Below are 282,850 nucleotides of genomic sequence, written 5' to 3'. Positions count from 1 at the left end.
TGGTGGACTGGAATCCCATTCTGTACCCCATGTCCACCAACCCTCTATAGGATAAAAGTTGCTGCAACTTCACTGACTGTATAATTAACAGCCCTTTTCTTTTAATTTTCTATTTACATTAGAACTAGTTTATTTGTCATACTGTTTGGAGCTCAACTTCAGACCTTAGAAATGGATTTTTAGGTGAGCTTCCCACTTCTGGGCTCTTACAAACCTGGCTTTACCCCTGGTTACACTGTCCCTTCAGGATAATACCCCTCACCTTCATCGTATCTCCCTGCCACACTCCTGCTACCTTAAGCCCCAGCCTCTCACTGTCTCCATTTCTCTTCTCCCACTTCAACTCGAGAGCAGGCTCATTCTCCGAGCAACAGATGGCTTCCAGCACTCCCTTGGGTCCGAGCATGTGGGCTAGGCCCACGCCCCGAAAGCACTTGCTCCCCTTTTTCTTTTCATATGGCTGATCTATTTCAGTGCGGTCTGGGTCTGCGTCTTTCCTGAGTCCTTGGATGAACGTGACTGGAGACTGACCAAACTGCCAGTGCAGACATCGGTATGCCTGGAATCACAACTCTTTCACAGAGGTTACAGTACAAACTGCTGACTTTGCATCATATCTCAGCAGTCCTGCATGGTGTATATATCTGTGTGTACAAGTGGGGTTGTGGTATTCAGCAGACTAACACATGCAAACCAAAAGAAGGTTTCGTTTTGCACTTGGCTGGGCTTTTTAAACTTCATAAAGTGAAGGTTTTTTTTTACTTGGCTGGGCTTGTTAAACGATGAATATCTTTTTTTAAACAAACGGATAAAATATCTCAGTTTTAGGGTGGTGGTATTTAGTTCATGTTACAGTCTGTGCTGTAGCACTTTAGCCTTAATGAGAGTCTGACTGTCCCGTCTTACACAGTCAGACAACCTGGAAATACCCGTTAATTGGCAGCCTAGAAAACCTGCTGTTTGTTCCTACCAGAAGCTTCAGGTGTTGAGGATGGGATCCATAGGTCAGTGTGCAGGAGAAGTAAAAAAAAAAAAAACATTTTAAATTCATAGTGCTTTCTGTGCTCCAAATGTCTAGTCTTGCTCTCTGAGCTGATAAGATCCCTCACACAGCTTGTGAGCAACCATGCCTGAGAGAGTACTCTCAGATCAAGCTGCAGCCTTTACAACAAAAAAAAAACATGCTCTACCACAGCAAACCTGCACACAGAAATACGAACAATGTTAAAACAGATTGGCTTGCTATTCTTCACCTCACAAAAGCAGGTACAGTAACCGTTCTGAGAAATTAAAATGAAAATCATACATTTGGGAATTTGAGCAAAGCCACTGGAGTTGTTCTCTTGATAAAAGATACACAATTACAACAGTTCAACATTTGTCTATACTGAGCTCTGCTTAACTGTTAAGCCTAAGCCTTTCCTCTATGTGGAATTAAGATATTTCCACTTCATAAGAATAAGTTACGAAGGAACAAGTAATAGGCTTATTCCATGCCGAAAAGAGAAGGAAGAAAACAACGTTTCAGCTGTGCAGCCTTTTTCAGGTGTGTGAGAAGGCTCCACAGCTGAAACGTTGCGTTTTCTTCCTTCTCTTTTCAGCACGGAATAAACCTATTCCTTGTTCCTCTGCGGACTACGCGTTCCGACGCACCTGCCCACCTGAACTATAACAGTTAAAATACTTAAATCATACAGGGCAAAATACTGTACTACCAAAAGTCCACTTAATGCAGTATTTGCTTTTAAAGATTTAGCCAAATTATTAAAAAGAATTGTTAGGTCACCAACAGGAAAAATTGTACTATACAAAATAAAGCATTTCAATTGAATTTGAATAATTCCTTGGAGTATTCAGTAACAAATTGGTCTACAGTCCAAAAGCCTGCTATTCCAGTTCAGCACCCTGACAACCTGCAATATTAATAATTCATATTGATGTTGTACACAATCAATTCATTTTACAGTACAACTATACTTTATTTTTGAAGAGGGTAAAATGCTCACCAGTTGAAACAATAGTAAATACAGAACAGTCAAAAATAAGATTACAGGGCACATGGGTTGTTTTGCAACCTCTGTCGTTTCATTAAATCATCCATAACATTTAAAAGTGGAATTGAAACGGATTAAGTAACAAAACATTCAGTTACCCAAGAACATAAAATAAGCACCAGTGACTGTCCCTAACCCAGGTCTTGAGATCTGCTCTGCCCTCTAGTGTTCGATCATGAACTTGCAAAAGTACTAGTTAAAATTGGCAAGGTAATGTAATACTTCAACTTGGTCTTATTTTTTTGATTATACCCAAGTTGCATTTAAAATTTAATTCTGCAGTCTTTATTTTACATGATACCTTCAGGAATCTGTCCGTACTAAAAAAATATTTATAACTACACAGTCCCACGCATTTTAGCGAAATGAACTGTAACTATACAGCTCATCAAGTTTAAAGCCTCAAAACAATTTAGAGCAAACAACCTTATAATTCCTTGCATTCATATAGCACTTTATCACAAAGCCCTTGAAACAGATTACTTTTCAAGCACGCCATTGAGTTCTCCAGTCTACTGCCTTGTCTCCACCTGGTGGCCAAGTAGGACATCTCATTTGGTTGCACTAGGGCAGGCCTGGCCAGCCTTGGTCCTATAGGGGGCGCTCTATCTGCAGATTTTGTTCACACTAGCAGCACCTGAAAAGCAGAGAGATGCTGGGGAATTGGACCAAATGAGCCAGTAGCCAGCAGAAGACTGAAAACTAGATTGAAAACATGGGAATGACAGTAGCCGGGTCCAGGAGCAGACTACCCTGTTCTATTCCTTTGGAGCACAACTCCAGTCCGTGACAGCTAGCATCCAATGGTTTTCTAGGTCTCTTTAAATCATCAACTGCTGCAAAACCTTTGAAAAGCGTTCAACTGGTCCAGTTTTGCCAACGACCAGCTCGGCTGGGTTATTACAAGCAGAGGTGAAAACCTGCAGAGACACACTGGAATCTGTCCAGCAATCCCAGAAGGAAGCAAAACCTGACGCCGTATGTGTTGCCACAGCAAGACCCTGCCTGACCACCTCACATACAGCAGCACCAACCATGACAAAAATCCCTCCACCTTTATTCACAACCGCCAAGTCTTTTTATCTTCAATGAGATGGAAACATAGATGTGACGGGAACAAAAAAAAATGGCATTCCAAAATTCTAAACACCTACTTCAAATTCACTGTAAAAGAGCACGTTCACCCGTACTTCATCCACACTTCAAAAAGGAAAAACCCACTTCCAGGCTCAATGTGCACCCCTGCCAAGATCGAGGAGCTCCACTCTCTGCAAAGCAACCAGCACAGCTTCTCTGTCAGAGCTCAGCGTGCGTCTCAGAGGCCGCTGCTGCTTACCCAAGGACTGGGGTGGACGTGTCAGCGCCTGCACACAAGCCGTCAGTCACCGCGAATGAGTCAAAATGTTGCTCGAGTATAAAGAAAAAAAAAATCAGAAAACAACTGGAATACGTCAATCCTCCTAACTAGAGCGCTCCAACTTCGGTACTCCACCTTCTGACTTGACGGAGAGCAAGTTATGCAGTTAAACAATTTAATAGTGATACAAAGCAGTTCAAAGCAAAAAGACATGAGGAAGGCATCACAGAGAAGACAGATGTTTATGGAGAGACACACTGTATAGCATGTTTCCAGCTCTTGGTCTGGATCCCCAATCAAACATTATAGGCCACCAGTTTTTGAACTCTAATTTCACAGGGTGTTGCAAATTGTCCCAAAACTACCTCCAAATTAGGTAATCTAACAAAGCATCCTTTTAATGATCACAGTTAAAAGTGTCCCAAATCATCAGAAATAGACACCTTAGAGGTTCCATATAAAATCTGTGAGCCAGGGCTTTCCAAGCCCAGAGTTGGAGACCCCTGGTACATACGTCTCACCATCTTAAGGATACCAATCTGGGTCTTAAATTTCTCATCTAAAATGTTTATGGGAAAACCGTAACTGTAAATTGTCCAAAATGCTCCTCTTCCAAATACATCAGTTTTACAATATGGATAAGGTCAGGAGCTCGGCCATTTCGATTTTTAGTCAAAAAGCACAGATCCCACATAAAAACACAGGGAGAAAGAAGACCCTTTAAGAGATGCCTATTAATGAATGAAGCCCCACTTCCTCGGGTCAGGGAGCCCTATGAAAACAGGCTCAGTAACAACACTGTTCTGGTCTCATAACTCAAATCAACGTTGGAGCATCAGTCTAAACCCTTTGACATGGAGAATAAAGACTAGATTCTAAGAAAACTTAAAGTATATATATTTTTTTGCACTGTTCGGTTTATCTTCATCTACTGCCAAACAACACGGGAAAGCTTTCAAGGCATAAACAAATTCTCCCACGTGTTTAAAGGATTGTGGCAGGAAAGTTTTGACTGAAAACATTTGTAGGAGAGATGCAAGATGTGCATTAACTATAAATGTCAGGAAAACCAGACTCTCGGCAAGCAGAACAATTCATTTAGGATGAAACAGGCTGCAGGTTCTTCACCACATTGTCCTACTGAGGCACAAGTTCATTTCATATTTTTCAATCAAGTTCATTAAAAAAGTCAGTAACGTGCCTAAGAAGTACCGGTGGAGCCAACAGCTTGCCAAGCCAGAGATGAATCGATCTTGCATGCATCTCATCCAAACACAAAAGACAAGAAGGGTTGTTAAGGGCACCCACCCCTCCCCACCAAAGGGCAAAACCGAACAGCTGGAACAACACCTGCAAGACCAGTGGTGGAACAGAGAGAGAGATGGCCAGACATGGATACTGCTGATGCTATGGCTCACACAACATCCCCAACTAGTTGACAATTTCCATCAAATTCGCCCCTCTATAACAGCATCTCCCAACTCCTTCGACAAGGGTGAAGCCCCCAGTCACGGGGCAGGCTGGGCGGTGTGATGCAGGCAGCAGGAGGGGTTCGGTTTATGTACAAAGCAGACGCGCGCTCCCTCGTCCTCCTTTCTCTCCTTCTCTTCATGTTGGCGTTTGTCCCGATCCCTCCACCCTAGTAGGAAACAGAAAACAGATGGAAATCGGGGCTCCTGAAGCAGGGCGCAAACAGAAAAGGGCGTTCTCATCTTGTTACCTGCGTAACACCACAAGAGATGCAAGGGAGGGCTAATCTCCCACAAACCAGTACACAGCTGGAACTGAGGCCTCATCCTTGTTATTATTATTGTTCTGCTGTGTTCTTGTTGGCAACCCATTCGGCTCTTAAGAGCACAAAGTTTACAAATGAGAGGCCATTCAGCCCATCTAACCCGTTTGGTAGTCAGTAGCTAATCGATCCCAGGGTCTCATTCAGCTGCCAGGGTATCGGCTTCAACCAGTTGGGTTGGTAGCTGCATACCCCCACAAATCTCTGTGTACAGAAGTGCCTCCTAGTCCTAGTTTTAAAATGCACTTGGACAGTTTCCACTTGTGCCCTCTGGTTCATATTTTGCTGTTTATTCTTAGTTTTGTCTTTAAAAAAAAAAACACATAAGTTTGTTATCTCCCCTGCATAACAAGTCTGCAGTCTGAATTCACCAGGACAGATCCTGTACTGATCACCCCGTTGTTCAACTTCACGACCAGCGGAAGGCACGGTGCCCAAGACACTCCCTCACCTGCCCAGCACGTACAGCATGTGCCCGGGGTCATCTGCAAACACCCTGCAGGAAGAGCACAGAGACAGACATTAGGACTACACAACCAACCCGACAAACACACCTCACAAGCCCTGTGGCTGTGTGCTATGCACAAAAGATTAAGGCCACATCACTTATGAAGCTGGAGCAATAGGCAAGCCTATATGTCTCACAGCGAGCTTCTGACATTGGTACACATTCTGCTGTGATCAAAACAGCACAAGAAAACTCCAGCCCTTTAATGATTTTTAGATAACTTTCATAGCCTGAGAACTACAGGAATGTCTCCGACTGAAGTATCAATTACATTTTTTATATTACTGCCGAAAACTCATACTGCTTTGAATCGCATTGAGAAAGGGATCTTTCTAGATTTTGTAGAAACAAATACTGAACGTGCAAGTCTGAAGACAGAACGAAGAGCTTCTGAAACCACCAGGAGCTCTCGTTTTGGACAGCGGTGGATCATTAACGCAAAGCCCTGCCCACTCACCCCACACCCACGTGATAGAAGGCCCTATCCTGGTAAAAATTGCAGAGGAACAGCCAGACGCTGATGGTCTCCATCCAGAAGATCACGAAGAGGAACCAGACGGACGATAACAGGAAGAGTTCGCACACCATGCTGGCACCAGGGGTGAGGGGAGCTCGTGCTCTGTGCGCCCTTGAAATGAAGAGAGGGAGAGAGTGGGTGGGCACACCTGAGCTTACACCCCAGGATCCGGTTATGGGTTTTAAATAGCATCTTCACCACTCTTCCATGAAGGCAGCAGACATATGGCATGTCCTTCACAGGGGGGCTCTTCATTAAGAAGGGGGATTCACATTCTGCTTCTAGAGCCCCTCTTCATCCTGTATCCTTTAAACTCTTTTCAACCCTCATTGGCACAGGTAACTCAAAATGGTGCCCCCCGTCACATACCAATGTGCACAACACATTCCATCTCACTGCTACTGGAGATCAGTCTGTCTGTCTCTGTGTCGGTTTATTTTCAGCCTTTTTCAAATAAAAGGAAATCAGTCCAGAAAAACATGACTCAGTTATGGCCCCTCTAGGAAGATTTTTCAATCTTCCTCTCGGATATCAAATTTCAAACCACCCATGCAAAGGCTGTCCATAAGTATACAGACTGGGGCTGGGGCCCCTGTAGCAACTTAGTTTGAGAAATTAAGCACCTAATTTGCTTACTTAACCGAGATCCAGACCATGGCGGCTTAATATCACTCAGATCCCGCTCCCCAAAATGACCACTTAAGTACTTAAATGACCTGCTAAACCGATCACAGGGAAATCGCTTTTCTCAACTAGTGAATAGTGACGTACTGGACTGGAGCATTGGGGGGGTGGTGCTAAGGTTAGACATCTCTGCAGAGGAGTTTAAACTTTACGCGTTAGAATGTAGGCTACCCATTAAGGAAACTATCTGCTCCATAGAAAATTAAACTGCACAAAGGGGCACTTTCCTTCACAAATACTCGAAAGTTCGTTATAACGTATCTTATTACGGCACTGTGGCGTTTCAAATATAAGCACAATAATATCATCCACCACAGTGCATTTTCTCCTACGCAACGTTGAAAAGCACCTACGTTGCAACTGTACCATGACAACACTACAATTACTAATAATCCGATTTACTTCAAGCTTCGTACCCATACACTCAAGGGCCAAAAATCACCCCTTCGCTCCACTTTAAATATATATATTATCCTCTTATCATTTTTACACTTGCGATTTACATTTATTTCGTTTAAATCCCTAACAAGACCTGCACGTTTTATCAGAAAAACGGGCACCCGACTCACCCGAGTCTTACCGCCGCCTCTCCCGCGCCTTGCTGTCGGGAATTGGGCTCTACTTCAGCCCGTGGATGTCCCGGGGCCTTCTCGAAAACAAAGGCGCTTTCGTCTGGTAATTCATCGGGTATAAATCTGGGAGATTAAGTAAAATAAAAATAGTCTGCGCACAAATGAATAAGACAAAAAAAAATAGGACAAATACAAACTAGCAAGAAACATCAAACAGAAACCCCTGTATTTAACAGTCGTCCAGAAATCCCTCTCGCTCCGTCAACAGGAAGCGAGTGACTGTAACTACACGCCTACTGAAAAACTAGAAAAAAAACGCTATTGGAGAGACCCCTCGTTTCAGGTAGTTGTACGGATCACCCTGAATAATATTTTTTTTAAAAAAAAAAGTTTAGGAACACCTGTATGTCATCGGACTATTCAAAAAATATCTTAATTTGAATTAATAAGGAGTCTCGTCCTTTGGGGTCCAAAATTATATATTACCCAATTTATTAATTTAAATTGTTTTAGAACTTCACTAATAATAACTAACTTAATTTATACACCCACGCTTGTATACAGTTTAAAAGCACATTCTCAAAGGTTGGGGTCTCAAAGTCTCAAGTTTGGGGGACAGAGAAGACTAGAGTCAGATGAGAGAGATGGAAGATTAGGAGTAGAAGGATAGATTATAATTCGGCATTATCTAATTTATAAACTGTTGAACAGGACGAGTAACGAAAACAGTCTAATACTAAAGTCCCTGTTGCAGGGTGTGAAAATATCCTGGAAACTGTTCCAGTAAGAGATGTGAAATGGATTTAAAACCTGGAGAATCAGAATTATCTAATTTAAATTTCCAGTGAACGTGATCTGATACTGGCGTCATCCTCATATAGACCTATCCCATCTGTTAATGCAAGTGGTTTATAAAGGTCGCACCCCTGATCCACTGCAACTAGGAAGCATTTCATGCCTGAAAATAAATGTTTTTGTTTTGTGAAAGGCTTTTAAATAAAACTGAAGATATAAAGGATGTCATCTAAATTATTAGGAAAGTTTATACAGAGAGTTGACTGGTGAAGTATCTTCTATGCTACACATACTGTATTTATAATAGAGACTGAATGTGGGGTTCAAAAAGGAATTCAAGGATCTTAAACCCAGCAGGAAAACAAGCGAGGAAGAAAGAGGCTGGCACTCAGCTGACCTAACTCTGTCTGATATGAAACAGCTATGCAGAGACTGAAATGGAAAAGTACAGACTGAACGTCCCTAAAGCTTATCCAGCCAGTATTATGGAACTGATCATTTATTTACAGAAGTGTTGGGGGGCAGGGTGGCCTTCAAAGCACAGGGGCCCTGGGTTCAATTCTGGACCAGGGGAGCTGTCTGCGTGGACTTTGTATGTTCTCCTCCCATTTTCCTGGGTTTCGCCCCCACAGTCCAAAATATGTGCTGGTAGGTTAACTGACGAAAACGAATGGCTGGGTTTGCAGAGGTGTATTTAAATTGTTCTTCTTCACGCCCAACTGCATTCTTGACTGTAAAACAGGTTTAGACGCCCACTCTGCACACCTCCTTCTGTGTATAAATACTGAACCTTGCAGAACTGGTCGGACCTGCAGCGCACAGAACAGGTGAATCTGTTACCGACACGAGGATCCAGCCGGACAGGGCTCTTCTCCGGCAGAATGGATTCCAGCAGACCGAAAGGTTGGTTTGGGCATTTTTATTCTCTATATCTCATAAGAGTGTCCAACAAACTGGACAAGGGCTCCCATACTGTCATGCAAAGGAACAGGCAGAGGTTTATTCCATGCTGAAAAGAAAAGCAACACAACGTTTCGGCTGTGGAGCCTTCTTCAGGTGAAGAAGGCTTCTCTTTTCTGCATGGAACAATTTACAATTTATTGTCATTAAACTCATATACAGGTATATGGTATAACGAAATGCTATTTAGCTACCTCTCAGACGATACGTAGTACAAAAAAAACAACAACAACAACAACAACAACAATACAATTGTATAATAAAAAAAAGACAGAGACAACAGGCAGTGTGCAAAAACAACAGGCAATGTGCAAAACAACAACAGGCAATGTGCAAAACAACAAAAAGGTAACAGGCAATGTGCAAAAACAACATCAGATGTGCAAAAACATGCATCAACAGAATGAAATAAAAGGATAGAAATTATGGGGAGTGAACTTCTTGACATGTGAGGCAGGGGTAGATTTCAATGTGTGAGTTTTTGGTAAGAAAGAAGGCACTGTGAGGTTCAGATCATAGGTGAGAGGTGAGGTGAGAGTGAGAGAGGCTGGGAGTTTAACAGTTTGATAGTGCGGGGGTAAAAACTGTCTCTGAGTCTGTTGGTCCGGGCCCGAATGCTCCAGTACCGTTTTCCAGATGGCAGAGGGTCAAACAGTCTGTAGCTGGGGTGTGTGGGGTCTTTGATGATGCTTAGAGCTTTCCTCAAGCACCGTCTGTCATAAATGTCCTGTATAGATGGGAGAGGAGCCCCAGTGATGGACTGGGCAGTTTTCACCACCCGCTGTAGGGCTTTGGGGTCAGCAGTACTGCAGTTGCCTCTTCCTGTATGCGCTCGCTAGGCGCAGAACAGTACTGGGAGCAGTCAGATTTATTTGAAGTACCTCTGTCACGACCATGCTGAGAAACTAAGTTCTTCTTGTCCACGCACTGGGTAAGAGGTAAGCCGGCGCTGTTTTCGTCTTCTAGCGCGTTTTAGCCACGGCGAAGCAAGATCTTTTCAGTGGCCGAAAAAGTGACCTGAACGATGTGATAATCACGTTATCTATGTTTATATTCGTGCATGTAACCAGGTCCTTTTCAGCAAGTAGTTGATCATTATAATTATTATTGTCTATCATTTTAGATCTATGAGAACATTAAAAAGATAATCTGAAAAAAACTCGAAAAAAAATCTCTACAGGCGTTAACCGCTGGTTATCGTTCACACCCACACGTTAATAACACCGTGTGCGTTAAGGTTTGTAGTATCAGGCACTCCGGCTCAAAACTCACACCCGGTGACAGGACCTCTTTTCCGCGTTAATCACACTTATCCGACATCACCCGCCCCGCGTGTACATCTTGGTGAATGACGGCTCAGATGCCGGATTAGCGTAACTCAAACTTTTAAAAAGAGATTTTTCAACCATATCTCCGTCGCCCTGTTTGCACTAACCCTGGACATTAGCCATAGACGGGCTGAGGAGGAGCGCTCCCAGAAACACCCACGGGAGAAACGTTCAGTCCCACCCGGAGGCTTTCTGTTCGAGGCGCGAGGCGCTCTCAGAAATGACGTCTGTAAAAAATCCTGCAGGAATACTTTACCCTGTACCCTGGAGTGTACCCAAGGGGAGTGTCTCTAGGCTGATAGTCCCTGTGCGCTGTCCCAGCAGTGGAGAGAATGGAGGTGAAGACAAGGCAGGAGCTCTGGGAGGAGGGATGGAGGGGAGAGACGTGGAGGGCTGCACCAGCGAGCCTGACCCCCCACGCGGATCAGGATCGGGATCCCTCCAAAGAGCATCAGGTGAGCTGGTGGGGTGGGAACAGCTGCTGATGAAAACCTATGGCGCTCTGCCAAATCAGCACACCAGTCTCCAAATGCAGCGTGAACAACCAGGTCCTTTGCAATATATCCGTACCTATAGTGTATCAGCCTTCTTCATGGCTGTCACAGGTCCTGCAAGGTGCTCAAAGTCAAATTCTAGTGTGTTTGTGCCTGTTCCTCTTTGTGCTTGGTGTTGTGTCACTGTACATTAGGATACGGACCATTTCATTGCTTATTGTAATCTGATAGGATGATGCATCTAAAACAGACCTCTATATATAGTAGTTTTACCAAATTTTTACCAAATGTCAGGGCATGAGCTGCAGTTCTGAGAGACACCCTTACAAGGGACCTAGAGACATGTGGTGGATATCTCTTCTATCACACCAAAGACCCCACCCAGAAAGTAAAATCACAGCTCCAACAGCCTGCAGGACTACTTTGTAAAATAGAACTGAGAACGTCATTTCTGATACCGACATTTTTTACTTTATCTTCAGCAGTAGGGGTGGTGCTCCTGGAATGGAACTCCTTTATCAAATATACACAGATATGATATGACACAAATAGATACTGGCGTTCGGTGACGTCAGCAGCGGATTTCTAGTGGCGGTGGCTGTACATAGGGAATTCTGTGAAGAATATTAACCTGCTGTCATTTGCTCTTTTACAGGCATCCACCTCCTCTTCCTCTGACAGCGAGGATGACGAAGAGGTATTTGGCTGCCTGCAGTTTTCCCTGACACGTCTTTCCCAGAAGCACAAACACCTTGAGCGTGTTTCCCCCCCCCCACCACCTCAACAGTGCTTTTGCAAGCTTCTGTGCCAAATTCTGTGTACAATTCCTCAAATTCTGACACGATTTGGTGACTTCTGATCTCACCACTTTCATGTGTTAACTGGATCGACTGATCAGCTGGTGAAACTGTTAAGGTCTCCTTGCATTGCATGGGGCCAATCAGATGAGAGAACTGTGACAGAGAGGTATTTCGTTAAATTGGAGTAAATGCTCGCATTGGCTTTTACGTTTGCCAACAAATGTGAAACTCGAAGAGCATGCAATTTCTGCCACACCTCAACAAGAAATCCAAGCCTTTAGATACAGGGTTAGTGTTCGGCAGCTGACACGAACTCCAGGTCCTGTTAGGTCAGTTTCTCGGATGTTGAAAAGCCACATTCCTGCGCCCAGGTCGTGTGCAGTCCATTCCTTGGCAGCCAGAGCTTCTGTTCAATATTCCTTAGAGAAACACAGTCCCCTGACCTTCCCAGTGCCATCGCCTCTTACTCTCTCCCTGTCTGTCAGGATGGAGAGAAGGAGAAGAAGAAGGAGAAAAAGAAGAAGAAAAAGAAAGATAAGGGTGAGCCACTCCTGTCTGTTTATTGTGGAATATACAGCATGAATAGCACAGTAGCTATGACTACTTCATTTTATATGTGATGTAGAATTAGATGTCTCCCATTAAGTCAAGGCAAGCAGCCACAGATAGCTATTTCTCCTATATTTGGACTTCTCCTTGTGGCTGTGCCTTCAAGGCTGTGCCTTTAATGAAATGTCTATCAGCAAATTTTACAAGGGTTCAATTGACATCAGTAAGAAGAATCCACTATAAATTAACTTCTCACTTTTTATTGTAATGCACAAATTTGGGCAACAAGGATCAACTGAATAGTTAAAGGAATGTAAATTATACACAACTGCATGCACACACTTTGCATTTAATAATAATAATTAATAATTGCTTACACTTTATATAGCGCTTTAACACTCCACTCAAAGTGCTTTATAGGTAATGGGGATCCCCTCCACCACCACCAATGTGCAGCCCCACCTGGATGATGCGACGGCAGCCATAGTGCGCCAGAACGCTCACCACACATCAGCTATCAGTGGGGAGGAGGGCAGAGTAATGAAGCCAATTCATAGATGGGGATGATAAGGAGGCCATGATTGGTAAGGGCCAATGGGAAATTTGGCCAGGACACCGGGGTTACACCCCTACTCTTTTCGAGAGATGCCCTGGGATGACCACAGAGAGTCAGGACCTTTGTTTTACCTCTCATCCGAAGGACAGCACCTGCTTACAGTATAGTGTCCCCGTCACTATACCTGGGCATTAGGACCCACATGGACCGCAGGGTGAGCGCCCCCTGCAGGCCCCACTAACACCTCTTCCTGGAGCAACATTAGTTTTTCCCAGGAGGTCTCCCATCCAGGTACTGGCAAGGCTCACACCTGCTTTAGCTTCAGTGGGTTGCCAGTTGTGAGTTGCAGAGTGACATGGCTGCTGGCTGGCATTGGATGTGAGTCCACATATACACACTGATGGTAATGCACATACACACACTTTGGGAGTGATATATATACACAACAATATTGATGAGCCCACACATACACTCACATTGAGCGTGATGCTTAAATTCACCCTGTGAGTGATGCACACACACACACTGACACACCTAAAGAGTGATGAAGACACACATATATACGTAGAGAGTGATGTAGACACACACACACATACACACCTGGAGAGTGATGTAGACACACATACACACCTGGAGAGTGATGTAGACACACATACACACCTGGAGAGTGATGTAGACACACACATACACACCTGGAGAGTGATGTAGATGCACACGTACACACCTGGAGAGTGATGTAAACGCACGTACACACCTGGAGAGTGATGTAGACACACATACACACCTGGAGAGTGATGTAGACACACATACACACCTGGAGAGTGATGTAGACACACACACACACCTGGAGAGTGATGTAGACACACACACCTGGAGAGTGATGTAGATGCACACATACACACCTGGAGAGTGATGTAGACCCACACACCTGGAGAGTGATGTAGATGCACACATACACACCTGAAGAGTTATGTAGACACACATACACACCTGGAGAGTGATGTAGATGCACACGTACACACTTGGAGAGTGATGTAAACGCACACGTACACACCTGGAGAGTGATGTAGACGCACATACAAATCTGGAGAGTGATGTAGACACACATACACACCTGGAGAGTGATGTAGACACACATACACACCTGGAGAGTGATGTAGACGCACACATACACACCTGGAGAGTGATGTAGACACACACATACACACCTGGAGAGTGATGTAGACACACATACACACCTGGAGAGTGATTCACACTGAGTCCAGCAGTTCTTGTTTCCAACTGTGTCCTCAGAGCTGAGAGACCCTGGAGATCTGAGTGACGATGAGTTGGAGGAGAAGGAGGAGAAGAAGAAGAAGAAGAAGAAGAAGGTAAGCAGAGTCAGCGGCTAACACTCCTGTTGTCGTTCAGGCCTCTGGGAGTCTGTACTTGTTGTGAATCCAGTTGTGTAGCTCCCCTGTGTGTCAGCACTACCTGATGAGCCCTCACTCGCTCTCTCCTGCAGGACTCTGGATCCTCCTCCACCTCCTCCTCCTCCTCCTCGGACAGCGAGGATGATGACAAGGTGCGATTTGACTTCTCCTGCAGGGGCACAGCCCCAGATCGACAATTAGTCACCCCCCTGCCCGCAGATACAGAGACAACACTGCACAGTTGAGGAAAGCAGCCAAGACTGCAGCATGAACAGTGCATTACAGTATCCAGCTCCTTCTTGAAAGCAATATTACTCAGCTGAGTGAAGTGGTTATTAGCTTAAGAAATAACAATTGGTGAACTTTAGAATTTAGTAGTGATCTAAACAGTGTTAAGAGGTCACTTAGAAAGCACTTCGCTAGCTTTTTATTACAGTTGGGTATAAAAAGCCCGAACACTTCCACTAGTGTCTTCTTAGATACAGTATAATTAGAATGAAGTTGTTCTCGTAGTCCTGCCAGATGGAGGAAAGCCTTCGCTGTGCTAGTGGGGGTGACCACTAGGGAAACACAGCTGTCTGGGCCCTGTCCTCAGCACTGCGTCAAAAGCTCTGTCTGTGCTGCCCTCCTCACACCTCTCTTCCTGTCTCTAGGAGAAGAAGAAACAGAAGAGAAAGAAGAAGAAGAAGCAGAAAAAGAAGGTGAGAAGAGCTAGTGCTGATGTTGTATTGAGTGGGAATTCTTGAGTCTGTCCGGAGCAGCAGAGTCTATCAGGGCACTGGAGCCGTGTGGCACTTCAGACTTCAGCTCAGTGCAGTTTACAAAGACGCAGTGCCTTTGCACCCTAGCCATGCTGTACAGCTGGAACATGAGAAAGATCCCATAGTGAGAGATGAGCCCCCAGGCGTGAGGAAAACAAGCTTTCAACATGAGCTGAGAGGTGTAGTGCTGTCAACCTTCTGAACTGGAGTGTATTGGCTAAATGCCCCAGGTATGATGGCACATAACGGGACTCTTTCTCTGTCAGGGTATCTGTGTTCTGACCTGCTCTCCCTGTCTCCCCTGCAGGACTCCAGCTCCTCCTCCTCCTCGGACAGCTCCTCCTCTTCCTCGGACAGCGAGGATGATAAAAAGGTAAGACAAAGCACTGCCTGTGTTTTCCATAGTTACTCCTTTTTTTAGACGCAGCTTCAGATTCCAATACGCTGTTTATCTCAGAACACTGCACCCCCACATCCCATCACTAACACAGCAGCTGGGCACCCCCATACACCCTTCCAAGACTGTGTTGCGGTCTACTACAACAGCAGAGAAACAAGCAGCTAGCACAGAGGTGAAGTCAAGCTCGAACCTGTGATTAAGCCAAGCTTATGCACGTTATAAACATGTCCAAAGACCTTTCAAATGCAGATTTGAAGGGGACGTCTCAGGTGAATGCAAAAAGGGACGGGAGTCTCTTCGCTCAGTGAACGACACGCAGAGTCGGCACTGCTGTGTCCACTGCTCGGAGTCTGTGTGTTCTGCAGTCCCTCATGTCTCTCTCTCCCTGTCTTTAACAGAAGAAGAAGAAAAAGAAGAAGAAGAAGAAGAATAAGAAGAAGGTGGGCGGACTCCTGGATAACTCACTGACCAGTCACTACGGCACTACTTGACCCAGCATGCACCACAACTCACCTTCGGGTCTCTTTTGTTCGTGTAGCTGAGCTCGTTTTGTATTGTGCCAAGGAGGTCAATGCTCTTTAGAATATGAACACAAAACAGAAAGGGGCCTAGTTCCTGGACAGCAGCAGTGCTGGTCCTGGAGGGACCTCATTCCACTGTGCTCTACAGGCCACTTGAGCGCAGGCCACAGCTGACACGATATCTGGACACGCTGGCCAGAGAGCCGGACAGGTGTCCACTGACACTGACCCAGTCCAGAACAGCAGCCCTCAGAGCCGGGCACAATTCTCATTTTGCACATCGCTCACAACTGAGCATGAAAGTGGGAAGTATGGGAAGCAAAGGAGGTAATGGGCTTTATGGTTTTGCTTTGGGCAGCTAAAAGTCTGCAGAAAGATAAAAGAAATAAGAGTCCCGCTGGGAGAGCAGACTTAAGCAGTAGGTAATTGCAAGTGATCCAAGTGTGCTCCGGGGTTGGTCTGGTGCCAGACAGCTCTGCTCTGGGTACGGTCCGGGTTGGTCTGGTGCCGGACAGTCCTGCTGTGGCACTGGTTGAGCCTGGCCAGTGGAATTGAGAGCTGACACCCTGCAGAGCTGTGAACACACTGTGAAGAGAATAACTGCTGTCTCCTGCTCCCCTCCCACAGGACTCCAGCTCCTCCTCTTCCTCCGACAGTGAGGACGATAAAAAGGTATGCAGTGCTCTTCTTGTGTGCTTTACGGTTTAAAATTGAGGGGTCCTCCTTTTTTAATTTTCATTTCTAACGGGTTTTAGTAACTCTTTAAAGTTTCCTGCCCCATTGATCCTGGTCAGAACTGTATCCTCTCGGTAAGACACACAGGAGCTGGACGTTCCTCCCAGCCCACAGCACTTTCTGTTCCTCATGTTGCTCTGTTCCTGTCTTTAGAAGAAGAAGAAGAAGAGGAAGAAGAAGTTGAAGAAGAAGAAGAAGAAGAAGGTGAGCTGTTGTTGACGAAGAGTCCTCTAATCTCCACGTTCTGCAGCAGGGACAGCAGCTGGCAGAGGAGACGAGCAGGTGTAGGCCAAGGGCAGGCGTGAGGCAGGGGAGCCCAGCTGTGTGTCTGCCAGGACCAGCCAGACCCAGGAGGCTTCAGGGCGTCTGGGCTGTCTGAGGCTGAAGCACTAACCTGCTGTCTCCTGCTCCCCTCCCACAGGACTCCAGCTCCTCCTCCTCTTCATCCAGCTCCTCCTCCTCCTCCGACAGCGAGGACGATAAAAAGGTACGCTCTGCTCTTCTTGTGTGCTTTATGGTTTACAATTGAGGGGTGGTGGATCCTCCTTTTTTAAGATAAGATAAGATTGATTGTCCACTGAGGGACATTTTTTGTGGACACACAGCACTTCTGTACATTTAAATATAATGCACACCCTCCCCCCCAAAAAAAAAACAACAGAAAAAACATTGCACATCACTCTATTGCACATGTGTAACACATAACAAATATAACATTTATAACACATTACAAAACATATTGCACACAAGTGGATTTTAAAGATAAAAAATTGTGTTTATCTTTGCCATCTGCATTGACAGCTTTAATGGATAGTGGAACACAGGAATGTTTGTATCTGTTTGACTTACATTTGGGAACCCTAAAACGTTGGGCACATTGAAAGAAGTTGGTATTCAGAGTTGAGGATGTGGGAAGGATCTGATATAATTTGTCCTGCCTGTTTGATTATGGCTTTTTCAAAGATTGTCTGCAGGGAGGGGTGCTGTTTCACTCCCATGGCCTTCAAGGCTGTTTGGATGAGGCGGGTAATTTGCGATCTCAACTGAGCTGATAGATGACCAAACTCCACTGTTATACCATATCTCATAATGCTCTCGATTACAGTATGGTAAAAGAGTAGCATTATTTCCTGTTGAACCCCACTCTTAGTCTTTGCAAGAAAGATGAATTTTAGACTTAATTTTCATTTCTAACGGGTTTTAGTAACTCTTTTAAAGTTTCCTGCCCCATTGATCCTGGTCAGAACTGTATCCTCTCGTTAAGACACACAGGAGCTGGACGTTCCTCCCAGCCCACAGCACTTTCTGTTCCTCATGTTGCTCTGTTCCTGTCTTTAGAAGAAGAAGAAGAAGAGGAAGAAGAAGTTGAAGAAGAAGAAGAAGAAGAAGGTGAGCTGTTGTTGACGAAGAGTCCTCTAATCTCCACGTTCTGCAGCAGGGACAGCAGCTGGCAGAGGAGACGAGCAGGTGTAGGCCAAGGGCAGGCGTGAGGCAGGGGAGCCCAGCTGTGTGTCTGCCAGGACAAGCCAGACCCAGGAGGCTTCAGGGCGTCTGGGCTGTCTGAGGCTGAAGCACTAACCTGCTGTCTCCTGCTCCCCTCCCACAGGACTCCAGCTCCTCCTCCTCTTCATCCAGCTCCTCCTCCTCCTCCGACAGCGAGGGCGATAAGAAGGTACGCACTGCTCTGCTTGTGTGCTTTACGGTTCGGGATCGAGAGCCGTTGGTCCCTTTTTTAGATGCACAGATTCAGCAGCTGCGTGGGGCCCCTGGGGGCCCAGGATCGGGGAGCCCTGATTGAGGGTCCCCGGCTCTTATTTGACCAGGTCGCCAGCGCGGCCTCACGTGGGTGACGCTGCGAGCAGGTGACCGGGATGTCCCACGAGCGGACCGGGTCTGTGGCTTCGTCTTGTTTCAGAACCTTGCTATGTTAATGCCTTTCTCTGTCTGCTAGAAGGGGAAGAAGAAGAAAAAGAAGAAGAAGAAGGAGAAGAAGAAGGAGGAAAAGAAGGAGGAGGAGAAGGGGGAGAAGGTGAGTCAGTGACAATTACACTACCTCCAGGTTTCCATAAGCCCTGTAGAGAGACAGATGCCTCTGAGCTCAGAGTCGGCGATGAGCTGGTTCTGCTGTTTGTGCCGCTGTTAAAATAAAAAAGACAAAACAAAGTGTCCCAGTTCGAAGCCGGTTACGCGCAGTCAGGTGGGACTCGGTGCGAGGCAGTGTCTCCTGTGCATGAGCTTCTCACAGACATCTCACGTGCACGTGGAGAGCAGCTGGTCAGCTGTGCTGCTGGACGACACCTCCGCTCACTCCTCTCCTGTCTGCCAGGGTGGCCAGGGCGAGAAGGGGGCTGCTGATGAAAGTGTGGGTGCCGTCTGTGAGAGCGGTGAGTACAGGCTGTGTGTGGCCGCGGAGTAACGCAGGCGCTTCTGCAGAAAGCCACTTATTTTGGTGTGGGATGCAAGAAACTAGAGCCTTTCCCAGAATGGAGGGGGACAATTTAGGATTAACCTAGCTTGTGGGTCTCTGAGAGAACATGCAAACTCCACACAGAGTGTTCCTGTCCAGAATCAAACTGAGGACCGAGAGCTGTGAAGCAACAGTGATAAACCACATGCAGCTGTCACCCTTAAATGTTTACAGTTTTTCAATTAAGTTTTGCATGATGTGCTGCTCCCCTAAAAACGATTCTGAACAGCAAATTTTCCCCCCGATTGCAACCATTTATCCTCACAGAACTGAGAAACCCCAGCTTGAGGCTGCAGTGCTCTGAATTCCTGTACTTTCCATTGACCCCCATTCTATTTTTAATATTCCAAATGCCACTCAAATGAAAACTCCGCCTGAACCAAAAAATACAGGCACCTCTACATTTTAAAGAGGAAGTAAGCTCATCTTCTTTAAAAAAAAATAAGGTGGTTAACATCCTCACATAAACCAGCAACAACATATTGAATAAGCTAGTTGGTCTGAACAGCCTCTGATGGTTTGGAACATATCTTCTGTTTTCACAACAAACGCTTCTCAGAAGAGACAGTATCTGTGAGGACAGCTTCTGAGCTGCTGTCCTCAGGGGTTTACTGTACTCACACACTCTCTCTCTGCTTTACCCATTTCCTCCTGCAGGGGGGGCGCAAGAGCAGAGAGACCCAGCCGTCCTGAGTGGTGATGAGGACAAGAAGAAGAAAGACAAGAAGAAGGACAAGAAGAAAGACAAGAAGGACAAGAAGAAGAAAGGCAAGAAGAAGGTAAGAAGTGGGTGAATGGGGCACTTGCTCTCCTCTAGAGATTGAAAGGATGATTCAGATAAAAACCAAGAAAGCAGGATGACCCCTCAAGATGGCAAGCAAAGGACGTCAGGGAACTTTCAACAGCTTTTGACAGGGTGGACTTTTTGCGATTTTCCCAATATTAGGATCTTAATCCTGTGCCTCCCTTTCAAAGACTTCTAGCTCCTCGAACTCCGACAGCACAGGTTCTAAAAAGGTAGCTCACAGCTCCTCTCGTGTCTTCGTGATGAAGTCTGAGTCCCAGGATGACAGCACAAAATGGGACCAAGTAAGACACTGAGCACCGGCGATCCCTGTGAAGGGCTGCTGTGGTTTTAAGCATCTAAGTGTCTAACAACCCGGGCCACCTCAGCTCAAGGGGAGGTTAGAGTACAGCTCAGTCATTCCCCTGTCAGACGCAGGCCCACCTCCTCCTGGTTCGTTTCTGATCATTGCACGCACAGCGTTGCAGCAGTGAGACCGAGAATGTCTTTAAGTGGAGCAGGTGGTTCTGGCTTAAACCACAAGCACCTCAAATCAGTCAGTGAAGTTCATGAAATGGAATGGAATCAGAATAAACGTTTTGAAGATAGATGGGGAAAAACATCTATCTTATAGAAGGAATAATATTATGTGAAATAATGAAAAATAAAGGTAATCATTTTTCAATTGAATGACTATTTTCTTCACGTAAATTGTTTAATTATTCAAAAAATATACTATATTCTTATAAATGTGAATATGAAATCATATATAGAAATATGACTATATTTTTTCCCCATTAACTGATGATGTATTATTGGATCTGTCAACTGTTTTTCTGGCAGGTGGAGGGGTGTAAGAGGGTGTTTTGTGTGGGTGTATATTTCCTTTTACTACCTTAATTGTTTATTAAGTATATGATAATTATGGAAAATATTGGATGGTAATAAAAAACACCTATAGTGTTGAAAGACAGCTAAAGTGTGGAAACATGGAGAGGTCAAACTGTTCGATAAAAATCTAACCTGTTGCCTTCCTCTCTTCCAGGACTCCAGCTCCTCGTCTTCCTCGGACAGCGAGTGTGATAAAAAGGTGCCGTCCTTTCGGCTTGACAGATATCTGGACCCTTTTTCAATGTCTGTGTGTCCTGCAGTCCCTCATGTCTCTCTCTCCCTGTCTCTAGAAGAAGAAGAAGATGAAGAAGAAGAAGAAGAAGAAGAAGAGGAAGAAGAAGGTAAGGAGAGTCAGAAATAAACTCTTAACAAGCTACAGTATTTTCCGAGTTTATCCACTCAAAACATAGAATCTGCGACCATGCAGGTACCTGGTATGGTACTGAGTTTTGGTGCATCACTGACTGCAATTACAGTCTCTCTTGTGGGTGTCAGGTGGTGCAGATATTTGTTGTTTTTGGTGACCTTTCGAAGGTCTTCTCGCGTTCAGAGTGTCTGTCTTGAGGAGATCTGTTTTTTCTGCTGTCAGAAGAGAAAGGGCACTAACCTGCTCTCTCCCACAGTGCTCCAGCTCGAGCTCTTCCTCCTCATCCAGCTCCTCCTCTTCCTCAGACAGCGAGGACGATGAAAAGGTATGTCGCTGCTCTTGTGTTTTGCTGTTATTTGTTCCCTGTTCAGAATCTCTGACCTGCCCTACCATCAGCTGGCCAGTACACCCCTGCACCGGCACAGGCAACACGTTCGCAGTCACAAGAATGTTCCTGCATCAACACTTTGTTACTTGACAGTGCAGTAGAGCTCTGCGTCCAAAACAAAGACTGATGTCTTCATAAGAATGTATTTCCTGCAGCGCCTTTAGGTTCTTCAAGATGTAGGAAAACAATTAAAAAATCTGGAGGAGGGGAATAATTAGTTCAATTAGAGTGAAACTCAGGGAACTCTGTGGCCTGCAAGGAGCTGAGTTTCAAGTTTATTGCCATGTGTACCTGAGTACAATGAAATACTTACTTGCTTACTTGTTTCAGATCAGATCAGATCACCTTATTGGCCATATACAATTTCTTACATTTGGAATTCGTCTTTTCACAGACCCCAGCTTGCTCTCCATGAGACACACAGACAGGGAGAGAAGCTGGGGGTCAGAGCGCAGGGTCAGCCATTTATACAGCGCCCCTGGAGCAGCTGGGGTTAAGGGCCTTGCTCTGGGGTCCAACGGAGTAGGATTTGTTTGCCATTTAATAAATTACATCACACATTGTTTGGAGACAGGAACATGGTAGCAGCTATGGTCTTAAGTGGCATTCAGACAGCAGACGTGTGCGAAATTCATTTGGATTTTAGGAGTCTTTTGGCTGTGGGAAAGCAGCTCTCTTTGAACCTAGAGGTCTGGGCTTTAATACTCCTGAATCTTCTACCAGAAGGAAGAAGAGAGAAAAGTGCATGAGCATGGTGCTTTTGATCCTTGATTCTATTATTTGCCATTCTGAGGCAGTGCGTGGTGGGGAGTTCTGTACCAGTGTAGTTTTCTATGGTCACAAGCTGATCAACTGCCATACCAAACTCTAATGCATCCAGTGAGACTGCTTTCTCTGATGCGTCCTTAGAGCACCCTATCTGTGGTGCTCATCAAGACAGATGTGCTGCTGTCTCTAATATCACTCTCTCTCTGTCTTTTAGAAGAAAAAGAAGACCAAGAAGGTGAGTAAATCCATCATAATCATACTGATAAAAGGCATCTTTTTTATCTGCCAGAGTGGCCTCAATGAGGTTTGTACAAAGGTCTCTTATACCTGATGTTATGCAGATGTGAGAAGACAAAGAGAAAGTAAATCAGTTTGTATTTCATATAGATGCATGTAAAAATAACATGTTTCTGTTTTACACAAAGGGTTGTGGGTGTCTGGAACAGGCTGCTCATTCTCACACTGTAAAAGCAGTTTAATTTTCATGAAAACGCAGGAGTTTATCATCAGATCGATAAGCTGCAAACAAGTAGGATATTTGAAACCTGGGTCTTGAGCTCCTGAAAGTACACACTGTAGAAATGGGCAGGAGTAAGAACGACAGCCAGTGCTTCAGCAGGATGAGCAGTTTCAGGTATAAAGTCCTTGTGTTTTTTTTTCCACATACACACAATCTCTCACGTTACCACAGTCTTGTTTTCTCACAAACCTGCTGCTCACTGTACCTCTTGAAGAAGGCAGCACCGGAGCTGCCCTTTTATGTTAGCAGAGCTTGAGGTCGGTGCTGCAGGCTTGGGTCCCCCCCCCGGCACTGCGGGACCCTGCTGATGGGGTGGGAGGGGGTCTCAGGCGGTCTCGCTCTCCCACTGTCCTTCAGGACCAGAAGCAGGGAGAGGAGCAGAGGGGCGCTGGGGAGGCGAAGCAGGGGAGGGCCGAGGAGACACCCGGATCCAAGGACTCGGAATCGCAGAAGCAGGGGGGCGCGCCGCCCGGGGAGGTGACGGACTCCGGGGCAAGAGGCGAGGCAGAGCTGGGAGGCGGAAGGCATGTGCTCTTCAGGTGGGAGGGGACGTCGCTGTCGGGGGAGACGGTTCCGTCAGGGAGGCCGGAAAAGCCGCCAGGCGTGTTCGGCGCGCCGGCCCCCGAGAAGCAGGCCGTCCCAGTCAGCCTGCGGGCCGGAGAGCACACTCTGACCCCGTACGAATCGCTCATGTCAGGGAAGTCAGCCCGGCCAAGCGGGATCCCCATGAGCCCCATCGAATCGCTCATGGGGGGCCCGACGGGCCGGGACAGGGACACAGCCAGGTCCCAGGACAGGGTGATGGCAGGGGGCACTGTTCTCTCGGTCCCGTACAGAGGAACAGTGAGGTCCTCAGAACTGCTGAAGGGCCCCAGGCCGTACCCCTCCGAGTGACACCCGGGGTGACACGAGGTCACCACAAACCCCATTGTCAATGAAACACAGAAATCAAGTGTAGAACGACGGGCTTCCCAGCACAAGAAACATAGGAAATCACAAGGATGAGTCCCCATCAGCAGAGTGGGTAGTGGGCGCACTGTGTCTAGCAAAACAGCTGTATAGCAATTCTCACACTCTATAGAGTGCCGTACTCTATATAGCGATTTTCATGCCAAAACGTTTTCCTTGTTTTGCCTGATTGAATTTAAACAGTGTAACAACAACATGATTTTCAATGTGCAACGTCTTGTCTGGATTTATAATAAAATATGATTGATCACAAATGTGTCTGATACTTCTCATGCTCTCTCTCTGTCCTGTTGGAATCGTATGGAGAGTCGAAAAGCCCTTTCCTTGGTCCTCTATAACTAATTTCAGGGTTTTCAGTACTTGCTGAACAAATAACTCGTCTCTCCTTGCTGGAACACAGACATGCACATACTTCTCTGACGTCCTCTGCAAGCTGATGTAAAACCAACCCCCTCCTAGAAAAGAAATGAGCAGCCACGTTGTTCCATGGCTTTGGCTGAGACTCTAAATCATTGTCTGATCCAGAAAACCAAGAGATCGCGAGATAAAGTTGGATAGAACAGTTTTTATTTCACAAAGAAGAAAAATATTGCGCTCATAATGAATTGGTGCAAATAGCTTTGTTTTGATGCTGGATTTGAATTGTGTGCTGACGTCGCAGGGAGAAACAGCTCTTCCTCTCGTTCATCGCCTGCAGACGTACACAAACGCCACATGAAACCACGAGTCGATAACATTAATAATGAATTCCTAGGCTTTTTAATTGTTCCCTTTTTTACAGTATTATCCACTTCACGATAAACACACAACACAACATGAGTGAGGCAGTCAAAGCGACAAAAATGAAAAACAGACAATACTGAACATTCAAACCCAATACTGACAAATTCTGCTAACTTGCAGATGGTGCAAAATAGGAGGTGGGCAGTGAGGAATGCGATGGCTTGTTATCAGGGAGAAGGTACAGGGCAAGCAGGAAGCCAGACCCAATGGGAAGGCTTGAGCTGCCACCCTGTGCAAATGAATGCAGAACACAGACTCTACACTGCTTGTTGGCTCTGTGATGGCTGCTCGTGCCTCTGGATATTGGTATCGTCCCTGAAAAGAGTTTTGGAATTTCAGAAGAAGTCGTGATGAATGACCCCCCCCTACAGGGCATGTGGGTTCAGGGCCACTGCAACCAAAAATGCCCCAGATTTCATAAGTAAACAGCTGGTCCCTTTAAATCACTTTAGATGTCTGGTTTTTGGAAATAAAAAGTTAGGAAACTGTCCTGAGCCTGACATGACACACCAGCAATGGCCACAATCATGAAATTAAATGGGTGACACAGCAACCGAAGGGGTAAATAAAAGAACCGAGGCACCCCACCTCACCTCACCTGAGCTGGCCCAGGCATACCAAGAGCTGTTGAATCTCCAATGGTCCCCATGTAGTGGATTCAACAACGTGTCTGGGTGAGTAACTATGAGACACCTTTGTCTGTCTCACTGTGCAGAGTAAGTTTTGAAAATGACCTTCTGGGAACGCTGTGGAAATTGATGATGCCTCTACCCAGAGGAAAGATACTGTAGGATTGCTTTTTTCTCACTTTCATCAAAGCAGACATGGCCCCCTTTCTCCGTGTTTTTGAGAGTTCACCTCTTGCATTAGTCAGTTTTGTTCAGTTTGTAGAGAAGTTCCCCCTTCTGCCATTTTATGCCCAGTTTCATTTCTAATACACAAAACATTAACATCTCAGTTTAGCCTGAAATACGAGTTCATATCACAGACACGTCAGACCCACTCTCAGCCTAAAGACCTTGTGCCAAATGAGGAAACAGCAATAAGTGCCAGACAGGGAAAACAAAACCACTTCATAAATAAGAGCCGGTATAAGATTTACTCTAAAAGCTGGAATGGGAATGTACTGCACCCCTTCAACTGGACGTAAAACATAAAATCCGGTTCTTTCACGTCATTAGGGGTGGTAAAAAAGAGCAAACATCATCAAAAGATAGTATTAAACGAGGGACGTCACTTCTGGACTGAAATAAGAAGGAAGCTTCAGCCTGCATCATCACCCATCAGAGTCTTTTGCAGTTCGGAGACGCAACAACATTACATCCGTTGACCCGTCTCGTGCTCTGGCTGTCCGACGCCGGTGCCAGAGTTTGGGTCAGGCTGACCTGTGCGTTGCTGAAGGACGTGATCCTTCCACTGCCTGCGATCTGGAGGTTAACCGTGGTGGCGTAGCTTGTTTTTACTGAGCCTCTGCCACGGGCCTGACCAGAGTCTCCGTCTTCGCCATCCATGCACGGATCGGGTGTTTCGGACGAGCCCCTTTGGGAGAGGGGCTTGCTGTTCACGTAGGCGCAGATGATGCTGCTCCTGAAACTGGTGTCACAGAGATCCGGGTCTTCCGAACTGGTCTCAGGGCAGCCCGACGACAGCGAGTCCTCACTGGGTCTTTGAGGGCAATCTCCCAAATCGGACGAATCATATTTGGTCAACAGTTCCTGGATGTACGGCCAGGCAATGCTGGTGTAATCCTGTATGCTGGTGCTGCTCTTGTGAGGGCCCTGCCTTGTTGGAGACAGGGACACCGGGCTGAGACAAGGGGGGCTGCTACAGGTCCTCCTGGGGCTAACCGGCCCTGGATCATGATCAACACTCAGGGACCTCCGAGCATCAGGACCGCCATCTCCCCAAGAGATCTTCCCAGTGATCTGCGAAGGGCTGGGAGGCCCATCCGTCCGGCCGATGAAGGGCAGGCTGTTCCCTCGTGGTCTCCGGAGGGTCTGAGGGTGCGCACCTGTGTTCGGAGGGACCCCTAGGGGGGACGGGGAGGTGACTCGAGGGCTGGTGCAAGGAGGCGAGGAGCAGGTGGAGGAGGACCCTGAGCGGTTTTGAGAGAGGGACAGAGGGGTGAAGGAGCGAGGCCCTCTGGGGTGGGAGGGGTGGGGGGGCTTGGCTTTCAAGGTGGCGCAGTCTCGTGTCTGTGCCTGTGGCAGCAGGGCGGGAGGCGGCGAGCAGATTCTGGCGCAGGATGGGGAAGGAGACTGGACCCGGGAACTGGGCTCTGAGGCAGAAGAGAATGGTCTGGCTGCTCGATTGTGGGAAGAAATGGAAGCTCTTGCCAAATTTGGGGAGCACACTCCCTGTCCTAGGCTTGCTGAGGATGCCTTATTGTTGTTATTGTTTGAATTACTGTGACTTAAAAGCTCTAAGGCAAGGGATCTTGACTGTGGTGGGGTAGGAACCTGCTGGAGACTAACTGATGCTACAGGTGATATGGACCTCTGGCTCCGATACGGTGGAGGAGACAGCATGGGAGATGGGCTTGTCCTGGACAATGAAGGATGGGAGCTTCCACTCCTTGTTGTGGAAGGGTCTCCTGGGAAGGAACATTCAGTCTTGGGTGTACCTGGAATACTGGGGCTCTGTGGAGATCCCGAAGGGGAGCTTGGTCTGGGTGAAGGGGACCTAAACCTCAGACCCGATCCAGAAGCAGGAGGTAGAGACGCAGAAGGGTTCTTTGTATTTGAGCTTCCTGGAAGAACAGACTGCAGTCTGGCACTCCTTCTAGCAAGGGTCTGACTTAAAGTCTGGCTGATGCAGGAAGCTGCCAAAGACTTGGCCAGAGCACTGGAGCTGGACGAAGCAGATGGAGGATGGATGTTTCTCATTGGAGAGTGTGACCGAAGACGAACTCCAGGGATAAATGCAGACGGCACGTTTGCGTGGCTATTGGCAGATGGGGGATTTATTGTATTCCCTGAGGGGGTCTGTAAGTATTGGGAATTTGGTTTTCTAGTCTGGGAGTGTCCTGTAACTCTCAGGGATGTATCGGGAAAAACGTCATCTCTGATGCTTTCAGGGTACCTGGAATGAGAGGAAAGGAAAAAGTCTAGTTAACCCATTGGGAATCCGACTGTACTGCCAATCATGCAAAAGCACAGTTTTAAGTTTAAGATACACAAAGCTTTAGCCTTCTTGGTACTTTGTCATTTTGCAGTCGTTCACCACACCCTACAAAAATGAACAGAACAAACGATCTAGGTATCAGGCAAAACCTCAGACTCAAACATGTTGAACGGAAAATGTAACATGCCCTCAAAAACGTAAGTGCAACACTGTGCTACTACATTTCCTTATAAATCTGAATATTAGAACTTCTTTTAAGTGGGCCATCTATCCACATCTTTAGAATGTCCTGTTATCTCAACTGCGAAGTCAGAAAGTGGAGGAACACACCTTGGGTTAGGGACAGACAACCCCTGTCTTTCCAGGCTCAGAGCCAGGTTTCTTCTGCCTCGTGTGGTGGGTAAGTTAAGGGGTCTTTGGCTGGTGAACTTTGGCAGAAGCTCTGAAGATGACGAATCTGAGGGCTGTGTATCTGACAAGTCCTCATCAGTTGTCTGAGCTGTTAAGCTTTGGTTTTGAGGAAGCCCGTCCTTTTCTTGGAGTGGGTCAGATCTCGTAGTGCCTTGAAGGTCTGACCCCAAAATCTCCTTCACTGCACACGTTGCAGGCAACAGTACTATCGGAGATGCCAATGGAGTCCCTTCTCCAGCATCCTCCAGAGGCAGAGTGTGTTGTGGAGATACGGAGGACTCATCATTCTGACCGGCCTGATGGTCATCACAAGCTCCATCACCCAGTGCGAATGTCAAAGTGAAAACGGCGGAGTCCTCGGGGACAGATGGGAGGCATGATGACAAGGAAGTAGCAGGGGACGGCTGTTTGACACACTCCGCTGCATCTTCAGGAACATCAGTATGGTTCTGCACCACCTGACATGATGCCAATGCACCCCTGTTGCTGGCGTGCTGTTCCCCGCTATTTGATGTGCTTATAGTGATGTCGCTCTCCCACTCTGGTGCACCTAAACATGACTGGCAACTGTCTTTATCTTCAGAACTGAGTTTACATCCTTCCCCTTCAGCACTCCGGTAGGGCAGATCATCCTCCTCTCGCAGAGTATGAAACTCATCCCGGGCCTGGACCTGATCCGAAGAGGAAGCCAGAGAGCCTTCTAGGACTGTTGTGCTGGATAACAATTTGTTCACTTCTTCACACACCAGAGGAAGAGGGCATGCCAAAGTGGGGTCTCCACTTCCAGAGGCCACTGGACTATCAAAAGTCTCTTTCAAGGGCATTGGACCGGCTTCCGATGAATTTCCTGGAGCACATGCCGGACTGTCAGCTTCAGCCGATGACAGCCAAGATCCTGAACCAAACTGATCTGTCAGAGTTACGTCCTGAAGAACCTCGAGCTTGTCTTTTAAGTTGATCTCTGAGGCCTGGTTAACTTCCGAAGCTCTGGGGGATGGAGCTCCTGGGGGAGGAGTGTCTGGGGAGGAGTCCGTGCTGTTGGATGGTGGTGCTTGCTCAGAGCTGGGTAGACCTATCTCAGGACTGCAATCCAAGGAGGGTGTTTCCTGGATCTCTGCATCTCCTTCAGGTGGTTCAAAAGGAGATGGAAGAGGATGCAACAAAGTCTTGGAGGGCTCCAGAGCTGAGGCGCTGCTCCGGGGTGCGGAGACGATGCACCTGCTCTCCTGCAGGTAGGTGGGGGACAGCTGCTCTCGGATGAGGACATGCCCATACAGCTGCGGCTCTCTGGGCACCATGGGACGTCCTGATGGAGAAAAGAGGGCAGGAGAACATGCTTTTTAGACAAAGTAAGCGATTCGTGTGACCTGAGTCTTCTTTGTGACTTGTCTGAGGGAATCAGAATGATAAAGCCGACGAGTTGGCACAGGTAGAACATTAGAAAATGCAGAGTATATTAAGATAAAAGAGATCAAAGGAAAGCCCAGCGGAAACCTTCCACACAAGGTTTTTAGTTACGCCCAAACCCCATTCCTCCCTTATCTGGCGTTTGGATGGGCCCTTGTGATCGCCCACACTGCACACACATATCAGTGACTTGTCAGCATGCATTGACTCCTGTCTTTGGGTATTCCCCATCATGCCCTGCTCTTGTCAGTGTCAACAATCTCCCGCATCCCTTGCCAGAACTGTAAACCCCAGTTTCAATGTAGGCTTCATCAAGCCTATACAATGGCATAAACACTCTTTTTTGGTGGTTCTTTCGTTTCATGAGGAATGACAACGCCCCAAAATCAAAGCGTGGCGAACTATTGTGGAGTGGATATTTGGCTTAACCCGCTTGGCTGAGGGCCGACCTCCTGGCCATAGGACGAGGAGGCCAGGACCCCCCGCGAGGTAACCAAGGGGCAGCTGCAGAGGTGGACTTGGGGTGGAGGTGGGATGCGAAAGTCGCACGCGAGGGAGAGAGAGATATCGCATTTGGTATTTATAGCATTCGGTGGAGGAAGGACGAAGGGAGTGATTGCTAATCGCTGACGGCTGGGAATGACTGAGCGTGGTTGTTGTCATCCCTCCCGAACTTTAGTTAAATAAACTCCATCGAAGCGCTTCAATGTATATTAAAAATTGACTGACGCATTAACAAATGGGGTCAGTGTGGACTATATGGGGGTGGACACACTCTAGTCCGACTTTAAATCAGTTTTTATTGCCTATCCCGATCTTTCTTTAACGTCCTCAGAACAAAGCAAAGCCATTCCGTCAAAAACAAACACCGCCACTTCAGATGAATTTATTCAGTTTATTCGCAGTGAAACGAGCCCCCCGAGCGTCTGCCGAGATGTTAAGTTTGCGGGTGGCCCTGTGTGTGGCTGCAGGCCCAGGGCGAGCCGAGCTGGAGTGTGTTTGGGAGCTGTCGGCGACAGGCTGCTTACCCGCGGTGGTTTGGGCCGCTGGCCTCCTCCAGGCTGGGTCAGCCCTGGCCTCTCCGAGGTCCTCTCGCCTCCCCGGCCCCCTGGCCTCCCACACCTTCTTGTGGAGCGGCGTCTTCATGCGTCCGATCTTGGCACTGTACATGCGGGCCAGTACCTGCACCCTGCTCAGGATCTTCTCCGAGTTCTCCGGGAGGCACACGTCTCCTCCCTCGTGCAGGCTGATCCCGGTGACGTCCGGGGGCACGCTGTAGAGAGGCCTCTCGAGCGCCCCACAAAGGGTCACCCCTGCGTGCTTGGAGTAGGGCTCCTCTTTTGCTCTGGGGGGGTCCTGGCTCGGAGTGCTTTCCGAATCCCCGCAAGGCGTGGATTTGTGAACGATTTTGTTCTTCAACGTGTCCAGTTCCCTCAGGTCCTTCCCGTCTCGGTCTTCGCTGTCTTCGCTGTCCTGCCTGGGGACAACCACGTCCTCTCTTCCCGTTTCCACATTCTCTACGAGCACCAGCGGCCCGTTTGCAGGGGCTGCTGTTTGATTGCTGGGGGCTTCTCCATCTGTGGCTCGCTTGACTCTGAAACCGAATCGCCTTCCTCCCTCGCTGCAGCTCAGCCTCTTCTCTTTCTCCTTCCACACTTTCATCAGCTCCGTGCAGGACTGGAACGCCAGCTCTGGCTCAGGCTTTGTGACAGAGCCACTGTCTTCCTCTCGGATGTCCCAGGACTCCTTGCCTGTCCCTTCCCGTTCCACAAAAGCGCAGTCACTAAGACCGAGAGACCCGCTCAGCTCCAGCTCCGAGTCTTCGGTGGCTGGCAGGAGAAGAGGGGTGAGCGGAGAGGAGAGATCCATCTCGCTCGCCTCCGACCGGCTGCTTTCCGACTCACAGAGGCTGTCCTGCTGCCCAAAGATGTCGAATCGGGAAACAGAGTCTTTGACCAGTCCAGTGGGAATGAAGGATATGCTGTCTCTCCTCTGCAGGGTGCCACCGCTAACCTCTGCCGTCTCATAGTAGTTTCTTATCTTCTCGATGATCATCCGGTCGTTTTTGGTCAACATGGCTTCCTTTTTAGGCATTGGCCCACTTCCTACCAATGCCTCTGCATAATTCAGCGGCTTGTGGCCTGCCAGGCCTTCTGCTGGGCGCTGGTTCTCGGGTTCATCCTCGCCGCAGGCTGGGTAGGAGCTGGCGCTGCCAGGGAGGGTGGGGTGTGGGGCCACCCCTTCCTGCTGCGGCTCCAGCTCAGCCTCAAGCGTGGGCTCAGCAGCCTCCTCCTCCTCCTCAGGCTCTGTAGAGCTTCCTGGGTTCGCTGTCACAGCTGAAGGCTCTTCCTCGGTCCCCATCTCGTCCAGCCTGTGCAAAGGGGAAGACACAGACTCCCCTTTCCTCGGGTCCTCCTCTTCAGAAGACTCGCTGACTGCAGCAGGAGGCTCTCCTTCCTCGACCTGAACTTCTTCATCTGTCAGCGGGGGCACGGCTCTTAGCTCCTCCTGGCCGTCCTCTTCCTCGGCCCCGACGGTCTCTAGAGAGAGACAGAGCTCTTCCTCATGCTCTTCCTGCTCTGCGGCACACAGCTCTTCAGCAGCTGAGTTTTCATTCACTGGCTCCATTTGCGTCTGATCCTGCCAAATTCAAAGGTTTTCTTGATTACACAGATCAAAGAGCCTGGCTGTCTTGTTGCACCTACACCTCACTCTACAACCTTTTTTTTTTCAATTTACTCCACTGTGGTGGAGGCCATGGACTCCCAAGACTGGGTTCTGTTTCCCCAATCCCTGTCACATTCTCCAGACTCCTCTGCCTGCACCATCTTGATTGCACTGCAGTGTTCCTTTGCACGGTACATGTGGAGCCTATTATTGTGCTCCCTTGTAATTTATGTAGCATTGGGTAAAATACGGGGGCAGGATAAATCAAGTGGAAAAGAACATAATACAACCATGAGCACCCCTGCACTATGGTACTTACAGTATACATTAGCTTGACTTTAACCCCTAAACTAGGCCTCTGCCCTCTATACTTCCAGAGATATTGCAAAATGGTTGAGGAGACATCATTCCAGGCAGAGGTTGCTCTGCACATTTGTGGTACTTATGCAAAACTGAACAATGCATAAGAAAGGCCTTTATTTTTATTTAAAAAAATACATTGAATTGAATTGAATGGCCTTCAATGACAAGAAGAATGGCTTCGATGAACAGGTCCTATTTAAAAGGAAACACGAAGCATGTTGGTCTTGAATTGAGACCAACTCAACTATTCAAAATCCCAAAGCTCACCCAAATGCCGTTTTGTTTGCCTTGGCATCCTTCAAAGGGATTCTAAAATAAACTAGCTACTCAAAACAAGCCACACGACAAGGGGCTATTGGCCTCATCTCTGTGTTCTCCTGTTCTGATTTCTGTGACTGTGTTTTTCTTCTGTACATCATGCCCTGTAGACAGACAAGTGGCACAGGGGCGTGAAGGAAAGGAAACTCGCTGGTGTGCGACTCACCCTCTCCAGCTGGCAGTCCGTCATGCCCTCCCGGGCCCGGCTCTGGCTGATGAACTGCAAGATCTCCTCGGTGATGGACAGGGTGGGCGGAGCGATGTCCCCTTCCGGGCCCAGTCCGAGGTCGTCGCGCCCGGCCTCCACCTCGATGACGGAGGAGGCCAGCGTGCTGGCGCTGCCCGAGGAGCCCATGCCATCCGCGCCCGGGCACAGCTCCCCCTCGCTGCCAGCCTGCTGCGCGCAACACAGACAGAGAGATCAGGGCCAACTGAACGGCTGGACTGCCGTCAGAGGATAGTAACGTTCTCGTTTCCCCTCTTCAAGCTCAGCCTCAGCTACCGACATCCCAGTCAAGACTGTGTTCCCAGAGTGTTTCTTGTGAAATCTGACATAAACCTGCGCAGCACGCCAGTATAAAGAGATGATCTTCCCAGGCGACAACAAGCACCTTAGAGAATTACAGCAGAAAAGGCTTATTCTATCAATTCTCTGCAGTGGAAACATATCAGAACTGACAGTAGAGCTGTCAGCGTGGGCTTTCCCAATCTCAGCTCCTGCACCGCCCCTTCAGACGTACGAGTGAGCTCACCTTCAGCCTCACTGGAAGTCAGATCGCCCCACCAACAGCACACAGGACGGGAGAAGGAACAGAAGAAAGGTCAGAGGTCAGCTTTTGTATGGAGCAAAGGGTCAATATCATTGACATTTAGCACATCCTATACAACAGTGTCACGTTTTACTACAGCAGGGGTACCAAGCTCCAGCCAGGGAGGCCCACACTGTCACTAAACCTTAATGCCCTGATTGAGGAGATCATGAGATTAGCTGGACCAGGTCTCCAGATAGTGATGATTTAAAGAGACCTAGAAAAGCTGCTGGATGCTGGACTACAGTAATATGCAATAATACTCAAACTCTCAAATATTCAACACTAGAAAACGATAACAGCAAACAGACTTACAGCTCTGCTGATAGGCTGTCTCAATGTCTTTTGCAGGAGCTGCAAAACAACAAAGTCCCTGAGATTCACAACGAGCCATGATTTCTGGTGTTTAGCCCTGAAAGCAGTGGAGAGTCAAGAGGGCACAGGCCAGTCCTTACACATATTTTTAGACTTGTCTTTTTAAGAGAAGGAAGTTTCTTGAAGGAATCTTTCACATAAACGTGCACAGCATAGCTATGTGACAGACCGGGGAGGTTCAATCCCGGTTCTGGGGGGCAGGTGTGTGTCTGCAGGTTTTAATTCCAGACCAGCTAAATCAGCCGAAACCAGCTGGACCAATTTACTTGACCGCTCTCTAAGAAGCCTGCAGATTCACCAGGACTGGACTCCTTGCCTGAGATGTTTGTCCATTTTTAAGAAGGGAGTATGTCCTTCTTCTTGCTCCTGAATAATACTTTCGATTGCATTCTGTGTGAGTTCCCCCAGGTCTGGCTTGTGTTTTAAGTCAGAATTTTACTCAAGTGCCATAATATTAGAAACCTGGATATGCACAATATGAGTAGCACAAAACAGGACCGGTGTAGTTCACTTACACAGCGCCCTGCATTTGCAGGAATTCCTGATAGAAGACTCAACCACATATAGTAATCAGAACCACTGGGACATAATCACTCCTGTGCTGACATCTTCTGCATGTAAGAGCCAATCTACCAAAAGTGTGTGGAAAGCACACAGACCAGGAATGAGGACTGGTCTTGCTAGGACTCACCAGACTGCCTCCGGCCTCTTCTATACGGCATGTTGCCCTCCAGGAGCAGAGGGAAGCTTTTTTTGGCCTTTTCGGGGGTGTATATAAACTCCGGGGGCTCTGCGGACGAGACGCAAGGGGTTAAGACGGAAAGGGCAGAAGCAGTCGCTGTTTATTCTCCACACTAACATCATCGCACTCCCTAACAAACCCGTGTAGCTCCTGCAGTGGAAGATTAGTGGCACTGTCAGGTCATTGTCGGCAGAGTGGAAAACAGTGCCAAAAGGAAACTGAAGGTAAAGCACAGTGAAGAGCAACTGTTCTGGCTGTGCACGTGCACCGCGTGTGTCCCTCACAAGCACTGTGAGGGACTGTCAAAATACTGTCATGTGCATCCCTTTTGAATTGTCACACACAAATCAACAACAACAAAAAAAAAACATCAGTTGTCACCAGCCTCCTGGGAGTGGTCATGTGACCATTTGCTGCATCACTTCCTGTTACCAAGGTGCTGTGCAGAAGGCTGGTAAACACAGGGCTGAAACACAGGGGCGACAGGGGGGGCAGAGGTGGCAGGACAGACCTGACTGGCGCCTCCCCCGGTGGTAGCCCCTCGAATCATCCAGGCGGGGGGAGGCGGCTGGCTTCTTACTGGGCTCGTGATCAAACTGGAGAGCAGGGGGAACTGTCCATCAAAACACAAAATAAAGACATGAGAACACTAGAAAGGTGACAAACGAGAGCGTGCCGTTCAGCCAAGCTGCTCCATTTGGTAGTCAGCAGTTAACTGATCCCAGGATCTCATCCAGCCCTTTCTTGAAGGATCCAGGGTATCGGCTGCGACAGCATGGCTGGGCAACTAGTTTCACACTCCCACAACCCTTTGTGTAAAGAAGTGCTTCCTGTTCTCAGTTTTAAATTGATGAACTGACTTTCCTGTTGAGTACATTGAGTTTTCACTGTTGATTTTTAAGACGCTAACCCAGCTGTCTTTAAATACTTGTATTGGTAATGGAGACATGTTCAGCAAGTGACTGATGGCCATAAGACCTCACGGCTGTGGTGAAAAAGGTAGGGGAGTAACATTTGCTTTTGTCCTGGATCCTGTGTTCAGTTACAGACTAGGACACCTTCTGTGTGGTGTTTACATGGTTTGCCTGCGCTCACAGTTCTCTGACTTCCTCCCACCTCTCACAGACATTGCGGCTGAGGGAACTGGCGTTTCTGCCTGAGTGTGCCCTTAGCACAACTGGCATCCAGCACCCCTGGGTTTCTGGGCTGAGCTCTAGGTTGCCATGAGCCTTGCCAGGAATACGCATATTTCTGAGGACAGCTAACGGATAAGTGGAGAGAATGTGGGAAAAGGTCTTCAGGTAAAATCAGGAGAAGACAACAGATTACAAATGAGCAACAGCAATACTCACATGGGCAACAGCTGTCACCAAGCACCTGTCTGGCCTGCAAAAGACAACAAGGGGAAAGACACAAGTAAGGCCAATACAGAGTTACAGCCAGCTCGACAGCACAGCTTCTGCGGCGATGCAAAGTGAAAGGGATCTTGCTCCTTGTGTCAGAAAATGCTGGGAATTTAGAAAAAGAGATAACTCTGTCTTTCATTCGTCTGCGCAGTGCGCAACCAGAATGGTGAAAACCGTGCAGTGAGAGTGTTTGGCCATTAGGAGGCAGCACAGCATCAAGATGCCTGGACAGGACGAGTTTTTGGGGAACACAGAACGGCTGAGAAGGGGACAGGATTAAGACACCCATTCCTACATTTTTTTAACCTGCCTTAAATTTCCTACTTCGCTTCCTCAACAGCGTGGTATTTGTGCACTTGACAGGCTTGCCTCCTGTCTTGGCATGGATAATAATTTACCATGAGAACCAGAAAAAGTTTCTGCATTCTTACGCTTCATGGAAGGAATGCCCGGTCTTCAAGCACACTACTATCTCACGCCTCATGAAAACATTTCCTACAGATAGCTCTGTGCCCTGTTTTTGTATATTTCCCATGGTTTTTCATCACTGGCACCATGTGTGTGCTCTGTGTCTCAGTGACTTCTCATTTGTAAACCAGTGATGGGCAACCAGAATTAAAACAGGGTTATCCCAGGACACTGCAGTAGTGAGAAGCCCAAAGACGCCAATCACCCAAAATGTGTACCAGTCTTCTGAAGGTTGAAGGTGGTGTTAATAAAATGGATTTATTCCAAGAATACCTTCATGACCTCCATACAGTATGTCTCCCCAGGCTGCATGTTTCCTATCACTAGTTTATACCATTTTACCATGATGTCACATCACTTTACTGCACTCTACTCTACTTTTACCATGCTGTTTCTTCCAAAGTGCTTCTTTCTGAAGTCTGTCTGACATTTCACAGCACTGAGACAGTGGACAGTGTTCAAAACAAATCCTATAATAATGTATATACAGTATACACATTTATCTATGCAATGTTTGAACCTGTGTACTAATACGAGTGGTGCGCAGAGATTCTTCATGAGGTTCTGCACTCGTCATTTAGATGAGAAAGAGGAAACAATAATTGCATTAATAATAATTTATACATCAATGACCAATAATAATCGCACTAATTGCAAAGTAGGACTCCACTGTGTTTTTTCAACTAGTAGAAACGCTGTCACGTGTTCCTGACAGTAGTTAAAACTCAGTTCCTAATTGAATGCATCTGTAGACCGGGCTCTACTACTGAAATTAATCCCTCTTATATTTAAAAAGTTAATGTGTTCAATCTGATAAACCCAGGCAGCCAATTGCCAGGGCCTGAAGAAGGACTGAAAGACCGGGTGATTGACAATGAAGCAGATTGATCTCCTTTAGCACTGCAGGCACTGTGGTCGAGCATGGTGCCTGTTGGGTTTAAAGGCAATCAAGTGCTGCCACACAGCAATGCCAGGGGCAAGCCTTCTCCATGTTCCCCACATGTCACTGCTTGATGCCTGTATTAACACTCCCCGAACAGGCGACTCAGCCCCAGCCTCAGCCTGTAGCAGTTAAACAGCAGCATGGCACAGCACTGAGGATCCAGGCTTCGGAAACTGGAAGGTTGCAGGTTCTAGTCCCAGGTGAGACACTGCTGTTGCAGCTTTGACCAAACTACTTCACCTAAATCGCTCCGGTATAAATGGCTGGTAATGTAAGATACGTTGGATAAGAGGGTCGGTCTAGTAGAGAGCGGTGCTGCTGTGTCGCGATCGTGCCTGTATCTGCCTGAGCACACTGACCTTCTGTGGCAGGGAGGCTGGGTGATTCTCCACAATCAACCTCTTGAGGTAGTGCAGCCACAGCCTCTTCTCCTCCTGGTTCTTGGCCTGCAGAGAGATCACCGTTACACCACTCATCGAATGACACCTTCGTAGATTCTGCACGATGATTTTTGGTACTTCTGTCTTGGTAACATGGTAGTTCTGCAGGGCTATCTTATGGATATATATATACATATTTCAGTCTGCTTCCACTGTGCCCAACTACAGGTTGTCGCAGGAGCACCATGCCATGCTGTTCCAGGCTGACATGGTGCAGGACAGGAAGCAGTAAACAGTAAACAAATGGTTAAACTCACAGGAAACCACAGCAGTACAGTTGGATAAAACCGCAGTGGAACTGATAAACCACCACGATAAATTCACCGAAGAAAGATTTCATAAGGGACATTACATTACCCAGCAGAAATAGTTTGAAGTGCCTGAACGATTTGCATCTTTTAAGTGTCAGTTTATTGTACCTTATTTTGTCTGCGAAGTATGTACACATCAAACTACCAATTTTCATGTTAGCGTACCGCTGTATTTGCTGACTGGGAGCTTGTGAAACATAGAAACAAATGGATTTCAGGATTATCATGATTTAAGTGGGGGACTGATTTGGGTCCGGTTTAGGGGATGAATTCTTCGTGGGCTTGTGGGAGTGAGGAACAAGCCACTCAGCCATGTGGTTGAAGCCGATTGTCCGGCTTCTTTCAAGAAATGGCGGATCAATTAGATCGATTAGCTGCTAATGACTGCCTGAGCCGAGTGGCTCCTCTTATGTTCGTCCCCTCAAGGGCAGCGAGCGGCACTCATGCAGGTCTTCCTAACTCGTCTCTCCTCGCCCTGCGGGGGAGCTTCGCGCTGGGAGCAAGCTGACCCAAAGCAAACAGTTCTGGCACTTCAGGACTTGAAAGGGGGTGAGATTTTGGTGTCTCCGGAAAAGAGTTTTTGTTTATCTCTCTGCTGGCCTCGGGGGGGGGGGGGCTGGGAATCCCCCGGGAGCAGCTGGAGACTGTTGCTGGGGAAAGGGAGCCCTGGCTGTCAGAAAATGGAGGGAATGGGCAGATGGAGTTTCCGTGGAGGGACCGCCCCCTGCTTACGGAAGTCCCGCACTCCCACTCCAGCAGACCCCACCTGCACAATGTGCTGCTGCTTGGGGATGGTCTGGTCCGACACCTTGAAACTCAGAGGGTCCTTCAGGTTCTCCGCCAGCAGCAGGTTACAGCACTGGGAGAGAGAGGCAGGGGTGAGAATCGCAGGACCACACGCTCCTCGGTAGACACCGCCGACAGCCCGTAACAGGTGAATACCACGTGCTTTCTAATGGCACACCATTGCCCGGTTCTGGGAGTGTTATTTATTGTTGTCGCAGCTGGATAGAAATGACAAAAATACAGAAAAACTAAAACAATCTACAATCTGCAAGCCAGGCAAGAGCCCTGTTTGTACTGTGTTGATATGTTGATCTGCTCATGCGCTGGAGAAGACGTGAATCTGAGCTGCGGACAGTCTAAACTACTGCAGCGGTGTGAAGACCAGGAGCTGCCCTGTCCTTCAGGCCGCAGTAGGGTGTGCGCCGCTGTGCACGTGGTGGGTGTCCAGCTGGAGGGAGGGCGCTTACGAAAATGTGGGTGCTGTAGACAAAGTTCTCATTCCTCTTCTTGGCGATGAGTAGCATCTTGTCAAAAAGGAAGAAGGCTCTCTCCTTCTTGACCCGCTGGACCCGGAAAGAACCCTCCAGAACCAGTTCCCCAAAGCCGCTCAGGTCCGGCCCGTTCCAGTTCAGCAGCAGGCTCTCGATCTCCTGCGAACAGAGACCAGCGGCAGGCACAGCCTCTCAGACTCCACGCTTTAGCTTCAGCTTTTCACAAACCCACAGAACCACAACTTCACAGAGGTATTATAAAGAAAATATAAACACTAGACAGCAATCTCTACTGACCGGAGAGGAGGACATTATTTCTATCACAGTTCCAGCCATCACCGCAATGATGCACATGCAGCGATCTGAGACCTGCGAAGCCGAGAGCTCAGCCCCTCTCGACACGCCCCCTGCTGGCCAGATACGTGTGCGGCGATCTGAGACCCGCGAAGCCGAGAGCTCAGCCCCCCTCGACGCGTCACCTGCAGCCTGACGGCGTGCTCCTGCTTCCGCTTCATGTCGTTGATGTACCAGGCCACAGCTGTCATGGTGATGATGGCCTCCTCCACCACCTCGTACCCAGGCTCGCTCTTGTCGAAGTGTTTGGAGAGCTCCTGTACACAAAGAGGATACATCTGTTGGCCCTTCCTCACACTCTGATCAAGGCTCTGGCTGCGGTCCGGAACATCAGACACAGATTTTAACAAGGAAAAGCAGAGGAGCTCTTCAGGCTGGCAAACAGAGATCAGTGCCAGCTGTGCCTCCTGATGGTTATTTAACGCCCACCCCCTATCACATCACATCTGCGCAAGGCTCCAGCCAAACTCGGAGAGAAAGATCTCCTTCAGCGCTCAGTGAGCAGATTTCAACCATCTGCATCCCTCACTGTGGTTTCATTCCTGTGTGTGCGTGCCTTAAATACACAAGGCCATATAACATCTGCCGGCCGTCTCTTGTCTTTGGAAGTGGCACCTCATGCCATGCAGTCTGGGAGACTGGCTTTGCCATTGGCAATTTTTTCCAGGGGGGGCCCACAAATAACCTCTAAGCCTCCCCCCTGTGCTTTTGGTCCATTGAGACCTGCCTCTCCTGACCTGCAGCAGAAGGTGATACTTGAGGATCCTCTGCACGGGCTTCAGCAGGTACGTCTCCAGAGGCAGGGAGTGAGAGAGGGTGGCCTGGCGCTCCTGGAAGAAACGCACCAGGCTGTTGTTCTTCATGCAGTCCCGCAGAACAGCCACGGAGCTGAGCGAGGTGGGGAGGGGGGCAGAGAGAAGAGGAGAGGGGTTAGCTGAGCCCACAAGTCCACAGGTGCCGGTGCCACTTCACCACCTGCCAGCACGGCAATCCACTACCCTGGCATTCCCACTTTCTGGAGACCATCCTAGACTTTCGCACTGCGGCTCGGAGAGCGAGCATGGTCGGATTTAGAACTGTGGGAAAGCTCAGTCCTTTAGGAGTAACAGCAGCCTGCTCACAGCTGAGAATTGAAGGGAACAGTTTTCAGGTCCACCAGGAAGCAGAGATCGCGAGAGACTTACTTGGGGTAGTTCATGCAGTAGAGGGTGTAAATGTCGAAGGCTTCGCTCTGCAAAAGGAGACCAGAGGGAGAGGCAGACATCAGCATCTGTAAACAGGGGCCAAACACAGCTTTCTTTTTTCACAGGACACAAAGCGGATCTCAGAGGGGTCTGGCCGAGCGGGCTGGCACCAGGCAGCGTGTCGGCCAGAAGGACCGGCCCTGCAGAAAAGCTTGTTTACCCGACTGCAGCGGCTTCCAGAGCCAGATCTGTTCAGTCCTCTCTGAATTGGACAAAATAACTGGCTGCATTGAAGCACGCTGCTCCCCGTCTGTGTACACCGATGATTTATTACCCAGACCTGCAGGCGTGCAGTCCAGCTGCTCCTTGGTGTAGAAGCACATTCTGGGCTCAGATCAGTTCGACTTCCCCGGGTGAGCAGGTCAGACTGTACCTCAGCTAAAAATACACCCAGTAATTGCTTAATTGAATCTACTGTACTTCTTGGTAGCTCATTTCCACTCCCATTTTCTCATTTGCGGTAACACTGGCGCATTCACTGAAAGCACACAGCGGGAGCCTGAGGATACCAGGGTGTTTCCCAGGTCCTGCTTGAAGGAGAGGAAGCAGTAAAAAAAGACCACAATGAGGGGTTCAGCCTGCGTGCCGAAATCTGTGCAGCCACCTCTGCGCTGACGGCCAGCTGTGACCGAATGGCTCACCACACTGCAGCGTGAGAGATCGCCTGTCTGAAAGCATCTGGCATGAGCCATTTCCTCACCAAAGGGCTCGAATTTTTTGTTTGTGTCTTACTTTTTTCTTTCTGGAGGGGGGTGGGGGAGGTACTGAGGGGGTGCGGTGCAGTGGTATATTGAGCAGTGACTCTGTGAGGTAACCACCATCTTGGCTCAAAACCCAGGCCTGTCAGGAGGTGGCCTTGAGCCAAGATGGTGGCTTCCTCACTAAGCCACCTCCTGCCACATCACAGGGAGGTCTGAAAGGTTTGGAAAAGGCAGATGACAGATTCAGGTGCAGTGCAGTTTAAACACTTATTAAACCTCAAGCTATTAAAGTCACCAGCTGTGCTACTTTTGCAAAGAAATAAAACCATGTGCTGTTGCGATTACCTGAGTATGCTCTGAAACGATTTGACCAGGCAACCTTCCGTGTGGACTGTTTTGTGCAGTTTGAATCTTCTCCCTCTCACCCCAGGACACTCACCCTTTCCACGAAACACTCAGCGATGGCAGCTGCCTGACTGCATCTCTCCAGGTCTTCCAGCAGCTCGCTGTCAAACCAAGCCAGCAGGACAGGTCAGAGCTCCAGGCAAAAAAAAAAACAGCTTCCCATACAGATCCTATTGTTCTAGCAATCTGACTATTTGTTTTTAATGATAATAATAACAACAACAACAGTAATGATCATCATCATCGTGTTTATATAGCGTCTTCAAAAGTTGCTTCTCAAAGCAATTTACAGGAACAAAAGCTAAAACTGAATAAAACAGTTAACAAAAACAGGAGATAAATAAATTACAAATAAACACAAGAGATTAGAAATGCAGCAGAAGATGCAAATGAGTAGAGACCAATTACATAAAAGCCCTTCTAAACAAGGTGGTTTTGAGTCTTGATTTGAAAGAGCTCAGGGATGTTGACTCTCTGATATCCTTGGGGATAGAGCTCCAGAGTTTTGGGGCACAGCAGGAGAAGGCCCTCTCACCCCCAGAGTGTAGCCGTGCTTGGGGGACAGACAGGAGACCAGAGTCAGACGAAGGAAGGTTGCAAGGAGGGGAGCAGGATGATAGTATGTCAGACAGGTACTGAGATACAGAGCCATGTAGAGCCTTATAGGATGAGGATCTTGAAGTCGACTCAACACTTGACAGGAAGCCAGTGCAAGGACTCCGTGACAGGAGTAATGTGATCACTTGTACAAGACCTGGTCAGGATTCTGATTGCTGAATTCTTCACATATTGAAGTTTGTGCAGCTTGTGCAGTTTGTGTTAAGAAACCCAAGTGTGCAGGGAGTTGCAGTAATCAGTTCGCAAACCAATGCATAACAACAGGCTGCTTTGCACAAAAAGACAGTCACAACATGCTGCTCTGAGGTTGTGCCTGTTGCTGGCCATCTGCATCATGTGAAGTTGACTTAATCAACTTAAATATCCTCTACAAACAGTGCTGTAATGAAGGCCTTATGCACCATGGACTGTCTCACCCCCTCCATTGTGAACTTACACTCCTCCCATCTGGGAGACTCCTCTGTGTCCCCAGGTGTAACAGTGACACACTCAGGAAATCTTTCACCCCCCCAGCAATCTCACTCTGAAATAATGTAAATTCTGTAACACTACTGCACCATCTTCTCTGCTGGTAATGTTTCTGTGTCCTTGTTGTTTTGTTGTATTAGACGGTGCCATAAAACTCATTTTCTGCAGAGGATAAGAAAGCTTAGATTGAGCTGACAGTGGTTGTTCATCATCCACACGAATGAGACCCACAGAAGAGAGTGACCGTAGTGGACCAGTGGCGGGTCAGCCGGGGTACTGGTCTCCCAGCTGTTAATTCCTACGGGGACATCTGACTCGTTGGTCACACGGTATCCGAGGGCTCAGAGGGCGATCACTGCCAGCGAGGGACCACAGAGCAGGAGCTGCATGACTCCAGGAGCCGCCAACAATTCCTAAAACCTGGAGAAACGCGCCAGTCTGTCGCATGGAAGCGCTACGCCAAAAATGGGATCGTGAGAAACCCTCCTCTGCAAACATCGCTAAGGAGTTGCAGATGCTCTCTGGACTAATTGAAAACGTATCAGTTACTAGGTTTTGACAGCGTTTACCGAGATTAAAATGCCAAGCTGGCAGCAGAGCTCCGTGCACAGCTACAGAGCTAAGCTTGGAAATCTTGCTTGTTACTGTAAGGTATAAAATCAACAAGGACATGACTCTTGTTTTTCCTTTAATCTGGGATGCATGTTTTGACAAAGTTTTTAAAAAGCGGTGATTAAGTGCTGGCCAGTTCCAATATTTTGACTGTTGTAGGGATGAAAATTGCTGTCCTAACCGAATGCTTCCGAACACCAGCTCAGCTCCTGTACAGACACCATCCTGCAGGGTTTATAGGTCTCTCTAAATGGTCTCTAAGCACCTGGAACAAATTGCAGTTTTGACCAATTAAGCCCAAAAGCCAAGTGTATTCATGCATTTAGGCCTTGAATGAAATCAAAACCAGAAAACCCTGCAGCTATCTTCATCCCTGTTGGTCATCCCTGCTGCGGACGCTGCCAAAGACTCTGCAGTGGCTCCAGTAAGCGTTTGTTATAAGAATGGCAGGAAGAGCCTTGGATTTCCAGCTCTGTGTAATGCCACAGAGCTGCCAAATGAAGTCTGCAGCCCAGCAGGCAATTCCAAAACCTCTCTGTGCTTGAGAGCCCAGAGCGGAGCTGCAGTGACAGTACAGCAGGAGCACTAAACCGGCACCCTTCTCGGCCAGAGACCCCCAGCACTCGCATCCTCACACGCAGCTCGCTGCCCACCTCGGACTGCTACACAGCGGGAAGCTGTGCCAGGGGGAAGCCCAAGAGTGCAAATGTTGCAAGGGGAAAGGAAAGTGCCTAAATGTAGGAATCCTGCTCAGAACAGAATCAGATGGAAAGGCAGAGGACAGATGGATCAGATAGCAGAGCAATCATTCTGAACACAACTTCCACAAAGCCCTTGTTTGTTACTCTCCCTCCGATCCATGCTAGCAGCCCCTTAAACGAGCCCAGATGGGATTCATCTGCGTTTGGCTCATCATCAACCCTCCCACCATTCCCCTCTCCCCCCCCATCCCATCCCATCCTGGAGTGCTCACCCCCACCCCCTCAACTGCTGCCGAAACGGGGAGTCTGTCTGTCAAATAATCACCAGTGCAGTGACCTGAGCCCCCCTCCAGGCAGAGATCTGGGGGGATTTTGTTGCAGAATGCAAATTAATTCAATTGGTTTGTTTTGGATTAGTCTGTACAGAGAAAGGGAAAGAGGTCAGAGAGGAGAAGGGCCGGGACAGGAGGTGAGAGAAGGAGAGAGGAGAGGAGAGGGGCAGAGACAGGAGAAGAGAGGAGGGGAGAGGGGCAGAGACAGGAGGGGAGAGGAGGGGAGAGGGGCAGAGACAGGAGGAGAGAGGAGGGGAGAGGGGCAGAAACAGGAGAAGAGAGGAGGAGAGAGGAGGGGAGAGGGGCAAAGACAGGAGGTGAGAGGAGGAGAGAGGAGGGGAGAGGGGCAGAGACAGGAGGAGAGAGGAGTAGAAAGGAGGGGAGATGAGGAGAGAGAAGAGCTGGGCACAGAGAGGAGGGGCAGAGGAGGAGAGAGGGAGAAAGGAGCAGAAGGAGAGGACAGGGGAAGAAAAGAGGACAGAGGGGCACAGTAAGGAAGGGGAAGAGGGAATTTTCGCATTGCAAGTTCCTTCCTCTGAACGAGCTGACAGAAGTACAGTAATTGTGGAAGGGTGTGCTAGTCTGTGCTGGAAAGCAGAGAATTTAAAGGGGGTTTGTTTTTAAGAGGTTTTGATTCTGGATTTGAGTCCTTGAATAAAACGTAAAGCTGGAGCTCAGTGGTCTTATGATAGACTTTAGCAAACCACATGTCAAATTGCTGAAGCCCATCTTCCAATTATTATTAACCATAACCAGCGATACAGCCTTCAGCACTTGAAGCGTCAGCTGGAATTATTATTACAGGAATAAAAGAACCACTTTGGTCATCTTTAAAGAGGCCTGTAAAAACAGAATGTTAAAAAAACAAACCGCTTTATCCATGCCACAGTGGCAGAGAACACTGTGTAGCAATGGGCTGTATCAATTCACATATCAAGTCTAATAAATGCCTTCTGGACTGGGCGGCTGTGCAGCAGTAATGTGCAGATGTGTTCTGAGTTTTCTCCTGCAGTGCAGTGCAAAGGAAGGCAGGGAGTTTTGAGAGAAGTAAACCTGCAGCTGAGTGAGCAGTCTGCCTGCGCTGAATGATAACACGCCCACGTACGCAGCCGAGACTCTTCAAACCCCAGATCGGCGATACAGTTACTCTGCTCCTCGGCCCTCCTCCCACTCACCGGCGGGGTCTCTCTGGCGGCCCGGCGGAGGAGATCGCACATGCCTGGGTGTCTCCCAAAAACGACAAACCGGAGAGCCCCAGCCAGCTCACATGTGACCTCCCTGAACCGAGCCGGGGTCTGGCGTGTGACGCGCTTCAGCCACAATCCCAAAATTCCTTACACCTATATAGCGCTTTTCTGGACACTAAGCATGAACTAAAGTCACTGTTGCACTAAGTGAAAGAAAACGGAGAAAGACAATCCGAGGGAGTTTGGAAACGAAGCACTGCCTTGTTAGGATTGAAGTGTTCTGAGGAAATTGGGGTTGGTCTCCTCCTCCTTTCTGTCAGGCTGGGAATTTTCTTTTCAGTAACCACCAGGTGGTGCCAATGAAAGTGCCAGGGTCTAGGGTTCAATTCCCATGTGATCCTATTGGTGCTGCTGGGCACCCCTGGTCACTACCTGGCCAAAGGAGGACTGGCGCTGCCGCCTTCCCACCCCCGACCGGACCACAGGGATGATCCAGGAATCTATGCTCCTCCGACTAAAAGTGTTCTGGATTTCTGTACATGATTCTGGTCTGATGGGAGATTGAGAAGACAGGTGATCACTTCTATCTTCAGGGCCTCGGCAGCCAGCTCTTCTGTCCTTGGACAAGCACAAAACGTCTGGAAGAGGAGGAGGGGGAGGGCGACGTCACAATGTAACAGGTTTTAACCATGTTCTCCTGTGTGCGTGTGCGTGTGTGTTTCTCTCTGCGCTCCAGTCCAGGAAAAAGAGACGGGCACTTCCAAGATCAACAGCTCCTGGATCTCTGGCTGTAACTGGGTCTCATTCACATACCTTGTGTGGTTTTTTGGGGGTTGCGGTTCATTTTTAATGCGAGGTGCACAGAATTCCCTTGCTGCAATAAAGCACAGCTAGATAAATTTCAGCTGTGCTTGCGGTTGTCTTCCAAAGAATGTCCTGCTCTGAATTTGAACATTTCTATTGTTTGAGACTGTGGAGCAGTGGGCAAGCTGGACAGAGTTTACTCCATGTCTTGTAAGGTCAGACCCCAGATGATGCCCAAAAGACTGGGGGTACAAACAGCCTCATCATTTGTCCCCGATATCATCCATACAAATTGCTCTGCACCAAGAAACTGTGTGAACTGGGATCTTCCGCCAGAATTTATGTTACAGGAAACACGGCTCAGACTCCAAGAGCAAAACAATAATCCATCACGCTGAGAGAGTGTTTAACACTGCGGTACGTGGAAAAGATCTGGAAAGCCGGCGTTCTGAGACAAAATGGCCGATCTGTCAATGTGTCGCTGCACATGCGACAATGTGACAACGTCCCACACAGCTCTACCGCCGGAGAGGCAGTGTATCAGCAGCACAATGGCAAAGACAAAACGGAGGAGGCGCAAACACAGGAGGCTGTTAGATTGGAAACTTTGCAGGACTTCAATGAAGTAAAATGAAGGAGCTCCTTGCACCGGAGCCGCAGAAATGCCAACAGACGTGTTTTTCATAGAGAAAGGACTTGACCTGCTCTTCTTGGAAACTAGCCAGTCCTGCAAAATCTGTCAAGCCCAGGGGGGCCAGGCTATGTGCTGCATCAGGGGCCCCAGCTACAGCTGGGCAAGCAGAACTCACACTGGGGACCCATTCTTCAGACTAAGGGGCTCCGCTACGGAGATCAGGCCTGAGTTGAATATTTGAGTGGAATGAACTACAGTACAACAAGCCCTGGGTCCCACAGACCAGAGTCCAGGCCCTCTGTGGCTCCAGGGATCGCAGACAAGCACACAGAAGCAGGAAGCAGAACAGGAAGACAGCCTCAACACTGATCTGCCGCTCTGTTAATCCAAGGCTGATGAGCGCCAGGACAAGACAAATGCTGCCAGCGAGGCCCAGCCCTTTCTACAGGCCGAGCGGAGCACACGTGCAGCACGAGAAGGAACTTCTTCAGGAGCGGTCAGAAAAATGGCATCCGCGCACTGCTCCCGAGACTGCCAGCACCGACCAGGAACAGCACAGGACTTGATAGCACCACGTATTCCGAGGAAAACATGAACTCCGGCAGCTAAGGGACAGGGTGTAAAAACACGGATTCTGAACATCTGGATTCTGCTCTTACATGCCTCAAAATAAGCCGTCCAAATGATTTCAAATTAGTCTTCCATTTCCAGCAGTACTAATTAGCTGGCCTCACACCCAGGAAGGGGCACAAGCTGTATTTCAGGAAGGAACCATATAATAAGGTAGAAGAGAACTGGTTATTATAACACACCAATGTCTAACAGGAAAGCACTGCTTCTCTCTAGAGAACACCGCCTGCCAGGAACATGTGGGCACAGCGAGTTTTAGGGAGGTGCTGAGACCACCTGTGATCATATCCTGAAGTCTTTCTATACGGTGCTGGTCGTTTCCCAGTCCAGCCACTCTTCCCAGTCTGTGAGTCTGCTGGAGAGAGCGAGGGATTTTCTGCCCCGGAGCCAGTGCGGAGGGCAGGTGGCAGTGGGACGCTTGGAGTCCACAGCACTGCCAGGCCTCTTTCAAGGAGCTCCCTTTGAATGAGCCAGCCTCTCGGATTGGTGAAAGATTGCCCAGCTCGACATTAAGCAGGAAAGTCGTTCTTCTGACAAGAGGAGACCACTGCTGCTACTATGGTCCTTCCTGGGACATTCCTCTCTGCCCCCTTTGTCAAGGTTTCTGAATGCTTTTTGTAAGAGCATTTACAAGTGAGAACAGGAGGCAGCTCTCTACACAAAGGGCTGTGGGAGTGGGGAACAAGCTTGTTGCAGATGATCCCCTGGTTTCTTTGAGGAAACGGCTGGGTGAGACCCTGGAAGCTACTAACTACCAAAACGAGCTGGATAATAGAAAGGCTTCCTCTCGTCCTTCTTAAAGCGCTGTTCCAGGTCCAGGCAGCACATGTCTCCCTTCCAATCCACAGGAGACGGACCTCTCCTCCCTGCTCTGACTGGGACCCTCGCTCTGTTCACTCTGGGACTTGGTGGTTAGGTGCTGATTGTCTTCTGTAGAAGGCAGCCTCCTTTTCTTTCACCACGTGGCAGTGCTGGAAGTTGCTGTGCTGTAATAGTTCATCCATCTTTCGTGAAGAAATTCCACCTTGATGAAAAAAATTAACCCGCAATGGCACTGCCCTGCTTCAGGCTGTCTAACCTGGTCTCAGCTGTCCTGCTGGTCTGCGTCTCCTTTGGCCATGTGACTCCCACTGACCCCGCCCTCACAGCCCCCCATGTCAGCTGTCAACACAAACATGCAGCAGACAGGGGAGACTCAGAAAGATGCCTCCCAGGCCACTGCTGAAGAAGATATCCTGGTTTCTTTCAAGAAACTGCTGGCAGAGATCCTCCGCTCAACCGCCAGCTAGCACCTACAACAGCTAGACTCCTTAACTCTACAGCATGCGCTGTCACATTTCTGCTGCTCCTACTCACTGTAGACTGTCCTCGGTTCTGTGCGCTAGGGTCATTGTAAGGGCGAGAGAAAGCACAGCATGAGCAAAAACATACAAACACTGCAACAGAAGAACGGGCCAGTGGTGCACTGTGCTGAAGGCCGCCTTGTGGTTCCGTCTGGCTGTGGACTAAATTCCACTGCTGCCTTACAACGACCTTGCCTGACAGCAGGGGGCCCAAATTTCTCAGCTCAGCAGCCTGTGAGCCGAGCAGGAATGGAAGAGACAGAACTGAACCGTACCGAGACGCTGGGAGAGGTTTTCAGAGTTCCAAGAGAGGAGCATTCCCACATACCTGTTGAACTCGTATATGTCCTCTATGTTGCAGAAGAGAGTGCTGACCTCCTCTGGCTTGAGTGGCAGGTCTCCGCAGTCTATGATACATCCCAAATAATCCTGGCCAGGGAAGGAGAAAACAGACATGAGCACTTCAGCGCCACAGCAAGACACCTGGCCAAGCAGGGGCTGAGACACGTGTTTGCTCCCACACAGGCTTGAAAATTCATTCAAAATGCCCTTCTCTTCACCCCCACCCAGTTAACCCTTGCAATCTCAGTGCAGGGGCAGTAAAAAGGCAGGAGCAGTGCCCTGCGAGTGTCTGAGAGGCACTGTAGCTCGCTCCCCGTGCTTCCCAGCTTCCCTCAGGAGAAGGACATGGAGCTGAACTTCACTCGGATCTGTGATGTAGAAGCTCTCTGCGGCCTCAGCAACTGACACTGACAAGAGAAAAAAGGCTCCCCCTTCTGCAGAACTTTGCTCTGTATTTTCTTCTCCCTTCTCTTGGGAAATGTAGCTCCATGTTCAGTGGTGAGAAAACAGATTTTTGTGGCTTATCTATTTTTTCGGAACCACCGGCCAAGGTTGACTCACTCTCCCGCGACAGGGCTTCCAGCCGGGGTAGCAGCTTTAGGAAAGTGGGAAGCTTTCAGGCATCACTTGTTATTCACAGGCCAGAACATCTGGGCGTTGGTCAGAGCCAAATCAAGAATGTCAGAACCTTTTGGGAACAGCTTGTGTTAGGCACAAGGGATCTGACCGCAATACTAAGAGCTGTGGTTTCATATTTTATCCAACAGCTGAGTTGAAATGTGTACATTTTGCAGGTTAAAATGGATTTCTTTAATGCATGTTCCTTGTGGACCAGCACTATGAAACCAGGGCATTGTGTGACCAAGTGCAGTGGCATTGTGGAAAAACAGTGATAAAGGGTGGAGAAGTATGTTAAAGCATGTTACATTGTGGGAAACCGCATAATGCACAGTGGGAAACCAGGACAAAACTCAACTGAACTGTACAAAATGCAGTTAAACATTAGCGCATTCAGAGCCTCACAGCTTTTGACTTGTCAATGTCAGGCTTTCCAAAGCCAGCTGCATTGTGGGCTCTGCTATTTCCTCTTAAAGTGGCTGATCACATGACGTAAGTGCTAAACCCACAAATATTAAGTAATGTTATGAGCTAATGTTTCAGCCGGGCCTTCAGTTTGATAGATGGCTTTGTGAGATTTCTTTACACATTAAACAGCTACTGAAAACCTGGTGAAGAAGAAATAAATGATTTATGCATTTATACCTATACATTCATCTAGTGCACATATTTATTAAAACACCTCACAATTCATGTACAGAACTTGAACATATAGAGCACACGTGAAGAAATCATTTTACTGAGTTAGATGTTCTGCGAGTGGCATTCATACCTAATAAAGCATTATTAGAGGTATTAGATTGGCTAGATTTGAGTTTCTGGTGTCAGTGAAATAATGAAGGTTTCCTCAGATGGGGAAGGATGAATGTGTGACTATGATCCCTTCACACCCTCCTGCTGCAGATCCTCTATCCCACCGGCTGCGTAAAGACGAACAACACCGAACCCCTGAAACTCTCCGAGCAGCTTCTGCAGGAGGAACTGCAGGGTTCTGCTTCTCTCGCAGACTTAGATCGATGCAGTCCTCTGCTCATGAAGTCAAAATGGACCGTTTCTATGATTTCAGACAGTCCTCTCAGTTACAGAGGACTGATCTCTCCTATGCACAAAAAAAAAAACAAGACTGCAGACAGAGCGAGAGGTGCTAATTCAAACTGCAAGATTTACGAGCAGAAAATGACCAGGCGTTTCTGTAACATAACGGTTCTGTATGGAGGCATGAGAGTGCGGGCAATTATGTCGCTGCTTGGAAAACTCAAACGCTCTAACCTCAGGTTATTTTTACAGGATCACAGAGCGTGCTTTGTCTTTTAAGGCAATGTTTGGGAGCTGGCAGGAATTCAAGCCCTGCCAGGAGGACCACGATTTCACTCTGCCTCATGATCTCGTTAAGAACGACACAGTAATTTAGTTTGAATGGCAACGTTAAAGAGCCGGAACTTTCCAGTCTCTGTACACACACAAAAAAAAAAACTAATTTCGAGTCGCTCGGCACTTATCTCAGATGTTTCAGCCCCATTTATACCAAATTGTTGGACTTCGACGCGATTTCCAAGTGCCTAGCTCGTTAGTCTGATAAGCCGTTTTTGGCCCAGACAGAAGGCTATTTCCGAAGGCCCAGCAACGACAGTGCACTGAGAGGGTGAGGTGGGTCAGACTATTTCCCCTTGGGAGTCTGGCTCCAGATGCAGCTGACTCTGAAAGCAAAACAAACCGGTTTGTGGAGCTGATCCCAGCTGTGCCCTTTTCAAATGATTCTGGGTAAACAAACATGAAAGAAGCAAAGGAGAATGGGCACCAACCAGTCCCAAACAGGCACGGTGAGACTGGGCTCTCTGTGCTCCCACCTACCAGAACATTTCAAACGAACATTTCTTCAAAAAAACACTGTCTCAGCACACTCCAGAGAGAAACCGAGGCAGGGAGGGGAAAGGGTAATCACATTCTGGAAGCTGTCAGGAGAGCCCAATCTGCGATAAGACACAACCCTAACACGCCAAAGACAGAGGTGCCTTTGAGAAAAAAAAACATGTCTGAGGTCTGACGAGGAAAAGACAAGCCACAGAGAACATGAAACAGACAGAAACCAAGGAGGAAAGGAAAAAAGAAAAAAAACACACTGTCTCGTGCAGCTCGTTTAAATTTTTGCACGTTGGAATTCAGAGAAAAGGTCGGAGGTTTTCGGAACAGCAGAAGAGATGCCCCTCCTTCGCTCAGATCCCCCCCTCACACGAGATACGAGGGCCTCTCAGTCCCCCCCTTCCTCCTTCTTCCCTGGTCCCAGGAGCTTTCTAACGGGGGCTACAGCCAAAAGCCCTCGCCTCACCCCCCTCCTTTTCCTGTCCGATCTGGCCGAGCTTCAGGCGAAAGGGGGCTTCTCTCCCTTTACGACCTCCCTCCCCCAAACAGGCTGCCGTCACGGTTGGTTTTCATTACTGTCGCCGTTGACATCACCCCACTGCTCGGCCCCCGATTAAAACCAGACTCCCCCAGCTGATCCAGCTCGGCCCGACCCAGCCCGGCCATGGGCACACATTGCTGGCCGATGGTCCCCCTCTGTGCCCCCCAGGCCTCACTCCTCAGAAACAGCCCCTCTCTGGGTCCCACCCAAAGTTTTCAGCCCCTAAAGATCAGTTCCTTCTCTGCTCCTCCTTTTTCTTTTTACAGCTCGTTAACACTGGAGGTCTCCTTTTATTTCCATCGCACGCTGTTCAGAAAAACGATTGTGCCGTTTGTGGCACACATAGCCGTGCACAAAAAACCTTCGAAACCCCGAGCGAGGGACGCCCACAGGCACCAGCTGCGTGCACTTGACCGGACTGCTCAGGCTGCGACGGGGGCTCTGGAAGCCATGGAAATGGGGGTTTTGGCTGTGTCCCTATTCTGCTGGGCGAGATCTGCGTGGAAACATGAAGTTATTCCTCGCTGGAGCGTGTGGGGTGGGGGGTGGGAAATTAAGTTCTGGAGCAGACGGCTCTTTTTCAGGTCAGGTTCTGATCTTGTCCTGGAGTGGCCAGCCCCAGAGCCTCTCGGAACAGGTCTGGGTATATATACCTTGGACGGGATGCATCTCATCTGGCCCTGTTCTCATATGACAGGGTCATCTTGGGAAAGCATGTTAAAACTGCGTCTCAGACTTCCAAGATCGCATTCCAGCAGTAAAACGGAAGCAGCATGAATTCTTGTGAATTCTGTGCTCGGGCCTGTAATTTCAGGGCTCGTTGAAAATGCCCCGCTAGTACAAATTCTACTCCCCAAACATTGACCTTTGACCCCTGACCCACCAGGGTCCCTCCAGGAGTCTCGCCTCCTTTCTAAATCGAATAAACGTGTTGAAAAACACAGCCTCCTTTCTCCAGCTCCCCGGCCCTGGCTCAATTACTCCTAATTGAACTAATGGCTCTGACTCCGGTGCGGGTCCTGCCGAACCCGCTGTCGCGTTACACCGCGCTGTGGCCTTGACGCGGCTTGTGAATTCTGGACAGCTGCAGTTCCCGGTCCCCCTCCCCCGCCAATGTTTTTATTACAAAAGCAAAGAGCAGGAAAAGAACATCAGTTGCGATCGCGGAGCTGTGTGGATCATACTGCCGGCTGTTTCTTTCACTGTTTAGTTTCCCCAGTTATACTGACCAGGCAAGTTGGAATCGCCAGTTGTGTCTGAGTGTCGGCCCACGGGACGACGCCTGTACCCACGTGGGGAGAATGGGGAAGTGCAGAAGGGCTCCTCTGACCCGCCCACCCTGAAGCCACCCAGCCAATCATCTTCTGTCATCCGTTTGACCCTTCCTCCTTGACCTCACCCGAAGCCTGCAGAGTCACCCAGGAAGTCACGGGGGTCGCTGTTTCACCGGATACCGAGAAATCCCTGACTTACAATTCCCATCCCTGCCCTTAGCCCTGCTGAGCAGCGTGACCCGGGTTCGAACCCGTGTCCCGTGGATCAAGCACCTGATCCATCCCAGTACTGCCATTCATTCCAGAATTATAGGTACTGCAGTCCCACATCAGCACTTTCCATCAAGGAATACAAGGAAAAGATGAGGATACAAGAGCCTCAGACAGTGCCATATGGAAGCTCTTTGTGTAAACTGAGGGTCGAGAAGACACTATACAGGAGGAATATTTTTTCCCAAATTATTTTCTCAGAAGAACCCGTGCAATGTTTCTGTGTTCTACTTTTGCTTACATCTCAGGCTATTTAATTGGACCGTAAAGTCTACTCTTTCTGCACTGCATTTAAATTGAATAATAATAATAATTGCTCGCACTTATATAGCGCTCTTCTGGACATTGCACTCAAGGTTCTTTACAGGTAATGGGGATCCTCTCCCCACCACCAGTGTGTACCCCCACCTGGAAGATGGTCCAGTCTGCTCCCCACTCACCAGCTCTCAGTGGGGAGGAGAGCAGAGTGATGGAGCCAGTTCAAAGATGGGGATTATTAGGAGGCCATGACTGGTAAAGGCCAGAGGGAAAGTTGGCCAGGACACCAGGGTAACACCCCTACTCTTTTCGAGAAATGCCCTGGGATTTGTAATGACCACAGAGAGTCAGGACCAAGGTGCTATGTTTTATCCAAAGGACACCTCCTTTTTACAGTGAAGTGTCCCCGTCACTATACTGGTGTATTAGGCTCCACACAGAGTGCAGGGTGAGCGCCCCCTACTGGCCCCACTAACACCTCTTCCAGCAGCAGCCTCAGATATCCCAGGAGTCTCCCCTCCAGGTACTGGCCAGGCTCACACCTGCTGAGCTCCAGTGGGCTGCCAGCTGGGAGCTGCAGGGTGATGTGGCTGCTGGCACCTGATATAAAGGTGTGTTTCTCCTATCCCAGGCCCTGTGCCCTGCCCTTCCCCGGCGTCCGCGATGAATCCCAGGCTTACCTCCACGATGCTCTTCAGGTCCCGCACGTAGGCCTGCTCCGTCTCCACGATCTCCAGGACCACGCGGTCCAGGCGGGACAGCTTGGCGCGGCCCGCGTCGCCCAGGGCGGCCAGGGCGTGGCCCGCGCGGCCCCGCTCCTCCAGCTGGGACAGCGGCGTGAGGTCCAGGCTGATGTCGCTGCCGTTGCGCTGGGGCGGGGCGTACGGCAGGGACCCGCCGCCGCCGCCGGGCCCGTCCTGCAGGGAGGCGGAGGAGGCGGAGGAGCTGAGGCTGGCGGCGCGGTCGCTGTCCGAGCACACGGTGTTGACGGAGGTGCAGCTGCCGCGGCAGGCGGGCTCCGCGGACGCCATCCTGCCCACGATGCTGCTCAGAGACGAGACGGAGGAGGGCCGCTGGGCAGCTGCGGGCAGAGGGGACAGGAAGACGGGTCAGGCCATGCACCGAGCAGAGAGGGCTCCCGGATACGACTGCATCGCAAGAATTCATCACTCTGGATCTGGATCGCAAGAATTCATCACTCTGGATCTGGATCGCAAGAATTCATCATTCTGGATCTGGATCGCAAGAATTCATCACTCCGGATCTGGATCACAAGAATTTTAAAGAGCACAGCATCATCTCGAGGTGTTCAAGCGGGGATCTACATCCAGAATCCTGAACCCTGACCACGCCGCCACACTGCTGCCTCACTGTTAGTGAGCAGAATGGTCTAACAGCTACGTCTGCGCACATCAAGTGTTTTGAGACTTTGCATGTGTGTCTGCAGGGTTCTTAGCCATATCTTTCATTTTGCACTTGATCAACACCTGATTTAACTTCTTATCCACCTCATCAGTTGTATTAGGTCATTGAATTCTGAGAGGGCACGGAAACCTGAAACAAAAGCAGCGCAACAGGACTGGGACCGATCCAGCTGCAAACCGAGTGTCTTAGTTAAGACTCCCTTCTTTGCCTCTCTCTTGCAAACGTTTAAAAACGATGCCGTTCAGCCTGCAGCAAGTGGAAATGTCTTCCTCCTGGGCACAGATGCCCTGTCTGCGGGCACTGAGGGGGCACGTTGGCACTTCGCTGCAGGAAGCTCAGCAGAGCCCCGAAGAGGCCTGGCACGGTGTTTCAGTTTCTCTTTCACAATCAATCCCACTGAAACAGCGGTGGGGATCAGCAGTCAGCAGGGGCTGGATGGGCCTGACATGGGGGACTCGGGGTGAAAAGTGGGGTACATCACAGACGGTCTCAGGAGAGGCGCGCCGTTTCAGCCCACTTTTCCACCCAACATCCCTCCACGCAGTTTGCCCACTTCGTGAAGAAGGAAGCACACAGACCACGATGAGACATCCTGACACACGACGGGAAAGAGCGCTCTGTGACAGGAGACATGAAAAAAGTTCTGCCTCGATCTGCACCCTCTGTGTTTTCACTATTTCAGTTTCTGCCCTTACCCAAATGAACAGCGATTATGATCTCTGCTGTTTTGCTTTACAGACAAAATCCTGTTTACAATGAGTACAGAGCTCATGTCCTCAGCTTACACTTGAACCCACAACCCTCCTCTGTGCTGCGGCATGTGACAGGCATCCCATAGATCAAGGGCCCCAAGGGCCTCAATACTGCAGGTTCTCCAGGTCTCTGGAAATCAGCAGCTTAACTCTTGCAAGGGCTGCCCTTGGCAAGCAAACTAGTACAGCATTCTCACACTGTTACTGCATTGCCAACTTTAAAACCTCAATTAATCAAACAAGCTGCTTGACTGAAACAGTCGCAAGGTGTTTTCTCTGCACGGGGCCAAGGGCCCTTGACAGGACCAATGATGGGATCTCGTGCAGTAAAGTGTGCTGGAGGCAAGTTTGAATCTCACTGAGGTGAATCCGCTGGAAGTGCAGAGGCAAGCCATTGCAATGGGAGACCAGAGGAAGTGAGTGAAACTGACCCAGTTCTGGAGTCAGCCCTCTGCGCAATTTAATTTAATTCAGCTGCGATCAGCCCAAGCTGATAAACACAACAAACAGTTTTCTCTTCAAATTCCTCAGCCTTAACCACACACCTTGCAGCAGTGCTGCAATATTATTTTTTTAATCCTTGATCCAATCAGAGAACTGTAAAGAAAAATCGAATGCTTCTTTGGCATTCAGTGCACACTCAGCTAGAAATGCAAGAAAAGCAATTCAAACACTTTCTCTCCAGATTTTGCACCAGATGTATATTGAGTGCTGCTTATGTTGGACTGAAGCAGTGATTTGTAGGTCGTAAGACAAACCCAGGAGCAGGCGGGGGAAACAGGCAAGCAACAGGCGAGTGTAGTAAACAGACAGGGGAAACAGGCAAAGCACAGTCATAGCAAGCAGAGCCCAAACCCAGGTGACACTGAGCAGCAGCACAGAGCACAAAGGGAGATCTACGAACAGGGTTGAGGGAAGCAAGAAAAGTTCGTTACCCAGTAAAACGCAGTTCAAAGGCACACAGGGTATATCCGGGATAGAAGGTCAAAACAAAGCAGGGTCAAGAACCCGAGTGACATACAAGACAGGGAACTGGGGATTTAGAGGAGTGTACAACTTGAGAGGCTCAGAGTAAAGACTATCACAGAGCCCAGAGCACTGCCAGATCTGACCTCAAGCAGTCTGATGCACCTGAGAAGGAAGAGGTCCTGATTACCCACAGGTGAAACAAGCTTCCTGGCTTCCTGCATATGCATGGCAACCAGCCCTGACTGACAGGTAAGTAGAGGCGTGACCAGCACGATAAGATGGTATCAAACAGCTGGTGAGGCTGACAGAACACAAGACATGTGTTTGACATCTCTTCCTCAGTGAAACAGAATTCTCAAGAGAGTTTCTTGGAAACTACGTGGAAATCCGTTTAAAAGAAAGAATAGACTTTCATCACACAAAAAGGAAAAAAAAGACATCTTTATATAAAGGGTGTGAGAGGGTGGAACAAGGTACTCACCCATGTAGCTGAAGGCAATATTTTGGCTTTCTTTAATGAAATAGCTTATTGAGATCCTGGTTTCAATTAACCAATTAACTGCTAAATTCCAAATGGGCAAGAGGGGCAGAATGGCCTCCTGCCAGCATTCTTATGTTCTCATGAGCTAAATCCTAGTTAACTCTTCAAGATCGGACTCTTAAGTGTCCTGTCAGCGGTGCTTTCTACTAGAACTCATTCTTTAATAAGCCCTGCTGCCCTGCTCCCCCAGACACTACTGTAACTTCGTCCACAACTCATGGCAGGACTTTCCAGACAATGTCTTTCTCCCATCGGAGCCTCGCACTAAATGCATTTGGATTCATTTGGCCAAAAGACTGGTCAGGAAGACAGGCTCGGCTTCTGGAGATAAATGTTGGCGATAACGTCTATTTTCCTTGTGTTGAAGTGCCAGTGAAGATTCCAGTGAAATGACTCCTCTTTCTCTCTCTCTGTCAGTCTGCGCTGATGCCTCAACACCTCATTTTTCAGCCAGGCCCTGGTGCTTGCTTTCCTGTTCCTGCGAGCGGAGCGGAGGTCTGGCCTGACTCCTTTGTTCTGAAAATCCTTTTCATAATAGGCCAATATATACTGTACTCCTGACCCAGCTGTCAGATGCTTTCTATTGCCTAGGATACAGTGGTGCAATTAAATCCCACGTTTTATTCAGATTGTATTTGTTGTGCATTAAAGTTCATCATTCTTGCACTACCATATCTTACACTTTCCAAACACTTAATTAGCACAACTGTACTATTAGTGCACTGATCTGTATTTAATCGGTGTGACTGTCATACTGATGCACTGATCTGTTTTTCATGGGCACTTTTTCTGCCCACGTATGTAAGGGTGTCTGCTAGGCATGCATATGGTAAAACAAAACCTCCCACTTTCTCTTTGGAAAATTCACACTCAGAGCAAAACCTCGACTGACGGTAAGAAGTGCAGTGCCTCCTGCCGCAGCGGCAGACGCTGTGGCTCCTGGCCAATCAGGGGCAGCCACCCTCTCGTCTCCCTCAACGTGAAGACAGGTAGGAGATGCAAGCAAGTCGCATAGGCGGGGTGGAGAGATGGGGAGACGGGCGGCCAGGTTGAGTGAACAGTCAGCTGCTTCCTTTGAAACCGACTTCCTGTGCCTCTGTGCATCTGCTCACTGAGCCGTTCCTCGCTGCGACAGTGCAAAACAACAGCACCAAATTTAGACAAGGTGCGAGGCGCAATCACCTGACACGAGCGCTCGAGATGATGGAGCTGTACCAGCACTTCGTGCCCACTGACCTACCTCCATGGCTGGTAAGAAATGCAGTCACTAGCCCTGGCCTTGGCTGATGGTCATGCCTGACCCTAATCCATCTCATGACCCTGGGCTCACTTCACACTACGGATGAGCCGCTGTCCCTCCTTGTAGATTCCCTAGTGTCCCGTTCCTCACCCTTTGGTGTGTGAGCCGGAGAATATCAGTGGTTCCTTATGCATATCTACTAATATTGCCCCTTGACCCGCTGTGCTGTCTGTACCTTCTGGGCTCCAGCAGTGCAGGGTGGAAAACAGAGACAATTTTCCATAGAGTGTAAGTCAGAAAAGCTTTTTTTAATAGAGTGTCTTATTCCTCTGTCTCACACTGTGTTTCTGTTAACACTTTTTGCTTATTTATTTTCACAGCCAGTTCCTGTATGACAAAAAGCGGGGCTGCAGTCATGAAACAGTGCCAGGTGGTCTATTTAACAGAGGTGCTGCCATGACAGTGGAGTGTGCACAGACACCCACACTCACACACACTCACACACTTACACAAACATACACTCACACTCACACACTGACACACTCACACACACTTACTCACACTCACACACTTACACAAACACACACTCACACACACTCACACACACTCACACACTGACACAAACATACACTCACACTCACTCACACACTGACACACTCACATACACACTCACACTCACTCTCACACTCACACACTCACACTAACACACTCACTCTCACACTCACACACTCACACTAACACACTCACACTCACACACACTTACTCACACTCACTCTCACACTTACACAAACACACACACACTCAATCACTCTTACACACTCATACTCACTCGCACACACTCACTCACAGTCATAGTCACCCACACTCACATAATCACACACACACACTCACACACTCATTCACACACACAGTCATGCACTCAGTCACAGACTCACACTAACAAATACTCACTCACACACAAAGACACCATCACTCACATGAACATGCACACAAACACACACACACACACTCAGAAGATACACAGGAGGAAACCAAAAATGACAGATGAATTTCTAGACAACTGTTAAGACTGTATTAAAACATTTTTGGTCTTCGGTCTTTCACAAACACTGTGAAAGGGATGTCCTTAAAGAGCTCTTCTCTGAAGTAAAGCTGCATTTAATGAATTGACTGACTTGATTTACTGAATTCTTATCAATAGAAATATAATTAGGCTCACCCAGTGTCATTGGAGGAGTAGCATAATACGTACAATTATTAAGGCACACAAGTGGTTAATTGATGAACAAAGCGTGAGGAGAAGAAGTTACAGAGACCCCTGTATGTCCAGGATCAGATCTTCATTTTAGAAATCCCTGGACATTAGCATTTCAGACCTGTCATAAGAATTTCACATCATATCCAACTATTATTAAAAAAATTCCAGTGCATTTTTGCCATTTTGAATACATTGCATCATGCGAGATAAAAAAATACCAAATAAACAGTACTCTGTTATTTGGATGCCTATCTTTTTATCAGTTTATCTTGGAATGGAGACAGGCCATCTGTCGAGCACCTGCCTACCTGCACGTAAGTTTCCCCCGTGCTCCAGGACTGACGATACAGACCAGCTTGGCAGTACGCTGGCTCAGTCTGAGCCTCTGAAGATTACAGCCAGTAACCACTCAGCTCACTCAAGCGGTCCTCTGATCTCTCCCAAGCGCTGTCTTGTACAAACTGAATTCAAACCCAGCCCAAAGCCACCTGCTCTGTCCTCGCCAAGCTTTTATTCTGGACAGAACCACGGGCGAGCCTGCCTGCACTGAAGAGAAATGAAAATAGCCGTCTTTGTTGTTTGCAGTTTACCTCTGTTCATTCGGAATAGCCTTGACCTGATGCCCCGGTGCTGTCCGGCGCTCGTCTCCGGCTCATCTTGAACACAAAACGGGCTCCTTCTTGCCAGTGAGACTGTGAGAGGGTGAGAGGCTGAGGAGTGCTACCCAGAGTGACAGAACGCGAAGGGGAGAGAGAACTAGCCTACCTTAGAACCTGCCCTTTTTTTTCTAAACACAGTTTCCTGTTTTAGCTCTTTTTTTTTTTTTTGTCGGCGACAGCCGCGCGGCTGCCTGTTTTTCTTGAAATCGGGTGTCGGGGAGAGGTGTGAGTTGGCAAGAGCCCTTTTCATGTCGAATCGTAAGGACGAGAGAAAAACAAGACCAGTTGCAACATCTGGGCTGCGCAGGGAATCTGTTTCAAACCCTGCTCTTCAAAGGCTTTTCGCGTGCTATTGATCGAGTAAATGCTTGAATGCAACAATGTCGAAACATAGCTGTTTTAAGATACAGCCAGCGCAGTTCTCTCGCTGCTCAAGCTGTGCAGCTGACTCTCTGTATGAATGGGTCTGTACCTGAGGAACGCCAGTAGGATGTGGTTAACCTTGAAACTCCTCCACACTCAGCTAAAAAGGCTACCTTGGGGTTGCTAGGCAACAGGATGAAAGCGCAGGCAGTAGGCCGCGCTGAGTTGTTATGTTGTCCCATACAGTAGGCCGGCCTCTTTAAGGGCCTTTGAAGACATATCAAAATAATAAAACACTCACAGGCAAAGAAACATGAACCAAACAGCAACTCCTGCCCAGAAATAGTACAGTGACGAACACAGGAGCTTTCTTGTCTCTGTATCTGTCTTCTCTCTTTCAAGTACACATTTTTTTCCCCCAAAATAACCAGGCCTCTGTCTGTTTGCATGCATGAAAAAACAAAAACAAAAAAAAAACAAGGCCTCTGTGTGGTCATATTAACATTGGCGAACCGTAGCTCGTAGCTCCTTATTAGTGAGCTCTTACTCGGATCAAAGCGGTACTTGTGAGAAATGAATGCAGACCTCAGCTCAGGACTTCAGCTCAGGACTTTGGCTCAACCTAAGCAAATAAGCAGGCTTTGGGTGCGTACGTGTTTTGATTTGATGAGTCATGGTGTAGGACCAAGTAAATAGACTCTCTTAAATAGACTTCTCCCAAACAGGGGGGTTGATGGAGGGGGGTCACTGAAATGTTCCTTTTGGGGGGGAAGAGGAGCTGGGGGACTCACATTTTCTTTCACCTTGGTTCTGTCTTGCTCCTGGAGCTCTGCAGTGCCCACAGTCTAGCTCGGGCTCAGGAGAAGGGTCACACACAGCTGACCCTGGCTTCCAGACTCTGATGAGCACTGGTCTGATTGCCTGAGCCATGTGGGGAATCCCTGAAAGGTCTCTGTGAACTGAACTCTTCTTAAGTACCACTCCTTTAGCAGCGGGCAGAGCGGTGGCTCTGTGGCTCAGGATATGCGCCTGTGGCTGGAAGGTTGCCGGTTTGTATCCTGCAGCCGGCAGAAGAATCCTACTCCACTGGGTCCCTGAGCAAGGCCCTGAACCCCAACTGCTCCAGGGGCGCCGTAGAAATGGCTGACCCTGTGCTCTGACCCCCAGCTTCTCTCCCTGTCTGTGTGTCTCATGGTGGACGAAGTTAGACAGATTCCTAATACAAGAAATTGTAATATGGCCAAAAAAAGTGATCTTTTTAAAATCTTATCCTTCATAGTCCCAAGGCAGCCCAAGAACGGGCTGGTTTTATTGTTTTGAAGCTTGTTGCGCTTCTTCCTTACAGCAGCAGGGGAGTGAAAAGCAACAGTGGAGGGACACGCCCCTCTGCACACCTCACACCTCACACTCACACACTGGCCACTGGGACTGGCGTATGGGCGGACTGCGACCTCTGACCTTGGTGGCTGGGCTTCTTCTGTCCGCCGCGGCTCGCCCCCTCAGGCATGGTGTGACGCGATCACAGGAGGAGGAAGCCTGTGGACCAGGAAGACAAGCATGTAAAGAAACATCGATGGACAACAGATTTAGGTACACTGCTTTCACATCAGGAAACCAAGCACTTGGGATCAGTTCCTCTACAGGACAACAGTCCTAACCCGTCTTTATTTAGGAAGCTGATTACCTAATCAGATATTCCTTGATAGTTAATTGCTAAATTTGTATGTGATCACTTCATTTGATGACCGCAAAAAGATGTATTTTAACAGCCCTGTAACTAATCCTTAGCAATCTCACAACACCCTGAAGCATGAAGGACCAGTCCTGATCCTTGTGCTTAGACTCTTACATTGCTATTTATGAGTTTCATTTGAAAGAGAAAGGAGACAACCACAAAGGAAATAACATAAAGGGGAAAAAGAGTTATTTTGTGCTGGCACCATCAGTCAATTGACTCAAAAAGTCTTAAATTAAAAGCAATATCATTTGTTACAATTTACTGTCATTCATAACATTTTATTCACTATTACTACATACATAACCAATTCTGAAACGCAGCAGTGCTAAAGAGCTCTCCATCACAGGCAGCTGCCTGACATGGTCCCAGGCCCTGCGTTAGAGCAGAGCAGGAGAGCAGGATTGCACAGTCCTGCAATCCTGGCACAAAGAAAGTCTTCTCAGGACAATAGCGACAAAAGACTAAAGTTGAGGAGAATCAGCCCACATGAACAAATACAGTTAGCAAGGCTGCATCCCGAGCTAGCCCTGTGGCAGTGCTGTTCAGCTGTCCTGAGAGCAGAGCTCGATTACTTCCTCAAACCCATAGTTTGATATCCTGTGTAAGACGTGGCGGGCAAACCACTTGAAGACCTGCAGACAGGATCAAAAGGAAATGTGGGTAGCTAACTAAGGTCCTAGGTTGTGGGAAAGAGGTGCATGATGGATGCTCATTGATGGGCTTTTCAGGGCAAGACTCTCTTAACTCAGATTTTAGAATCGTTCTGAGTGGAACGGCTTCTCAATTAACACCCCTTATGTATCTGTTGGAGGCAGTCCATAGATGATATAAAAAAAATAAACAAAATGAAAAGAGTTTATTCCAGAAAACCTCGGTTCAGTACAATGATGAACAATACTGATGCTTAGTTTTTATTTTCTGCCTTTGTGTTAATTTAATGGCAGAAAAGGCAGATAGAGATTATTATCAGATCATCAGGCTGACTCAAGAAGACTGCTCACAGAGAAGTGTTAGTGTTTCTGTCTGAATCAGTCTTGGCCAACAGATTCTGTTGCGAGTTTAGCACTTACTGCCGATGCCAATGCTGAAAAGAAGAAAACATGCTCAGTGGATGGCAAGAGATGAAAACCAGTCAAAATGTTTCACAACAAACCTCCATAAAAGCATCTTAAAATGTGGGTTCTTAAGCATAACAATGATCTCACCACATCCGGGAGGTCGTTCACACGCGTCACTCAATCCAACAGTGTTCAATCTGTGAGTCCGTTAAGGTCGTGCACAGAGTCAGAGTGTTCACAAGCTATACTTGAGGGCTTTATGGTAAAATACTGTTGGCAGGACTTTGCCAATCCTGAGCCAATGCCTGAATCTGGCACATACACACTGCCCATAACGGTCAGAGATGGCGGAAATAACTCAAAGACATCTGCAAGAGCAGAGCCTGGTCTTATCAGCTCGGGAATGCCTTCTTGCCTTCAGGAAGTGCAGAGCTGTCTGTTCTAGTGGTGCGAAGGCGATGCAGTTAAAAGCCCGAGCTCTGAATGCCGTGTTTGGAAGCCAGCGCACCACCAAAGAGAGTTGGGGGGGGGGGGTTGGGGGGGTTACATATGTCATATTTGGCTCGGCCTCAGCAAAGTGAACTTTCATTATGCCATTCTCCCAATAATTCCCTCATTGCTTTCGCTCTGAGCAAGATGAAAAAAACACTCTGGAATTTTGTGCTTTATTATGAACCTTTAAAAAAAACAAAGAATGTGGGAAGTGGAAGTTATTGTTTAGAATAACTCTCTGCCCCCCTCCTGACAACCCTCAGTCCCGAGCTCGCTGGAGACTGCGCCTGTCCCGGCTCAGGCCTGAGCAAGGCCGCGGAGGGACAGATCTCAACCTCCCGAGAGCCTCCGTTCCTGTGTGCCAGGACCTGAGAACCTCATTTATCACCTTGCAGAGAGTCATGGGAAGAGGAGAACTTGGCAGGGCAGCAGATTGCATTCTGAGAAAGCACGGCCATGTGACAGGCTGCATCGAGGCCTCCAGGGTGTCGAAGTGGGAGTCAGATCGATGGCACCCCGTCTTCCTGCGGTGTGAGAGGGGGACATCGTAGCCCCTTGCGTTATCGTGCTTCAGCCTTCACGCTCGGGCTGCGGACGGCGTGGATCTTTACAAGGCAGCTCCATCTCTCCCGAGATGTGTTTGGCTTCACGGCAGACCTGCTGTTCCGAGCTGCGCTGGGTCTCAGACCCATATTTTATTCCCCGTGACGGAACGCGTGTCCGCTCTCCCGAAGCAAATCCCCACTGCTTCTCTGGAGCGGGAGTTTTCTCCTGCTCGCTCCCAAAAACAGACAGCAAACAAGATCTGCTTCCAGTTTGTCATGGTTACAGAAAGTGTCTCCTCTCTCAGTCTTATTGCGAAAACACCAGTCATGTCCCGGCCGCTCCATCCCACATGTGCCTCTCTGGCTCCACAGCCAATTTCTGGGAAGTTCTGGATTGGGAATTGTGGCTGGCGCTTTCTCAATAATTCCTTCGTTTCAGCCCCCTCTGTCCAAAAAGATGCTGGTAGCAGGGGGGGTTTCAGGACAAAAGGAATAGTCCAACATCTGGCAAGGAAATTCAGGGGTGAAACTGAGGTCACCAGGACTTTTTTTGTGTTTTCCTTTGCAAGTATTCCGGTTATCCTCCCAAAGGCAGTAGACCCCCAATTTTCAAAGATTTGATAACCATCTCATTAAGATAAATGCTGCTGGAAATCCCAGGATGTTTTCTTAAAGATTTTACGGGTTACTTACAGCCTTACCTTCCAAGATACAGCTGAGCAGCTCTTACCCTTGTAAAAGAGGAGTAGATCCACAGACGGATATCTGGAGACTTGTCTTACTGGCATTCAAGGATGCAGATGGATCTCAGTGCAGCCAGCAGAACATGTTGCAACATGTGCACAATGATGATGACACGTTTTCCTCTCAGTTTTTGGAACTGTGACCCTGGCTCCTGAATACTGCTCTGAGGAAAAGCCTCCATTTGAGCTCGAGGGTGAATCCCACAATCCCAGAGAGAGGGAGCCCGGGCAGACCCAGGGCCCTTCGAGTGAGGAAGAACTTCTAGAATCGGGAAAAGGTGGAGGGGATGAGAGTCTCTCAAAGGGAAAAGACCCAGGAGACAAGGAAAACCATCTGGAAAAGCAATTGGTCTCTGTAGTTAAGTGGAAGTAGGAGAAGAAGGTGCGAAGGTTCTGTACTGAAGTGAGCTCTCACCACAGCAAAGGACTTTCTCCAGATTTCCAGGACACCTTTTTGCCTCATGTGCCCGAAAGCCACATGACCCCAAAAAGAAGCCCTTGTGCCCCAATCCGTCTTGTCCTCGACTCTAGCTGCTGTTTGGATGGGTCAGGCTTTTCTGCCCAAGGCGGTGATTTTTGCTTCACTGCGATTGTTTAAAGAAAGTAAATACAAACTATTTTTCTAATTGCTTCCAGCCCGTTGGCCTCTCTTGCATTTCGCTTCCTGTGGAATAGGAAGAAAGCGGGTTTTGGGCAGCGCTGTCTGCGTGTCAGTGTGTGAACCGTCGAAGAACAAACAGGCCTGATGACAATCGCAAGGGCAACAACCCTCCCAAACACGACGCTGCAGGGCAGGGACAGCAGGGCTGGCTTCACCCTCACTGAGACGAGAGTCTAGATTCAAAAGGCCTGCATTGTTCCTATTGTAACTTTCACTTCCTCTGGGTGGCGACCAAATGCTCATTCACTCCTGAAAATGGAGAAGAGCTTTTTTTCTTTCTTCCTGCTTGGCCTTGCTTGTTCCTTGGCGTCTCATTGTGTGTGGAGCTGCAGCGGCAAGGCTCGGCCAGCGGGCTCTCTCGCTGGAGCTGGTGCTGACAGGCCAAGGAGATCTGGGCCGACGCCCCCCCAGGGTGTGACAGAGAGCGTGCGGCCCTCTGGGCTCCTGAGGAGCCTGGGACAGAGATATTCACTCCTGCTCCTGGAAGGCCGGGATCCTCCGGGCTTCGTAGGTAACTTACCATCATCCATCACAACCTGGAAGCAAGAGCAGTGAAGTCCAGGGAAGTGAACATGGGAGTCCGGGGTGGAAGGAAGGAAAACCAGGGCTCAGCGGCCTGCTGGGTGCAAGGGTGAAGATTAGGGGCTGGGATTGCTGGGGCCGTGATGGGCTTGAGCACACGGGAGCTGGAACAGTGAGGAGCAGCACTCAGGTAGCTGGAAGGAGGCTCTGCTCACTGGGCACCAGCAGAACGCCCAGCTGTAGAAAGGGATACACGACTAAGCTGCTTCGGATATAAACGTCAGGCAAATAAGTGAACTAGGATGAATAACAGGGCTCCAAGAGGACAGGGGTGGAGGGGAAGTCGGTCTGTGGCAGGTAAAGGAAAGGCCATTTCAGGAAGCAGCAACATAAGCATGGCAGGACAGGGAGAGAGCTTGCACTCCTGTCTGAAAACCGAGAGGGAAGAGCGATCCATCGACAGGCCTTAAGACAAGCTGCTCTGGCTTCCTGGGAGGGAGAAGCACCTTCCTTGATCGAACCCGGTGCTGCAGCAGGGCTGTTGGCCCTTCCAACAGCTCTAGAAGAACAGCAGAACTTTGGCCTTCCAACCAGCTGACACGTGCCCGTGTTTAGAAGATAAAGGCATAACGGGAAGCAGGCTCACTGCAGGGCCTGTTCAGCCCGGAGCTGCTGGAGCACAACAAAACATTTCATAGTAGCTGGATTAAATGGTTCAGACTGGCCTGGCACATGATCCAGGTATTTGGGAACTGGAGACATCTTTAAGCTGCACAGGAGAAGGTACAGTGGTCCCTAATTAATGAGCTACACTCATTAATCATTCATCAGTCATTGGGTATTGATTAAATAGTCTAACCCCACTTACACCCCTCTGTTCTTGCACTGACCTCAAAACACTGCCACTGCTGAATTTTGTACACAGCTGCTATCTAAATGCTCATTAGAATTATAGCTGCTCCCCTTTTCTTGTCTTCAAGAATTGTGATATAATTTTCTATGTCAGTGTTACATCATCTGTCATCTGTCATGTCATTTGTCATGAAAAGAAAACACACAAGAAAGCAGTTCATTGTACTCAGGTACACATGACGATAAACTTGGACTTGAACTTGAATGGTGCATCTCTCAATGGCTTCATCAAAAGCTTGCAGGTGCCCTGCAGGGGCCCAGGAGCAGAGCTTGCTGTTGCTCTGAAAGTCAAGTGAGCTCTGGCCAACTAAAGCGCACCCATTCCCAGCGGCACTCTGCCAGTCGTGCCCAGAGATCAGGAGGCTGGAGAGAGCTACTGGAAGAGGAACAGTGCCAATGTAAAGGAAGTGTGTTTCACAGTTACGGTTTGTACCAGGATGCTGTTACATTTCCACAAAAGAAAAAAAATCCCTGAAGCCAGTCAGAAAAAATGGCAGGAAGGCTGCGACGCCCTTTTGCTCAATGGAGTCAACATAAATACGTCTCCAAGACCTGCAAAGAATGGAGCCATAAAAAGCGAGCAGGCCCAGGTCATAACTATATTTATCACAGAGCTTCGCTCTCTAATTATAGTGTTGATGATTACCTGTCATCAGGAGCGACAGAAAAAAAATACTACAGACATAATGAGGCTCCAGGAGGGAGGCAGTGCAGCTTTGTGGGCAAGGCTGATAGATTAGGAGAGGGGTCGAAGCAGAGAAAGGCAGTGTGGCCTGAGGAGAGGAATCAGAGGGAGGCGGTGTGGCCTCAGGAGAGGAGAGGGAGTGAGGCAGAGGGAGGCAGTGTGAAGAGAGGAGAGGATGTGAGGCAGAGGGAGGCAGGGTGAAGAGAGGAGAGGAGGTGAGGCAGAGGGAGGCAGTATGAAGAGAGGAGAGGGAGTGAGGCGGAGGGAGGCAGTGTGAAGAGAGGAGAGGACGTGAGGCAGAGGGAGGCAGCGTGAAGAGAGGAGAGGGAGTGAGGCAGAGGGAGGCAGTGTGAAGAGAGGATAGGATGTGAGGCAGAGGGAGGCAGTGTGAAGAGAGGAGAGGACGTAAGGCAGAGGGAGGCAGTGTGAAGAGAGGAGAGGGAGTGAGGCAGAGGGAGGCAGTGTGAAGAGAGGAGAGGGAGTGAGGCAGAGGGAGGCAGTGTGAAGAGAGGATAGGATGTGAGGCAGAGGGAGGCAGTGTGAAGAGAGGAGAGGACGTGAGGCAGAGGGAGGCAGTGTGAAGAGAGGAGAGGACGTGAGGCAGAGGGAGGCAGTGTGAAGAGAGGAGAGGACGTGAGGCAGAGGGAGGCAGTGTGAAGAGAGGAGAGGATGTGAGGCAGAGGGAGGCAGTGTGAAGAGAGGAGAGGACGTGAGGCAGAGGGAGGCAGTGTGAAGAGAGGAGAGGATGTGAGGCAGAGGGAGGCAGTGTGAAGAGAGGAGAGGACGTGAGGCAGAGGGAGGCAGTGTGAAGAGAGGAGAGGACGTGAGGCAGAGGGAGGCAGTGTGAAGAGAGGAGAGGACGTGAGGCAGAGGGAGGCAGTGTGAAGAGAGGAGAGGACGTGAGGCAGAGGGAGGCAGTGTGGCCTCAGGAGAGGAGAGGGGAGCCGTGGAGCCAGGGAGAGGCTGGGGACAGTAAGGACATGTCTCAGTGCACAGCTGTCAGAGCTGCTCCCCAGCAGACACAGGTTCTGCTTCTCCCTGCTCCCTCCGAGCAGCAGCTCCTTGCAGGGAGAAAAGCACCAAGTTTATTTCATCTGCTTTCACATCCAATGCGGTTACTTGCTACATTTACATTTTTTCTTCAGACAAAATGAGGAACACATTTTTTTTTCCAACAGAAAAAGGCTTTGAAGCCCGTCTGGAGGGACTGCCACACGAGATGAGACACAGGGGGGCAAGAAAGGAGAGAGCAGTGAACTTCCAGGGGGAATTCCAGCCACTGCTCTCCTCGCCACAGCAGAGCTCAGCCGGCACACCGGCAGGGAAGCTGGGAAGACGGGAAGCTGCTGTGAGGTCCCAGCATGCCGTCTGTGAGCGAGAGCGAAGAGAGACGAGGCTGAGACAGGTCGTCTCTCTCTGCCCTGCTTTTCTCACCCTTTCTTGACGGACCCGATCCCTGGCGCCCGAGGGGTGAAACACACAGCACAAACACACAGACCTGACCTGAGTAAGCAGGATTTTGCAGAGCCCAAATAAAAGTAGTTGATTCGTCACTATTTAATCAGTTCAGATTCTGCAGAAGGTCAGTGTTTGGTCAGCACTGCTAAACGCAGGTGTCACATCTGGGCTGAAATGTAAGCAGGGTCACAGTGCATCACAGCAAAGCTATGATGTAAGCATGATCACAGAGAGTCACAGCACAGCTATGATGTAAGCATGGTCACAGAGAGTCACTGCAGAGCTATGATGTAATCACGGTCACAGAGAGTCACAGCACAGCTATGATGTAATCATGGTCAGAAAGAGTCACAGGAGTCCATGCTCTCTGAATGATGAATGGTAAGGTGTGGGAACTCTTTGTTTTAGGAAAATGTTAGCTTCTGAACAATTTCAGAAACTGGAGATGTTTTCACCCAGACTGGTCTGTTTCCCTCCACATTCTATTCTGGTCTGCACCGCAGTCTTGACACTTTACTACACTTGCACTGCGCTGTCTCGCTCGGCAATGAGAGCGCCATCATATTTGTCGGCATTGCAAGAGCCTTTGAGGAGAGAGGCAGAGACTGTGCTTTTTAAAAGTAAAGGAAAGTGCATCTAAGACCAAGGACAGCAGGCTCTTACACAAAGGGTTTTTGTTATATTGTTGAAACAGATTTCCTGGGATTTTTTTAAAAAACAGCTGGATGTGAACCTAAGCTCAATTAGCTACTGGCACCCAATGAGCATAATGGGTCAAATGATCTCTTCTGTTCTGGACTTTTGTGTCAGAATCCCCTGTAGAATCAAAGATGGGGAGTGTAACACCAGGTAAAAACATGTGGCTGTAGTGCTGGAATCCAGATGATAAAGATGCACAATCCCATAAGGGCTAATGCTTTTCGCAGAGAGAACTCAGAGGGTAGAAATGGCAGACCTCTGCTGTCCTCCTTTCTTCCAAAATGGAGCCCTTTGATTTCTCCGGCACAGGCTTGAATACCACGGTAGTTAAACCTTCCCTAAAAACACTGTGGCCTGAATCAAGAAGCAGAGGGATTCAGCAAAGGGTCTGGGAAACCCATTATAAATAGCAGGGGGGTAACTGGAGATTATAGCTATTCCTTCTGCCGCTGGACATTCTTGGCTGAGGTGGATAAGCGGATCGTCACTCCTGGGTGAAAAATGGGAGTGAGATATGGGAGCACATGAGAGTGGCCTAAAGCGGGGCAGCTCCTATCCAGGAGGAGGGCTGCGGTCCAGCAGGGTTTATAGCCCTCTGCAAATCAACAACAGTCTAAACGTGGGAGATGGGCTTCATTAACCTGCATGATGCCTTCAACTGGGGCTCTGGCAGAATCACACCCCGGAGACCCTGGGGCCCAGCAGGACCAGGATTCCGCAAGGAGGTACGGAGCATCTCCACAGGCCCTTTGCATCCATCCGAGACCCGAGAACACCACCTCATCGGGCTTGCATGAGAACAAGCCCAGCCCCTTCCATTCCGCACCACAGCTTGGCAGGCCTCTCTGAGCATCACCCATTCTTCAGCACAAGTGCAATTACTGCATCACATTCCCAGGTGTTTTTGGACGATTGAAGTGATCGAAAATGGACTCCTGCTTCTGGATGCCAGCAAACTGTTCCACCAAAAACGGCATCTGAAAAGGTGAATGTGTAAATCTCAGAGTAATGAGTCCCTCTGGGTAAGCCTAGTATCTTAGTAACCCTGGAACCCACAAAACCCTACAATAACATTTTCCCCACTTCAATGTCCCCACAGTGCGTTGGTGCTTCTGGGGCATGGGCAGGCTGAGCCAACAGATACAGATGGACTTCTTTCTCCCCTGTTCTGAGCTTGTGTTTCCTGCCTCGCTCCTCTGTCAGGCCTCTCCATTGCCCTTGCGGAAATCTCACTGTGCCGGATTCGCAGATCCTTTCTGCAGCCCCCCAGCAATGTACCAGGGAACTGAACTGAACTGGGAGGACTGTGAATTTACTCAGCTGTGCCATTGTTTCACACAGCTTGTGGCCTGTATGGCACACTGTTCATTCAGTGTGCTTAAGTACTCTTTACTTTTAGCACAGTATACGACAAGCAAACTTTTATGAGGGCTGAACAGCTCCATTCCTGCTTATTCACCTTTAGAAAGAATCACATGGAATTGCTCTTATTTGGGGATTCAATGGGTCACTGCACATGACCTCTGCTGACTGGTATTCAGTTTGTGTACAGAGTGCAGCGCTAATATTTAAAAAACAGCATTTTCACAACATCTGGAGATCTGGAGCATGAACGGTGCAAGCTGCCCTCCAGCTGGACTCCAAAGCAGAGAGGGCTTGAGTTCCACCAGTTCTCCTTGGGAGCTGTTCCTGACACTGTGCATGTCTGAGCTCTTCTCACCTGCACCCTTCCTGGCCTGACTCTTTCACTTACAACCCCTGAGTCTCCTGAACTGAGCTCAAGAGGAGAGAGACGCCTGTGAGCACACATACACGCAGACTGCTGAGGCTTGCAGGCAAAGAAAGCAGGGGAGCTGGAAAGGAGAAAAGAAATTAGAGAGAGGAAAGGAGAGACAAAAAAGAGTGAAATAAGAGCTAACACAAGTGTCAGTCTGTCAGCCAGTTCCTCTCCTCCCCCTTTAAGCCGCCCCTGTGAAGCACTCAGCATGTAAAGCAGGATTTTTCAGAATTAAAATAAATGCTGTGCACATGGGCCCGAAATCAATTCCATATACTTCCAACATCCAACGGAAAGCTCTTTAGATTAGAAGACGTTCTGGCTCTTTCTGTTACTTGAAATCGTCAGAAACCAACCCCCTCTTTCTGAAAAGTTTACTGAGGTGAATTTCTGGGATAGGTTCTCAGTTTTACCGTCAATTAACATAACTTTTTGTGTCACTTTACAAAATAAAGGAACTAACACTACACTAACATCAATACTGATGAATACATCCTGAACCCCAATTCCTCTACACTAACATCAATACAGCCTGAACCCCAATTCCCTTACACTAACATCAATACAGCCTGAACCCCAATTCCCCTACACTAACATCAATACAGCCTGAACCCCACTCCCCTACACTAACATCAATACAGCCTGAACCCCAATTCCCCTACACTAACATCAAAAAAGCCTGAACCCCAATTCCCCTACACTAACATCAATACAGCCTGAACCCCAATTCCCCTACACTAATATCAATCCTCTTGAACACCAGCTCAACAAAACCACACTGCAGTTTGCTCAGCAGTCAGGATACTCCTGCAGGTTTCTGTGAGAAACCCGGCAGCCTTGTCTTCCCGGGCCAGAACCACGCCTCAGACAGTGTAACCGGACTGGCACTGTGCTGGAAGAGAACAGCAACGCTTTGCACAGGCCTGTCTGATCAGTACTGCAGCTTTCCTCTGCAGATGGAAAGGTGGACCAATGAAAAACAGGCTGTACTGTAGCAGGGACACTGACACGAACCCTGAACAGCCAGACAGAATTATTCATCTTTTTCCCATAGCGGCCTTTTGTATTCAAAGCAATCACTACACTGTAAGAACACACGCAGACACTTCTACATTTTAAAGGCGCATTGGCAGTAAAGGAGAAGAGGTGACTAGTGGGGAATGACCAAGCTCTGACACCGAAGGCCGCGGAGCAGGTTAGGCCACGAATGAGTTCAGAACAAGGACCCCCAACCCGCCCTCCGCAGCGAACAACAGCCTTCGTTTACAGTCGCTCAACCCGAGCGCCGGTTTACACAGCGGAGCCCAGTGGGATGTTTGATGTGCCTTCCCTGACTCGCCGGCATTCCTGCTATGCTGAGGAAAAACACAACATCTGCAGCGCAACACCAACCCTCCGGGGCGACCGTGCCTGCAAAGACCTCATTGTTCCGCCTGTTTCTGCCTGTGACTAATATCCTGAAATCCACATCGGACCCTTTTCCCCCTTTTTTATCATCACGAATTTACTTTCTTCGCTGCGAAGAGGAAGGAAACAGTCAGGTTTATCTGTACATACAAAAAGCACACGAATCTGCCTTATGATAACTGCAATTCTTGGGAAGCCAAGTGAAACAGACTACTTCACACTGCTTCTGTTCAGTCAGTAACCATCATCCCACCGTAGGACTTAAAAGCACAATGAAGAGGGATGTGGCAAGACGCGATTCGTCTCTGATGCTGCCGGGTGCAGGACAGCGGAGAGGATTGATCTCACTGGACGAGCGCATGAAAGCCCAGGTCTTGACCGAGCTGGGGTTTCAGCGAGTCCCGCGGTCGCCCGGGCCCTGCGCACTCCCGTGGACCGATTCAGCACGGTGACGTCAGCCGCCGGTGGAATTTGAGAACCGTCCTCCACCGCCTGCGGAGTCTGTATTAGCCTTAGTGGGCAAAGACTAGTCGGAGCCACAGACACCTTTCCAGACTGTAGCACCGCTCAAACTCTCTGGAGCCCCGGTTCCTCCGAGTATGGGCGTACTTTCAACTGAAATAATTTCATTCAGGGTGTTTTTTTTTTCGGTTGCACCGAATCGAAGGTCTAGTTAAATTCCCCAGGATATTCGATCTATTGAAAGAGACCCCTGTACCGCGCTTATAGGCATTGAACTGTTTGCCTGCCAGCAACATAACACGGGTGACCTCCGGTCAATAGGTGCGAGTTACAGACACTCCTAGAGCTGCAATCATCCCCTAAACTGAGCTACATCTCAGTTTTATTGTAAAGATCCAATTATTCTGAACGTCCGGCGCTCGCACTTAACGGCGCTTAACAGCGTCCTGTGCCCAGACAGCACGATATTTTCCCCTGTTGTCTCCGTTGATGCACGCAGTTATTTTGCCATCGTTTGCTAGCGCTGGACTTTTTAACCACTTGTACGCTTCACTGTGCGTTATTACACTTTGCCAGAGCAAAGTCTACCGCCGAATACAGTTTTTCTCAGCCCGAGGCGCTGTTTCAGAAGGCAAACTTGCCGATCAGCTGTGAAACTCGGACCTGCCTCCGCCTTAAGCGGTTATGATCAACAGACAGGCTATCGTGTCGTGAAATCTAAACCACGTCTTTGGTCTGGTTCCATGTTTTTGATGTCTGAATACGGCAAACGTCGGCATCATCTTAAAGAAAGGATTTATCTTTTTTTGTCGAACTCATCGACCAGTTGCGAAACCACGCTGTGTGACGGGTTTGGCCGTGCTTTCGGAAAATAATGATGATTTATAAACTTCAGCGATGGCAAACTGCGTAACAACGCACGGCCCGCCACTGGGCACACCTACTGTACACTCACTTACTCGGGGAAGAGCATTTGAACTTGTGCGCGACCAGCCCGAGCGCCCGGAAAGCGCAAAGAAACCTCACGTACCTTGTTCGCGGGCGCGCTCGGCTGAGGCATCAAACACCGTCCCCGGGCGCTCAGCGGTCCTCCCCTCCGCCTCTCTGGCAAAATCCTTTGAGGACAAACGGGCTTGACACTTCACGCAATCGATAATCTCCCACTGCGATCGCATCGGACGGAATGAGCGCACGTTCTCCCGCAGGCAGGCGCACCGAGCTCGGCGGTCTGGGAGTTGTGTCCTCCTCACAAGAACATTCTCCGCTGACGACAGATGAAGACCCCCAGTTCCTGGATTCACATTGCTTTTGTTAGACTTGTTGCAGCGCAGAGATACCTTTCTGTCATATTATCGTTAATTATTGGCTTATTTTCGATTTCCAGAGTTGGTTTGAAGTGCAAAGCGCTCAAATGCCCACGATGAAGTCGTGCATAATTGTTTAACTACCCACTCCCACACAATATTCTAGACAAAGCAAGTTTTTTTTTTTAATGCCACTCCAACATCAGTTTCGGAAACTGCAAAATGCGCCGAGAAAAGAAGACGCTTTCCTTTTTTCTAGATCCAGCAGGATTCATCATCAAAGCAGTCGTTTCACGTCTTGAAACAAGCGACGTCTCATTGTCTTTATTCTGGTGATAAAAAAAGTCTTTTGACAGGACTTCAAAGAAAAACAAAATGCCCCTTAATGTGTCGTTTCAACAAGCGGTTTTTATTCAAAGGAAAACGAGTGCCCTCTCCGTGCAGAGAGGCGGAATCTGCCCGGAGCCGCTCTCCAGTGAGCTAAACCGAGGTCGGACCTCGGCAGAGCTCGGTTACCAACAGCAAGGTCCTCCCGCGAGTGGAAGAAAGCTGCGTGTCGCCCCCGGCACGAGACTGCTCCGCTAACTTCCTGCAGTGGGGCTCGGCGGAGAGTTAACCCTTCTGGCGCTGGGCTCTGCTCCACGAACGACCCACGAAGCCGCAACATCCCTTTGTTATTTTGAAAGACCCGACACCCCCCGCCCACCGGCGGTCTGTACTTGAGAACAGAAAAGCAGGAATTCCACCGTTTTAATGCCGTTTTCCCATCCTGTTCTCTCTGCCCGTCAGTCTCCAGACGGCGGCAAAGGTTACGACCTAAGAGATGCCTGTAAGCACGGGTCAATATTTAAGAGGGTTCCAGTCTGTATATGGAGGGGGGTGACATTAAATAACAAGTAGGTTAACATTAATTGTAGATTTCAACCAGGTGGTGTTTTGTTTTTTAGCTCTGGAACCCTGACTGGTCTAATGAAGAGGACCAGTGGTTTGAGCTGGAAGAGCCTTGTGGACAGGGGATCAGCTCCCTGACGCCAATACATTTACAGCTACCAGCATGGAGAGCCAAGCAGGGCCTCCATCCAGGGTGTGGAAACACGGGCTCCAGGCTTACGTTTTCCACATGTAAATGCAGCACTGCCTGTCCCTAGCCAGCGTGTACAAGGAAGCTGAAGAACCCCTTCAGTCCCTTCGAGCAGAAGCCTGTTCTCTCTCAGGCGCCCCTGTGAGACAAAGACTGCCAGCACATCCGCCTGAGCAAGATCAACGTCAGCCCTGGCCTCTACGGTATTAACAACGTCTCAGATGCGCCGGAGGCAACCTCTCCTTTCTTAATCTGAATCTGCTTAGAAAGTCTCTGCGGAGGGACAGACAAATTGTAGGAGGCACATACATTCCACATGGAGGTTTGGGCTTGATCAAAAATCAGCGTTAGAGAACAGTTACCAGCCAGTGTGGCTGGCTCATTTCCATCAGTCCTGGTCAACTGACTGCAACTGGCAGCCAGCAGGCACGAGCCTGGCCAGTACCTGGATGGGAGACCTCCTGGGAAAGCTGAGGTTGCTGTTGGAAGAGGTGTTAGTGGGACAAGTAGGGGGCGCTCACCCTGCGGTCTGTGTGGGTCCTAATGCCCCAGTGTACTGACAGGGACTCTAAACTGTAAAAAGGCGCCGTCCTTCGGATGAGACGTAACACCGAGGTCCTGACACTCCGTGGTCATTCAAAATCCCAGGGCATGAAAAGAGTAGAGCTGTAACCACAGTGTCCTGGTCAAATTTCCCCCTGGCCATTACCCATCATGGCCTCCTAATAACCCCCCTCTCTGAACTGGCTTCATCACTCTGCTCTCCTCCCCTCTGAGAGCTGGTGTGTGGGGAGCGGACTGGAGCATCATCCAGGTGGGGCTGCACACTGGTGGTGGTGGAGGGGATCCCCATTACCTGTAAAGCTATTTGAGTAGAGTGTCCAGAAAAGTGCTATATAAGTGTAAGGATATTATTATATTATAACAGCAGAAAATCTGAACAAGTCTTTACTGCCCCCATGAACTGGAGCCTAGACTGGCAGCTTGGTTTCTTTCCACACATCCTTCTGACTAAGGGGCTGTCGGTCCTTCTCTGTGTTCTCAAGTGGAAGGGTAGGGGGTCTCGTACAGCTGCTGGGGGTAGCTGTGTTACTCCCACTCAGTATTTTATACAGGTCTGTCTAGCCTGTGCACAGCTCTGTGTGATAAAAAGTGTTTCTTCACTGAACACGCTCGCTGGGGGGGCTTAGTCAGACCCAGAGCAGACAGGCTGATGCAAACCGAAGGGCCGCGGTCGGACTCGGGCCAGGCAAGGCTCTGCTGAACATCTGGTTTACCCCAAGCCCTTCAGCGAAGGAAGACAGCCAGATTTACGACCGCCAGCCACAAGAGAACAAACAGCCGGGATCCCCGGAGAACGGAGAGGCTGATCCCGAAGGCTTTGCACTGGAAGGAATGAGAACATGTAGGACTTCTAGTCAGGAAATCCACCGAGTGGATCAGAGTCAGAGTACGGATGCTGAATTCCCCCCAAATTTATACCAGGCTTGTTCACCAAAGAGAAGAAAGGGAATATTCTTGATCCATGCTGATAAAATCTTTTAAATGACACAAATCATTTCCTGCAGCATTTATTCCCGGTCGGTTTAACCAGCGATCCTACAGACTTGAGCCCAGTTAAAGAATGCCACCGTCCTGACATAACCGTGATGTCAGTCCAGCTGTTCTCAGAAGAGCCGTGCTTCAACGGGTACTTTTTTCTCCACACATAGTTTTTCATTCCAGTAACAGTCAGCTGTGACATGTTTCTGATAAAACAAAAAGTCGCCACTGTTACAACACTCACACAAAACAACTAAAAATAGAGTCCCAGTCTCTCCTGGGCTGTCTGAAGTCTGACTTCGCTCATTGTTGTCGGTGTGCTATGGAGCGGTTTCTCATTTACTTTCAGGAAATGTAGAGCATTTTTGTTTTTCACGGTGAGGCAGGGATCCTTCTTCCTGAGTGTCCAGCGCCAAGCTCATCTTCCCCAGCAGTCGCCAAAGAATCGGGGAAATATCTGACAGCACTTTCCTGTCTTTCAACTAGTTTGAACCTTGCAAATAGTTTTTCTTTGGCAGCACAGTCCAGCAAACCCTCCCTGTTAGCCCTTCGCTGCAAAGGAATATTCTTCCTTTTACTCCGAAGAGCCAGGAACAGGTTATGTGAGACACATCCACTGCAATTCAAAAATATACTTTGTTCTTTTCTTTCGGACAGAACGCGACACTATAGGCTCTCGATGGGCAGGACGGCCCTTTCCATTTTTCTTCGAACACTTCGGTATTTGTTGTTTTTGGTTGCAGAATGAAGCCTCACTGCTTCAGGAATTTGGCTCCTCGTTTTTCTCGTGCTCTTACTGCTCAGCAAACAGGCCCTTCTGTTCTCTGGGTACCGGAGGGGCCGTTGACCTTTGACCCTGCGGCCTGCCCTGCCGTGTGCTCAGGGCCGGTCACCCAGTGCGTGAGGGCCGGGCGTGTCAGCACCAGATTTACGACATCAGGGAGAGGCAGAGAGAGGCAGAGAACGAAGGGGTGAAGGAACTGGAGGGAAGGGAAAAGGCAAAGAGAGGGGGAGAGACACAAGGAGGAAAAAAAAGAGGAACAGAGGAAGGAAGAGAGGAGGGACAGAGGCGGGGGGGTGCATTCCAGGCCTGCGTCTAATCCTAACACAAACAAGCAGCGGCTTTAGGAAGCCTTCGGACGGACTGGGGGAAAGGCAGCAGAGGGAGGAGTGGAATCTTTTTGGCCGCAGAGCCGGAGCAAAGCCAGGTTCACAGCACGTTTGTTGTGTCTTGCGAGGAGCATTAGTAACCATGTAACTGTAACTCCAGACTCCCGGCGGAGGCGGAGACACTGAGCCGTGCCTTTCACTTCAGCCGGGTTCCAAACTCCCCCCGACCGCGCTGGTCCACACGAACAGAAGCGGGCCCTGTCAGCCAGTGTGTGGAAACAGCCAGGTCTAACCCGGGCCTGCTCGGTGCTTCCAGGACAATGGCTGTAACAACAAGCTGCTGAGGCAGGTATCAGCTTACGTTCTGGCTGTGGCTGCTCTTTAATTCACTCACACGACATTTCAAAGCATCTTTAATGAAGGTTTGCATGGAAGACTGAACCCTAATCCCGCGCTCTTCCGTCAGCAGGAATGTCGTGTCCCTGCTGCCTGTGCACTTCGCTTTTGCCCGCCTCTGTCTTCACAGCTCCCCCTCGCGGTGGGGGGGTGCCGAAGCCCCCAGTTCGGACAGCAGAGTGTAAATCACCGCTCTGCTACGCCTCATGGCAAGGGGTTTGTCTGAACTGCTGAAGTAGTGTCCAGTAAAAACCCAGTCCTGCGTACAGAAGTGTGGTGCACATTGTTTTATCGTGACAAAAGCTTCTGAAGGGGAATTTTGTCTGTGAAATCAGAAATAATCAGAAATGCAGGACTTTCCCCACAGTAACAGGGAAATGCATACATAAAAAACAAAGTAAAATATACATTTTTTTAAAACAAAGGTTTCAAGTTCAGGAATGTCAATGGTGGCCTATAGGAGTAGGTCAGTTTCTTTACCATGGGAGTTCGTGTTTCATATGGTTTAGGAAATTGTATACAATATATTTACAACACGTGAAATAAAGAGCTCATATAGTATTGATAAAAAGGCACAGGAACAATTTCCATTGGCTGTATTGATTTAAATTGTAAAAAAAAAAGTCAGCTCAGAAAGCAAATATATAGTATACAGTATATATTTTATTCTCATACAGTATTGTGTTTTACTTGTGATTTAACGGACACGCCTTCCACCTTATTAGGCTGTTAAAATGAGGGTTGACTGTAATAACAGCCAATGACAGATCCTGCAGATACTGACCAGGAGTGTGAAAGTGGCTGAAGAACAGTGGCTCTGTTTGTCCCTGGCCCGTCCGGCTCAGAAGGCAACAGAACCAGCCTTGCTTAAACTAAAGTGACCTGACGCCCAGACTGCCTCTGCTGAAGAAGCCTGTGGGATCAAGACGATCAGGGGAAGATTAAGTTGTGGGACACCGGGGTAAATCCCTCCGTGCTGGGTCTTGGGAACCCTGATACAATATGTTGGATTAAATCAGTCAAAGCCTCAGCGATGACCTATAGTGACCAAAATGATAGCCACTGCCTGGAGTACAGAAATTCTGCTGGTAGAGAAATGATAGGCCTCAGATGTACATCATAGTTAACCCGGTATTTTAAGCATTGTAAAGCACAGGGTCAGCAGAGGGAACTGTGTCATTTCCCTTTCATGCTGCCTGTTGGCCTGGGGAGGGGTGACACAGCCGATATTTACGCGGAGAGGATTCTGTCTGCGAAAGGCCCAGCAGTTTCGGTCTGGGACTGCGACACAAGGACGGCCCACCAGCCGCCAGCCCGCGAGGGAGCTGCTTGTGCAGAAGAGGCTGGCAGGGACCAGGACCGGGCTCAGGACCGCTCGGGGACGTAGTCTTCGACCCGGGCCAGCTGTTCTGTACACAGGGGTTCACCTCCATGTTGTCACGCTCGTGAACCCCTCCTCTTGAGGACGCTCCAGCCCTTCCTAGTTTAGTGTTCATCTCCTGCACCTGCCTCCGGATCCTGCCTCCTGTCCTGTAAAAGCCAGGCGTTCCTGCCAATCTGGGCTCAGCTCTGGAAGATGGACGCCCGGAAGCCCGCCTACCAGCGAGTCCAGGAGCGACTTGACGGCACAGGCTTCATCACAGCGTCCCGACCGTCTGGGTCCGGGGCTGAGCGTCTGGTCCCGTTACCCCCTTTTATTCCCCCCACCCTTCACCGGATCCCGCTCCGGCTTTGAACTCTGTGTGTCTGTGTCTGGATGGATCTCCCAGTTTTGGACATTGGATCATTCTTGGATTTGCTACGGGCTCCCTTGGACTTGTTTGCCTCGGACACCCCCCCCCTGAACACCAGCGCACCTTGACCACGCCCCCTGTTTTCCTGCCAGCCCCTTTGCGTGCTTTTTTCCTCGTGTTTTCCTCACTCCTCCCCGGATTCTGCTGTCTGCATAGGGTCCTGAAAGAACGCTTCGTGACACAAGTACCGTCCAGTACTGACGCAGGGCCTGACACAGACAGCCAGCCTGGGCCTGCTATAGAGTGGGATGTCAGGAAAGAAGGACAATCATCCTTGTTGAGTTTTATAGAAATTAGATATCCAGTAGATCCGCATTCTCTACACTTAGATTTAGCCAAGGCTGTGTAAGATATTATTAATACTAATTCAGACCTTTGCTGTAACTTGGATGTTGGATGACGTTCAGCGGACTGTCTGGTATCCTGCCCTACCTACGTGAAAGGCGAACTTCCTGTTTTCATGCACCCGGCTCAGCGGTGGTTGAAGGTGAGGCTTCTTGAGCAGGGAGGAAGTGCCCGAGACATAGGCACGTTCACCATCATTTTATTTGCTTATTTACGTTTATGGGCCACCTTCAAAAAACACCCTCTTCTTCAGTGTTCTGGGGATTTTCTCAGAATATCCCTAATAAACTCTACCTTAGCCTTAGAATTTTTACCATAGTATTCCAGCACTTTGACCCCTCTGCTGTGGTTTCCTGTCCTTTTGCTGTGTTTTTCTGCACTGGGCCATGGGAATGATGTGGTGTCCTGTGACAGGCATCTATGACAGTTTATCATGATGCTCCCATATCAGAACCACCAGAACTCATGGCACAGGCATGGCAAGACCTTGATAAAGGTGCCGCTTACTACAGTACATTCTGTCAGGAGAACTTCAGACCTCAGTACCTGTCTGGCTTCCTATCGTCCTGCTCCCCACCTCACAGCCTTCATTCATCAGACCCCAGTCTCCTGTTTGAACCCCAAGCCCGGCTACACTCTGGGGGTGACAGGGCCTTCTCCTGCTGCGCCCCAAAGCTGTGGAGCTCTATCTCTAAGGATATTAGAGAGTCAACATCCCTGAGCTCTTTCACATCCAGAGTCAAAACCTTCTTCTTGAGAACTGGTTCTATCTGCTCCTTTCCTTTCCTGCTGTACTCCAAACCCTTATTGCAGTTGTGTCATGCTGCTGTCTCCTCTCCTTGTGTGTTTTTTTTCTTACTGTAAAACGCTTTGAGGAGCCACATTTAAAGCAGTTTTATAAAAGAAAGTTCATGATGACCACTGGCCAAGTGACCAACTGGACTGAGCTGGACTGAGGCTGGCACTGACGGGGCAGGAGGAGATTGATGCAGCCTCACAGACAGCAGCTCCCTGGCCTGACGCGGGCGCGTGCATGCGCACACACACACACACACGGCCCCCAGGAGCCTGAGTAAAGTTGGCGTTCATGCTCTCCGGTCCCCTGGCAGGGCACACAAAAGAGCCCCTAGCCAGTCAGGCACAGACGCGGCCCCCAGCACTCTCCCCGCGGCCGTTGCCTTGGTAACGTGGTGCACAGGAAGTGCTTTGGCGGCTTGTTACCACAGCTGGCGGCAGTTACAGTGTTTGCGTTTCTCCTCGGGGCACTGGGGTCCAGGAGTGGGGGTCTGTGGGAATGCTCTTGGGGTCTCCCGGGGGGCAGAGGGGTGCAGGCTGGGCACGGGTCCTTCACCCATAAACCCTTCTTCTGCTGTAGGACAGCTCTCCTCGTACACACCCATTCCTGCAGGGTTTATGGTGGGTAACCTTGAGCAGGAAACTCTGGGACGAGAGTTCAACGATGTTCAAAACCCTAAAAAGGACAGACAAGCCCCCCCAGGCCCTAACCAGGGGCTGAGCACAAGCACCAGAGTCCAGAGGGTGTCAGCCATACATGACTCAGGGCTCGATGGTCACTGTGCTAACTGTGGCTTTTTCCAAACTTTCCCATAGTAATACATTTTAATATCACAGGGCTGCGTGGTACATAATTAGGATTTTTTTAGGGTTACTGGCTCTCTAAGGAACCATACTTGCTTCACAGAGCAGCACAACCTGATTTAATCCCATAAATACGCACAATTTCCCACTGTGATTACCAGCCACTGCCTCACACAATGAACAATAAACCACATTCCGCACAACTTGGTCGCCAGACAGGCGTGATGAAATCGTTCTGCAACGTAATCAGACATAATCAGAACGCAAACGACTCCTCAGCAACACCTTCGAGAGCAAAATGTGTGAACTGAAGCTTGCTGAAGCGACAGCTGATCTTATCTGGCGATCCACACATTTCAAGAAGACGGTTTCTGTTCGATACCATACTTGTCGATGCCGAAAGAACTGTTTAAAACCGCTTCCCACCTGCAGCTGACACAAAGGAGCCAGCTCTGTGGGCGCTCTGCATGTTCAGGCACCCCTGTATTTTCAGCCATAAGGTTGTGAAGGCAGGGGTGAATGCAGGACTACTGGGTTCATATTTGAATGATAACTGTAGGATCACGGATTCACGACACGCCAGAGCTCTCACGCCTTGTCCCAGACCCTGCAGATAACTTATCTGGCGTTTAGATTATTAGGATTCAGATGATTTCTTGCTTAACATGTTATCATCGTGAAATCATAATTATATGCCACAGAAGTTTGCAGAAATGGGCGTTCTGCACAGCTAAGGAGCGGATTTCAGAAATCCATTTTCTCTCCTCCCCCCCCCGCCCAGAAAAAGAAACAGCTAACAAACCCCAGTATCTGATTTTTGGTTTTGTAAGTGCAAACAATTTGTTACCACAAAACAAACAAAACGTGGGCATAATGACAAGTTCAAGGAAATGTATTTCAGCGCTTCGTATTCCTGGAGATTCAGTTTCACTGGACGCTGAAGACACACGAAACTACATCAGCCGGAGGGCAAGGCGATGTCTGAACTCCAGTTCGGACCAGGAGTCGGTCTCCCAGACTGCGGCCAGCTCACAGGGCAGAAGGGCGGTTGTGTGATTGAGAATGCTTTGTCATTCGGCACCAGTAAACCCGACCATGCTGTCTAACAAGCATCATTGCCCCACACAACAGTGAAACTCCCAGTAGCCTCACACATGCTGACCTTTCACCTCTGTAGGCTGGCCCCAGCAGATGAATATTTGTGGAATCAGAGTTTATCTTGTGGCCACAGTCTGTCTGACCCTGCCTGACATGTCTCAGCAGCAGTTTATCTTTAAACAGAGATACTGCTGCACTGGAGTTAGTCCAGAGGAGAGTGCCCAGGTAAGTTCCCGGAGCTAAAGGAATGTCCTACACCAGGAGTGTCCGATCCTACGTCTGGAGGCCCAGTGTGTCCGTGAATTTTCATTCCAACTCAGCTCTTATTAAGCTAAACCAGCAGGTTACTGGTTTAACTGGAGCAGATTGACAGGTTCCCTGTAGCTCTTCAGATCTGGCTGCCTTGAAGAGACCTAGAAACCCTACAGAGCCACCAGCCCTCCAGCGCCAGGACTGGACAGCCCTGTCGAGCAGTGGCAGGCTGACATAACTGGACCTTTCAGACTAGACAAGACAAGAATAAGGGCGACCCCTTTCACGAATTCACAACCCTTGAAGGCTTTGAGAGAGCAAATCCAACACATTTCTATAGAATCAACAGCAGGAATAAAAACAAAAACTAAACAGAGAAATAAAGCTGAGGGTCTGAATAGGCTCTTTTCGTTAATCAGTCGATTAATGCATTGAAAAATCAATAGGTCAACTATTTTACTTATGAAGAAGTTGCCATGGTGATTTATTCGTGCAGAACCTGTCCCTTGTCATTGAAGGGTTACAGTACGGCGTGTTGATTAATTTAGCACTTTGCAGACCAGTTTAATTGGGCTGAGTTCACCAGCCTGTTGGGGTACAGAAAATCAGGCGAGTCAGATCCTTGGAATGCACCAAGGATAACTAAACCAGAATCTTAGTCATACTTACAAGGGAACCAAGCAGCATTAATCTTAACGTCATCTGTGGTTTCTGGAAACCTGGCCGGGTGAATGAGACCACAGTGATACCACAGCTCCTCAAGGCTCGGGGCCCATCAGACCATGAGTAAGACAAACAGTGTGGCTGCAGCCTGTGGGCACACAAGTGTCACTCTGTTTCCCAGAGCGGAAACGCTGGGTTTGAAGCTGAAGTATGGCGGGCTTCACAGGGGAGTCCCATCCATCCTCTTATTATGCACCCACAGATCTATTTGCTCCCCAAAAATAATGTGGAGGGACACTTCTCTTCACGAACTGCAGATATGCACAGACACCAGGACACCGGCAACGTATCAGTCCTACATTGAGCTCTGCACTGCTTGCCTATACAGTCACGTATGTGATGTGAGATCCTGTCACTGATCTTGAAGGCTGTAAGCAGTCTGGCACACATCCCTGAACTCCTCCATGTTCACACTCCCTCCTGTAGGCTCCTCTCACTCCACCCAGGACTGAATCCCGGAATATTGGTTGACCGTGCTTTTCCTGTCCTGCTCCGGGGTTATGGAATGCCCTTCCTCAGACTTCTCAAGAGACGAACTCTGACTCTCTTTGACTCTCAAACCCAAACTCAAAATTCACCTTTTTACCACAATCAAGTTTTATTGCAAGTTTTTATCTTTTCCTTTATACTATGTACAGTGTCCTTGGGTTTGGAAAGGTGCTTTATAAATACATTTTATTATAAGTAGTAGTATCTACAACTCTACAAGATAAGACACAGACAGACAAGTTCACAGCCACAGAGACAACGGAGAGTGAGACACACACAGAGAGAGAAAGACAGACAGAGGACCACACAGCTAATAAAAGAGACATAGGCACACTTACTCTGAGAGATACACACAGACACCCACAGATCTGCATGAAGACAGACATATACAGGATAAAAAATCAGGCAAGAACAAACTGAGAGAAAAGATAAACAGATAGACACATAGCTAGACAGACACAGTATGGCTAGAAAAGACCGTCTAGATAGATCATCAGATGAGTGTAAACTCAAGCTAGAATAGATCAAGACGGCAGACAGATGTTTGGAGCCACACAGTGAGGAATCGCTTGCTATACAGTGACTCCACCATGGTTCCAAATTCCTGTGCTCCACAGTCAGTGGGGAAGGGGGTGAGTCACAGCACACTGGGAGAGAGCAGCTCTTATCTCTAATAGCACACACACACATACACACACGCGCGCGCGCTGTTTCCACTTGGCAGTTCCTTAGCATATCCTTCTATGGTCCTTTCACTGTTTAAACACACTGCAGCCCTCCAGACAATGGCAGGCAGTTCAAAGACCATGCATCGCTTCTTGAAAAAGGTCTCTTTTATCTAACTTTGCAACTTCTGCCATCCTCTCACGTCAAGCGGACTTGTAAATCTGTCAGCAGCGCCGTTTGTAATCAGGCTGTTTCATGTCACAGCGCTGAGCGGCAGCAGGAAGGCTTACAGCTCATCAGCGTGGAGAGCAGATCTCCAGAAACACTGCCCGAAAGACAGGAGTGCCGCGGTCAGTCCGCTACTGAATTGTGCTTTAATGGTCAGTGCAGTGATGGGGCTGCATGGTTAAAGGAATGGGCTACACGGTCAGTGCTGTAACGGTCAGCTCAGTGGTCAGGCTGTGCTGTTAAAGTCTTGGGTTAAGGAGTCTGTGCTGTAATGGTCAGTGCTATAGTGGTCAGCTCAGTGGTCAGTCTAGGGTTCTAGGGGTCTGTACTGTGATGGTCATCTCAGTTATAGTGCTGTGCTGTGCAGGTCTTATAGCCTATTTATTCTGCTTATCCTAAGTGGTTTGAGCACAGTGAGCACGTGCTTTCCTGGGGCTTCCCCGGGTTTCTCTACCCTCTACTGTGCCTTAACCATTGTAATATAGTAACCATTTCCAAGTGTAATCTATACAATATTTATGCCTCCTCTACCAGAGGTGGGGACACAGTCATGGATGAAACGCATTGGGAACAAGACATTTAAATTCATTTTACTTTTACCTCACCCAGCAGCCAGAATCTACAGCTTTTTGTTCTGTTCATCCTTCAAAACCCGTGTTTGCTTCAGAGGCAGTTTAAAGGTTAAAAGGTACTGCATGCAGAGGAACTGTGAGACAAACTTTGCTGTGTTGCAAAATCCTCCAACCAGAAATTACACTGAAAAAAAAGAGAGACAAAAGACAAGAGCTTGACGTAATACAGTCAGAAGCCCTAAACGTCCTCTAATTGAACACAGAAGGCCGTGCAATTCACAGAGAGGAATGAAAGACCATTAGAGGGCCTTGAACACAGAAGTACCGGCGCCTGTCATTCCTCAGGCCTTGGTCACCTCCCGCTCATTACAACAGGAATGTGTGCTGGACCACAGAGCCGCAGTCCCTGCACACCGCCCCTGTCACCACAGAGATACCTCTGACACTACCGCACCACTAGAGCAAGGACCACCAGGCTCAAGAACAGCTTCTGTCCCACCACAGACAGCACCCTCAACGGCAGGGCCCAAACACACATCTGCACTGCGCACATTTTGCATTGTCTACCATGTATTTATTTTTGTTTTTGGTCTCATTACTACATACTTATTTTTCCACAGCATATTTATGGTTCCTGTTGTCTACACTGTGTGGTGTTGTCGGTTGTATTGTGTGTGTCCCGAGAGGTCAGCGCGATGAAGAATTCGCAGTTAACTAGCCCAGAGAGGAACAGACCCCAACACACCCTCATCTCTTGGCCTGACCCTTCTCTCCCTGTAGTGCTCCTTCCTGCGAGGTGCACGTGGTCAGAATATTCTTCTCTGGGGTCTGTGCCCTTTCACCAAGGGGGGTGTGTGTGTGATGGATTTAGGATGGAGAACAGGAGGCACTTCTTTACACAAAGAGTGGTGGGAGTCTGTAACAATCTTTTGACCCTGGCTTCCTTCAGCGGGGAGAATTCCTCTGAACAAGGAATCTGGACCTGAGGGGACTCCTTATGAAAATAAACTCGTTTTTTCTCTGCCTCTTCCTCCCGTTCGGACTAACGAACAACGCGCATCGCCTCAGCTCTTCGGGGCCTCTGAAAGGACGACACCCTGGCGCTGCAGTGACACGATCTTGTCCGTCCAGAGCTCCTGCAGCCCTTCCTGGAAACTTGAGAGTCAGAGCAAAGAAGAACATGCTGGTTCAGAGAATTATTAAACAAAACATTTACGTAATCAAATGTAATTCGAGGAGCTTGAGACTTCCTCTGTTAGGCTATGTTTGACACTTTCTGGACACCCCTTCTACGAAGGTCTCACGCTCATGTCCACGATGTCAAGGGTCAGCGGAATAAAATCTGATTTCAATCTTTGTCTGAACCTACGATCCCGCGCCTCGCAGGAAATCTCTGGCCCATCCTGGACTGTGAACTTTTAAGCAGCGTTTTTATTTGATTTTCTTTCTAATTTTCACGGCATGCTTTCATTTGCCAATCCAGGGAGCAGATCGGGTTTACGGAAAGTTTTTTTTTTTGTTCATCCTACCCTTTGCACGTCCTTGGACTGGAGACGCAGTCGTGGGGGCGCAGGGCGGGTGGGCTGCCCGCCTCCCCTCCCAGAGCAGGAGAGATGTGAGAAACAGGAGCCCCGACGTGAACATGTCTCGAGCGTGTGACTCCTGGGCATCAAGCACACGTGTGTGCTGCAACAGGGCACATCACCTGGTTTATTATTCCAGCCCAGTGGAAATATGTGCCCAAAGGGGCTGCTCTTAAAACCCCTCTCCGTCCGCGCTCCCCTGCTACAACACACTGCTGCCTCCAAAGATTAATTACATTTTTGAATCAGCGTCAAACATTCCTGATGCCTGATTGCATCTTAAAACAATCCAGCGGAGCGCCGTTCCCCCTCTCTTCCTCTGGCCGTTGGGCGCCCTGAGAAGGTCCGTCTCCCCCTCGCTCACTGCCGCAGAGCTGGCCCGCTCCTCTCCGGGCGTGGCTAATCGACAGGCTCGTGTCTGGGTGACACCTGGGTGGCCGAGCCGAGCCGAGCCGAGCCGAGCGCGTGTGGGCCGGGGGACGGACAGCGGAGCAGGTGGATCCAGCGGGTGTGCGCGTCACCCCTCTCCCAGCCCTCCTCAGCCCCCACCTAGCTCCCCGGACGGAAAGGTCCGATCCACGTCTGAGGAGGCGCTGATTAGCTCCTACCGACAGCCATGAAACTATCACTTTTCACGATTTTAGTAGCAGTCGTATTAAAAACGTCGGCCTGTCGAAAGTGTTATCCAGTACTAACAATAACTTTGACATAAGGGGCTGCCAAGTGACGCGTGTCTATCCTTGAAAGGAAGAAGACCCAGACAGGCCTCACAGTTTCCACACCCCGACTCCAGTCCCACGCTCCGCCCGCGACCCCGCCTGGCCCCCCTGCCTGGGGTTCGAGCTGCAGACTCCCAATCTCCAAGGCTCCTTGCGTTCAGACAATTAATGCAGGGTATCAGATCACACAGGCTCAAGCCAGCTGGCCCAGGCAGAGTGTACTAGAAAACTGCCCCTTGTGGGGTATACTGTAGTAGACAGCTGCCCCAGGCAGAGTGTAGTGGACAACTGCCCCCGGTGGGGTATAGGCACAACTGCCCCTGGTGGGGTATAGTGGACAACTACCCCAGGCAGAGTGTAGTGGACACCTGCCCCAGTTTTACTTGTTTCTGTTTTTGAGGTGAATACAGCTAAATCCTCCGGGAAATTCCCTGTCCAATCTCGGGGACATCCTGCAATCACAGCGTCCGATATCGATCCTCGGTGGGAACCGGTCTGCCAATCCCACCTTTTCATGTCTTCTGCTGTCTCTCTCAGACCTGCCTGCAAAGTCCCAGGAAACGAGGCTTCGCACCCCCAGGAGAAACAGTACAGGGGGACAGGGGAGCTGGGGGACAGGGCTTGGGGGGCTCCAGTCAGCTGGCCGTGCCTCACGTGATCCAGTTCAACTATTTTCCATTTCCTAAACATCGTCCGATTCTCAAGGTCTCTTTTTCGCGGAAGTGCGACTCCGGGCCGGCTTTGTCGTTTTTCAGCGCGCCCGGCGGGGCTGTGGTGGAGGAGCAGCCATCAGATTTGCCATTTATAGGAATCCAGGCCGACTGGGCCTGAAGAGAGGAAGAGGGAAGGAGGGAGAGGGGGAGAAAAATGATACTGGCAGAGGAAAAAGAAAGGTGGAGGTCGTTTGGTGTCGTGGGAACTGTGAGCAGAGTCCGGGCTGCTCAGCTTCGCCCCTCTGGAGAATTCCCAACTGCTTTCAATTTTAGCCGAGGTCACTCAAATTACAGCCCCCCCTTCCGCTAAAATCCTAGACCCCCCCCCCCACCTCCACCACTGCTACCACCACCTCCCCCTCCATCTGCTCGGGCCAAAGCCATGACATCATACTCCGAGGAAAATCTCGCTCCCGCTTTCTGTAAATCAAGCTGTAACGAACTCTGCGGTCATTCGGCATTCCAGCCGTGTCCACAGGCTGCTTTCCCTCTGTCCCCAGGTGGGGCTGCCGGGGGGAGGGGGGGTTTAAAGTCTATTTGGTGAGAGAGGGGAGAGACGATGCAACTGCTGAGGACACACAGACCAGCTGCAAGACGGGTTTACCTGGCCTGCCCTGGCCGAGCACGTCTGGGAGGAGCTCGGCACGCCACAGGGCGACCCGAGCTGCTCTGGTTCGGGGCTGACCCGAGCAGGCCCGCCGGCGGCCGCTGCTCCCCTCGCCACTGTACCCACGATCCCGCGCAAGCTGTGGCGCTGGTGCTCCGCCTCACCCTCACCCGCCCCATCGCCTCACTCGCCTTCAAGGAGCCCGGCTCTGCCCCTGCATCACGGGGCGAGACTGCAGCTCCCGTCAGAGGGAGAGGAGTTTGTCTGCTACAAAGCCAGCAGCCCTATCACCCTGCAGCTCTCAACTGGCGACCCACTGGAGCCCGGCAGCTGTGAGCCTGGTCAGTACCTGGATGGGAGACTCCTGGGAGAGCTGAGGTTGCTGCCGGAAGAGGTGTTAGTGGACCCAGCAGGGGGCGCTCACCCTGTGGTCCGTGTGGGTTCTAATGCCCCAGTATAGTGGCGGGGACACTAGACTGTAGTGGGCGCCGTCTTTCGGATGATACATTATACCGAGGTCCTGACTCTCAGTGGTCATTAAAGATCCCTGGGCATTTCTCGAGAAGAGTAGGGAGTTATCCCGGTGTCCAGACCAAATTTCCCCCCTCCGCCTTTACCGTGGCCTCCAAACTGTCCCCATGTATGACTGGCTTGCACTTGCCCTGCGCTGGACTGGCGCCCCCTCCAGGGTGTACCCTGCCTTGCGCTCTTTGCTTGCTGTGAAGGCTCTGGCTTCCAGCGACACTGTTTGGTATAAAGGGGTTTGGCAAACGACATGACATGACATTGGGATTCTTGACCACGCTGCTCTCGCAGGACCTGTACAATAGACACCACCATCACGCAACATGCAGAGCGCATTACAAACCAGTTGTAAATAACGAGCCACAGCCGACCGACATGCACAACGACATACAAGAACAAACTCACAGATCAGGGCTCCTCCACCCCCAGCGCCCCCCCCAGTGAAGGAATCTCCGGCTGCAGTCTTGGGCTCTGCTGAGCCTCCTCTCCCTGGAGCCTCCTCAAGCCCTGTTCCTGCGACCCTGGGAGACAGGAACCAGGGCTCAGCGCGACGTCACCCCCCTCTGAAGCCCACACAGTGTGAAACTCTGCCGCGGCAGAAGACCTGGTCTTCCACTGTGGACGAGCTGTCCTCCGTCCAGGCGGGGGCGCTGTGTGTGCTCGGCTGGGGACGGGGACAGCTGCGCTCGGCAACAGTAAATGTCACGAAACCGCCCTGTTCCAGCGGGCCAGGGCTGAGGGTGCTGTTTAGGGTCGGTCTTGGCTGAAATCGCACGTCCCAAAGAATGTAATCGGTGAGCCATCACCCCTAATAAAACCGTCCATTCCCAGATAACCAGCGAGCACTGGGGCTCACCGGGCGAGCTGTCTGGACGGGTCCTGGTGCTGATGGACGCGCCAGTTCACTGCTGACCAGACTCACTACGTTTGGGCTCCGGGAACAGCCTGTTTCCAGCGATAGCGGCGATCTCGTTTCTGTTTATCCCTACTCATGCTGAGAATAGCATCTAGGAGAAAGAATTAAACAGGATGATTTAGAGAAAAAAAAACATTCAGTTAAAAACGACCCCTTGGACAGACGGTTTGTGTCCATGCTCTCATAGTGTATGTATAAAATTCTGTACTGGTAATGTCACCGACGTCTCACGTTGGACCGATACTAGGCCGACAAGAAAAACTTAGCAAAACTAAGTTCGCGATGCTGAAAAAGTCAGGCCGGACTCCAGCGCTCTGATTTGCGATGTGACTGGTCAAGCACGGTTTCAGATCAAAGCCCAGCTCGTACCTGGGTCAGTTCGGGCCCTGGGTTTTCTCTGGCTCCGCGTGTGTTGCAGCAGTAAGACGAGTCGATGACGACTTTGTGACCAATTCGTAAAGCCTTTCGGCGTTTCGACACTCACTCGTTACTGCGCGCCTGTGGGACAGCAACACCACCGACGAGCTGCTGGGCTTGTTCTGGTGAAACGGAGCACTGTTACACAGCCGATAAGATCTTGACGCAAGATGATTCAGATGTCCCGCACGCAAATCCTTCACTGGCCAGATCTCGGACACTGTTGCAGTTGTAAAACTGGAAGAACTGTCGTTGGCGCGTCCGCAGCTTTCTGACCGCGGACTGTTAGTTCAATGAAACTTGAATACGCCGAAGAGAGAACAGGGAAAGATTTTTGAGAACATATTGTAACGCTTACGGCCGACAGGTACTGTGTAAGAGCCGGCTTACCGGAGCAGGTGACGTCACCGCCCTTCCCTGTGATAGCAGGACCACAGCTAGTGGGCTGTAGAGAGATCTTGAGTGACGCGGGAGTCCCGGGTTCGAGCCCCCCGACGGGGGCCCCGACCTAATGCGGCAAGGGCGCCCACCTGAACCCCCGTTGCGTTTCAATATTCTCATTCTAAAAACAAGATTCAGTGAAAGACAAGAAACACAATAAAATCTCCCCCGGTCCTCACCAAGCTCGGTCTCCGGGCAGAGACAATGAGGAAGGAGCAGGAAGAAGGAACAGCAGGACCCGAGCTCTGCAGAACCACAGCCACCCGGCGGCACACAAAATTGGCAAGAAATAAAGACCTTTGGTCCTGTCTGTCTGAATATATCATCGGTAACTTCTACGTCTTCAATACTTTACGGGGAAGCTTCCAATGCAAAACAAACGTTTTGGATGTTCACCTGCTAGACAATCACCACAGTAAATGAATATAGAGGATTTATGCAGGCCACTGAATACCTACAAGAAACCCGAAGATGAGGCCAGTCCATTAGAACCCCCAATATTTTTATACGCTCCATCTCCAGACCTGGTCCTGTTGAACCACAGGGGTGAGCGGTCTGGCTTTCATTTCGAGCTCATAATGACTGAAGTGAAACAATTAGTCAGCTCCGCGCTCCGCTCAGAGGTCCGACTCGCCACCTCCCACGCCAGATCAGGGGAGCTGCGTGCCACGACAACCAGAATCCCAGCCCACGGAGCTATTTCGGGATTCCGTCCTTTATTGTCTTTGCTAAAACAGCTCCAGTCCTTCCTGTTCAAATTCCCCGATCTCGGTCTTCCTGCGCACCTCCGCCCCCGGCCTGGCGCCGGGCCAGCCGGGCCGGTCGCGCTGGTGCTGCGTCTCTGCCCCGGTGCTGAGAGAGAGCGCAGCGCCGGAGCTCCAGCACGGTCCGGGCGGCAGGACTGCAGACGGGGGGGGATTTTAACCAGCTGGAAATGAGATAATTTCAGCATCTCGGGGGCCAATTTTAGAACTTGTAGAAGCATTTTTATTTAAAATGCTCCTAACTGTCCCCCAAGCCCGCCTACACTCTATGGGTGACAGGGCCTTCTCCTGTTCTGCCCTTAAGTTCTGTAACTCTCTCCCCAAGGATATCAGAGAGTCGCCTTCTCTAAACTCCTTCAAATCCAGACTCAAACCCTTCTTCAGAAGGGCCTTTACTGAACTGGTTCTGTTCTTTACCCCTCTGCTCCTACTATACATAATACGACCATCTACTGTCTCCTCTGTGTATTCTCATCGTGTTTATCTTGTGTATTTTTCATTTCTGTTGTTGCTGTTGTCATTCTGTAAAGCGCTTTGAGAAACCGCGTTTAAAGGCGCTATATAAAATAAAGTTTATTATCCCAGAATTCATACCCGACCTCGTACCGTCGGGAATGGCAAACAGCTGGATACTCAGTTAACTCCAGACAGCCTCCATCCCTCTTGAATAAAGGGCTGCTTCATATTTTAACTTCTAAATATTTTAATTAAAATTTCTGTTCTAGACCCCAAATTCTAATAAGATTCAGTCATTAGATCCAATTATCCTTATGTTCTTTATTATTATAAGATTATAATTTAATCTTGGGCACAATTAACAAAATCCATTGTATCTACAATGTTGACATTTGATTAATCACAAACATTTTGTTGCTACGATTCTTGATAATTTGTCTAGACTGAACTGACCTGCTACCGACTGCCTTTCTGTCATCCGCCTCGAAACAGTGCCCTCTTGTGGTTAGAATGGTGGTGAACTGCAGCCTGTTAAAATCACCACTTCGGTTTACAAAAAACCTTAAAATGGATTATTTTGAACAGCTGCTACAAATTTGACAAATTCTGAGGGAATTTAAAGGGGTTACTGAACGTTTGGAATTTTACAGGATAATTGAATGCTCACAAATGATATTTTTGGAAGCTACACAGTGAATACATCATTTGATATATGTTTTTTCACAGAAATTAAAGTCTCAGTACTCAGTATTCTTGAGTCTTCAGCTGGAATTTATAATTTTGTGCTTACTTCAGATTGTAAAAATGGAAAATCTTAAAAGCAGAATATCAAAATCAACAGTAGCTGAAAAGAATCGTTGTAATTAAATTTCTACATGAAAGGCTCAGATACAGTTTTCTTTAGATTACTTTTTTATTTGGATTAGAGACTGAAACATCAGTACAAACTTAAAACGATTTAAAATCAATATTAAACTGACTTGTGAATGTAGTTCACAATGAACCCCTTTGCCTTCATCTCTGTGAGATGAAAGGGACAATTATGTGATAAAAGACTGAAAAAAAGGGAAAAAATTCATCAAACAAATCATGAGCAGTACAAATAACTTTCACATATCCAACAAGACAGAATATCAGCTCATGAAACAATCATCGATACCAATGAACTTAAAAGAAACTTGACACCCTTTTTAAAACAGCTTCAGTGCTGCTCTCTCTGTTAGTGTTCACCGTCTAGAGCAAAAATGCTACTAGAAAAATATATTTTAGAATAAAAAAAGCTGAAAGCCGCCACCACAAAGAGAACCTACATGTACCCTGAATATTGTAAAAGTGACGTTTCTCTTTAAGTTTTATCTTTAAAAACGAAGACGGAAAAGGATTGTGGAAAAACACCAGAAAGACATGACTGGAAAAGTGTTCTATCCCTGGTGTGTCAGAATGCGGATCTAGCAGAACACGGGCTCTGCTGTTTCTTGCTTGTCAGCCAATCTATTAATTTGCGCACTTTGGCTGTTTTTAGGTCTGTCCACTGCTTACAGAACAGATGCACTGCTGTCCTCAGTGCAGTCTGGGGGCCTGTAGACACGGGTCGGTGTGGATTCGCCTGACACCTAACTCCCCTGTGGGACGAGGGTGGACTGACAGCCAGGAGCTGAGCTGGATGCTGTCTGTCCAGAGACGGAAGAGCCAGGTGCTCTTGGAAATAATAGCTTTTCACCTGCAGGGCCTTCAGTGCACAAGTGGCACCACTGTTGTGCAGAATAAGCCCAGCAGGCTGACATGGCGCTGATAGACTCACTGAAACCTAATGCAACACAAAATAAGAAAACCTTAAGGCTGCTTAATGATCCAGCAGACAAAAAGCTTGTGAAACCTTTTTATTTGTATGCATTAGAGCTAAGAACAGCTTCACAATGGGGATGAGAAGGACCTCAAAAAGCAGTGTTTAGGTCTAAACCATCATGATATCAATTAAGCTGCTCCAACACCCGTGATTGAAAGGCTTATAACAGAACCAACACATCAGCTACTGCCTAATTATAAACAACGGGTCCTCCAAACGAAGATTCCGAGGGACTATTGATAAGGGATAATGCCGGCCAGTTGCTGGGCTTTGATTTTTAAAGCAGCTGTTACAGGAAGGTCATTATGATTGTCTGTCCTTTGCACAGAAGACCTAGTTAACAGTGTCTGTGTTAACTGCCGTTATTCGTGTTGTTCCGATCCTTCCATGAACCTCCCAGTGTCACGCCAACCCCTGTGTTTCCTGTGGAACTGGTGCCATGGGAAGCAGTGGGCGAGGAACAGAGCGACTGCGACAGAACTTCACTGGCAGCTTTACTGGGTGTCAAACCGTAAAATAAGGAACTTCAAAACAAAACCAGAGGAAGAAGAGGTTGTTCCCACAATAACCTCTCCCATCGCAGCCTAAGGCAACACATCTCTGCGTGTGACGCCACCTCTACAGACTGGACACTTCAACCTGGCACACAATCTGGGGGTCAAAGGTCACGCCCACAGGAAGTGATGACACACTGGCCTTCAGGTTCACAAACCAACGGGTTAAGAATAATGGTGGACGAGACCAGTCGCTCCCAGGCAGAATACAAGGTTAATTTTTTTATCAATTCCTGCCGTTTGCAGCCATTGAGACATTCTAAAAAAACTTTCCCTGTCCAGCACAAAGCAAATTCCTTAACGCTTTTTTTTTTGTTGTTGTAAATTGCGCAGCTGGAGCTGTCATTACTAGCCTGTTCGTGCCTCATGTTCCGTCCAGCAGAGCTGCGGTTGTTTCCATTTAGAAATCATTTTTCTAGCTGAAGTCTTTTTCTTCCTGGCTGCCTTTTCTTTTACCAGGACAGCGGGACAACACCCCTGAACGAATTTCTGGGCCCTTCTCCTACTCGAGAAAATGGGAGCTGCAATAAAAATGCTGATCGCGGGGGAAAAAGAAAGGTGGAGCGCAGCTGCCAGGAGACCACGGACATTTTTCTTAGCTGGGAAGGGAAGCTGCGGATCGTGATCAGCAGGACGACACCTGCTTGCTTGGGCAACAGAAATGGACCATGTCGGCCGACACCTAGCGCACTGCTGCATCCTGTTCGGACGTAGGTTAGAGTAGAGACGTGGGTTTGGGAGACAGGCCAGTGGAGAAAATGGGACGGCACTTTCTGCACCGCACTGAGGAGGGCATGCGTTCTCTGCTATAGGGAAAGGGGAAGGAACTGACAGGCAGCAGAGCATCGTGCTACAAAAGAGGAGTGAGGGTTCGAAGAGAGAGGGAGATCAGGGGCTGGAGGGGGCGAGGGAGAGTTGCGACAGGCCCTGTGTTGCAGAAGTGAGCAGGAGGGGGCAAGGGTGCCGACAGTGGGGAATTCTGGGAAGCGAGGCGGGACTGCGCGTCACCCCTCAGGCCTTCTGGGAAGAGTCCTCTCGGGGCAGCAGCTCCTCCTTGTCGTCCCGCCGGCTGTGCAGGCGGCGGCGCACCTTCCTGAGCGACAGCAGGATCAGGGCCAGGACCAGCAGTCCCGTCATGATGGCCAGAGTGGTGGCCATGATGAAGGCTTCCAGAGGGAAGAGAGACGAGAGACAAGCTGTGGTTTAATGAACATACTCTGCATGGGATTCGGAAATAAGCAATGTTGTCCAATCAACATTTAACTCCGGGAACAATTTAAGCACGTCGACTGTCCTCTAGAATCATATTGTCAGAGAGGTGATGCTCAGTTAAGTTCTCTCTATTATTGCCACAATCGTACTGCAACAGAAGTCAGAGCTGTTGGTCTAAAATTAATTGGCTTAGTTTTGTCAGTCTTATGAATGGGCACAGCATCAGCAACTCTCCCATGAGAAGACTTCTGTCTTACGTGACTGCAGGAAGAGTGGTGTTGACCACCCATTAACTCCTTCAGCTCTTCTATGCTAATAGTAATCAATCCAGAACTGGAAAAAATCCTTTTGTTTTTCATTTGAGCCTCCATCTCTCACTCTCAGCTTTCTAGTCACCTTTCCACCTGCATCTGGAGTTCATTGCACTCTATTCCTTTATAGATGAACTTTATAGATCATTTCTTCCTCCTTGTGTTTTTCTTAATTCTTCATCTTCATAAACTATTTGGCCCTTCTGCTGTCTTACTCAAAGTTCCTTACGCACGAGCTAGTCCAACTAGATCTGCCCTGAAGGGATCCCAGTAACTCCGAGATGGAAAACAAGCTGATCCAATTCGCACTGCTCATGCTAGTGGTTACTCAAGTCTTACCTGGGGTGAAACGATGTCCGTGTCCATTGTGATAGCCTGCAAAAAATAAATGTATGAGCCAGATTCTAGCCGACGGCTAGCTTTGAACTGGGCCTCAGATTCTCCCTTCATGTCTGGTTTTATTTCCCTGCGATAATACCAAGCCAAGCCCCACCCCACCCACTCAAGTTCATCCCACCCCACTCCTATCTAACCCTAACCCAAGCCAAAAACCCACTTTGCTACAATGATTGCAACAACAACAACAAGTGTCAGCTTCCTATTGCTTATATACAGTGAACACTGTGTCGAAGCTGCCATTAGGTGAGACATTCCTGCACTGTGGGTGGCTTCATTTATTCGCCAGGCAAGATCAGCCTGCTTGTATCCGAATGATCACAGCTGCAGGCAAGCCAGCAAATCCGATCCCCAGCTGGGGGTGCCCCACTCACGTCCGCCATTGCTGCACGAGGTTAGCGGTGCCTACGTCATGGCAACGAGACATTCCTGCCCCCCTAGCACCTGGGCCGTCCTCTCATGAAAAACGGATCTGGAGGGAAAACTCACGCGCTCGCCCCGCGGTCGTGCTACTTCAAGTGAACCTGTAAGCTACTCCCAGCTGGATTTCGCAGCCTGTCTCACTATCTGTCTGGACCGCTCCGCTCCAGTCGGTACCTTGCGACCCCACGCAGTGGGCCAGGCACTCCTGCGCGCTGCTGTAGCGGTTCTGGTTGCCCTGGCAACCCCCATAGGTGAAGGGCAGGCAGTCCTGGGTGCTGGGGCTGAAGAAGAAGGCGGGGAAGGCGCCGCGGCAGGGTCCGACCTTGGGTGAGGCCAGGCAGGAGTCTGTTCAGGGAGAGAGAGGAAGCTTAGCGCAGCAGCAGCTCCTGTCTCTGTACATTACTGTGCTCTGGCAGAACAGCGCCACCTAGTGCACACAGAGGGCTCTTTGTTTTGAATGTGGAGACTAGGTTCCAGTTAAGTGGGCCGTGTTCCTTGCTCTCTGGAGTTCAGGGTGATTGCAGGGTTATGGACTTTAACGAGCTGAAACACAGCGCTTGGGGTGAAAGGAATATGTGTCCAGGCTGAAGCGCAAGTTCAAAGAGCTCTGGGACGAGAAAGCAGCGAAAAGCACAGCACCTTGGTTATGGAATTAGGAGTGTTTCAGTGCATGAGTCCTGACAGTAATAAACACCAAAAACAAAGAGCCTTATGTATGTGAAGTGCTGAATTTTATTATAAAGTCAACGTACCTTAAATACTGAATTATTTTTTAAACGTATTTTACTTTAATACTAAAACAGATGAACAGACTGACAGAGAGACAGACAAACGGAGAGTGACAGACAGCCTTTAGTCCAGTCTTTACGCGTAAGGGAATGATGAAAAGGACAAACACACATACCATGGTACTCTTTGGAAGAGTCAGTGGCCGTTTTCTTGGGCACAGGGATGACTGAAACTGTGAAAGAACAAGCAGCTTTTAACAGTATTGCCCACACTGGATTTAATTCTCTCTGCTCTGTTGACACACGGGCCCCATCTTAAACCACACTGTCTCTTCCTTAAAGGACATTTCTCATCTGTTATGTATTAAGCAGTTCAAACAGAACAGTACAAGCTACCTCCTCCTCCTTCAAAAACAACGAGCTATATTCCTGGACTTAAGGGAGAGGAACAGAGTATTGTTTTATCTTAAATAGAGAAGATAAAAAGGCCCCAGTACTATCCTAAACCCTCAAAGGCATGGACTCTGAAAGTGCACGTCTTTACACAAGGGGTGGCGGGAGTGTGGAACAAGCTGACACGCTGGGTCCTGTCCTGAGGGTTATTATAGCGAATAACTGCACGGCGAGATGCTCACCTTGACAGGAGGCCAGGCACTCCTCCTCCGAGAGGTAATTGTTCTGGTTTCCGTGGCAACCCCCGTAGATGAACAGATGGCAGGTGTGGGTGGTCTTGTTGTAGAAGTAGCGTGGAATGGAGGCCCGGCACAACCCCACCTTGACCGGGGCCTCGCACTTCTCTGAGGACGGGACAGGCGGAGACCGGGGCTGAGAGGGGCAGCGGGAGCGCGTGTGGACCGGACGAGGCCGAGAGATGGACCGAGACGGACAGGGCGGCTGCACTCAAGTTCATCCCACCCCCACTACTATCTCTCTCCACCCCACCCCACCCACTCAAGTTCATCCCACCCCACTCCTCTCTCTCTCCACCCCACCCACTCAAGTTCATCCCACCCCACTCCTCTCTCTCTCCACCCCACCCACTCAAGTTCATCCCACCCCACTCCTCTCTCTCTCCACCCCACCCCACCCACTCAAGTTCATCCCACCCCACTCCTCTCTCTCTCCACCCCACCCCACCCACTCAAGTTCATCCCACCCCACTCCTCTCTCTCTCCACCCCACCCACTCAAGTTCATCCCACCCCACTCCTCTCTCTCTCCACCCCACCCCACCCACTCAAGTTCATCCCACCCCACTCCTCTCTCTCTCCACCCCACCCCACCCACTCAAGTTCATCCCACCCCACTCCTCTCTCTCTCCACCCCACCCCACCCACTCAAGTTCATCCCACCCCACTCCTCTCTCTCTCCACCCCACCCCACCCACTCAAGTTCATCCCACCCCACTCCTCTCTCTCTCCACCCCACCCCACCCACTCAAGTTCATCCCACCCCACTCCTCTCTCTCTCCACCCCACCCCACCCACTCAAGTTCATCCCACCCCACTCCTCTCTCTCTCCACCCCACCCACTCAAGTTCATCCCACCCCACTCCTATCTCTCTCCACCCCACCCCACCCACTCAAGTTCATCCCACCCCACTCCTATCTCTCTCCACCCCACCCCACCCACTCAAGTTCATCCCACCCCACTCCTATCTCTCTCCACCCCACCCCACCCACTCAAGTTCATCCCACCCCACTCCTATCTCTCTCCACCCCACCCCACCCACTCAAGTTCATCCCACCCCACTCCTATCTCTCTCCACCCCACCCCACCCACTCAAGTTCATCCCACCCCACTCCTATCTCTCTCCACCCTACCCACTCAAGTTCATCCCACCCCACTCCTATCTCTCTCCACCCCACCCCACCCACTCAAGTTCATCCCACCCCACTCCTATCTCTCTCCACCCCACCCACTCAAGTTCATCCCACCCCACTCCTCTCTCTCCACCCCACCCCACCCACTCAAGTTCATCCCACCCCACTCCTATCTCTCTCCACCCCACCCCACCCACTCAAGTTCATTCCACCCCACTCCTCTCTCTCCACCCCACCCCACCCACTCAAGTTCATCCCACCCCACTCCTATCTCTCTCCACCCCACCCCACCCACTCAAGTTCATTCCACCCCACCCACTCAAGTTCATTCCACCCCACTCCTCTCTCTCCACCCCACCCACTCAAGTTCATCCCACCCCACTCCTATCTCTCTCCACCCCACCCCCACCCACTCAAGTTCATCCCACCCCACTCCTATCTCTCTCCACCCCACCCCACCCACTCAAGTTCATCCCACCCCACTCCTATCTCTCTCCACCCCACCCACTCAAGTTCATCCCACCCCACTCCTCTCTCTCTCCACCCCACCCCACCCACTCAAGTTCATCCCACCCCACTCCTCTCTCTCTCCACCCCACCCACTCAAGTTCATCCCACCCCACTCCTATCTCTCTCCACCCCACCCCACCCACTCAAGTTCATCCCACCCCACTCCTATCTCTCTCCACCCCACCCCACCCACTCAAGTTCATCCCACCCCACTCCTATCTCTCTCCACCCCACCCCACCCACTCAAGTTCATCCCACCCCACTCCTATCTCTCTCCACCCCACCCCACCCACTCAAGTTCATCCCACCCCACTCCTATCTCTCTCCACCCCACCCCACCCACTCAAGTTCATCCCACCCCACTCCTATCTCTCTCCACCCTACCCACTCAAGTTCATCCCACCCCACTCCTATCTCTCTCCACCCCACCCCACCCACTCAAGTTCATCCCACCCCACTCCTATCTCTCTCCACCCCACCCACTCAAGTTCATCCCACCCCACTCCTCTCTCTCCACCCCACCCCACCCACTCAAGTTCATCCCACCCCACTCCTATCTCTCTCCACCCCACCCCACCCACTCAAGTTCATTCCACCCCACTCCTCTCTCTCCACCCCACCCCACCCACTCAAGTTCATCCCACCCCACTCCTATCTCTCTCCACCCCACCCCACCCACTCAAGTTCATTCCACCCCACCCACTCAAGTTCATTCCACCCCACTCCTCTCTCTCCACCCCACCCACTCAAGTTCATCCCACCCCACTCCTATCTCTCTCCACCCCACCCCCACCCACTCAAGTTCATCCCACCCCACTCCTATCTCTCTCCACCCCACCCCACCCACTCAAGTTCATCCCACCCCACTCCTATCTCTCTCCACCCCACCCACTCAAGTTCATCCCACCCCACTCCTCTCTCTCTCCACCCCACCCCACCCACTCAAGTTCATCCCACCCCACTCCTCTCTCTCTCTCCACCCCACCCCACCCACTCAAGTTCATCCCACCCCACTCCTCTCTCTCCACCCCACCCCACCCACTCAAGTTCATCCCACCCCACTCCTATCTCTCTCCACCCCACCCTACCCACTCAAGTTCATCCCACCCCACTCCTATCTCTCTCCACCCCACCCCACCCACTCAAGTTCATCCCACCCCACTCCTATCTCTCTCCACCCCACCCCACCCACTCAAGTTCATCCCACCCTACCCACTCAAGTTCATTTCACCCCACTCCTATCTCTCTCCACCCCACCCTACCCACTCAAGTTCATCCCACCCCACTCAAGTTCATCTCACTCCACCCCACTGCACTCCACCCTACCCACTCAGCTTGACCCCATACCACTCTATCTCACTCCACTCCTCCCTGCTCCGCCCCAGCACCTGCTGCCCAGGTGTGCCAGGGGGCCGCGCCCAGCCGATGGTACGAGACTGCAGCCCCCGACCCCCGGCAGGAGAACACCCTGCCACACCACCCGGAGCGCACGCTGGGGAAGGAACTTACCTGCATACTCGTCACCGGGCATCGTCTTGCCATCTCCCTCGGGCAGGTCGGCTGGGAAGACAGGGAAGAAACGGCGTCACTCCCAGCTAGACGCGCAGCGCAGACCCGGAACTGGTCAGGACTGTCGAGGGATGATGGGGTTTGCCACCACGACCCCAAGCACCCCAAGCCTGGAATCTTAACCCGCATGCCGACGTGAACACGATTTGACCCCAAGGACGGCAGAGCTCTCTTGGGCAAAAACAAAATCGCCCTGCTCATCCCACTGGGAGTGAAGGACTGACCCCAGAGCGAGCGGGGCTCTGGGACCGGGCTGCACACAGTCCCACAGCCCCACAGGCCTGAAGCCCTGGCACACCACTGCAGCCTCTTGCCCAAGACCAGACTGCCTGCTGGGCTCTCCTCACCCCCACCCCCATCCCCAAGCCACTTGGGCACTTACCATTCTGCTGCACGGGAGCCATTCTCCTGGAAAACGAGGGCTTGTCGTCAGCGGGGGCAGGAGCTGGGGAGAGGAACGGGCACAGTGAGAGACGACGCGCCCCCTCCGTGCCCCTGTGACTGCGCGTGGGACGGAAGTCACAGAAGTGACAGCACCCCCTGAAAGCTGGGCAGCGAGACACTCTGCCAAAACAGGGGACCCAGTCTTCTGATGCAGTGGTCTTACCTTAGGGCGTGGGGCCACTCATGCTCAGAGCCCGCAAACCACCAGGTTCGAACGTCAGCAGGGGCAGGGCGAGCTGTGCTCATCGTGTGTCTGAGCAGCAACGGAAAATACAGTGACACCTTCAACAATAACTACACTCCTTTTCAGAGCCAGCGCTCACAGATTTGCTCTTCGGGTTACACCAACTGGCATGGAGACAAGACACACAAGAGCCTCCTCCAGTTTCCACTCTCTCAAGCTCTTCAGGTATGTGCGTGTTAAAGCAATCAGATAACGCCTTCCCTGCAACGCCACAGGTGACACGGAGCTCATCCACTCCAGAGCTCACACCTGGGACACGCGTGACCTGACGGGCGCACACAACCAGCAGCACCAGCGCCCACATGCTACGTTTCTATAAAAGCGTTATAGAATCTTGAAATGCCATCATTTACGATCTCTGCAGCGTCAAAATGTTATCGGGTAACTACGGATACCAGCTTGGCCACAAAATGTTACTCGAGTTCAAAAGAATAATTACAAATCAAAATCATTTCGAGCACGTGGAAAAATCAGAAACCATTTTAGTGGGCTACCCAAAATTTCTACATTAAATTTATTCCACGCTTTTCTATTATACAAAACACAGTTGCTGAAACCCATCCTTTTCAGGGTTAAAGCAAATCAGTTCACCTCTAATATTCAGCCTTAAGCTTCTGATGACAAAAGACATAGAAAATGCACTGATTCTGGACCCCCTGAGGAATGGAGCCTAGAACATCGGTCCTAGAAAGATATGCAGAATCATGCTAGGGGGCGCTGACTTATGGGGTGCACATGAGCCCTGATTGGATTCTGGGACTGTTCCTGAAAACCAGGTGGTCAAGATAGGCCAGACAATCCTTTATTTAGCATTAATCTCTCTAATCTGCTTTGTAATCCTCCCACTGCTATGCCTGGGTAAACCTGCTCATATTTAAAGTGTCAACAAAGCTAAGCTCAAGAAAAAGAAATATACAGAAACAAAACATCAAATTCAGATTTTCAGATGATGGTGGAAAGATTCCACTTATGTATAAGTAACAGTTACATTTCACAGTCTTAATGACATTCAAGAATATTTTTAACAAAGCACCCCATCGATATACCGGGGTGAAATCCACACAGATGCTCAGGTGACACCAGGCTGGTGGGGACAGGAGCTGGCTGTGTAAGTGTTGAACTTCAGGTCCCATCCTAAGCAAGTGGTGCCCCAGGCACTCCTGCCCATCCAGTTCAGCGTGTTTGTCTGGTTGCACAGGGGCTGGGCTGGGTCTGTGGGCCAGGTGAGTCACCGACATGTGGAAAAAAACTCCTGATGCATCGGCTGAGGCGGCCAGACAGGTTTGTCAGCTCTCCCAGAGTCCTCTGTACACTCCCTGAAAGGATTACATCACGGCGTCGCGTCTGGAGGTAAACGACCGAGGACTACTGCCCTAGTGAAAGACCAATCCCCAGCTGTGTAGATTCCCAGGGGGGGCCAATGTACCGATAACCGACTCCAGTCCTTTCTTCCCTGCAATCCATTGAGGATGGGGACCTCAAGAGGGATTTCCGCGTCACCCCCAGCTCCACTCAGCTGTTCCCCTGTCCCCCACCATGGTGATGCATAACACACCAGGACAGAATGGCCTTTCGACACCAGAGCCCGGCAGGAGACAGGACAAGCCGCACAGAAAACTGCCGATTGTTTTCACTGGTTTTCAGACATCACTGCGTGGAAGAACAGAGGGGCTCCCTTATTTTGTATCTTTGAAAAACTCTCTCTGCCCACTGCTTGTTTCTGTTTGAACTATTTCATGAACCAAGACAATAAACAGCCCTTGGGCCACAGTAGACAAGCTGAAAAGGGCTCAAGGCCTGTTGTTTAAAATTAAATGAAATTAGAAGCCAGAGTCACTCACTCCTTTCTACCGAGTTTGTAATTAAGCTCTGTGCAGTTTATGTACAGCTCTTTTTAAGCTGAACTGTAAGAAGCTGCATACAAGTTGCCATTTTACAGCTACACTGCTAGTGTTCAAGGTCACCAGTTTGAAAACCCATCCTTTAACAACTACACACTGAAGCAAAAAGGCTTTAAGTAAAGAATGAAGCACCGAGCCAGTTTGCTGTCAGAAACAGAAGCCTTTTTATTTAAGAACTGCTAAGATTACAGGGCGGCTCCAGCATCTGAGAAAAACTGGGTCGATACCGTTGGCTGGGGTATATTTTGGAACCTTAACCTGAAACAGAGTAACAGAGAGGCAACTTAAAAATAATTCCTCTACACCTAACTTAAACCCCCCACACCCAAAACCAGAATCCTCACAGTTACAGGAGCTTTCAATGGTACAGGAACAAAGGAGCAACAAAGCCACCCGTCTCCCAGGAAATTCTCTCTACTGTAAACTTATTTCATTACATCAGCTGTACTACCAAGATCAGCCTCAGCCTTCACTCCTGCATTCGCTACCCGTTTTTAATCAGTTCTGATACATTAGGCCACTTGGGTGAGATCAGTTTCACGCTTTCTGCGCCAGAAAGGCAGACTTTCTGAGTTCTGGATCTTTGCTGCATCTATCGGCACAATCCATTCCAGTTCTGATTGGTTACACTTCCTGGGCAACTTGTCATAACCTTTCTCTACACGCCCAGACATGCAGGGTGAATTAGAAACCCAGGCAGGCAGGCTTTCTGTGTTGCAAAGTCAGCTCGATAGGAACCATATGCGTGTCCAACGGTTTCCTTCAGGTTACTTTTGAAGTGGGAACAGGCACTCACAGCTCCATCTGCACTGACAGCTTTCCAAGTTTCCAAGCCATTGGGCTGAAAACCATAAGATTAAAACACTCACTCAGCAAACCATTCCGTTAACTCTGCGCCACAAATGTGCATTTTACATGAACAGGGTGATGTGAACCGATTTCCTGCAGACATGGAAGACATTCCACTGATCTTCCAGCCCTAGAAAGAACGATGCATTGACCTCAGTTTGCTGTTCCAATTTTGTTCAAGGCAGATACCAAGATTACATAATCTGGACCTGCTTTCAGAGAAAATATTTGCCACAAAAAAACTTAAAGAATCTGTACCACTGTTCAAAAACAACTCCCCTTTCAGGCCCTGGAGTTCTCATCAGTAACACTGCCCAACCCTCCCCTTCAATTCCAACACACATCAACAGCCCATCAACACAGAAACTTATATTCTCCGTCTTCGGAGTGTCCCAGCGTTACAGCATGTTTCGGTTACGGCTCCTGGCACTCACCTCTCGGACACACCAGAACAAGCGACATCTCCATACACTTTTCTACCTCTGTTTGCCAAATGGATCAAAAGGAAACCATATAATATGTGTTACACAACTCTCCCATCGTGAACTGCAGAAGACCAGGAATAAGGACAAATGCTTGCACTGAATCTGACAACCCACTCAATAAATTAGGTAATTATTTGTAAATCACTTTAAAACAAATCCTAGTGAGGTAAGGGCTGAAGCTGGGGTGTAGGGTTCTTTGTTTCCTGTTTGCGTGTCACTGCTGTTAATTCCCCTCCCTCCTGAAAAAAATTGAGCTAATGCGTCTTCACTGACCCTTAATATGCGGCAATTAATTCTTTATTATTGGTTTCAATCTGTGGATTTATAATTGGATTATTAATGCTATAATAAATGATACACATAACTCAGCTGCATTATGAGCTTGAACATTTGCTGCAGCAGGTTTTCTGTATGTTTAACTTCTCAACAGCTGAAGCCAGGAAGAATAGATGAGTGGGCCAGTTAAACATTAATGGGATAGGTTTCTCCCTTCCCCCATCTGAGCAGGACACACAAGACATGAGCATGCTTGTTCTGTGCTTCAGCGTCTTATCTGCAGTCATTTTAACACGACTGATCTCATAAGCAAATTATCCGTCTGCAACCCGAGACGCTGAAAGAGCCCCCTAGTGCCTGATGCCCCGCACTGCACCCGTGCTCACCTCACACTTGCAAGAATACTGCTGAAGCACAGATGCTATAACCTTAAGCCACAAACAATATAAAGTACAACCACACAGCGCCGCTCTAGGTCGGGCAAGCTGATCTCCAGTCCTGGACAGCTGGTGTTTTCTCTAAGCACCAGCATACGAACGCCTGCTCAAGTGCTTCAGTTGAGCCGATAACGAGACCATTTTGGCTGTTTAGAAATGTAGAAGGAGTGGAAAACCTCCCGGACCAGAATGTGACAAACCTGTACTCGCAGTTTAAAACAGAGCAGGGGGTCACAGCCGCTGTGCGACTGGAATCGCGCAGGAGCTCACGACGTCGGCGTTTAAAGCAAAGGGGTGCAAGCACTGGGGTCCCGCTGCCGGGGGTCGCCACAGGTGTCTGACGGGGCCGGCCGACTCACCTTTGACCCCGCTGCAGGCTGCCTCGCACTGCTCCACGGTCTCGTAGTTGTTGGCGTTGCCCTCGCAGCCGCCGTAGGTGAATGGCAGGCAGGTCTGGTTGGCTGCCGAGTAGTAGAAGCGTGGGAAGGCGGCGCGGCAGGGGCCCATCACGGCCGGGGAGAGGCAGTTAGCTGAGAGAGGGCAGAGAGACGCCAGCGTCGTCAAGTCTCGCCCCGTAACCAGCAGGGCTCTCGCACAGAATCGAGAGGGACACGACGATGCTGAGCAAGACCCCACAAGTTACCCAAGGAACAGCCCACCCATCTCTGATCTAGCCAGGTGCTTCTTTACCCGAAGGGTGGTGGGAGAGTGGAACAAGCTTCCACAGACGGCAGTGGAAGCTGACAACATGAGAGCTTCTTGCATGAAAGGACTGGATGAGATCCTGGGATCGACACGCTACCAAACGGACAAGACGCCATTTGCTTTCGGCATTTAAAGACACTTACACACAGTTTCCACACTTCCCTGAGCTCTTTCACATCCAGACTCAAAACTTTCTTCTTTTGAAGAGCATTTTTCTTTAACAAGTTCAGTGTCTGCCCCTTCATATTCCAAACGCTTATTGTGGTTGTGCAATTCTGCTGTCTCCTCTACTTGGGTGCATTTTTTGTAAAGCACTTTGAGAAGCCACTTGTAAAGGCGCTATATAAAATAAAGCTCATTTTTATTATAACACGTCCCATCATGCCTGTTTGGCAGTTTATTTCCAGTCCCTGAAGGCGAGGAATCTCAAATCTTTAGGAATCTGCGAAGCCCCAGTCTGGATGGTTTTTCAGGTCACCAGTTTCTAAAGATATGAAACACTTCCACTGTGATCTATTAAACAGGGTGTTTTTTTAATTAAAAGATAAATTACTTAATACATTAAGTCAATTAAAGAGCATTTACTGTACGTCTTAAATCAAAGTACTCTTCAGCCCCCTAGGACCGGAGTTCTCTTAATGGGAAAGGTTACTTACTTGATTGATCAAAAGCTTACAGCTGTTGTCAACCTTTAAGAACAGGTGACCTATAAACTAATTGGACTTGGGCTCTGCAGGAGCAGGGGCTGGAGTCTCCTGCTGGAGACTGATGATACATACTGCTGGCCTGAGACCTTCATATCCACTTAATCCTCAGCAGTATCAGCCAGCAGGGGAGACAGCCTTTCAGAATGAGACAAGCCCTTGCTGCTGACGTCTGTGAAAAACACTTCAATGAGAGAGAGAGAGATACATTGTATCCCAGAGATGACATCGTGTCTGGAAAATAATCACCTACAAGCTAGAGGTACCCGTTAACCTAATTAAAAGTAATTAATGGCAAAACTACACAGGAACAAGTCGCGCATCCTGGCTGATGGCCCTGAGAGTCTAGGGTTAAGGATCATGGCTTTTAAGTGCACAATGTAAATCTTACTCTCATTCTTTACAAGGTTTGGAATAACACTCGAAAACTGTACATTACTTCGTGCTTTATTTACAGCTGCTAGCTGCAAGATAGTTTTAATTCCATCATCCTGAATCGAGGCTGCCTGCTGCTCCTGGTGTGCCCCACTGTAAGCTGACTGTGGCACTTTCCAAGCCTGCTCATCCCGAGTTCTTGTTCTGCATTGTGGTTTTAAAAGCTAAGCGAATTCTCCCCCTTGCGAAACTTGCCACTACCCCCACCCTCTCCCGAGAAGTCTTGGTTCTCCTAAATGTGGGGGCACCATTTATAACCCAAAGAGACAAACACACTAGACATCATTAAGTCTATAGTACACATTACAGATAATCAAATTCATTAAACAAACAGTTTACACACAATCCCAGAAAACAGACAGATGACAAACCACCAAAGGTAGCATAAAACATGTTCCCTGTGTTTATGCATTATAAAACAATTTTACATTCTAGAGCGCACTAATGTTTTCTTGTTACGCCAACATAAAGGGGATTTTAACCACGCATAATTATCCAAGCCAGACAGCCACCCACCACAGAGGGGGAAAACAAATTAAACTGAATTAAGGAGCAAAACGCTGGTCAGTCTCATATCCAGGAGTATAACTCTGTAATGTCTAATCCACTCCAGAGAGGCAGTGCTGCTACTGTGCAAACTGGTCTGTCCTTTCACCCTCCCCCAGGGAGAGATGGCTTAGCTGAGGGATGGGGCTGGGCTGTCTTTCTGCATTCTGCCAATGCTTCAGGGCTGCTAACTGCTCCACACCCAAAGTGGCATCTCTGCCGATGCCCGATCTCAACAGGGCTTTGTCAGAATCTTGCATTTTACAAATATTTTTTGATGGATATAAGATGTCTCCCTTAATTCATACACGACAGCTCCAGGAAAGGTTCGGTTCGAATACAGTTTCTTGGGGATATAACGGGGTCACCCACAACGACTGGTACTGCTGCCACAGTGCAGCCAGATCCTGCTTCGAAACAATGAGGCTGGTCAGTTAGCTTAAACCTACTGTGGATATATTTGCAAATGGGAGGAGGCCAGTTGGTCTATCTACCTCTTTTGGGTTTTAGTAGCTAAATAATCCCAGAATCCCATCCAGTCCTTATTGAAAGAAGCAAGGGTATCATCGGCTGTAACCACATGGCAGGGCAGCTTGTCCCAGACACCTACAACCCTTCGTGTAAAGTCATGCCTTCCTGTACTCAAGTTTAAAATACACTTACCAGTAGTTTCCAAATGTCCCCGTTTTCTTCACCTCAGATGAGGATAAACTGCCCATTTTTTCCTGAGGATTACCCCCCGTTTCCCCCGAGGGGCCCTGGGACCCCTGTGTGTGCAACCGAATGCCAGCGTGAGCCCTGCCCCAGGATCAGAGGCAGACCATCATGGAGAAACCTGAAATTCCCACCCCGGGCACCAAACTGAGGCAGGGTTCAAGCAAAGGACCAGCGAGTCCTGAACAGATCTATCGGAAATCCAACACAGTTTTTCTTACCAATGTCTACAGACAGTGCTGTCACACCCTCATCTGTCTAAACCCTTCACTGCCAAAGCCCTGACGTCCTAAGAGCTAACCAAACTTCCTCTATTTTAAAACACAAAAACCTCAGCCAACAGCCTCTCAGCTTTTAATTTATAGCAAACTTGCTCACTTCTATTCCAACTGACCCCCGTTTTCCCTGAAACTTGACTGCTACTCCTACAATTGTCAAGACTGTTTCTCACTGCAAGAAATATAGAAAAACTGAAAAGGTTTCAGATAGTGGCACCGATTCAAGGAGCAGAAGAGCTGGCTTTGGGCAGATTGGCCGGTGCCAACTTTGCTCTGGAAGGCCATGGGGAAATAACCGCAGCTTGTGGAGACATTCAGCACGTTTAGTCGTGCGCCTCCATGGCTTTTGAGCACGAACACGAATCCCTTTCACACATCTGTGTGGAACACGTCCAAGCATCAGAATTTCAAACAGCGCGTCTCGGCCACTGAGACACGTTCTTATCAGATGACAGGGTGGAACACAGCGAGACAGTGAGCAACAGTTTTTTTAGAAGCTGGAAGACTAGAAGCATCTAAACTCAGATTAGACGTTTCCAACATGATACAGTCAGCACTTGTTCCATCTTTCCTTACAATGATAACGAGGTTTTACAATTAAATATTTTAGATTGAAATATCCTCGTAGGCTGTTTGAAAGAGATTCTTGTTTCTTTTGTGACACAAGAACTTTTCTCCTATGATGTTTTACATTTCTAAAGTAAGGACAAAGAACTCAGTAACAGGAAACTAAGGATCATGTTCCACGTCGATACATGCTGGTGCTTAAATCACAAAATCAGATGTATTCCAGGGAACAAGTTGGGGTTGATTTGATCATTGTTTGTAGGAGGAGAAATTATACTTAGCATGTTTTGATGTTTACCTCAAGGTAAATCAAGATTTTCTTCCCCCCACAGGCACCGTTTGCTCAAGTCTCGTTTGGATGTTTGTTGAAGAAGGAAAAAGAGCGTATTGAAATGTTGACATTGTCTTTCTCTGCAACACCTCGGCTTAAGACACACCTCCTCCTCCCTTCTCCCACATCCACCTTCAAAACACGAAACCCGATCCCCCTCTTGCCCTCTGTTGACAAACCAGTTTTACTGTTGGTTTTAGAAGAAGAAGAAGAAAAGATATTGTGCAAGCCCGACACGAAACAAGTCAGAGAATAAGAATTTAAACACCCCTGTGAGAGGCCCAATCGGCCTGGTCAGTCAGTACACAGTGCGCGCAGAAATGCTGGGAAACGTTTCGATATTGATGCTCTTTTTGCACTCTTTTCTCCACTGTAAACGTGGTGGGGGCGTAGTGCACAACAGGACAGCGCAGTCCGGGCTTTCCTGTCTATGGACTTGCCGTTGGCCAACCTTCTCAGTCATGTTCTACAGAGAACCCCGTGTGCTGTGTCTCTCCAGTCCTACACCGCGCATACCTGGTGCGGTATTTACATACAGGAAAATATCCTTCTACGTGAACTAGTCCTGGCTAGCAGGAAGACAAACAATGGCGGAAGATTCCCGAGCCGCTATGCACAACAGGTATACCGACACCTCGCATCTGTGCCAGTCCTTCAGTTGGCGTGCAAACTGAAAATCTCCAGTCCGCACCCAGATTACAACCGCCCGGCCGAAAGACTGCACCTCGCTGCAACTGCCCGAGACTCTCTGCTCTCTGGACTGCTGGCCAAAACCGTCACGAACACGCCAACCGACTGCGACATCAAAACCCACAACACTACACCCACACGGCATAAGTAACTGCTTTTACTTTCTGAAACAAAGAGGGCAGGTATGCTGCGGACAAAACTGACTTCGAGCCTCATATCTTGACGCGAAGTTCAGGGGAACCCGCCCGTCCTCCCTGAGCCCGGAGTTACCTGTGCTGTTGCTCCCGGCTCTGTCGACCGGGGCGGCCCGGAAGGCGGTGAAGCCGTCCTTGGCGGTCAGGACGCAGACATCGCGACCGGCGCTCAGGCAGCTGACCAGGTGGCACTCGGCGGGGGCCCCGGCCGTGCTCTCCAGCAGCGCCAGGGTGCACTCCTTGTGGCCGCAGCAGGCTTGCCGGCAGGACGCTTCGTCCGACACATCGGGCAGGTGACCGGAGTAGCTGGCCCCGTTGTCGAAGGACTGCTGGTCCAGACCCTGGCCGGTGAGCTTCACGAACGCCTCGGGGCAGCCGTCCTTCTCCCCCAGGTCTTGAGCCTGTCCGGTCCCGGACAGAAAGAGACAGAGGGCGGCGAACGCGTACCACACCTGTGCCATTGTCGCTTCCGAAGCAAACGCCAAGACCAAGCGCTGCCCTGAACTATATTTATGTGGGGACGTTTTATGCCACCGAAAGAAAATACTTAACAGTTAGTCTCTTGTGACGGGATCTTGAGTTTCAGTCCTGCGGAGCTCCCTGCACTTCCTGTAGTTACGCTGCGCTACAGTTCCCAATGCCTGACCTGGACAGGTGAGTCTCTGCTATAAACAACAGGAACCAGAGCGAGCCAGCCGGTCCCGCGCCTCACTTCCTCGTGTGACGTCACTGCCAGCTCTTGTCCTGCTTCTCCGTGTGTCGGCGGTGACCGTCCTGGTGAGACTTTTCGCTTGTTCTGCGAAAAAGAGAAGTGCATTTTTTTCCCCCTTGCACGATGGACAGATTCCCACGCGTAACTTCTCGTTTTGACTTTTTAAAATTACCTGCCTGCACAGGTGAGAGCCTCTCTGTGACAGGGCGACCTCTGTGACGAACACAAGCAGTTCATTTCAGGGGCTGTGTTAACCGCAGTACTGCCACGTTAATGTATCTGTTTCTTCTTACTTACATTTCTTCTGACCTTTTGAAATAGGCGAAAACACATTTCGTGTTCAAATCAGATATCGGTATAGTTGTGTATGTTCAAATAGAATAGTCCCATACGTCTCTGTAAACGGTTGTTGTACTAGTAGTAATAATAATACACAAGATATACACAATAAAAATGCACAATGAGAAGAGACAGTAGAGGGGGTAGTGAATACAGTAGGAGCAGGTAAAGAACAGAGCCAGTTAAGTAAAGGCTCTTCTAAAGAAGAAGGTTTTGATTCTAGATTTGAAAGAGTTTAGGGAAGGTAACTCTGGTATCCTTGGGAATAGAGTTCAGAGCTCTGGGGCATTACAGGAGAAGGCCCTGTCACCCATACAGTGTAGACAGGCTTGGGGGACAGATAGGAGACCAGAGTTAGAAGAGCGAAGGTTGCAAGGTGGGGAGTAGGGCGATAATAGTTCACACAGGTACTGAGATGCCAAGTCATGCAGAGCCTTATAGGTGAGCATGAGGAATTTGAAGTCGACACGAAACTTGACAGGAAGCCAGTGCAAGGACTCCAGGATAGGAGTAATGTGATCACTTTCACTTGACCTGGTCAGGATTCTGGCTGCTGAATTTTGTACATACTGGAGTATGTTCAATGTGGATTTAGAAACCCCCGCAAGTAGAGTATTACAGTAGTCAATTTGGGAGAAGACAAATGGGTTGATCAGCTTTTCAGCCACAGTCAGTGATGAAATAGGGCATAGTCTGGCGATGTTTCTGAGGTGAAAGAAAGATGTTTTGACAATGTGCTGCACATGTGGGTCGAATGTCAGCCTGGATCAAATCCCAGGTTTTTCAATTTAGACTGAAGCTCAAGTACAGTACCATCCACAACCAGGGTTACAGGACTGGCTTTACAAAGTTGATCGGGGGTGCCAATAAGCATGACCTCAGTCTTGTCACAGTTAAGATGAAGGAAAGTTTGAGTCATCCATGTTTTTATGTCAGAGATGCAGTCAGAGAGAACAGAGACAGCCACATCAGTGTCAGGCTTGGTATGGATGTACATGGAGACTGTTTACAATCTGAAATAAGAGTACCGGGGTATTTGTAATTAGCATTTCATCACAAGGAATCACAAAACGCTTCACACATAAGAAGGCACATATTTCACTCTGTCCCCTGCCACCAAACCACGCACTGGTTTGAAAGTTCTGTTCCACAGGGAAGGGCGCCACCTGCTGGTCCACATGTGCCATGGACAGCAGCTGCCTGTTTTTCCTTAGCGCTCTGCCCTCAAAGCCAGCTTTGCTGAACCTGAGATGTAATGGTAAGGACTGTAACACCGCTAGTGACTATAATTAATGTTTTGGTGGTGTTTGCCATGAGAGTGTTTTGTTCGCAGAGTTATTTTCCATTGTATTTTTTCTGAATTTACAGAGCTGTATATTTTTACACAAAGTTGTGAATTTCACAGGAACTCTGTAAGGTGAAACATCGGGTACTAAACAATCAAGTGCAAATTCAGGAGTACAAAGTGGTGCAGATGAAAGAAATAGCCCACCACACCTGTGCTGGGTGCATGTCCCTCTGAATAACTGTTTGTTTTTAACATCAATACAGCATTAGGAACTGAAATAACACGGTGTTCTGCGAGCCCCCAAAGCCCTTATTTACATCTCGTCGTATCACGTGACGTCATGTGTGGTTCGATGACGTCGCCTCAGGATGCTCCGATCACATCACACAGACTCCCTTCCATTTGGAACTGGAACTTTTTCATCCCGTGCAGTCGGTGCTGCTACCACAAGGTGGCAGCAACACCCCGGCCTACATGGGACTCCGTCAATTCCTTCGAGAATGGAGGCGCTGGCCTCCTCATGATACAGCACGCTCACATCAGTTGCTTGCACGCGCTTACTGGCTGCGGGTTTCAAATAACACTATAGATCGTTCTGGTCACCGGCCACCAAACCTACTTGGTGGCTTTCAGGGGTATTAACTGCTTTGTCCCTCCTAAGTGTGACCGTCTCAATTCCGCGCCGGCCCGTGCCCCTGCCAATCCACCCTGCCGGTTCGTCCCGCAGCACCTGGGGTGTGGACCCGGGTCTCCGACATAACGCAACAGGGAGCCAGCCGAGTGAGCTAAAGGAGACCTCCCCCAGCCCTGCTCCGCACAGGGAGGGCGATGGCCTAGCTCCGCGACATGAGGATGCATCTTACTTCTTGTAAGTGTGATTTCATTACACACATGGATTCTCCCAGCTGCGCAGCTCTTTGGATGATTTGGGCTTTAATCAGCACGTCAAGATTCCAGTTCATAAGTGAATCCGTAGAGTGGACTAGACCAATTCTTGTAGTGGTTTTACTTCCAGCCTACAAGCATTTGAACTGAGTGTTTCTGTCAACAAGCTGCCTCGGCGGGCCTGGGCCTCCCTCTACCCCCACGTCCGGTGACGAGTGAGCTCTGACCTTCCATAGACCCCGCTTGGTGAACTCGGCTCGCTGGGCGGACGGGATCAGTGTGTCCTGTGGCTGAGGGGCTCTTTATTAACGCTGCCCTGACGTGAGGCCTTCAGGAGCTGAGCTCCTAGAAACACTCAGCTGGTTCCTTCTGCTCGTTATTCTTGCCGGGACGAAGACAACAAAGACGCCATCTGTGGAAGAATGTAGGCCTGATGTCAGGCTTGCGGAGAATCTCAACTGCCATATAGGGGTACAGTACAGATGGGCAGATCCCCTCTCTACTCCAGCCTTGTTCATGATGCCTCTACACACCCTTTCACTCACCATCGGTATTGTATTGGAACCAGTCTCTTCCTCCCTCTGCTGACCTGTGACGTGATGTCTGATGGACTCTCACAGTGAGTCAGTTAATATTATTCTCCTCCTGGACTGGGCATCAGGTACGTGACCTCACTGCTACACTGATTATACTGCTGGATTTTCAGACCAAATCAGACACCACTGCTGCAGTTTCTGCGCATTACAGGTGTCTCATCTCTTTGATATGGATGTGACAGAACTTCTTTACACTGAACTCCACCAAGAAGGAGATTACGTTTGTAGGCTCCAAACATCAACCCTGCAAGGTGGGTGACATCAGTGTGTTGTTGATGGTGCTCAAACTCTAGATGGAAATAAGAGAGGACTTTGTGTACCTTTTCATCCTGTGTTGTCAATTGCAGCTCATGTTTTGAGCATAACAAGATGAGTCTACTGTGTCACCTTACTTACTAGCAGAGCTACTAAGGTATTGAGTGTTTCCAGAAGTCACCACCCTGCATCAGCAGGACATCATAACTCCTGTTCTTTGAAAACTGCACTGGCTCCCAGTAAGATTTAAAACAGACACGATGGATTTCCTGTTCATGTATAATGTCCCAGCTCCTGGTTATTTTAAGGGCTTATTGCATGAGTCAACCCCAACTCTTAATCTGAGATTTGCTGACTCAGGTCTTACTCTGCTGATTCCAGACTTCAGATCCATTAGAGACTCAGTGACACTCAACATTTTTGAGCCTCACTGAATAACCTATCACTTCACTATACCTTTTAGTGTGTAATTCAGTTTGGGTTTTATTGGATTAACATGCTGTGATTTGTTTCTCATTCTTTTTACTCCTGTCCTGCATATGTTTTTGTGTGCCACTGTTGTTAGCAGCAGCAACATGTGTTGTGTTTTGCTTAAAAAAGCAATGCAAATATGGCAAATATTGACTGTTCCAGAAACACTGATGATTTGGCCAGCAGCCACCCTGCAACTCACAACTGGCAACCCACTAAAGCTCACCAGGTGTGAGCCTGGTCAGTACCTGGATGGTAGACCTCCTGGGAAAAACTCATGTTGCTGATGGAAGAGGTGTTAGTGGGGCCAGCAGGGGGCGCTCACCCTGCGGGTGGGTCCTAATACCCCAGTATAGTGACTGGGACATTATACTGTAAACAGGCACAGTTCATCGTATAAGATGACCGAGGTCCTGACTCTCTGTGGTCATAAAAAATCGCAGGGCGTTTTCTTGAAAAGAGTAGGGGTGTAACCCTGGCCAAATTTCCCATTGGCCCTCACCAATCATGGCCTCCTAATAATCCCCATCTCTGAACTGGCTTCATCACTCTGCTCTCCTCCCCACTGATAGCTGATGTGTAGGGAGCGTTCTGGCGCACTATGGCTGCCGTCGCATCATCCAGGTGGGGCTGCACATTTGGGGGGGGTGGAGGGGATCCCCATTACCTGTAAAGCTCTTTGAGTGGAGTGTCCAGAAAAGCGCTATATATGTGTAAGGATATTATTATTATTATTATTATTATTATTATTATTATTATTATTATGTAACAGAACAGACTGGAGGGTGAGTGTCCTAACAGCACGATGGGAACGTGCTGTAACCTAAAGAAAACAGACGTTGCAAATCTTGAGAAAAAGCATTTTCTGGAAGAAACACAGAGTCCGGTGGTCCCAGTGTGGACACGACAGAGCCTCACCAGAGTTTTTCAGGTGTTCCATGTTAAGAGGTGTGAAGGGGTCTCCAGAAAGAAAGAAAGCGACTTTTCCCCCTGCAATGCAGTAACGTGTAATCGAAAACTCTCGCACACCGGATTGCTCTGACGGCGCTTTATAGGGGCAGTGGAAGCGGGATTTCTGTTTATTTTACAGTTTGTTGCAGCGCTCTCCGTGATAATGCCAGGCTTCAGTTTCAGCGCCTGTTTAGTAAAGAGAATCTCGCTGATGGAGGTTTTTACCCGCAGCTGATCTGGCTGCGCAGGGCGTGACGTGGACTGTCCGGCTGGCGCGGCGCACTAGGACCCAGAGCGCGGCCGCCCTCCCGTCTCGCCCTGCAGCTGGAGAGATACTGACTCGCGTGCCTCTCGCATCCTCGACAGTGCCTACCGCCGCGCGAGCCCGTCAGTACCGGACAAGCCATGGCAGCCAACCGGGTCGGGAGGCGATACAACCACAAGGTCCACTCGCCGAACCGGGGACCGAGGGAACCTGGGCTCCATCTACAGAAGAGGCAGGCTCGGGTGACGGTGAAGTACAACAGAAAGGAGCTCCAGAAGCGCCTGGACGTGGAGAAGTGGATCGATGACAGGCTAGCGGAGCTGTACCTGGGGAGGGTGAGTTCCCCGACTGAAAGCGACCCGTGTCTGCTCGATGGACAGGGCAGTAATCGTTCCTTCATGTTGCTAGTCACATCCGCCGCAGGTGAGGATCAGAAACATTCCCTGCCGGTGCCCCGTTCATCTGATCCTTTAATTATGACCTAAAGGGTAGAAATACATCTTTGCAACCCAAATATTTCAGATTTGCAGGATTACTAAGGCTCGGAGGTTTAGCTGGAAAGAAGCTCTTAACAGGGTTTTCTTGAAAAGAGTCTTAAAAAGCGCTCTAACAGCAGGCGCATTGAAAAAACAGCGGCGTGTCACTGCGGTGGAGAGGAGCTCTTTCAGTCTGCGGGTACACCGGGGTACACCGCAGCATCTTCTCCGGGCAGGCAGGCAGACACACCCGCAGACACAGGAGGCGGGCTGTCTGCGTTCGCTGGTTGACAAAATTGTATCAAGGACTCTCTTGCCTTCGTGTAATTTAAATAATCTCGTTGCGGCCAGTGGAAATGTGTCAGGAGGAGAGCGCAGCGCTGTGTTGGCTCAAGCACGTCATTAACATTAAGGTCTCTGCCCTTAACACAGCGGCACGCTCTGAAGGAAAGCACGAGCCACTTATGCACTCTTGAGGTACAATGTGCAAGTGACAGGCTTGTATTTTTCTTAAATTGAGGCGAATATCAGAATTTCAGGAAACCCGGATGCTGCTAATTAACATTGAAAAAGCAGACTGGAAAATTTCATCTCCATACCTCACGACTAGGAACGTGCTGTAACCAGACACTCTAGCAATGGGATAATACTGCGCAGAATACCGAGCGACAGCTCTTCACAATCGCTGTTTGGACGCGCTGTGAGATCTCTGACAAGCAGACGCGGTGCGCAGATCGACATCAGGGAGACAGAAGTCGCTCACGGCACAGTGAGACACAGGGAGACACAGTGAGACACAGCGCCTGTCCGAAACACAGCTCAGTGGAAGATTCCAGCCCTGGCAGTAAGAATAAGGAACATGAAAACAGACAGGAGACGTTTCCAAATTCTTTCTTTCACGCCTTATATCGGCAGGTGTACTTTGAAATGGCTACGGTGACACTGGCACATAAGCGCGTCTGCGAAACTTATTTCACAGTCGCTTTAAAAATATCTAAAACCCTGATTGAGCCGATATTCTGTTAGAATACCTTCCTTCTCTTCTGCATCTTCACGTTTTGGCATAGCAGGAACAATACGTGCCCTGTAAAGCATTTCTTCAGAAAATGCCTTCCAATTTTAATAGAGAACATTTGAATTGCCATATCGCCATTTCCTGCCATAATAATTTTATTTTGTTCAGACTGTTTTCTATTTATAAAATAAAATGATTGATTTATTCCATCTGGGGTCTGTCTATCCAATTAGGAAGAATCAGGGAAAATAACAGTTACACTGGAAGTACCACGAAGAGCTTTTTACAGTGAACATTTTTTTTTTTACCTCTAAAGGCACCTGTTTTAGAATTCTTCAGTTTTTGTTTGTCGAACAAAATAATGGAATGAGAACTGTTTTGTAGATTTTGAGGACTGTATACAAAGCAGGCTTTGAATTGTTCTACTTAGCGCATCAGATATAATTCCTGGTGCAGAAACACTGTAGAATACTGGAGATTTTTAGCTCAATATAGCTTTTTTCTTAAAAGAAAATACTCTGATTATATGCAGAAGTTGCAAGGACAGGGAGGTGTGAGCAGGCTTTATTAGGAGCAGGCAAAGGTTTATTCCAAGCTGGAAAGAGAAGAAAAGAAACACAACGTTTCGGCTTCACACCGAGCTTCTCTTTTCAGCAGGAATAAACCTAAACTTGTTCCTTTGCAGCCCCACGCATGCTGACGCAGCTGCCCACTTTATTAGGGAATGACTGCTTTCTGAGACGGAGAGTAATGGCTGGGAGTTCGGTGCGCCTCTGCTCCTTCAGTCCGACAGCCCCAGCTCTGGGAAATGTTTTCTCCAGACCGGCACTGCTGGCACGCTGTTCCGACACTTTTACACAAACATCTGGGTAAAGTCTACAGCAGCCCTGAACTGGGAGAGCATGTGGGGAGTGGTGGGCTGTCTCTATATAAGGGAAATGGCTCCGTGTTCCCAGGGTGGAGAGCGGGAGAGAGCAGGGCCTGAGTCTGCACTCTGCTTCCCTGCTCCACAGAGACTCTCCGAGAGATGCTGCCTTAAATGGGCACCACTGATTATTGGCTTGGACTGAGCAACACGTGAAAAAACAACAAGTTTTTAGATCAACACACTGAAAAGAGAAAACATTTTCAGCTTGAAGCGCATGCCACTGTCCCCTTCCTGTGCTTAGATTTGGTGCTGAGCTGGATAGGGAGTTATTTCTGACTGGGTGGTGAATGTGAACCAAGCCGTGAAGCCTTCTGGGACAGGAAAGCAAGCATGTACTGTATACTCCAAAGTGGGAGTTGCAAGAAGAGACCTGCATGACTCTTCCTGTCAGGGGCACAATGGTTTTGTCAGGTTGTGCATTGTGGGGTTTGGTACTGACTTGGTGCCTGTGTGCTGGGCTTTGTGGAGACATCCTTCACCCCTCTACTGAACCATTCCATCAAAAAGTCCTGGTTTCTTCAATGGGCACATCAATGGGAATGTGGAGCACCAATGGAGTTCCCCAACTCTGATTTGAGTTTCCCAGTTTGCACAACCTTCTCCAAAGCACCGTCCCAGTTCAATCTGGAAACTTTTGTTGGAATTGCAAAGAGCAGATTTAAAGGGGAAAAGGGGGGGAATCAGTCAGGATGGGATGAGACATCAGACATCTGGAAGAAGATATAAACTACCAGCTTATGTATTTGTGACTGATGTGCCACCTCTGTCGCTGAAATATGTAGTACTGTGGTAAACCCATCTTCCCAAGACGAAGCATTTCTGACAGGTGTCTCACCTTGTGCGTCAGCAGCTCTGTTTCCTTCCTCAGCTTCTGTTGTGTTCGCCAGATCAAGGGTGGCGCCAAACTCAGCTTTGCCTTGAGGCACATTTTTGCCACCAAAACTAGATGTAATTTGACACGAATGCTCAGTACACACCTTGGAACCTTTAAGTACATGACAGAGCACTGGAGACACGGCTCTGGAAATTGCAGTCTGTCCTTTGACAGGGCAGTATGAACACAGCATGTGCAAGGGTAAGTGGTCAGAGGACCTTGTCAGAGGAAAACAGTTTGTCTCTAAGGGAGTTTCCAACCAGGATGAAGATGTCTGTAAAGTACACAATGGACCTCCTTGTGTGTATCTTAGGAGCTCTCCATTAGCCTTTCAAAGAGCCGGAATGCCTTCTATAAAGAACTGTTCACATCTAGAAATATGAAGACCTGCGTCTCTGAGACAGTGAGCCATAACCCATTAAGGAGGAGGTGATGTTTTAGCAGACGGAAAAGTCCAGAGGTTGTTGATTCATCAGCGGTCCGTGTGTCAGTTCAGCCAGAGTCTGCCCCTGCTCGGGTTGGCTCAGTTCTTGCTGTTACACAGCCTTGCAGGGGGAAAACGAACAAGGAACCGACTCTTCAGTCCTTCTGTCCCCGAAGATCACTAAACTCCAAACTCCGGACAGATCCCCATGAATTCTAGTAAAGTATGGGCTCCTTCTCCTTCTTTGGTTTAACACTGACTGCGCCTCAGGAGTGTCACTTTCTAGGACTCACAGTGGTTGGAATTCGTGTGCACCATGAGTCAATGTGGAAAAAGCTGTGTGGCATTCTTGTGAATTTGCACAATGACTTCAAGCATTGCAAGTGCAAAGGGTTGCTTAAGGCTCTTGTATTGATACTGGTAATCAGGTTGACGGAGTTGTTTTTCTGTGATGTAAGCTGCATCTCCCATTTCCTGTTTCCTTGACATGACTCAGGGTGAATGTATGTGGGTATGTATGGTGAATGTATGGGGTATGTGATAGTTCTGCAGCATTGGGCAGGCTGTTCCGGTGCCCGAGAAGACAGCAAGAGTGTTGTGAGAGAGTTAGAGTGTTGTGGCTAAACACACACCTTTGTGTTTAGTGGCTTTCTATTGGGGTGATGTGTGTGCAAAACATTTTAAGATCAAGTCCAAAATGTCATTAAAAACATTTTAAGATCAAGTCCAAAATGTCACTTTAATATTCTGTACATTTTTTACCATGTAGGGACAGAATTGAGTGTTGTTTGTTTCCAAGCCAGAGTATTCGTCCCCCAGTGAATCTTGCCAGACGAGATGCTATCGTTAAAGTTGCTATCGGTCACATTCAACTGAAGAGTCTCTGTTTAAAGGGGAACTGCAACAGGGACAGGAGAAATCAGCACCGATGAGTGCTCTTCAAACCACAATGACAGTAAAATGTGCACAGCAAGGTGTAAAGTTCTGAACGAGGCAATAAAACTTTCTGTGAGGTATAGCAGCCCTATTACATTGCAGAAAAGCAGGCTTGTGAATACATCTCTTTTAATCCAATAGAAATATTGCTCTCAACTTCGAGATTTGTTTTGCCAACAAATACTACTTACTTGTTAACTCTGCATGCAGATCACATTTCCGCAGTGAAATGTCTGCTGCACAACCTGTACTTATTCACTCGTACAACGTATTACATTAGCCAATATGGTGACTAGTGAGCAGAAAGGGCCACAATTCAAGCAAACTTTCACTCTCTCCAGCGGGGAGACCAGGGGTTTGTGAAAACGTGACAACCAAACGGTACTTTTACAAAGTTGAAAATGTTTCTGCTTAATTCAGAATTTGTACAATTTTGCGATACCGTCAAGTAATTTATGTTGTTACCGAGATTTAATAAGTTAATGCAGTTCCCCTTTAAATCCCGGTCAATAATTAAGACAGGGAATACTTGCTCAGTCACTAAAACCTGGGACTGAACAGTACGTGTCGGCCAGTCCTGGAGACAGAGCATGTCCATTGCATTAGAGCCCCTGTTTAGATCACAATCTGGGAAAGATTGATCTCACTGGCTCCGAATACAGTGAAGGGGGAGCATAATTAACACAAACTCCAAGACACGCTAAATCCACTAAACCCGGCTTAAGCAGGCAAAACAGGGCTGCTGTGTGGAGTTACAGACAGCTGGGTGTGCCAGTCTCTTCCAACAAAGTGGTAAAGAGCTGGCAGAGATCAGTCACTGGAGGAAAGAAGCTCCATTTGAGCTGATATGGACCTGTATCGAGAGGTTTCCCACACTCTGTCTGTGCACAGGCTCTTCTCTGCAGCCGGGCTGTCCATGTAGTCCTGGCTGTGGCCGGAAGTGTCACTGGCTAATGGACTGCTCATTGATTGATGGGAAGTTATCTCCCCGAAAGACCCTTGGGAGGAGGGGTGGGGGGGACCAGATCAAAGAAACAGTGAAAGAACATTCCTCTCTTCCAGGCCCATATGTCACTGGATAACGGAGAGATCCATACCCTCTTCCCAGCCCCCATCTGAGTCCTCCAGCCACGATCCCCTGCTGAGCCCAGACAAGTCAAACTCACGGAGCAAATCAGAGCTGCAGTTATCATCTCGGCGGGCGTTACTGATTCGGATTGAGTTGAGCTGTTTAAATGTTATCCTCCCCGTCTCTCTTACAGACGCACCTTGAGGTGGCTGAGCAGCATATCTAAAAGAGGATCATCCTGAGCTTGACTCCACTCTTGACAGCGCCAGCTGTCGGAGATCATGTGCTTGCTCCTGGTTTGCCCCATGTGTCACAGGCGTGCCAGTGGGCGTCGGCAGTGGAGATGAGGGTGAAGCTCATGTGGAATGATAAGAGATCATTGAATCTCTGCATCTCACAGAAAGCAATCTTGTACATGAGCATTATTGGAGGGCAGCGGTTCTTGAAAGCAAAAAGTAGGGAGCAGAACACACTGCCACCAGAGAACGTAGGCAGATATAACCACGTTACTGCCAGCTCACTGGCTTGGAACAAACATGAAGTAAATTAGAGATGATAATAGAAAACTTAACTGCAGGCTAAGATGCACTCCAACTCCTGACTGGACAGAACCGAGCTGGCATACATAGAGGAGTGTGACAGTAAGATGGAAACGCGACATTGAGACTCACCAAGCGCTGCCACATTAAAAGGAGCACCCCTGGCATGGAGTTAATGAGGCTGTACTAAAAAACCAAGCAACATCTGTCAGCTTGGCCTTGCGTGCCCTCTGGGGCCTCTGGTGCAAAAAGTTAGTTTTTTGTCCAACATGCTGAATAGCAGGATGATCACACTCTCAAATTATTATGTATATCATGATCATCTTCAACTTTTTCCACGAACTGCTGGATGACAGCCTGTCCAAGTTCTCTGTCTGTTTGAGTCTTCAGCTCTTCTTATCCATCAAGACACTGCAAACTGACTGCCTCTATCTTGCCATCTTACAAGAGGCCTTCTTCCTGATCATTTGTGGTCATTTGGGATCCAGTTCAGTATTTCAGCTGAACAATAATGACCGGTTCCTCAAGCTGCCTGCTGCATCCATTACCCATTTCAGTGGCTTGACTTTGATCATGACTCCTTTTTGTGTTCTAGGCAACTCATTTATCATACAGTATGTCAAGTCTATGTGCAGTATACAGTAGAGGCCAGAGTACCTATCATTCTCTGGGCGCACTTGTCTGAGTGTCTGGGGAAGGAAGTGTTGGCCAGGCATGACCTCGGCGTCCCTGCTGCGTCAGGGTGAGGTGGGTGTGTCTGGCCATGACAGTCCTGGATGTTTTGACACACATAAGGAAGCTGATCTGTGTGGGCTGGATGAGTCACAGGATGCTGTTTCTGGGGACTGAAGCAAGTGATGGGCTGTTCCCTTGTTTTAGCCCCTCAGAGCTGCCACCCAGAGTTTAATAGGCTGAGAGCGGATTGACTGTCACGTGCAAGGTGTTTATAAAACAGATCTGCTCAGTGAAACTGGAGGGGGTGCTTCTGATTAGGATGTGACACCACTCCCTCCTCACAAACGTGCTATTAATACAGTCTTCAAAGCGAAGGTGACTCTGCAGCAGCTCCACCAGCATGTGAAGGACACATGGATGTTTATATGCAGTATGTGTGTGTTTATGTTTAGGGCTGTGCATGTGCCTCTCTCTCTGGCCTTTGTGTTGAAAGAAAGGTCAGTGAAGGCCAGCTGGATGAAATATTTAATGCAGGTGTGAAAGGCCTGAGAGTCAGACTGCCGCTTCAACTGACCTTTCTGAGCCCCCCACCCAACACCTCCCTTCACAGCCCTCCGCCTCTCCTCTGGGAGCTGGAAATCTTTAAAAATTCATACGGCAATCATCAAACGCCATAACGGAAATTGACTCCGGGCAAGGTCTCTAGCACCAGAATATATATATATACAAACACACACAAGGAGCAACACCCTTTTCCAGAGTTTACACAGTGACAGCAGACTGCAGCAGGAATCTGAAAAGGAATGTGTCTTTTTAAAGCTCCACACAACTCACACTGGTGAACTAAACTGGCAAGCTTGCCTACCACAGCTCTAACACTTGATGTGATTGCTTTCAAGGGTGGTATAGAAAATAAAGCTAATAATACTTAGAAGAGGCTTGTAGCTCCTGCTATTCCACAGCAGTACCAGACCCACACCTCACTCTACACACAGAAACAGCTAGACTGCTCAGTACGTGAAGTGCTGGGCTCAGATCTTTCGCTGCTCCAGTACTAACTCTCAGTCAAGGTCCTGCACTCAGACCACTGAGTAAGACGGGGCACTTTGTGGTGACCGGCTGTAGACTTGACAGGCCTGACGTTTCAGCACTGATGGTGCTGTGTTCTTTCCTCTTCAAGTAATTAGACCATCAGACCAGATGTGATGTTTTGTCTACCCTTGATGCCCACTCGCTGCCAACTGCAGCTGGCAAACTGAACAAGGAACAATACAACAAGCCATACATGTGTCATCCATCTTGTAACTGCATCTTCTAATTCAGGCCCATGGGGAGCCAGAGCTGATCCCAGCAAGCAATGGCCACCAGTCCATCACAGAGCACACACAGATACAGACAAGCACCCAATTGCACCTAGGGCCAGAATTCCCAGAAGCCAGTTAACCTGCCAATATGTCTTTGGGAAGAAACCGGAGCACCTGGAGGAAAACCCACACGAACACGGCAAGAAAATACAAACTCTACACAGACAGCACCCCAGGTGTAGAATTGAACCCAGGGCTCCAGCACTGCAAGGCAGCAATGCTCACCACCAACCACTAGTTCGTTCCTAAAAAGTGAATTTCTTTTGCAGCTGGCTGCTTAGAAAATGACTGGTCTTGCTCAATGACCTCCCCTTATAAAACAGTAATACGCTCACCCCAACGGTTTTCATATGCTCCATGTAGGAATTACAAAACGGATCAGTCAGCATGTCTAGCATCATTGCTTTCTACAAGAAAGAACAGCACTTGTGAGTTTTGGTCTGGAATGCAAACACACTGATATAATCACTGGGAGCAGCATTTGATCAGCCATGGAAGCATTTCCAAAAGTGGTTTTGAGAGGCAAACTCTGCTCGTGCAACAGAGGATGAGGAAACATCTTTCAGGAGGTCTTAATCTGATAACACGTTTTCAGCAGCTCCTTGCTTTAATCCCGGAGTTTCCACATTGAGACAAAGAATTAAAAAGGGAGCTGAAGCCATCAAGCTCAGAAAGAAAAGACAAAGATAAACAATTTTCCCATATGTGCATTAAGAAACGTTCCTTAAATCCTTTGTCAGACAGGAAATACAAGGAGGAAATACAAAGGAAAAGCAAAGAGCATTTAATCGATTCCTATTGATTAAGCATCAACTGCCACTCCATACAAGCACAAGACACACTAAGAAGCTGATATGATATTGCAACGGGGCCAGTTTTAGGGTTGTGGTTTACTGTTACTCGTCAATTTGATCTTTCTTCCTGTTGCAATCCCATGTCCTTGCCTACAACCACAAAATAAGAATGGATGCTTTTCATCCGAATTTGCGTTACAAAGCACGAGCCAGACAATCTGAACCACTTTCAAACACGCTGGTGCATTTCCTCCGAGACTTCCCCAAACCCACAACAAAGTGGTACGCTGGCTTTCTAGGTCTGAGTTTCATCATCTTAAAATTGATGCTGCTGCTCCAAAACCACGGCATGGCCTGCTCCTGCCTCTCCAGGCACTGCGACACCCTCATTAACACTTCCATGACAGAAGAACCTGACATCACTTAATTTGACAAAACCCAGCCCTCCTCCAGAAGAGGAATTTGTCAAACATTTATTTTCCACACGTGCAAACGGATCTGGAAACCGCTGCCTGTGTGGATCTTGTAGCCAGTTCCTCTGGGAGTTGTGAACCACTAAAAGGTTTAATGAAACAGGAGATGAAAGAGCCGTGTCGTTAAATAGATGTGGGGCTTTCCTGTCTGAGACAGAGGTACTGGCCCCATCCGTGCAGCAGGGGACGGATTTGGGCTGTTTGTTCTGAATGACAGATGTACTGCACAGGGCAGCAGCTGGGCCATTAACCTCAGCTGAATAGCTGAGCCCTGTGATGACTCACATTGTGACGGCCCAGGGGACTGGCAGAGTGGAGCGGGCATTCAAGGAGTCTATAAACTTGATCTCCCTAGCAGTCACCACTCTATGATTGCCTAGGAAAGACAGAAGGTTAAGCATGGACTAAAGATTTGACTAAAAGCACTAAAGATTCTTAAGATTTGACAAAAGCCTTATCATCTTGTAGGTTGACTTCAGCCGCTGAGCAAGGTTGGGCCTGGTCAGTTCTGGGGTGGGAGACCTATATGGAAATTCATGTTGCTGCTATTGGTGGCGCTGATGGACCAGTAGGTGGTGCTCTTCCCTCTGTGCCAGAATTTCAAGAGCTCTTCCCCAGTTTGATGTCCAGGGACAATGTGCGGCAGGAGGTGTTATCCTTTAGATGAGATGTTATACTAAAGTTCGGACTATTTGGCATTAAAGATCAGCATTGTTCATAATAATAAGGGTGTTAACTTTCGGGTACTGGCTAAGTTCTAGTCTAGGCTCATACAGATTGACCTCCTTAAATTGTTTAAATTTCTCACTGCTCCTCCTGATCTGCTGGCATTGAGGCTGCTGGGGTGAACCGTAGTCGTGTATCAACCAGGCGGGCACAGCAGTGGTGGATGAAGCAGGTCTCCTCCTCAATGAAAGTGATCATGCGGAACAACAAGTGTTGCACAAAATCAGTGACTTTTTATAGCTAAGACCAGCTATACAATGTAGCACAGATCAATTTCCTATCTTAAAACTAAACTAATCCTGGCAAAAAGATCTATAGATTAATAAAGACCAACAAACATCATTAAAACGTCATTTATACTTCTGCTTTATTTTGGGAGACTCTCTCCCACGGGGAAAGGGACAGAGAGGCGCCACTGCCTTTCCCTGCTCAGCGCAGGTCACCTTGACACACTCCTCAGTCAGAGACATCAAAGAAAAATGAACAACTTTCTAACTAGAAAAATTCAGCAACTTTCTGACTTACTTTGATGGCTGAGTAATTTTTTGGGGAATATCGATAAAGGGAATTTAGTGTCTTTATTGATTTCATTTCTTTGGAGAGGAATTTCATTTCAGACCCCTTAACATCAGCTACAGTAGCCAGGGCTCCTGATAACAGACTATAGCTCTACAGAAAGGACAGCTGAACATGGTTTCTCTCCTGATTCGCCAACTTTTCTCGCGCTGTGTTATAACAATCTATAATTCCTGTGACAGTCATTGTGTCAATGTAACTTACATACAGTAATTTACAAGAGGTGTGCTGCTCTTCTTTACAGAGTCTTACTGGAGTTTTGGCTTAAATACATTTAGTTCTGAGTTGCTGTGTCTCTCCACGCCTCAGTGAGACCTCAGTGGGAGTGCTCGGAATTTGTGCTCCTGCTGTTAACTCAGCTGATGTTTCCCAGTTTAATCCCGACTGTCCGGCTGCTTGCAGGAGGCAGAGATGCCGGAGGAGGTGAACATAGACGACTTGTTGGACCTGGCCAGTGACGAGCAGCGAGTGAGCAAGCTCCAGGTACTGTCAGAATCCGGACAGAAACACTTCTGCTGTCCTCCGCCTTAGGACAGCCACGCGTCAAAAATCTAATTGACTCTTGATTGCTAAATTAACTCTTAAACAACTTAATTTACATGCTGCTTAGGATTTGCTGTGTAATAATGGACTGACTGGGGTAAGGAAGACTTGCTGTGGAAAGAGATGGCAGTTCACAGACTGTTATATTGGGAGTATATTACTGCATATGTGTACTGTAAGTGTAGGAACATGCTGAAGACACTTTTAATTAGGTCTCTACTTAAAAGAATATACAAATATGTATTAATCCTGAAGAAACCCACTCCGGGGGCTAACGATCTGATTAAGAACCTAAGCAGATGTTCTTTTCTGTCACTTGCTGCATAACCTTGGCCTCGCGTCTTTGTGTCTTAGTACTGTCTTTGCTTTATCTGCTTGAAAAGAATGAAGACATCTGAAGAAGACTGAATGTAAAACGTTTATAGCTTCACAGCTGCTGACTGTATGATTGAGTGTCTTAAACTTCTGAGGGTTAAAATATTTTTCCTTATCCTTTCAGGATATTCTGCATTCTTGTCGGAACAACACAGATGTAAGTATATTTATACTCTTTATGCTTACATTTAGGAATTATAAAGATGAAAGTTTAGAGCCTTTTGAAATGATCCCTTTAGCTATGTGTAGAAGTGTATGTGTTTGCCAAAAGGCTTACTTCTCTTAAACAGGCTCTGTGTGCTAGAATCTAGTCAGAGCAGATCTGCACCCTGTGTTTAATAAAACCATTCCAGGACCCCAGATGTTACAGACTGGTTAATCATCCTCTATAATCACTCTTTTTTAGGAGGCAGATAACGTTAAATCGACAGAGCAGAAAATTGAAAAGACGTTTACTGTAATAAGAAGTAGTGCTCATTTTCACAGGAAACACATATGAAGCAAGATACAGACAGTAAAAGACCTGTATTAAATCTCGCTCAGTTCATCATCAGGTCACAAATCAGAATGAGGAGGTAAAAATATAGGCTCTCTATGAGTAGGGGCCTCTACACACAGTGACACACACACTTCTGTCACACTCTGCTAGGGAGCTCTCCACTTGGTTTACTTATTAACAGTGTGGTAGGGCAACTCCACACCAGGAAGCCACTTAATAACAGCCATTAAAGACTCGTTACATATTATATTTCCTACTGCGTATCGATACATAGTGGCACAGATAGACAGTTCTTGTAGGAATTGCATTACTTGCCCTTTTAATCACAGAATCAAAGCAAGACTCTTAAAAGGCTGATCGGTGAAGGAGAAGCTAAATTAGCCAGGGACTGTCAAGCAATAGCACGAGGTTTCCCATCTGGAAGTTGCCAACAATTAAAATGAAATGCATTTGTATAGCGTTTTCCTCCCCCACTGAAGTGCAGGACTCACCCGGGTGACACAAAGCAGCTATCCGGCACCAGCAGCCCTCCCATGTGAAGATTTAAGAAATTGATTCACCAGTTAAAGTAATCAAGACCTCAGTTTAATTAGGCATCTGAAGGTTGGAACCTCCGACATCTGAGTGTTCCCTATCACCATACTGGGGCACTGATTTGGAAAGACTGGCCCAGAACAAAGAGCGCCACCTACTGGTCCACCAACACCACTGACAGCAGCAGCCTGGTTTTCCTTGGCAGTCTCCCACCCTGGACCTTGCTCACCTTCCAGGATTTGACAAGATCAGGCAGTAAGAATTGTTTAGAAAACTTTCCCTCTTCAAGGCATCGTGTGCTTGTATCACACTTAATATTCCCAGATTGTGGTGGCATCTGTTTCACCATGCTTTGTTCCCTGAACTCCTGACCATTTACCTGCTACTTCTAGCAGGTTCGTGGTCCCTTTTTAAGCTCAGACAAGCTGAGGGGCTGAACCAGAGCAATTGGACTTAAATCCTGTGCACTTCTAAATGCTGAAATTATACGGGACGTTTCCATTCCATGATTTCTTCAAGGAGTTTACCAAAAACAAGATCACTTAAAAACAAAATACAATTTGCTTGGTGCCCAGGCATCCTGTAAAAATGAGGCTGACTGTGATGTGTTGATGAGGTTTTTCTTCAGTTGAAGTGTGAAATGAGCACCCAGATTAGAGACAGAAAGAAAGGGTCCCACCACCTGTTGTGCAAGGAGGTGCATGAGCTGTTCTTCTTCAGGCAGGTGCACGCCAACGCTGCCGCAACCCGCGGCGGCAGCTGACACTTCCTACCACGGTCACGCCAGCTGCACAAAGCCTCTCTGTTGTCCCTTGTCCGCGCGCGCACACACACACTGCCCTCCTTTCATCCCCTCCATTTCATCTGCAGTGACAAAACAATCAAAACAATCTGGACCCCCAGGGCCCACCAGGGGCCACCAGGGGCCCCCGGGCTCCTTTGTCCTGCTGAAGCTGCGCAGGATCAGAGCGCAGGAGCTGCTGGCTGGCTCACAGACACGGGCCTCGCTGACGTCTGCAGGGCCCTGCGCACTGCTGGCAGCGACCAGAGACCAGAGTGGATTCCTGGACACTGAGCCAGAGCAAGTGCTCCCTGCTTCTAATCCCGGCTCAAGCCGTCATGGCCACGGCGTGATTAACATGTTTTGGTTTTCAGGCACAAGAAGGGAAGAACGCTTGCGAGAGCCGTTTTTGGTCAAGCCTGTCTTGTGCAAGCAAACATGTCATCCGTTAAGAGACGGGAATCTCAAGTTTCCCTTTTTAAAATCACACCAGCTAGATCTCTAGCCTTCGGATGTCTTGCGGCCCAGGCAAATGACAAACTCTGTCCCTGACACTGCGATGAGCCCTGCGTGAAAGCAACGGAGAGGAGATCGGGTGCAGACTGGCAGCGGACGCCTTTGTCCTGCTGCCGTGGGGGGAAACTTCGGAATGGGAAACGGACGCTGTGCGGAGAGCGCTGGGAAGGAGGTAACGGAGAGCCGGCTCGTTCCGCTGAGTGAGGTCTCTTTCCTTTCCCCCCTCCGCAGGTCTTCGTGAAAGAGCTGATGGAGAGGCTGCAGGGGCTGCAGAAGCAGGAGGAGCTACAGAACGATGGCATCGAGCACCCGCAGTGAGGCTCACTGCCCGGGGCAGGAGGAGAGCTGCGCCGCCTCTCCCAGCGCCCCCAGCGGCCAGCGGCGACAGGAGGAATAGCCACACGCAGGAGAGACTCTACTAACAGGAAGCAAAACTGATCCACTCGTAACCCTCTGTCTGTATATAATCCACACCACACGCTTTCAGCCACTTGACACGTAGTCAGTATTCCCTGGTGCTGCCACAGTGCCACTGGCTTCTCAGCCTCACACTGTTTTTACGTAACGTTGGAAGGGTTAAAGGGATGGTCAGTTTCACCTGCAGTTCCCTCGTTATGCCGGGTTAAGCTTGTTTCAGTCCCAGGACTGCCCTTTCCCAGGGGCGCCCTGGTGTTAGAACAGAATGTGCAGGTTTTGCCAAAGATTCTGATTCGGATGTGAGCTGTGTGCGGCAGCCCTGTGGCTCTTTTGGATCCCTGGATCCCTAGAAGTTCTGAGAGGCCTATGGTATTAGGAAGGCTCTGAGTGACCAGGATTCCCACAATATTGGGTTAGGGCTGGGATTAGTTAGCCAGTATCTTCTTGGACCTCATCAGTGACACTAATTTGCCTCGACCTGCAGGTTTGCAGTGATGTCTCTCCTGCTGGGCACTGTGCTGCTCCAGACAGCCTGCCAGATCCTCTTCCAGAGTCCAGAAACAATTGGGTTGGCATCTCCAAATTGGGTGTGTGTGGATTTGGCACGATTATTTTCTTCCCCACCAGATGATTTCCCAGAATAAGTTTCAGCAGAACTTCCTCAAAACCCGCATTAGCAGGAAAAACAGGTCACAGCACCAATCAGCCTAGACCAGGCAGCAGGAAGAAAACGCAGAGAAAGACGACAAAAGTAACGAATATGAAGTTTAGCAATCCAACAGGAAGTGACACTACTTTTTTCCTCGGCCTCGCCAGTATAACTTTGATCTGTGAACCTCACTGAGTCGCTTCTTGAAGTATCGCAGTCAGATTTCGTCGGCAACGATGTGCCTCCTTTCCTGGGGCTTGGGCTCGGAGCTTGACGTGAGATAGCAGGGGAAATGAGAACATAAGGAAGGGTACATCATACGAGAGGAACCATTCAGCCCGCATGGCCTGTTCGGTAGTTAGTAGTTAATTGATCCAAAGATCTCCTGCCACAGACTCCTGATAGAAGCCAGGGTGTCCAGTTTAACAGCATGGCTGGGCGGCATGTTCCAGACTCCCACTCTGGGGAATGAGGGCAGGGAGCAAGCTTGACACGAGATAACTGGGGGAAGTAAGGGGTGACAGCCACCATTCCTGCATGCACAGACTTCACCGTCCTCTCCAGGTGTTCCAAAAATATCCCAGAAAGCCTCAGCCTGCGATGAGGCGGCGACTCCCCCTGACAGAGAAGCACAGTCGATGTACGTGGTGGTCCGGAAGGATCGGGGCTCCGGTCCTGGCAGCAGTGATGGGAAGAAGATCAGTTTCCGGGGAGCACAGGGTTTCCTACATCCTGGCCTGTGTTGCAGGTGTGCAGTGGGGGGGTGTTCATGTCTAACCTGGTGTTGCCAGGTGCCAGAAGCGATGGTTTGCGCCGCGGTGGACGTCTTCGAAAGTTGCCTTCAGTGCGGGCTCACCCTTCAGTCACCACAGCTCTCCGCTGTTCCTGCATCGCCAGCATGCGTCATGAACACCCAACATGAACATGCATCACGAATACACATCACACGCACCAGGAACATGCGTCATGATTGTGCGTCATGAGCACACATTATAAACACGCATCATGAATGTGTTATGAACATACATCTGTAACTACACAAGGCATTGTGATCTCTGTGTGTTGCGGTGGAGTATGGAAGTTATAAGATCCTTTTCCCCAACTCCCCGTTTTAACCCCATAACCATCGCATGCTGTGTTTGACCCGTCTCTCACCTCCGCGCCTGTCCTGCGTACATTTTGGTTCCTGATGTAACCCATCGGTTCGTTTCAGAATTGTTTTATACTGTGTGTTTTTTTCCTAATAACAGTTTTGATATGATTTGTAAATGGATTTATTTGAATGCTTGTTTTTTGTATATTCTTTGAAATAAAGGAGAGTTACTATTGCACCATGTATCCATATCCTTGGTTAGGTTAGAAAGGATTTCACAGCTGCTGTGTTTTTGTGTGGAATCGACCCATGGAAAGTATTCAAGGGTTGATTGAAGGGTGGGTTCAGCTCAATGATGGACAGATGTTTGCCCGTTATGCCTTCCAGGATGTAGGGGCAGCAACATCCTGTTACTGTTACCATAACATTCCTTTTTTGCGGGACAGGGCTGTTAGCTTTGTGCCCAACCTCCAACAGGGAGGACCTGGAGCCCGATGTGGGACACGAACCCACTACCCTGAGATTATGAGTCTTACGCTCTGCCAGCAGTCGGGGCCCTCAGCTGGATGAAAGAGGAGAAGAACATTCTCTTTGATAAGAGGGCTTCAGCGACTAAGCTGTTTCGCTTCTGCCGAGGTTCTGCAATGAACAAGCACACCAGCACACCACGGTGTTATTAAGGAAAATATATTCCCAGGCAGCTGTCAGAAATGCAAAGATCCTCGAGTGGTGACCAGCGGTATCACAACAACAAAAGTAAAATTTCCCCGCTGTGTTGCAAGATCAAGGATGTAAAAGAAGCAAAAAGGAAGTGAACTTTCAGGCCAGACTGCATTCCTTCCACGGGCCACCGGAATGCAGACAGAAAGAACGTGGAGTTTCTTGCAGTTCCTGTCTGTAATCTTGGCATTTTATCCAGTCCTTTCCCAGTCCTTTGCTGTGCCTTACTGCACTGCGCTCTGTTTCTGCCATGGTGGACTGTAAGAAAGGTTTAAAAATAAGGACTGCATCTCACCTCTTTAGAAAAAGATGAGCAGTAGAGCCCAGCCCACCTCCTCCTCTCCTGCCTTCCCAGTCCTGTCCAGCCTATCCAGTTTATCCCAGCCTGACTCCAACCAGGCCAGCTCGAGCTCACTCCAGCACAGTCCAGTCCAGCCTGCCTGGCTCAGCCCAGTCCAGTTCATCTGTCCTGGTTCAGTCCAATCCAGCCCTGTACAGCTGTCTGGTTGGATCCAGTTCAGTCTGATCAACTCTGGCCCAGCCATGACACAACTGTCCGGTCGGATCTGGTCCAGTCTGACCCACTCTGACCCAGCCCTGACTCAGCTGTCAGTTTGACCCACTCTGGCCCAGTCCTGACACAGCTGTCCAGTCCAGTCTGACCCAGTCTGACCCACTCTGGCCCAGTCCTGTCCAGCTGTCCAGTCCAGTCTGGTCCAGTCGGACCCACTCTGGCCCAATCCTGACTCAGCTATCTGGTCCAGTAAGGCCCAGCCTGCAGGCGCTGGGAGTGTCAGCAGACGAGATGCAGGGTGATCCCACAAAACCCAGCACACCTTCCAGCCAGCCGAGAGGCAGAGGTCCTCTGCGGTCAGCATGCTTCACTCGTCATAAACTGCAGGACGCACGCAGCCGCTTGGCAGGAGTACCGCCCAGACGACAGCATGAGAAACACCAGGCCTGGACAAGTAATAGGTGTATTCCATGCTGAAAAGAGAAGAAAGAAAACACGTTTGGGCTGTGGAGCCTTCTTCAGGTTTGAGGAAGTAGGGTCCACAGCCGAAATGTGTTTTCTTTCTTCTCTTTTCAGCATGGAATAAACCTCTAACTTGTTCTTTTGCAGCTATATTTTTTGTTGTGTTACGGTGTTAGGGTTCGTTAAGTTAATACGAAATCCATCCAACTTGGACTCATGTGCCGACGCACTGATTTGTTATACAACGGCTCCACCTCGTGGCAAAAAACATATAAGTGTTCTGCTCCGGAGATGATGCGTCTTATCCGGCAGATCAGACCTGGCAAGAGAGTTAACGTGGTGCAGTTGGTGAAATAATTAACAGATGCGGGCAATTAAGAGATCAGGTGGAATGACAACTACAGAAGCCTTTCACCGGGGAGGCCTGCAGCTGTGAATATCAGTTCACGTCCGTTCAAATAAGTCTCCCAGGCGCGACGAATTTCCGCAGTAATTCTGTTTTCCCGAACGTACCTACAACAGCTGGGTCTTAGAAAGAGGGATTTGAATGGTGGTAGTAAGGAAACGTTATTATGAATTGTCAGGAACCTAAATACGCTACAATACTCACATATAGTTTATATGAAGAGAGGTGGCGCTATCTAATACGGTAGGTTTCATATGCTTTTGTTTCCTTCATTTCTGAGCAAAACGGTGACTTCAGAACCACATAACAGTGCAGTTTTCACACGCACTCCTGCAATAACACAGCTGTAAATTAACACCAGCACACACCGCCCCACTGCTAGATCACCTGCTGATCACTAATGATCGCTCGGCCGTGCACCCACAGTGATCTGCAGACCGGAGGCCACCGACCTGAGGCTCAAGTCGAATACATCGGGACGGCCAAGCCCACGCTGCTGTGTTTCCCTTACTGCCGAGGAATTTGTGATGATGAGATTAACATGAGCAATGCGGTTTGTAACAGGTTACCTGAACAAACAGTCAATGGCCCTACCTATACTTTACTGAGCAGTGAAATGAAATTATATTCTCTGTATTATTCAATAAATACATAAACACATCAAAATAATTCTTGGTGATGATGCAATTGGAGGCTGAGGACACTCACACGCAACTTAACGGGAAAAGTAAAGTTTCTGGATAATAATGTCCCAACCTTTCGACGTTTATTCCCTGCAGTACCTCCACCCTCAGGCGCCTAGCGGTTCGATGCGGTACTGCAGCGCAAGGGTGACGTGACGGAAGTACAAGCGCAGGTGCACGGGGCACAGCTGGCGGCTGGAGCTCGAGGGAGGGATCACTTCCGCCCGTTACCATGGATACTGCCTCCTGGCGGGCGGCGTCGGGCCTCGCGCGTCGTCGACATTTTCTCCTCCGACGGGCGGTTGTCCGATCGGATCGCATTGTTGTGCGGGAATCAAGCCCAACAACCCCGCACGCAGGGCGCCTGGGGGTGGTGGTAGTGTGGGTAAGAGATCTGGACAGCTTGTGACGTTAGTATCCGTTATTAACTTTACTGACGGAGTTTATAATGAAAGTTCGGGAGGGATGAGAACATCCAAGTTCAATCAGACTCAGCTGTCAGGAATTGGCAATTGCTCCTGACGTCCATTCCTCTCCCATCTCGAGCTCCCATCTCTCCATCTTGCATGTCTCTTGCATCCCATCTCCACCCCATCTCCCTCTCTCCCTCTGCTGCCCCTCGGTCATCCCTCACTCTTCAGGGGGTCCCAGCCTCCTCGTCCTCTGTTACCCGAACGTGTGAGTGTCCTCAGCTTCCAAGTGCGTCAAGAGCAGTCTTCATCCTAACCGTTCAAGGATAGGTAGGAGTTGAAGCATTTTTTATTTTCTATATGTAAATTTAAACTGTTTATGCATTACAAAACTGGCCCTGGTGTGTGTGTGTCTGTTTTCCCTGTGGTGGGCTGGCTTCCTGTCAAGAGTTGTACCCTTGCCTTGTGCCTGTTGCTTGCTGGGAGAGGAGGTTCTGGCTATGAGCCTGAACTGGAAGAAGCAGTTAGGATCTGGATGGATGTATTCTTCAACAAGCACCTATGATATTTTGTTAACTATGTTAATTGATCCCAGGATCTTATCCAGCCGTTTCTCAAAACAAGTCAGGGTATCGTCTTCCGCAGATGACTGAGTAGCTTGTCCCACACTCCCACAACCCTTTGTGTAGAGAAGTGCCTCCTGTTCTCACTTCTAAATGTACTTCCACTGAAGTTCCATCTGCTACACGCTACCTGCACCCAGTGTTAAGTGTCTATATCTTGGTCTGAATTAATTTATTCACAATTACAGATACAGCTGCAGATACTTTATTTTTCTCAGTGACGTACTGCAGCAGGAATTTGCCTTGATGTTGCACACATGAACCCGTTTATGTTCAAGCTTAACATTTTACTGCGCAATCTGAAAACGCTGACAGGGTGAGATGCGAATCACAAAACAAATATAAACCTTTCTGAACTGACCAGTTTTCACCACGAGCTGAAGATGAGGCACGTCAATCCGTGACACAGAGACTGAAGTGATTTCTCTCAGCTGTATTTGTCACTGTGTGATTATTATCAAACCAGGTTACATCACGGGCAGGCTCTCACCACCAGATATAATGAACAAGAAGTCTGAACATCATGGTGGAGCAGATTTAGAGCTCTGGACTCCTGACAGATTCAAATCCCGGCTATGCACACTGCTCCCTGAGCATGTTTCTTTACTGCGTTGATCCAGATTGTCAGAAAGTCATTATAAGATAAAAGCATCCACCAAATTGAGAGAAATAGGAAGACTGGTTAGCTTTTCGAAGGATCACAGCACCCTTTCGCATATCTCAGCAGGTGGAGCACTGCCTCTTTTTTTCAAGGTAATACCATAGCGAGTCGCCATAATGTGTTCAGAGTGACAGACGCTAGGTGGAAGCGTGAGACGAGAAATCACAAGGGGGAAAAGACTCCAGAGAGAGGCTGCTTTTCTTCTGACGCTGTTCGGCGCGACAGACGCTAGATGGCAGCATCAGACAAGAAATGCCAGAGGGAACGATCCGGACTCGGTCCCTTCAGAGAGCGGAGACTTTCCTTCAGCTTCCGGAAGAAACTCGTTTTTTTTAGATAAGATAAGATCACTTTATTGGCCATATACAATTTCGTGTATTAGGAATTTCTTTTCGCAGACCCCAGCTTGCTCTCTATGAGACACACAGACAGGGAGAGAAGCCTGGGGTCAGAGCGCAGGGTCAGCCATTTATACAGTGCCCCTGGAGCAGCTGGGGTTAAGGGCCTTGCTCAGGGGCCCAACAGAGTAGGATTCCTCTGCCGGCCACAGGATACGAACAGACAACCTTCCAGCCACAAGCACAGATCCTTAGCTACAGAGTAATAGCTGGTCAATTACCAGAAAGCTGAAACTTGTTTATGCCTTTTTACAGCTTTCTTACTGAGATAAGAATAAAATCTTATCTTAAAATGTGTGATAGAAGTAATTAGAAACGATTAGGGATAAGTACAAAAAGTTTCATCAAGAAATGAAATTCTCTTGAAGTGTATTCAAGAAAACGATCTCTGATCTTATGGGATCTCTCCAGAGTGCCTGTCATACAGAAACAAATTCTCTGCATTATAATGGAGGAGATCATCTCATGCAGCCAGCCCTTGAAACAAACAAAGACAAAATTCTGCTCTTTAAGAATATTTTTTGGTCACAGCCATTCAGAACATCAGTGCATCCGTATCATCATACAACATCCTATATTCTTCCCAAACGTCCCACTGAAACATTTCTACCCAAAACTAATATAACCTGGGACACTGGCCAGAAGAGGTGTGCGACACCATTGCCATTGTAGTCCTGCATCTGTCGCATTAAGGAGAGCCTGAAGGATGTATCTTGTTCAATTCAGTTTTAGAGTAATGCTGTAAATGTGTGACGTTGTATTGTATAAGCTGATGTTTAACATCAATAGAGCTGGACTGGTGAATATTGCTCAAACACTCTTCCCAGACCTCTTCAGAAATGTCAATATTGAGTTCCTGACACCAGACGTCTTTCAGGCGATTAACAGACAACTCTGAGTGCCTCGTGGGGGGTGGGGAGGAGGACACAAACAGTGATGTTAAATGTCTGGAGTTGTTAGGCCGTAGCGCAAGATCAAAGAGCAGATCAGGCTGGGGGAGATTTGTAAATTGAGGCACATTTTGCTAAACAAATGATCTGCCTGGTAAATAAAAAAAGTGTGTTTGTGAGAGGCCAGATTTCTCTTTTAACTGGTTAAATGATGCAGATTGTTTCTGTCTACTAATCTTTAAAAGTAATCAGTCATTTTATACTTCTATTATGTAAACACCTTATCGGTTTGTTCCAGGATACAGGCATGGGTGTGACGGGCTGGGGGTTTTGGGTAATTTGTACACATCGGTCTCATTTCATCCTCTCGCGGTGCTCCTCAATGTTTGTGCCGGCCCTTTCTGCGGTGCAATAAAGCAGAGCAGGAGTGGAGGTTTTAGTGTTGGCATGTGCTTCTCTGTCTTACCATGCAGGAGTGTTTCTGTCCGTGCCAGTTTGCCTGTATATCGGTATGTCATGAATCTTGCATTAGAATATGAGGCATGTAATAGCTCCAGACACGTGATGTAATTATTGAAACTAACGTCTTGAAAAATGAGGAAGTGAGAACCATAGGTCAATTCTGAATTGGATGTAAGAAGGTGAAAAGGAGATCATCTTTATGTGCCCATTCACAGACAGCGGCAGAGCTCTCCTACTTTCAACATTTTGCTTAACTCTGAGACCGTTACACAGCAGTTATGTTTAAATATTAACTTTGGGTTCTTTGACTAAACTCAGATATGTGAAGTGATCTTGTACAACCCTGAAAGGGAGCTTCTTTGAAACAGATTTCTCCAGCAATCTATATGTGCAAGAAGGCAAGAAGGTATTTTTTCTGATTAATAACACTGATAACTGATTAATGAAGTCACCTGTTTTAAATTCATAATTATAAGGGGACCCACATCTGTTCAGTGGGCTTTGTAGGCCTTTCTAAATTTCCATTTTATTGAGAAGAAAGAAACACTTCAACTTGTCCAATCTGGTAATTAAAGGCTCAGGTGGAATGGAGAGCAGAGACCCTCTGGCCCCCAGAACAGGAGTTGTGCCCTCTCCTCCTGAATTAATAGTTAATAAAAACAAGAGGTCCTGTCTCCCGTGTTGGTCAAGTCACTTACTGCAACATGGAGTGACTGGAGTGAAGCAGAAGCCCGGGCAGGACAGACTTTGTTTCCTGACGTCAAGTGTAAAGTTTGGCTCATGTAATCTTTAATGCAGCAGTTCCCGAACCTGCTTCTAAAGGACTTAGTCTTCTGGGATGTATTGTATGACCCCAGGAAGATCCCACTCAGTCAGCAGGTCCTCAAGCTCACTGCCCTCAGTCACACCGACACCAGTCAGCTTCAGGAATGTGCCTTGATGTTGCACACATGAACCCATCTATGTCCCAGTTTAACATTTTACTGCACTGTCTGCAAATGCTGACTTGGCGAAATACGAATCACAGGAAGATAAAAACTTGTTTCTGAATTGACCAGCGTTCGTCACGAGCCGAAGATCAGGCATATCGATAGGTGGGACTGTTTCCCTGCAGAGACGGCAGAGCTTTCTCTCGGCAGTGTTTATCACTGTGTGATGCGTTATCAAACCGGGTTGCCTCAGAGGAACAAGCATGCTGTCAACACCAGCTGTAATGGAAAAGCAATCTGGACATCAATAGGGAGCTGCTTTTGATGAGGGGGAAAAAAAAATAAAGAAGCAATCTTTTCATTCAAAGAACGGCTGGTTTTCTTCTGACGCTGTTCAGCGCAACAGACATTAAAGGGAAGCATAAGAATGTGGGGGCAAACACTACAGCGAGAATCTCTTCACCCAGAAAAGGGCCGCTTTTCTTCAGATGCTATTCAGAGCAGCAGACGCTAGATGGCACCATCAGGAAGGAAATGACAGAAGAAACAATCCAGTCGCTCTTCTGCCCAGAGAGTGGAGGCTTTTCCCTCAGCTTAATGAAGAAACTCCCCATTTATTTTAAATGAATAATTACAAGGCTGCCCAAACCCACTGTCTGGTAGGTTTCACAGGCCTTTCTGAGTATTGAGAACAAAGAAATGCTTCAGCTTTTTCAATTAGGAAAAAAATTAGTTGAATTTGATGATTAAGGGCTCATTTGGGAGGAAAAGCAGAAACCCTTTGCCCCCCCAGGACTGTAATTGTGCCCCTTCCCCCTGCATTAGTGGTTAGGGGCATTTCATAGATGTCATGTGCCCCTGTGTTGGTGAAATTGTTTACTGTAACAGCAGGGCTGAGCTGAGCTCTTCGTTACTGAAACTGATTGATCTGTTTTTGTAATTAGTATCAATCGATAACCAGTTTCTGGGTTTGTCACCTCCCCCTCATTCAGTGTAGGATGCTAGTAACTGGGAGTGTCTGGTCATTATAAATTCTCCACTAATTAGGAGTTGTTTGACGGAAACAGATGACAGATATTCCCAGTGAAGTAACAACATTCAAGTATTAAGTGTTTTGTATTAAATTTAGTGGAACTGGCTTGGCTGAGGGCCAACCTCCTGGCCAGGCTGGGACCCCCTGCAGAGAAAGGAGTGACCGAGGGGCAGCTGAAGAGGGGGAGATGGGGTGGAGGATGGATTTAAAAAGACGTATGAGAGGGAGAGAAGGGGATTATACAGTATTTATAATGCTTAGAGTGAGGGGATGATGTCAGGATTGATTTAACCCCATCTAATAAGTACGCTGAGGAGAGAATGATTAGCCCAAGCCCTTTAGGGTCCATATTGCACAGCTGAGCTAGGAGCTGAGCCCAGCGAAGAGCCAACTCAGCCAGCTGTTCCAGAAGCTCAGTGTCCTGAGCTACACCAACACCACCCAGCCTTAGGACAGCACTGCTAAAACAGCACAAAGTCAATCAAATCAGAACACTAGCCAATGGACACCACCTCACACACTGGGAGATACACAAACAGCACGAACTGAAATGCTACCAGGCTGAAAAGACATTAAACAGTGTCTGGGTAGCTGAAGAGTGAGAGACCGCAAGTAGAAACAGACCCTGATGAAGTACACCCTTAGTGACCCCAGCCTGGCGTAGAAACTTGGGCAACATAGACCTGACTATAGACACTGGACACAGGCAGACCTGACAGTCCAGAGAAGACAAGGTCAGTGTCCACAGCTTGACCATAGAAACTGGGCATAGACAGACCTGACAATCCAGAGAGCACAGGTTCAGTGACCATATCCTGGCTGTAGAAACTGGACACGGGTAGAACTGACTGTCCAGAGAGGAGAGGCTCAGTGACCACAGCCTGGCCATAGAAGTTGGACATAGACAAACCTGGCTGCCCAGAGAGGAGCTGTGTACACTGCCAGTACAACAGAGAGAAAGATGCACTTTCCACTACACTGTGAGAAATAGTCTTGGATTAGAAAAACATTCTACCCTAAAATAACAAATTAAATACCCAAATTCTAACACCTGCCAGAAATAATAATGATTTTGTTGTTCTGAAGGTTTTTAAATGTGTTGCCAATTGTTTTTGCTTTGGTCACAATGTAATTCATTGCTCATGCAAATACTTCTCTTTGAATTTGAGCAAAGTGGAATCCTTTCTGTTAAAGTTCTTTGCAACAGCACACCAGAAGTAGAATATTCTTGGAGTCAGAGGCTGAATGCAGAGAAAAAGGCAGTTCAAAAAGGTCAAACTGAGTAAGAAGCTCAATTAAAGACATCACTTATGCTCAATCAGAACAAAAACCTGAAGACGTGGGTTCCTCCAGGGGCTGGGTTGAGGACCGCTGCTTTAAGACACGTGCAGTCTTTTCTTCTGCCAACGCTCTGCGGACTCTTTCTCAGGACTCGTCGAGGTTAATGATTTATAGGATTATGTCTTCCTGTCACTCTGCTAGGTGGGTCGTGAGAGACTGGCCCCACCGGATGGGTTTTAACTTTCGTCAAAAGCTCAGAGCCTCACCCCTGTTTCTGTCTGAAGACGTGCCCGAAGGCTGGTGTGACCAGGCATGTACATCTGAAGCATTATTACGTATTGGGATCTGGGCTTCAGGAGCAAGCTTTGGTGCCGAGAGGTCTGCTGAGGACAGTCACATCGGAGAGGGCTCCAAGCAGCTGGGCCTGATTACCGCAGGCAGACCTCTCCCCTCCGTGATTAGGCAGAGTGCGTTAGAGAATGAAAACTGTGGCCAGAGCTGCTTAAAATTTAACTTTGAAACACGAACATGCTGGGAAGAATTGAGTTAGAATTAAATTAAGGCTGTGCTCCTAAAACGTGAAGAGTTCAGTGGGGCAAAAACACAACCCGAAATTCAGCCGCTGGTCTGTCTTCCCCCTTCGGCTGTGTCAGTACGGGCCTTATGCACGTTTAAACAGTAGCAGACGCAGTGAACAGTGTGCCTTTTATCTTGCCTGTTTTGTGTTTTTCAAGCATCTTCTGGCACTCAGGAGCCTCAGCCCGGCCTCACCAGTGCCTCCACATCCCTGCAGGGGTCAGTGTTGCAACGGGAGCAACACAACAAAAGAGCTAATAGTGGACTTTCGGAGACACAAGCCACACACTCACAGCCCACTCAGTTTTGATGGAACGGAAGTGGAAACAGTCACCAGCTTTAGGTTTTTGGGAATACACATTTATAATGATCTAACCTGGACTGTGAACACTGACTCTTATCTTGAAGAAGACTCAGCAGCGCCTCTATTTCCTGAGGTGCCTCAAGCGATGGGGGATGCCAGCACCTGTGTTGTTGAACTTCTACCGCTGCACCATCAAGAGCGTCCTCACCAACGGGATCACCGTGTGGTACGGCAACACCTCTTCTCGAGAGAGAAAGGCACTGCAGAGAATATTGAATGTGGCCCAGAAGATCATCGGCTGTGCTCTCACAGAGATTCAACAGCTCTATGAGGACCGCTGCCATGGTAGACTTCTGGCCATCACAAAGGACAGTGACCCCCCCGGGCATGAGCTCCTCACCCCACTACGCTCAGGCAGGAGATACAAGAGCATACGAACACTGACCACCAGATTCCTCATTAGCTTCTACCCACAACCAGGGCGATGGGTGAACACATCTGGCTATGCCCCTCGGACCACCCCTACACCACCTACTATAATTTCTTATTTATTGCACATCTGCAGTCATTGTTTACATGTCTGCATTGTTTACATTCAAACTGTTTACTTGTTTACTTGTACATTGTCTACTATTTGTTTGTATATTGTCTTGATGCACTGTCTGCACTTTGTGTTTTTACATGTGTTTTAACAATCGGGAGACTTTCTGTCAGTAAGAATTCCATTGTACCAGTACATGTACTGGTTACATATGGCAATAAAGTTCAAGTTCAAGGAGCCCAGCGGCACCCTGTCTGACTAATCCCAGCTCTGCTCTGGCCTGTACCTGCACGGCCCTGCAGGGGTCAGTGTTGCACAAGGAGCCCAGCAGCACCCTGTCTGACTAATCCCAGCTCTGGCCTCAACAGCGCCTAGTCAACTGCAGGCGAGCGCCACTCAACACTGACTCCGTCATTAGTGGGGCAGCATGGGGCTGAGTGGTGGCTCTGTGGCTAAGGATCTGCCCCTCTAGCTGGAAGGTTGCCGGTTCGTATCCTGTGGCTGGCAGAGGAATCCTACTCTGTTGGGCCCCTGAGCAAGGCCCTTAACCCCAACTGCTCCAGGGGTGCCGTATAAATGGCTGACCCTGCGCTCTGACCCCCAGCTTCTCTCCCTGTCTGTGTGTCTCATGGAGAGCAAGCTGGGGTCTGCGAAAAGACAAATTCCTAATGCAAGAGATTGTATATGGCCAATAAAGTGATCTTATCTTATGTTAGTAATAATGCAGTAGTATGTGGGCAGTCAGAGTGCGTTAAGTACATGAGAACAAAAGAAAGTTCACAAATAACAGGAGGTTGCTTGCTCCATCTATCCATTAGTTAGCTAATTTATTAGTTAGTAGCTAATTGAGCTGAATATCTCATCTTCATCTTAAAGGAAGCCAAAATACAATCTTCAACTACATGATGGTCACTTTGTTTCACACTCCTACAGCCATTAGTTTAAGGAAGGGCCTCCTGTTCTCAGTTTTCTAGGTATTTTCTACTTGTGTCCTCTGGTTTGTTTCTTACCACAGCACGACACCACAACACCACCACATCAGCACATCAGCACAGCAGTGAGAGGCCAGAGCATCTCAGACAGACTGGCGGGAATAGGACTCTGCCGCCTGGGTCTCTGGGGAGGAAGAGGTCCGCTCCAGCTTACGCCAAGACGTCCACCAGCGTCACAGCTGGAGTTTACCTGCGCAAGGGCTCAATGCAAAACCAACAAACACACCGGCCGACACAGAGGAAGAAATGACAAATAAACCCCCCCAACACCCTCAAACGACACCACTCCTGCATGCGCGAGGCGCTGACGTAACTCGTCAGAAAAAAATATGCACACAAAAATAGCCCAACAAGGCCAGTAATTAGTATAATTAGAGCCCGGCAGAGGCAGGGAGGAAAGGGGATGGACTGCTTCCTCAGGAAAAAGCATCATCTCGTGCTTCAAAACGCCAGGGCCAGGAAGCAGTGAGGCCCCAGAGTTCAGCAGACCTGGTTCAGAGGAGTCGCAGCCTCTGCACCGCGACCGCACGGCAACCGCAGAGCAGAGACAGAGGCGCGCGGCAGGAATGCGACATCCGTGAGCCGGCCTGGGACCTTCAGTTCACACCAGGTAAGGGCTGTTGTTCACAGCGCTCCGGGAGCAGAATGCGGCTCTGTGTTGCGTTATTATTTTGAATGTGTCAGTCTAATCCCAGCTGTCCCCGATCTCCGAGACCCCCTTTCCTGCTCTAGCATTTAGAGGTGTCTGTCTCTTGGAGGCTCTGTACAAAGTGGCTCCTGCCTGTGCAGTTAAGGCAAGATGAAGCCAACAGACAGGCAAACAGATTCTGAAGAGATACATTATGATTGTCTTCTAATGGGCTGTATTTATCGTTGATGATTAGCAATTAAATAACCATTCTTTAAACAGCTTTCTTTCCCATGTTAAGTGTCCCAGTTAACATGTGGCCAAGCAATGCTAATCTTTTTTTCCCCTCTTTTATTAACTAACCCACCTCCATCCCCCAACTCCCCAAACTTTGGAGGGCTTCTTTTTGTTTAATTGAAGAAGTGATTCTTCAATGGAAACAAATCATTAAGCTGGAATCTGGGAACTAGAAGACGGTTTAAGTTAAGAAAGGGATTTTTTTTTTCCTCCGGCGGTAGTTCTGATGTGCCTGTGGATGCGTGCACCAGGAGCTGAGAGTCTGTGCGTCAGCCATGAAGGCGGCCAGAAACTCTTCTCTCTCCCTTATCAGCTCTACAGGCCTCACATCCTCGCTGTTCTGCCTCCAACGTGACAGCAGAACTCCCTCTGGGTAGAGCAGAAAGGTAGTCGCAGAGCTGTGAGCAGACGTTGGAGGAGTTAAACAGCGCTTGACCACATTTCCTTCAGCGCATGCCACTTATTCCAGGCTCATACTGCTGTAGGTCTCTGCCTGCCTCAGTCACCTAAATTCTCCTGCCTTCTCGGCCCCGGTTTTGCCAAGTCAGAAAGCCAGCTCAAATTGTTTTCTCTTCTCTCCCCATCTCCTTGCAAATGAATCATGTTCCAAAGGCTTGAATTTTAGAAGCTCTCTTCTGCGTCCCTCATGTTTGATGTGTAATTTCCACATCACTTTTGGAGGGACTTCCAAAATGACTTAATCGTCATGCATCAACACTCCTCACTTGAAACAGTTCAGTTGCCCTGTTTTTGAAAGCAGACACAGGTTATGGTCAAGTGCTAAGAGATAGTTGGCAGCACAGAAAAGACATAGACAAGTGATTTAGAGTGGATTAAGTACGTGCTCAACTAGGCATCAATTTCCCTTGTTGTGCCTAGGCAGAGCAACGCGCTTTTGAAAATAACACCCCAGGGACTTAGTGTGCTCTCTCCAATAATCGTACTCACTTTAAAATTGTATTTAATCTTAATTTTGTTTGTCTGGAAAAAATAGAGTCTTAGCCCCTGAGGTCTCATTCTTCATCAGTATGGCTTGCATGTTTCTCATAAAAGTTTCACTGATCGCTTTAATCAAAGCCTTTTCACATTGTGACGGATTTCCAAGCAGCGATAAATCATTTTGCCCAAGTGAGGGTAGTTTTTGAAACCATCCTAAATCCTGACAACAAACACTCAGATCACTGGGATCCCTGAATCAAACTGAACTGAAAATAATTTACACCCATTGGATTTGATCTGTTTTGATGGGTACAGCTGTTTGCTGTTTTTTTTAAACCGGTGACGCACTAATGTCAGAGCCCACACCGCGTCATGTGGGCATGTCTCTTCCCAACTCTGTTTAGCCAACAGGGCAGGTCAGAGAGGCACAGCACAGAGAGAAAGACACCGCGACACACCTTTGAGATGAAACAAGCCCAGCTCAGACACACTGAGGCAGATCCAAGGCTGCAGGGAGCTCTTCCTGTGCCCAGGGTACTCAGGATGCAGGTGACCGTGTGGTGTCGGTGCCCCTTGAACAGCTGCAGGGGTCCAGCACTACTGTTCACACTGCCGTTGCGCAACTAACATCCTCCTCTGGAGCAAGTGCCCCCTTGTTATGTAACTGCAGTGTGTCTTTGAACTCGGAGCCTCTGCAGCCTCTGGGCAGGGGCCTGCGAGATTGTTAGCCCCTGTGCTCTTTTCTGCTGGCACACCACAGCTGCTGCACACAGAGGCGACCTTGGAATACAGCCCTTGAAGGTCCTGCCCCAGAAGCTTGCAGCAGGTAGAAAGCGCAGCCGTCTTAAAACAAGCAGCCCCAACCACAGAGGGAAAAACCTGCACAGCACCTAGTGCAAAAAGCAGCAGGCACAGAGCGCCTCCGTATCTACTGGGTACAGACGTCATATTGATCCAGCAGGCAGCATAGATCTGGGGGTGAGCTTGGGCTGATTTTAATGGGGCTGGGTTAGGGTTTCACCAACACCTAACGTAATGATTGACCTGCAACTCCTGATTCCTGAATCGCTTCCTCAATAAGACCCAAAACAAGAAGGAATGAAATTCCTTAGCTGTCACTCCACATCAAAAATAGAGATAACTCCTTTTTAAGCGACAAGCAAGGAAACGTGTTGCTTGTCAAGGCAGACTGACTGCCTCTGGAGCTGAGAGCTGTGCTTGTGGACTCAAAGTGATCTGAATTAATGAGAGATCACTTGCAGATCGGACGCACAAGGCACAAGGAAGGGTCTTTAAGCACTCATTCACTCCTGTAAACATCAACCCAGGGTGCTGCCCTGATGATCAAACTCCGCTAGGAGGTATTTGTATTTTTCAGATTTATTTCAGAGGAATAATATTAAACTGTTGTTTAGTGTGAACGACAAAACAACAAGTGGAACACCTTGAAGTCCTTTTGGTACTGACTGACATCTATGGCTTCAACTTAATAGAAACAGCACACTCATCTTAACATTTTACTACTTTTTTCTGTATTTTATTCTGGTTCAGTTTTTATTGCCTCTCATTTTATAGACAGACTAGGATTCCTTTTTTTAAATTGACAATATCTGAAATATCTGAATATTGTGCTTAAATCAATTAGATGTGATTAAGGAAAATAATGTAATAAAGCTTCATTGTTTTTTTTTTAAAAAGAATGAAAGATCCCGGTATTCCTAAAATTCCAGGAATGACACAACCATGAGTCTTGCTGACGGCAAAGATCAGACAAGACAGATAACAGCAGATAAGAAAACGTCACAGGATATTATTTCTAATTCAGTTGGAGTCATGAAAACCTGGCAAACTTTGTTCCTTTTAATAGCAGTTAGCAGTGAAATGCCAGTGGTATATTTTGCTTTCCTCTTGAATCAGATAGTGGAGCCAGTTGGTTTATTTCCTGTCGGTTGGTCGCTGACAATGAGCTGGAATGAGACTGCAGTGTCCTCGCATTGTTTTCCACTGTGCGCCGCACGAACGTGAGCCTGTGACTGATAATCATCACGCTGGGGAAGGCCGGGGGCGGTCTGGGAATTTTATGTGTTGCGTTTGCATCACGGGTCTCGCTGAATAACCGCAGTGACCAGATTAACAATAGATTCTCATCCACAAAATACAGCTTTGCCTTCTGAACCACAGGCTGGGTCAGTGTGCCTGGAGGACCTTCGTAAGTTTCCCTGATGCAAAAGCTGTTCCTTTCAGTCCAAGTTCTAAACTCTTAGATTCAACCTTGCTCAAAGCACCCAGCGACCAGGTGAGAGTAGGCTTATTTCAAAATCAGGATGCGGAAATTGTCCCAATTACCAGAAACAGAACATTCAAATGTCAATGAAGAAACATGTCAGGGACTAATATTCTGGTTTAATGGGTTTTTCTATGTATGCTTGTTGTGCTATGTGTGCACAAATCTTGATGTGTAGTTTACAGAACCTCATAACCTGCATCTGAAGTACATTCATGCTCTGAATGCTAATCAGTCTTTAGTCACTCACACTCAAATAAGTGCAAATTTGAGTAAAATCAGGTCTTCTGACCTGTGTACACTCCTTCCTGTCTCTGCGCTCGCTATAGAGTTCAGTGGCTGAGTGTTTGAAGTCAGAGAGAGCATCGTTTCTTATCTAATTGTTTTCGAAGAGTAAATTGAGAGGGGTGGGCGCAAGGGAGGGCTTGATAATCCTCCAGCTACTGAAATAAAAATAAACTTGGTGTGTAATTCGTCACTAGTGAATAACGGAGAGTGTCAAGCGAAAGGCTCTTTCATGTCCCTTTTGTACTCGTGTTCCAATTCCCAGCAGAGCCCCAGCCCGTCTCTCAGCCACTCTGACCCCTGGCTGTCCTTGACCGCGAAGAGGAATTTTTAGTGGCTCCAGTTCAGTGTTTTGAACTGCCACAGGCATCCTGACAGATTCACTCTGGCTGTCGTTTGTTTATACACCAGATGTTTACAAAAGCCCTGGTGCGGGGGGGTGGAAAAGACGCTGTGAGCTCCAGGAGGAAGTCAAGACTCTCGGTCTCCTGGCTCTCTGAAGCCTCTCCAGTCGCCGAAGCCGTTGCGTCTGATCGGGAGGTGACGCACTCGGGCCTGCCTGCGTCGCGCTCCCAGAGCAGCTGATACGCGGCCCCCCGAGGGCTCGGTCATAGAGGGACAGGGGGCAGAGCGGCAGGGGGAGGGGGGTGATTGTGAGCATTGAGGCACACGCCACGCTTGTGCTTTTGTCATGAGCCAGTGGTGAACATCTGGCCTGCATGTGGTTTAGAGGCTCAGGATTAATGGCTTCAGCGAGTGAGGGTGAGTGGAGAGTGGCACAAGGTTAAGGGTGTTGCATAATCTTCGTGTTAAGGGAAGGAGTGTCCTGTTCAATACCCGAACGGACAGGTCTCGTGAATTTACAGCACGCTTCTGAAAGGTTTGGGCGAAGAGAAGGCAACAGCCTCTCCACTCGGATGCACTGGTGGGCTGGTGAAAACAGGGCATTTCATGAAGGCTGCTGGACAGCAGTGACAACAGCGGTTTCTGTTCTCCGCTCCGGGTGGGGGTTTTTACGAACTAAGCACAGTTTTTTTAAAAGGTGGAGGCCTTGATGGCAATGCCTGGTCATTACACCCCCACGAAAGAAACCACGTTTAAAATTGGGGGAAAAAAAGCTTTTGAAGCATGATGACTTCCTTAATCTCACAGCAGCAGTATCCTGGTGACAGACACATACCGGTGTGTTAAAAAGACTGGGCTAGAATGTAGAGAGGGCCTGCAGAACATTCTGGCAGGTGTCAGACCTGGCCTCTCTGGTCACAATGAGCAAGGCGCTCTGTCCACAGGCTGAGGTGTGACGGGCAGAAAGAGTCGGCTGGACATTCAAGAAGCGTTTAGCAAAATGGGCCGAGTGCATGTGGCGTTCTGACGCCTCTGAGGACTACTGGCTTTGAAATTTTGGAATTCGAAGTTCATCGGTGCTGCCGAGAGCTATTTCTTTTCAGAATAAGGCATTTCTTGTAAAGCAGGTGCTCCGGTTACCTGCGCCGCAGGGAGTGGCTGTCTGCCTTGCTGAGCCTGAAGCCATGTTACACCGGCTCCCTTGTGTGAGCTTTGCGGTGCTGAACGGACGACAACTCTTCTTCTGTTGTCGTGGTGTGAGAGCTCTTTGTAGTGGGAATGTCTTTGCTTTGAGAACTGATCTTGTTCGGAAGAACAAAAAAAGTCCCCTTTACCACCTGTCTCCAGAACAATGGCTTCGCATTGCTTGATAGCTTTTCCTCCGCCTCTCGCACAAATGTGCCGTGCTCTCTCCCTGCTTCCGCCCACTGCTGGCACACTTCCTCACTGTCCTGGCTCAGACCTGATCCCAGGTAGTGCAGTAAAGCCTCAATGACAGCATTGTGAAGCCATATAAAAGCCCAGTGAGATCAGTGGAAAATTAACCAAGATGCAAATTTAACGTTTTCCGAAGGGGGTGGCACATTTCAGGGAGAGGGGAGGGACAAGACATGCTTGCCTGAATTTTTAAAAACCGTTTGCTGTAGCTACAATATCAGCCCTCGCTACATCCGTGTGCTGCAGCCAAGACTGCTCTGGGAGCTCTAGTCTAGGGGAATCCCGAGTTAAGGAAGTAGCACTAAAGACGGTACGGAGCAGAGTGCACAGTCCACAGTCTCTGCTGGCTTCTGGATTGATCCTCTTGCAGCTACTATTTTTCTGCAAACACTGCAAACTATTTTTCTTGCTTTTTTCCCCCACTGAGGACTGAAGACCCTTCCTATTCACCAATCATGCCTGCAGTAAGTAACAATCTGATTCATCACAGTTCTGTCGCTGGTCACCTGTGTGGGTTAGTCAGCCTTGGTTTACCTGTTGCTTTTCTGTGAGAGTGTGACCTTTGCATTAGCCTCTGAAGGTTATAATGCAGCTCTCCCTGTGAATGTCATTTGCTTGTTTGTATATATATATATCAAGCAGAATAAATCCAACAGATGAAGGTGAAACTTTCTGATCCTTTTCATCGGAAGATTAATGCTTTCTAAATTGTTAGAGCGTTTCTTAAAATAAAGATTATATGTCTCCTAACAAATGCTGTGAAGCCATATGAGCTGCTGTAAATGTGATTGGCTCTTTGACCTTGGTGATAAAATAATTCCTATAAAACTTAAACATAACATGTTAACAGAAACAGCAGCAATAGCATGAATAAGTAATATGAGCACACATGCCACGCTGTATGATCTGTGTCCTTTGTCCTGCGTTCGTGATCAGCAGTGAGGGAGAATGACAGTGTAATTAATGCTTTTTGTCTGCTACACAGTATTTAGTCATTTAATTGAATGCCTTTTCTGAGGCAGGGTAACTGTTTGTTTTAATTCCAAAATGCTGTGTAGGGAGTTTCTAGGTCCCAACTGTGATGCGAAGCTCTCGGTTCGTCCTGAAGGCAGCCTTCTTCATTTTTCACAGATGCTCCCGCAGAATGTGCTGAGCTGTCTGGGACAAGTCATCAAATAGGAACATCTGTCGTGTTATCAGCTGTGTCTTTCTGTAGTCCTTTTCCCCTTTTCTTTTCACGATGAGAAACAGGAAATTGAACGTTGGCCTGCGCATGCTGGGCTAAGATAATTGTTTTTAGGCAGGCTGGGGTAACAGTTATTGGAGTTTAAAAAATAAATAAATGCAGCCTGTTCATAGACTGTAGATGTTTTTTAACTCCCACCAGGAATCTGTGGACAAAGAGGTTTAAGCCCTGAAGTACAGAGAAGTTGCCGCCTACAGCCACTCTTCCCACAGATGTGGGCTGCTGTGGATCTCTTCTGCTTTCACACTCTCAGAACTCAACTCCAGACTTATTCCAGCCCACTCTGGCATTCGCTTGATTTTTTTTAAAAGAGCAATTTAGTCTTGCCACAGAGCATTTGGCGTTTTACAGCCCTAGAAATAATAAATGTGTCATGGAAAAAAAAAACTACATTGTGGGTTGACTTTATGACAATACAAACTCCAAGGTCAAGATAGCTAGTTTTTCACTCCCCTGAGCTCCAGTGCTGTACTGCCCTCTTGGAAGTGGTGTGTGATAGTGCCAGCGTCACAGTAGTGTGGCTGTAGTAACCACCCCGCTGGACTCTGGTCTTTTGGGGATTCTTTGGTGCTGGAGGGAGAGTCGCACAGGGCTGAGACTGTGCCTGACAGACTGGAATAGGCTCACCGCAACACTTAAGGGGAATGTGACACGTGTGTGTGGCTCGGATATGAGAATGAAACCCCAGAATCCACTGTGCCTTGCTGCTATGACATTGGCCAAGAGAAGCCATGGTGCTGGTCAGCCAGCAGGCCAGATATAAGCGTGCAGATCTGTGTACAGGGCTTTCTAGTGCCATCACCGCACGATCCTTTTATCCCCAGTACGCCATCATGGCCTACCAGAGAAAGATAAGATGTAACTAAGGAAGAAGGATTTGCGTAATAGTGTGATTTTGGCTGTGATAACGTCGTCTGAGAAGAGAGACGTCCTAAGAGTGCCTGCAGACGGTAATGTGCTCTGCTGTGTCTTCTGTATGAGGTTTGCTGCCTTTGGTTACACAGTTACAGTGTGTTAAAGCGCTCTTCTCGTCCCTCTCCATCAGTGAATAAGTAAGATCATCTGGGAAGAAGTCACACAAGGCTCCCTGGGAATGGTCCAACATTCCTGAGCTTTATTCAGGCTTCTCGTTCAGAGTGGTTTTAACTTGTGGCTGGTGGCCAGGACTTTCCGGAATGCGTCTTAAAGATATTCTGCATCTTGGCTCTCACCCTCTCAACCCAACCCCCTTTTCTGGAAATGCTTGGAGGCAACCTGGGATAGTTCATGGCACCTCTGTGCTGTATCGCTCCCTGCTCATGCTGTATCGGTCAGGCCTGCTGTTCTAGGTATATTGTCTGCTGGCAGTTGTATAAAGTTAATATTAATTGATGCATGACCTCAGTTTTGCATCAGTTACATCTACTACACCCTTTTAGGCCAGTTATGTCTCACATTTACATCCAGGAGATCCACCCAGGCAGTTATTGCCTCCATAACGTATATTTTTCTTCTGTAAAGGAACTTCAGCGGTTTGCAGAGCTTTGACGTTTGGGTGGAGGAATTGTGCACATGTGGAATTGATATTGCTGATAAATCGGTATGGCTGCAACCGATTATCTTTAGAAAATCTTTTACCTGTCTTGAACCAGTGGGGCCCCTCTTTCTCGCTTTTTATGGAATTGAGCATTTCTGAAAGAAGATTCACACTCTTCCAATAAAGCCACAGGTCCATTATGGACACATACCGTACTAGTGCTTCTCTGATTTCAGGTGCCCCCAGTGTATCAGTTGATACATTTGAATACCTACCTACATATAGACGGCTCTCAAACATGTCACATGCTTGAGCATATAAAGAGTGTATAAATATATTATAAATACTCTCATCTGAAGGACAGAACATGTATACAGTTCCAGGAACAACACAAGTGTTTGATGTGCATGCTTGATAATCCGGTTTGGTATGGTGTTCAACCGGTCTGATAAGCTTTTAATACTAATGTAGGGAGAGATGCATGGTCTTAGACAGAAATGAAGGGCTTTCCCTTTTGGAGGTTTAATCTTGACATTGAAACTTCTTTCAATTGCAAGACTGATTTTGAAGAAATGGAAAACAGTTTTGAGCCTGTGGTTACAGTTTCATTATAGTGTTTCTCATTGCATTCCACTGAAAGACCTCGTTTGTGTGGAAGGACTGTACCACAAGAACACCAGGACTGTAAGAGAGATGCCGGGTTAAACACTGGCATTTCCAGGAGTGCTCTGCCCCCTGCAAACCAGTATTACTGCTTCTTTCATGAATTAATGATTAAATAAGAGGCCTTTGTCCTCTACCTCCCTGAAGGAGAGGGGGAAGGCTGGGATGTGCTGGGACTGTGGGATAGCTGCTTGGCCATCCCTGTTACATGCATGTTGATAAATCAAGCAGTGTTCCCCTTCTGTACAAAGAGAGCTTAGCTGCCTGTAATGAGTGACGGAGGATCAGGGGAGGGGGTGTTCGATCAGCAGGACAGAGTTGCTCTCCCTCCCTCTCCTTACCCCTGCCACATTGAAGTACCCCAACATATTCCTGCCTTCTCTCGACTTCTTAAATCCGTTCTGGTGTCCCTCTTCTGTCTGCTGTTGTTGGATTTTCCTAGGTCCGTTTTAGAGCTTCTTTTGGAGGGGCTATCGGAGTTGCCCAGGCCTCGGTGAGACCAGAGACAGCTTTCTGGGGTTATTTAACAGAGACTGACTTTGGTTACTTGGCTTCTGGGAACATTGGCCCTTGTGTGTGTGTGTGTGTGTCTGTGTCTGCCCTGTGATGAACTGGCGTTCTATAGAGGGTGTATCCTGCTCCCCCATGACCCTGTATTGGATAAGGCAGTTCGGAAAAGGGTGGATGGATGACTTATTTATCAGAGGGTATGGGTCCTGATGTCATCAACAGTTTCAAAATGTATGTCAATATACTGAAATTATTTGAGATTAACGAAGTTGGCAAAGGACTAGCAGTATAGTGATGCTGAATTATCTTATCAACTGTTGCTGACTGTAGGATAAAAACACTAGTAGGTATGTAAGCACTGTTAATATTTCACAGTTTATGATAGTCAGCAGGCTGGGCAAAAGGTGTGAGCTGAATAAATACAGAGGAAGAATAAAAGTCAAGAAGAGAATGGAAATATACACCATCGTGAGGCATTAACTCATTAAAATACATTTGCAGACAGCACAGGAACTCTTCTAGAATATAGACCTACAGGAAGGGGTTTGAAAGATCCAGTAAATATCACAGTAAAAATGTAATAAAGGAGAATGAATGACAGCTGTTGGGATTGTGGGGCTGCTGAAATTTCTGCACTGCTGAGCAACACAAGCACACAACTTCCCTCTCTGCAGTCAGGCTTCCTTTTAACTGAACACTTTTTCATATCCCGTATTTCAGTTTCAGCCGGTTAATAATTACCGCAGGAACTCCGTAGTGTCGGGCCTGTGATCCAAAGGACACTTGGCAATGGTGACTGTAGCTGAGTTCTTGGTATTGCACACTTGCCAGCCAAATATTGGGACTGTCAGTGGAATGACTCTCTCAGTGGCAGGCAATGCACAGCTGGCTTGGGACAGACTTCCATCATCTCCCCTTGCCAGGACGATCCCCAGATCCCAGAGCCACTGAAAGAGCTGGCTAAACGTGCAGTTCACTCCCATCATCTGTTACTGGGACGAGCGCAGCTCTTCCTGCCCCAGCAGGGATTCGATCTTGGTTGCTCACGAGCTCTGGGCTCTAGACAGAGGATAGCTCCTCCACAGCAGAAGACCAGATCCGCAGAGTTTCACACGGAGCAGCTTTCGGAGCAGGGTGATGGTGCTTGTGTAGCTTACTCAGAGCCCTGAGCCCTAGTTCCCGTGCCTCATCCCAGCCTCTTAGAAAGAAGATCCTTCTATAAGGAAAGGGTGAGATTTGTCTGCAAACAGATGCCATATACTGCAAAACAGCTCGTAAAGGCCCTCCTGCTACCTGATGCATAGGGATCCAAACCTTCAGTGTGTTAATTTAGAATATGTGTTCTAATTAATCATCATGCAACACCAATTCCACACCCTGTGGAATAACACTCACATAGCATCAGCAGTGCTGATTTGCTTAATGCTAATTGAGCAACAACTACAGAGGTATAAACACCAGAAATGGTTAAAGAGCTGAGAAGGTTTTTCTGAGCTCCTTAAAAATAGACTGAGCTAGAGCTCAACAAGAGTGAACGAGGTTTCAGACTGGAAAAACTAAAACAGCTCCTCATTTTCATTGTGCTGAAAGGTACACTTGTCTAGTAAGGCTAATACTTTAAGTGGTTTCAAGGAAATTAAAAACTCTTATGCACTAAAAGAGAAGTTTTTATGGGGCTTGTCGTAGCAGCAGCACCAGTAATAATAAGTTTCACTGAGAGGGAAGAAGCTTACTTACCGGCATAAATGTGTTTCAGTAAAAGACTAAAATTTAGATGGCCAACTATTCCTCATGGGACACTGAGCTTTCGCAACACCCAGTCTCTTGCCAAAACTTGTTCATGTTTATATCTGTGTCCCCCATCTGTTTTGTGAAACTGTCCTGATTATGTTACTGCTTCAGTGAACCGTCCCTCGTGCGCAGGCGAGCTCAGTCCAATCGGGCCCATTCGGAACACATGGACACAAGTAACGGTTCAGACCTGGTCTCGGAGAGAAGCCATGAGTCTAACCTTCACACGCACGCACGCACTCGCACACACAAGGATACAGAATACACACACACAAACACAGAGCCGGAGGAGCCGCTCAGGGCTGGGCCTGTGGCGCTGTCGTTCGCGCGAAATATCCAGGCACTCTATGGAGGCAGGAGTCACAGAAACAAACTTGGACAAACGTGTTTTCTCACGTTTTTGAGGGTCAAAGGCTTCGAAGCATGACGCTCCTGAGCAAGCTGGGAGAGAGCTGCCCCATCGGAGCTTTTACAGAATAAATTCAGCCAATATGTACTTTTGGATCATGGATGCCACCTGACTGCGAGATGACTTGGGTGCAATTCAGGCTTCCACAACTTCTCTCCGAATCAGAACTTACTTTTATTTCCCCAGGTTTCTTCTTTTCAGAAAAGCTTGAAATTCCACAACACTTTAAAACCTGTAGGTAGTCCATCCCTTTCCCGTATCCTCACCATGTCCTATTGCAACATGGCTGTGAGGTGCATTCTGAGATGGTGCACACCAAGAAGGCACTATCTATCATCATAATAGGAATCAGGTGATCTTTTTCGAGGATCTAAGCAAATCGTTTGGTGTCATTCGTCTTCCTGCACACCTGCAATGAACACATTTAGCAAAGGTAAAAATTTTGACTTTGCATGGTACAATTCACACAACTAGCAACAAACTCCAGACAGCTCCAGTGCAAAGCTGTTGAACTGCTGTATTCAGATCCAGTGATACAGTTCTGCCTGTTGATTGTGAGGAGCAGAGGACCAGACTTTTGCAAAGTAGTTCTGACACTGGTTTGGGTTGCTGAGGCTGAGCTCCTGGAGGTTCGCCAGAGGTTCGCCAGAGGCCCTTAAACATTGGATCATTTACAGATTCAGTTATGCCTGTCCTTACTTTTACAGAAAAAACACTGAACAAATTTTGAACAGTAGAGAAGCTGAAAAAAGGCAACTTTGAATTAAATCATATCATCAGATGGTGGGAGAAAATTCAGACTTATTAAAATGTGAAAAATTCCCAGTTATTGTTCCTTAGTGGTCACTTGAGTCAGCTTTAGCAGAAATCAGCAAATGTTGTCTGCAGTGGTCCTCAGACATCTTCATCAAGAATTGCCTGAGAAAACTGCAGCTCAGGCTGTGCTTGTGACTCTTTTTCTAACAATAAATAGCTCCCATTTCAAGAAATGGTGATTGTTTTCCTTTTTTTGTAATGCTACCCAGATGTCTTTCTAAACAAATGTCGAAGTCCTCAGGGTTGAACTCTCTGTACCATCTTACCGTCGGAATTCCACATCAAGACTTTTCTCTGCTGTGTCTGGTTCTCGTTTTGAGCCTCTTAAAGCCAGACTCCCCACAATAGAAAAATAAAAAAACATAGTCTGGCAATATGTCAAGCAAGGTTCTGGGCCAATTGCGTAAACGAACTACAAGTGACATTAACATTCTCATTACTTTTACTGCCGCTGATGAGTAAGCAAACACAGTTCCCAGGGAAGTCTGCCTTCACCTTTGAACTCTTTGCTTATGTGCTCTCCTCAAGTATGAGGGATTGGCATGGGTTTGAGTTAGTCCCTGGAGAAGACGCAATCACGGTGTTTTAGAAGATTTACTTCAGAGTCTCCTAGCAAGGAACAAAATGTCTTATGCACAAAAGACTGGTACAGGCTATTTCATCATGTTCTTTTGTTCAGCTGACTCAACAGTTCAGCAACGTCTTCCTGAGAGAAGGCATGTAGGTGTCTTTATTCAAGTCTCCTCAGTGCCCGTGACAGAACTGGCCCAGTCATGACTTCAGATGTGGTTATGTTTATAAAGTGGTCACATCTCAGTCGTTAGTTCTGGTTTCTGAAGTTGCTCTTGCCTCCCTGATGCTTCATCCTAGCCGCATCGTCAAAAGGGCTGTCAGAAAAGGTGACAGCTTATTCACAGGCCTGTGACCTTAGTAATGAACCAGCGCTACACCTGCAGCAAAGACAAGACAAGTTTGCTTGGTGTGAAAGAAACTGGGCTCAGCTGCAGCCTCTATGAGCTACTCAGGCTTCTGAAAGAAATGATTTTGACTTCTTATAGGTGGTGTAGGGGATGCAGAAGCTAAATCAAACATGCTTCGGTTAAAAGAGATTGAATCGTCTTTTTCTTCTTTCCAGAATTTATCCACGTGGGCGAAGGATGCCCGTCCTTAAGAACCTGCCGGGGAGGCTGAAGGGGAGAAAGGGGAGCGGAGAGGTGGCGAAGCTGAGAGGGGAGCTGATCCTGCGCAAGATGAGCCTGAACCCTTTCGAAGAGGTGGACCGGGAGGAGGAGGCCGAGGAGAACGAAAACTCCTCCCTGAGAGGGGGGACGCTGGGGGGGAAGAACCCCTTCGAGGAGGAAGAGGAGGAGAACGAGGTGAACGAGGAGCGGCGCAGCTTGGGGGGCCGGAACAGCCCCCTGCGGGGCACGCTGGAGCGCATGCGCTCCCCACTCAAGACCCTGGGCAAGCTGGGCAAGGGGCTGCGCATGTCGGGGCGCAGCAGGGGGGAGAACAGCCCGGCCTCCCGGCACCCCAGCGACATCACCGCCCACGACAAGAAGAAGCATGTGCGCAGGAGCTCGGAGGAGATCGTGTCTCTGCTCAGGTATGTGCAGGGGTGTGTGTGTGAATGCGGGCAATCGTGTTGGAAATCTCAGCCTTATGCACGCACATCAACATCAGGCCCTGCACGACACACAAGGCAAGGCTATCAGGCAGTGCCCATCCTGTGCCTGTTACAAGATTCCATACTCCCTGTGTGAAGGCCACTCTCTGCAGCCTGTAAGACAAGTAGCCTAAGACACCGTGATGATGATAAGGCTCTGCACTCTGCAGGGGAGCAGTAGGGGATGCCTGCTTAGGTGTCGCCGTACCGATGGGCCGATCTTGTGGACTAGAAGTTAAATATAGAGCTTCATGTCTGCATTCAGGTGCTGTTAGTTTTAAAACCAATGTCAGAGTTACTGAGGTACAATCTAAGTCAAAGTGAGACAAAGTCCACATCCTATTATTTATTTTCCTCACTGGGCTTCGTCTGGGTTTTTTTCTGGAATTTTCCCTGTTATTTGCTCAGTCTGTGCAAATGGAAACATCTCGTTTGAATTAATTTTATCCAAGCTGGGAACGAAGCGGTTTGTTTCTGTTTCGCCTTGTTCCTAACGAGCTATTTAAAGCCGTCACATTGTTTGGGAGCGAGTCCATTAGGGCTGTGTTGACGCCGTGAAACCTGGAGTGCGGCCCGTGTCATCATCTCCGCTGATCAGGCTCTGTTTTCATAAGACATGGCTCCTGTCTTTTGGGGAACGGTCACTCAACGCGAGGGGCTGCATTGTTTCGTCCAGGAATGCAAAGTGGGGTGGGGGGCTCCAGCATTCGATCGCTGCCCCTTTCTAGAGCACACAAGCAGATGGTGGGTAGCAGAACCGGGCCCAACCTAGTCCACACCTTTTCCTGCCTTCCTGGCTCGGACTCAACACCCTGTCCAGCCTCCTCACACCCGCATCTGTGCCAGTTACGCCACGAGACTCCAACAATAATAGCTACAAGCAAGAGGAGCCACTTGGCCCCCTTGTTAATTGATCCAAGGGTCTCCTGCAGCCATTTCTTAAACGAAGCCAGGGTTTTGGCTTCAACAGCATGGCTGGGTAGACTGTTCCAGACTCCCACCACCCTTTGGGCAAAGACATGCTTACAGCTACTGTATGAGTTTTAAATGCACTTTCATCCTCTCTCCAAGTGCACTCAGGCACTGAAGCTATAATTTCGCTTCACCTCCGTCGTCTGACATCTCTCTTGGCCTGAAAACGATACGCTGGAAGGAGTATTGTGTTTGCCGGGATGCGAGACTGTGATTGGTGCGCAAGCCGTAGAATAACACCTTATTAACACACTGACCTGGAGGAGGAGGAGATACTGGGCTGCCCCAGTCATGTGTCTCACTGAGCAGCGAGCGTGCGGCAGCTCGTGTTTATCGCCTCTTTGTTTATCGTGTGAATGTTGTTTCAGCGGAGGGTCAGGCGTCTCAGGTCCAGAAAGTGAACGGCGGGGTGCCGCGCCCCCCCTCTCTGTTTCCATCTGTAGGCTGCCTGGAAAGCGCAAGGAGAGCCTGCCTAACGGGGACCCCCTGAGCCCGGGGGAGAAGGAGGAGACGGAAAAGAGGCGCACGTCCTTTCTCAAGATGGTGAGGGGCGGGAAGACCAAAAACCCTTCCGAGAAAGGGTCGCCCGAGCCCGAGGAGGAGAAGGTGGTCGAGCAGCCTGAAGTGAAACCCAAGGAGCCGCTATCTGGTAAGGGACACTTTTAGGGTACGACAGCTTGCATTCATGGACTGGTTCTCATGCAATCCGTATTCGCAGAGTCCCGTTATGTGCAAAGCTCTTCTAGAATAAAACGAGCCACGAAGAATACAGTACACATCATGGAGAACTGAGACACAACACCAAGCATACAAGTGAGAAGACACAAACACAAGGGTAGATTGGCCTCGTGAAATATGCAAGTCCCGGATAAGATGTTCATGCAGAAGGTTGATCTGTTTCAGGGGAATCTTACAGTTTCAGAAATGCTCATTTTAATAGGAATGGACTCTGCATATTTATTTCCTTCCTGATGCTGTAGGGTAGAGCCCTTAAACAAAAACAAACAGAAAATGGCACGACCAGTGAAACTTTGTAAGTGCTTCGGGGTTTTTTAGTGTTCACTTGAAACTTTGGCAATTCTTTTTAAACTAAAAGTTAAAATATGGGTCTTTTAAACCACCCTAATGTCTCTGCTAGAATTGTTTCTAAATACATCAGAAACAGTAGGAGAGAAATATGATAATGGCAGCCAAGGAAATATGGATCCATCAGGCCCATCATGTCCCCAGCACTGAGATTCCTCTGCCCTTCCTTAGAGTGAGTGACCTTCTTGGGGCACGGTCAGTGTGCTGTGCTGAGTCAGTGTGTTCCGTGAGAAGCAGACAGACAACGCTGACTGCTGCAGCTTTTCCACTTGTTTGCCGAGTGATGATTGCAGACTCGGGAGGAAGAACGAGCCCAGCTTTGGCCTGAGTTGATTCACATTGTGACGCGTGACACCATCAGGGCCAGGAAAGGCCAGGTTTCTGGAAAGAGGGGAAAAACTGATGCTTATTTTGGGATAGAGCAGCAGATCCTTATGAATGTCCTTGCATGCTCAGTGGCCAAGCCGCATGGTGTTTTGACGTATTGTGATGTTAGTTTGGTTGACCGTAAAACTGCGGGGTGTGGTTTTAATTAAAATGTTTCCAAAAAAGTACAAATCATCATGAAAAAAATAGTGACTAAAGCCCTTCAGGTCTTTACAGAAACTTTGCAATTAAAATGCCCAGGTAAACACATTAGAACACAGAGAGATATACAGGATGGATACTTGCTGGGTTGATAAATGCCTAAAATGTTTTTCTAGATTTTTTGTAAGATCTAAAACAAATGACCAGAGCAGATGAAACAGAACATGCTTAAGCCCTAGAGGAGCATTGTCACCAGTACATTGGAGTGTCTCCCACCCCTGTCTAGTAAATGTGAGCTAATAGTGAAATTCAAAGAGATGACAGCTGCTAGATTATGTGGTAAAAAAACTATAATGGTAGCCGCAGCAACCTAGATGCAGCCTGGAGTGTTTAGTATACAACAATAGAGGTCGAATCAAAGCACACCTGCATGGAAAGAACATGCTGCATCTGTGAAGCATAGTTTACCATAGTCACAGACAAAACACACACCCTTCTTGTGATCAACTCAGCTCTCCACTCAGCTGCAGACTGCGACGCCCCGTAAAATACAAAATGCAAATGGCATAAATAGAACCACTTCACTTCAGACACCGGCTTGGTTATCTAGGAATTCAGGGACTAGCCCCTGCAGTGGTTTAGAATACAGAACAAATGATTTTTTGCATGAAGTACAAGCACTGGAGTTTGCAAAGCTATCCAATTAGCATGCAAGGGGGACGGTTTCCTGCAGAGATTCCCACATTTTATTCCTGTCTTACTTTCCGGATCCCTGGAATGTTTTATTCAGGAATCCACACTGCCAGACTGGCTGTACAACCTCCAGTCACACAAGGGGCAGCCAGCCTGTAAGTTCTCTTTGCTGGCACTTTCATATTGTTTGCATTAGACTTTTCATACAGGTGAACCTTCAAGTTACTCTCTGCTGACAGAATGAATCTGTACATTAAGGAAGGGCAATTAAATCCTTGATTAGCCATTTTTTATTAAACATCATGTATGAAAAATAAATAATTGGGGACTTGGAACACTTTAAAAGACTTTTAAATACTAGGCTTTTCATATTTATTATTAATAAGGGCTGTCAATAACCCAGAAAACCCCCAGTTCTCACAGCTGAGACATCAAAGCCAAAAGTCTTGTCCTGTTTCGTTATTTTTTTTGGTAGCAGCTGAAGCTCCTGCAGCTCTTTTACCTTGACAGTCTGGTCAGCGGTTCTGCAGACACGCTTGTTCAGTGAGGTGGGGTGTGTGTGTGGGTGTGGGTGTGGGGGGTCTTTTCTTTCCCACTGACAAACCAGCACTTCCTTCAGGAACATCAGAGCGTGGCTCAAACGGAGAACGGAGAACAATATTTAAGGCATTCCGCATTTAGGGGCGCCCATCACACCTGGCAGACCTCAGCGTCTGGAGTTAGCTGCGCCCCGCAGAGTTTCATGAAGAAAATGTCATGTCAAAAACATTACTCACTCTGGAAATGGGGCAGCAACAAGCTTAAGAGCATTTGCCAGAATGGAGATTGCTCTTTTCTTCTAAGTTTGGAATGAAAAATCCTTTAGTTCAAAATCAAAGCTTCATGCTACAAAGTCAAATTCAGAGCCTTGGGGATCTCCAGGCATGTCACCAATACCACAGATCATGAACTACAATTCTCAATAAATAGTATATGGACACACTATATGCTACAGGATACAATAGGGACCTTTAATTAGGACATAATTACTGGATTTTGGCAGTATTGTGTTCTAATTTTCAGCCACGCAGAATCTGCAGGCTCTGGCTGTCAGGAGATTGGATACTGGGAAGGTGAAATGTGTTTCTTCAATTCACATTGTTTGGTTCTGTTCTTTCTCACAAAATCAGACTTAAAGAACACAAGCTTGCGTCAGAACACAGACTCAAATAAAATCAGCCTTAAAAAGAGGGTGTTATGTTTTAATTTCTGAATTTATTCACTTCTCCTTCCTAGCTTTTTGAGGCTAACTCTAATTCTGTACATGTGTAGTTTCTCTGATGGCAAAAATCAATTTGGAAAAGACGGTAAAAAAGTACTTTGTTTGAGTAGCAGGGCGCAGGGTCTTTATTTTGACAAGCATGCCTCCAAGGTGCTAAAAAAGCACATTAGCGAGAGGAAACGAAGCAGTCAGTCCATGTTTTCAGACCTTAGTATTGTGTCATTCATTACACCAGAAAAACAAATATGACTGCAAAAATCCCATTAAGATTGTGAAAGGGAAGGTGCTGTTGTCCAAACTCAGGAAATTCCCGAGTGTGCAGAAGTGGTTCATTTTTATAAATGACCAGAGTTCAAATGTCCTGAACAAAAGGAGAGCTAATGGGGAACACAAAAGTGAAATTCCTGTTCTTTTTTTAAAAAAGAGCAACAATAGCAAGAAATCAAAACACGACAAGATGCTGTTCTGCCAATAAGCTGACGCAGAGCTCTGAAAAACATGCATCATAAGAAACTACAGCTTGCCAACGCATATACTGTAAATACTAGCTTGCTTTCAACCAAAGTGAATTACATTTGCACCCATTTATACAGCTGGGAACTCTACAAGGTAAAGGCACGTTGCTTAAGGGCTCAACAGCAGCTGACCCCCTACCAGTTTAAAGGTCAGAACCCTAGCCACTGCCCAACTCATGCCACCTGAACAGACAGTGCATCAGAAAGTGAGCTGGAAAGTGATGTAGGAAGACTCATCAAGGCATAAGGGAATTTGGATTATCCATGTTTTTTTAAACAAAGCGTTTTTTCAAGGCTGCCTGTTTACTTTGTCTTAAGGTCCTTTTGTGAAAGAGCTGTACACCCTCAAGCGTTTATCTTCAGAGCTCAGGGAGAGGTCAGGCTCTGAGGTGGCATGACTGCAGTCCATCAGCTCACTCACAACAGGGGCGTGTCAGTGATTGCCAGACCAGCCAGGGGGTTCAAGAGTTCACGGCCATTAAATCTTCTCCACAGCTAGCTGACCTTCTGGTTTCGCAGTCCTTGCTATGACGACCATGATCGTCGGGAAGTCAGTGCAAACGAGCCCACGAAGCTCTGTCAAGCGAGTGAATTGGTCTGGATATTCAGAGTAGCACAGGAGCAATTACATTGTGCAAAATGAGCCATTTCTTAAGATTAAAGACCTAGAGCTGTGTCTGATCATAGAAATAACTGCAGTCGTGTCAGTTAAGAGGTTTGCATTGTATTTTAGTTTTAAAATCGCAACATTATTTTCTATATGATCTCTCATACTGTTTTTAGAAGAAGGGATCTGTCTTTTTTTAAAGCCGAAAAAAGGGAAAGGACAAGGGGGAAGTATCTGATTTACATAGGTTTTGCTGCTCCTGCAGAAAAAAAAATAATTCTGAACCTGCAAAAAAACAAAATACGAAGTCAACTGCTTCGTATATATGAGCCAGAATGGGCGAAGGGAAGGTGAGGGGCTCTGTAATTCCAACCCTGCTTTTTCTTGCTCGTTTCCAGTCAGGATTTGAGCGGTATCCAGAAAAAAAAGTTGATATTGCACAATTCTGCCGAAATAAAAAGTTTATGAATTCTCGCACATCGCGCAGTGGGGCCTTTTTTTTTTACTTTCTGCAAAGCTGTCTTGACGATATGAGGCATGGATTATGCAGGAAAGGAATGTAGCCCGGGTTATCTGAGGACCAGCCTCGCTGTGCTTTGTAGTGCATCCAGTAGATCAAACAAAAGGGGGTGACTTGGGGGGGAATGGCTGTGAAACAGATCTGGTGAGGCCAGGCCACAGCGGAGGCCAGCAGGTAGCCCAGCTGCAGCGGCAGGGGGAGCAGGCCCTCTCCTGCTCGGTTAACATTTCAGTTTTGCATGAAAATATTTCCCCACTCGGGGCCCGCTGAGATGTGAGGCCGGCCCCCGCCGCTGCGCTGGTGGAGCGAGGCGGGAGAGCGGTCTGGAAGCTGGCGGCTCGCTTGAGAGGGCGAGAGGAGCCGCGGAGAAGGGTCGCCCTGGCAGAGCGGCAGCGCTGGGCCCCCCGGGGCTGGAAAAACATTCCGGACCGCACGGCAGCTCTGCCGGGGGGGGGGAGAGCCGAGCCGAGCCGAGCCGAGCCGAGCCCAGGCCAGCCCAGCCCAGGTCGCCGCCGCCTTGCGTTCAGCGCAAAGGCAGCTCCGTGGCAAAGCGGCGCGGATGCGCGCAGTGGCGGTACCGCGGTGGGATCTCACAGGCAGGACTGTGAGACAGAGTCATGCTTATTCCCCGGGTTTCCCAGCACAGGACTTGCTGAGTCATGCGTTCACTGCCTGTCTCTTGACAGAATTACACAAGCTTTTATTTCCTGTCTCAAGGTAAGGAAACCGAAGTGAGTCTTGCTCAGTGCCAGGCTGTCCAGCTAGGGAATGAACCGTTTCCCTTTCTGTGATTTACATCACAAGATGGGAGGCAGGTTGCATTTCTATATATATTTATTTTCTGAAACAGCACAGATGTCCCTTCTAAAGAAAGAGCTGGTGTTTTCAAACTGTCCAACTAAGCTAAAGTTCTCGACCGCTCCAATTTCCTAGTCATCCTTCGTCACTTTTTAAACAAACATGAAAAGCTCCGATCTTTAAAAAGTTTCATTGAAATGTTGTCTGCCAGGGTTCTCACAAGATGAAAAATAATTCTACAAGCACAGCAATGATCAAAAGTACTGAATACGTTTAGAAAATGTACTTTTCCTTTCTGATTCACTTGTATTTAACGCGCTGTTGCTTTTGCGTGGTTTGAAAGGGGGTGTTTTTTTGTTTTTCTGGTGGCCGTTATCGTGAAATATTTATAAAACAAAGTCAGTGGTCAGACCTGTTGTGCCGTTTTTAAACCGGCGCAGGGAAGCTGCTTCAGGCGAGACACCTCAGGCACCAGCCGTGACCTCAAGACAGGGGCTGAGTAGTGGTTTCCGTTACCCTTCCTTGCTGAAGGAGAGCCATTTTCCACATCCCCAAACGTCAAGCAGGGCCACCGTGATTGCCGCGATCCGAGGTGTGGCATTGTGTTTTATATTTAGATGTCCTTCCTCTGTACTGGCAAGGCTGGTGATAACATTGGGGTGGGCTGCACGTCAGTTTTATGCTTCCTATCCAGGAGTCACAAACAGACTAGACAGGGCTACCAGCCTCTCCCAGCTCTTTCCCCGAAGAGCCCCCGATTGCCAGGAGAGCTCTTAAGGGGGAAACGGGGGCGACTCTGCAGCACAGGTCCTACAGTACATCTGCTCTCTTCCCTGGCTCGTGTGAAGATTGTTCCGGATCTTTGCGACCCCGTCTGGCACCGAGGCACATCACCAGCCATCTGTACCTCTGTCGCTGTCCATCTGTGCTCAGCTGAGAACAGGAACAGGAAAAGGCCGTGTGTCTTATGTGCTCCCCTGTGCTGAAGCGCCAGCGATCCTGAAAGTCCCAAACAAGACCTCGCTCAGTAGCTCTGTTGACACTGCAGAGGGAAATGAAATTGTTTCCTCTTGTGTTGGCTTCTTTTCTCTATGCTGAATGACGTTCCCCCCATCCTCTGTTGGTCGTGTAACTGGTTGTCCCAGCAGGGCATACAGAGTGATGCCTGCTTTCCTGGGCTTTCACCTGGGATACATGGTGAACCCAAGAATGAACTCACGTCAGGGAATCACGTATTAAATCTGCTGCTCCCTGTGTGACATTGGAACTGCTGCATCCTGTACGGACAGCAGCTTACCTCTATGTTAAATAAGAGAACGTTTTTTTTTCCAAGATACCACAGAAGTCACGCTTGAAGAAAACTCCTGTCTGTAAGGCAAATTAGAAAGAGAGACATTTCTGTGCATTAAGTTCTTTTTCTAATTTTCCAAAAATGCATAGAAATATCCAAGCATTTCACTATGAAACTAAAAGCCATAACATTTGCTTAAATATGAAGTCTGATTAATGAGGGAAATGCAGATTTTCTACATCATACAGTAGCCCATAACTGAGCACACTGCTTTTAATCGAGCTGGTAAAGCTTTGAAGAGCTAGCTGATGGTAATGCTCGCTGTAAAGATCAGGACACCCCAGCAGTCTCCAACCCCTTGTGCCGGAGAGCCCCGATCCACTCGGGCTTATACAGTAGGTAGCCTGTTTTTAAAGACTGGCAACACTGTTCACTTAAGCCCCATAAGATCTCAAACTACTTCATTGAACAATTCACGTGTTCAATTGATGACAGTGGATGTGTTACAGATCTGTAGAAATTGGTAATTTACAGTAATGGTTTTTAGTTGGCTTCCAGAGCCTGCTGGACTGGGGCTCCCCAGGGTCACAATTAGAAAACCCTTGCACTGCATATCGGATTATCAGATACTGGCACCTTGAGAGTATTTAAAAGCCCTTTGAATGCCAATGAACGCTTAGCTCTGCGTAATAAGAAAACCCAAATTATTTCATTTTGAACTAACTGGCTGGTGGAACACAGACACACCCGTCACCATAAACCACCTGTCAGGAACCGACAGTCCAACCAGTTCACTAACCTTGAGTTCTTTAACAATTGAGATCCCCTTCACAAACCGGTTAATAAATTACAGTTGATAAGTAGCGAGCTGCATGGTGAATGATGGAGACTGCAGTGTCTAACACTCCAAGCAGCAGTTTAACTTCAGGCTCATGACTATTCCCTAGTGGGACTGCCTTTGACTGACTCACACCCATGGACTCTGCACCAGAAACACTGCTCGGTGAGCTGCACTTTCAGGGCTGAATCTGGGGTGCACTTCGCCCACTTATAAACAAGCCTTCAAGCACACATTTGATGGACACCAAGTTCCTGCCAGAAAATGAATCACATCACTATTCCCACCTTTTTTGGAATGACTGGATTAGCAGCCAGCAGATGTTTAAAGACTTGGACGAACAGTGAACATATTAAATAGCAGAATGCAAAGTAGCCTGTACTGCTGTTTCAGCTCGGTTTGCCTGAGTCTTGGTAAGACAGCTTTGTGATTGCAAAACCTTGTTTACTGCAGCTTAGATGCGTTTGTTTTAGGATTTCATGGAAAGGTCGTTTGCAGTCAAATTCATTCAGAAAATGTCATTTCCAAAAATATGGATTATAACCCTTTTCTTCTTTTTAAAAAAAAGATGATCACTCTACTTTTGAATCCTAGAAGCCCTTTGTTTTGTTTCCACCCTGAAGAACATTTGAGTAAATCCCTGTCTTGCATTTGAAAGATCTCAATGAAGTCACTGCCAAGTGAGCTTTGATCTAGAGTATTACATTAAAATCCGCTCTGACACTGAAATATATATTTGTGCCGTCTTTGAATTTTTTTTCAGATTGTCATACTTGACTTGAGGAGCAGAGTGAGCTAATGGGGAGTGTTCACTGACCTCAGTGGGAACTGTTTATTTCATCTGGGCTTTCCGCAAACAATAAATCTTAATAAGACTTTTAAGTCAGGGGTTAGGTGAAGTTAATGAGCAGAGCTCCGTCATTTTAAAAGGAGAACCTCCTAAATCAGACAGGGGCTGTATATATTTCCCACAGTTCCCCTACAGTTGTGATAAACTGTACTATACTCTAAATTACAGCCTTGTGCATTCTGGATTAGGCTTTGCATGATAGATTTAAGAAGGACTATTGAGTCCATCTAACTAGATTGGCTCTTGTCACGGTCCGGTTCTTTCCGGGCCCTATGCGGAAGACACGATCCGGAATTGTGAGGATACAAGGGGAAAAATAGTCCTGCAGGAGAAGGGTCAGGAGACGGGGGGCGCGTCCGGGGAGTGCAGGTGTCCAGGGGGAGTGAATCCAAGGCGAACAATCCAAGGGTATATCCACATGGGGAATCCAGTACGGGAGGTGGAGTCCAAGGCCAGGGGATCCATCCGAAGTAAAAACCAGAACCGGGTCGGGACCGGCGTGGCAGGGAATCAGGAACAGGAAACTAAAACCATAACGGAGCCAGCCACAGCCGGACCCCGGGCTCTCACGAAACGGGATTCCATGAAAAGCGTCGGGGTGACGCCTGCGTCTGGCTTTTAAGGTGGGGCGAGAACTAAAACAGGCACAGGTACTGGGGCAGAACAAGGAAGGGCTGGAGCGCCCTTAAGAGGGGGAGTAGCAATCGTGGCAGCTCTTTGATGCTGATTGATAGAAGTCTTCAACAACATACCTGGGTAAATTGTTGCAGGCACCTACAACTCCTTGTGTAAAGAAATGCCTCCTTTTCTCAATTTTGAATACACATCTCCTTAGCTCTCACGGGTCCTCTGACCTGTATGTCAGTCTGCTCCATCAGATCCTTTGTGTCCTGTCTTCTATATATTATTTCTGTGTTGTGCTTTTTGAATTTCAGAAAGAAACAGGACAAAAGATCATTGTGAACTGTGCAAAGGATGCCATATACTGTATTGTGACAGTTATTTTTTTTTCTAGAGCTGTTCCAGTCAATCAGAGTCAGATATGTGCTTCTGAGTGATATCAAAGAGTCATCTATCCTTCACTTTTTGAGAAAAATGAACAGTTGTCATTACAAAATGACACTTATTGGCACATTAGGGTCAATTGTAAAGGTTCTTAAAGTTCGCCAATGCAAGTACACTTGTGTATGAAGGCATCTATGTAAACAGTGTTCCCAGGGAAATCCTTATTAATATCATGAATCCTGACGAATCAAGCATGAGCTACAAAGTTAACGTGTACAATCCACAGTAACAGTTTTCATAAAAATGGCGTTTTGAAGACATGGTCTACATTTATCAGTCGACAAAGATTAAACAAGATCAATAGCAATGGTTCATCTCTCGAAATCGACGTGTGGGTCCACACGTCCTCTTGAATGAACCGGAGAACGCATGCTGTGCATGAAAGCACTGTTGGCTTTCAAGCTTAGGAATCCCGTTCTGGGTTCGTGGGAATTAAGAACTTTTGGCTCTGTTTGTTTCCCACTGAGGTGAATTTCAAGTAAACTTTTCAAAGGCACTTCAAATCTGCACCCCTCCAGAGTATTGCCTAACAGAATCAGATTTCGCACGGAGAGAAATAGGATCGACCAGTAACTTTTTCTCTCAGATGTAGATGGAGCTACAAAAACAAATGCAGCACCAATATCACCAGTAGAGAAATGAGGTCCATTCGGAGGGTATCAGAGATACGAGAAACCTTTCAAGTTTTCTTCATAAGTTATAAGTTAACTGTTTGCAAATAGAAATACGACCGGTCTACTGCCATTGCAAAAACACCACAATGAGCACATAGCAGGCGGGAAGCTACGTTCTGAAACCTGCTGCGAACATTGACTGGATTAATTGCATTTATTTTTTTATTAATTACCCAGGGGACAGTCAAATTGATTTGAGTGGTTTTGATCCTTAAATGTCCTCACACAGTCATAAATCAGCATAAATCAACATTCAAAGACAACAAAATGGTAAGACAAAACAGGTACAAAGGTAAGAAAGGTACATAAGATGTCATTACAAGACATCTACCACAGTATACCATGGTAAAAACTTTAGAGGTATGTGATAAAGCACAACACAAACTCTGATGCCTGGTATAAGCACAGTACGATCATGGGAAACTGCAAGATGTCATAAGGGGGGAGAGGGCTGTTTGTTCAAAGAGCAGCTGCCTTACAGAAAATAATCAGGAAAGTGTTTATCTGTTATCTAAATTCATTCCCCGATCCTCAGTGGAGCCTGAGTTAAACAATTCAATCCCGATTCCTTATTGACCTCGTGCCTGCGAGCAGCTCTGATGGTGAATGGCTGGGGGATGTGAAGTGCTGGTCTGCAGCTCTCTCTTCTCTCCCCGGCAGTGCTGGAGATCCTGCAGCTGGTGACGAAGAGGGACCTGTTCCTGGCCGACACCCACATCCTGGAGCTGGAGCGGGAGTGCGAGGAGGCCGCGCTGGGGGGACCGGGCACCCCCACGGCGGGCGGCGCCGACGAGGCCACGAGCCCCACCAAGGACGGGGGCCGGCGCAAGGCCAAGGACGTGGAGCTGCTGTACGAGGCGCTGCAGAAGGAGCTGTGGGACGTGGTGCGCGAGTCCCTGCGCTGCCCCAACCCCGGCTCCACCCTGGGGCTGGTGGTGCAGGTCGTGGAGCAGGAGGAGGCGGCGGATCAGGACTGGGTGCAGAAGGAGGGGGGGCAGCAGGGCCCCCGGCCGCGGCAGCTCAAGCGCAAGTGGAAGGAGGCGGTGGCGGGGGCAGCGAACGGCAGCCTCCCCCAGCACGAGGAGGCCCAGAGTGGGCAGCTGGCCGGCTTCCTGGGGCAGCTGAGGACCCGCGTGGTGGAGGATCTGGGCGCGGCCAGCAGGAACGTGGTGTCCATCTACCCTGACGACTACAACGCCTTTAACGTCTACGTGCAGAGCTACCACCAGGCCATCGGCCAGCGCCTGCAGAACCTCACCAGATACCCCCTCACCATCTCGGACAACTACGCCCTGCTGGACTGGATTCACAACACATACAACAGGTCGGTGGGCCGGCACAGGGCGTTGGTCTGGGATACAAAGCCACAGATTAGAGTCTGGGCAGACCTTAAGACAGGTGTGCAAAGCAGAACAATTTGTTCATGTGTTTGTATTGCATTCAAATCAAGTTTTTGAAAATGAAGTGGAGCGTGTTTGAAGTTTTCGAGGAGGAAAGTTGGGCCACACCTGACACAAAAGTTGAGAGGCTTTAAAAGTCACCCAGCTTCTTTCAGTTTAACTGCTCCGATGCTTCAGTTTTTCAGGGCTCCTAGCACCTCTCCTTCTCTGCTGTGTGTTTAGTGCATCTGTACTTAGCTTCCACGCTCCACGTCGGAGCGATGAGTTTGAGAGCCTTGTGGAGCTCCCCAGCAGACTCCACTGTGATCGCCTTCAAGGAGATTCTCACTGGAAGCTCTTTCTGGCTGGAAAGTCGAGTTTCAAATATCAGTCAAAGCAGAAACAACAAACAGAAAATCACAAGGGAGACAGATAACGGATGCATAACGACTTGCAGATGTCAGCACTGTGATAAAATCTTCGAGCAAGGCCAGTGGCTGCCAGTGTCAGACAGAGAACGAGCTCCAGTGGACTGCAGAGCCTGTCCTGATGTCTTTCTGTGTTTCCAATAAAATACTGTAACAGGCACAGACTCCTCAACGATCACATCAAGGCTCTGACTCCAAATGGGTCTAAAATGAGCAAATGAGTTTAGAACTGACCCAGACTGGCTGGAATGGTGGTTAATGCTGCTGCTTCAGAGCTTTTGGGTCCTGGGCTCCACGCTGAGAGACGATCTGTGTGGAGTTTATATGTTCTCTTGTGTATATGCGGGTGTGTTCCTGTTGCTAGGTTAATTGGTGGCTCAGGATAGGCCCTGTAAGAGTGTGTGTGTTCACACTGTGAGGCACCAGTGTCCCATCCAGGGTGTAGGCCTGCTTTGTGCCCATTCTAGTACAGACTTCAGGTGGTCACAACCCATCCAAGGAATAAACCGGTTTCTGATAACAGATTGATGAATATTTGCAAGGGATGATGAGCTCTGCAAGCTGCATTTTTTACTCAAATGTCTTCTTCAGAGTTTTAGGCAGGCTGCAGAAATCACAAAGGCAGACAGAGGAAATCAGGGACACACATCCCACATTAGGAGGATACAATGTGGAATTTCATCAGCAGCATGTTGTGTCTTTCAGGGAGGTATTGGCCAACGTTAGCCTGACTCGTGCCATCGACCGCACCAGTCTGGGTCCAGTGCTCCCACTGGAGATTGTGGAGAAACTGGAGCAGGACTGTATCAGTTCTGTCAGGGTAAGACTTTCAGCCTTCGCAAATATCCACATATACAAAATACCAAATACACTGTAATGCTTCGAGACTCTTCCCTCCTGCTATTTCCCACATTCAATTGACCATGTCCCTCTACTCCCTTGAATTCCCTTTTGCAATTTGTCCTTATCTTTGTTCTTTGTTCAACACCCTCTCACCTACACACACAAATCAGAACTACTGAGGGCCTAAAGGCTCTGGAACAATAATCTCAGTGGTGAGATGGGTATCCAGAGAATGCATGCGTGATGAAAATGCTTACTTAGCTCTCAAGACATTTCTACTTTCCTGTGTTCCAGGACAAGGTGACGACAGAACTGTTGCAGGTACTGGAGGAGGAGGAGAGGCGATGGACAGGGTCCCGACACATAGAGGAGTATCAGTCCACTCTCGCCAGCACCGTCATCAAGGTCAGGCAGCACATTCGCACTCCTTTTCATCACCCTGAACCTCTGACGCTGGACTCAGCCCCAGGCCAACACACAGTTGTTTTTTCAAACGCTCCTGGAAGTTCTTTCTTCTCCCTGAGCGACCATGTAAAGATAAATATGGATCTCCTCTCTTACTCACACACACAGCAGGTGGCAACAGTCTGACATCTTAGGGACTGCAAACAGCTAGTCTCTTGATGACCTCATTGGATCAATTATTCACTTAGTCACGCGGCTTTCCAGTATCATGGAAGTACGTCACAGTTCGCTGTTCCTGGGCTTTGAGTTCTCATTTTTAATCTTTGCCGTCCAGCTTGAGCTTCTGCACAGGGTGTGCTGACATGACCTTCCCCGGGGGAAAACTGCTTGTCAGCTGAGAAGCAGGGCTTGGGTTTGTGAAGGGGGGAGGGGACTGGAGTGGCACCTGCCTTCTCCTAATCTCGGCTGGCAGAGCAGATGCCACACGGTGCTCACAGCCGTACTAACTGTGGTAATAAAACCATAATTCTGCATGTGGCTCTGCTGATTATGGTATATTTATTAATGCTGAACTGTGCTCCCATGGTAGCAACCAACATTGCTCTGTTGAATCTCTTCTAAAATAACCAAACAGTTTTACGAGTAGAAACTCCTCTCATGTCTTAGATTCTGTATCTTATAAAGTTCGCAGATCTTCAAAATCTGAAAAACAGTTAGATGTCTACTTGGGCTAAGCTTATAATTGTAGCTCAGTGTTTTGTTTATTGAACTTTTTTATTTAAAGCCAAAGAAATCAGTTTATGTTTCTCCTAATCATCGACTTGAAATGTTCAGAACATAGTGGTCAAGCAAGGGTGCTGAACAGTGAAGTATACATATAGTTAAACACAGCTTTGCAATTTTGGCTGGGCATTATTGGGAGGAAGAGAAAGTGAGTCAAATTTGTTCTAAAGCTAAAATTTGTTTAAGTCGTGCTGTTCTTTTTCTTGCGCCGATACCGTAACCCCAGATTCACACTGGTTTGGGATCTGGCTGTGCTGGTACAGCAGTGAACCCTACTGGCTGTTTCTGGTATAAACACAAGCTTACAGCCATCTTGTCCTTTAAATCATTCCCAGAGCAGGTCTGCATTCACTGAGCCTCATTGAACGGAGTATGTCTTTTAATTACTGCATGATGAAAAGTGCAAAACTCTACAAGTATTTTTAAAATAAAGGTTTAAAGGAGTTTAAAGTTAAATGTTCCATCTTAGCCCTTTTCTAATATTTAAATTTTCACTGTCATTTTTCTTGGGTTGTTCCAGTATTATTCCATGGTAATGAAGGTGTGTTTGTTGTGTGTGGTTGCTCTGCGCAGACTAGGTATGTGAAGATGCGAGAGGTGGCTTTGTGGGAGGCACTCCTGGGCTGAGTGAAGAACTAGCATTTAGAAGGAGTGGAATTCCACATGGGGGGAGCTCGTGGTAGAGTAGGCTCTGGGTGTCAATCCTCTGGGCTTATTGAGAGGTCAATAAGAACAGACAAGGGTGTTCCAAGTACCCCTGAGAAGTACTGAGAGGCAACACAGGTGCTGGGCAAATGGGCTGCATTAGGAAAGGTATTAGCTACCCAGTAAACTAATAAGGGTGAGGGAAGCAGTGTAGGGTCTGTCCACCAGGTATGAAGGTGATGGAAGACTGGCATCTTATGTTCCTAATGTAGCAGCTTGTTTGCATGGCTGAATGGGGTTGAAGTCTGCTGGTGAGGAGCAGGTCTGGCCAGCTAACTCAGGGCTGGCTGGAGACAGCAGCACCTGGAGGAGTGGGGCATCGCTTGGACAGGGAGCGGCGTGTTTTCTCCTTGTAGCCCAGAGATGTTTAGATGGCACAGGTGTCCTGCCTGGCTGTACCATCGGCACACAAGCCGGCTGCAACTGTTAGAGCTGCAAGTGCAGGTTTCAGAGAGGCATCCCTGGCCAAACAGGATCAGCTGGTACAGTTAGTGGGGAGGGGAGCGAGTTTTGTTCAGGAAGATGGTGAGCTTGAAGACATGGCGAAGAGTTGAAATAATAAGAACAAAGATCTGTGTGGAAAGTGATTAGTGAAGTGAGCATCATGATTGGGTAACAGTGAATCAGGCTGAATACTCCAGTGCCTGATTGGATTAGTGAAGTAAGGTGAGTGATTAAGACATAGTGACTTTGAGTGAAACACTGAATGGAGAGCAACTAAAAGACAGAGCAGACTTCCCTAAGAGTGCTGAATGCTGTGTAAAAGCTAGGATCCAAGAGGGGGCTGAAGGGATGAATGATAGACAACTTAAAGTAAAAAACTAAGGTGCCATATTGAGTGATGTGATAAAAAAAGAAAGGAACGTGCTTATCAGCTCAAGTGTCTGATGATACTCTGTCTTCATGCAGAGGCTGCAAGTAGACCTGGACAAATCGGCCACCATCACCAGAGACCTGGGCTCTCGTGTGGCACAGTGCTGTCTCACTGGGCTAGCAGAGTTCCTGTCCAGGTGAGGAAGATGGGGACTCGCATTAGTGCATCGCAAATCTCTGGTACACTCTTCCACTACATTGAACAGTACCGAAAATCACCCGTGTGGAAAAAAAACACTTAATGGGAACATTTCACAGTGAGCACTTGCTCATGGGGAAAAGGGGGAGGTCAGGAATAGCCCACAGACAATTTTAAAGGTCATTTCATGCTACAGTAAATCCATAGAATGACATTGAAAATAGACATAATAGACTGAAGTGTTATCTAGTCAATTAATAGTAAAGATAATGTTATCGGTACTACTGGTACTTTGAGTATGATTCTCCTAGCTATACAGGTAGGTGTTTCAATGAAATTTTTGTTTCTGACTTCAAAGCATGTTTAACTTTCTGAAAGGCTCTTTCTCTCAAAGTTAATTTTTAACTGTAAAAATGTCACGCGCACTCTGCCCACTCCGCCACGACCTTGGCACGGCTGCCTCTCAGAGCAGCTCGAAGGGTATCTTGGACGGGAGAGGAGATTTCCCCTGATGCCCCGAAGCCCGAGTGGACAAGCCTTGCGCAAGGCTCGCCATGTGTCTCTCACGACCCCAGCCCTCCTCCCACACGACTTCCTGGCGTTCGCCTCCAGCGATCTGGAATGGCAAGCGTCGGAGCAAGTATAAGGCAATAAAAATAGAACCAGGCTCACAGAGGACAAGTACAATAGAACAGTAATTGGAATAAAATGAAACCATAGGAGGGAAGTGCATTACTTAAACCCCACCTTTAATATCAGGTGGCTTCCTGGTAAAGACAAATCGACCATTGTATCTGCTGGACTCCAAGCCCGGATGTCTGTGGTCTTATAGAGGCCGGAGCATAACCTTAACGCTGCATGTTCTCTTCGGAGAGACATTAGTGATTCGCCTGCGTATTTGGGGCGCTGTGTTGCTGTGTCTCAGCCACGCTCACTGTGCACGTCTCTTGTCATCGTGTCAGGTTCCAGAGGAAGGTCGAGTTCTTCCACGAAACCCAGATGGAGTTTGGCCAGCAGGGTGACGGCTATATCTCGAAGACCATCGCCCTCGTCAACTGCTGCCCCCCTTTCAGGTGTGTGAAAATTCCCTCTCCGTGGCCACGTCTTCAAAAGCTTGTTCCCCTCCGTAGCAGAGACGGGTTGGCCCGCGGAGTCGCGCGCAGGAGCACGGCTCGGTCAGTTGTGTGAGGGGGTCTGATCTAAGGAACGCAGGAAAACTGTGCCAAAAACAAGCCATTCAGCCCATTGGAGCTCACAATCCCCCCCTCCCTAAGTAGGTGTCTACCTCCCTGCGCCCAGCTGAGTTTCCAAAGACCCTTTGGAATCTGCTCCCCCTGTGTTTCAGTAATCCCCTGAATGCAGTGATGTACAGTAGAGCCCTTCAGAAGGTTTTCACATTCCCCTTCCTGAACACAACGTGAAATACCTGCTAGTATCATTCATTCTTATCCGTACTCTTCGAGCCTCCTTATTCCCGGAGCTCACCCTGCCTCTTGCGGTTTGACGGCAGGGCCTTCGTGCGCCGTTGCACCCAGTGCGAGCCGGCGGAGTGCGAGGAGGCGACGAGGCGGGCCAACGCCTCTCTGGACAAGATCGTAAATCAGGGAGTGAGGGTGCTGACGGACAGGCTGTTTGACCACATCAAGGTAAGACCCTCTTGGGGGCAAAGTCATCCGGTCAGTCTGTGATGGCAGACTGGTGGGAAGCTTGTTCCGTGCTCCTGCATTTCTTCTCGGAAAGCGCTTCCTGGTCTTGGAGTTCAAAGCTTTTCTCTTGTTCCTATATTTAAGGTGGATTGCTTCAGCTCAAAGTCTTTATAAAGTTCTGCGGTCAATCATAGATATTTTGCACTGGAAGCTAAGTGATCATAAAATGTGATACATTTCTCTAAAGGTACTGGAGCCGTAGCTCAATGTATAGTTTCTTGTGTACTTTTTTACACTGGACCGGGATTTTTCTAGGCTTCCACAGAAGCTGTGATGTGGTGTTAAAAATCCCAGTAGGGGAAATATGAACTTTCTTCATCTTATAGTAAATTTCAGGAAGGAAGGGGATTATAGGTGTTCCAGCAGAAGGAATGCCAAGGAGTGATTTGTCAAAGATAATGTTAGAGCATTGTGTCCAGATGTTTTCTGCAGTGCGATTATTCAAGTTCATTCTGAAAGTCATCCCCTGCATTTGCACACCCAGTGTAATGTTCCAGCCTCAACCTACAGGAAACACCGTTAAGATTTCATTAGAAGGACAATCCCACCTAAACCACAGTGCTGTATAACCCAGTACAAGATAATCAGCGACAGACAAACCTGGTTCTGGAAAACGTCCTGGTTTTGAGTTTAGGAGGAAAATGTTCCCTTTTTCCCCCAGTTGGTATCGCCAAGCAGTGCAGCGTTACTCTTTGGGATTCATACTGGCCTTAAACTGGTCAGCAAAGGTTTTTCTTCCAGTTTCCACACATACCCAGGGAGCTCTGAGGCCCAGCGGCCCAGGCACGAGGTCTTCCACGGAGCCACACGCAGCCGGCCGAGGGGCCGAGGGGCCGAGCGGGACTAAGCGCCTGTGCTGCTCTTGTTGTTCCAGCCCTACTTCGACAAGCTGGTGAAGAGGAAGTGGCTGAACAACACAGAGGCCTTCGATACCATCCAGGAGACAATCAAGATCCACTTCAAGAGGTTCCGCCGGATGGACAGCCCCCCCTATCTGGTACAGACACGTTTGTACCCCTGTCTTTCTGGGGACTCAGGTCCCGGTTTTATTTCCTATTCCACCTCTGCACTCAAATTAACTTGAAACGGGGGGAGGGGGGGGGCAGCAGACCCTATAAAAGTTTAATCACTTTTACAGATTTAAATGAAAACATCTTTTGGGTAACAGTCATTTACATTGCAGGGTTTCCCAACATGTGTTTGTCAGGACCTACAAAATTGACCCCAGACTGGTGGTAATCTAAACACGCACATACACACAGTCAGGCATTCTCAAGCCAGAATACTTGGTACTTTTCCATTTTTAAAACATAACTATGACAAAATTGCTCAGAAATGAATGCAGCCTGCCAGATTCAGTATTTCCCATGGTTACTGCAACATCTAGTGTGGTGTACAATTGTACTTGTATTTTTCCTTTTAATAATAATAATAATAATAATAATAATAATAATAATAATAATAATGACTTTAGTAAAACGTGAAGAAACATCATGTTTTCCCCCATTTGAATGATGCAAAAAACATATAGTTTGTATTACATGTGTACTATTATAGGGAACAGTCTTAGAACTTAAGATAAAATTTTAAACTGGAGTTCAAGCCACTATAGGCCTGATTAAGACTGAGTCACTGAGACTAATGGAGAAAGATTCCATCCTCAAGCTGTCATCAGGCTGTCGGTGGGTAAAAGGCCAATGCTGTGCCAATGGGCCAGAAAGTAGACGTTCCAGTTGCCTTTCCCTGCCCTGGATTCCAGTTCTTGACGGGCCCTTGTGTGTCCGCTCTCGTCTGCCAGACCCTGGTGAATGACATCCACAGGCGGGTCCTCACCGAGTACCTGAGGGCCATCATGAGAGGCAGGGTCATCTGCACGTCTCTGAAGATGCGGAAGAGGATGGCCAGCCGCCTGCGGGAGGAGGCCGGGCAGCTGAAGGCGCTCTTCAAAGACCTGGTGAGCTGAGTGCCACGCGCGGACAGAGGCTCCCAGAGGATGGCAAGGCCGCTCGCCGTCTTGCTGTCCTCGGTTGCTTGCTGAGCCTAGGGTGTCTCCTAATGGGGCGGAGCGGTGGCTCTGTGGCTCAGGATCTGTGCCTGTGACTGGAAGGTTGCCGGTTCAAATCCCGCGGCCGGCAGAGGAATCCTACTCCGTTGGGCCCCTGAGCAAATGGCCCTTAACCCCAACTGCTCCAGGGGCGCCGTACAATGGCTGACCCTGTGCTCTGACCCCAAGCTTCTCTCCCTGTCTGTGTGTCTGTGTCTCCATGGAGAAAAAGCTGGGGTATGCGAAAAGACGAATTCCTAATGCAAGAAATTGTATAGGGCCAATAAAGAAACATTATTACATTATTATTATTAATGGAGGCTGTCATAAAAGCTCAGGGGGATGAGAACAACCAAGGTCACTCTCACCTCGGCTGCCTTCACTTGCTATCATTCACTTGCATCTTCAAAGCAACTAACTAACGTAGGTTAGTCTCTTTGTCTAACGTAGTTTAGTCTCTAACTAACGTAGGTTAGTCTCTTTGTCTAACGTAGGTTAGTCTCTAACTAACGTAGGTTAGTCTCTTTTTCTACTCCCCTCCTCCACCTTTGCAGCTGCCCCTTGGTTCTCTCACCAGTCGGCATGGGTCCTTTGGCCAGGGGCCTCGCACTTGGCCAAACAGGATAAGCCAAATTTTACCACGACTAGTCATTCAGTGAACATTCCCCAAATCATTTAATTCTCTTGCTCTCCTAGTGAGACATGACTGTGGCAATGTTTCTCAGAGAAAAGCATTAAAAGCAAACCCCTGAGAAACTAGAGGCCATAGACAGCTTAGATTTAAAAAATAATCATTTCGATGTCATTTTTAAGGAATTTACCAGAGGTGATTCCATCTGCATCACAATGCCTTTGAGAACAATGTCAGAGCTTCTATACTGTATTCAACTTATGGTTTAATCAAGAACCATTAAAAGGGTAAACTGTAATCCCTTCTAAAGTCACAGTAGCTTTGATTTAACAAATCACTAAGTCAGTGTCTGCAAGGTATGCTTGGTTTCAATTGCACACTTTTAAAATTGGGAAACCCCTTTGGAAATCTGAAGAACACCAGACCATAGCCTCAGAATAACATAGAAAATAACAGGAGCACAGAGGCCCAGTGTGCACCCTGAGGGAAGGAATTGACCCCAGATCCACAGATCAACAGTACTACAGTTAAAAGGAACATTGACCTTTAGTTCAACAAGAAACATTTTAAATAAGTTGACTTGAAACAGTGCTCCTGTCCTTCATCCATAATTTCTGTTAGTAGTAAAGAGCTGTAATAACACAAACCAGGTTCAAACGTAGGTGACGCACGAGGAGCCCGAAAGATGTGTGACTGAAGCAGCCCAGTGATGAATATCAAAGGGCAGATTCCAAGCGCAGCGTCCGGCTCCCGGCTCCAGTTAAAACATCCGTTTGTCACCTCCACGGACAACAGGAAAGCTTTGTTTAGCAAGGAGCATCCTGTGCTGGGGCTTTGAAGCGGAGCTCCCCCAGCAGGACGCTGGGAGAACTGTACAGCTGTGCAGAACAGCTCCTGAATCGGGAGCAGTGTGCAATCCAGGCATGCTCTCTCCAGACACACATCTAGAGTAGAAGCCACCAGGCACCAGTTCCGAGTGATCAGGGTTTCAAGTCAGGGGTGGGACACTGTTCCAGCAACAAGGTGCTTCGCTTACAATGCCCAGCTCTTGGAGTCTGCATGAATACACTGTAGATTGCATTGTGTCAAAGCCTGGGCCACGTCAGGCCTAATAAGCTCAGTTGCTGGATGACTTTGGTATTTGCAGCCTGCTGCACCGTTTCCTCTTCCCTGTAACCATCTGGATTGTTGTGGAAGGTTTTTTGGTGTGTCACTTGAAATGCAGAATAATAAAAACATATATTGTAAAATAAGGGTATGTACTGTAGTTCAATGTAGATTAGGGACACTTAAGCTGGGATGAAAGGTTTTACGGTATGCACTGCTGTGGAGGCTCAGTTTGATATTTACCAGGACTTTTATTTATTCTAACTTCTTATATCTGATCCCTTTATCTAAAATAAGTTTTATTCAAAGCAACCAGTGAACTGGAAGTGGTGGAGCGCATGATGTTCGTGGAATAAACACTAATTCCACTGGGGCCCTTCTGTTTTTCCTTCAGGAATCCGAGGCCTCGTGGCTGGACAACGCCATCCCACTGCTCTCCGAGATCATTGTGCTGGAAGACACCCCCTCGATCCAGATGGAAGTGGGAGTCCTGGTCAGGGAGTACCCAGATATCCGGTAAGTGTCGCTCTTCCAGAACCACCCAGTCCTCTAGAAACTGGTCAGGTTCCCTTGCGCAAAGTGATGTCAAAGGCTTCTTCAGGAGCGCGAGTCACAGGACCCACAGCTGCCAGCCCTGGGGGTTGTATTCCCTGCTTTCAGCAGCAGCAGATCAGGTCCGTCAGATCAGGAGAGCGAACTGCAGAGTCACACAGGCTGCAGTCTGGCCCGTATTGCTAGGTGGAGCAGGGGGGAGTCCAGGGCTCATACTGCCCCTGGAATGTCTCACCAGAAGGGATCTGAGCCTCTTTGTCCAGGGCTTTGGAATGGACCTTCCTTTCTGAATGCCTGCCGCTGCTACATCCTGGTGAGGTACGTTAGCCGGTGTAGGGGGTGGGGAGAGTTTCCCATGCCAGAAGCCAGTGCTCCCTTATCGTGGAAATCCTCTTTTTGTGGCCTGTCTGCAAGGCTTTATGAAAAGAGGTAAGGGTGCATGGAAGTTCTCACTGGGAGTGAGAGGTAGGGTAGTCAGGGATACTGAGGGCTGTCGGCCTCACTCCTCAGGCCTGTCCCGGTTAATGTGTTTACCTCTAGAGTGTGTCCAGCGAGCGAAATTAATCTTTCTGTTAAATCAGCTGGGTGCGTCAAGCCGACATGATGGGTAGCGTAGTTTCAGACCAGCGTGATGACCAGATGACGAAGAGAGTAAAACTGCGCGCCACACAGACCCCCCCGGACCCCCCCGGGACCGGGCGCTGAAGGGCACTCTGGGAGCAGCGGTGGGCTCGTAAACCCTGGCGAACCCCGCTGCCCTCCCTGCGTCTCCGGGTGGTCTTGTGATGAGGCCCCGTGCCGGCTGGCAGGCGGCCGCGTGGCGAAGCCGCGCCGCGGCCGAGAACAGGAAGCCGCACAGGAGCTGTTCCTGCCATCCCACAGGGGACAGCCTGGTGCCGAGCCCCAGAATCAAAGGCTGGCCCAGCCCGCGCGACGAGGACAGATGTTTTAGTCGTTCGGTTGTGGGGCTCCTTTTTCTTTTGTGTCTGATCGGGCCCCTCTGCCTGTTTGCTTTAGATCAAAGCGACCCTCCGGCAGGTTTACTCTCGGACACTGGAAGAGCTGCGGCTCAGCTTTCCCCTTTTTTTCCCATTGAGGCGGAGCGGCATAGATTTATTCTGATTGCCTCAACCTTTGCTTCAGATTGTGAAGCCTCATTTTTTTCACCACAAGCCTGGTCAGTGAGGCGATACCATTGAACACCCTCATCGGTTAAAAAATTAAAAATCACAGGATCCACTTCTTTCCATTCCAGAAAAATGCTGCCTTAATGCCAAAATGTTTCTCTCAGGTCCCCCATAGTGGTTACAGCTGCCCAAACCTTAGGGGCTTTTATAGAGCTTTTTGCAGTACTGTCACATTGCATATAGATGTACAGTATACAGTCTGAAACGTCAAAACTCCAAGTCTAGGATGTCATGCTAAACAGGATAACTGTCCAGTTAAAGATCATCCCTCGGCATGTGCGTCTGTGTCAGGCCCTGCACAGTTGGCAAGACCAAGCTGCCGAGACTGCGGCGTCTGCTCTGATTTTGTGCAGGAAGCTGTCCCCCGAACCCGGTCATCGGGAGCAACGTGACGAGGCTCCACGTGTGTAGAGACGTGCTGGGGAACACCGGCGATGCATAGTGATGTTCTTCTCTCCCTGCTTCAGGAAGAAGCACATTTCCGCCGTCTTGAACATCCGTGGAATGATGCGCCAGGTGGAGCGGCAGGAGATCCTGAACATCGCGAAGGACTTCGAGAACAGCGACAGCCTGACGCAGCTCTCCCGCGACCGGGCCCTGTTCTCCGAGGTACCCGTGACCTCGGAGGTCCACTGCCTCAACCTGGGCCTCAGCCGCCTCGCCCTCACCACCTCCTCCTGCCTCTCCCTCGTCCGGTCCAGCCGGAAGAGCTCACGGAGGCGGGAGGCTCCCGAGGACCAGCTCTAACTCCGGACAGCGCTGACTCGTGTGTGTGTGTGGGGGGGCGTTGTCTTTTTCGACGAGTCAGCCCCTCCTTGGAGTTGAATCATCAGATCCTGATCTTGCTAAAAAAGAATCTCAAGAAAATGAACTGAGGTTCGTCTGCTGGTACCTTTGATCCTAGGGCTTCTCGTTCATCTGAGACTCCTGGCAGCAGAGTGCGGGCTGATTTGTGCTGTGTCAACGTCAGAAACAGCGCTTATTTGTTCTCTGCTGCCCTGGGTGCAGGGTGCCTTTCTGTGATATGACGCTCTGAATGGACTCACCTTGTGGTATAAAGCTGGTGTGAACGTCTACATCAGGATAATACAAGGTGGTGCGATTTTTCTCTTCTTTGTCATGCGGACCGAGTCGTCTGTGTGCGGAATGTGGAGTTTCTGGGACACTGGCTGCACGTCTGAGCAGAAATCGCAGCTTCATTCGTGCCAAAAAAAAAGTCGATGAAAGTCAGTAGACTGCATGAGTGCTCAGGTCACAGTTGGCGATTCATAAGGACAACAGCATTTGTCTCCTTTTACGAGACACAGTAATCCTAAAGGCACATTTCTTTTCTTATTTGCTTTAACATAACCGCATGTCCCTTAACCAGTGCTTGCTGCATTCAATCCAATCACAGACAGAAAACACCAGACAAACAGACAGGACAAACAGACAAAGACCAACTGGAAATAAGGCTGACAGATCTACATTGGAAATCGCTATAACTGCTGTATGTACTGTATCTCTGATACAATGCACTCCAGAATTTGGGGACATTTTTTTGTTTAAAAACATCTCATTCCTGTAAGATTTAGTGTCTGTTTCTAAGAAAGCAGCTGTCAATTTCATTATGGCATGATTTAAGGTACTATATTGCATTATAATTGTGCACACATCTCCCTTTTTACTTCTACTTTAGAGAATTTAAGAAAACTCTTTTTCTATGGGAGTAAATGTGAATGGAACAAGTCATACTTGAAGATAAAATTCAGCTGCAAACATCTCATCTCACCAGGAGAACATTTTCAAATTTCAAGAAAAAATCTATTTGCAGACAGTAAATCTTATTTATTGCAGATGTGTTTCTGTAGGAGTTGTGCTCTAAAGCAAAATCTCAGTCCCACATGCGGTTTTAAGAAACTATTGATTTAAACAAATAATGCCAGATGACTGTAAGAGAAACCATGTGATTTGAAAAGCAGTTTTAGAATAAATTGTAATAACCACATTTTTAAAAGGTTTCCCTTAGTTTTTCACTGAGTGGCAGTAACAACTCAGGCTGTTTTTTAGAAGCTGTGTAGAAATTCGTCTGCACAATATGACGTTCTCAGCTGTGGGTCTTGAGGTAGGACACAGGCAAGTGCAATAACTCATGTCTTGATCCAGGGGTCGCATTCAGGGTCTGTAACGAGGGTCAGATTCGGAGTGCTTAATTATGGCCTTTTATAAAGACGCCTTTTCCCACAAGTAATAATTCATGGCTTGCCTGGCTGCAGGAGAGAGTGCTCCAGGAAATCCTTTGTTTCACACAGCCGTGTGAGGAAACAGAGCAGGAGGGGATGGTATTAGGAGAGGGAATGAGACATGGATGCACATGCGATTCACTGGAGTGACTTTCAGGTTTTCACCTCTGTGGATCAGTTCAGATCCCAGCAATCTCTCACTGTGGACATGTTGTCAATATTAGAGGCACACTAAACCTCAACAGTTTTTGCAGTCTCTGGTGATTTGTTTGTGGACCAGGAAGAGAGGGGTATTAAGATCTGAAACCCCACTTTCTAAACCATAATATGGATTTATATGCCAAACTGCAAGTTAGTTGGCAAACCATAAGTAAATAAGAAGGCAATACTCTCATGCCTTTAAATAAGACGTAGATTAAAGAAATGACCAAACAAAGGATTTGACAGAAAAAACACTATTTAAAATAAAATTAAATAGCTTTCATTTTTTTTATTAGCATTGGGAGATTTCACAGGTAGAAACTACAGGAAAAGTTAATTTAGAACCAAGAACAAGTGGCAGCGCTTCTGCAAAGGTTTGTGGAACTGCCCAACGGTGCTGGTGAAGCTGAAAGTCCGGCTTCTTTCAAGAAACGTTGTCATTTTCATATCCCACAGCTGATCCCATCATTCAAGGGGGCTTGGTGGATTAAAGGTCCTCCGACATCAGAGAGAAATCACTAAGAAAAGCTTTAGTTGTTTAAACCAGCCCTTACAGAAACATGCAGATGACATTCATTCTGCAGCACAATGTCCTGGCAGCTCATCTACAGGGATTAAACAAAACAATTTCCCACATGTGTTCTGTTCATTTTTGGACTATGTCCCTTGTGTTAGAAAACAAATTATGCAAGTTATGGATTTGGAAAGGCTAAAAAGGATGTCTTGATCACATTGGTGCAGAAATGAATGGTTGTAAATCATTTATTGAACAGTAACACGATATGTAGTTTCGTTTCAGGGCAGTTCAGTCTCAAAGACACAGGAGAGGAGAAAGGGGGAAGATTATGTTTTATTTTTGCTCTTCTGTCCTCTTGGTCACAGGGATATCTGGTCATTCCAATCACAGTTTCTCCTGCCCTCCTCTTTAATACCTTAACACAGCACACATCTGACTCCATGCCTTTCTTTAAACCTTTCTCCTGTCCTTGTCTGTGGTCATTGCCCGTAAGCAGGTGTGCAATCACGTAGGAAAGAATGTCTTCTACCATGGAGTGTAAATGATGTAATAATCTAATGTAAATAAACCAAACCTGAAAACGATACTCTTAACAGTGTGCTTTTTGGAGCGGGTGCGCACGGTGGTTAAGTCACGAGGTGTCGGCCCTCAATGTGACCTGCAGAGAGCGAGTGGATGTGCGGGGGGGGGCAACGGCGAACTCGTGCGCTTACCGGTGAGGCGCGCGTGACGGTTCAGGTCACGGTGACGTGCTTTCAAGCCGCCGCTGTCGATATCGTCTTACGAGGTAACGTCAGAAACATTTATGAATAATGAATCACAAGTGCTCAGGTGGGGAGCTGCAAAGGAGCGGGTAGCTGGTTTATTCCTGCTGAAGAGAAAAGAAACACTTACGTTTCGGCTGTGGAGCCTTCTTCAGGTGCGAGTGAATTAGAAATACAAATGAATTACAAATATCATAGTCATGTTATTAGTCCCACTTTATTTCAGACAAAAAACTCCAGTGGACCTGTCGTTGGTTCTGTACAATTTTCCTACTTACATCTTTATAGCCCAATGATAACTAAACTTTATCATTTTAAGGATAAAATTACCATTCCTTTAATTTAACAGGACTATGATTTAAACATATTTTGTTTTTTAAAAAAGGACTGTAACAGGATCTGTGTGCTCCCCGGAGGATGCTGTTTAGCCAATGTATTCCTTTTGGGTAGTTTGTGGGTAATTCATCCGATGAGCTCGTCGTTTCTTGTGACGTGCTCCGACAGCATGACTGGGCAGTCTGTTCTGCACTCCCTCAACCCACAACCAGGAGCTGCTGGAGAGCAGAGTGTGTCGGACTGAGAGCTACCAGACCCCCATGACCAATCACACACAAGCTTTCAGGACTATGTAACATAGTACATCTTTTTGTTGTTGTTGTTGTTGTTGCTGTTGCTGAAGATAGCAACAAAGAAAGCTGACTGAAATTCATGGCGATTGACATTTAAATTAGAACGATCTGGCCAGGAAACTTGCTTTATTTTTCCAAACCAGTCCAGCACTGTCTGTACCACAGTGTAAAACGAGGTTTTTAAAAACCCCAGAGCAACAGAATCTAAGGCGGAAAGGTTACCTCAAGACATGTACCGTTTTAGAACTGTGTGTGTGTATGTGTTATCTTTCCCTGGCCGGAGAGGAAAAGTAAATTTGTCAGTTCCTGGAGACCACAGTCCACCCCTGCAGGACTGGCAGTCCTATCAACATCCCAAAACAACTTCAGATTCCCCAGGGAACAGGATCTGCTCCTTGTTACGGTGTCAGATGTACTGTAGGACTGTTTGCGCATCTTTGTGTTTCGCTGGCCGCTCGCAGAAAGGAAAAGGCTGTGTGCGTTTTCCGTGACGCGGCGTCCTGACAGCAGCGCCGGCGTCCCCGCCGCCGGGACGGGCCCGCGGGAGGAGAGGAGCGCGGCCGCGATGCAGAGGCGCTGGAGGAGACGTCCGCGGCTCTTCGCCGGCTCTCCTACGGGATGTTTTTTCAGTAAACAAAGGCTTCCTGTTGTCCGCCGAGGTGGCAAACGGATGCTTTTATTGGAGCCAAGTTTACACGGCCTGCTGGGAGGGGACTTCCCTTCGGCATGCCACAGCCCGGGGGCTGGGCAGGGCTGTGCTGTCACTCTCACCCTGCGCCACGGGCTCCAGCGGGGCAGCCAGGGAAGGCGAGAGACCCGAGCCCGATAGCGCTGCCGACGAGAGCGCTTGAAATGCTGTGTCTCGGGCTCACCAGGAAGCTGTAACGAGCTGTATCGGGCACCACGCACCATCATGTGGGAGGAATCACACTCCATCTGATGGCTGAAGCTTGCAAACCAGTGGGCAAACATGTCAAAACGTCCTAAGGCCTGTTGTAATGGGAGTGTTTTTGCTTCGCTTAAACTGCTTGTGATCTGATAGCTGTTAGTTGGATGAAAACATGCAACAATCAAGTTTGAAAATCAAAGCTTGGTTGCATTAGGGTCTGCATTTTCTCTCAGACCCTCGCCACTTGGCTTTTTCTAGACCGCATAACCATGATGGACCTAAGCATGTACCCCTGATCGTGTAATGCCCCATTCATTTAGCCATGTCAGGCTCTATTTTAAAATAACCATATTTATATTAAGCATATTAGAACTTGGGTTGAAATGAGATGATTAGAAATTCAGTTAGCTGGGTATTTTTCCAAGGTTTTCCTTTACAATAGTATGATTTTATACATGTAACTATTGCAAAAGCAATGGAGGGTTTCTTGCATCACCCTGTGCTGCAGCAATACTTACAGACTAGTTTTATGGTGAACATCGTCTCGGAGCCATACAGCCAGGGCACAGCAGTGTAGTGAAACTATACAACTGCACACACGCCTTCATCAGGCCAACACGGCTCAGGGACAGTTTCCCAGACCCCACTGTGATTCAGTGGCTCAAACAAATCAACAGGTCAAGAGTGATGTCATGATGCTTGCAGAAGATTATTGCGGTGAATGTGCACGGTGTTCCTGCAGTTGTCTCTTAGCTTTGTCATGCTGCTCTGTATGTATTTGCTCTGCTGTCGTCCGCGTGTGCCTGCTGTAGGCGCCTCACAGTGCTTCTGCGCCGCTTGCCCTCCCCGAAGCGGCACTGGCATTGCCCTGGTGCTCGAAGAAGAGGTTTGTCAGTGGAGTGCTGAGCAGCAGGGCGAGAGCTGGAAGCATGCGGCCAGCAGCCGCCGCGCTCTTCCCAGGAGAGACAGGAGCCTCCCTGCCGGGCCCGGCAGCTCGTGGGCACTGAGTCACACCGGGCAGCGCCAGCATCCGAGAGCCTTTTTCCACCCCTCCTGATTAATCCCCGGGCTCCCAACGCCTTTGTGTTCACGGTTTCTTCTGTCTGTTTCCTGTTATTTTACACTGGGCTTCGTTCGCGCTGAACAATATCCTGACGGGCTCTTATTACGACAGAGGCTGCTGGCGGCCGAGTCCAGGCCAGTTTCGGAGCCAGGGACGGACTGGCTGCTGCTCTCCCAGGCGCTCCTCCAGCCTGCCGCTCGCCAGACTCCCCTCGGACAAGAGTGGACGCAGGGATCGGGCAAGGGCACCGCGGCACAATCCCGTTACACTTTCCCTCTCTCAAGTTCTCTCCAGTCCCGACTGGCTGACCAGCGTGCTGCACGTCCACAGGATCGTAAGAACATGAGAGAGAGGGCAAACGAGGGGCAGCTTCTCGGCTTATCTATCTCCCCCTTTGGATGTTTTTAGTTAATTGATCCCAGGATCTCATCCCACTGTTTTGAGAAGCTACTTTTAGAGGCGCTGTATAAAAGATGTTTTTTATTATTATTTTAAAATTTTATTATTATTATGTTATTATACTTTTTAGGATTTTAAATAATAGAATCAGGTTCCCTTGTAGTACTCTTGGTCCCAGACTACAAAGATCGTTTCTTTTATCCTCTCCAGTTGATTCCTTTCAGCTCAGGGATGTAGCTGGGTGGTCTCTGAACTGATTCCCAAGCAGCCCCAAGGATCAAAGCTGTGGCAGCACTGCAGTGTCCCTTGTGTAAGTGTAAGAGCCAAGGAGGTGCAAGGGAGGGGAGGGAGGGATGCCAAGTGCTGAATGCTGGGAAAGGTGAGCTAGCTTCCTGTATTTTAGTCTCAGACCTTCGCCTGTTGAGATCTATTTTACTTTCAAAGCAAGTTACTTTCCACACCTACACAGCCATGCAGCTCTCCCTAGAGGAACAGAAGGGTAGCACAAAAACTGCGATAAGATCCACATTTCTGCAGAGCAGCGCCGTTTACTGCATGGGTTGCAAGTGACTTGTAGTATTACTCTTTCAGGGACTGTCACTGCAGTTGCACCTGTAGATGATACAGGAAATGAAATACAAGCAGGTCAGGCCTATCGGACATTGTTGTCAGAGGGGCTTCACTGTGTGCTGGCCCTCGCTCCACAGGATTTGAGTTTAATAAGCCCGTTCGTTTGCAGTGTCTGGGCTCTTCCTTGTTATCAACACAGGCATGTATTTTGCTGCACACATTTGCATTCAAGCAGTAGCCATCAGGGTGGGGGGGGGGCTCTCTAGATCAAGAGTCTCCCCCCCCCCCAGTCTTAAGGAGTTTTAAAGAACTGCAGCACAATGAACTCCCTGGGAAACGCAAAGCATGCTTCCTCTAATTAATGTTCCCTGGGGCTGGAAAACAAATTGACACGAATTAGCTTCTGTTTGTTTTAGGAAGACGGCTGGGATTTCTTTGTTCTGCAAATAAATTCCTTTGCTCCCCCCCACAGAAGGGTTTCCCAAATTGAGCCCCCAGTGCCAGACTCATCAGCGCGAAGCTCCTGCATCTCTTTGTTCTGTCCCAGCTCTGTGTAGACCTCCAGGACATGTGGGGAGGCTGCAGAGCACAGACAGGCCAGGTCAAGAGCGATCACAGGCTGTGGGTACCCCTGAGGGGCAGACCTTGGGTCCCCCTTGTTCTTCTGTTTCCAGAGATGCACTTTAGGGGGTCTGAATGGACTTCGTATGTGTTCAATAAGGTTCTCCGTCTTGCATCACGTATGAGCCTTTTCCAGAAAGTCATGTTTAGCAAACCATGGACATGATTGACTTTTTAAAAAAAAGAAAATGCCTATTATTTTCTCATTCATCCATTTCGCTACATTCCTGGACAGCCCGATCCTGGCTCTGGTTTCATATCAGCAGGCTGTACTGATAAGCACTCCAGTGGGCTGTGCAGAGCTTGTAGTCAGATAAGATCTGCAGGTAATGCTGACCCAGACAGGGAACAAACAACCTCCTCAGTCTGTTAGCTCCTCCCAGATGTGAACACACAGTGATAACAACTGCAGCGCTTATTTTAGGTAAGGAGATTCAAACATCCCTGGATGGAAACAATGTCAAAGTTTATTGAATGCATAATGAAGGGAAATTGCTTCTTGTGAATATAATACCTGCTCCACTTCAAACTTTGGTGGAAAACAGACATTTTCTAAATACTCAAAAATCTGTACAAAAATGTTCAAACAGTGTGAGATTTATTATACACTAGTGACTTTATTTCATTGTGAAAGTGGAGGGTGTTTAGACTATTAGATGAGTCATGCTGGAAACACAGTCCCGCTGGGCAGCAGTGTGGACTGGTGGCCTAGGACTCTTCACTCCCTGGAAGGTTATGGGTTCAGATCCTGGGTAGAGACCTGCTATTGTTCCTCCTGACCAGGGAGGCTCGCTCAGATTGCTCCAGTAACACGTCTGACTGTACAAAATTACAGAAAGTGATGTTGGATAAAGATATTTATGAATTTGCTAACCTTGGGAACTAATAACATCTGGCAGATATACTGTAGTTATATAAAGATATTTATATGGTCTAAACATCTAAATTGCAACAAGAAATATTAAATCTGATTATTGCGGTCCTGTCCAGTAGCCAGGATGCTGTTTTGGGGGCTGTATGCTGGTGTTAAGGAATGAGGATAGAAACCACCTCAGATGAGAGAGACTGTTTATTCTTTCAGGCTTCAGTCAGCAAAACACAGTACTATCAGCCCTGTGATAATGGGAGAGGTTTCAGATTGAAGCCGTTGTTACTTTAACAGAGGTTTAGAACTGTCTATTTAAGAACACACTTTAGCCTATAATTTTTAAAAAACAAAAATTCTCAACATTAGATGTGCATATGTTGTGCATACGTGAATATTGTGCATACAGTATGTTGTATATTTATTTATTGTTGTCATTCTGTAAAGCACTTTGAGAAGGTTAGTGCTGTTTTCTCACAGGTCCTCAGTTCAATACTGAGAATACTCTGTGTGGAATCTGCATGTTCCTGTCTTGCAAACTGCAGTTTCAGGTTGGGCTCTCGGTTGCTCTTACCGCTTGCCAGGAATAAGTGACTTTCTTCAGATACACCATTTAAACTGGACAGTATGCCTGTGGAAAGCAGGAGGATACTGGGCACCTGAAGAACATTCATGCAGCCACATGGAGAGCATGCAAACTCCATACAGACAGAAATTCCAGGCTGGAATCTAACACAAGGCTGCACTAGAGAGGAACATCTTCGGGGCTGGAGGAGAGTACCACTTGTATTGGGGATCTGTTTTCTGCATAAAAACAGCACAAAAAGTGTTTTGCCGTGTTTTGTCACGTGCTGCTCCTTCCAGGTGCCAGATCTATACCTGAGAGAAACCCGCTCTCATGAAACAGTAACGTTCCCAAAATAAATAACAAAATGTGTTGGATCAGTACTTGGGTGTTGAAAACCAGAGCAGCCTCACATGATGTCAGTGACACTGTAAACATCCATTAAATGAGTGGATATTTGTTTTCTTTTGTGTAAATTGTTTTGACATTCAAATAATAGTGAGAAAAAATACACTGGGCTTTTTTTTCCCTCAGATTGCCGTGTGCACACAGGGGCTTTTATTCCTGTGAACGTCTCCACAGGAAGGGGAGATTGACTGGCACAGAGCATTCTGTGTGCAGAGAGCCAAGTTATCAGGCTGGACATCTCTCTTCTCCCCTTCCTATTGGATAGCAGAGCCCATTTGTCTTAAGGGAAGTAAGTACCTCCCTGTTATGTCTGAGGCTCCACTAAGCATTCCAAAAGCAGCTAATCACATCTTTTGCGTAACACCTTTACAAAAACAGCTTATCTACGTACAGACAATGCTATATATAAGTGCCATTTAGACTAGTTGTTATTCATAGGAGTAGCATATGTAACTCATATACTAGACTCATTTCCACAGCTTATGCAATAAGCAAAAGTGTCTCACTTTTGAAGTTGTTATTTTTCCCTTTGCAGCAGGGGTTCTTATCATGTTGAAAGCAGTGCCCAGGCATGAGTGTGAAATGGATTATTGAGCGTTTGTGCAACATGTTACTGGTTCTCCCTGATCCCTGATCCCCAGTTTGAGGTACTGCCTTAGCCTGGAATTGGCCAAGTCCTCACCCAGTCCAGGAAGATACATTCCCAAAATAAGACCTTTTTTAAACCTTTGACAGGAAATTGATAGTGTTAGGTCTGTGTTAACACACACTCATCTTTTTGCCACTTCCTATAAGTAAAAAAAATATTTGAACTCTTTACTTGCATCTTGGTTTCATATCCCATGTTGCCCTTGCACAATAAAGTCTCTCACTGTACTGTAAATGTGTTGGAAATACATAGAAGTGTCTCCAGAGCTACATATCAAGCATTGTGCACTTTTGCTGTGGCCTGTGTAAAAAAATTGTACAGTTTTGTGTTGGTTCTCTGAAAAGTCACACATGAGACAGGTATATGCACATCTAGAAATTAAGAAATGCACATTTGAAGGCGTAACAGTTGTAGAAGACCGAGTGAGGGTCAAGACAGTGACTATGCGAGGGAAGGTTTTCTGTTTGCACCTAAGAGAGCTGTCTTTCTGCACCTGAAGCCTGCGATTTTTCACACCTTTGTGTTAAACCAGAGAGAAATCAAACAGATTGCGGTATGCCAAATGGCATGTTCCTGTCCTGTTTTATTTGTGTTTGAAAGACTTCTGACAGTGTCCTGTGCCCTTTGTGTTCCTTTGATATGTTAAAGTCTTGCCTACATTTAATGTATAAAAGGGAAAGTGTAACTTCAGTCAAGCGAATATATTTACTGAGTGCTAGAGGAAACCCTTTCTCTGTGATATGCTCCCCTTCAGCTGATTGAATAAAAGATCTGTTTGACAATCTCCTAACCCGAGTGAAGACTGAGTTTTCTTCGACACACTGTTTTGCAACAGTGACAGCAAATATAGACCTACAGCAAAAGTGAGACAGAAAAAATGACTGGTGTGGCTTTCCAGCTTGGTGTGGAGTTAATTTACTCTGTACACCTCTTGGCTGCGAGAGTCCTTTCTGAAGCATTTCTATGGGAATAGTCAGATATGATGACAAATGACACTCGGACAGGAAAACAACAACTGAGAGTCACACGTAGCTTCCGAAACAGGTTATGCAGTGAGCAGTGAAATAACAGGAAAGTGCAATGTGCTGTACCCCTTCCAGACACTGACAGATAGAGTTGTTTCTGTACTGTTGAAGAGCGCGAGATTAAAAAGCAAACCTTTGCATTCTCCATAGAAAGAATGTCCAGTCTGCTGCCTTCACACTTCATTTTGACTGTACAAAGAGTTTTGCTTGAGGTTTGAGAAGGACCTTTCTGAATCTTCTTGGGAGAAATTTGCATAAGCGCTCTACAGTTTCTCCATAATTAAACTGCTTCATACTTTCTGATTTCCCTTGCTTTCCTATGGTGTAATAATTTATTGCACTTCTCTATGATTTGCAATGCTTACAGACTGGTTTCACTGTGGTATACTTGAAACCGAGTTGGTGAAAGTTCGTTTTGAAAGGTAAACCATTGCAGTTACAAATTCCTTGCGAGAGGGATTACCTTTAAATAGAGAAGCTGGGAGGAAATTGTTTTATTGTGGTAACGTATCACTTTGCATCATGGGTGTCCAGTCCTGGTCCTTGAGGTTCTCTAGGTCTCTTGAAAGCAGCAGCACCTGAATATCTTGGAGCAGCTGATGAAACTGCTCCAGGTAAACCAGTAACCAAGTGGTTTGGCTTGTTAGGAGGTGTGTTGGAATGAAAACTGACAGTCGCTCTGGCTCTCCAGGACTAGGACTGGACACTCCTGCTTTACATAGGAACCGTAATGTAGTTTTAAACACAAACACACCTTGTTCTCTGAGGGGAATAGGAAATAATGAATGACTCGGATGTGCCTGTTAAAACCTGGAGACAGGAGGTCTAGTTTAATGAAAAGCTACTGTTTTGGCGGAAGGCAACTATTGGGTAAAAAGCAGGACGTTTCTAGCGAAGAAAACAGAAGGTTAAAGTTCATTTTTGACTAGCGCCACAGTGGGCCAGAGGTTATCCTGGTGTCTGGAGAACTAGACAGTCAGAAAGTACATGATGTCTGTATCTTGGGTGAGACTCCAGTCGAGCACAAGGTGTTCCTTGATGCTGGTTCACATTATACAACTGGGTGCATTGGAGCTGCTGGGGTTAAAGTATATTGCCTATAGCTACAACCGCAGGGCGCTTTTGGTAGGAATTCTAGAGCCGTACTCAGCACTCTGCTGCCTAACTGGGCCAGCTGGCACTTCCATGTTTATCATTTGTGATCTGCAAGTGGGAAGAAGTCTTCAATTAATCCAGACCTTCGAGATGGATCAGCCATGAAACCTATTCTCCTGACAGCCCTTCTGCTCCCAGTACAGGCTTGACATCGGAGCTAAGAACAATGAGGGTTCTTAAGGTGAGGTGTCATCTGTTACATCAGTTAAGAGCCCGGAGCAGGGAAGATGCAGGCTGTTCCCTGTGCACCATGAGGCCCTATGCCTAGTGCTTTAGAGCTGACTGCACAGCAGCTCATGCCCGTTCCGATAGGCCGTGCCAGCAAGAAGGCTTATATAAACACAGTCAGCAATAACACCAGGAGGTGGGAAAAGGGGCCATTTCCTGGATTGGCCAAAACAACTCCAGAAGAGACACTATAAATAGGGGAGGGGAAGAGAGCAACGATAGCGCTATCACAAGAACATTAAAATGCCGCAGCTTGGCTTCAAAACAGGGTGGACAAACGGACATCCTCACTCGCTGCTTATTTCTTGTGTACTTCAGGGGAACTCTCGCTGGACGGTGCCAAGATTTCTAATTACAATTTAACTTCTTTTTTAAACTGTTTTTTAACACCCCTATCAACCGTTTCCCCCTCCCCGACTCCTCATGAAATATCCACTGCCATGTCTCAGAGGTAGAACGATGCTTTCCTGGTCGTTGCGATTTCTACTGTGCTGTGTCCAGCAGTGGACGTGTGGACTGGGCAGGACTGCCGGAGGTTAAGACTCGCATCCCAAGGATCAGGGAACCTTCTAGGATAGGATCTAGGATTTCCCTCTTGGTTTCAGTCATTTTCCAGCAACAAGAGACACCAGGAACAGAGATGAACTATCCCAGTGATGCTGCCATAGTTAGGAATGGAAAGTCACACTCGGTTCCCTTTTTTCCTTTCACTGCCTCCGAGAGAGCTGTGCAGCGCTGCCTGGGCTCAGTCTACACAGCACAGAACCTGCCTGTCTGGGAGGAAGTGTCATTAACCAGATTCAGCCAGACACCCCATGTTCACGTTTTGAAAGATTCTGAGTTTTTTTAATTCGAAATGTCAACATTTTTGAATGGCTGGGCAAAATCTGCAAGTGGCTCATTTTTACGTGCCACTAAGAGCAACTCACTTCACCCCATCCCTACTCCTGTTGCTCCGACAGCGCCTCAGGGAGACGGACAACAAGCACGCAAGCAGAGCATGACAGAGGCAACGTGGCTGTTCCCAAATTGAACAAACAGAAATGAACTTCAAGGTGTTTCTGGTTATTTCAATGTTAAATCACTTTTGCAAGGAACAATAACTTGGCAGTTGCACAACACCAGAGTGACTGCTTCACCGCTATCAAGGCTGATAACCTCAACCCACCTGGTTTTAAATAAACCACCAATTTACAAAGGGTATAATTTCACTTTGGATCAGTAAGCAGTGATTTTGTCCAGGAAAGTGAAATGGAGATTGTGTCAAAGAGACGTTTTTAGCCTTTTATGGGCAGAGGAGCTGCATGTCAAGAAATCCAAATAAGATTAAACATAAAACAGCTACAGTCCATGTTTGCAATAAAGAACAATATTGTTTTAATCATTCAATGTTAATGTCGTATCTTCACATGAAGCAAAGAATGACATGGAGGCGGGTGTGGAACAATGGACTATATATTAAAGTAAGGTTGGGTTGTACAGAACATTACCCTACCGATCCGACATCTCACTGTCACGCCAGCTCTCCTCAACTGACCTCCAGCTCCCCAGTTCTTCCCGGTTTTCTCCCTCGCCTTCTGGCACCAAAACTATAACAGCCGGGTGACTCCTACAACTTAGGAAAATGGGGTAGAGCCATCTGATGGACTATTACTTGTAATTTCAAATAATACGTATGCGTTTATTTATGTATATATCAATTTACTACAGTTAAAAGCAGAAAAACCGGGTCCACTGATCTGATTCGTGCTCTCTGAGCAAATCCATCGATGCAAGTGTGGATTTTTTACACAATTCGATGGGGGTTTTCCTAGAGGCTTCTGGGAAGCCTCTCAATTACAGGCGCAAGTTGTTCTGTTGAATGTTGTTTGTTTTGATTCACTGTTAATTCAGGGGTGCACAATTCCAGTTCTGGATTGTATTGGTAGCCAGTGTAAGATAAGATAAGATCACTTTATTGGTCTTATACAATTTCTTGTATTAGGAATCTGTCTTTTCGCATACCCCAGCTTGCTCTCCATGAGACACACACAGACAGGGAGAGAAGCTGGGGGTCAGAGCGCAGGGTCAGCCATTGTGCAGCACCCCTGGAGCAGCTGGGGTGAAGGGCCTTGCTCAGGAGCCCAGCAGAGATTCCTCTGCCAGCCACAGGATACGAACCAGCAACCTTTCAGCCACAGGCGGAGATCCTGAGCCACAGAGCCACCGCACTGCCCTAAGATGTAGGAGGGTAATGTACTGTAATCCTGGTCAGGAACACAGCACTTAGTGGTGAACAACCAGCCCTGGAGGAAGTGGCAACTGGCAGGCTGTCTGTGTCGGAAACATGGCCACAGGGCCTCACCTTCTGCCACTTTGTGCACTTGAGCTGGTTTGGCTACTGTTGCCACGCAGCCAGGAAGATGTGTTGCAGGAGGCTGACATGAAGTGAAAACCAGGGTTAGGGAGGCGAGATCAGATCTCTCTTATCTAAAGGTACAGCGGACCCCACCTCCCTCTCCTCTCTCCTTATTCAGGAAACGTTTGTTGCTGTTCTCCGGTAGTGTTTGCTCAGCCACTTTCTGGGATTTTTATAAAGGGGAAAAAAATTGTTTGGCTTTTCCAAATACTTGCCATCGGGGTACTGTTCTTCTTCCTGTAAATTAACTAGGGGGAGCCAAGAATATTTAAATCCCCCCCCCCAAAAAGTCTTCTAGAAACATTTCCAAAAAACATACCAGCCAACTCCCAGGGTGTTTCTTGAAAAGAGTAAGAGTTTCACCCATGTGTCCTGGCCAAATTTCCCATTGGCCCTCACCAAGCATGGCCTCCTAATAATCCCCATGTCTGAACTGGCTTCATCACTCTGCTCTCCTCCCCACTGTGACCTGGTGTGTGGGGAGTGTACTGGTGCATCATCCAGGTGGGGCTGCACACTGGGGGTGGTGGAGGGGATCCCCATTACCTGTAAAGCATGAGTGGAGTGTCCAGAAAAGTGCTATATAAGTGTAAGCAATTATTATTATTATTATTATTATTATTATTATTATTATTATTATTATTAACTCAGTGGATTCAAGAACCATGTACTTTTTCTACTCACCTTGGGAAGAGTAATACATGTATGCATGTGAGTATGTGACAGACACACACACCCACACTGTACCTACTGCTGCGATGCCTTTATCAGGCTTGAAGGCGGTCATGGACTACAGAGCCAGTGTGGTGGTCATTGACTGCACAGTCAGTGGAGGAGCCTGATATCAAGAATATACTCTCTTTCCTGTTTTTTTCTGTCACAGAAGGGCGATCCCACTGCATGCGACTATCCGATCAGGATGCGATTTCTGTAAATATACCACATTTAGACGAGGATGTGATGCCCACCCCCTGTATATTCACTTTTCACGTGTGAGCGTGAGGGGTGTGCTGGTGGTGGGTCAAATGCAGAGAACGTGCTTGCAACAGTCACATTCACATTTCACTGCTCGTCTCTTTCGGGCTGCAGCAGTCAGGCACATCTTCCAGCCCCCTGCCCAAAAGGGTCTTTAAATAGGGCAGATCCTTTGTCCCCTCTAGTGCGTGTGGTTACAGGGAGATAAGAGGCCCAAGGATCTCATCCTCTCAGCCTCTTCCTGAAGGAAGCCAGCAATAAACCTTTCTCATCTTTGGCGAAGGCATGTTACCCAAATAACAAAATCATGTTGAAATTGTCCCCTGCAGTGTTGTCTGCTCACAAGAGGTGGTGGTGCCTGTAAGTATGCAGACTCCCGACAAGCTGGATAAGAATTCCCAGTGGTCTCCCAAGGAAGCCACCAGGCAGATTGAACTAGTTTTTCCACCACAAAAGTGATTTAGAAAACCACCTGAGCGAGATGTGACTCATCTGCTCACCTGATCTGACCTAGAACTTTTTCAGAAAGACACATGATCAGCTCACACAGGACAAGTGAAAATTTTTTTTTTTTTCAACGGCAGGGAAAAACCGGAAATTTGGGCTGTTCCAAAGGTAGATGAATTTTAATGTGAAAAGGGTCAAATAGAAAAAGTCTCATTAAACATCGTCGAAACAAAAAAAAATCTGTGTAGGTCTTATTTTAACTCCCATTTATTAACTAAATAACAATCAAAATCAAAGATTAATTTCAATCTGCCTTCTTAAAATGTAGTCATAGGTGGGGCTGCACAAACAGTTAAGGCAAAGGAACAAATAAAATGTGTGGGAGAATCAGTATGGGACATGTACATTTCGTTTCTGTTTGTTTTTCCAGTCCCCGGAGCGTCGAGTCCATCTGTCTCTGTGGCAGCAGCCCACCCCCTTGGTCATCTTTGCCCTGCTGTGACTCCTTAGTGGTGGAGTCAGCTGAGGTAGGAGACACGACCCTTCCCAATTCTTGGAGACCCCCCCCCAGACAGCAATAAAACTCCACTTTTTCCTGGATCATTTGTCTTATCACCCAGACACAGAGCAGGCCAGGTCACAGTCTGAACCTCCAGCAGAGGATATTCCATTAAAGAGCAGCAATAAACAGCAAACAGTGTAAAGGACAGTTGAGTGGTTCGCTCCCTTCCCCTTTTGTGATTTTTGTGAACACTCCTCAAAAACAGGACTCGCTCTCAGACAGCAAGGGGCATGTTTACTTCTGAACCAACAAATCAACAGTCGCTGTAAAAAATATATTTAAAGCAGAAACATATAATTTGATCAAGAGCGTACCGTCTTCTTTTCTTCCCTGTCTCGAAAGATCCACAGCAGGAACAGGAAAAATGTTAAAAAAGCATTGAGATTGAAGTTTTTAAAGCCAGCTTCTCGTGCGAGAAAATTAAAGAGATTGTAAACCTTCTAGGATGGTAAAATGTAGTGTATTTTTTTAGGAAACAGCAGGTGCAAGACCAGAATGCACATGAACATACTCATAACGGAGTTAGGCGTTCTAGCCTGTTCATGGTCTATATACCATCCAAAAATAGTCTTGTAGTCTAAATATTTTTGCAATGTTTGTGTGCCAGTTAATATATTTAAACATGAATTCTTCAGTGTTTTGCAGGAAGAGGAAGCAGGAATCGATTTTAAACGTTTAAACTGTGAAGAAAGAGCCGTGTGATTGTTCGGCAGAATTTCCAAGCACACATTTCTGGGCATGGAAAGTTACTCGGTTTCTTTACACGGTAAAGTCCCCTGTGGCCAGACCGAGCTGCGCCGTCTTGCCAGCCTGACCTCCTCCACTGCTCTGGAGGCAGCCAGTGTGTGCAACGCTCTCGCCAGGTCCCAGGAGAGGACAAACGCAGGCTCCTCTGTGTTTACAGGCAGAGCACAGAGACCGAACCCCTTCCCTTGTTTATCTTTGCAGGGCCTCTCTGACGTGTTCTGGGGGCAGAAATAGCAGAAGAGATGTCATTTAGATTGCGGTGTCCTTCCTGGTCGTGACAGGAGGTCATCGCGGGGCTCCCAGGGCCATCAGCCCAGTGAGGAGCCGTCAAGAAGACCCCAAACCCAGTCCTCTGTCCTAAAACCAGAGCTCTTCGTCTTAGACATCTACGGTAGTCAGCATCTCCCGCCTGTTGAGTCTGAAAAAATATTTGACTGCTTTGTGAATTTCCTCACTGTTGACATTACTTAAAGGCCAGCACCTCTTTCTGGCCTTTACCAATACACAATTACAATGGTTACTAAAGTAATGCACATTTTCTAAAAATAGAAAATGTACAATGTGATAGTAGTCTCACGAAGGCTGAGTCTCTGTCAGTGCCTTCAAGTGGATCAAGATGACCTATTTGCCACTTAATTTGATCATTTTAGTTTGCACTCTTCTCTTTCTGTTTGTGTTCAGCAGACGAATCACATACAGTACAATGTCTGATTCTAGGTGAAACAGGGACACCTAGTGGCTATCTCCTGACATTATGTGGGCTGAGCTGTAGTTCATCTGTATTTCCCCTGGAGATGTCATGCAGCATTTCAAAGACAAGAATTGGGGTCTCCTGGTCATTGTTCTACCCAGGATCTCAGTTACCTTGTTGGTCTTGTTATGTCATTAAATGCAGAATTGTAATACATCTGGCCAGACATTGATGTGTTTTTCCTGGGAGCTGTACCTTTCAGAAGGAGGAGGTTATGGGTCTTAAGTAAAGAAATTAATTAAAATAACTGTTTTAATTAAGGCTGAAACAAAGATCAAAAGATACTAGACCCACCAAAAACTGAGTTTGAGACCATCTGAAGAAAATAGCAAAAAAGAGTTGGGAGATTTTGTTACACAATACTTCTCTTCTTTAAGATGTCTCACAGTATTGATGATGTAAATGCCTCAAGTCAGTTTTAATGGCTTTGTAAGTTAGATGGCTTTGATTCTAGTAGGTGACCTACATTTGTCCAGATCACATCTTACTGTAAGACAAGGCTTTCTCAGCCTTTGAAAGATAGTTAATGTTGGAGGATTTTCAGCATGAAAACTTCAAATTGTACTTCAGTTTTCGTTAAAATTAAATTTCAAGTATTTTTCAGGAAATGGGATAACTTAAAAAAGGCAGAAAGTACAGTTTTTAGAGGTAAACGTGGCTGTTTTATTGCAAACATACATATTCTTTATTGCTTACATATTAAACTGTCTAAAAAAATCAAAAGAAGAAAAAAAGCAGAAAAAAACAATTACCATAAAAATAACAGATACAATATAGTAACAAAAATTTAACATTGTTTTAAATGCTGTGCCTTTTTTATGCGTAAAGCAAGTTTTTAAAAAAAATCCCCCGTCTTTGGACGACACAACCATTTAACTAGCACGTTTATTATAAAGATAAAATTTGACCTACTTTAAAAAGGAAAATTCTTGTGAGGTGACTAGGGACAGGAAGTTCAATGGTACTGTCTGTTTTTGAACCACAGTCATCGAAACACAGAGTAAGGCTATTTCACTTCAGTCCACGTACAGGTGTTGAGCCTGATTAAGGAGAACTGTTCAAAAGATCCGATGTGTGCGTTAGGGGGTTTATACACACCTTTTTACAGATGTTTATATTTTCAGGTGTAAATTATAGGTGTTCAAATATGTTTGATAAATTAAAAAAATATTTTATAAAAACTGGGCCCTGGGTTCAGTTCTGGGCCTGGGCTGCTGTCTGTGTGGAGTTTGCATGTTCTCCCCATGTTTGCATGGGTTTCTTCTAGGTGCTCCAGTTTCTTCCCACAGTCCAAAGACAAACAGGTGGGTTAATTTGCTTCTGGGAAACCTGGCCCTGATGTGAGTGTGTATATCTGTGTCTCTTCCTGCGATGGACTGGTGTCCCGTCCAGGGTGTGTCCTGTCTCGTACCCTGTTGCTTGCCAGGATCGGGATGAACACCAGCTGCCCTGTGACCTTGTACTGGATAAAGCGGTGAGAAAATGGGTTTATGTACACAAATGGGTTTATGTAACATGTGATTACTGTTAAACATTTGTTTTCCAGTTTCATTTATTGTTATTGAACTCACACCTAGATCATTCCTAAATGAATCTGATGATGCCTATCAGTCTGCTTCTGATGTTGTTATCGTACTTCACCAGCTAAGCAAGTATTCCCACTGGGATTTCCCAAGCACCTGCACACAGGACATGATTACTAGGTCAGGAATCTCTCCTCTCCTGGCACGCAGAGATCCATGCATCACCCTCAGCACCAGCAGAGCTGTGGTGATGACAGTGAGGGATGAGTTGGTGCTAAGCCTCCTGTTCATCCCTGTAAATCTTCAAAAGATGTAGGGCTGGACAGGTGTGGGATCAGAATAAACTGAACTGTCTGTTCCTGTCTGCAACTCCTCATTTTCCCCGTCTGGGTACAGGTGTCGTCCTGTGGTTTAAAATGTCTAAATTGAATAAATGCATTCTAACCTGACCAGGGTGTGATCCCAGTGACAGACGTTCACAGGCTAATTTTTCAGCTCTGCTGATCGCAGTGTCCTGATTATGTTCTGCTAAATCGCTGCTACTGTATGTGAATTCAGAATTCTTCCTTGGCAGAAAAAGTGTGTCCCCAGCTGGCGAAACAAAAAGGAATTCCATGAATGAGAAGAGGTACTGATGTGAAAAATGCTGAAAGACACCAAGCTAACGTTTTTAAGTCAAGTAAGAATACAAACTGTTTAAAAACATGATCAGCTTTCATATTAACAAAAGGAAACCACAAAACACAGCAAACAGTCCTGCCACCATCCGAGAGGACTTGACGTGAGAGGACGCCACGCCCGAGCAGTGGGGGGAAGACATGAGAGGGGCTGTGGCGATTTCAGACAACGGCGTCTGGGAATCGGAGCAGGTGGGTTGATCCTGAAGGAGCCTGGAATGATTGAGGATCCAGTGACTGGCGTACATGATAGAGGGGCAGGAGCAATCCCAAGGGTTTCCGTCCAGGTAGATCCTTTTCAGGGAGAACAGAGGTGACAGAGTGCCGTCGACCAGGCTCTTGAGGCGGTTGGATTTCAGGAATAGGACCTGAAGGTGGCTGAGCTTCTGGAAGACCTCAGGATGCAGACGCCCAAGAAAATTCCTCTCCAAGTCGAGGTCCTTCAGGCTGGCCAAGCTGGAGAAGATGTGGTCGGGCAGGGAGTCCAGCTGGTTGTTGTGGAGAAGGAGCTTTCTGAGTTTCCCCTGGCTGTGGAAAGCCGCCGGTGTCAGCTCTGAGAGGCGGTTGAAGCTCAGCTGTAGCTCCTTGAGGTTGACCAAGTCTTCAAAGTCTCCTGGTGCCAGGATGGCCAGATGATTGTTTTCTAGATGGAGGTGCTTCAGGCTTCTGAGGCCTTTGAAGAGCCCCTGTGGAATCCTCGTCATGTGGTTGTTGCTGAGGTCCAAGCTCTTCAAGCTCTTCAAGCTGTTAAACAAACCGGGGGACAGGGTGGAGAGGTGATTATTATTGAGACAGAGGCTGCGCAGGTTTATCAGATCACTGAAGCTGGAGGACGGGAAGGACTTCAGGTTGTTGTGGTCCAGTTGTAGCTCTCTGAGGTTCTGGAGGCCACTGAAAAGGGTGGCAGGGATCCCAGACAAGGCGTTGTTGTCGAGGTAGAGAGACTTAACCTCAGTGAGGTGGAGGAACAGGAGCGGTGAAAGTTCAGACAGGACGTTGTTGTCCAGCTGCAGCTCTACAAGCTTGGTCATTCTTCGAAAGATATCAGAAGGCAGGTGGGAGATGTTGTTGCTGTCTAAGTGAAGCTCCTTTAAAGCATGTAGGCTCTGGAATATATCTGCAGGCAGAGACTCCAGGCCATTGTTGTATAGGTCCAATTTCTCCAGACTGCTCAGATCTTGGAACAGTGCAGAAGGGAGACGTTTTAGCTTGTTGAAGCTTAAATCCACATACCTCAGCTGGGTCAGATTGCTCAAAGCATGTGCTGAGAGGGAGCTCAGAGGGTTTTTGCTTAGATCCAGTACCTGCAAAAACCCCAGTCCAGCAAAAGCATCCTCAGGAAGGGTCTGGATCTGGTTCTTTTGTAGGAAAAGCTTCTGGAGCCTGGACAGATGTTTAAGAGCAACCACAGGGACTGAAACAAATCTATTACCACTAAGATCCAGCACCCTGAGGCTTGCAGCACCAGCGAATGAGTCGTTCTCTAAGATGTGAAGTTTGTTGTTGGACAGGATGAGATTTGTTAAGTTTCCTGTGCTATTGAAGAATCCTGCTTCTAGTTCCTCAATATTGTTGTTGCTCAGATGCAGAACAGAGAGTTTTGGGGTGTCTTGCAATGTTCCAGATTGCAGGATCTTGATATTATTCAGGCTTAGGAAGAGGGTATCCAAGGCGTGCAATCCCTGAAGAGAACCTGGAGGCAAGGAAGTGATGTTGTTGTCTGTGAGGTCCAGTTCTTTTAGATTCGAGAGGTTTCTGAGAAGACCAGGGGGCAGGAGACTGAGTTTGTTGCCTCTGAGGATCAGTTTGCAAAGATTCCTCATGTTTGGAAGGGAGGAAAGGCCTGAAAAGTTGATATGGTTGTGAGTGAGATCCAAGGAATAGAGGTCATCCATCCCCTCGACTGGGAGTGCTCGTATGAGGTTGCTCTGGGCATAGAGGTGTTTTACATCATCTGGCAGACGAGGTATTTCCAAGAGCTTTCCTTCCTGACATGACAGGGTGTCATTCGAAGAGCAAGTGCAGTTACTGGGGCATTCCACACAGGCACAAACTGGAACCAGGAGCAGACACAGGATACAAAGCATGCTTACTGGTGTCTGGGAATGAACAAAGGAGAAAAGATGAAGGGGATAAAGGAAGAAAGAAATGCGAACACTGGGTTATGAAAAAAGAGCATTTGAGCATTTCAGTCTCTCTCTCTCGGGCAAGATTTGCAAACTTGCATGTGTTAACAGTGAGTTTCATTAGATGGGGAGCCATTTGCTCCACACAAAAAAAAGTTTTCAAAATCACCCTTGGTATTTTTGTAGTTCAGGTGGGGAAGGCTCCACGGCCGAAACATTGTGTTCTCTTTCTTCTTTTTTTTAGCATGGAATAAACCTCTTACCTGTTCCTTGGTATTTTTGTGTGCATTGCCTTCTTAAATAAGAGTGGTAGATCCAACTCAGTTTCATACAAGTTTAAGTTCCACATTCATTAACATAAAATAAAAGAGTTAACGTATTTCATTTAAAATGCTAAATGTATTTTGCATCTCCAGGAAACAGTTATTATTAATCAAATGTATTAATTGAAATGCATGTCGCTGAGTGAACATGGGCGGATATTAGTCACTAAATATTTCCTCTTGGGTATAGTTATAAAACTCTGCTCTTCATAGTACGACCACCACACATATAATTACAGTTCTGTGCTACACCGTTTTGGGTTAATTTAAAGCATTTGTGTCTTAATTCAATATTTCTTTTTATAATCATACTTTCTAAATAAGACTAAACATTTTTGTGTATTTTTCAACACGTCAACCTTATTTTCAATACATGTGATAAAAGCATGTATCTTTCCATTATTTGATATGTCAAATAGTGGTTTGACATATCACTCCTATTACTATTAAATTTGATAATAATTAGTTATCTCATAACATTCTTACTTGCTCGTTAGTATGATTATCAGTGGACCCACCTTTGCAGAGGAAGCAGGCTGTTTCTGTGGTCTCTTCTTTCTGTTCTTTGAGTGACTGCACTGACACTCTTCAGCTGAAGAGTGCCCTTGAAACGTCATGGGCTAGCTGCAGCGACAGATGCTTTCTTAGAAGACTGAGGATGTGGGGAAAGGTCACAGATACAAGTATATTGTCAGCAAAAAAACAGTGGTTTATAAAACAACATATATGTCAGAAAACTATCACTCCAAGAAAGCATCTGTTCCACTTCCTGAAAGATTCTCAGGTTCATATGCAGATTATTGTAACGAGAGAAACAAAAAGAAAAAAAACTAAACTTCTATAATGAACAAGCTAATGGGATATTTTTATTGAGCTGCAGTACACACTGGTAAATATTTAGTTGGTTAGACTATTACCGTAGTAGTATCTACCCTAAACCAGTAACCTTCTGAGTTTCCATGTTCTTTTGAATTAATTCACTTTGAAATAATGAAAGGAAGCAAATTCATTACATGAACGTGCATCATTTTCTTACAAATACTGCTTCCTGTGGCACATTCAAATTACTGTGTTTCACACACATATGGTTTGGAAAGCAAAAACACAGTTATGTTTTCATATTATCTTGTCTATAGACTTGTCTTGCCTGTGAGCAGTTGTTTCTTAAAAACATCTTGGGGTTGTTGGTGCTTTCCTGGCCCGTTAAGGCTACTCCTTCACTCTGTTAACCATTGATGTTCCAGAGATGGACCAAGAGTTATTAAGATTAATGTACAACAAACTCAAATACCTGGAGGGGTCTGCTGTTGCTGTACAATATTGCTGTATAATTCTGTAGAGTGCATTGTGGCTGTTGCAGGTTATTACTTTAGCCTGTTGTGCTATGGGACGTAGTTTTCTGCAGAGAATATTTTGTTTGATTAAAGGGCCGAGGAACCTTTTTGTTGCACAGTGGTTAGGTATCGCTCCCTCGCAGCACTGGGGCCCTGGGTTAAACTCTGCTCCTGGAGTGCTGTCTATGTGGAGTTTGCATGACTGGCATCCTGTCCAGAGAGGACACTGCCTTCCTTCCCAGGATAGGCTCCGGCTCTCCTGTGACGCTGAACTGGATGATGCTCTTAGAAAATGAATGGATGGAACCTTATGGCCAGTGTTTAGGCTTGTTCTGGACAGGTTGACTTCCCACGTGATGTGGCTGCCATGTGGTATTTGTCATGATATATTTAAAAGACTGGCCAATTAGAAGGAAAAGTAAGTACAGCACAGTTTTTCAAAACCTAGGACTCTTTCTCTCTCAGTGATGTGCAGCAAACGTTTATTAAAAAAGGGCCATGAAGAGCCAATCAAATTTCAAGTGCTCTCAATATCTTGTAGCGCATTCGCCCGGCGCTGCGGCCGAAGAGCACCCGGCTGGGGTACGCGGCGAGGGGCAGGACGGGAGTGGTAGTGGTCAGGGCGGGGACTAGGAAGGCCGCTGACCAGTGCAGCTGACCCACTGCGAAACAGGTACAGTCTGGGGAGATCGCCCAGATTCGTGTAACTAGTTCCCTGGTTTTGCACCCAAATGCCACCCTCTCCCTGTGTAGCTACCCAAATAGACTGCAGTGTGTTGCTCTCTCTCGTCTCTCTCTGGGGCTCGCTCGTTCTCTCTCTCTCTCTGCTGGCGTGTGGGCGCGGTGGTGCTGTGCTGGCTGTGCGAAAAATAAAAGCGCAGTTTTTCAGTCATCCCAGTATGTGATCTCCTGTCACAGCCTGAGGAACAGTGAGCCTGTCTCCCAATAATGCTCCAGCCGCCTACAGTATATGTAAATATTTTATAATATGTCTTTGTTGTAAATGTCTGTAATATGTCTGTAGATTTTATATTACTTTTATTTTTTGTTTTGTTTCATGTGAGTTTCATTATTTTTATTTGCTTTGGCAACACTGATTGTACCCATCGGTCATGCTGATAAAGCACCTTGAATTGAATTGAATTGAATTGAATTGTGTCTGAATCACTGTGTCCATCCTCGCCCAACCCGAAAATACTACAAGATGTACAAACAACTGTATAAGGTCCAGTAGATACCTACAGAAAATTGTTATTGTGTAACATGACATCATCACAAAAGAATAATATTTGGGAATTATACTCCAAACCTGAATTAAGCTGATAGGTCAAATGATGTGCAGCCATATGTAACAATCCCGTGGTTTGGGGATGGAAAGAAACGGGCCAGAGGCTCTGGCACAGGTTGGCAGGACAATTATTAAAGACGCTGAGGGGGGTTACACACATAAGTATGAACTCTGCTGCAGGTGAATTTGCTTACAAAGCAGTAGAGCTCAGACAGGCCAGAGCTCTGTTGTTCTGAGAAACACAGAGGTTAGAGAGAGGCTCGTACGCGGGTCACTCCCCGCTGGCCCCTGCGCTGTTTTTCTGCTGCGTTACACGCTGGTCAGTGTGTTGAGGTAGGGCGGTCAGGGGCACACTTCAGTGAGAAACCTCTTATCCAACTCCTAGAACTGTATCCCAGTCTCTGTATTATACATTCTTACATTAGTGCTCCGATGAAACGTAACCTACATAGCTATAGAAATGACACATTAGTTAATGTATTGAAAATAGTGGTTTGACGTTACATTTTTTAAACGTTTCTTTCATTAACCAGCAGAGTTCGAACTGCGAGAGGGAGCCATCGATTAACTACTGAAACGAGAATAAAATTGTGATTATCAGAGTAGTGTATTCATGCTGCATTTTTCAGTGGGCGTTTTGCAGTGAGGGCGCAGAGGCCTGCTGTAAAAAATGTAAAATACTGCTAACATTATCTAAAAGAAATAGGGCGATACATTCCAATTCATAACCATCAGGATTCCTACGCCTGTCGTGAAGTGCAGGAAACCTGATTTTCCGACCCTGAAAATGCTTGAAATGTGCTCCCTAAACGCAAGTCTTAGAAAGAAGACAATTTTATACGGGTAAGGGGAAACACAATTAGATGTGACACATATTTAATTTGTGTTCACACGTTTTGCTAAGCAGTGTTTTGTATTTCATGTACTGATAACAAAATCGCTGCCTGGTGAGCTCCCGCTTGCGGTCACTGTCGTGCGACCCGCGCGACAGAGCCGCAGCACGCAGACCTGCCATGGCAACCGCGCCGCGAGCCGTGCGTTTCCGGTTTCACGAGCCCTTCGCACGCCGCGCGCTGTGGACACGCCGGGCGCACCCGGGACGCTGGCGCCCTCTGGGCGTTAGAATTGTTATTTAATAAAATGTATATTTCGTCGCATCCTCCTCACAGTGAGAGAAAGGAGGAAATGGAGTGAGAGCAGAAAGGACAGCGTGAGAGAGCAAAGGCCACAACGAGAGGGTAAATTAGATCCGTTTAGGTGAGACCACCAGGTGAGACGAACGTTGTTTGTTTCTTCCTTAAGCAACACAGTTCTGTATTTAAAACTTTCAGACAGAGAAGTCCATTTTTACACCCCAAGACAAAACAAGAATGTCTTTGCAGAGGAAAGAATCAGTTTTTAGGTGTGTACACTTTTGAGACAATTATAATGCAAATCAGATGTCTGCAGTGTTTTTTTGACTCTTTGTTTTACTGACTTAAATGCAAAAGCCATAGGAAACATGTTTAAACCTCAAAAGGCCATTGTGTTTATATGTATCTCCTAAACATCTCTTCATGTTAAGTGCTGTGTAATATCCCCGGTGGAGCTTGCTCTGGAGCGCCCCCTCATGGGTGAGGTGTGCGTTCTCAAAGCCGTTTTTCAATTTCTATCTCTGTAAGAAATATATAATATGCCATATCAAAAAATCAAGTAATAGGTGTATTCCATGCTGAAAAGAGAAGAAAAAAAACACAGCGTTTCGGCTGTGGAGCCTTCTTCAGGTGTTCACCTTCCTCCATATAAAAAAAATTGCTAATCTCTGGCTACAGTACTCTCTTAAAGGTCAAATGTAACCCTCTTCATAAAGTCTTAGCACATTCATATGTTGTCAAGATTATTGCAGAATATATATGATGGCTTATACCTCTTTCATTGAAAAATTCCCAAACCCGGGAAAATATACAGTACAGAGTTTTAGGACCTATAACGACACTACACAATGGCTGAGCACCTCACAACGGTGAAACACAGCACAGAGAAACAGGCTCAGTGACCACAGCTTGTCCATAGAAACTGGACACAGGGAGACCTGGCTGTCCAGAGTGGACAGGCTCAGTGACCACAGTCTGGCCATAGAAACTGGACACAGAGAGACCTGGCTGTCCAGAGTGGATGAGCTGTGCTCCCACTGGTGAACTTTCTGCCGAACTCTGAGAAATTCTCTGGGATCAGACGTATATTATTCCCCAAGATAACAAATCTAATCCCACAGTTCCCACACCTGCCAGAATCTGAACAGCTTCCAATCCTACTGGGGGAGGGAACTCAGTTGAGTTTAACTCTAGATGATCTCTCGCTGACCCCCTCAAATAATAATAATAATAATAATAATAATAATAATAATAATAATAATACATTCCTTACACTTGTATAGTGCTTTTCCAGACACTTTACAATTATAGGGGACTCCCCTCCACCCCCACCAGTGTGCAGCCCCACCTGAATGATGCTCCAGTCCTCTCCCCACACACCAGCTCCCAGTGGGGAGGAGAGCAGAGTGATGAAGCCAGTTCAGAGAGGGGGGTTATTAGGAGGCCATGACTGGTAAAGCCCAGAGGGAAATTAGGCGAAGACACCAGGGTTAACATCGGTACTCTCAAATAATAGTATGGCTCATGTAGTGTCTTTTAATGTTTACTGATATGTTTGTACTGTAAATGTATTTAAATATCTTGTTAATAGTTACAGCTTTGCCAACACCGTAATTCATTGATCACTGGGGCGGAGCAGTGGCTCTGTGGCTCAGGATCTGCGCCTGTGGCTGGAAGGTTGCCGGTTTGTATCCCACAGCCGGCAGAGAAATCCTACTCTGTTGGGCCCCTGAGCAAGGCCCCTAACCCCAACTGCTCCACGGGTGCTGTACAATGGCTGACTCTGCACTCTGACCCCAAGCTTCTCTCCCTGTCTGTGTGTCTCATGGAGAGAAAGCTGGGTTATGTGAAAAGATGAATTCCTAATGCAAGAAATTGTATAGGGCTGATAAAGTGTTCTTATCTTATCAAGCCAATAAAACTATTGAATTGAAATGAGTTAAATTGAAATTTAGGAGCACAGTTACTTTTGTGAACAGAAGGGGGCAGTGTGTAGCTACTGATTAAACGTGAACATTTTGTTCGGGAAATTAGCTTTGAATATTTCACAGAGAAAAAGATGAAAATAAATTTTAATATTTTAATCAGAAGTTTTAGATAGGGCTATGAATTCCAAATACAGTGAATCAGCTGAACATTAGGACATGGGTTATTTGATAAAGAGAATATGTGCTTTATATACAGAGCAGTGAAATTGAGACCCTGCAGGTTCAAACTACATGTGAGTCCTGGTGACTCAGACCGGGTAATTCAATATTGCCCTGTTAACATTGTGAGTCTTTAAGTCTGTAATGATGAATGGTTGACGAAATAAAGGTGTGAGATAGAGGGAAATGGAACAGTGCTGTTACGCTTATAACTGCTAGATGGCAGTGTTAGATCACAATGTGGGTAGAATTTGTTAACTCCTCTACTCTGTAGGGTAATAATCATCATGCAATTATATTTTATTTTAAAAGCTGATGAGAAAAAAAGTTGATTAGACTTGAATCGCTATTTTGAGTGATGCACATGATCACTCTTCCAGATTGTTTGTGTCCATCCTCATTTGTGCTTGATATTTTTCTCTGCAGTGGGGATGATCTCCGAAGTCAAACCATCTCATTCTAGTAAGGCTGCTTTTCAGTCTTAGTTGTGTTCAGAGCGTTGCAGCTGCTTCCTCAAGATGAGCCCTGAGAGATTGATTCAGGAGTTCATGAGCTTCTGCCTTTCTGCTGCTCTGTCAGTGTCTCAGAAAGACACAAAGGGCTTCCTTCAGTGTCACTTCAGAAGGTTGATATTTCTTTTATCAGGCCTGCAGGTAAGGAACCCCTCTCTGAAGGGTTAAAAGCTCAGTGCCGAACGTTGCTGGTCCTGCACTGATTGGGAAAGGTGTGGGAGATCTCAGGGGGCTGTTACATAGCCTGAAGCTCTGGAGTGAATGGTGCATATGGACTGCAGGGCATGGCTTGTAAAAGCCAGTCAAAGTCAAATCATCTTCAAATCAAGTCACAGGACTGAAAGTAGATTGCAGTGGGTAGGACGCTGTGGTGCAGTGGTTAACACAACAGCCTCGGGGTCCTGTGCACCTGTCTGTGAGGAGTTTGTATTCTCTGCTTGTGTGTAAGTGGGTTTCTTTGTCCCCAAAACAAGCAGGTCAGGGTTGATTGGTTAGTCTAAATGAACATTTTCCAGGGGGCACAATGAGATCTTACGCTTGGCAGGTTTATTCCCAGTACTTCATATGGAAATATAGAGAAACAGAATATGAGCCGAGGGGACCTTCGTTAGGGGCCCTACTCATATTCTGAGACACTTGGTCTGTCACGTAGCTTCTTGGAGGTCATCTGGAATGCAGAGTGTGGCCTTGGTGTCGTCAGACCTGACATGGGGGACGTGAGTGGTTTTGGAAACGCGTGGAGTCACGGAGCTGATCGGGGAGGCCGAGGCATGACCATGAACATCAACCAGGGTGGCAGCAGCTGTGGGCCTCTGTCTGCACAAACAGGGTCAGCTTGCAGCAGGTGTGTGAAAGGACAGGACGGAGCGCGGAGAGTGCATTCCTGTTCTGCAGACTGGGAGAGTAAGTGGTCAATCCTCAGTCAGAACACATTTTTCATTTCCAAAGACCTCCGACCAGCCCTTTAGGATTATTTTCTTTCAAAAATTTACCATTATAATTGGTCAGTTATCGTACTTTGTCTTTACCATAGTTTTACTGTCATTTCCTGTGGTTTCAGTGGGCCTTTCCTATGCTTTACAACAGCACGGGAATACTGTGATACACAGTGGTTTAACTAGTGCTTATTTAGTTCTAATTTTGTTATGCTGCTGAATGCCTTTATATCAGAAGCTCCTGAAAAAAATATATTTTGTTTCCTTTATAGGGAAACAAACACAGTAAACCACAGCAAGATGCAGCACGGAATCAGATTTTGTGGTCTGCATACTTTAAAAAGTGAACAGTATTTAATTTTGCTCATAGCCCAGCTGCTGCAGCTCTTGTGAACTGAGCTGTTTTTGTGAGGAAGAGAAACGTTTGAATTTGTGGGCTATGAAAGCAATGGCCACTGAGCGCAGGGTCTTGCAGACTAATGCCTGCATTATTGAGTATGAGCACCATCCACTTTTGCTAAAGGTTTATGCATGGCAAGAGGTTCAAACACGTGATGACCACATTGGAAGATTCATGGCCCGGTCCTTCACACTGGTCTGCAGCAAAGCAAAGCCAGAGCTGCAGGCCTCCATTAGTGCTGGATTGATCACTGTGACCTGACGTGCATCTCAACCCCCGTCAGTGACAGTACCTCCAGCCCATGCCCCACTTCTCCCATGTGTCCGCCTCACTGCTGTTTCATATGGCATATCGACGAGTTCACGTAGGATTAAGTGGTTTTCCTGCTGTTTGTGTGTTTCTGAGTGTGGAAACAGAACAGGTTCGGGTAAGGACAGAGAGCGGGCTCTAAGGGCCATTCGTGACGAGGGCAAAAGGCTCAGAGCAAGAGGGGGCCAATATGCTCATGTTTTGACTCTCAGCTCTACAAAAATATATAATGCGGTAACGCACAGTGCAGTACTGTGCAAAATATCTGGGCTATCCAACAGGACGGTGGTCCAACACATAAGGTCAATTATGCATCAGAGCCCTGGAGAAATGAAAGTACTGGTTTTCCATCAGGAAGTCCTGACATGAATCCTATTGAGGGCAGGTGGGGTTTCTCAAACATTAATGTATGAGGAATCCAGGAACTGTATACTGTAGAATGTTTAATGAGGTGTTTGGTGCGGAATTCCCTTAACAGTCCTAAGCTGGAAGAATGGATATCCAAGATATTCCTCTGGTTTTGAAATGTTTTCACAGCTTGTTGTGTGTTTTACAGTGACAGTTTGACATTATGATTGATTAAAAAAACAACCACTGTTATACACAATATTCATAGACTTTTAGACATAATTTGAAGGAACTCAATCATTGCAATCATTGAGCATATTTTCTAGATCATTAATACATTTTGTCTGTATTTGCATGTATTTACACAGTTGAAAAGTATTCTGATATAGCCATCAGAGGTCATTTGTTTTGAATCATTGAGTTGAAATGCAGAGCTGGCTGGGTCTAGTTTGTATTATCCAATTTTAGCAGGACAGGTTGTGCCAGGTCTTGTTCAAGAGGGGTTAGGAGGCCCAAAGTCATGGACCTGGTTTGGTGGGTCTTTCTTTAGCAGCTCCAGTGAATGATAAAGGCTGCTTGTATCTCTAAACTCTTCCTTTGTCTCTGACCGGGGAACTTTTGCATTTAAATTTACTTAATTGTTTTGGTATCAGTTGTGCCTTGCAAAATAAAACCACATCAGGCCACAGAGCATTTGTAATCTTAAACCTTCTCTAGTTCTGGGTTTGTGCTCACCTCTATGTGTTCCCCCTTCAACACTTGAAGTTTAATTGTGTTTGGTAACTTTGCATACATCTTAACAGTTGATTAAGTTGATTACTGATCAGTAATTACTAATTGATTAGTTGGTACTAGTATATTGTGAGCCTGCCATTGTCAACATGCCTACGTGTACATTACTGGATCGCCTATCAAAGCAAATCCTGCTCTCAGCCTTTTAAAATGTCTTTTAATCTTGAAGATAAAGATAATGCTGAATACTTCCACTTAAAATAGTTTCGTCTGGCAAAAAGCAAATGTGAAAGCAGCTATTATTATTATTATTATTATTATTATTATTATTATTATTATTATTATTATTATTATTACAAAGAGGGAGTAATGGAAAACTACAGATAAAATAAAGACAGTGGCAGTTCTGATCATAACTCAAAATCCAAGATGCCAGTTCTAAAGAAGGAAGAATAATATGCTCGTGAATCGAACCAACTTGTTCACACTGCCCAGTTCTGAGCTCGTAAAAAGCGAGGGCTGTCTCAGTCCTTTTTTCTGTCTCGGTCAGTGAGTGCTGGTGGCCTGAGTGTGTTCGAAGACCTGGCTGGGGACGTGCAGCTGAGATTTAGCGAGGTGAACACAGAGACCTGTCACACCTGAAGAAGGCTCCATGGCCGAAACGTTGTGTTTTCTTTCTTCTTTTTTCAGCATGGAATAAACCTCTTACTTGTTCCTTTGCGACCTGTTATTTATGTCTGAGCAAAAGGGACTATTTTGATCTGTAAAACATACAATGTGATCTTGTTAGTTACGTTCCAGTCAGCATCATAAAAGCTATACATCATAAAATTATACATTGACAGAACAGAACATTGTACACAGAGGCTGTTTGCTTACTTACATATTCAGCGGTTGGGCTGCTTGGGTTTCTGTGTACTTGGGAACATAAGAGTCTAAATCAGAGGCAGCCTACTGATCCCTGAAGATCATTTTCTCTTCTCTTTCTGAAGAAACCAAAGGAGCAGCATCTCCAGACATCTCTGGCAGGTAGTTTTGCACACATACAGTTACTGTTGTTGTCAAGAAGTGGCTCCTGTCTCTCAATCCCAAATCTAGCCAGCAGCCATATCACCCTGCCACTCACAGCTGGCAGCCCACTGAAGCCAAGCAGGTGTGAGCCTGGCCAGTTCCTCGATGGGAAAAACTAGTAGGGGACAGTAGGGGGTGCTCACCCTGCAGCCTGTATGGGTCTAAATACCCCAGTATAGTGATGGGGACACTGAACTATAAAATGGTATTGTTCTTCGGATGAGACATAAAACCGAAGTCCTGAGGTCATTAAAAATCCCTGGGCATTTCTCGAAAAGAGTAGGGGTATTATCCCGGTGTCCTGGCCAAATTTACCCCTGGCCTTTACCAGTCATGGCCTCCTAATAACCCCCATCTCTGAACTGGCTTCATCACTCTGCTCTCCTCCCACTGAGAGCTGGTGTGTGGGGAGCGGACTGGTGCATCATCCAGGTGGGGCTGCACACTGGGGGTGGTGGAGGGGGTGGTACTGTATCATTGTGGAGCTCCTCTTCGAGTGGTGACTGAAATCCATTGTACGGCACTGTCAGCTTTGTCCCATCATGAGTTTTTGCACACACCTGTCTTTGGTGGACTGCAATTAAAACCACTGATTAGTCTGTTGGAAAAGAGCTGCCCGCTCAGTCCAGCAGAGAGGAATCAGTGACTCTTATTTAGTGTGATAGAGAACCACACTGGGGCCCATGACTGCTTTGCTTAATAGTCTGGCAGGAGCACGGTATTCAGATTGACCCAGCTGCGGTTAGGAGAGTAGGAGAGCTGCTTATTTTCATCACTTCAGGATTTTATTATTGGGAATCTTGCCCAGTTTTTGATGATAGCAATAATGCTTATGCAGTCACATGCATGTTTGATTGAAAACCACTATGTACAAGCATATATACAGCGCTGGAGAAAATGACTTTTTACAGAGCAAGTTACTTGCGTGAAGTGTTTTTTTTTTATTAATATGAATGAGGGGGTAATTGCTTTGAGTTGTTAATATTACTGTTATAAACACCTCTTACTCTTGACTGGATGGCATTATAGGTGTTGTCTAATTTACACATGTAGGAGGAAATGCGCTGCTGCACAGATTAACTATACAAACACACTGGACACGGAGGTAACTGATGCCTCTTCTTAAACTGTTTTCCTCAACATCTGGCTGTAGAAATCGATTCCTTCCTAGCTAATACCTTGCAGCTGTAAAGGATCACGTGTTTTGAAACTTGAACTTTTTCCCAGAACTGTACATTGGACGTGGTCAAACAAGGAGAGGATTTTACAATCAGTAGCTAAATAATTACCTTTCTAGGAAGAAATTAAAAAAAAAAATTCTAAAGAGAGGTTGTGGTCACACGCTACCTGCTTTTACGCAACGGTATCTTTTATTTTTTAACTCTGTCAGAAGTACAAAACCGAAATGTCTCTCCGCATTTTCCTCCCTGATTGACTTCAGTCCCAAAAGCGGGTTTAAACAAGCAGGGCCCTGTAACATTGCATCACTGTCCCCTCCTCCTCCTCCTCCACCAGCTCGCCGTGAAGAAGCCGGCGAGCCGCTCTCAGCTCCACGCCGCGCCCGGCCTGCTCGCTCAGTGGACGGCTTGTCTCTTTAAGAAGGTGGGGGAAGGGTAGGGCTGCCGAATTCGCTGTCCTGCCCTTTTTCTGTGGTCCTGACGTCCTTCCTTCTCCCGACTGTCACACAGTTTCGGGGATGTAGATGATTATTTTTAAGCAATTTAGCCGGTCCTGCTAGATTTCTGTCTTTTTGGGGGGGCGTATTTCGCGTACATACCCGACATGGGGTGTGTTTTTGAAGCGGCACCGCTTGTTTACCCCTACAGACCGGAGCCCGGCTCGCAGGGTACTGTATAGTTCACATTTTTATTTTATTTTTTTTATGACTCAAGGTATTTATTGGTGACTGGGTATTATTTTTTTTTTATCGGGGGGGAAAAAAAAACAACAAAATACATTGCTGGCGAGATCATTGATGGACCGAAGATGGTTTTATTGCCGAAAAGGTTTTTTTCCCCACTTATCAACGTTTTTGGACCGGCTCGGGCAGTAGAAAAAAACTGTTTTAATTTTCCTTTCTTTCCTACCGAGATGGTATAACATTTGTTCTTTTTTTATTTGAGTTCTCTCGTTTTCGGTTATTTCACACATTGCTTTTCCTATTTCAAGTATGCGAGAGCTTTAATTGAACCGGAGAAGAAAGTGTTGTTTTTTTCACCCTCCCCTGTATTACAATGAAAGGGAGCCGAAATGAATTCTCTTCGTCTATGAAGCCGAATGAACCAGACGCCTGACGCTCCCTTCCTGAACCGCGGACTCCGGCGGCCCAACATGGACCGAATCTAGCTCGTCTGTCGGGTTTTCCCCTCTCTGGCTCTGCGCGTCGGTACCGGGACTGGTAGCGCTTCGGCCGGCGGCTGTGTGACGGAGCCGCGGAAATGCGGCGGGTCTGACGGTACCGGCGCCTCCGAGGGGATCCAGGCCGCAGGAGGGGCGGCGCAGCGCTCACGGACACTGGGATGTCGACTGTTATTTTAAAGACAGTTTTAGTTTTGTAAATACGTAGCGTTCGTATACAGAGCCGCGTCAAGCAGGGGAAACTCAGGGAAAAAAAAAATGTCTTCTCGCTCAGCACTACCATCTGGGAACGAAAGGAATTCCGACCACGTAAGTTAAACGACCCCCCCCCACCACCACTGAAATGAATATCACGCTAATTGTCAGAATTGGCATAAGAGAGGGTTGCCGGTGAATTGTGCTAGCGCGGTCCCCTGTTTCAGCTGTGGGGGGGCTTTGTGAATAACATGACAGGCTTTAATAACACTAGCTAACTGCGCTCTCGCTGTGAGCTCTGCGGGTAGTATCTCCTTATACATCCACAGATCTGGACACATGCACCACGTACTGTCCTGTATATAGCCTGCGTACCGGTGCGGCTTAAAGGAGTATGGCGAAACTGCCCTTTTAAACCCGGTATTTATCAGCAGCACGTGTGCACGTCAGATGAGAGCACGGAGCCGCTGTGAAGCGCGGAAAGGCTTGTAGCGCCGTATGGATGTTGTTCTGCGCACATTAGAGTTTGCGGTGCGCATTATGCACGATCGTCTCTTCTGCGCCTGTACGCATCCGCATGCATCATCGTGAATCCCGGCTAGCAAGATGCCAGGGCAGGGCTGCTACCTCTCGGCGCCAATGTAGCGCCTGTCTCTGACGTGGTTCGGTCGTGAGCAGCACCGCCGGGCGGGCGGGCGGGTTGGTTTGTGTCGCGAGCAGCGTGCAGCAGGCCTGGCGCGGGGCTCGGCGAGGCAGGGGTGCACCGCTGGGTGGCATGTCTGTGGGGCTGCAGAGGTGCCGGATTCGCGTTTTTACTGGGCGTTTGTGCGCCCCGCGCGACAGCCGGCCCGGCTGCCGAGCGCAACAACAATAAAAATGCGTGTGTTTTATTCCAGCCCCTCCCACAGGCTGGGAGCAGCGTAAATAAACTGTAAAGATCTTCTCTGCCGCACGGGCTTATTGCGCTATTGTAATTACTTAAACCGCTTATGTGAGCAGTTTAAACCCAAGCACACCTGCTTCTGATATAATACAGGCAAAATGTAACGTGCTGAAAATCTCTGTGGTGAGAAGAGAGCGTTCGCACGGTTGTCTTAAACAGGACGGAGATCAGTCATGGGTGAAGCAGTTAGGCTGAAAGGGTGGAAAAAGCCCACTCCTGTCATTACGGCCCTGACACGAGGCTGCAGACACGTGACTTTGTGGAAGGGAAATGGCATGGGGAGAGGTGGGTGTGCGAGTGTCCAGGCTCCTGCTGTACTTCCTACACGGACAGAGCTTGTTGCGGACCGTCAGCTGCCCGGTCTTCGCTGTCACGAGCTCAGGGGTGGGATTCAGCAGTGGCACAGCAGGAGGAATGGGATGGAGGGGCCCTTCCTCAGTCGGCTCAGGACTCCTGCCCTGTGGGTGGTGGGAAGGCCCGACCAGGTCCTTGGATCAATAAGCTGCTGGGAAAGCACATGGGGCTCGGTGTGCTGAGCTGAGCTGAGAGGGGGGTTTCGTAAACCCACCCGCTTCCCTGTCTCGGCATCAGGGACTCCCCCAGCTCAGGGGACACCCCGTGAGGCTCCAGGGGCGTTTCGAGGAAAGCCATCCGTATTGGACTGTTTCTTCCCCAAGTCTGCCGGAGAGTTTGAGGGCCGGGTTCGGGCACAAGCCTTGCAGTGTGGCTTACAGCTCTTCCAGCCTGCCCCGCGCAAGCCAAAATCTTTCATTCTCGGCCGGCTGTGCCGAACATGGTCCTGTAAACTGGCTGGTGCTGTACGACATGGAGCCGTTCTGTAACAGCCTAGCGCGCTGCTGTGCTGTAATCACTGCTCTCAAACCAAACGATCTGCGACAGAAACAGAAAGCATGGATGCAAAAAAAAAAATCTAGGCCAGCTGATTGCAGCAGAATAAATATCCTTGCTTACACAAGAGGCTTTATTCAGCCAGAGAGAGAGGCGAGGAGAGAGCAGCCATGTGGATGATCAACCAGGGCCAATCCTGCTGGAAATGATTTCATTTGCAGCTAAGGTTCAGGGAACATAAGCTTTCTCTTTGGCCCGGAACGCACATCAGTTTTCTGGGGAGCCCTGATGGGACCGCCGAGTGAATTGACCACTCAGCGTGCTGTTTTTGTGCAGGGACACCTTTCTCACGTCGGGCTGCACCTGAGAGTGCCCCGAAGGCTCCTGGCCCGATTAGCACAGCAGTGAAAACCACTGGAAAGAGCTGCAGTGAGATCAGTCTGTACTGGTCTTATAGCATGCCTTCTCACGGTGAGCGCCATTGTAGAACAAAGAGGAATACGGTATACAATGAGCGTGTATTTCAGAGGAAACATGGGGCAGACTCTTAGCTACCCACACTTGAATCCGAGCTTCGGGCACTGAGGCCCCAGAGTCTCCACAGTCTGGATAGGGTGACCTGGGTATCCCCAAAGTCCCTCCTCCTGGGAAGCTAGGAACGAATCCTGTAAGAGGGCAGGTGGCAAAGCTGACTTGCAGGTCCCTCTCCGAGACATGGGAGGCAGCACAGCACCCAGCAAAAATCCCTTTGATCACGGGAAAAGCATGGAGAATCCCTACAGACTGAAAAGCACCTACAGTATAGCTGGACTTGGTGAGGCTGGCGCTAAACACCTTACATCCACATAGCAAGTTTTCAGCACTCTGGGGAGCCACAGATCTCAGGACTCGAACCAAAGTGCTCAAAATCCCTGCCTTTCACATGAGGCTGTACCCAACCGTTCACGAGAAGCCAAAGTGTTTTTTAGGAGGGTCAGAGTGAGTGCTGTGCTCAGAAAAACAGATCCAAAACGGGGCCTGTTTGTCAGGGAGAGGTTTTGATAGGGTCATGGATTCCTTGAGTTTTAATACTCCTCTGAGCTGCCCTTCTCATAAATATCTAGTTTTGTAAAAATGGCTTTGTACAAAGCTAGCTTGGTGAAAAAAACCTGTAGGACTTCACAAGGAGCCTTGCTGTTTTAAGATGGTGCATTACGTGGATAAAGACCTTCCAAGATTCAGCACACCAAGACGCTGGAATACAGACGTCTGTGTCATATCAGTGCCCTAGGAGCTTTTACCTAAGGAGCTACTGGCTGTCTTTGTAACTTGGGGTGGAGCATCCAGTGACCGGCACATGGTTTCGGGAGGGAGAGGATCCCCGTTGGTAGTTTTTCTCTTTTGGGAGGGGTCCCCTTGCTCATTGTTTGCTTGCTGTGAAGTTAAGCGACTGCCCTCTGTTGGCACAATTACTGTGTTGCAGGCACCGCCTGCGCCGAGTTTCTACAAGCGGTCTGTGTACGTCTGTAACTGCTGCAGGTGCGGGTTGATGTTCTCCTGTTTCTTGGCTTGTGTTTTGCCATGGCCGCGTTAGTTCTGCGTCAAGCTTGCTCGTCTTGTTGAGCTCGGGCCTGTGTGTGCAATCCCGCCACAAGAAGAAGGAAACGAAAAAGTCAGCTGACCACGTGTAGAAGCACTGGGTTTGTGATGACGAACGAACAGGACAGCCCCTGAGAGAAAGATGCCTTGCGTTTCTGCTCATTTTATTTTATGTATCGTGCCAGCGTGATGCTCTGAGTGCTCAGAGTGATCAAAACATGCCAGGAGGCACTCGTGAAAACTGTGTTACCGTGTCGACGACGGAACAAATGACGCAACACACATGATGGTAACCATGGAAACGCCCATCTCTCAGAAGTGTCAAGGTGGAGATTTTAATTCAAGTTTATTTCTTTTTAGCGAGGGGTTTATTTTGCTCAAGAAATTCAGAGAGGAAAGTCGGAAAACGACTGTACCAAGCCCTCGGTAGAAAACCCGCCTTATCTATTCAGTTTTCCCTTTTTGCTCTCGCTGCATCGGAGCTCATCTCTTTCTGCTGAGCTGCTCTGTGAAATGTGTGTGTTGATGAGAAGTAATGTCTCCGTCTGTCTCGCTGTTTTTTTTAATCAGGGCTTTAATTTCATAATGTTCCCCCCGCATTCCTTGTGTGGCTCCATCTTGTACTCTGTGAGGCACAGCCGTGAGGCGGCACCGTGCGCCAGTGTCTCGTGTGGAGGGATGCTGTCTGGGTGTGGCCTGGGGAAATAAGCCAGCATGCTTTCACAGGGGTGCCAGCACGGTGGGCAACCTCCCTGGGGCTCCAGTCTTACTGAAACGGGGTACGTGAAACTAGAAGCATCTTTCATTCGGATCAGGGTAAAGGCGTGGGTTAGGAAAGGCCCCTTCTCCGACACGTACAGCTCCCCACGTGGTGATGAGCCCAGCGTACTTGGTTTTCAGATGGAACCAGAAGGCCCTCACTTGCATGCCAGATGTTGGACACCCTGGACCTGTGCGATCAGAGAACAGCGAAAGGGCCTCTCTGCTACCTGTGTCCTTGTTTTACTGATTCTTTATGCACAAGGGGCTTTTCGCTCTTTGTGCAGAACTCGACGCAGAAGTGGACGTGTTATAAAGGAGTGAGTAGGGATTCATTGTGTTCCAAGAAACCAGAGTGGGATTGAAGTCCAGTTTCCAGGTGCTGTTGGTTGCAGTGGACGGTGGAGCTGGAGCTGTGTGATCAGCTCTCGGGAGTTAGGTGCTTGGGTGAGGTGTAAGGAAAACTGTTGTTCCCTTTCTATTGAGAGTTTTGGACTTCAAAGGCGATTGCTGGAATCAACAGGGAAGTCTGACCTCCAGGACACAGGTGGACTCTGCAGGGAAGTGCATTCGAGACTGAGAAGCAGAGGGACAAAGGGTTGTGGGAGTATGGAACAAGCTGTCAGCCGTGTCATTGAACATTCGTGTCTTTTGAGGCTAATGCCAAACCAAACCATGGCTTCCTGGTGTCTGTAAACTGTCTATGTCCTTAACGTTGACAGTGTTTCCTAAGAATGTGCTGCTGTCTGCAGCTGTTCCTCTTTTTTTTTCTCCTGAATAATCAGCAGATGACCCTGGTAGGGTCTTCCAGCACTGTGCTGACGGTGGGAGATCCTTGGTTAACTTCGTCTCGCAGAATAAAAGCAGTGCCTGTCGAGTGCAGGTGAGGTTTGGCCCACGGCGAGTGCGTTTCAGGATCTTGCCGGCCACGCTGCTCGGGCTGTGGCTGCTGTTTTCCTTCGGCTCAGAAAGCCATGCTGACTGTACACTCTGGACAAGAAACCCCTTGTAATCGCAATTAAAAAAATTCAGTTGTAGTCTGTGAAGGACCAGAAAGTGGCAAAGTGACACCAATACGCCACACGAATCTGGAGTAAGGCCGACTCCAGATGAACAACAGTCAGATAACCACATTAACGGCTGGTTTTAGGGGATTTTTGTTTTGTCTCAAAGGTTGCATCCGTTTACGAGCACATGAGATTCCCTGTTGCTAAGCAGGTTGATCTCCCGTCTGGTTTTCACACTGCGGCTCCAGCCAGAAAGCTGGCCATGTCAGGCGTAATATCAAAGAGTTAATTGGCACAGGCAGGAACGTAAAGAGAAAGAAATAGGAAGTAATGCTCTTGTGCTTCACCGGTACAGTCTGTGGAAGAGCCCTGCAGGAATTAAAATCTGGAGTAGACAAAGCTGTTTTACAGTGGGACTCCTGATTGCAGACCTTCAGTGTTCAGCCCGTCTCGCCTCTACGGTCGTCAGAGGATAGGATCCCTGGACCCCATCGTGTCTGCTCTACAGTATGCGGACTCCCCGTGAGTCAGCATCTTCAGCTTGTTCTCCATAACCACAGGGCTCTGTGTGAGGAGGTGCAGACTGCCATCGCACAGCAGCTGGGCTAAGAGCTCTGTAGGGGATGCAGGCTGTTTTCTCCAAGCCCCCCTCCCCCAGTTGATAAGAAGCAAGCCCCATCTTCGGCGGCTGTCGCTTAGATATTATCTCTGGCTCTTTTTTCTTCATTTAAGGGATGAACTCGCTCCCTGTTCTGCTTCAGGGTGAGGTTTTGTGTTGACCTCGAGGAATGAGGGATGTCATGGTGTTCCTGCCCATCCCCGCAGTCCCCGTGCGCGAAACCGTTACAGAAACTCCCTCAGCGTGCCGACTCGGCTGGGGAGGAAGTTGCAGCACTGGTGGGTTGTGAAATCTGCCCGGCCCCACCCCTCCGCTCAGCCCCGTCTCCTCCTTCCCCTTCGGCCGCTGAAGAGACACGGGGGTCTGGCGGCCATGACCCCTCCTGCCCTGCCCCTCTCGCAGGAAGCCGAGGGGAAGGAAGACCCATTGTTTTGGCTGCTGTCAGGGACAGCCAAGCCAGGCTGCAGGACTCATGTGAGCTGGGAGTAAACCCGCATGCATCAACACACTCAATCATTCTACTCTTTTTCTATTTTTTGGCATGTATGCAGCAGCTCCTGTCCATATAGCCTTAGTTTCCTTTTTTCCTTTCTGAACAGGGCCTCTATGTCAGCCACTACTACCAGCTCAGACGCCTGGGTGGTTTTTAAAATTAGCCCTCAGTATCTCTTCCTATGAATGTGTACGGTATACAGTGGGTGTTTCCGAGAGCATTTTTTTTAGAGACACTTCTCTCTCTTTTCTCTTTAGAGACGAGCTTCTCGTGTGGGCAAGCTGCCTTCCTTTTTATAGCACCATTTGAGTCTGGTCTTTTAAAAAGTGTCCGTGACCACAGGGCCTGGTGCTCTCTCTCTCTCTCCCAGGAGCCCAGCAAGGCCACTGTGGCAGGGCCAGACACCCTGAACACATCATGGCTCAGCGGAACACTGCCCCTGACGTGTGCCTGTGACGGTAACACCGCACTGCTGGTGGGGGTGGATACAGGGAAATCCCTGTAGATGGACCCTCTCTTTGATGTGTGTCGGCCCAGACTGCTTTCCACAGTGCCTTTTGTGTCTTGTGGGTTAGATGGTCAGCCATTTCGTTCCTTTTCCCACTTCCTGTTTTGTGGTTCCGTTCTGCTTTGCGTAGACGGCGTTTTCTCGCTCTGTTCGCTGCTTGCAGAGAACCGGCCAGCCCCTGGGAATCTACCAGGCTTTCCGAACCAGTCCAGCTCCGCCCGGAGCCCCTCGCTGTACTTGTGCACTGGCTGCCAGCTGGGGACCCACACTCCGGCCGTGTAGCCGGTACCCGGGCTTCTTTCAGGAGAACCGTGGATCACTTAGAGTGTAGCAGTGCAACAAGCTGGACAGGCTGAATGGCTGCCTCTAGTTTGTCATCTTTCCTGTGTTTAGTATGTGGAAGGAGTGTATAAGGCAGGAGAAGGTTGTGAGCTATTTGGTTTACAACTGTAGAATAAACGCATTGAGGTGTTGGTTATTTATCTCGTAATCTGTGGTCACTGTGTTTTGTATTCCTGTTTACCAGAAGTAAGAGGCTTTTTACTAAAAAAAGATCTCCAGATTGTTTTTTTTTTATAAGGGTGCAGTCTCACCAGATGCCAGTGTGCACTTTCTCTACAGCTTGCAGCACAATGGCAAAGCCAGAGGAGTCTCACTGTTTAAATTCAACCTGGAGATATCGGATCACCAAGACGCAGTGCACTCTGCAGGTCGGCTCTTGGAAGCTCCATTTCTTTTCAACGTGATTTAATTTGAAAAATACAGCTTTAAGTGGGATTTTTCTGTGCCCAGAGAGCCAAAGCCAGGGTACCTCTGTCCTGCTCCATCCCACCCGAGCACCAGCTGCTTCTGGTCCCAGCAGAGCTTGTGATTAAACCATAATTTGGAATTGTCTTTTAATTAAATGTAACCATTTCAGTTTCTACTCAACTCACAGGCACTTCTGTAGCTGACTGAAAATTTCAGACACCCTCATTGCTGAAGGCACATGAAAAGTTACAATTAGTAAATCATACTTATTATTGAAATTAAGGGTCCAATTAAGCCATTGAGAGGTGCTTTCAAACAGGACCTACAAGACAGTGTCCTGTAGTGAAGAAGGTGTCCTGGCCTCAGGCTGGTTTTTTTGCGCGTGAAGGTGCAGCCCCATTCTGTTGTGATGTTTTTAATTCCTTCTACCTCGCTTCGTATGAAAATGTTTCTGGCTTAAAACCCAGTCATAAATATTCCCACATGGTGTTGCGTGTGTGTCCTGTTCTGACTCACCTCACCACCAGGTCTACTGCATACACTGCTGTGGTACTGTTGTTGTAGATCCTTTACTGTCACTGTCGGTTCACCCTGCTGTTTGGCACCTTCAGCACAGAAACGCTGAGGGCGCAATGTTCGATGTCTGATTCCTACTTTGAATGGTACCAGATTAACGACGGTGAACAACCCTGAGAATGTAGAGGGCTTCTTGTGGTTGATTGTGCGACGGGGAGGGGCGTGGGGAGAGGTGAGGTACCCGGAGAGGAGACTCAGCACCTGGTGCTGAACGAGCCTCTCGCTATGAGATCGTCGTTGCTGTGCAGGCCAGCACATTATCCTGCCCATTTCTGGTATGTTTTTTTATTTGTAGTCTGGAGAGTGCAGGTTCCAGTCAAGGTTGGGTCACCGTCAGCTAGTGCTACAGAGCATTTGGCATTTCGCTTTTTGTCGGGAGCTGTGGTACGATTTTGTAGGGGTTGAGAACTGTGGCTTTTTCTCGTGTTCTCAGTGGTGCAGTAATCCACACTGCGGTGCACCTGACAACTGGTTGCGCCGTGGACCACGTCCTCTGTCTGTCCCCGGTCAGCAGGCCTGTCCCAGGGGTCCTGCGCGGGTCTTTGCTGCGAAAGGCCGGGGGCTCGTCTGCACCGCGGAGCGGCTCCAGCGAAGCCCAGGAGAGCTCTCCTGCCAAGATGCCTTCCTGCTCGGCGGTTTGCGGGGAACCTTGGCTGCGAAGGTCTCTTAACCACAAAAAAAAAAAACCCAGAACGTAAAATAGAAACCTCTGGGGCGAGCTCCGCCTGGCGGGGGCGTCTCGGACCCGGCAGCGCCTCGCGCAGTAGGACCCGCACTCGCGGGACCAGGAGACCCTGGCCAGCACTGCAGAGGGAGGACTCTCTTGGAAGCAGTCCTTTCGGTGGAATCCCCCCGTGTGTCATCACTACTGTGCCTGAGCCACAGCGGACAGGTACCGCAGATCTGATGTCTCTGCTCTTCTCGCAGTTGGCCGCAGCTCTCTGGGTTGTCCGCACTTTTGGGGGGGATTGGTCAGATTTTTTGGAGGGGGGGGGGTGCACCAAATGCCCTTCCCCCACTCACATGCCTGCAGGGTCAGCCAACTGGACAAGCTCCATCCCTGCAGGCATGGGCAGCGGTGACCAGACCGCGAGAGCCGGGGAATCGATAGGCTCTCCCCGAGGGAGACGGGAGGGGGGAGAGACAGACAGGAAAAGCCTGGGTTAGAAAGAGGAAGACACCAGCTGGAGAGAGGGAGAGAACCAGAATTCTTTTTTTGGGGGGTGGGGGAGGAGTGCTTTTTTTCTGCTGGGGTATTTTTCAAGAGAGTTTTGTGTGAAATGGGCACAGAGAGACGGGAACAAGGGGGGCTGGATGACAGGGTGGGGATTTGGGTGCAGAGCAGAAATAAGGAGAGGAGTGGCTGGATGAGACGGGAGGGATGAGGAGGGGGGGAGCTGAGCAAGATTGCTGAGAAAGCCAGAATGAAAAGCAGAACACTGCACACAACCTGCCCGCCTGCAGCACTTCAGTCTCCCTCTGTTTGCGTGCTCGGTTGAAATGTCCCCGAAAAATCCCTGAAACATAAAAAGGGGATGTCCCTGGACTACAAATAACGTTTTAAAATAAAACCAAGAAAGGCGCCTCGATTTAAATCCAAACGTGGCAAAATGTTTGATTTTGGGTCAGTTTTCACTCCCGGTCTGGAGTGTCATTTGAGCCGCCTCCCGAGACGCAAATTGAAATGGGACAGGGGATGGCACGTTAACACTCACCCTCCTGTCTTCAGCTCCCGATTCGATCGGCTGCGTTTTGTCAGGACGGTTAAGTAGAAGGAGGCTCGTCTCTTCTGTGCAGTGCAACATCTCGCCCCTTGATTGTCTCCATCAGTTGTCATTTATCTACTTTTTGTTTCTTTGTCAGCTGGGATGCTTCTAGGCCAGCTCCACTCCTTTATTTCACCCTCACAGAGATTTGATTTTTATCCATAAATAGAATTTCTGTTTCTCAGGTGAATGCGGGCAAGACAAACGAGACAAAGTTGTGCAGCAAGTTTTTTCCCCTTCGGGGCTAAAGAAACTGCAGGTTTGTCCTACAAATGACGAAGGAAGTGCAAGAGCCAAAATATCCTGCTTAGTATTATTATAGGTTTGCACAACAGTGCAGTCAGATTCCCTGAAAACAAGGTACCAGGCCCAACAGATTTAGTGCAATAGAAGAATCTGAAGTGGCTCATTCTTTTATGCAGTGGGAGTCCGGTTTCCTTTGACAGTGTGCTGAGGGTGTCCAGGGGTTGTGGCTGGGGTAGATTTTTCACAGTTGTGTAAGTGGCCTTGTGCAGTTCCTTCCCCCCCCAAAGGAGAATTGTGTTTATCACATGCTTCCCTTGAACTGCAGATACCCTTTGGAAGAATGACTGCATGTTTTGGAAGTGCATGGTATTATAAAAGGAACTATTAACCTCCATAGTTTGCAGACACAAGGCATTGATGTTGCTGCCTTGCAAAGTGCATATACAGACACCTGAATAGTGTGTGCCACAGGTATTCTAGAAACAAATCCCAAGGCCACATTCTCACAGAAACTATGAATTGGTGGAAAAAAAGGCTGATGGAGGAGTCTCGAGCACAGTGGTCTCTGGTGCAGTAGTGACCCAGTGCATTTCCATTGCAAAACAGAAGCTGATAATGAAATTACAGACGGCCAAATGTTGAGGAACAGCTGGAATTTTTTTGCTTGGTTTGGATTCATTTTATTGTGGCACCATTTGGAAATCCTGGTTTATAGTTGTTACGCAAACAGCATTCGGTTGAAGCAGAAACTCTGTAATTTAAAATAAAACGTCGTTTGACAAAAGAACAGCTTTCTGCTGCATTTTAAAGAGGATCTTCTTGGTTGTTCAGTTCAGGTCAGTAGAAGCTGTGGTGGTATATATTCTTCATTTATTTATTTCTTCTGGAGGAGAGGGCTATAATCTTACTGTGCGTGCAATAAATGACATGTGGCAACCCACTGGCCCAACACAGCCACAGGCTGGTTCACAGCAGGATTCTGTCTTAGAAATAAAAATAATAAAATAGCGATCGGATGAGAAACTGCAGCGAGAGACTCATCAAAAACTGGCTGATGAGAGGGAGAAAAGGAGATGCAAAGAAGATGCAGATGTTACAGAATAAACTAACCTTTTGCTGGAAAGCACTGCCAGTGAACTGCAATCCAGTTTGATTTTCTTAGAAAATGAAGCTCTTTCAGGTGAAACACAGGATTATTCTGAAAGGTTATTGCTTCAGGTCATCTTTTTTCTCCTCCATTTTTTTTGGAATGGAATGGAGTGGAAAAATTAAACTTCTCAAAAGCTGTCCTGTCTCTCTCATAGGCGTTATAGTTTTTTTTTCTTCCCGTGTCGAAACGGTCTCGGAAAGACCTGATGAGCCCTGGAATGGTGTTCGTCAGGGCTGGGGCGTGAGGCAGTGCAGGCAGCGATTGAGCTCGTCTGTCGCTCACGGAGGCCTCTCCGCCTCTCCCCCTCTTGCTCTTTTCCCAGCATGCCTCGCTCACAGGCAGCCGCTCGGAGAAGGGCTCCGGCTGGTCGAGCCGCTCCCTGGGCGCCCGGTGTCGGAATTCCATCGCCTCATGCTCCGACGAGCAACCGCACATCGGCAACTACCGCCTGCTCAAAACCATCGGGAAGGGTAACTTCGCCAAGGTCAAGCTGGCGCGACACATCCTGACGGGGAGGGAGGTAAGAACTTGACGCGGGAGGATGAGCACCTCCGATGTGTGCTCTTTAAACCCCACCGTACTTCACAGTGAGTCAAGGACAGCCTGCTTATTCATTGCGAAGAGGATCTGGGTTTTGTAAAAGAGTGCCGTCCCATACCCAATCAGATTACAGGGCAGAGAAGCGCCAGGTTCACTCTTCTGCTGGGCAGGGAAGGTAACAAGGTGCCCAGTGTCCATGATGGAGCTCAAGTCCAGTAACCAGGCAGCACCAGCACCGCTCTCAAGCCATGTGATACTGCTGAGCTATGAGCTGGTGTAGACTGTGGGAATGAATGATCATGTACTGGTTTACCCCCTTCACTAGACCGGACAGGAAATAATTTAGGCAGAGCCATAGTTTTTTTTTGAGGTCTTTAAAATAACTGTCTTACTCTAGATTAGTCTTTGCATCTGCACCCCATTCTGATTGCTGAGCTAAGACCACAGGGTCGGGTTCAATGGCCACAGGTTCTAGAGCAAGCCTGCTTCCCCAATTCTCAAATAACTCCAGAATCATCAGTTTTTATTTTTGTCTTTTACCATTCTTGCAACTGCCATTCAGCGTTCCCAAACCTGGTTTGCTGCATAAAAGATGTTCTCCAAGCAAATGAAATTGGAGACATGGTACAAATAGTCCCATACACAGCAGTTAGAAAGCCGGGATGAGGTCATCGCTTCTGTGTGCAGGTGTCTACTGTGGGTTTAGTTGCCCACAGATGTCTTCATACCACTGATACAATGTAACTGAAAGTAATTTTTTCCATTGTATTGAGTATTCTTGGTGATGTTTGAGGCAATGTAGAACCTACCCCAAATGTTTAGGGTGGAAGGACAAGCTACTCCAGAGACGAGACGCACACATAGACGATTTGGAGACAGTGTTTCACCCAGCCATCATGTCTTCCACATGTAAGAGGAAAACCTGCGGAAATTCACAGCAGACGAACACCTTAGAGAAGATGCCCAGAAGGCAGTAATGCTCACCGTGAAAGTTGTTTTTAGCAAAACGACAAATCCATTTAGTATTTGTTGTCTAAGTACAGTAAATGAAAACATGAAACTTTGTAAGCATATCAGTACCAGATACTGCAAAAAATAAATCTGAGAAACAAAAATTACATATGTTATCATTAGGAATTTATTTGGCTGTTGTTTTCATCCAAAGTGACATATATGTGTTCCCATTTTTACACAGCTGAACATGTGACAGGAGCTATCTGAGCTACATTCCTTGCTCAAATATACAAAAGCAGTGCCCGACCTGGGGTTTGAACCCACAGACATCTAGTTCTGAGTCGCTGCTGCCACAGTTTTCTCTACATACAGCGGTCAAGATTACCAGTGTACCCGAAATCAATATTTCATGGATCCTCCTTAGAGAACATACAGCAGGTGCTTCCTGTAGCCTTTTAACAGACTCGGGCACTCCTCGTCAAGATTTCTGCCCTCCTCCATGCAGAACGTCAGCCCTTCTTTTGACAGTTCATCCTAGGAATATTCTGTTGGAAGATGAGGTCTGGAGACTGTGACACCTGATCCAGAAAAGTTTTTTTTATGCTTTCTTATCCTGCTGGAAAGTCCCTGTTGGCAACCACACTCCGGCATCTTTGCAGGAGGAGTCAGTAGTTGGATTAAATGTCATGAAATTCTTCCCTCTGTGAATTCTAACAAAGGCTCCAGGATCAGGGGATGAAAACAGACCCACAGCCTAGCAGATCTGCCTCCGTGCTTCACCAAAGGGCAGGCATTCTTTTCCAACATGAACTTCAGCATTCTGCGCTGAACATACTCCTCATAAGACATCCTAAAAACAGTTTCTGTTTCACCCAACTAGGAGTCAGTTATTTAAAAAAATTCATATCTTGGAAATCTGGCTGACCAGGAGACGTTGTATCCTGATGATCCCAGATAATTTTGAAGATTCCTAATTGTTGTCTCTGGTTGTGAAGGAGCCCTCCAAACCACTTCTCTTACTGTGGATTTTGGTAAAACCTTCAAAAGACGTCCACTTCCTGATGGGGTCCTCTTCTTTCTTTAACCTTTGGGTGATGAACAGTAAATTTGAAAATGGGATGTCTTACGATTTTGTAGAACTATCACTAGAGTTGTGGAGGTTGATAATTTAAATCCTTTAGATCTTTTGACTTTGTCATTCCACATGACAGTGCTTCTGTGTTCTGCCTCAATTAAAACCCGATGACAATCAGTGTGGATTCCAGAAGCCTCTATAGTCTTTCTGCGGCTTTATGAAACTGCTAGATTTCTAAAACGTTCAGAGAATTGTTTCACTGGCATTTATTTTTGACAAATTGCCAGGGTGTGAATGTCATGTATTTGAACACAAGTATTTTCTAGACATTTGAATAGCTTTTCTCCAGATGCACCAGTTTGCTGCCACCTTCTAAAGACCAGCAGGCCAGGTTAACTGGTGTCTCTGTGTTGTCCCTTTGTGCTTGCCCTACAGTGGACTGGTGTCCATCCCAGAATAAAATCCCACCTTGTACCCTGGGCTTCTTGGACAGGCTCTGGGTTGCCATGAGTCTTACTAGAATGCACTGCTCTCTGATAATGTGTGGATGGATGTTTTTGCAGTATGGAATACCGAAAATCTTCCTCATCTTAATTTGCTCACACAACAAATACTGAAGGCTCACTCAAGGGTGTGAATAAATGTGGACCCACTGTATATGCATTGCCAGTAAATCAGCTCCTTTCCTGGTGAAACTTACAAGTCAACCTCCACAACTCCAACAAGTCCATACGTGCAATTTACTAAGATAAAAGCTGAAATGTTTTATATTACATCAGTACGTAATGCTGTTAAGTAAAGTGCAGGAATCTCCATACCTATTATTTATTTTTCTTTGTTTCAGGTTGCAATAAAAATTATTGACAAAACTCAGCTGAACCCTACCAGCCTGCAAAAGGTGAGTCCCCTGGTATTGATTTCATTTCAGGGTGTAATAACTAAGTCCAAAGTGCATCCAAAAGGGCTAAAAAAAACAGACTTCTTCAAAATAGCGATTCACCCCACAAAAATATAACTCAAAATTAGCTGTCAGTAACTGCCAACCGTTAAGTTTGGGAACTACAATGTAAGATTTCATTTTTGATCTCAGAGGCAGTTAGAATAAAACAGAACTGTGATGAATTCTGCAGCTGGATGTAGATAAATCCTAAGTATTTCAAGAAATGTAAAGTTTGTTAATTATTGATCTCTAAGTGCTGTGGCAATATCACTTGCGCTGTCTCCTATGGAGTTCAATGCCTTACCAGGGAGAGTAGGTGGAACCTTTGGAATGCTACACATGTGACTGAAGAACCTTGGTTTCTGTCGGTTGGTATTTGCAGTTTAAATTATCTTGCCAGGACAGATGGAGTGAAAATATCCAGAAGAATGGTTTGCATGCATGCAACACTGACATAAGGCGTAAAGGTTTTTGACTGATAAGGCACAGGTTCAAACTAGTGCATTCTGAACTCAGCTGTGCAGAATGGCTGCAGTGTGCCACCCGTGGGTGCTGCAGTTCACTGGTAGATTAATTGGGTCCTTTTGGATTCTGTGGGACAAAACATGTGTCCCCCTGTACAAAGGAATGATTTTATTCCACCATCTGCATGTCCGCTTGAGACGCACAGGCTTCAGTCTGGTTGCAGGAGTGAACTGTAAAGCGCATGCTGTGGATGTTATTGGCACCCACGGGTTTCCAGACTGTTCTTAATCTCTGCAGGGACTGCCTGATCCCACAGTAGGTTAACCTGAAATAAAAATGTAGTGAAATCTAAGAACCGTATGAAGTGAATAGAAAGGAAAACGAAATATCGTAAATATATTTCTTCTCCATATTCATTCCGGTTGGTGCGGTAGGCATGTGCAAACATCTGGTTTTGTCAGATCTCTCTTGACAATGGAGTTAGAGTGTGCATCTGATTGAGTCATGTGTAGCTAGGCCTTTCTTGGAGTACCCTGCAGCTCCTCCATACAGCAGTTAGAGAAGCATTAGCCTAATCTGCAGCCTGTCCCACCACTTCTCTGCAAGGCAGTCAGGCTCTTGGGGGTGAACATGGGGGCAGAGGGGCAACGGCTGCTCTGCACTATTCCCTCGCAGGAGACAGCAGGTCCCTCTTGCTCTCTGTGTGTGGTCATCTGACCCTGAAAGCTGCAGGAGTCCAGTCCAGAGCCGGGCTGGAAGATCCCTCGGGCCTCTGCGAGCCTGCGGCAGGCCCGGTCTGGTATTTCCCTGTGTGGCCCGGTTCTCTCCGCAGTGCCTGCTCCGATCTCGCTCGCGGACTCTCACACACCCTTACGGGGTGTCCCTCTCGTTTCCCAGACTCCTCCTTTGCCTGAGATGTTAATTGAACCTCAAGGAGAGCAGGATCTTTTATTTATTTTTTGCTTCCTTAGAAAGACACGGTGGGAAAATGCCGACTCCCTGTCAGCGCGCACACCCCCTCTTTCTCTGCTCCTGTGTGGTGAGAGGCACTCTGCCTGGTGTACAGTGCCCCCCCCCCGCCCCCGCCCCCTGCCCTCTGTCCCTCACACACTCACTCATCCACACTGGAGCATCCACTGCCCTATCACGTTGGCCTGCTTTTGTCAGGCTCTTACAGGGGTGCTTTACCAAGACAGGCCCCTCAAGGACCCCCGCCCCACTGCCTAAGCTGTCTCTTTTGTTTGCCTGTCTGGAATGCTGGCCTGGGTCATTGAGGGGGGGGCTTGAATGGAGGATGTATAGCTTCTCTCCCCTCCCCCCCCCGTGAAGTCCTGGGCAGCCCCAAAGCACCGTCTGCTCTTAAAGCCGTAGCGTCCCCTTTCTGCCACAACCCACCGTGATCTGGGGGTCCCTGATCCCCACCCTACCCCCCCCGTTTCCATTCTCCCGCTGTTCCTCGCATGGTATAGATACGGGAGTGCGAATCGGAAATCTCCTCTTCTGCCCTTTGTGTCCTAATTAAAACAAGGTAGGGCAGACTCGCGTGCTTGTCGACCCATCTCCCAGCTCATTCCAATTGACAGCCGGTAATTAAAGTCCCAGTGATGAACTATAAACTATATAAAAGTATAAGCGTAGTTAAACTATACAACAGTTTATTATATACAATTATTTCCTAAAGCAATATTGCAGGTCTGCAATAAACAGTGGCTCTGTGGCTAAGGATCTGCGCCTGTGGCTGGAAGGTTGCTGGTTCATATCCCATGGCCGGCAGAGGAATCCTACTAGGTTGGGCCCTTGAGCAAGGCCCTTAACCCCAAGTGCTCCAGGGGCGCCGAATGGTTGTTGGTTTTAGTTTGTAAATTCTGGTGCAGAGGGAAGGGCACTGCCAGCTACTCCCTCGACATCACTTACAGAGTAACCTGGTGAGCTGATTAGAGACCTTAGACGTCTCCCAGCCCAGAATTGACCAGGACCAGCCCTGCTTAGCCTCTGAGACCTGACAAACTTGGGCTGCAATGCAGAAAAGCACCTGTCAAGGAAGAACACTTGTTTTCTCTCTCTGATGACAATTTCTTGCCTTGCCTGTGTTATGATAAGATCACTTTATTGGCCATATACAATCTCTTGTATTAGGAATTTATCTTTTCACATACCCCAGCTTGCTCTACATGAGACACACAGACAGGGGAGAAACTTGGGGTCAGAGCGCAGGGTCAGCCATGTATACTGCACCCCTGGAGCAGCTGGGGTGAAGGGCCTTGCTCAGGGGCCCAACAGAGTAGGATTCCTCTGCCGGCTGCAGGATACAAACCGGCAACCTTCCATCCACAGGCACAGATCCTAAGCCACAGAGCCACCCCATACTTTTAACATCTACATGTACGTGTTGAAGATGTTGCAATCAACAAAATGTGCAGAGTAATGTTCCAGTTAGCCTGTACTTGGTATTGTCCACATTGCAGCCTTCTGCATTGCTACAAAGACATGCTGACCTCCTCCAGTGCCCATAAGTGCCAGTCTGAGGGTGGGAGGGTGTGTGGGGGTGGTATTTTGGGATCCCCCCCCCCCCCCAAACATGTGGAGGGAGATAGCAGGGTACCCCTGCCAGCTGGTGTGTGAGCGAGCCCGTGGTGGGATGGGTGCTGCGAGGGGGAGAGGTAGGACCATGCCAACCCTTCCCCCAGGTCCAGGCGCTTGTGGCCTGAACTTTTAGCAGCTCAAGCTGGGGCCATCTGGCACAACAGCGCAGATCAAATGGAGCATTCACACAGATCTCCGCAAAGCCTCCAGATGCCTGTTATTTTAAATCCCTGTGAGGGTGGCAAATTTATTTGCCCTTTAATTACGATGATCATAATTAACATTCTAATCATCCTCTGTTTTGCTAAGAGAAAATAGTACTGCCATTAGATAACAATTGATCTGTTTCAGATTATGGATGTCTGTGAGACAGTATCCTATTACTGTTTGACTGGACATCAGTCTGTTCGAATGTACTAGAAAGAAAGGTACAAGCCGGAATATCAATATACTGAGAGTGTGCTTTTATACCAATGGTTTCATCTCCTCGTATGTGCTGTAAATGAGAGCCTTCTCTGTGTTGATAGTGATCATTTTTATATTTATGCCTTTTATGATAAGTCTGTGTTATCATGGTCTTCAACCAGCATAAGAAAACAAGAAAAAAATCGAATTAACAAGAGGTTGATATTAGACCCATCTTGCTCATTTTTGTGGTAATCCCAGGATCTCATCCAGAGGTTTTGTGAAAAACCTCAGGGAGTTTGTTTCAAGGGCATGAGCAAGTAGCTTGTTTCAGACTCCCACAACTATTTGTGCAAAAGAAATCCCTTTGTACCTTCTGTTTTTAGTCTTAAATGTACATCCCTTTTCTGCTTGTGAGTTTGCTTTCTTGTTTTACTTTTAGTATGGAAGGTGTCTTCTGGGCTGACTCTGTTGATAGTTTGGATACTTGTGTCCCTTTTCCTTCGCCAGGGATTAAAGAGATGTGCTTGCTTCAGCCTGTCTATTTCAGGTTATTTCAGCCTTTATGACCAGGAGTCTCTTTGGTGGCGTTCCTTGAACTGGTTCTGTCTCAAAAGTTTTTCCTCTTTTTTTAACATGCCAATCACAATTGTGAACCCTGTTCGAAATTTAGTTTTGACAAAATATTGTGCAGTTTTGACACAACATCCCTCAATGTCAGTTCTGTGCTTTCCACCACATATGCCAGTATCGTGCTGGGCTTCATACCCTTACGGGTGGCGTGCAGATTTCTAGTGCTCGTCGCCACACAGCTCTGCGCGTGGAGCAGGGCGGTGGGTTTGTAGCCTCCTCCCAGGCGTGTCAGTGCTTGTTAGGTCAGGCTGACTCAGGCATTGTGCACTGTGAGTCAGCCCTGCCCCGGTGCCCCAGCTGCCCCGCCCCGCGCGCACACCCTCACACGCACTGTGCCCAGGGCCGACACCAGCAGCCCCGCCCGCTCCCAGGTTTCTCACGCTTTGTACCCCATCGTGGCTCAAGCGGTGGCTCTGTGGCAAATCCCGCATCCGGCAGAGGAATCCTACTCCATTGGGCCCCTGAGCAAGGCCCTTCACCCCAAGCTGCTCCAGGGGTGCTGTACAAGGGCAGACTCTGCGCTCTGACCCCCAGCTTCTCTCCCTGCCTGTGTGTCTCATGGAGAGCGAGCTGGGGTCTGTGGAAAGACAGATTCCTAATGCAAGAGATTGTAAAGGGTTAATAAAGTGAGGTAAAAATACCGCACTTTCACTTTCAGCTAGCGAGAGGTCGTGCATCGGGGAGAGCATCTCCTTCTGAGCACTGCGCCTCGCGACACGGTATTCTGCCACTGTGACATGCAGGGAACAAAGAAAATGAGAATCATGCAAGATTATTCACAACACACTGAACAGCGGGGAAGTCCATACAGGAGGCATGTACACGCAGGGGTCGTGGGACTGTGGAACAAACTGCCCAGCCCTGCTGCTGAAGCCGGTACCCTGGCTCACTTCAGGAAACGGCCGAATCCTCGGATCAGTCAGCTAACATGAGCCACGTGGGACAACCGGCCTCCTCTCGTCTGGAGCCACTCTCACGCTTTTGTGTCTCTGAATAGTTCTGGGTATGGTAAGCATAGTGACAGACCTCGAAACAGGGCCTTTCCACTGTGATGGGTGTATGTGAGACAGCCTTGTGGGACCCTTTTCTGTCCTTGAGCTCCTGTGGTGTGGCGGCTGGCGGCATCCCTAATTATACCATAGCCGGTGGGAAGGCAGTGTGGTAATATGTCTGCTCTAAGCCCTGGCTCACCACTGTAGCCTGGGGCAGAGGACAGTCTCTCGTTGCCCTGCAACAGCAGCACAGGGGGCCTTTATGAGACCTAATCCTGTGTTCTGCATGCAAGACGGAAGGGATAGGGAGCTTTTCATTATCTAAGCGGTATTGCAGCACCTGACCTGTGCCACTGAAGAGCCAATCCGGTTATTTTTACAGTTGCATTGAAGTTTAAATTTTGATTATTATTAGCAGTGTTAAAAGTAGGAGTAGTAATGTTCAAGTGAGGAGCTGCGTCATCGTGTGTTGGCTGCAAAAGAACAAGCAAAGATTAGTTCCACTCTGAAAAACCGAAAGAAAAAACCCAGTGCTTTGGATGCTAAGCCCTTTTAAGGTGTGGGAAAGCTGTAACGTTGTGTTGATGTATAATAGATCATTTCAAAGCATATAATGATGTATTACTATATTTTGAATTAAAAATGCATCATGCAACATGCAACGCCCGGATCTAAAAGAAAGAAAATCTAGAATACAAGGATGAATGGGAACAGAGTGACAGATGTGGCTAGCTACAGTACGGGCAGGGTTATGAGATCTTCCCCTTGTGATGAGGTGGGAGAGATCACGTGACGAGGGTCTGCTGATGGACCGTACCACCACTCGGTGGGAGGGGGGAGCTGGATTACAATGGCCAAGGGCTCCTGTTGTCACCACATAAAACCCTGGAGCCTGCTAATAGAAGGACGGGAGCAGGGGCCGGCACATATGTGGCTTTGGCTGACCTAGCAGTGCAGGGGCTCCTGGGATATTGCCATTGGTGGACTTCCCATCAGGCTCTAGGTGGGGGGTGAGGAGGGGTAGTAGGGGGCACATGATACAGCCTGGCCCTTGGGAAGAGAGCCTTGTCTCTTAATACCGGCAGCACCATGGCAACAGTGACGTGGGTAAGCCCCAGGGAATGAACCAGGAAGTCAATTTATGAGAGGGAGAGAGAAAGAGTAGGCTTATGTGATTATTATCTTTAGTGCTCAGGTGAACAGCTGATGCTTCCCCTTCTCAATTCAATTAGGGCAGTCTCAGAGGGTCGGAGTGAGAGAGGGTGTGCTGTGACAGTGCATGCTATTTTTGGGTGAAGAGCTCGCATCTGTATGAATGTAGAATCTTCTCCAATTCCGCGTCTGTGTGTGGGTGCTGTGAAAGGTTGATTTCAAAGGTGTGTGTTGCGAATGCAGTGCTCGTGGCTCTCGTGTGTGTACTGCGGCTGTGCATTAACACACAAACGAACATGTTTGTGTGGTGTGCTGTATTTAAAAGCTGGTGCAGCATTGTCCTCCTGTTTTATTTAAGAAGCAGAACAAAATTCAATGACCTTGATTGAGTGTGTTAATATTACTTTTCTATATGCAGGTCGAGACAAATAACTCATGAGCAGAAGAGAAAGGAAATGGTTGCCTAATGACCAAAAGTTCTTTTTTGCCCTGCAGTGAGGTGTGTAACATACTGAAAATACTGCCATGCAGAACATGCGTCATCAGATAAGAACTTTGGGCTGGCTCTTTCTTTAAATGATGGCAAAATGTCTTAACTTCCCTAAAGGACCAACATAATTCTTTGATTTGAGCAAGGTCAAAATTTAAACAAAGCGCCTGCTTCCATAAAAATATGAAGGCACGATGTTTTTTTTTAAGTTTTATTTGCAGTGCCTTGCGTGTGAGACAAAAGCTGCTTCGTGTTGTGTCATCCTGTGCACAGCGGTTACACAACGGAAGCAGATCGTTTGTGTTTCGGTGCTGGGGCAGAGGGCTGAGCTCTGGACTCATTCGTTCGGCTCTGGGTCAGTCTGCCTCCCGGAACAAGTGGAGGCTCAGTCTTGTCCTCCGACAGAGGGAGTGCCAGTGACGCTAGCAGTGGGCTCCCTGTGTCCCAGAGATACTCTGTGGCGCTCGGGACAGGACAGCAGTGAGTGCACCCGGAAGACTGGGGCCGGCACCGGAGAAAACAAAATTCCAGAAAGCTCCCTGACAAACAGGCCAGGCTGGTCTCCCTGCCTGAAGTCCCTTGAAAAAATCCCTCATTGTGACATGACAGTCTTTGGATTTTATACGTCACAAATGTTTTCTCTTTATTTTGCTTCTTGTTTTGGCTGCTTCACTTTGTGAAAAACAGCAGATCAAGGAGCTCATTTTGAAAACAGGCCAGCAGCTGCTTCTGTTTGCTTTGCAGGGTTAAAATCAATGCTTTTCTGTTTCTTTCTGTCTCCAGGGGCTGCTGCCTATATTTCTTAGCTCTGGCTTGCAGAGCACCCAGTGTGTGGAAGTGTGTGTGTTTCCTTCTGTGTGTTTTTATATTTGTACTAATTACTTGTACAGACATGTCCTTTGGCAAATAACCTATAGGTTACTGTAGAAATGTGTTGATTCTCTCAGGAAACATATAGGTTATTTAGAAAGAGTCTGGGGAGACATACATAGACAAGTATAAATACATAATACCGTATGCTGTATATTTAAAATATTTCATTGTCTGTTCAGCTCCTCAGTAATTTTGATGATTATCAGAAACTTTTTTCAAGGTTTGGAAATTTCTCCAACATCTTCCAGTTCTGTTACTTAATCCACAGTGAGCAATTTAAACACTCCCCTGCTCTCTCCAAGGCCCTGTGACTGCCGACAGTATCCTATCAGGAGAGCGTTGCCCCCTGGGAAAGAAACAGAGGAGACACTCACACGTGTTTCTGTGGTGCGGTCTGTCCATCAGTTTTTTTTTTACTTACTGTTCTACAGTAATGAAAACTTAACACAAATAGTGCTGTGTTTGCGAGAGATTGGGTCCGCGGCTATGTGCTGTAATAGGACCCGCACGCACATGGACAGAGCTCTGTGGGTCTCGTGTCTTTATGGACGAGTGGACCTGTGATGGCCGTTGGCTTTCCGACGCGCCCCAGAGTGTCCCCTCCTCCCGCCTCTGGCTGGGTTCGTACTGGGTTCCTGCGCGGAGGAGCTTTCCCGTGGCGTACAAGGGGGTGCCCGTTACGGCAAGCTGCCGCTCTGTTTCCCTTTAGGAGTTGAGTTCTTCCTCCTTCCTCGTCTCTCCTTCAGCACTGCGGTGGCGCTGTTTTTCCTCTTGCGGCAGGTGCTCCATAATCCACAGGGCGGAGCGGTGGCTCTCTGGCTCAGGATCCGCGCCTGTGGCTGGAAGGTTGCCGGTTCAAATCCCGCGGCCGGCAGAGGAATCCTACTCCGTTGGGCCCCTGAGCAAGGCCCTTAACCCCAGCTGCTCCAGGGGCGCTGTACAATGGCTGACCCTGCGCTCTGACCCCCAGCTTCTCTCCCTGTCTGTGTGTCTCATGGAGAGCAAGCTGGGGTCAGCGAAAAAGACGAATTCCTAACGCAAGAAATTGTATAGGGCTAATAAAGAAACATCGTCACATCATAATCCTGTCCCGTGGACCTCGTAAGCAGACATCTTGTTTCTGCTTGCATGTGTGGCCCAGGAGGTTTTAAACTGTGTGAACTCAATGTTCCAGAAACAAAATGAAACCAGACAAACACACCTCCGCCAAGGGGGGCGGTGAAGAAAGTTCCCCTTGATGGGAGCACACGCAAGCTGGGCGTTTCCAAGATACGTTACGTTTTGTGTTTGGCGTTTGTGCCGCGTGTGTACCCACCGGTAAGTGCCTTCCCCGCAGAGATGGCGTTAGAATTCAGTCTGGGGCTTGACCAAGTCAGGGCTGGAGTCACAGGTGAGTTCTCCAAGACCTGACATGGGCTTCTGATGCCTCTCTGCTGCTCTCCTGTGTGTTCATGTATTTTTTATTTTGTTTTTTAAATAATTTAAAGACGTTCTCACCGCTGCCTCATTGCTCGTGGTTGCAAGGGTGGACTCTGGCTTGGATCTCCTTGGATTTGCAGCCTCTCAGAAGCATATTGTAACACATACTGCTGGGCTACGTGTTGTAGTCCAGTCTTGCACTTCATGCTTCCAGGGCTCTGGATTGTCACGCCTTGTCCCAGGAGTAGGCAGCTCTTGAGTAGATGCCGTGTCTAATGTGTTTTTCTTTTTCCTTTCTGCTGTTTCTAGCTCTTTAGAGAGGTACGGATAATGAAAGGTCTGAATCATCCAAACATAGGTGAGTACTCCCGAAGGGAAACGTCTGTTTGATCCCTGGGAATCCCTGGCTCTGGCCGGGGTGTGGCTGTGCTGTACAGAAAGTGAGCATGATCTCTCCCGTTCAGACCCCGAGGGGTAGGTGTTACTGCTGGGACGCTGGCGGAGGAGGAGGAATGTGATCCCCGGGCGAGGGGAAGGGGATCCCAGGAGAAACTGCGAGTGACAGCTGCAGTGATTGAGCTGTGGTGCGAGTGTACTGAAATAAAGCATGGCGGCACATTTAGAAAGATGGTATTTTCAGCCTCCTACGGAGATGTCCAGTTCGCTCCTTTCCATGCCTTGTGGTACAGTCTCATGGGTCAAAATATTAGGAACCCCAGCCAAATTAATACTCTGAAGACTGTGCATGGTTTGCCTGGAGAAGAGGTGATGGGCTCTTCATCATCTTCCCTGGCCAGAACAACCCTCAGATTTCTGTCCTTTTGAAACTCTTACTGATTTATTTGGCTGACTCTGTTGTCCAAAGAGTTCAATTTAACCAACCTTTACACAGCTGGGCATTTTACTGCAACAGTTTGGGTGAGGTCCCTTACTGAAGGATATAACAGCAGGGTCTCAGCTGGGATTTCAGTTGACAAGCTTCCAGATACGAGTCCAGAACCCTCACCTCTGCTCCACACTACAGCCCTGGAATCTGCCTGTGAAATCCGGTAGAACCGATGGAGGTGTGTGGGTCGGTATCATACACTCGCCCCCTTATCACAGCCTGAGCTGACAGTGATCCTGCAGGAATATTTGGAATCATGCATGTCACATCCTGTTCAGGCTGTCCTTGTGCCTACAGGATGTTGTCAGGGGAGGAGGGTTCCTGATAGCCAGGCTAATTTAGGTATTATGAGTATGTACGATCATCTATGCCTGGCCCTGCACTTCAGGAATACAGAGCAGTTTGTGTCTGCTGGAGATTTTTTCTAACTTGGTGTTGTGTGGTTTAGGATTGTCTGTAATCCGTCTGTCAAGGTGACTGATTTTAATATCCCATCATCAATAATTCATCGTGGACATCCCATCAGAACCCATAGTGGGTGCCACAAAGCGTTGCTAAGCGTCTCGTTTTAAAACTCCAACAGAGCTTGCTGGCCCAGATTGAAGAATTTAGTGTCGGAGCAGGTCTTCGGGAGGGCGCTCGCTGCGTTGTGCACACAGTAAAAGACTAAAGGTTTCAGTTTGTAGGAGTACTATCCACCTGCTAGCACACTTTCTCAGTGTGAAGACGAGTGAAGTGTTTTACACAACTGTAGGGAAAAAAGAATGAAACAGCTGCAGTAAGTCAGAGTCACTTTTCCACCTCCTAGTTGCAGGACACTCAGCAGTTGATTCGGTGTGTTAGTAATAGATAACTACAAGCACTCAGCCACTAGGTTACCTGCTACCAGCTCGGACAGCATATTGATTCCCAGAAACCATAACTGCTGGAAAGAAAAAAAATCTGCTTAGTTCATCCCCTTCCCCTGGGATTTGACCCCTTCCTGATTGATGTGGGGGGAAAAGGGGGGAAAAGTGCAGATCGGAATCCACAGGCGGCGCCCTTTTGTTAGTCGTAGAGTCGTCAAGTTCCCTTAAAAACTGCGCCGCCTGAATGCAAGCGCGGTTGGCGTTGTGGCAGAGTGACCCCTCTCGCTCTGCTGTGTGCCTCCAGCCGGTGGCATCGATGGCTGACGAGCAGATTTACTGCGCAGCGCAGCAGAAGCAGGTGGTATGTGCGTGTCTTTGCGTTACCATTTTTAGATTTAACCGTAGGGTTGCGTGAGTAAGACACACATGCAACCATAAGCCTCAAGTCTGGCCTGTTCTCGGAAGTAGAATACAGGACTTTGTTTTCTTGCCTTTTTTGGGGTGTAGCTCCATGATTGTCGAATTCTTTTCCCAGGACTGTCTGGGACTCTGTAACGTGACTCTGGCTTGCATTACTCTCACCTTTACACAACTGTTCAGCTGTGTTGTGAGTTTTGTAAAACTGAGGTAAAAAGCCCTGCGGAAAATAACTTACATGAAACGCCATGGGCAGTATTCAGAAAGCATTTATCATCAGCACCTGCTTTTTCCTTGTGAGAAAACAAGTAAAAAAAGTTGAGTAGTGACACCATTCTGTAACGATACTAACTTGAGAGTTAGCAAAAGACTTGAATGTTTTTTACTTTTATTGTGTACCACAAGGTGTTTGTGTTGCTGAAGGTTAAATGTAGTTTGTGTTGTGTGCACGGAAAAAAAGAGACTTTTCAGTTAATTTGACCAGATCCGAATGCATGTTGTATTACTGCTTTAATTCACTGATGTGTTCCTTGTTTTGTAGTGCAACTGTTTGAAGTGATCGAGACTGAGAAGACACTGTATCTGATCATGGAGTACGCCAGTGGGGGTGAGTGTCTGTCTGTCCCCCCATAGCCCTTTAATGATCCCAGTAAAAGTGTGGCACACCATCTTTCACACAGGTAACCTGCGCTTTTATTAGGCAACTCAGAGAAAAAAAATGAGTTACAAAAATAAGTTTTTTTTGTTTGTCCTGCTGTGCTTGTTTGCTTAAATGGGCTTATGCAATGTTTAGTACTTTGTTTTGACGTGCCTCTATAGTCCTTGTCTTATCTTTGCTATTTTGCTGCTCTTTTACTGCTGCACACCATAGTAAACAACAGGAATCTCCTTTAACATGATTCAGATTGAGAAAGGCTGCATTCGACAGAAAATAACCCAAACATGTCAATATTCAGAGGAGACGTCTCGTTCCCTTCTTATTCTGTTTCCACTGGACTTTTTATCCCAGTGCCTATCTGTAACCATGCTGAAAACTGAGCTTCTGACCATCTGGTTCGGAGTGCGTCAGCCATCAGGATTCATTTCCATTTTAAATGATAAATAGTGGCTTCTAATGGTGCTGAGCGGATGTATTCTGATTAAAAATCTCTACCTACCCAGAGCTCTGTCAACCCAATATTTACCTGGCCTCTTGAATCGCAGCCAAGCACCCCAGAGCGCTTTCCCACAGCGTCAAAGCCGTAACCTAGTTCGTTACTGCCAGGAGAAACGCACTGGGTTCATCCTCTATTATTCTTTTACCTCTCTGTTCCTTCTGATCAGTCTGTCTCTCCCTCTCTGCTTCCTCCCTCTGAGCTCCGAAGTCTCCCTCCGTCACCCCTCCCTCTCTCTTTCTGTTTCCCTCCCTCCTTTGTCATCTGCCACTCTCTCCTTCTCTCCTGCCCTTTCTTTCACTCATCCCCCCTGCCCCTCCTCTCTTCATAATCGTTTGCTCCCTCTTTCCTCTCCAGCTATTTCAGCCTCTTTCTGCCCCCCCATCCCCTCTTTCCTTCTCCCTCTTTATCACTCACTCGCTCGCCGCTTCGTCTTTCTGTGAGAGAATCCCTTGTGCTTCCCTGCAGCTTCAGCAGTCTCACACACACACACACACACTCACACACACACGCTTGCACGCCCTAGCACACAGACATACACATACGGCTGTCACATCGATCGGACACGTGGGATGAATCCAGCCCGCTTCTCTCCAGATACGGCTGCTCCGAGCCATCCCAGCTCTCGGTCGGCTCTCTGCAGCGCTGCCCTTTACTGTAAGAGAGTTGGGCGACACAGGGGCAGCCAGGCACGCTGTGCCGTTCCTACCCCGAACCCCTGTCTTCCCCCTCGGCTGGGATCTGAACCTCTTTTCTCTCTGGGCCTCTTTGGGTGAGGTGCAGTATGGCCTCATTATCCATCCCATATCTCTTGCTTCGTCTCTGTCCTCTTTCTTTCTTGAGCGAATGGGCTCATGATCTCTGAGGCTGAGGTACTGCAGAGGAAAGACGCTTGGTTTGGTGTTTGTCATACTCAGGTGAAATTAGACAGACTGCGAGGCAGCCAAAGACACTCATGGAGGAGCAGCTGTCATGTCACAGGCCCCCATACATTCATGTGTCCTGTCTCGGCTCTCTTCAGGATCTGTGGTTCTGAAGTGTGCCTCTCCAAAACCAGATTTCAGCATTTAACTGAAACTGGGCTGTTTCTCTGCAATACACAATTTCCTGTTTCTATTGCACGTGCAGTGGTACGTGTACGAGTCTTCCTGAGTGCCCTTCTGCATGAGGCTCTGTGAGCACGCACGCCTCAGGCTCACACACTGCGCAGTCTCTGTCTATCCTGTCAGTCCACTGATCGGTCCAAGCCTGTGGACATGCTGTACATCGTCCTTGTTAGCGCCTGGGCGGAGGGCCACAGGGCCCTTCGGGGTGCAGCAGGAGCCCGGTGTGTGTGGAGCCTCTGTGACGGCGGGGCGGAGGCCCAGGTGCGCTGCCCGCCCTCACCGTGCCCTGTCCCTGTTCCTCTGCCTCCCCCGCAGGCGAAGTGTTCGACTACCTCGTGTCTCACGGGAGAATGAAGGAGAAGGAAGCGCGAGCCAAATTCCGGCAGGTAATCCAGTCGCGGCTCGTGGGCTGTGAATGCGGAACCCCCGACGCGGATGGTTCCGGTGTGGGGTTTGAGAACCGGACAGGCCACATGGGAGCGTGCGTAGGGCTGGCGACCGTGATTTCTGATGAGACCTTCTGTCTTTTGCTTGTTGTTCCTAGCGTGTTAAAGAAGTAGTTTCCTTTACGCCTCTGTGGGAGTCCTGTTTTTAAATCGGTAACCACTGGGATGAATACTTTTCTATGCCTAAGCTTTATGGCTGTACAGCTCTATACAGTCTCCCTGATGGGAGGAGTGAAACGTGAAACGTCTCTCTCATTTCTGTCAGATGATTTTAGGTGCCTAGAGCCATTTTTGCAGCAAGCGAACTAAAACCGTGAAGCCCACCTCACCCCGGTGGTGCACTGCAGGTCTGCACTGCTGATGAGGGTTTCTGTTTGCCTTCATCAGCAGGACAGCAAGGCAGATCGAACCTGACGGAGACGAGAACTGAATTTCACTACGCTTAATTCATTGCCTCATATAAATCTCAGTCAAGAAGCTGGATCAGCTCATTGTCTGTTAAAAGGTTTCCGGGTTAAAACTAAAGTAAACTTACAGTGTACAAAAAATCAAGGCAAGTGCTGCCCATCATGACCTGTGCTTCTCTCTCACACAGATTGTGTCTGCTGTGCACTACTGTCACCAGAAGAACATCGTTCACAGGGACCTCAAGGTCAGAATCAGGCCACACTGGAACCAGGCAACTGGCTAGTTTGTCAATTTAGTGAATAAAACTGCTCTAGGAGCCACTTTGTACAAGTTCATTAGGTTAATCTCCCCTCTCTTTGAAACACCATTTTTCTGTAATGATTACAAATTTCAAATGGTGTCATAGGGAATTAGGAATAAGAAAAAATTATTTTTTTAACTACAGCAACATGGATAAACTTTTCCAAGCTGTTTCTTTTTTGTAGTGGCCTCTAATCTTACCAGTATCTATAGAAGAAAAGGTTACAGTGCCTGAAATACTGACTTGACAGGCGGAGAATCTCCTGCTGGATGCCGACTCTAACATCAAGATCGCCGACTTCGGCTTCAGCAACGAGTTCACCCTGGGGAACAAGCTGGACACTTTCTGCGGGAGCCCCCCCTACGCCGCGCCCGAGCTCTTCCAGGGCAAGAAGTACGACGGGCCCGAGGTGGACATCTGGAGCCTGGGCGTCATCCTGTACACGCTGGTCAGCGGCTCGCTGCCCTTCGACGGGCAGAATCTGAAGGTAAGGTCCTCCCGTGATATAGGACCCAGGACACTGCTCCTGGAGAGGAGGTCTCCTGCTAGTTGTACAGGTACAAAAGACAAGCTCAGTCCCCTTCAGGAAAACACCCGCTGTCTGACATGGCCCTCCCATCCCCGAGCACAGGACCTCCTCTAGGAAGACAGCGTGTCAGCAGTGGAGGGCGTTGTGCCACACTAGCACACCTGCTGCAGTACTGTAGCTGCTGCTCTTGTATTAAAGTTATTGCCCACTTCTCCCAGTTGTTGGGCGCCCCAGATCAGCCATTACCTTGCCAAACCGTCTGCAAGATGCCCGAGACCAAGCTGGCCGATGTTGGAGTGCTTGTGTGGGGTCTCCTGGTTTCAGTGTGGGAGGCTGTCCTGCACCAGGCTCTCAAAAGCCCAGGAAAACATCTGTGTATAAGATACAAGAAAAGCTGTGTGCGAACGAGGAGCTCGGCGAGGATGTGCAGAGGCTCACTGTCTCTGGCGTGTCCTGTCCCAGGAGCTGCGGGAGAGGGTGCTGAGGGGGAAGTACCGCGTGCCCTTCTACATGTCGACCGACTGCGAGAACATCCTGCGCCGCTTCCTGGTCCTCAACCCCAGCAAGCGCTGCACCCTGGAGGTAAGGCTAAGTGGAGAGGAGTGGAGTGGGGGCAGCTGGGAGCCTCCAAGTGGGGGGTCTGGTCCCGACAGAATTTCAGGTGTGAAAACAGTTGTCATATCAGAGCGCTTTCTGACCAAACACAGTGAACAGGCTGCCTGGGCTCCAAACCAACCTCCAGCACCTGATGCCATTTTACAGCTCGGCTGTTTAAGAAGGTGGCTTATCTTATTTTGAGCCTGCGTTTCTCTCATTGCTGTGTCCCGTTATCTCCTGTAATAACTTCAAATCCATCTGTTCTTCTCGCCAGCAAATCATGAAGGACAAGTGGATGAACGCTGGGTACGAGGGGGACGAACTGAAGCCCCACGTGGAGCCCCTGGAGGACTACAGTGATGCCAGCCGCATCGGTGAGGCCTTCGCCTGCTGTAGTTATTTTCCTGGCAGCCTTTATCCAAGGCAGCCTACTGTAGGTAAAGTGGTCATAGCTGGTGCAGTGAAGTGTTGTGGTTCCACAGGTAACTGTGAAACGTGGAGCTGATGTAACAGCACATCCTGTCAAAATTCAGAAATACTGCACAGCTTGTTGGTACAGAATAAGCCTGGGTAACTGGAAAAAACAGATTTGAGCTTCGGTCATGCAAACTCCACCCTGACAGAGCCAGTCTGGAACCCAGCTTTCAACCAGAGTAAGAATCGCAGCTGTTAGTATCTTGCTTCTCGAGAGCCGATGGGCTCGGTGACTGATCCGATCTTTCTCCCTCTCCCCCCCCCCGCGCCGTCCCTCAGAGGTGATGGTGGGTATGGGCTATTCCCGTGAGCAGATCAAGGACGCCCTGACCAAACAGAAGTACAACGACATCACCGCCACGTACCTGCTGCTGGGCCGCAAGAACAACGAGGTGAGGACCAGCAGGGGGGCTGCGGCAGCGCCGTCGCCGATCTTGTTCTTCTTTCTACAGGACCGCGCCACGACATGGCGCTCTTCAGCACACGTTGCAGCAGTGTTTTAGACTGCGACTTTGCAGGAATTTTTGAGCCTTTCTGCTAAGTGTCCTATAGAAGGGAAAACACTGTGCATAGTCATTGAGCCGGGGCCGGATTTTGGGGTTCGGAGGCCCTCGGCACTTTCACTCCGGATTGTGCAAAAAGAGGCGTCAACGCCAATCGAATGACGTCGATTGACAGGATGCACCTCAAACTATTCTAATGCTCAACCCCGTGATTGTTAGAGTGAGTCGAGTGACCGGCACTTCGAGACGTCTGGTTTCTCGAACAGCCGCTAGATAGCGTGTGATTAGCGATTTGGAGCACCTAGAGTCGATCGCAAGCATGTTGTTTTGGCTCGTTTTTCATTAGTCGCTAGTGTTTCCCTCCTTCGGCGGCCCTAGGCACTGTGCTTACAGTGCCTGATGGGAAACTGCATTGAACCTTCAAGTACCGTACGTGTTCTCTCCTTTCTTTAAATTCAGTTCTAGATGCAGTGACCCTTACCTGCTGCGTGTTTGGAGCTAATGGATCAAATTTGTTGTTCGGGAGCAGCGATTGTTTTTTAAACTGTTTTTTTGTATGGATTTGTTTCTTTGACGTGTCGTGCTAATTGATTTTGAAATGACTTGACTTGACTTGACTTGAACTTTATTGCCATATGTAACGGTGCTGGTACAATGGAATTCTTACTTACAGAAAGTCTCTCGATTGTAAAACAAGTGTAAAAAAAACAAAACAAAGTGCAAACAGTGCATCAAGACAATGTACAAACAAATACTGCAGGAACTTACATTGTAAGCAGAACCGCCGACAGCTTCGGTGCGCAGTGTGTACCGGGGGTGTCTGTGCCTGGTTCTGAGCTGGCGGGCTTGTTCTGCCCCACTGTGTTCCAGCTGGACAGCAGTGAGTCCCGCTCGGGGAGCAGCCTGTCTCTGGCCCGGGTGCGACCCAGCACCGTCACCAACGGAACCAGCAAGCACTCGTCCGCTACCTCCTCCTCCTCCTCCTCCCATGGCAAGAGCCAGCGCAGCGCCTCCACCTACCACCGGCAGCGGAGGCACAGTGATTTCTGTGAGTTCCCTGAGCCGCAGGGGCGGGGAGGTGCAGGGGGGCAGGGGTTAGGGTAGAAGGAAGGAGAGGTGTTTGGGGTTTCTCTGTTCAGTATGTGCCAACCAGCTAACCTCTAGCCCAAGTACAGATACAGGTAGTCAAGTGTACCTTTAAATACCTTTCCCAGGCGTGTGCATGTTTGACAGTGGGTGTACTGCATTAGAGAGACCTTTGTTGTCCATAAATGGCAGACATATCAGAGCTGGAAACCAAGAGATAGTGGAGTATTCTCTTTTTCAGTATCTGACGTATATCTCAAAGGCTATTTGCCCTTTACAGGTTTTAAGGCTCATGTGCAAAAGCATTTCTAGTTCATTTCCTAGCTAGGAGAAGCCCACAGCATGGCAACTTTCAAGTGTTTTTTTTGCTTCAGTGCAAATGTGCCACGCATCTAACAGCAGATAAACTCAGAATTCGCTTTCTCACACTCAAGGAAGGAAACGAAGACCAAGAACGGCCTTTAGGAAACTGAAACTCTGCATGGCATCCAAAAGCTTGCAGCAGTAGTTAAAAGCATGACCGCCTCTTCCGGATGGTTTTGTAGCGTCTGAAACGGCCCGAGCTCCCTCACACCCTGCCTCTCCCCGCAGGTGGCCCCTCCCTCCCGGTGGCGCACCCCAAGCGCAGCCCCACCAGCACGGGCGAGGCGGACCTGAAGGAGGAGCGCATGCCGTCGCGCAAGACCAGCTGCAGCGTGGTGGGCAGCCGGAGCATCCCCCCTTCCAGCCCCATGGTCAGCAGCGCCAACAACCCCAACAAGTCCGAGATCCCCGACCGCCGCAAAGAGATTAATGCCACCACGGTGAGAGGGGGAGTTTCTTTTTCCTTTCCTTCCACAAAATCCCTGCCAAGAGCGAGCAGCTTCGTTATTGCAACCGCTGGCCTAAAGCCACAGGGGATGAAGAGAACTTTCCGGGTTGCTTTAAGGTTCCTGATTTAAATATGGGAGAGCTCTGCATATTTTGTGAGTTTATTCAATACTTGATAATCCTTACACTTACTGTTTATAGCACTTTTCTGGACACTCCACTCAAAGTGCTTTGCAGGTAATGGGGAATCCCACAACCGCCACCAGTGTGCAGCCCCACCTGGATGATGCGCCAGTCTGCTCCCCACACCAGCTCTCAGTGGGGAGGAGAGCAGAGTGATGAAGCCAATTCAGAGAGGGGGGTTATTAGGAGGCCATGATTGATAAAGGCCAGGGGGAAATTTGGCCAAGACGCCAGGGTTACACCCCTACTCTTTTCAAGAAACGCCCTGGGATTTTTAATGACCACAGAGGGTCAGGACCTTAGTTTTACATCTCATCCCAAGGATGGTGCCTTTTTACAGTATAGTGTCCCCATTACAATACTGGGGCATTAGTTCCCACATAGACCGCAGGGTGAGCGCCCCCTACTGACCCCTCTAACACCTCTTCCAGCAGCAACCTCAGCTTTCCCAGGAGTCTCCCATCCAGGTACTGGCCAGGCTCACTGAGCTTCAGTGGGTGGCAGTTGTGAATTGCAGGGTGATATGGCTGCTGGCAATTCAGTGTCCAGCCAGAATTTCCACAGCTAACACCGGGAAACTGGTTGAGTGATTCTGCCTGGATCCAATCATTATGGCAGAAGAGCTGATATCCAATACCTCTTAAAAAAAAAAGGTGTGAGTCAGGGGAACGGCGACCATGTACACACCCTGATGGGACTCTTGCATTGCAGAACAACATCCCTGCAAGTGCCATGACCCGGCGGAACACGTACGTGTGCACGGACCGGTCCAGCACCGACAGGCACTCCCTCCTGCAGAACGGCAAGGACAACAGGTGAGCCTGCGCCGCACGCGATGGAACCGCGGAGCGTGACCGGCCGGCTGGTCGGGCATCGGCTAACGTTTGTGGGAAGAGCAGAAACATCCTCCAGGAGGGGTGTCCAGACAGTCGAGGCGCATACTCAGAGCAGTGACCCCAACATTACTCGTGACATCACCTATGTCACTGCTCAGCTGTGCCCAGGACTCTCCCGACAGCAGTCAGCACATGGGTGGGTGTTTCTGGGCTAAGGCGGGCAATAGTTGTCCAGAGACGTCTCTAAACTGTTAACGTCTTCTAAGGCACCGGCAAGATTGCACCACAGAAGCAGAATAAAATATGGGGGGGATTATAGGGAGGATAAGTAATAATAACTGGTAATTCTAATTAAAAAATGTGAAAACAGCCCCTTTTATCCCTCTGACCCAATGTGAACACGGCCATTTTTCTACGTGAGGCTTTGCCCAGGGGCAGTTTATAAGCAGACATTTCAATAATTCGGCCGGTATGAGCTGGGCTTTAGTGAGAGCACACAGAGGGATGTGCGGCTCGCAGGCCTGGCTCTCTGCCCGTCCTCTCCTGCGCCAGCCAGGCTGTCGATATGATCACAGATCGGCAGCGAGACGGGGTAGCTGCACGCACACACACAGCTGTGGCTGCCCGCCTCTGCGCCGTCCTCCTTCCCGAGACTAGTCAGGCGAACAGAAGGGTTAAATCTCCCCGAGGGAGGGGGATCCTGCTCTGTTCCCATAATATACATTAGAAAGAAACCTTTTTATATAGAAAACCCTAAACATGGAAGAAGTATGTGTGTGGGGGTAGGGGATTAGTGTATAGTTATACAGTACCCTGACCAAGTCAGAAAGGGGAAGCCTGCTCACCTGTCTGTGATCTGGTGCTGACTATCCAGTAGATGTCTCTGTCTCCCTTTCCTCTCTTTTCCATTCCTGACCAGAGTCCTAGATATCTTTCCGCTCCAGGAGTTAATGCACTGCGCTGTGGTCACTGTGTGTCTCTGTGTGCGTGTGTCTCTGTGTCTCTGTGTGCGTGTGTCTCTGTGTGCGTGTGTCTCTGTGTCTCTGTGTCTCTGTGTCTCTGTGTCTCTGTGTCTCTGTGTGTCTGTGTGTCTGTGTGTCTGTGTGTCTGTGTGTCTGTGTGTCTGTGTGTCTGTGTGTCTGTGTGTCTGTGTGTCTCTCTGTGTGCTAACGGCTCTGCTCGTCTCTCTCTCAGCTCTCTGTCTCACCGGCTGCCCCCCGCCTCGCCGTCGACCCACAGCATCGCGGGCGCGGGCGCGGGGGGGGCCTCCTCTGTGGGCGACCGCTCCCGGCTCTCTCGCGGCTCCACCATCCGCAGCACCTTCCACGGGGGGCAGCTCCGGGACCGCCGCCCGCCCCCCCACGCCGCCCCGCCCACCTCCCCCACCCTGTCGCACGACGCCAGCCCCCTCCCTCACGCCCGCAGCCGAGCCACCTCCAACCTCTTCAGCAAGATCACCTCCAAACTGACCCGCAGGTACGGGCTCTCGCCACCGCATCGGCTCTGTTTTACCAGGAACATTCTCATCCTCTGGCACTGGCGCTGAGCGCTAATAAGAATAATAATCCTCACACTTCTATCGCGCTGCTCTGGACACGCCACTCAAAGCGTTTTACAGGTCATGGGGATCCCCTCCACCCCCACCAGTGTGCAGCCCCACCTGGATGATGCACCAGTACTCTCCCCACACACCAGCTCTCAGTGGGGAGGAGAGCAGAGTGATGAAGCCAGTTCAGAGAGGGGGGTTATTAGGAGGCCATGACTGGTAAAGGCCAGGGGGGAAATTTGGCTACAACACCGGGGTGACACCCCTACTCTTTTTGAGAAATGCCCTGGGATTTGTAATGACCACAGAGAGTCAGGACCAAGGTGTTATGTTTTATCCACAGGACACCTCCTATTTACAGTGAAGTGTCCCCGTCACTATACTGGTGTATTAGGACCCACACAGCTCGCAGGGTGAGCGCCCCCTACTGGCCTACCTCTTCCAGCAGTGATCTTAGTTTTTCCCAGGAGGTCTCCCATCCAGGTACTGACCAGGCTCGCACACCTGCTGAGCTTCAGTGGGCTGCCAGCTGTGAAGAGTTATATGGCTCCTGGCTAATATAAGAACAGCAATGAGTATGTGCTTATGTGTGAACCCTTTGCCTAATGAAAAAAAAAGAAACTAAGCACAGGAGGAAAGGAGTTCTTCACATACCTACCTGTGTTTTTGAGTTTGCTCTTTTGTTGCCGTTTTAATGCAAAATTATAGTTAATAGTCACACGTGTGCTGCCTTGTTTGGACCAGTATTAATAGTCCACAGCTGTACGTGTGCAACATGAACTCAGTTTATTAAAAGCAGCCTGCATGGAGGCTAATATGATAAGCTAACACAGCAGATGTGAGTCTGAAGTTGTCTTCTGAGTGTGTGTGTGTATGTGTGTTTAGGCTGTGCAGACAGATCTCAAAGTCCAGCGCTACCCCACGCAGTTCCCCTATAATAAGCGTCGTCTTCCCTGGCCTTTTGTTCCTCTGTTAACCTCAGGCTCTCAACCTGCAGTTCACATCTTTCTGTATCCAGATCTCGGCTGGTATTTGATTCTTCTGTTGTTTTTTAGTATTTTTATTTGATTTGTTTGCTTTCCCTGCCGAACACCTGCAATTTCTCCTCTCTCTTTCTCTGTCTCTGTTTTCCTCTAGGGTCAATCTTGACCCTTCTAAGCGCCAGAGCTCAAACAAATCTGTCTCGGGCTGCACTCTTCCGCAGGGATCAAAAACAGTTAGTAAGTCTTCCCATGGCCTTGCTTATCTGTTTGTCTGTCTGCCTGCCTATGCGCCTGTTGCCCTGCATCCTGGATTCATGTAACATACTGACGTGGCTGTCTTTCTACACTCCTTCAAGGAAAGCTCTCAAAAGCCCTGCTCTCCCATGTGTTTCTTGGAGAGTATTAAAATCCTAAGGGAAAGGCTCTTGTCCGACGTGGTGGTTTCCTAGAGCAGTGCCATTCCTTAAGGATTTTGCTGGGACAGCATGACATTTTTGCAGCTAAACCACAGCAAACAGCAGAAAATCTATACAGTAATCGCTTGTTACACAAGCTTAATTTGTTCCTCCAAAACTGCTCGTAAAATGAAAACTCGTGTAACGGAAATTAAATTCACGTTGCTTCACGTATAATCTCTGATCGGTTTCAGAACTCAGAAATCTTCTCTCAAACACCCAGACTTCACCTTAAGACAGCGCAGAACAGTACCTATTTATAAAAATAACAACACTCCTGGTTAATTATTCGAGAAACAAGCTTGAAGTCATTAGCTGATGCATAAACAGTAGCACTCCTGCTCCTGCTGTATTTACTGTACAGTACCATGGCCATCAGCAAAACGCATTAGGTACTGTCCTGTACTATACTGTTTACACTGAACCACACAAGCCTTTGCTATCAAAAAAGTGAAAATGAAATAAATGAAATTTCTCAGAGAAGATTATTTGAAAGGAATCTCAGCAAGGCTTTACATGGAGCCTAACTAGTAAGTAAAAACTCGTGTAGCGGTGGCTCGTCTTGCAAGAGATTACTGTATATGTCTCCGTTCCTCAGCCTCATGTGTGTTTGAGTACGTAGTGAGACTCTTCTCACGCCTGCCTGTCTGTGTCTTTGGTGGGGTCGGCAGGTAATGCATGTGAAAGGTCACCAGACATGAGCACTCATCCATCTGAAGTATCCAACTACAGGCTGCTGGTGTAGCCTCATCTCAAAGCCTTAGTGCCGCGCTTGGTTTGCGTAGAAGATGTCTGCAGCCTGTCATATAGCACAGATATGACTGAGGTATTTAGAGTCCTGAAGGGGCTCCAGCAGCAGCTAGTCATCCTGAACAGCAGCTTCAGGCTCAACACCCAGAACAGTACCAGTGAGCCCTGAGGAGCATGAGTTGCGCTGAGAAAAGCCAGGAATGGTTGCAGAAAGAGGAGCAGATGCATCGAGCAAACGTCCAGCCCACATTGTGAATGTTGATCCACCAGGGCAGGAGAAACTTCTTGTCAAGGTTCCTGAGTACGTGGGCACGCTGGGCCCAGATGGGTTTGCTTTTAACAATAACAAGCCCCTGTATTTCAGGTGTCTTTTCCTACCACACTTAACAGCACCTCATAAGGCCAGAGCTAGTGTTGTCATGCCACAGGTCTTGTGCATTGCAGCTCGTGTTTAGTTATGTTTGATGTTTGGTGTGGATCAGTGATTTTCCACCAGAGTGCTCTTTGGCAGCCAGCTCCTTCCACAGAAGATTCCGTCCTGCGTTTGGAAAGTGCCCGGTTCCAGGAAAGGCCTTTGTCTGAGTTGTAAGCGCAGCACCAGGAACAATACCGAGCTCTGGAATTTCACAGCTCGCCTTGTGCAGGGCTCTATTTACTGTATACCACTGACTGCTGTGGGGGGGGGTGAGGCGGTTTTCTTTTTTGAGAGAAACATATTATAATGAAGCAGAGCTTGGTACAGTAAAAATTAACTTCCTGAGCTGATGATGATAGTACAGCGAAGACAATGTGTCCTGCACAGCATACGTAAGAGACACATGAAAAAGTTCCTTATATCACTTTTCTACTAGTACCCAGAAAAGCTTGATGGGGCGAAAAGCAGGAAATTAGGATTCTAAATTTATATCACCCACAATAAATTTGGGATTTGATGTTTGGAAGGCGCTGGCTACTGGAATAAATTAGCACGTGTGACCATTGACAACCACTTCTTTTGTTCATTCCTTCGTGTTGCTTTGAGGTGTTTGAGGATGAGAGAATTTTCACAATTGTTTCGTTGGCCCTCTGGCCTAGTCTCTGTGGCCCACTGATTCGTACCTAATGGTGTGATCTATTTCCTTCTTAAGGGTCACAGACGAACCTGAGAGAGTCTGCAGATCTCCGGTCACAAGGTCAGTATCGCTTGGACACTTGACACTACAGAGAGCAGCTCGCATGATGAGACCCCTGGTTACCATTGTCTGTCTCAGCTGAGCTGTGCACCATTGTCCTTACAGCAGGGCATCGGGACACAGAGGCCAGACTGCCCATTTACTTTGAGGGATAAATTTAGCAGGCAGGGGGAGAAAACATTACTGACGTAAAAAAAGAAAACTTTGAAAATCCTTGCTCTAAATGGTGCTCCTTTCTGCAGGTGGGCAAGTTAAATGTCCTCTAACTGGTTTCAGAAAGGGTTTTATACTGTTGTCCATTATAGTCAGTGTGACTTAGTTATTTTACAACATGCCTGAAATCCTTGTAGCTGCAGCCTTTAATACCAGTCTTCAGAAGCAGAAGGAAAGCCATGGTTACCAGTGTGGGTAGCAGACGGTGTGTTGAAAGGACACGAGGACTGAGAAAGGCCTGACATTTCGGCACAGCCCTGCGATGTAACATGCTCGTCTGAGGAGGCTTCCTGCAAGTTTTCAAGTTCTGCTGCGGTGATGGCCGGCTGGTTTTGAGCCGCACACCATGAGTTCTGCTGCTTCCCTAATGACAGGAAAGATGGCCACTTTTGTGCCACAGTTACTGTTTATTTGTAATCTCTTGGTTTTTCCTGTCGCCTCAGATGCACTGTTTCAGGTTAAACCAGCAAGGTAAAAGGGTATCGTGGCTGATAGTGGCTTCGTAGACAGTAGAGCCATCAAACCGTGGTGTGGTGTGTGTGGACACTGATACCGTGGTGCAATAGACTAGTGTGTGTGACCAGCTAGAGCTGGACGCAGCAAAGCTGCGACGTTACCCCATGTCCCAACATGCTGGCATGAAGCTGTGTGTTTCGGTATGTGTATATATGCTGTATATCTGTGTATATACATATACAGTACCATGGAGTTGCCAGGTGCTCATGTATGGCACTTTTGGGTTCTTCCAGGTCTTGTAGGATTGCTTGGAAATGAACCTCTGACTTGGTCTAGATGCATATCAGTAATCATTCTGCCATCTGTGACTGTATGTTGGGAAAACCTGGCTTTAAAAAGTAATCCAGTACAGTCCTGGTTACTTGTGTAAATGATTACTTATTTAAAGTTAAGGGAAATAACTTTTATGAGGTAATGTTTTACTTTGCATTGTGCCTGTACACACAATACATAAATCACAAGTAATAGGTTTATTCCATGCTGAAAAAAAGAAGAAAGAGAACACAACGTTTCGGCCGTGGAGCCTTCTTCAGGTGTGAGCTGAAGAAGACATAAATACATAAATCACTGATGACTTCTTGAAATTATTTTCTCCTAGCCTCTCCTAACCTCTTGTTATTTTTTCAAAAGTCTCTAATCTCTTAGATTTCCCCTACTGTGTATGTGAACAGGCTATATATACAGTATGTGTGGCTGTGTATGTGTGAATGTGTATACCTAAATATTCATATCATGTAGTTGAGTGTGAGTTTAGCTCTGCTATGTCCTACTGCCAGGTTACAAAAGAGGCTGAGGGGCGGAGCAGTGGCTCTGTGGCTCAGGATCTGCGCCTGTGACTGGAAGGTTGCCGGTTCAAATCCCGCGGCCGGCAGAGGAATCCTACTCCGTTGGGCCCCTGAGCAAGGCCCTTAACCCTAATTGCTCCAGGGGCCGCCGTACAATGGCTGACCCTGCGCTCTGACCCCAAGCTTTTCCCTGTCTGTGTGTCTGTGTCTCCATGGAGAAAAGCTGGGGTATGCGAAAAGACGAATTCCTAATGCAAGAAATTGTATAGGGCCAATAAAGAAACATTATTACATTATTATTATAGTGAGGCAGCGAGGAGCCCGTTGTCTGCTGGTGGTAACGCTCTCCTGTTCTCTCCTGTTCTCTTGCCCTGTGCCCCCCCCCACCTCTCTAGTCGCCATTTACCTGGGTATCAAAAAGCGCCAGAGCCCCGGCCCCCCCGATGCGGCTGGGATGTGAGGGTACGGAGCGCCCGGGACCCCGCGGAGGTGCTGCAGGCGCTGCGGGAGGCGGCCCAGGGCTGCGGCTGCCAGGTGCACCCGGCCGGGCCCTTCCTGCTGTCCTGCGCGCACGGGGCGGCGGGCGGCCGCGTGGCCTTCGAGGCCGAGGTGTGCCAGCTGCCCGCGGGGCCCTGCGTCACCAGCGGGGTGCGCTTCCGGCGCGTCTGGGGGGCGCCGCTCGCCTTCCGGGACATTGCCACAAAGATCTCCAAGGAGCTCGAACTCTGAGGGCGACTGTGGGGGCGGCGGCGGGGGGTTTCGGGAGAGACGGGGCAGGGGTGGGAGTGGACAAGACGGACTGAATCCTCTCACACCCCCAGTGCCGATACTCCAGGACTCCCGCACGGATAGGCTCCCGAGCCGCGCCCCCGCCTCCCACCCTCAAGACACCGCCGGTCCGGAACCAAGGACACACAGCAGGACTCCGCCCGGATGCGCTACTCTTCTCAATATTATTGTTGTCATCGCAATTCTTGCAATTCTTGTTCTTCATTCTCAACAGCTGCTATTTGAAATATTTTTAAATAAGTTGGCTTGGCTGTCACAGGCCCGAGGTTCAGTCTTCTTCTTGTTTTTATATATTTTTTTAATTAATTTAAAATGCAGTTGGCGTGTGCGTGCGAATGAGGTGGGAGGGTGTTTTCCAAAGGGTGCAGACAGCCCAGTTGGGCCAGGCAGTGCTGGGAACTCGGCAGACGTGGCCGGAGTGCGTTTAGGGAAAGTATCTGGATTTTCTGCCCGTCGGATTCGTCTCCTTCCTTTTCCTGCCAGGAAAAGTGTTGAGGCCTGACAGCCCAGTGCTTTTCACCCCAGAAAATGCAGGACCAGGGCAGGAAAGGAAATGTCAGTCTACGTGTTTTTCCATCTTCGGGGTCTGTTATTTATCTCAAATTCACATTTTCCGAACAGTTGGCTCCATATTTTTTAGAGCGAGTTTTCTTTAGTGGTTTAAGACAGAAAATCGGGAACAAGCGATATCGAGTATGAAGGACACCACACACCTTTGCAGCCTTCAAGGTCAAAACCAAGCTCTCCCCCTCTGTGTGGGGAGGAGCCTAGGGCGTGCAGATGTGTGCGCGGAGAGGAAAAGCAGATCAAACAGTTTTCCCAAGCATGGCCTGCTATCACTGCAGGCTCATAAACAGGTGCTGTGTAGAACCAGGGAGGGGTGGGGACAGGTAAGTGAGCCCAGGTGTGCAGTTTATCATGAGCCGATTATCTGTGTTACATCCTTTCTGAAGGAATACTAGCCGACTCTACTGTGTTTGGTGGAGGAGGGATGCGATTTCATCTGAAATAGGATTTTAAAACAAGTTGATGAGGAATGTGTTAATGAAGAGTAGTGGACAGTATACAGTTGGCCTTTTAACCATGTGAAGACTCAAAAGTTGTTCAGATGTTGCTTGCAGGGGGAGTTTTAGAAGCTCAGAGGATTTCAGCGAAAGAATCTGCTCCTCTGGAGTCATTCCTAGAAGGCGTAGACTTAGTTATCATAGCGATGGGGTTTTGCCTTGCTTTCCCTCTGCTGGGGCCTGTATGTCTTCCACTGTCTGGCCAGGGACTGGCTCTGTTGAACCGTCAGCAGGACACATTGTTTTTCCAAAAACTGGGTTGTTGTTCAACCCTTGTCTTTGTGTTGGACAGTAGCACCTCCTCACACACACACACACACACACACACACACCTGGACATACTGACATAATCCCCATGAAAGAGTTTACAAGCCCACCTGGTTTCTGACCATGAGCCGCCATTCCCAGCGTGTCTGTTCTGCTCTAAAGACAGCCTTAAGGACAGTATTATTGCCTTGGAGCACTGAACCTAGCAAGACCTTTTTTCAGTTGGATCACCTCAGGCTTTTCCAGGACATCAGATGTAGCTGCAAACTAAATCCCAGAGCAAAAGAGTAATCACATTAGCTCTTTTAATGCCTTTTCTGAAACATTATTCTTAAGCTTCTCCACAGGTGCAGGACAAACACCAGCTCTCTTCAGCAGGAATCATATGTATTGTTCAAATTAGGCGTCACGCGTCAAGCAGGTAGCTGTAGATTTCATCCAGGTGTTGTGAACAGAGGTGGGCACCAAACCATAGCCCTGCATGTTCACAGAAGTCATTTTTGTTTAAAAAACTGCTGCTTTTTGTCCTTGGCGAGTTATGTTAATTATAACAGTGTTTTTAAATTTGATTCTACTTGCGAGATGGACATTCTGTTAAATTAGTCAGCAGGTCCAGTGGAACAAGGCATAGAAGTTAGTCGGTACTCCTGAGGGTAGAGGCCTGGAGCAGTGTTTTTTGTGGCCAAAATTCTGATCTTTACTATTAGTGTTGCATGTGAGTGTCTTTCATGATGTGTCATTTGCAGAAAGAATCCGGGAATAATTAAGCTGTTGTGGAGAAACAAAATCCTGAAATATCCTGGAAAAGCCATGTGTGTCCTGTGGGCATTGAGGGTTCCTATGCAAGTTCTGAAAATGTTACAGGTGTCTCACTTTACTGGGAGAGTGGCAGCTGTGGTGAAAACAGGGAGACACACAAACACAGAGAACACTCTGTCCTCTGAAATGATCCTTAATCAACTGTCTACAGCTTTGTTATGTCTCATTTTTGCATTGGTTTAATGTTTTGCCATTAAGGGATAGAGTTGCCTATGTGTGAACCAGCAGCTCCAGCTCAAGTCCAACTGATCCATCATTTCTGATTTTTACTGTTTCGCAATACTGCAGTATCTTAAAATTGTTTTTTAGGAATATTTATCTATTATATATAAACACAGTAGGTGCGAATATAGAAGTCTTAGTTTGGAAACTGGTGCTTGTGTGTATTGTAAAAAACAAAAGAGACAATAATTTGCTATCTTGATGCAAAGATGAGATAAAATGAACTGTTCCAGTCAGATAGGGAGAGTTCAGTACAGGGTCACTGTTCATAATCTGCAGCCTTTGGATTTCCTTTCTTCACTATAAATAGGATTGGTATCAGTCTCCACTGATTGACTAGGGCCATTTGAGTTTAGTTTTACAGCATTGACCTAACAAACTTCTGAAGACCTGAATCTCCCTTTTGTTGGGTGAGATGTAAGCCCAGAGCAGGGAACTGAGGGACCAGCAGTTTAAGTCTGCATTGGATTGTTCTTCTGACAAAGTGGGGATACAGTAATTCCTGCTCAGGATGTGCTTGGAATTTCACAACAATATCAAGTCTGAGTGAGGTTAATGCTGTGTCCTGGCTCCAGGAGAGTACATGCTAAGGCATTATCAGTATTGTTGATGAAACTAATTGAAGGAGCAAATCTGAACTGAACACTTTGTGCTGTTGGTTCCAGAGCAGCTGGCAGTGTTTGTTCTGGAGCAGCTGGTGTTCTGTGCTCCAGAGCACTTGGTGCCATTTTTTTTCTGGAGCAGCTGGTGCTGTTTGTTCTAGAGCAGCTGACACTGTTTGTTCTGGAGCGGCTGGTGTTCTGTGTTCCAGAGCACTTGGCACCACTTGTTCTGGAGCAGCTGATGCTGTTGATTCTGGATCAACTGGTGCTGTTTGTTCTGGAGCAGCTGGTGATGTTGGTTCTGGATCAACTGGTGCTGTTGGTTCTGGAGCAGCTGGTGCTCTGTGCTCCAGGGTGCTGAACACTGTGTTCCAGAGACTCTGGCATTACAGCTGTCACATTCAACACCCCTGGCCCACCTGGACCCAACTCCTCTCACCCTAAAGAAGTCGAGTCAGGTCTTGTGTAAACCCAAAAGAGTGCTTGTATTTATATTATTGTGTAGAGAACAGAGAAAAATTACAACAAATTAAAATTAATTGTTCAACTTTTTTTTTTAATTTTTAAGTTATTATATATCTGGCACTGGCCTTGGTGCCATTAGATGTAAAAACTGGGAAATATGAGTAACCTTGAGAAATAAAATACACAGCTATTGGAACCTGTAGCTCTTTGTCGTCTTTTTACTAAAGGCATTCAGGGGTTTTTTGGAGTCACTCTCTGCATTTGCTTGATTACAGCCTTGCTTTGCATCCTGTGAGTAACTTTTGGAACAGTTTCGAGGCTTAGAAAAATGTCACAACCAGTGTTTCAAGTTCTTGATGGGTTTGATTTAAAGGATGAAGGTATTGCCTGCTGTGCAGTGTAGATTGTGAAGGTGTGTTGAGTAACATCAACCAGAGTGGTAAGTTCAAGGTCAGAAACAACATGCGCACACAAGTGGTGATAGATGAATATTTAGGTGTGACAATAGTACAGTCATTGAGGTCTGGGACAAAGCCTGGCAATCGCCAGGAATTCTTCAGGAAAATGTCTGCGCATGAATTTTGGATAAATTAAGTTCTGGCAACTGAGTGACCTACATGATCCTGATGGGCTCCCCTTGTGTGCAGTTCATCTAGATAATGTCTCTGCCGTCATATACTAAAACTAAAACTGACAGTTGGTCAGTAGCTCCATGGAGGCCATCTTGCATACCCTGGTTAAATTCTATAAAAGTGTTGGCAGGAATAGATCTGTTCCCATGCATCTTTCAGTGGCTTAAAGGATGCTGACAAAATAATGAAATTTTTTATTGGTGAACAGGAGAACATTGGGTCCAAATCACAGTGATACCTTTCCAGAGCAGTACCAAACAGTCTCCTCTCATTAGCCGCCTTTCTGATGTTGATATGATTTGCTTTACCCATTACGTGTGGCCCAGGTGTCAGATTGTTGATGCCATTTGCTGAAGCTGAAGTGGTGCCCGCTTGAGTGCTGAGCACTTTACTGAAGGTGAAAGACAGTCCTCCTTTTGTGTGCAGCCTCTCTTGCAGGTGATGGACTGTAAGCTGTGCTGGTAACTGTTTGCAACGGCAGGTTCCTGCAACTGAGAAGAATCCTGCAAGCAGTGGCATCTCCTCTCCCCCTGAATTTACCTGGTCTTCAGCCTCCTGCTCGTCTTCCTCTCTGTTTGGATGTCTGGGCTGTGCTCGGTTTTGTCAATTCAGCATTGGCTACGTGTACTGCAGTCTAATCTTTAGCAGTTGTGGTGCTAGAGGCAGCAGCTTGGCGGAGTGGTTAAGTGCTCTGGACTCCTGACCAGCAAGTCTTGTGCTCAGATCCTGCTGTTGTACCCTTGAGGTAATCAGATTGCTCAAGTATATGCCCTGCTGTATGGGTAACATCTGGTTACATCTGTTTTGCTGGCATGCATGTGTAAAGAAATAGACCAGAAAATAATCTCTCCCAACAATTAATAAAAAGGCTAAAATATAAAGTGTCTTCATATAACAAGAAACAAAGAGATAATATCAACATAAGTTAAGATTAATTGTCTCACCTTGACAATCTTGATATCGACTCTTGAGTGCTTTGGTCAAACCACGCTCTTCTTCAATTAAAGAAAACCACCGATAAGGAAATGGTCATGTGATATGAGATGGTGGATAAAAAGACCAGACAAGACAATGAGAATTGATTGTTTCATGGGGCCATTTTTATTACAATTTAGCTTACTTTTTACAACCAAAAAAAAGTCAAAATGAGAGGTGAAGGTGAAGACGCAATCGGCAGGCTCCTAGCCTGGCCCGACAGCGTGGACGAAGGCTTGATCCCAGGATGTTACCCACAGAACAGATGAAAGAGATGGAAGATGACAGATGGGAGGGAAGAAAGGAAGGGAAACGGAAGAAGAGGAAGAGGTGGGGGAAGTCGAGAGTCTCTGGAGGGGAGTCGGATCCAAGATTTTGTGTGTCGTTATGTTACAATATAAAAAGTGCACAGTTCCCTTTTTACTTCTGGGCAGGCATCATGTCATCGATGGCCGCTCCCTTCTCCAGCTTCTTCTCCATCTCAATCATGAGCTTCACGCCGTCCACAACCATCTGCACCTGCTCCACCTCGGAGAAGCCCAGGCGGTCAGCGTTGGAGATGTCGAAGACGCCACCCTCGGCCGCAGTGTCCACACCGCCTGCGAGGCAAACCGGACAGAACCATGCTCATTGGCGGGGGGCAGGGGCTGTGGTACGCCGCACAGAGGTGCCCAAATCACACTGGAATGTTTTAGCAGCTCATCTTTGCTAAATTTGTGACCATGTCCTGTAGCAGGGTGTCTCAGCACACTTGGAGAGCACAAAGAGAGATATCCTATAAGCAAATGGAGCAGACCTGGTGCTGGAGCATCCCTGAGGAATTAGAGTAAGGTGCTGTGATGCTCTAATGTTCTTTGTTCCAAAGCCAAATGCTTCAGTTAATGCTAAGCTGTGGATCATTTTGTGAAGAGCACCTGTTAGCTCACTGACTTTTCAGACCGTTGTAATTTATTTAGTTGTTATATGCACGTTCATTTTATTAACTGGTTAACTGTGGTACTAGATCTTGCCTGTAAGGGATTACCATGCTTCACCCTGTTGCCATATAAATGCAGTACCTGTGTTTGCGCCCTTCGGGGCATCTGCACAACCTACCTGTGCCACGCTTCTGCAGACGCAGCCTGGTGAGGATCTCCTCGAACTTGGGGTGCTTGCTGAGCTGTGGCAGCTTGACGTGCACGCCGCCGCGCAGGCCAGTGCCCAGGTTGGAGGGGCAGGTCAGGATGTAGCCGAGATGCTCGCTCCACATGAAGGAGCGGCCGTGCTTCTTGAAGAGGTCCTCAATCTGGGAGGGAGATGTCAAGAAAGTGGTGAGGAGAGATGCCCTCGTGTAGTTCACAGGCGTGCCCGTTTCTAAAACAAGTCAAGTTCCCATATACTCCTGATAATACCCGTTCCATTATAAAAAGTGTTAAATTGATTTTACCTTGTTTCATTTTTTTTTTCCAAAAGAGCGTACTGTATGTAGTACTGTGCATGGGTTACTCCACTGAAAACAATTTAAATGGTCTTCGTAACTACTGCCTGGCATGCCATTCTGTATTTAATGTGATCTGTGAAAGCCACGACTGGGCTTTAGTATTACGTTAGTAGCTGGCATGGCAGGGCTCTGCTCAGCACTTTGTCAGGCTGCCCTTTTCAGTTTTCCAGTATCTCTGTATGCCAACTAATTTCTGTGTTGTAAGACTACAAGTTCTCTGACAAGGAACTGTAAGCAACACGTCCAGTCAGTTACTTCACAAGGCTGCTTGGCCACAGGCTAGTGCTCCAGGTCGTCCCTCCTGGCTTTAGTTGACTTTGCAATGTTCAATGATGTGTTCAAGCTCTTTTATTTTGAGCACCGAACCCCAATCTGGTTTTCAAAACACTTTTGGACATATCTTCCTGGCCTAGAGTTGTGTCCCAAGCAAATTCAGTACAAGAAGAAAAACAAAACTGATACATCTGTGGATCAAGAGAGTGGGGCTGAGGTGGTCAGACGCATACCTTCTGAAGACCAACGCAGAAGCGTCTGAAGACCTCCTTCATGTTGCCACCCTTCTGCATGGAGATGACTCTCAGGTGGTCCTCCTCGTTCACCCAGACCAGGAAGGTCTTGTCATTGTTGTGCCTAAGCGTTGGGGGGGGACATGATTAGTGTCCTGCAGCTCCAGAACAGCACCCATGAGAGGGACTGGCTGTGCAGTGAGAACCTGCTTTGGGCTGCTAAGAAAGGTGTTGGTGAAGGGGGAGACACATTGCTGGACAAACATCTGCAGATGATATTTAATGTTAACATGTGCCGAGTGTTCGATGATGGTAGTAAAAAAGCATAAATTGTAAATAAGGTGGGAAAAAACCCCAGCCTGAAGAAGCTGCTTATGAAAAAAAAAATGTTTATTTTGACACATCATTGTCATCTTCCAGACAATAGCTCTGACAGGCTGAAAGAACTGGAACTATTTGAACAGAAAGACGACAGTATGAGGGGACCTGAATCGAGTATTCAGAATCCTTAAAAGCATTAACATAGTCAACCCAATAGAGGTCCTCAGAATCAACAATGAAACTGAGAAATAGTACATTTAAAACTGAGAACAGGCGGTACGTCTTTGCACAAAGTGCTGTGGGAGTGTGGAACAACCTGCCCAGCCATATTTTGGAGATGTCTTGGCTTTTTTAAGCAACAGTTGGATGGGATCCTTGATTAGCAACAAGCAGGCTATTTTCATCTATAGCCTTTATGTTCTTTAGTACCTGGTTTTAGCTTCAATACTTTAAAGTGAAAGCATGAAACCACCGATTTTAGCAAAAGCCTAAAATTTATGGTTCATATTCTTACTGTTACATACAAGATCCTGTAATTCATAAAGCCTGGCCTGGTTCTGCAGACTCACCAGATTCCTCTAGCATCGGGCCAGTCACGGGCCATGCCAGAGGCCAGCAGCAGGGGAGACACGGGCTTGTCAAACAGGAAGTGGTCACGGATCAGCTGGTCCTGTTCCTCATCAGTCATGTCCTTCAGAGGATAGTATTTGCCCTTGAACTCTCCTTCCAGGGTGTTCAGGGCTGTTGGACAAACACAGACGTTGTCACATGCTCTGCTCCTGTCTCTGACTTGCTCACACTGAGCTTCCTTGTTATTTAAGGTGAGATGAAGGTAGGGTTATGGAATAATGAAGCCTGTAAACCATAACCTTCCAATTGATATTTAAATATTTTATGATGTACCTTCTAAGTCACCAATTTATGTCAATTTGCTGTGAAACGTAAGACAATACTTACTTCACTAAGTAACCCTTTTTAACACAGCACCATCACATTGCTGACCATTATTATATGCCCCTGTAACTGTGACTGTGTTACTCTGCTGCTATGTACTTGCTTACTTTGTTTTATAGCAGTTGCTGTATGACAGCAAGTCTAGGGAGTTGCAGTTAGCCTGAAGGCTGACAGGGCCCTGGCCTGTTTGTATTACTTCTGCCCTGATGGCAGACAGTCAGCTGTGCACTGCTGCTTGGGGAATCCCAGTCCCAGTGGGCTGTGCCACAGTCCGGGCTCAACCTGCTCTCAAGGCTCACTCCATTATGAACAGTGTTCAACACCACACTCACCATCGATGGACATCTTCTCAATGGCTCTGCGCTCTCCACGGCTGCAGTGGGGGGGCAGGGTGTACCCCTTGATGCTACGGCCAGTGCGCACACGGCTGCTCAGGACATAGTTGGGGTCCAGGTCATCGCCGCCCTGAGAACAGACAGACAGAGGCTGGCTGGTCACACACCTTGTCCTGCATCCTGCATTCTTCAATCTCCCCAGCAGCCCTAACACATGCCAGCAGGAAAAATAGAATTCCTTTTCTTGTTTTTGCTAAGTTAACACTTTGTTGGGGCTCCTAAGCAGAAAAGAAGTTCCCTGCTTACAGAATGAACTCGTTCTCTAAATCATCTGCCCGGTCAAAGTGTCGCTCTAGTCTGTATAGATGGTGCCCTGATTTATTATAATGGCCACCCACAGCAACACCAGTCATATACAGAAGCATCTGTGTCAGGCTCTATCAGACTGATGTACTGATTTCTGTTCCAGTATGTGCTTGTTCTTTTGTTTCTCCTGTATGTTTTCTACTGTGCTGCAAGCAGCTCTGAAGTGTTTTGAGGTACCTGATGGCACGACAGCTACTTGCTGATGATTAAATTTGAAGGAGTGCTGTTTTTTTGCCCATGATCACACAGTGTGAGCATTAGTGCTGTGCCATCAGTACTGGCAGACATCTGAGCCAGAAGGCAGGCATGCTGGAGCACCTTGAGGTTCCCAAAGTTCAGGTCGGTCTTGTGCTTGTCGGTGGGCTTGAAGCCATTGTGGCGGTCCTCGATGACGGGGTCGAACAGATCCTTGAAGACATCATAAGACTCCTCGTCTCCAGCCACGCAGCCCACTGTCATGATGAAGGGGTGACCTGCAGGCAACAAAAGAGAACAGGGGTGAAGGGGTCACACAGGCCCTTGGAGGGAGGGGACGTTCCTATTTTTCCTGTAATGATTTCCAATGAATGAAATGCAAAAATCCAGCGAGAAATACTGTCTAATTTTTTTAATTTTTATTTGGACACTAAATCTGTAATGTCACTAATGAGAGGTAATCTGGGTATTGATATACACAGAACTAAGAGCAACAGGGCAAAAGTCTTTGAAAGTTGTCCTCTGAAAAGTTTCAATTCAGGGGAACCAATTTTATAAATCGTTTCCAACGTGAGGAAAGTGGAAGTCCCCAAAAAAGAACAGACAGAATGGCAGTGATTTTGGTTCTTCTTCCTCAATTAATTCCTTCCCACTTTAATTTTACTGACCACTTACTTAACTGGCCTGAAGTATCATCTTTCTTCAGAAGGTGACTGATTTCGATCGCTTTTTGGCCCTGTTTTAGGCTCTCTCTCCAAACAGCATTCTGACGCTCTTCACCTGCTAGCGAACCGACTCACCTGGGTTGTCCACTCCGGTCTGGATGACATCGTCCACGGTGAAGCCGCTGGGGGTCTGCTTGTCTCTCAGCTTGGCGTAGATGTCCTTAGTGAGGGCCTTGGCCATGTGGTTGTTGTGCTTGGTCAGGTCAGGGAACTCCTCGTCAACCGAGAAGTTGAGCTTGTAGTTGTTGTGGGTGTTTCCGAAAGGCATGGCTGCTCTTCTCAGAGGTTCTGCAGGAGAAGGACACACCGGAATACACAGACGGGTAAGTCATCTGTTTGACAGAACGAAGCAGGGAGCCCACAGACGACAAAACTCTCCACTGTACAGAGTCTCAGTCTAATGCTGTTCTTTTCATTATAAGAATATAAGTGCACTGGCTGAAGCTCCTGGTACTAGTTCCTACTGGTCTCTTTACATCTACAATTTGACTGTAGACACAGCGTCATACAGTAACACTCTGAGAGATGTGCAATGCAGAAAGTGTCTAGCTGGATGGTCTCCACACTGAAGTGCCGCCTTCTTTTCCTTTTCCAGGGTTATGGAAGGTCCATTTTTGATCCTGGTGTGCAAAAATCATCCAGTGTCTTGCTATTCTAAATGCCCAGCTCATCCCTAGCCTAGCAAGGAGCTGAGGGGAGGGGAGACTGCTGGGAACAGCTGTGCACTGTACCATGTGTCAACTGATCCAACAGCCCTGCAGACTTTGCTAAGGCTCTCCCAGCTTGCTTCAGCCAGCGCATCAGGTTTCCTCTATGAATAGAGACGAGAGGAGCTTCTGTGGGTGTATGTGCACAGGGTAGCGGCATGTATAAATAGGCTGCCCCCCCCCCCCCATTCTTTCCTATCTCCCACCACTTAAAGGGAGCACACTAGGCAAATGTGCTCTGCCATGCAGCTGCTGTCTTCTGTTCTGGAACAGCTCTCCCTGAGGATCAGCTTACAGGCTGGCCCGGCCTGCATTCACACGTCCGGCAATTAAACTGCATGCAGATGCCTCTCCAACATGCACAGCTCGCAGCTGCTCCTCTGGGGGCAGTTTTATATCTTTTAACTCCCTTGACAACACTTTACTCTGGGGCACTTTCATTGCTAGCTTCTGGTTTGCTTTGAAACTCTTTCAGCTTCATCATTGGATGGCTGTAGGAGGTAACGTTGTCTCTAGTTAATGCAGAACTTGTTTTTTTTCCTGAAACGTAAGTAAAAAAGTCTTTTGTGTAACCTGAGTCTGCTAGTGTCTGTTGGTGATGTTCATTTTGTTTCTCTCCTTAAAGAAAAGAACCTCCTGCAGGACCGCTTTAAACATTTCGTGGAGTGCCAGATTTTCTCTGGTGTTTTGGAACTCAAACTTCTGTTTTTAAGCATCAAACATGTCAGCAACACACCCATCTGCAACAACCTGAGATTTTTCATTTCTTTATTAGATGACCAGGTTTTTGTCGCCAGATGTCTTACACAAGAAAGATGTCTTTCTTTTTTCTGGATTGTTCAGTTTTTTTCATTCCTTTAACTTTTCTGAACTAAAATGTACCAGTGTTAAAAAAGTCCAATTTTTTTGTTTTGCAGAGCATCAATGCCAGGGCAGCTGTTGCACCAGGAAATTGAAGTGGGTTTTGTCAGAGAAAGCCAGCAAGTTTGCAAAGTAATAATTGAGCACAAACGGGGCTTTCATGGACAGGACCATCTCTGGCTGAGTTCATTCTGCATTATCCTAGGAGAAGGAATTCCCACACCAGTGACAAGAGAAACTGGACAGAAAGGGATCTGATGTCTGGCTCTTCTGGAATCTGGTTTAGATGGGGAAGGAGAGAAAAATCTCAAACAAAAAGCCGTCCATAGATCATTCGCTTGCATACAACGTTAGCGAACTGCTGTGGACTGTGTGACAAAGACAGGTGGTGTGGGAGACAGAAATCAGAAATCGTCAGCTGTCATGACAGCTTATCACACCAAGACCAAGACACAGATTACACAGCACTCTGTGTTGTATTGATTGTGCGTACACTTGTCGTAAGTGGACCATCACCTGCAAATTGCAACTACAGTACTTTGGATTAGTGTGATTAGTATTGGCACTGACACAGTACTTATCAAATACTTGCTGTCAAGCCTTTAGCATTTGCCAATAGATACAGAATGCTTTCTAAGTGTTTTTAAGTGGTTAAGCAGTTATGCAGAAAAAAATCAAGATAAGTCTGCCACTGTTAGACATTCACAAGTAAATGGGAACATTGTGGCACTGCATTGCAACACAATATACCTTTGCAACTGCTCATTGCTCTGTGTTACACTGCAGCAATCTTGAAATAACACCTCTTCCTTTTACATCAGGTGCACATTTGGAGCCGATAGGTATAAAACCAAAAGGCCAAGTCTGGTATTTTCTTCTTCTCCTGTGACCTTGAAGGGTCCTTGACTTTGGCATCGTAAAGTCCGGCAGAGACCGGTGACACTGCCCTGTCCACGCTCACTGATAAAACACGGCATAAGAGAAGCGAAATTCTCCATTCATGCCCTCTCCTTCCACCTCTTCCCTGATCTCTACTGCCTTCACTCTCAGGGCTGATGAGGACCGACAGAGCCCTCTCTCCCTGCTGCCACTGTGTTGCGTTCTGCAGCACAGACCCTTCACACAAGCAGCTGATAAGAGCCAAGGGCACAGAGCTCCACCACTTTGCGCGATGGTGCAGTGCAGCCTTGTTCAACGCAGAGCCCTCTGTGAAACCCACAGGAGTTTCGAGCAGTTTGCAATCTTGAATGGGAGGTCAGAAATGTCACATTCTGTGCAAAGTCACAAGCCAGGTCCAAAACCCATAGATCGGCAGTAACACTTCATAAGTCCTAGCAAAAAACTTCACTTCACCTAGCAAAATCTCACAGCTTAACTGTAAAAAATGCAACAGCAGGCCACTGTTCAGACCCTTGGTGGTCCTTTCTTTACACAGCAAATGGGAGTTTTAAAGCAATGTACAAATAAATGGATAATTAAAAGTGAATAATGCCTTCCCTCTGGTTTTGGAGGTAGATCGTAACTTTTATTTTTTTTAAAGAGTTAAAATGAAGCTTTATTTTTTTTACTAGGACACATTTCAGAACACCCCAATCTGCCCTTCACCCACCCCACCAAAACATCCAAGGACAGTCAAAGAGGATTTACCTGGATGGGATGAAAAAGGAGAGGTAACAGTCCTTGGGATCAGATCCTTTTCACCAAAGCCGAAATAGGGGTAGCCCAAGGTCCAAGGAGTCAAGCCTTAGGTTTATATACTAGGCTGCCCTCAGGCCATTGGTCAGCTGGGTTTCTGAGTGCGGAGCCCGGATTGGTCAGCCCCTCGTCTCCAGCGCTGCTCAGATTTGGGAAGGCAGGGGCTCACGTCACAGTGACCTAAGATGGGACGGCAGCTGCCATCTCTCTTCCTGCTCTCCAGGCCCACATGCAGCTCGGGGGGGAGGAGAGAGCCTCCATGTGCGTGTGCAAACCCAAGCCCCCGTTTGCCAAACATACTTGCCGTGCCTAATGGCTTTAGAGCTGGAAAAATACCTTTGCTATCTTCCGTATCACGCACCGTAGAGTTGGCATTGGTTCTCTGCTTTCAGCGTGGTGACATCTGGGACTTAAGCATGCGCCTGTGTGTGGCAGAGTGCGTATTGAGATTAAAATGATTGATTTTTATTCTTGTCAGGCAGCTTCTCGTTGCTAGTCCTCCATCGGTGCGGGATATTTAAGCAGCTGCGCTCCTGAGTCTCCGTGAGTCGGGGAGCACAGCCGGGGCAGCTTGGGTTAGGGTGTGTGGAGGGGGTCCCTAGTTTGGACAAGAACCGTGCTGAAGGAGATGTTTACCTTAAAGAAGAAGCTGTGGGGCTCTAACTGTGAAAGATGATTGTGATATCTGAAGAGGAGAGCTTCTTTAATGATCTGCTACTGGAGTTATACAATTGTTATCCCTGCCTATTGTTCTTTCTCTGGGCCTCTCATGTGTCAAACTGTAGACAGGTGTGAGAATTGTGTCACAGATCAACACAGTGTCACATGTCCTAGAAGCTAAAATTGTATCCCATTATCCTAAGATTCCTTGGCTTCCTGGGGCTGGGCAAGAGATTTTGCAACTTTTGTCTTGGATTTATTTTCCATGGCTGTTGATGCGAAAGTGATGGTTTTCAGGAAAAGATTTCTTTAAGTGCCTCATGGTTCGATTTTGGAAGAGCAGAGGTGTCTCAGCTGTGCAAAGAAGGTTTGTTGTTTGTCAGCAAGCAAAGCTGTTATTGACAAGAGCAGAAGATCACTTGCAAGGGGACTTTTCTGATGGTTTCTTTCATGATTGGGCTTTGAAAGCATTTCCTTTAAAGCAGAGAAAATGAAACCATTTTAATAACTATTAGCATTGCAGACAGAAGTTTTGAGGTTTATGGATAGACAGAAGAGATCAAAAGATGCCATCAATCCCCATGAGAAGCCTAGAGATAAAAAAATTGCCTAAGTTCTGGCTCATACAGATTCAGTTTGAAGAGCTATTTATCTTCTTGGACAATTGTGCGGTTAGCTACTAGATGTGAAATTAAAACAAATTTCATTTTATATCTCAGGGAGTATTTGTGGCTGTGAGCAGTCTAATTATGTTTCTATTGCTTAGAAAAATGACTGTTGTCCTTCCCTGCTAGTGTCCAGTGTTGATGGCAAGAGGTGATTTCTTGACGAAAGAACAAGTGCTTGAGAAGGATGATCAATGATCGATCAAAATGTGTTTTGGAGGACTGATGGCCCAGTCTGAGTCCTCACAGCATTATGCAATCTAGTAAAACAGGGCTGTAGCAGAAGAGTAACATAACAGCAGGTTGAGCAGAACAACTCAAGTTTTTAAAAGGCAGTTTGTAAGTTTTAGTGTGTTGTGCAAGGGACAGGAGGACAGGAACCATGGAGAACAATCTTGTGGTTAAAAGTGACACCTCTGAACCCTCTAGTGCCGCACGGGGGTCTAAGGCTTGTGATGTGTCCAGCCAGGGCAGTTTGCGAGAGAACTCTTTTCCACCGGGCTAGATTTGCAGGATACTTGTCTGTGTGAGGTTCAGCCCAGCTCTGCGCCTCTGGATGTCAGAGAAGCCCCAGCAACAGGGTTGTTTTTTTTCTTTCTGTCGCTGAGGCTATTTCCAGTGGTATGCACACGTCGCTGCCAGAGAACGAAAGGACATCACACGCTCCGTAGGTCGTGCCAGCGGGCAGGTGTAAGACCCGCTTGCTGTTCCAGTTGGCAAGCACAGTTCGGGTGCAGCATTTTTCAGTCCTCCCCCTCCTAGCAGTACAGTCTGTGACGACCGCACCTGTTGGGCATCAGCCCCCACTCGGGACTAATGGTTTATCCAGCGGGACCATGTGACCAGAAACCAGGCCGCAGCCTCACTGAGGCTCTGCAGGGAGGAGAGCAGAAACACGAAGGAAAGAACTCCTTTCCACCTGTTTCTGTGTCCGCAGTACGTCCAGCAGCAGTAGTAGGACATGAGTGGAAAGAAGAGACTGATCAGGGAGTTTAAAAAGTCGGAAACAACTGGCCCAATCGCTATCCTCCTCCTTGCAATTTAAAATGTTAGTAAGACAAGAAACTAATGTATGACAGGTGAGCCAGACATCCTTTTCCATTGCTGGTTATTTGGGTTCACGTTGGGGGTGTTCAGCTCTAGCCCTCCAGGACCACAGAGTCTTCTGATGTTCATCTCCAAATTCCTAAATGTCCTCATTGCCTTTTAAAGCCAGATGTTAGCTTCATTGGACCAAATTAATTCTCTCCCTAGGTCTTAAATAGACAATGGTTTTCTTGAGCTGAGAAGACCAGGTGGACAGCTGCTCTCGTGGACCAGTGCTGGTTTACCTCAAGGATCTCTGTAGAATTCAGATTTGTTTGTGCTTTGTGCATGTGGTGCACGTTGAATGTGTTCCCCCACATCCCCACGTTACAGAATCCCAGCTGGGTGTTGGGGATACAGACTGAGACACTGCAGTGTGTAAGGAGATGTGCACACCTGTGATATTGCACAGAGGATGCCTGCAGCGGCTGATTATTGTGTTGCTGTTGCACCCCGAGTAGCACAATGACCTTGAGTGTGAGTGAACAGGGATCGACTCTCAGCAGCGTTAGCATGGGAGCTGAAGTCCTGGTTTGAAATTCGTGGGAAAGTGGCAGAGGATGAAGAGATACTTTTTAGTTAGTCTGTAAAGTCCGCAAAGGCTTACAGAATGAAAGGTAGAAACAGAAAGTCTTGTGGAGAAGAAAACCAAACAGCAGATGAGCATTGGTTGTGGGGGGTGAAGAGAGGGCAGAAGGCAGGGTAATGCTGGGGGAATAGGGAGGGAGCTGGAGGAGGGGTGGCACCGAAGTGACCTTGCTCTAAATCAGCCCTGAGGGTTCAGTTTCGCAGCTGTTGAGCTCCTGTCCATCCCTGACATGACTTACCAAATTAGTCTCTGCCTGGGCTCCCTGTCCCTTGTCCTCCCCTATCGCATGCTCCCTGTCTCCTGCCTTCACCCACAGCAAACGCAAAAAAACCAGGTGCCACAGGGGAGGCTGCAGAAACACAGAAGGCCAGCTGGCACAATCACCATGACCATCTTCAAGACAGCCCACATCTACAGCTCTGGCATGTCCTGCTGACTGTGTGGCTGTGCTCAGAGTTTACACCTCAGCTGTTAGCTGGTTGAATGATGCCGTTTTACAGTTGTGTTATTGCTTGGTTTCCTTTTGATGAGCCTCGGTAATGACAAAACAAGGCCATTTTCCTGTGTCGCTTGAGTAAGTGCACTTTTCAGTCTGCTGGAGTGTAAGTGTCCCTCTGACACAACTCTTTGCAAAACTGGTGTTTGGAAGTGTTCAGTGTTCTTCGCTGGGTCTGTCTCTTCTCTGAGATTCTGAGTGCAGCTCGGACTCATAACTCATGGGCTATTGTCTTCATGGGCGGGTTAGAGTCCCAGCTGCAATTAGAAAGGAACTGTTTGAAATCAGGGAGGAAGGAGGAAGCAGAGCTAGAAGGACAGAGGGAACTGGGAGCAGGAAGCAGGACGTGGGAAACAGGTCGGTGGGAGTGTGAGTAAAGTCTTTGGCCAGTGGCCATCAAGTGTGATCCTGCTGCTGAGCAAAGGGCTCAACAGCCGCAGGTCAC

General features: G+C 47.9%; 9 protein-coding genes and 2 long non-coding RNA genes across 31 annotated transcripts; 5 read left to right on the top strand and 6 right to left on the bottom strand.

The window, feature by feature from the left end:
• Positions 1-1,954: 1,954 nt before the first annotated feature.
• On the bottom strand, positions 1,955-7,784 carry LOC107076659 (uncharacterized). Its single transcript, XR_001477843.2, has 4 exons — positions 7,482-7,784; positions 6,169-6,339; positions 5,655-5,699; positions 1,955-5,050 (listed from the first exon to the last, which is right to left on the bottom strand). It is a non-coding gene; the product is annotated as an uncharacterized lncRNA (long non-coding RNA).
• A 1,150-nt stretch (positions 7,785-8,934) lies between these two features.
• LOC107076634 (cylicin-2-like) lies at positions 8,935-24,203 on the top strand. Of its 13 annotated transcripts, none has more exons than XM_069187749.1 (22): positions 8,935-9,182; positions 10,892-11,022; positions 11,717-11,758; positions 12,347-12,401; positions 14,260-14,336; positions 14,471-14,530; positions 15,032-15,079; positions 15,447-15,512; positions 15,938-15,979; positions 16,688-16,732; positions 16,949-16,999; positions 17,217-17,282; positions 18,134-18,184; positions 18,402-18,467; positions 18,747-18,824; positions 19,122-19,179; positions 19,920-20,041; positions 21,092-21,136; positions 21,228-21,278; positions 21,561-21,629; positions 22,675-22,695; positions 23,338-24,203. In XM_069187749.1, exons 1-22 carry the CDS (start codon positions 9,161-9,163, stop codon positions 23,872-23,874), a joined length of 1,803 nt encoding a protein of 600 aa, XP_069043850.1. In that variant the 5' UTR covers positions 8,935-9,160; the 3' UTR covers positions 23,875-24,203. The 13 variants fall into 13 exon arrangements, with proteins under 13 accessions (XP_069043850.1, XP_069043855.1, XP_069043848.1 ...); XM_069187754.1 differs by having other exon boundaries at positions 10,889-11,022; positions 15,953-15,979; XM_069187747.1 differs by having other exon boundaries at positions 10,889-11,022; positions 16,952-16,999.
• Positions 24,204-24,499: 296 nt separating this feature from the next.
• Positions 24,500-33,871, bottom strand: LOC138237883 (mucin-2). Of its 2 annotated transcripts, none has more exons than XM_069187740.1 (5): positions 33,774-33,871; positions 33,188-33,415; positions 30,702-32,313; positions 28,186-29,572; positions 24,500-27,813 (listed from the first exon to the last, which is right to left on the bottom strand). In XM_069187740.1, the coding sequence occupies exons 2-5, from the start codon at positions 33,374-33,376 to the stop codon at positions 26,016-26,018; spliced, it is 4,986 nt and encodes a 1,661-aa protein (XP_069043841.1). In that variant the 5' UTR covers positions 33,377-33,415; positions 33,774-33,871; the 3' UTR covers positions 24,500-26,015. The 2 variants fall into 2 exon arrangements, with proteins under 2 accessions (XP_069043841.1, XP_069043840.1); XM_069187739.1 differs by having other exon boundaries at positions 33,188-33,418; positions 33,774-33,857.
• A 28-nt stretch (positions 33,872-33,899) lies between these two features.
• plekhg2 (pleckstrin homology domain containing, family G (with RhoGef domain) member 2) lies at positions 33,900-77,204 on the bottom strand. 2 transcript variants are annotated; one of them, XM_069187741.1, is made up of 15 exons: positions 76,385-77,204; positions 63,654-63,731; positions 55,669-56,069; positions 50,154-50,254; positions 42,531-42,597; positions 41,331-41,377; positions 40,884-41,034; positions 40,272-40,403; positions 39,769-39,951; positions 39,282-39,374; positions 38,124-38,210; positions 36,300-36,333; positions 35,459-35,560; positions 34,897-34,995; positions 33,902-34,184 (listed from the first exon to the last, which is right to left on the bottom strand). In XM_069187741.1, the coding sequence occupies exons 2-15, from the start codon at positions 63,700-63,702 to the stop codon at positions 34,102-34,104; spliced, it is 1,629 nt and encodes a 542-aa protein (XP_069043842.1). In that variant the 5' UTR covers positions 63,703-63,731; positions 76,385-77,204; the 3' UTR covers positions 33,902-34,101. The 2 variants fall into 2 exon arrangements, with proteins under 2 accessions (XP_069043843.1, XP_069043842.1); XM_069187742.1 differs by lacking the exons at positions 63,654-63,731; positions 76,385-77,204 and adding an exon at positions 61,764-62,271 and having other exon boundaries at positions 33,900-34,184.
• A 19,383-nt stretch (positions 77,205-96,587) lies between these two features.
• Positions 96,588-115,325, bottom strand: spint2 (serine peptidase inhibitor, Kunitz type, 2). Of its 2 annotated transcripts, XM_006627674.3 has the most exons (9): positions 114,941-115,325; positions 110,060-110,230; positions 105,447-105,509; positions 105,005-105,055; positions 101,799-101,960; positions 101,340-101,396; positions 100,610-100,780; positions 99,956-99,991; positions 96,588-99,259 (listed from the first exon to the last, which is right to left on the bottom strand). In XM_006627674.3, exons 1-9 carry the CDS (start codon positions 115,323-115,325, stop codon positions 99,105-99,107), a joined length of 1,251 nt encoding a protein of 416 aa, XP_006627737.3. In that variant the 3' UTR covers positions 96,588-99,104. The 2 variants fall into 2 exon arrangements, with proteins under 2 accessions (XP_006627737.3, XP_015196497.2); XM_015341011.2 differs by lacking the exon at positions 110,060-110,230.
• Positions 115,326-115,555: 230 nt separating this feature from the next.
• On the top strand, positions 115,556-137,140 carry ppp1r14ab (protein phosphatase 1, regulatory (inhibitor) subunit 14Ab). Of its 2 annotated transcripts, none has more exons than XM_069187738.1 (5): positions 115,556-115,641; positions 120,728-120,961; positions 131,898-131,978; positions 132,538-132,570; positions 134,975-137,140. In XM_069187738.1, exons 2-5 carry the CDS (start codon positions 120,767-120,769, stop codon positions 135,059-135,061), a joined length of 396 nt encoding a protein of 131 aa, XP_069043839.1. In that variant the 5' UTR covers positions 115,556-115,641; positions 120,728-120,766; the 3' UTR covers positions 135,062-137,140. The 2 variants fall into 2 exon arrangements, with proteins under 2 accessions (XP_069043839.1, XP_069043838.1); XM_069187737.1 differs by lacking the exon at positions 115,556-115,641 and adding an exon at positions 118,139-118,935.
• A 2,809-nt stretch (positions 137,141-139,949) lies between these two features.
• exoc3l2b (exocyst complex component 3-like 2b) lies at positions 139,950-191,623 on the top strand. 2 transcript variants are annotated; one of them, XM_069187736.1, is made up of 14 exons: positions 139,950-140,427; positions 148,811-149,397; positions 163,089-163,559; positions 165,035-165,240; positions 175,978-176,641; positions 177,830-177,944; positions 178,262-178,372; positions 180,770-180,870; positions 181,835-181,945; positions 182,383-182,518; positions 183,453-183,575; positions 184,377-184,532; positions 186,755-186,876; positions 188,567-191,623. In XM_069187736.1, the coding sequence occupies exons 3-14, from the start codon at positions 163,111-163,113 to the stop codon at positions 188,844-188,846; spliced, it is 2,574 nt and encodes an 857-aa protein (XP_069043837.1). In that variant the 5' UTR covers positions 139,950-140,427; positions 148,811-149,397; positions 163,089-163,110; the 3' UTR covers positions 188,847-191,623. The 2 variants fall into 2 exon arrangements, with proteins under 2 accessions (XP_069043837.1, XP_069043836.1); XM_069187735.1 differs by lacking the exons at positions 139,950-140,427; positions 148,811-149,397 and adding an exon at positions 155,021-155,466.
• Positions 191,624-202,759: 11,136 nt separating this feature from the next.
• On the top strand, positions 202,760-206,889 carry LOC107076629 (uncharacterized). Its single transcript, XR_001477816.2, has 3 exons — positions 202,760-203,344; positions 205,120-205,216; positions 206,200-206,889. It is a non-coding gene; the product is annotated as an uncharacterized lncRNA (long non-coding RNA).
• A 662-nt stretch (positions 206,890-207,551) lies between these two features.
• LOC102683095 (leucine-rich repeat-containing protein 15) lies at positions 207,552-211,944 on the bottom strand. Its single transcript, XM_015340958.2, has 2 exons — positions 211,917-211,944; positions 207,552-211,048 (listed from the first exon to the last, which is right to left on the bottom strand). The coding sequence occupies exon 2, from the start codon at positions 211,034-211,036 to the stop codon at positions 208,988-208,990; it is 2,049 nt and encodes a 682-aa protein (XP_015196444.2). The 5' UTR covers positions 211,037-211,048; positions 211,917-211,944; the 3' UTR covers positions 207,552-208,987.
• Positions 211,945-223,147: 11,203 nt separating this feature from the next.
• On the top strand, positions 223,148-269,357 carry LOC102685379 (MAP/microtubule affinity-regulating kinase 4-like). 4 transcript variants are annotated; one of them, XM_015340964.2, is made up of 19 exons: positions 223,148-224,274; positions 235,727-235,924; positions 238,818-238,871; positions 248,235-248,283; positions 250,618-250,683; positions 252,652-252,722; positions 253,378-253,434; positions 253,742-253,978; positions 254,483-254,602; positions 254,892-254,991; positions 255,371-255,483; positions 256,465-256,642; positions 257,272-257,483; positions 258,385-258,488; positions 259,704-259,985; positions 261,193-261,275; positions 263,371-263,415; positions 264,072-264,099; positions 265,325-269,357. In XM_015340964.2, the coding sequence occupies exons 1-19, from the start codon at positions 224,224-224,226 to the stop codon at positions 265,656-265,658; spliced, it is 2,382 nt and encodes a 793-aa protein (XP_015196450.1). In that variant the 5' UTR covers positions 223,148-224,223; the 3' UTR covers positions 265,659-269,357. The 4 variants fall into 4 exon arrangements, with proteins under 4 accessions (XP_015196450.1, XP_006627666.1, XP_015196451.1 ...); XM_015340965.2 differs by lacking the exon at positions 264,072-264,099 and having other exon boundaries at positions 223,149-224,274; positions 265,325-265,478; XM_015340966.2 differs by lacking the exon at positions 261,193-261,275 and having other exon boundaries at positions 223,149-224,274; positions 265,325-265,382.
• Positions 269,358-270,867: 1,510 nt separating this feature from the next.
• On the bottom strand, positions 270,868-278,972 carry ckma (creatine kinase, muscle a). Its single transcript, XM_006627604.3, has 8 exons — positions 278,862-278,972; positions 275,722-275,934; positions 275,045-275,199; positions 274,358-274,490; positions 273,641-273,812; positions 272,751-272,874; positions 271,860-272,049; positions 270,868-271,363 (listed from the first exon to the last, which is right to left on the bottom strand). The coding sequence occupies exons 2-8, from the start codon at positions 275,912-275,914 to the stop codon at positions 271,185-271,187; spliced, it is 1,146 nt and encodes a 381-aa protein (XP_006627667.1). The 5' UTR covers positions 275,915-275,934; positions 278,862-278,972; the 3' UTR covers positions 270,868-271,184.
• Positions 278,973-282,850: the final 3,878 nt, after the last annotated feature.

This window comes from Lepisosteus oculatus, chromosome 3, assembly GCF_040954835.1.
Source record: "Lepisosteus oculatus isolate fLepOcu1 chromosome 3, fLepOcu1.hap2, whole genome shotgun sequence".
Classification (NCBI taxonomy): Eukaryota; Metazoa; Chordata; class Actinopteri; order Semionotiformes; family Lepisosteidae; genus Lepisosteus; species Lepisosteus oculatus.
The sequence above is the reverse complement of the archived record's forward strand: the minus strand, read 5'-3'. Positions and strand labels throughout refer to the sequence as shown.

Coding starts and splice junctions, on each gene's coding strand:
- LOC107076634 (XM_069187743.1), top strand. CDS start 9,161: ATGGATTCCAGCAGACCGAAAG. Junction 14,531..15,031: donor ACAGCGAGGATGATGACAAG/GTGCGATTTGAC, acceptor TCCTGTCTCTAG/GAGAAGAAGAAACAGAAGAG. Junction 22,696..23,337: donor AGAAAAAGAAGACCAAGAAG/GTGAGTAAATCC, acceptor ACTGTCCTTCAG/GACCAGAAGCAGGGAGAGGA.
- ppp1r14ab (XM_069187738.1), top strand. CDS start 120,767: ATGGCAGCCAACCGGGTCGGGAGGCGATACAACCACAAGGTCCACTCG. Junction 131,979..132,537: donor AGCGAGTGAGCAAGCTCCAG/GTACTGTCAGAA, acceptor TTATCCTTTCAG/GATATTCTGCATTCTTGTCG. Junction 132,571..134,974: donor CTTGTCGGAACAACACAGAT/GTAAGTATATTT, acceptor CCCCCTCCGCAG/GTCTTCGTGAAAGAGCTGAT.
- LOC138237883 (XM_069187740.1), bottom strand. CDS start 33,376: ATGGGCTCCTCGGGCAGCGCCAGCACGCTGGCCTCCTCCGTCATCGAG. Junction 32,314..33,187: donor CGGACTGCCAGCTGGAGAGG/GTGAGTCGCACA, acceptor TGAATTTGGCAG/GATCAGACGCAAATGGAGCC. Junction 27,814..28,185: donor TTGTCTGTCCCTAACCCAAG/GTGTGTTCCTCC, acceptor CTCTCATTCCAG/GTACCCTGAAAGCATCAGAG.
- LOC102683095 (XM_015340958.2), bottom strand. CDS start 211,036: ATGCTTTGTATCCTGTGTCTGCTCCTGGTTCCAGTTTGTGCCTGTGTG.
- LOC102685379 (XM_015340964.2), top strand. CDS start 224,224: ATGTCTTCTCGCTCAGCACTACCATCTGGGAACGAAAGGAATTCCGAC. Junction 235,925..238,817: donor ACATCCTGACGGGGAGGGAG/GTAAGAACTTGA, acceptor TCTTTGTTTCAG/GTTGCAATAAAAATTATTGA. Junction 255,484..256,464: donor TGGGCCGCAAGAACAACGAG/GTGAGGACCAGC, acceptor ACTGTGTTCCAG/CTGGACAGCAGTGAGTCCCG.
- ckma (XM_006627604.3), bottom strand. CDS start 275,914: ATGCCTTTCGGAAACACCCACAACAACTACAAGCTCAACTTCTCGGTT. Junction 274,491..275,044: donor TGAACTTTGGGAACCTCAAG/GTGCTCCAGCAT, acceptor GTCTGTTCTCAG/GGCGGCGATGACCTGGACCC. Junction 272,875..273,640: donor CCCGATGCTAGAGGAATCTG/GTGAGTCTGCAG, acceptor CCCAACGCTTAG/GCACAACAATGACAAGACCT.
- spint2 (XM_006627674.3), bottom strand. CDS start 115,325: ATGGCACAGGTGTGGTACGCGTTCGCCGCCCTCTGTCTCTTTCTGTCC. Junction 101,397..101,798: donor GTGCCTGGCCTCCTGTCAAG/GTGAGCATCTCG, acceptor GTTCTTTCACAG/TTTCAGTCATCCCTGTGCCC. Junction 99,260..99,955: donor CGGACATCGTTTCACCCCAG/GTAAGACTTGAG, acceptor TCCCTCTGGAAG/CCTTCATCATGGCCACCACT.
- plekhg2 (XM_069187741.1), bottom strand. CDS start 63,702: ATGCCTGAGGGGGCGAGCCGCGGCGGACAGAAGAAGCCCAGCCACCAA. Junction 41,035..41,330: donor TACTGCATGAACTACCCCAA/GTAAGTCTCTCG, acceptor CACCTCGCTCAG/CTCCGTGGCTGTTCTGCGGG. Junction 35,561..36,299: donor TGGTGACAGCTGTTGCCCAT/GTGAGTATTGCT, acceptor TTTGATGGACAG/TTCCCCCTGCTCTCCAGTTT.
- exoc3l2b (XM_069187736.1), top strand. CDS start 163,111: ATGCCCGTCCTTAAGAACCTGCCGGGGAGGCTGAAGGGGAGAAAGGGG. Junction 165,241..175,977: donor ACCCAAGGAGCCGCTATCTG/GTAAGGGACACT, acceptor TCTCCCCGGCAG/TGCTGGAGATCCTGCAGCTG. Junction 176,642..177,829: donor ATTCACAACACATACAACAG/GTCGGTGGGCCG, acceptor TGTGTCTTTCAG/GGAGGTATTGGCCAACGTTA.